Source organism: Bos grunniens, chromosome 13, assembly GCF_055505025.1.
Source record: "Bos grunniens cultivar Pamir isolate PY7600 chromosome 13, Bosgru_T2T1.0, whole genome shotgun sequence".
NCBI classification, from domain to species: Eukaryota; Metazoa; Chordata; class Mammalia; order Artiodactyla; family Bovidae; genus Bos; species Bos grunniens.
In genome coordinates this window covers 66,119,344-66,407,701 of record NC_141177.1, presented here as the reverse complement: position 1 = coordinate 66,407,701, position 288,358 = coordinate 66,119,344, and the positions used below count along the sequence as shown (strand labels likewise).

The following is a 288,358-nucleotide window of genomic DNA, read 5'->3' as shown; positions in this document are numbered from 1 at the left end:
TCTCATGAGTTTTGACCCTGCAGATGTGGGTGAGGAACAGAATGTGCATTTGTATCAAGGTCCCAGGGGATGTGACACTGCTCACCTGGGGGCCACACTCTGAGGACCACTCACTAGAGGACAAGCCCATCTCACTGGACCACTTGGCCTGTGCTGGTCCGGCCCAGCAGATGTCATTTCTAGCTGAGATCAGGACTCTGAGCCTCTTAACTGAGCTGACCTTCCCAAAACATCCTCCAATCTACAACTGGAATGCTCTTCCTGAAAAGGAAATCTAATGTCTTACAATTTCTCACTGACTTCTCATAATTTTTGAGCACACCACCCACACTCCTTCGTGTCCAGCGCCCTTGGTGACCTGGCCCTCCCTAGCCTGCTCCTACTGCACACATGCCCCAGCCAAACACATCTCATCTCTCCAAACATTTCCTACAGGTCATACCTTTAGTGACTGCAATTTCAGTTGCTGATATTCTGTGATATTTTAAAATTTCTCTGTACCAATACTTTAGGTTCATCAAATGCTATCACCTAGTTTTTAAAAAAAAATCTAAAATCTGAAATATGCCTTGAGAATAATTATATGAAAGGAAAAAGTAATGCATAATCTACAATGCACTATGATATTTTAACACTATTTCAAGAATAATTTTTATTTCCAATAACTTCTAAACAAACGGATTACATGACATAACAGAATTTGTTTTTATATCGCTAATTCTGCATCAGAACCTCTATATACATGATAAAATCAAAGAAGATGGAGACAAATCAGAAATCCTAACTTTGAAATAAAATACTAGAACTTGCTATTAAGACTGAACATTCTTAAACAGCTGAAAAAAGATCTCATTTAAGCTATCAATGAGAAGGGGTTACTTAAAAATGAATGAACCAAAGAAAAATATCTGGAACTAGCTTATAATTATTTTCCTTATTCTCCCAATTTATGTGGTGTAAAAACAAAACAAATCTCTACAGAAAATGTGCACAAAAACACATTCACAACTAAATGAAATCAGGGAAGCCCCATGTTTTAAAGACTAACCTTTATAAAGGAGCTAAAAGATTTTCATTTCCATGCAGTGCTTAGTTTATATTTTTGAATAACACTTTTATTTTTTTCATCTAATCACTCATTAAAATGATAATGGATATTTAACACTTATATACACGGGTATGGGATTAGAAGATGCAAACTATTATGTATAAAGTAAATAAGCAACAAAGATATATTGTACAGCACAGGGAAATATAACCATTTTTAATAACTTTAAATGGAGTGTAATCTATAAAAATATTAATTATGTTGTACACCTGAAACTAACATAATATTGTAAATCAACTACACTTCAATAAAAAAATCTGTAATAAAAATAAATAGAATATAATTAACTTTATAAGTATATTTAACAAAACTATAAATTCTATATAGGAATTTCTATCTTAATAAACTGATTACTGATTTCCTTAAGAAACTAAAATAAATAACATTTCTATTTTTACTGTGTATTTAAAAATTATTTTTCTATTTGAAACACACCAACTATTTGATTTTACTGACATTTTAGAAATTCTTATATGACACTTAAAAAATAAAGTACCAGTATCAATTCCTGGATCCTATTATTTTTTAAATAAGTACCAAAATCCTAACACTGGTGTTTACTGTGGCACCATGACCACAAACACGCTTGCCCTTCACGTTGCTCCTTCTTTCCAGAAGCTTCTCCCCTTCTTTAGTGGGCAGCTAGCCATTCACTCCAACATTAAACACAGCTCCAGCACCACCCATTCTGGTGGTCCCCCACCCTCTACTCTGATGGGCGCCTCTTTGGCCCCAGGGCAGCAGTGCGGCTCCAGCTCTGGACGCCCACCTTTAAACCCCCACACGGCATCACAGTCCTGACTGCCCTCTCTGTGTCAGGACTGCATGTGATTCCAGACACCCATGGTCGGGCCTGCCCAAGAGGTGCTCAGTGGAGGCCTAGGATATACTCCTCCAACAATCGCAAGCACCCTCCTCTCCAGTGAGCAAAACAGACTTCCAGAAAACGTGTTCGTGGGGCCCTCTCTAGCCATCCCCTCCCCAAACCCTTCTACTGAAAGACTCTGAACATTGTGCCCTGCAAATCCAAACCACTCCCTCCCACTCGCTGCTTTGTTCCGAGTGATCCAGGAGCACCAAGCGAGGCTGGGCCAGGAGCACGGCAGAGGGGTGAGGAAGCCCGCCCCAGCCGTGCTCAGGGCCCACCGCGTGAATGCTCCTCCCTGTGCAGATGTTAACGCAGCCCACACCCTCTTCACACAGCCGCCCTGTCCGCCAGCACCCTTGCTTTCCTCACCGGCCTGCTCGCTCGCCAAGCTCCACCAGAGGCCCGATGTGGGCGAGACGAGGGGAGCCGCATGAGGCGGGAAGCCTGCTCCCCACTTAGCGGCCTGGGCTCAGACACCAGAGCCGGGGAGCTCCGGCAGTGCCCCACCTGCCGTCTGCATCCCTGATGTGCTGCATGGCGAAAACGTGCAAACACCGGGTCCACGTGTGGCTAAGCCACACCTCTGTGAGAACAGCTGCGTTACTGACTCCCCCAGCACCCAACCAGGAACCAGCTGCCTGTGTCCCCGCGTGGTGGCTGGCCGGCCTCGCCCCGCTCTCGGGCTCTGGCCTTCTGCTCTGCCTGCAGGGACGCGAGACGTCTAGCTACAGTCGCTGTGCACTTGTGTGTCATGTGCCTCCCCGTTCAGGCTGTGAGCCCCACGATGAAAGGGCGCACCCTGGGTCTCACATGTGCACGCCTCCCCAGAGCATGAAAAATCTCCTTTCTGATGTGTCAGCTGCCCCTGGACATAAAGCCTCCTACTCTGTTCAGTGTGTGATATGAACAGTCACAGAGCTTTGACAACAGTAAGTGGAGAAACGGAGAAAGTCCAGAAACAGCGGGGGTGAAGGCAGGGGCCTCACACAGTGGAATGCCAGTGCTACAATGCCTGTTTAATTGAGACCTTGTAATAAAAGTTTAAATACATAAAATGTTTTGTTTTGTTTTTATCAAAAGACCATCCCCCGTGTTCCTGGCCCACTGACGTGGAGGAGGGGCGGCAGGGTCTGGCTACCTCCAGGGGTGAAGACAAAGCAGGTCCAACTTTGGCCGCCGTCATCATCCTTGGAAAATGCTCTGTGAGCGACTCTGGCTTCAGGGAGGGAGCCCCCCACGCCGCTGTCTGCAGGGGCAGGAGCCCCCCGGGCATCCCAGCGCTCAGAAGACAAGGAAGAGCAGGGCCTCATGCCGGGGCAGTACGACATTCTCCACCGTGCGGACCATGGCGCGCACCTGCTCGGGGGAGGCGGTCAGGAAGGCCAGCGGCCCGATGCGCTGCTCCACACATGAGTGGCACAGGTACCCACCCTTGTTCTCCTTCCTGTTGCTCTGCAGGGCGGGGTAAGGAAAGGAGGGGAGGGGGACAGTTGGAGGACAAACGTTTTCCACCACCAAGTGTGACCCCCCTCCATCAGACTCCGATGCTTTCAGACCTGCCGTGTGGCCCTGAGGTCACACCTCCCCCAGCAAAGCATCCAGGGTGGACTCTGCTTTATCAAGTTCCCAGGGCGTAATAAGGCACGAGATGAAAAAGCCAGGAAAAAGCTAGCTGGGCCCCCAGGAAACAGTCCTCACTTGAGCGTCTGCACCAGCCTGCCTCCCAGACTGCCACCTGGCCTGGGCCCACGGGGTCCAGCGTCTGTGACGCTGAGGTCCACAGGGCACCTCCAGACCTCCTCATGGAAGGATCAGACAAGCTTCCCCTTCACCTCCCTCACCCATGGCCCGGACAGGCTCATGGCTGCCTGGCAATAAAGCTTGGATGACTGAGCTAAACTCTGGGAAGGGCAGCGGCAGCGGCCGAGACACGTACGTAAGTGATGGGCAGCTTGCGCATGGTGAGCGCGGCGTCCACAGGGATGGCGTTGCTGCACTGGCCCACGCAGCAGCGCACCACGCCTGTCTTCAGCACGTTACTCGTCAGCTCCGCCTGCAAGAAGTATTCCTGGGAAGGAGAGAACAAGGGTGTTGCTGCAGCGCCTCTGCAATTTTCTACCTGGACGTCCAACACTCTAGGACATCATATGAGTCCCAAGATAAGAAAAGCACGGACCACAGCGGCTTCCGTTGTTTCTCTGCCTTTTCCCTGCACGTAACACCAATTCCAAAAGAACACGCACAGCGGGACCCTGTCCAGCTGCATTCTTACTAAAATGACTGGTTTAAAAAAAAACGTTTAATGGACAAACATGTGACACTATCGGCTGTAATATTTTAGGACTACTTCTGGATTTTATCTGAGGCTGACCTGCCTCTGTGACATTAAACATGATCTGCATGTTCTCTTCACAGCCCAGTGAGCTTCAAACACCTGTGCATGCCCATTTCCCCGAGCCCCTGGCTGTTCCCGTGAGCGAGCTCTGAGCTCTGCTGCTCTACCTGCAAAAGGCACAGACCCAGCACCCAGGTCAGCTGGCTGTTGGATAAGATGCACGAGAGTGTGTGCCAGGCGCGCATCGTCTGCACGCAGTGGACGCTGCGTCAAATGCCAGCGCCCTCCCAGATGGGAGACGCCTGAGAACAGGCACCAGGGTCTGGTCTGCCGCCGCGGCAGAGGGCAATCTGGGCTGGCACACCAGAAAGACCTCCAACGCTTGCCGACAAAACAAGGATGATTTCATGGGTTTTTCTGAATTACAACTAGCTATTTATCCAATTTGTTTTTTTTTTTCAAAATCCAGGTCTACGGTTCTGATTTATGTGGTTTTTCTGTCTTTCAGGGTCTGCCTACCTGCTACAGGAAAGAACAGAAAATATACAAATGCTCATGTTCCTGCCAGTGTGTACGAACAACTAACTGCTGACCAGGGTGGACCTCACCACGTCTGAAACAGGATGTTCCCAGATGGAGTCATAAGCCACAACAGAGAAAAAGCAGAAGTCCTCCCCTCATGCAAGGCCCTTCAGACTAAGAATCATCTGGTCACACAAATGGGCCGTGCTAGCCCCTGGACCAACAGGTGTCTCCTAACCAGCCTTAGTGAGAAGGAAGCACTTCTGCAGAGTCTGTGTTCTTTTCTCCTTGGAGAAAGCTCATTTCTCCCACAAAATGTGTGCATGAGCAACTGACATACTTCCAGTTAGCTTTAAAAAGTCTGTGAGACTCTAACACAAAACTTGTGGGACTCCAAGACATACAATTCCCGTGATGAATATGGCAAAACCTAGAAAAGTGATACATTCATTATCCTTTACCCAGAAAGTATGACTGTAGAATTGTATCCCCAAGATGCATTAACTAAAACAGAAAATGACTTGTGCCTAAGATCATGCATGGTGGCAAAAGTATTAAATGCAAAAGACTGGAAAAAAGCCAATATCCATGGGTGAGGAACTATATAAGTCATGTCAGATGGATGCAGTGAATACTACTCAGCTATAAAAAGGAGGAGAAAAAGCTTTAGAAACTGATAAAAAGTGAGGTATAGAATATTATAGAATGCTACCTTTCATGGAAAAGGAAAATAGAAAAATACATCTATACATATTTGTCAATATCTGCAAAAAAAATATCAAAAACTAATTTTTAAAAACTAGCTATCAATGATGGAAGGAGAGAAAGTCTACAGGAGATAGGGAGGGAACAAGACTTCTCAAAGGACACCTGTTACAAAGTTCTGATTTCAGAAATATAAGCTTTATACATTCAAAAAAGATAATGAAGAAGGACAGCAATCCTTGTAGGGGCTGCAGATAAACAAATATGTCTACCTGTGCTTAAACTGATGATCAAGTCACACAGAGGGGAAAAGACTCATTTCAAGCATGGTACTTCAAAACACTGTACTCTGACTACACATCTTCAGTGGAATATTAACAGACAGACCTGTTAGGAAATCTTTAATTCCACACAGTATTCTGTCAACAGTAATATTGGTACTACTTGAAAAATTTGACACCCAGAATAATATAAATAAGCAATTAATAAATACGGTTCTGAACCAAGAGTTTCAGTGTAAGAGAAAAGATTCAAATGTAAAAGAAAGTAAACTGTGTAATGTGTAAAGACGTAAAAATCCTTAAAGGACTGGGCTGGAGAACCACAAGTGACGAGGGTTGTAAGCGTAGCTGGCCACCCGCTCCCGACGGTGCAGACAGAGGGCAGCCCACCTCTGCCCGTTGTGCCTGCGTGTCTATTTTATATATCTGTGCTGCATTCAACAAGAAGCTTAAATTAAAGACTGGGGTTGAAATGATCAGTGTCAAAAATATGGATTTCCTAGCTCTGTCTGCTAAAGAGGTGAACAGCCTGAGTATCACTAAGAGGGAGAGAATCTGAAACCGCTGCCTCCTGACGGGACACAGCACAGAGTGAAGCCTGCTGCCCGCGCACCGTGGAGGGTTCCTGCCAGAACAGTTAGACCCCAGCCCAGTCACGCCCCTCAGGTGATTTCCTGTGATGGCAACCCAGGGCAGGCGACTGCAGGACAAACGGAAAAGAGGGGACGCTCTGGGGAACAACTGATGCAGTTTCCACAAACAGTCAGAAGTGTCAGGGATGGGGGAGGGGTCCTGGGCTGCTCTAAATAAAGAAATTTAAGAGACCTAATAACCAAACGTCTGTCTGGGTCCTGATCTGAACAAATCAACTATAAAAAGACATTTCCGAGATAATCATAAAAGTATGATTATGGATCGGGTGGTAGAGGCCATGTGGAATCACCATAAATTTTATGAGACAATAACGGGGGCTGTGGATATGAAAGAAAAGTCCCTGGTGTTTCAGAGACATGGACTCCAAACATACGCAGATGTAGGACTGCAATATATCATTGTCTCAACATTAAAATGTCTCAGATTTCCTCATATAACCCATGTTGTGAAATGGTATCACTACTCTACAAGCTATCTGTTATCAACTGCCAATGTGATAATTTGCTTCTGTTACAGATCTAACCACTACCGTAACGCAGGTTCTACAAGAAAATGCTGCTGCAGGTTCTAAGAATACATAAGATCAAAGTTCATGCAGAAACTCACACAACAGGTAGAGAATTTGTACATAAGATTTACTCTCCTACTTCACTCTCTGGGGTACTGGTTTAGAGACTAAGAAAAGCCAGGCTTATCTATAAACCAGGAGTCAGCAAACAACTGTCTGTGCTTACCCCAGCCAAAGTCAAAATGTTCTCCAGAGATCTGGTCATGATGAGCCGCTTTTTGGCACGAGTTACTGCTACATACAGTAAATTCCACTCATCCTCAGAAAACGACTCTAAAGAAAGAAAAGGGAAAAAAAAAAAAATATATCAACACACAAGCCTGCTTACAAAAATTTATGTCCTGATCTAAACATTTACTACTCCCCACCCACCCCACAAAAATCCCTAAAGATCTGCTGGCTTCATAAATGAAGCTTTCCTACCAACACCAACTCCAGGAACAAACAACCCTTACAAGACAAGGGACACAGGACCTTGAGCTCTTGTTTGTGCTGCCTCTGGCAAGTCCTGGGGGCTTGTTCACTGGTCACCCAGCACCTGGTGCATGGTCAGCAGTGACGTGCCTGGAGCATCATCCTGGCAACCAGGAGGCTGGCAGAAATCAGGCTGATGGAGGTGAAGTCCCTGGACAGACAGACCTCAGCCACAGCCACACAAGGGACCCAGGGCGCCTGAGGCTCCTGTCTCGGGGGCTATGCTCTTCCCTCCAAACGCCTTCCCTCTCCCTCAGCCAGTCTGGATGGGCTTGCACGGTTTCTGCCCTGTCAGTGCCTGCACACAGGAGCCCTCCACAAGGCGTCGGGGGTCTGGGAACACAAGAGGAGCTGTGCCATCCGCCCTAGAAGGGTGGGCACAGGATGAGGCCAAACACCACAACACTGAACTTTGGAGCAGAGAAGAGTTTAATGCAGGGTTTGCAAGGAATTGGATGGCTTGTGCCCTAAACAGCCCAAGCTCCCCGAGAGCTCTCAGCAAAGCCCTTTTCTAGGGAAGGGGAGGGAGGAATGAGCGAGTTGTTGCAAACATCTTGGTGGCAGAGCCTGTGTTCCTGAGATCAGGTCACGGTCAGGGAACCATGCTCCTATAAACCTCCACCAAGTGAACATTATGCTCTGTTCTGACAAGAAAGGACACAGTCCCCAGGCACAACCGTCACTCACTGAGTTCGGGTCCTGGCTGAGGGGAGGCAGATCTCATCTGGTGGCTCCCTCAGGGCCAGGCCTCCAGACCCCGTGCGGCTGTCATCACTGAGGGAGCCGGGCACCCAGGCCCTAACGGCCCTCAGGCTCTGCAGGCTGCCAGTATGGTGGGGGCAGGCCCCACAGACGGTGACACATGCAGACAGCCGCTGCCGTGAAGTCTCAGAGGCGGGGATCAGGGACCGGGTCACCACCTCAAGGCATGCGCCCAGCCATGGTGCAGTCCTGGTGAAGGCTCTGGAGCCCTGCAGGACAAGGCCCCCAGCCTGTTCCCTGGGTCCCTGGCTCACGTGCTGGCCCAGGGATGGGTGAGCTGAAGGGCCCCAGGGAGAAAGCCAGGCTCCGCCTCTTACCTCACTCTCCTGATGACCACCACTCCACTGACAGCTGGCTGAATGGACCGCTAAAAGTCGCTCCCTGACAGCCGGCTGCCTGTGGGAGGGGCCCCTTTGGCACCAACCAATGAGAGAGCAGGACTGCTAACAGTCTGGCCGTAATCCTAACGCACAGTGACAGTCTTGTGCTAAGGGCTGCATGTGGCCACACTCTATTACATTATTCAATAAACTTCACTTCCTCAAGACAGAGCAGCTGGTATCTCTCTGTGGCTACTGCGTCTCCCTGCTCCACAGCAACATATGTTCAACACTATGTCTTCCTCTTGTTTTAGGAATATATTTGTCAGAGATAAGGAATTTTTAGTATTTCTATTTGGGGCTTGCCCATGCAGGCTATGACCCAAATTTTGACTCCATGACTAAGAGAGACATTTTGTCTGTTTATAGGAAGACTTCAAATGGTTTCATTCTAAGACTTAAACCCCAAACAAACAGCACCAATGCTTAGAGTTTAACAGGTAGCCTCAAGTATAAACTGATACAAAAGAAGCCAATGATAGTGTACACTGATGCCTTTTAAGATTCTCAGGCCTCTTTAATAAAAAAAAAAAAAAAAATTACAGGAAGAACACCCTGGTAGGTAGGTAAACGATGATTTACAGCTTCTGTCTGATGGGGAAATACCAAGACGCGATAAGCCCACCTGCCCCTGGAGAAGCCTGACGGAAGTAGACCCTGGAAGCTCAGTTTTTCTAAAAACCACAGTCTAAGAATAATAAATTGAGGACCAGGAGGACCTTTCTGTTCTAGGAGGATCCTTCCAAGAGGCCACACCATCCAGGAAAAAGCAAGGCAGCCCCACAATGAGGACTCCGTGTGCTCACCGACTCTGAAGTGGGGCAGCTGTGCGAGGTTGTGCCTGGCACAGGGCACTTTCACAAAATCGTCCAGGACGTGCACGGTGTCAAACTCCAGGCCCTTGGCCTTGTGCACGGTGCCCAAGATGTACTCTGCAGCAGAAACACAGCCGACCGTCAGCCAGGGCAGGCAGGGGGAGACAGGGGAGGGGAGAAAAGTGTATGCTGCCCTAACTGCGTTTTCTTGCCTGGGTGCAGCTCTGCAGAAAAGGGAACCTCAGCTTGAAAAAAAAAAAGGGAGGGAGGGAGACAGTAAACAGGTGAGGGGGATGAGAAGCCCACTGCAGGGGCTGAGTACACGGCAGAGTCTGGCCCAGAGCTCACGGCTGCCACCTGCCACCCACTGCCTGCACACGAGGGGACACAGGCCCAGGGGAGGGCGGGAGCTTGCCCAGGCTCACGCGGTGGCTGGCAGAGCTGGGGCTCAGGAGCCCCTTCTTCCCGCTGGAAGTAGAGCAGAAAGAGAGGAGGGGCGGGAGGAAGGCAGCCCGGCTCCCCTCGCTGGTGTGGTTGCCCCAGAAAGTGAAGTCCACGCTGGCAAGAGCCCCAGAGGCCGCCCCTGCCCCATGTCCTCACCTGCAAAGTCCAAGTCCTCTATGTGGCACCGCTCTATCCTCGCCACCAGCTCTGGAATGCGGATGTTGTACTTCTCCACGACCGCAATCTTGGCTTCCAGCTCCTTGTCCTCAGCTGCGGTCACGTACCGCTTGAAGCCACTGAAACCTTCTTTGTGCGCCCACCTCCTGATGAACTTGTCCTTAATGATGAGGTTTCCTAGAGGGAACATGCGTGTGGGTCAGGGGGACACAGCTGCACCCATGCTCGGTGGTGGCAGTTCCACATTCCTAACAGACCATGAGACAAATGAATGGTCTCAGAGCTGGAGACCTGGTTCCAGGCCCGACGGCACCAACGACCTGCCCTGGGCCTCGGGGTGAGTTAGCACAGTGGCCTGTGCATCAAGTTTGGGGTCAAGAGCTCTGCCCTTGAGATCCCTGCTCGTCGGGGATTTGAAACAATGCGGTAATGAAAAAGCAAGTGTGCTATGGAAGTGTTAGAAACGATCGCACAGGGCCCAGGTAGAAGTCACCACGTGTGAGGTCCTCAGGCAGACGGAACAGAAAGAGGGTGAGGATGATGGCCGCGGGGCCAGTGTGTGAGAGAGAGATCTAGACTCCCGAGAACAGGGCCTGGAAAGAGCTGTCACCGCCTCTGAGAACAGGTGGCCTCAGGAACTGTGCCGCTGCCAGAAGCAGCATATCGGCTCCTCCAGGGCGGACAACAAGCGACTCAACACGCCCGTCCACCTCCCGCCCGACACCAGGCTGCCTGTGGCTGCCCCACACGGCCAGGCAGTACTCACGTTTCTTCCGTTCTTCCTCTGGCTGGAGAAGTGTCCAAATATCAATGATTCTGTCCAATCCAAACGATTTAATCCCCTGAAAAAGTTTGCTGGTGAAACTTTGGGCTTCTTTTCGTTTTTTGTTTTCATTACTGTTGTTAACAAGACAATGTAAAGAGGATGTACAGGTGGGATTTTGAAATGAGCTGGCTTTTTGGAACAGACTCCCAAACTGCACCCAGAGCACAAATGCGGTGAGCTTTTGTGTATGCACACAGGCGAGAAGAGCATGGAGTTTTTTCTAGAGAGCAGGGGAAAAGGTCCGCGGTCCTTGCTGGGCCTTACTTTACAGGACTCGCTGGAGCAGAGCAGCTGGAGGGAGTGTCTCCCAGCGCAGACGCAGGACAGTTACCCCAACTCCTGTGTGCAGGATGAGTCTGAGCGAGGGGCACTTTCATCGGCTCTGTGTGTGGGTGAGGTTTCCGAGTGAGAGCAGAGGACAGACATGCACTCCTACCCCAATCAAGTGAATCCGGGCAGGCACCTCTCCCTCTGTGACCCGGACAGCCTCGTCAAACACATTGGCGTTGGTGCGGGACAGAAGAGCCACCTGCCCCTTTGAGTCACCCCGGATGCCACCTTGAGGGAGAGAGCACAAACTCTGGGGCCGATCCAGGCAACGAGGGAAGCTAATCTGTGTAACAAATACGAGGAACTGCAGCCTTACTCTGATGGTTGCCTCCAACCAATGTCTTCCTTCTCACTCGCTTGCAGACATCCAAGATGGTAGCTCCTACGTAGGCTATCTCTACACCGAACCGGAAACTCTGGGAGAAGAACAGAACAGATGGTGTCAGCATCCACCAAAGAATGAGAACACACTGCCGTCACCACCGAGGCCTGGCCTCTGCAAACCGTGCTGCGCATCCCTGGCTTGTCCAACCTTGAGAGGGTCCTTGGAAATTCCCTACTGCACAGCCACTCACGTGGAACAGGAGCCTCAGTGGCAGACATCACTATTCTAAGTTTTCAAAACAGAATTTTCTTTCTTGAAACCTGAGACTGACCTATCTGTCTTTATCTCTTGCCCCTGAATCCAAACTGACAATCTTTCCACCACATTTTTTACACTCTCTTATTGCTGCTCCCAGCATAGCTCAGAAACCCCCACCTCATGTCTCACCTGCTTGGCCTCCAACCCTTCTCCCCTGCCCCTTCTCTCTGCCAGATGAATCCTCTGCCACACACTTTCATAAAGCCCTGTGCCTCGCCGCAAACAGGAAGAACAACCCACGAAGAAAAAGGTGGGGTATGGACTTTCAGGACCCTCTCAGCTCCTTTGTTTCCTGAGACCAGCAGCAGACTTTCCTTTTAAGCAAATCCCTCATTCTTTCCAAACACCATCTGAAGAAGAAGCATAAATTACATAAATTACACACAGAAGACCAAGGGGAGAGGGTGCAACTCCCTGCCCCCTGAGGCTCCTTCAACACCAATGTAAAGCCACTGCCCCACTGAGGAAGGCACTGCTTCTGCAATGCTTGGCCACAGATGAGATGAGAGTGGACATTACAACACACAGCATTACCCACAGCTATTCCTTACTGTACTGAGCACAATGTTTATCGGGAAAAAACAAATAAATAAAACCACTGCTCTACTTAACAAGCCGTGAGAAAGATCACAAAGTCCTGAGCATTTCCTGCCCCCTCCCCATCCCCGCCCACTGCATGTGGCAAAATAATTTCCTACCCTCAAAGCAGCGCCCAACGCACCAATTCCTTGACCTCTGCAGCTGGAAAGTCAGTGCTTTTGCCCAAACTCATGGTGTTTACTGCCTTTTCCCACCCATTTATAATTTGAGGTAAAGAAGTACTATATATTTGGGTGACCAGCAAGAACACAGTTGAAGGAGAGGGAGATTTTCAACAAGTAGTACTTTGCTGCTACAGAACTATTCTAAGTGGTGCTGTTCAGAGTTGATCAGTCGTGTCCGACTCTTTGCGACCCCATGGAATGCATACACCAGGCTTCCCTGTCCTTCACCGTCTCCCGGAGTTTGCTCAAACTCATGTCCATTAAGTTGGTGATGCCTTCTAACCATCTCATCCTCTGTTGTCTCCTTCCCCTCCCGTCTTCAATCTTTCCCAGCATCAGGGTCTTTTCCAGTGAGTCAGCTCTTCCCACCAGGTAGCCAAAGTATTGGAGTTTCAGCTTCAGCATCAGTCCTTCCAATGAATATTCAGGACTGATTTCCTCTAGGATGGACTGGTTTGATCTCCTTGCAGTTCAAGGGACTCTCAAGAGTCTTCTCCAACACCACGGTTCAAAAGCATCAATTCTTTGGAGTTCACCTTTCTTCATAGTCAAACTCTCACATCCATACATGACTACTGGAAAAACCATAGCTTTGACTAGATAGACCTTTGGCAGCAAAGTAATGTTTCTGCTTTTTAACATGCTGTCTAGGTTGGTCATAGCTTTTCTTCAAAGGAGCAAGTGTCTTTTAATTTCATGGTTGCAGTCACCATTTGCAGTGATCCTGGAGCCCAAGAAAATAAAGTCTGTCATTGTTTCCCCATCTAGCTGCCATGAAGTGATGGGATCAGATGCCACGATCTTTGTTTTTTGAATGTTGAGTTTTAAGCCAGGTTTTTCACTCTCCTCTTTCATTTTCATCAAAGGACTCTTTAGTTCTTCGCTTTCTGCCATAATGGTGGTGTCATCTGCATATCTGAGGTTATTGATATTTCTCCCAGCAATCTTAGCTTGTGTTTCATCCAGCTCAGCATTTTTCATAATGTACTCAGCACGTAAGTTAAATAAGCAGGGTGACAATATACAGCCTTGATGTACTCCTTTCCTGATTTGGAACCAGTCTGTTGTTCCATGTCTGGTTCTAACCGTTGCTTCTTGACTTGCATACAGGTTTCACAGGAGGGGAGTAAGGTGGTCTGATATTCCCACTGTTTAATGAATTTTCCACACAAATTTATTGTGATTCACACAGTCAAAGGCTTTAGCATAGTCAATGACGCAGAAGCAGATGTTTTTCTGTAATTCTCTTGCTTTTTCTATGATCCAACAATCATAGGATGTTGGCAATTTGATCTCTGGTTCCTCTGCCTTTTCTAAATCCAGCTTAAACATCTGGAAGTTCTCAGTTCACATACCGTTGAAGCCTAACTTGCAGGACTTTGAACATTCCTTTGCTAGCATATGAGATGAGTGCAATTGTGCAGCAGTTTAAACATTCTTTGGCATTGGCTTTCTTTGGGATTGGAATGAAAACTTGATTTTTTCCAGTCCTGTGGCCACTGCTGAATTTTCCAAATTTGCTGGCATACTGAGTGCAGCACTTTCACAGCATTATCTTTTAGGATTTGAAATAGCTCAGCTGGAATTCCATCACCTCCACTAGCTTTGTTTGTAGTGATGTTTCCTAAGGCCCACTTGACTTCGCACTCCAGGATGTCTGGCTCTAGGTGAGTGATCACATCACCATGGTTACCTGGGTCATTAAGATCTTTCTTGTATAGTTCTGTATATTCTTGCTCTTCTTAATCTCTTCTGCTTCTGTTAGGTCCATACCATTTCTGTCCTTTATCGAGCCCATCTTTGCATGAAATGTTCCCTTGGCATCTCTAATTTTCTTGAAAAGATCTCCAGTCTTTCCCATTCCACTGTTTTCCTCTATTTCTTTACACTGTTCACTGAGGCTTTCTTGTCCCTCCTTGCTATTCTTCAGAACTCTGCATTCAGATGGATATATCGTTCCTTTTTTCCTTTGCCTTTCGCTTCTCTTCTTTTCTCAGCTATGTGTAAGGCCTCCTTAGACAACCATTTTGCCTTTTTGCATTTCTCTTTCTTAGGGATGGTTTTGATCACCGCCTCCTGTACAATGCAATGAACCTCCATCCATAGTTTTATCAGATTCAATCCCTTGAATCTATTTGTCACTTCCACTGTATAATTGTAAAGGATTTTATTTAGGTCATACCTGAATGCTGCTGCTAAATCACTTCAGTTGTGTCTCTGTGCGACCCCATAGACAGCAGCCCACCAGGCTCTGCCATCCTTGGGACTCTCCAGGCAAGAACACTGGCATGGGTTGCCATTTCCTTCTCCAATGCATGAAAGTGAAAAGCGAAAGTGAAGTCGCTCAGTCATGTCTAACTCGTAGCGACCCCATGGACTGCAGCCCACCAGGCTCCTCCATCCATGGGACTGCCCAGGCAAGAGTACTCGAGTGGGTTGCCATTGCCTTCTCCACATACCTGAATGACCTAGTGGTTTTCCCTACTTTGTTTAAGTCTGAATTTTGCAATAGGAGTTGATGATCTGAGCCACAGTCAGCTCCCAGTCTTATTTTTGCTGAGAGCTTCTCCATCTATATAGAACTTCTCTTCTATATAGAGCATCTATAGAGCTTCTCCATCTTTGCCTGCAAAGAACACAACCTGATTTTGGTACTGACCATCTGGTCATGTCCATGTGTAGAGTTGTCTCTTGCGCTGTTGGAAGAGGGTGTTTGCTAGGGTGCATTCTCTTGGCAAAACTCTGTTTGCCTTCGACCTGCTTCATTTTGTACTCAAGGCAAACTTTCCATTTACTCCACGTATCTTTTGATTTCCTACCTTTGCATTACAGTCCCCAATGATGAGGCTTCCCTGAAAGCTCAGTTGGTAAAGAATCTGTCTGCAATGCAGGTGAACCGGTTTGATTCCTGAGTCAGGAAGATCCGCTGGAGAAGAGATAGCCCACGCTGGTATTTTTGGGCTTCCCTAGTGGCTCAACTGGTAAAGAATCTGCCTGCAATGTGGGAGACCTGGATTAGATCCCTGGGTTGGGAAGATCCCTTGGAGAAGGGAAAGGCTACCCACTCCAGTATTCTGGCCTGAAGAATTCCATGGACTGTATATTCCATGGGGTTGCAAAGTCGCACATGACTGAGTGAATTTTACTCACCCCTATGATAAAAAGGACATCTTTTTTTAGTGTGTTCTAGAAGGTTTTCATAGAACCGGTCAACTTTAGCTTCTTTGGCATTAGTGGTTGGAGCAGAGACTTGGATTACTATGATACTGAATGGTTTGCCTTGGTAATGAACAGAGATCATTCTGTCGTTTTTGAAATTGTACCCAAGTACTGCATTTCAGACTCTTTTATTGACCAAGAGGGCTACTCCCATTCTTCTAAGGGATTCTTGTCCACAGCAGTAGATATAGTGGTCATCTGAATTAAATTTGCCCATTCCAGTCCATTTTAGTTCACTGATTCCTAAAATGTCAATGTCTTCTCTTGCCATCTCCTGTTTAACCACTTCCAATTTACCTTGATTCATGGACCTAACATTCCAGGTTCCTATGCAGTATTGTTCTTTACAGCATAGGAATTTACTTTCACCAACAGATACATCCAAAATTGGGTGCTGTTTCCACTTCGGCTCAGTTTCTTCAATCCTTCTGGAGCTATTTCTCCACTCTTCTCCAGCAGCATATTGGGCACCTACTGATCTGGGGAGTTCATCTTTCGGTGTCATATCTTTTTACCTTTTCATACTGTTCATGGCGTTCTCTACTCCATCATCTTGATGTTTCCTATTCTAAGTGAGCCATCCCCACATTATCAAGATCCACAAGTCCATGCTGATACAAACAAATAAATGAATAAATAAATAAACTGAAGAGAAGACAAAGTATCTCCTTCACAGAAGAATTCCAAACAATCTATGTGGATATTCCAACTCTTGTTCTTAACTGAGGGCTGTGAGCCATGACTTCCTTTCAGGGCACACAGTGTGGAAAGGGGAGACAGAGGTGAGGGTGGGTGGGGGGGGTCACGTCACAGTAGAATCACTTGCCGCACCCCAGCTCAGCCAGGGCACCAAGACAACATCATCAATTGTAAATCATGTTGATGGTATGGACCCAAATATCAGTGTAACCACCAGACAAATGCCATCAGAGGGGCATGTGACAAGACACCTAAATGGTGCCCTTCAAGGTCACCAGGACCAAGGCAAGCTGGAGAAACCACAGAGCATAGTCAACAGGAGCCTAAAAGACTTGACAACTAAATGCAGTGGGGTCATCTGAATAAAAGTCTGGAACAGGAAAAGGACATTTGGTAAGAACCAGGGAATCTGAATAAACTGCGGACTTTAGTTGATAATAATGTGCCCACACTGACACATTAATTGTGGCAAACTCATCACCTGAATACTGGAGGACGCTGAGTGCAGCATGTTTAAGAACTGTCCGTACTGTCTTCTTGACTTTTTTCTAAATCTGAAACCAAAAACGTCCATTAAAAAAAATTCCTCTGCGCTGATGTCGTCCTAGATCGCTAAAATCTGAAACTAAAAACATCCATTAAAAAAAATTCCTCTGCGCTGACGTCGTCCTAGATCGCTAGAGCAAACGGTAAGAGAAAGCCTGGGGAACAGCGTCACAGACTGGGGCCCAGGGCTCCCTGGAGCAGAATGCACGGTGCGGATGACGTCCGTGTGTGCCGGCACCGCGCACGCTCCCTAACTGGGAGCTCCCTAAAACCAGTGGTTCCCACAGATTTCCGTCTCAGGACTTCCTCATGCTTCAGAAAACTAGTGAGGACCCAAGGAAGCTTGTATTTATGTGAGTTTTATCTATCTACAATTACCACGTTAGCAATTTTAGTTAATTTAACAATAATCTCATTACATGAAAACACAAAGAACACATTTCTCAAAAACTGTAGTCTCCTCCCCTCCAAAAAAATATTTTAGAGACAAGAGTGGCACTGCTTTTACATTTTTGCAAATGTCTTTAGTTCCCAGCTTAGGAGAGCCGATTCTTGGGGCTCTGTGGGTGTCCAGCTTGGTGTGACGGCTTCACACAGATGGTTGCAGAAAACAGTGGAGTATTTAAGAGCCTTTCCGGGCAATCAAGGCTCCAAGAGTTGCTGTGCTCGTGCTGGAAACCAATTTTTCAAAATCTGGATTTCACTTGAAAGCAAGACTTTTTTGGCAATGAACATTTGTTAGCTGTTCCCCTTGAAGACATGGCTTATCGCATTCATTCTTGAGAAAATGCCAAATCCCCAAGTCTGAACAACCAGAGTTGGTCTGTCGACTGTTCATTCAAGTACAAAAGGAAGCAGCAGCCGGTGGAGCTCACAGCACAGTCACAGAAGTGCCCCAGGTGAGAGAGCGGCCGGCACACTGCAGGGGCAGGAGGCTGTCCCTCTCCTTCCCATTCTGCACACGGACTGCTGGAGAGATGGGCTCAGGGTCTGCAGGACAGAGACTTTTTTCCCTCTGCTATCAGGGATGCTCTTAGTGAGCGCCTTGCATTGAAGAATAGAGACTACAAGGGCGGGCTGGCACTGAGGCCACGGCTCACTACAGGCTCTGCATCGTCAGTGCAAATGTCAACAAGGCGCAAAAGGCAAGTGACTATTTTGAAAACCGTTCTGACTCTGCAGACCCCCGAGAACCACGGAGAGCCCCTACTTAAGAGGCGTGGATTTGCTGCACGCTGTGAGCTCAGGCAAAACCTTGCACAGGGCCCGGCACACAGGCAGCACTGGAAAACCGGGGTGGGGAGCCCCACACAGGCTTGTGTATGTGTTGTGTGTGTGTGTGTGTACATGCGTCTGGGGGCTGGGAAGCAAAGAAGAGTCTTACCTGTGTGAGATAGAAGACGTGTGTGTGAGGGACCGTGAACAGAGCATTCACGGCGCCGCGGAAGGTGTAGATCTGCTGGTGGGGGTCTCCCACGAAGATCTTCCCACAGGGCTGAGACAGAACGATGTTCATGATGGCTGCAATCCAGAAGGGGCAAGTAAGCGCTCTGATGCAAGGCCCACCCACACAGCAAAAAGAAACCAAACGGAAGACAGCAGAGGGCGAGAACACTTGCACACTGGGTGGCAAGGCATCCTTCCCTGCAGGGCACATGCACTCAGTCCAAGGAAACAATTTTCATTCATGTATTTATTTCTGGACATGCTGCGAGGCATGTGAGATCTCAGTTCCTGACCAGGAATTGAACCCGCGTCCCCTGCAGTGTCCTAACCACGAACCATCCAGAAGTCCTGAAGAAACAAGCTTATAACAGACAGTTTCTAATCCTGTGAATGCAGATTATTTTTACTCCTGAACATGCGACTGTGTCTAAGAAATCACAGAGGCAAATATAAAATGATGCAAATTATCCTCTTTAATATAATAACTTGGGGCCTAAGGATAACCTACCAAGTCACATTATTTTCTATCAGCCACTAGAAAAAAAAAAACCTTGTTCATTCTGAATTGACTACCTTTTCCCTTCGGCGTGAGTCTTTGTCCTAATAATGTGATGACTTAGGCTCAGCCAATATTTTAAGAATAACCCAAGCAAAATATTTAGAGAAAAATAAGTCTCCTTTGGGTGGAGGTGAGGGCAGAGACTGTTGAAATCTGGAATCAAAGAGTAAAGGATTTCAGAGTGACTAAGCATCAGACACCCCTTCTCCTACTACAGATTAAGAACCACGGACTCACTGCATATATGTCCTCTGACACATGCGTGATGCAGTTTCTATGTGTTTGAAACTACTGGTGTCCCGAATGCTTTATCACCTGGGGTGCAGTCCTGGGCCTCGTCCACAAAGATGGCATCAAAAGAGGCCAGCAGGGGCTTGCTGAGCTGCCAGAGTTTCAAGTAGCCTAGGAGAAGGGGCAGAAGGGTCAGAACACGGGGTGAGGTGGGTCCATGTGGGGTCAGGGGTCAGGACAGGCCCATGCGTACCATCGTGCGTCATATGGTAAGCCTCCTCCCTGCACTCGCCCAACTTTCGCATGTTGTCCCAAAGCCGGCTCGCTTCGAGGACTCCGTTCTAGAAAGCAAGTGACACGGTGACGCCAAGGTCAGGGCCCAGAAATATGGGGTTCACGTGTGAGCAGGGGTCAGAGAGAAGGCTCCAGCACATTGTGAGTGGCGGCCTCTCCCTGACCTCCCCTGGCTGCACGAGGGCCTCGTGACACCATCAGGCACCCAGCCAGCAAGCAGCCAGGGCTGGACCACACCCAGCGGCAGAGCATCTCTCAGGGAGCACAGCATCCAACGAACCAGGAAGGGCTGGATGATTCCTCTAGATTTATGACCCATGGTGATTATAATTCATAAGGAGAGTGACCAGGGACTTCCCTAGCAGTCTGGAGATGAGGGCTCTGTGCTTCCACTCCACGGAGCACATGCTAGATCCTCAGTCAGGGAATTAGGATCCCACATGCTGTGCAGTGGGAGTGAGGGAAAAAAAACAGTGATCAATGACTGAGCCCTGTTGATGCAGTGCAGGCCAGGCTGAGGACCACGGGAGAGGACCACACTTCACAGAAGACCGTGGACACCCTGCTGCCACACCCGCCTGTGGCCTGCCTCTGCCTCTGCCTCCTGCCAGCAGTTCTGAAGACACCAAAGGCTGGGACAACTCGACCCCAGGTCACGCCCTCAACCTCCCAAGCCTTAACTCCAGGGAGACTGAGCCGCTCACCAGCTTTTCGCTCTGTTCCACCATGACTCGTTGCCCCTGGGTGTTTTTGCACCAGATGGGCACATGGTCGATTGTCAGCTCCTCGTCAGCCGAGGCGAAGAAGTTTTCCAGAGTCTTGCACACGAGCTTGGCCCTGATGAAGCCACCCTTCCCTTCAGTGAGGACGGAGTTGACCATGAAGGGTGTTAACTTGAAGAGATTCAGCTTCTTCTTCAACTGGTACCTGCAACGCACGTCCCGAGGGCACAGGGTCGGCCTTCCTGGCCACACAGGACTTGTGCGCCCCCAGGCCTCCCTACCTTCTCTCCAAATGACACCACCAGGTTGCTGGCAGTGGCTCCTCCAGGTAAGGAAACCAGCAAGGGGCTGAGTGAGGCCCCTGCAGGACCAGAAAGGGCTCCTCTAGGCTTTCCAGAATTCAGATCTAATAACTCAGGAGACAAAGGGGCTCACAGCAGACACCGCTGTTTCATGGTGTGGCCCCAACTCCAGGAGGCCCCGGGAGGACCTTGAACCTCCCTGCAGCCTTCTCATCCCATGGGGCGCGGCTCAGAGGCCCTGGAGCCTGGGTCTAGCGCCCCTCATCCTCTCCCCTCCCACTTCCAAGTAGAACCTGAACTGATCAACCAGGCTGGTGGCACCTGGGACTTCAGACATTGTCGTCTGACCTGTGCCTCAACTCCAGAGACACGAGCATGCCTCCCTCAGTTGACAATGTATCTCTCTGGGGTAAAAGTATAAATCACTAAATCTTTCCTTATATTCCCTGCCTGTAAACAGAGATAAGGCACTACGTTTTCCCATCACTGCGGTGCGCTGACTGTAATCTGAAAGCGGCACCGTGATGCTCACTTGCGCCCGATGTGACCATAGGCCATGGAGTGGAAGGTCTTGCAGATGACGTTGCTGGGGAAAACGCGCTCTGCCTGCTTGGCAATACTCTTGTTGAAGGTCACGTATAGAAACCTGCTCTGAGACCACTTCTCAGCATACTTGACCAGCGTGGAGGTCTTCCCGGTGCCTGGAGATGCCAAGAGGAAGGGAGGTCACTCTCTGACCAGGAAGAACTGCTCCAATGGGACTCTAATCAGGATCTCCCCATGCTTATCTTGCCACCGGCCTGGGACCCAAGAGTGGCAAGTTCTCCACTCCACAGATGAGAACTAAAAGCCAAGCGGTGAAGGGAGCAGCAGAGTTGAGACAGAGCCACCTAGGTTGGGGTTGCAGCCCCAGCTGCTCTAGCGAGGGGCCATTGATTTCCTTGAACTTTAGTCTGCTCCTCAACCGTGTGCATGTAACACACAGGGAGAAAAAGCACTGTGAGCAAAGGTCACACAAAGAGTGACCAAGTACTTTGGGAGCCAGCTAGGACAATTAGCTGGTCGAGGCAAAACACTGGACCACATCTCTGGGGATGCAGGTTAGAATTAGAAGGTAGAAGCCCTTCTAGGTTTCACCCTACAGAAAGCCAGGAGCTCCTGACGTTGTCTGAACAAGACAGTCATATGACCTGCTGCCCCACAGCCACCCGTGTGTGAACAGACACGATGACACGTGACAGGCTGGGTCAATCCCACAAACTATGGACCATCTGCCCCCAGGAACTCCAGGGTGGATGCTCGCTGGAGTGGTAAGAAAACGCAATTATTCCTTGACAACTGCTTTTTAGATGATTTAATTGCAGCAGGGGAATAGCAGGTGATGGTAAGATACTCCAGCAGGTAGAGGGAAGGGGGAGGCAACGACGAGAGGCCTTCAGGAGCGGCAGCCCCTTACCTGCAAATGCCATTATTTTCACCACCTGGAGAGGCTCCATCTTATGGCTTAGGATCAGCTGTTGTTCATGTGTCAGCTGGATGTTTGTTTTCTTTCTAATCATTACAGAAGAGAAATTAGGAAAAGAGCAAGGAATTGAAAAGATCAGGGGATAGACTACCAAAAACCCAATAGGAAACCAAATGGAATGAATAAAATTTAACGAGGAAAAAAAAGAAGAAGGGACTTTCCTGGTGGCGCAGTGGATAAGAATCCACCCGCCAATGCAGGAGAGACAAGTTCACTCTCCGGTCCTAGAAGATCCCACATGCCATGGAGCAACCAAGCCTATCAGCCACAACTGTCAAGCCTGCGCTCTAGAGCCTGCAAGTCACAACTACTAAGTGCCTAGAGCCCGTGGTTCCACAAGAGAAGGCACCACAGTGAGAAGCCTGCACATCGTAACTAAGGAGTAGATCCTGCTCACTGCAGCTAGAGAAAAGCCTGTGCAGCAGTGAAGACCCAACAGAGCCAAAAATTTAAAAAATAAAATTATTTTTAAAAAAGAACGCTCTCTTCTTTAAGGAAAAGAGAAAAAGGAGAGGGTGGTCCTTTAGAGTGGTAAAAACGTTCTAAAACTAGATTATGATGTTAGCTGAACATTCAGTAAATCTACTAAAAATTACTGAATTTAACAATTAAAATGGGTGATTTTTATGTAATGTAAACTATAACTCAATAAAGTGCTTAATACAAAACCCTTTTTCTCCTTAAGTGTGACAGTCACGAATCAAAGGGGCCAACACACTACAACACATCTACAGACGGACATACCCCGGCCAGACCGACGGTTCCTCTTTGTCTCCTGAGGCCTGAGCACAGGAATTCTCCTGAAGATACAGGCAATAGAAAATGTTGTAGTGAATCCTAACAGGAAGAAAGGAGATTAGAGATTTTCATATTCAGTCACAACCTGTATATTATTTTTCCTCAGACTCCTGTTGCTAAAAAAGAAAATATGTACCATTATTTTACAAAAAAAAAAAAAGAGAGAGAAGCAAAGGGCTTAAATATACCAAGAGCTGTGGTGTCTTTAGCTGCAATGTTGATGGTAAGCAGCAGTGCAGGTCAATATCTGGAGAGCATGTTCTGGGAGAGAGGCCTGGCTGCAGGGGCCAGAGAGACTGGCACATGCTCTCTGGGGAACAGGACGCAGCCGTGAGTGCGCACACGGCCCCAGGATGCTGCGTGACTGAACAGCGCCTCCTGTCCCTGGAGTGTGCTCGCTTGCTGGCACCATCGCACTCTGGTCTCTCCGAGAACCCAGGGCGCGGTGGGTGGGGAGCTCGCCCGGGGCCCGTACCGGTTGCTGATGCTGATCCCCTTCTCCCGCATGGCATAGAGCAACACGGCGATGCAGTACAGGGTCTCGGTGACGTCCGGCACGGTCACAGTGGAGCTGGGTCGCCGCAGGCAGAAGAGCAGCTGCTGGATGTCGCTGACGCTGCTTGACAGGAGGACGATGGCCGCCACCAAGGCCCAAACATTGACGCCCTGAGGAGGGAGGCAGGGGGGTGAGAGAGCAGACCCGAAACAGTTGGTGAGAAGCACACGGGACGACAACGAGGAAAGTCAGGCTCAGGGTTCACGTGTCTCCTACAGACCCTCTGAAAGGAGGCCAACTTCCCAAATGACACTTGGGAAACGACAGGAACGTCTCCTCTTACCCTGGATTCCTTTCTTCTCATCACTTTTGGATCTGACTTCCCAGTTTCCGTTGACTGAATGATATTTATAAAGTCCCTAATATATAAGACCCTGCACAGAGGTAATCCACACTCTCCCCACCCAGGTCAGTGTGAGCTCTCAGGTCCAGACACTCAAGTCCAACAAGCTTACTAATAAATGTGCCAAAAAGGCGTGTAAAAAGAAAACAGCAGTCTTTACAGAGAAATCAAGGCTGACAATTCAATGGCATGAAGATGTTAATTTACTATTGCCCTTCCCTGGTGGCTCAGTGGGAAGGAATCCACTTGCCAATGCAGGAGACATGGGTCTGATCCCTGATCCAGAAAGATCCCACATGCCACAGAGCAGCCAAACCTGTGTGCCACAACTGCTGAGCCTCTACCCTGCAGCCTGTGAGCAGCAACTATTTAAGCCCACTCGCCCACGAGCCTGTGCGCCACAAGAGAAGCCACTGCAATGAGAGGCCTGAGCATCACAACGGGAGAGCAGCTCCTGCTTGCTGCAAATAAAGAAAAGCCCGTGCAGCAGTGCAGACCCAGCACAGCCTAAAAAACAAATTTTTAAAAAGAAATGCTAATCTACTACTTACTTTACATTACGATTATTTAATAACTTATTAATGGAACTTCCCTGGTGGTCCAGTGGCTAAGACTCCGCACTCCCAATGGCAGGGGCCCGGGGTTGGTCCCTGATCAGGAACCAGATCCCCATGACACAGCTAAGAGTTCACATACCACAACTAACAGATCCCACATACTGCAACTAAGACCCCATGCAGGCAAATAAATTTTAAAAACTTAAAAAAAAAAAAGAAAAGATAGGTAGAATTTTTAAAAATATTTATTAAATATTAAGTTTAATAAATAGTAAATAAATTATTCAAAGTGTATGATTATGGACACAGTATGCTCCATTTATTAATGTCTGAGAAAACATTCACTAACATGGATATATCAAAAATAGATACTACTATTCCTAACTCCTTACAAGCCTCCCTGTTAAAAACATATCCACGAAAGGAAAGTTCTGCACATTTCTCACTACAACCATCCTGTGAAACAAACCTCCACCATTGACAGCCACTTCACTAAAGGCAGAGAAATGCACAGAGCTAGATTTCCAACCTTCCACTGGTTGCAGAATAAGGTTGGGGTTGCACGTGGTTTCCAAGAGAACATTTAAGAAGAACCCTTGATCTAGATGACAATTCCAGAAGATGGAGTCAGGACACTGAGGACTATTTCCAGCATCTCAGTAACTTACCATGTGTCAGTACAAAGCCTGTCATTTTTCTGGGCTTCCCTTGCGGCTCAGCTGGTAAAGGATCCAACTGCAATGCGTGAGACCTGGGTTCAATCCATGGGTTGGGAAGACGACCTGGGGAAGGGAAAGGCTACCCACTCCAATATTCTGGCCTAGAGAATTCCATGGACTGTATAATCCATGGGGTCGCAAAGAGTTGGACGTGACTGAGCGACTTTCACTTTCAGAAAACCCAAGTTGTCACCAATACAATGGGCTGCCTTGTAAAGAAACTCTTAAAATCAAAGTGTTTGGAGGCTAGGTGACCATCCTTTGTTGAAACTGCTCAATAGAATAGAAAACTGGATGAAATGCTTTTTAAAATTCCTTCCAAATTAAAGAATCTGTGGCCATTTCTTTCTCTATGGGACCAATGACAAAGCTTAAGGCTTCAAAGCAGAGATTTAAGGAAGATTTTTAAAATAAATCTAAAACAACCTTCAGCCACACCTGACCACCAAGACATTCTCTTCCAAAGAGAAAAGGCGCCGCCTCCCCAGCCCTCCCCACAGCCTCTTCACGTACGGCAGGGGCAGCACAGAGGTCAGGGAGGTGTTGGCGCACGCAGGCCTCTGCCTCGGGGAGGAGGAGGTGATCCCTCAGACTCCACAACGCCTGTCCAGGGTCCACACTCGGGGAGCACTTCGTGGTGGCTGTGTAGCTGTTAAGACATTCACAGCAGTGTCCGTGGGGAAATGATCCATTAAGTGCTGATCTCTCAGAAGGGACTTCAGAAACCCACTTCCTCCCACAGGACGGTGACTTACCGGATGAGGTTCAGCACACACAGGTCCGACTCCTTCTCTATGCCGTAGCTCGACAGGATGCCATCCACCTTGCTGACGGCTTGCTCTTCATTCATCAGGTATCGGTGGTACAGCTTTTTCCAAGGAATGAACTAGATAGTTTAAGAAATCCAAAACGACATGCAGGCAATCGCTATTAGAGACCAGGCTACATATATAGACAGCTGTTTAGAAAACAACTACAGCTCACAACTCAACAGCTGGACAAAAGGGCAGAAACATCACACAGATTCTAGTCGAAAACGAGAAGGTGGGTATCAGTTTCTTGGTTCCAACACCAATTTGTTACAGAATCTGGGGAGAGCTAGAGCTTCAGCTTTCCTGTCTGAAACAGTCTGGTGCGTGTTAAGACACTAATGACTCAGAGTTTCAACTCGGATTAAACAACATGAGAGCTGCAGCTATACTAATAGTAAACAAAACAGACTGTGAGTCAAAAATTTTAGGAGAGACAAAGAAGAAGAGTATATAAGGATAAAAGGGTCAGTTCACCAAGGAGCTGTAACAATTATAAATACACATGTACCAAATATCAACGTCCTAAATCTAAGAAGCACGTACGGGCAGAACTGAAGAGAGAAACAGACAACAAGAGACTCTGATGCTCCACTTTCAAGAACAGGTAGCACAAACAACACTAGACCAATTGAACCCAACTGACATATAAAGAACACTCAACCCAACCACAGCATACAATCTTCTCAAGTACACACAGAATGCTGTCCAGGATAGATCATGTATGTGGCCATGAAATAAGTTTTAATCCATTTTAAAAGACTGAAATTATAGAAAGTATGTTTTTCAATCACTACAGAATGAAACTGGAAATTAGCAGCAGAAAGAAAACTGGAAAACCCACAAATACAAGAAAATTAAACAACACATTTTCAAAGCAACCAATGGGTCCAAAGGGAAATCACAAAGAAATTAGCATGAGATGAAATGCAAGCAACGCTAAGAGTTAAGTTTATAGCTACAAAACTTACATTCAAAAAGATCACAAATCAACAACCTAAATTTACACCTAAAGGAACTAGAAAAAGAACAAACTAAACCCAAAACTAGCAGAAAGAAGGAAATAAGAGAGACTACAGAGGAGAAATAAATGGAATAAAGAATAGAAAAATAGGGGAAAAATCAATAAAACTAATGAGTTTTTTTTTAAAAGATCAACAAAATTGACAACGATTAACTACATTATGAAAAAAAGGGAAGATTTAAATAACCAAAATCTGAAATGAAAAAGCAATGGTACAACTGATGTCACAGAAATAAGAAGGGCTATAAGAATACTTCAAATAATTGCAGGTCAACCAACCAGACACTCTAGAGGAAGTGAATAAATCCCTAGGAACACATAACCTACCAAGACCAAATCATGGAGAAACAAAATCTGAACAGATCAATAATGAGCCCGCCAGGCTCCTCCATCCATGGGATTTTCCAGGCAAGACTACTGGAGTGGGTTGCCATTTCCTGGTCCAGGGGAATCTTCCCGACCCAGGGATCAAACCTGGGTCAACTTCATTGCAGATGGGCTCTTTACCATCTGAGCCACCAGGGAAGCCCAATGAGTAAGGAGACTGGATTAATAATCAAGTCTCCCAAAAAGGAAGCACCCAGGACTAGATTGCTTCACTGAAAAATTCTACTGAACATTTAAAGAAGTAGTATCAATCCCCCTCAAATTCTTCAAAATAACTGAAGAGGAGGGAGCACCCCAGACTTATTCTGAGGCCAGCATAACCTTATACCAAAGGCAGACAAAGATACCACAAGAAATAAAAAGAAAATGAGAGCTGTGAGAAGGTCACTGAAAGTAACACCATCATGTCATTGCTGGTGATGATAAAAAGGGCATTGTTCTAACATCTTAAGATGTAAGAATAAGCTGTGATATCGTCCCAAAATCTTCTCAAGCAGAACGGCAGGAACCCTCACTTATCCCCATTTCCCACCAGAGACCTTAATTAAATGCCCAGAAATACTGACCCAAAATAAAGTTCACAACTAAAAACAGAAAGATATTTGTCTGAAGGTAGGAGACAAGACCCCCAAGCAAAATATGGAGCAAGAGCGATGAGAAATTTCCTCCAAAATCCTTTGGGCTTGGAAGAGAAATGTATTAACTCTTAACATATCCACCTTGCCCTCCATCTCCAAGGTTTTCAACTTCTCACTCGGTAAAGAATCTGCCTGCAATGTGGGAGACTTGGGTTTGATCCCTAGGTTGGGAAGATCCCCTGGAGGAGGGCATGGCAACCCACTCCAGTATCCTTGCCTGGAGAATCCCATGGACAGAGAAGCCTGGTGGGTTACATCCGTGGGGTCACAAAGAGTTGGACGAAACTGAGTGACTAAACACACACATTTGAAGAATGGATTAAACTCTGCTGCTGCTGCTAAGTCACTTCAGTCATGTCTGACTCTGCATGACCCCATAGACGGCAGCCCACCAGGCTCTACCGTCCCTGGGATTTTCCAGGCAAGAACACTGGAGTGGGTTGCCACTGCCTTCTCCAGGTTAAACTCTACCTCTGGCTTATTCCCAATGGCTGGTCTAAGGGACACACTAGCTAAGCAGAACATTCTCCTAGCCCTCCTGGAGACCTGAACCTAAGAAGTATAATGACACAACAAACGGAAGCACGGGCTGTGGGCTAACAGTACCAGGAAATCCTTTCTGAGAGTGTGGGTTGCCCCTGTGTCATTCTCAGAAGGTAATCCTGTGACTACATGCAACACTCATTTAGCAATCACCTCCTATTAATACGTGTAAACTATTGTGAGACACAGTGGAACACACAGTGGAGAATGCACAAACAGGACAGCCAGCCCTCCAGCAGTGCTCTAATGTTAAATGAAGGAGGAAGGCTCTCTAGATCATAGCAGAACATCGTAGGCTTGAACAGAGGTATATATCACTATCATAGCATAAGGAAGAAAGAGAGTGCCTTCGGTGGGAAGAGGAGTTACTTGGAGTGCAGCCTGGAAGAGGTGAGATGTCAACAGAGATATGAGGGGCTCTTTGGACTGGTCAGCTGTGGGGTGCAGATTAGATCCACATAAGGGCAGTACCACACAGTCCCCAGCTGAGAGGCAGCACATCGCATGCTGTGGACAGAATACCAGAGTGGACTGGAGAGAAGTCAGCAGTGAACCTGGAATAAATAATAAGGTGGGACACACACGGAAGGTCTCAGGTGCCTCCAGGGGTTGGGATTTGATTCTAGAGGACAACGGACACTAACATTTCTGAAGAAATGCCATCATCAGGAGGACGCGTTAAGTGAGGCGAATCCGTGAAGATTTAGAGCAAACATCAGAGAACGAAGAGCGCGTTCCATACCAGCGGATCACTGATGACCTCCCTCCAGAGGCGGCACACCAAGCTCAGGTTCCAATAGAGGTCTTCCACGGGCAGGAAAGCAAAGATGTGCCTCAGGACCTCGCTGGGCAGGCTGCAGATGTGGCTTGGGGGCTCCTGGCAGGGCAAGGTCCCAAGGAGCCCGTAGTGAGAGTCAGGAACAGGGTCTGGACCAATGTCCTCCACCTCCTGGCTGGGTTCTCCAGGCTGCACGGTGAGCTGCCCCACCCCAACCTCTGCTTCTGGCCTGGCTTCCCTGGGCCGTGTGCATGATGGGGACGAGTGATGCCATGGGGTCTTCTTAGACACCCCATCCCACGGACTGGTCCCTGGGGCCGGATTCCTCTCATCGTCTGAGGACCGAGATCGCTTTCTTGCAGGCAAAGTGGACCCTGACGAGTGCAGCCTGGCTTCTCCGTCTCCCCCTGGAGGCAGGGCACAGGGGCTCCCTGCCGCAAAGATCATTTCATCCTCTGAGTCCTTAGAGCTGTCCTGGCCCACAGAATTGCTTTTGGCCATGTCATTGGTGCACTGCTGCTGGCCAGCAAGGAAGAAGTCAAGGCTGTATCTCAGGCATCCTCGACCTAGACAGAGAACCCACAAAGAACACATGAGAAACGAGGAATGACTGACGATCCTTCGCTGACCTGAATGAGACAAACTAATTTTCAATTATCTATTTTAATACGGGAAAGAGACAAGGATATATTTATTGGCCTAGTGATTACATATAAAGCTTAATACAAAAAATATTTATATCAGGCTCTATCATATGGTCAGACTATTGCAACAGGACTGTAAGATCACAGTAACAACATTTACAAATACTGAGATACTCCAAGGCCACACACACTATAGATTCTGAAACACAGGGTATTTGGGGGAAAGACATACCCCTGGCCCCTCTTTTGGTTCTGGGTCTAGGATAGAGACCGTGGTTCGGGTCTCTGCTTGTCCATCTTTGAAAGGACTGGGACGCAGCCAAGTGACTCCGAGCGAGATGTTGGCACTCAATGGCTGTAAGATGCTTCCGCTTAAACCGTCTCACTGTTTTGTACCAAAGGGCAGAAGAAATGGGACTCGTTAGTTATCACAAATTCTACAAGCTAGTCAGCAAATTAAACTTAATTTTTAGGAATCTGGTGACTGTGGACCACCCGAGCCAGCCCTTTCCATCTTCTCTACTTTCCCATCGATTTTCAGTATCTCAAAGTTTCTTAATATCTCCTCCTCAGGATTTTAGAATCCTAAAATAACCTTCTTTTCCGCCTATCATGCTTTCTAGAAGCCCTGATCATGACACGCTCATTTGAAAAGTTGCCACTATTGCCCAAACGGAGATCTGTCATCTTTTGCTGACTTAACCCAGGCCCTGTATATTCCCATATTAACCATAAATATTTTAAGAGCTGGCTGTAGCTTTTTAAAAATAAACTCATTGTCCCCTGAATACACCAGCTTCCCCAAATGGCAGAAGCAGAAGGCACTAAGGGGACAGTCCCTGCGGGCTCCCCAAGGGGCAGCTCACCCCTGTGCGCCTCCGCCCGCCCCCGGGTGCACCCCCGACCCCCCAAGGGCCCCAACGTTCAGCACTGGTGTGAGAGGATGGCAGCAAGGCCCCCGAGAGGAAAAGAATCGAGACCACTCTTCAGCGTCTTCATGGGACGAGGTTTCATATTCCCCCTCAGCAACACAACAGCATCTGTGCCCAGAATTCTGTCTTGAGAGTACTGACATATTTATGTTTATGTCAGGCATTTTCTGCCAGGTAAATATTTTCCATGTTTAGCTGATGCTCTTCCTGTTTCTGCATATCATCGCATTTACGATCTAACCCCTCCGATATCACTAAATACAATAGTTACACTACTGTAAAAAAGAATAGTTACGTTTTAAAAAAACAGTAAGAGAGGAGAACAATACATGCAAGAGAATTAAAGTGACCCTCTACAGATGGCCCACAGAAACCACTTCCTGCCAGCACCATACTGCCAGAGGTCCTAAAAACATTCTAGAGTAAACTGCAACATCCCATGTTAGAATCCACTCAACATTTCCTGTAACCCTGAAAACATCTAAAACCAAGACACTAATACGTGTATCTGGTATAATTTATATTAATCAATAACCCACCCCCCTCAGCCCATAGCTTCTTCAGAAATGATGCTTCAAAATTTCAATTCATTTTTTGAAGGTTTAACAGAAGTGTATGGATGTGAGAGTTGGACTGTGAAGAAGGCTGAGCACCGAAGAATTGATGCTTTTGAACTGTGGTGTTGGAGAAGACTCTTGAGAGTCCCTTGGACTGCAAGGAGATCCAACCAGTCCATTCTGAAGGAGATCAGCCCTGGGATTTCTTTGGAAGGAATGATGCTAAAGCTGCAACTCCAGTACTTTGGCCACCTCATGCGAAGAGTTGACTCATTGGAAAAGACTCTGATGCTGGGAGGGATTGGGGGCAGGAGGAGAAGGGGACGACAGAGGATGAGATGGCTGGATGGCATCACTGACTCGATGGACATGAGTCTGAGTGAACTCTGGGAGTTAGTGATGGACAGGGAGGCCTGGTGTGGGGTCACAAAGAGTTGGACTCGACTGAGCAACTGAACTGAACAGAAGTTTTAAAAAAACTTCGTGGATATTTCAAGACTTACAGAAAATTATTTCTCCACACAAAAATAGCTCTACAAGGCCCTCTGAAAGTATGCTAGAGAGACCTTTTAACTACCTGAATTCAGAGTTAAAATGCCGCAGGAGGACCCCAGTCACTTAGCTTCTTGAAGGTTCAGGGGTGCTATAATGATTAAATGAGAAAACACACCCCCAAAGACTTGTCAAACTATAAAACCCGACACAAATTCACCCATCTGCTTATTCTCTTGAACAAAGCTTAGATGTGATTGCATAAAACGTTGACTTGGTGTCAATTTCAGGTGACCCTGGAATGGTTAGGGTGGGCATGACCTCAGTAACAAGCAGATCCAAACACACAGTGACCTCAGGACTCCAGCTCGTTTCTCTGTCCTGTAGCAGTCTCAGGTGACTGTGTGGGAGCCGGGGCCCCTGCCACCGTCTCGGGGTTAGCAAGGCGGCTGAGGCCGTGTGATGCACTCAGATGTGGAGCGGGGAGGCTTCCTCTATGCGATCACTCACAGTCCAGTCACAACGAGGACCCTGAGAAGCTGACACATGGAGTTCACACGACAGTCACACGGTTCCAACCAGACAGACGGAAGCACCTAGCGACACCCACAGGAAGGCTGACACAGCCCATCAGCTCAGAATCACACGTGGACCATGCCATGATGAGCCTCTTAAAAGATGCTATGTTCTAACAGCATCAGTGTTCTTGTGAAATTATTTAAAATTACCATAGTAAAATTCCAACCAGCTTCTAGCCTTGTTAATATATTTTAAAATCAGCAGCTTAAACCTAACTTTACCAGAATAAGGATGCTCAAATGCTACCCCTTCCTTCCCTGAGTCCCCAGACCTCATGAGGTCCCCTCCTCCAAACAGCAGGTGTTCTCTGCATGGCACTTCAAGCGCACTTATTAGAAGATGTTCGTGATTCTTCAGGAAGCAGCTAAAGTGCACTGTGATGAAAGTGTACCATTAAGAGGGATGGAGAGACATGACACTTGCTGGTGGGCTTTCCAAACTACGCGAGGCCCCAGAAGGGTCTAGCAGAATCGTCTCCAGGCGGCAGTGGGCACCTGTGCCTCTAGAGCTGACCACAGTGTCATATCCCTTATGTCACGACAGGAAAACACTGGGAAGGCAGGAAAACCATTTGTCAAACCAGATTTTGCCCATCCCATGCTGCTATTCCTGTGATGGCTCTCTTATAGCGAGACGTCTCATAGGTCCTCCACTGCTAGGCCCCCGTTTCTAGAGTCGCCCCACCACCACCCCACTCTGCTTGGCAGACCACTGGCACTGCAAGTGTGGGTCCCAGTCCTTGTGTCTGACTCCCAAGTGGTGAGTACCTGGAGCCCTCTGCCAATCACTGTACTCTTCACCCTGATGACCATCATCACCCCACTGCACCCCCAGGTCAAGCGCACAGCCGAAGACTAGATTCTCCTCAGCCCCCTGGAACAATCATTACTATACTGATCATCAATAAACATGCACGAGACACCCCCAGCCCTGAGAAGGCAGGGAACACGTCCCCTCGACTTCTTCCTGAAAGCATTCAGCATGACACTCCGTAAATCACAGCTACTCCAGTGCTGACTGAATGAGAAGTACATGCTGCTGCTGCTGCTGCTGCTAAGTTGCTTCAGTCGTGTCTGACTCTGTGCGACCCCACAGACGGCAGCCCACTAGGCTCCCCCATCCCTGGGATTCTCCAGGCAAGAACACTGGAGTGGGTTGCCATTTCCTTCTCCAATGCATGAAAGTGAAAAGTGAAAGTGAAGTCGCTCAGTTGTGTCCAACTCTCAGTGACCCCATGGACTACAGCCTACCAGGCTCCTCCATCCATGGGATTTTCCAGGCAAGAGTACTGGAGTGGGGTGCCATTGCCTTCTCCGCAAGTACGTGCTAGGAAGCCTCAATTCTGCTGGAATCCGCCTGGCTTCATTTTCTCATCCTCCCGATTGCAAGACATTTTATAAGACAAGTAGCGGAACAGGGTGCTCCTGGTTTCGTGGTGAAGTCAGCTCGTCCCCTCCCTCCTCAGCACACGGCTGGTCCATGCCTCCCTGTGGTGCTGGGAGTTAGGGCCCCAGGGAACACGTGGAGGAGTGTGCACCTCTCCCAGGCCCGGCCCGTAAAGCCTCTCCTGCCCCTTCCTCTGCACTCTAGTCCCGTCCAGGGAACAGGAAGGTGACCCCAGGGAAACCTGGAGGCCACACGTTCAAAAAGGAAGACCCTCCAACAGCCTGGGTCCTTGGATTACTGCTTTAAAGAGCACCAGTGCTTCCTTCCGTGGTGGCTCAGCTGGTAAAGAATCTGCCTACAATGCAGAAGACCTGAGCTCAATCCCTGGGTTGGGAAGATTCCCTGGAGAAGGAAATGGCAACCCACTCCAGTACTCTTGCCTGGGAAATCCCACAGACAGAGGAGCCTCGTGGACTACAGACCATGGGGTCGCAAAGAGTCAGACATGACTTAGTGCCTAAACCACCAGAGTTCACCCCCACAACACACACACACCTGAAACTGCTAGCTGGAGTCCTGAGGTCACTGTGTGTTTGGATCTGCTTGTTACTGAGGTCATGCCCACCCTAACCATTCCAGGGTCACCTGAAATTGACACCAAGTCACTTTTTTGCATTCCTAACCTTCGTTAATCAGAATTTATACCAAACAGGCCTCCAAGATGTGCAGGTTACAGACCAAATGGACACACTGAAGATAATAAGTGCCTACAATTAGTGCCTGGAGAGAAAGATTATTAAATAAAAATGTGAAAAAGGAAAATCAAGGTAACTCTCCGGCACAGGGGCCTGACGAGAGCAACAGCTCCTAACAAGAGGTGCACTGGGAGGTTTCACCAATTAAGAGGAACCCAACCTCATCCCATTCGCTCCCACAAGCCTCTTGCCCTTCTCAGAGAGGCTCCGTGCAGGTCGAGCGACACCCTCTTGTTTCTGGCGAGACAGCGGAGGTGCGCTGCGGCAGGCCTGTTGTTACCAGGAGTTGGGTACTTCACAGGTCAAATGTGCCCTGGGAGATCTAAGAACCCAATCTCAGCAGCGTGCATGGTGGTGGTCCCCAACCTCAGTGAGACAGAAAGTATTCATTCAACCCAGGCAGGGCTGTGCAGCAATGAAACCACCCTGTATGTGTCTGAGACATATGCAACAATTACTTGTACAACTATGTACTTAACACGAGTTGTTCACATACAGACTGGTGTTATTACTATTATATGTTTTATTAACACATTCCCTGATAGCTCAGTTGGTAAAGAATCCACCAACAATGCAGGAGACCCCAGTTCATTCCTGGGTCAGGAAGAACTTCTTGGGCTTCCCTTGTGGCTTAGGGGTGAAGAATACACCTGCAATGTGGGAGACCTGGGTTCAGTCCCTGGGTTGGGAAGATCCCCTGGAGAAGGGAAAGGCTACCCACTTCAGTATTCTGGCCTGGAGAATCCCATGGACTGTATAGTCCATAGGGTCGCAAAGAGTCGGACACAACTGAGCGACTTTCACTTTCAAACCACTGTTTAGGTGTGTATCAACATGTCTTCTGCCCCCAGATGAAAGCTTTACAGTTGGGTGGGAGGGAGGAGAAAGGCACCCAACACCCACTGCTCCATAAATATTAATGAAACGAATGAATGAATGAAATGAACAAATGTACCAACTACGGCACTGCCCTCTGGAGAAGCTGAGGTTGTCTTCTTCGGTTTTGATATCCTACACTATCTCAGTGTGCCAACGAGCTTCATAGGTTTTGATGTTCTTTCACAAATTCATCTGACTTCTGCACAACCCTGTGATTGTGCCACGATGAAATTGGGGCTCAGGGAAAACTTGCCTGAAATCACAACAGTTGTAGGTAATACAACTTAGGCCTTCTGACTCCTCAAGTCCAGAGTTCTCTCTATGGAAGGTAATATTCTCAGGACTTCCCTGGTGGCCCAGTGGTTAAGACTCCATGCTTGCTTCCACTACAGGGGATGCAGGTTTGATCCCTGGTCAGGGAACTAAGATCCCACACGCTGTGTGGCCAAAAAAAAAAGAAAGATAATATTCTCCCTTCCAAATCCAACAGAAAGATTCAAAGCAGCTTCTAAAACCCTCAGGTTTAAACTCTCTGTCCCTTTTTTAGAAACCACTGTGGAACATCATAACCAAAGCTCCAACTTCCAGTACTTAGAAAGCGTAAGTGTAAGGAGAGCAGAAGTGTTAATCCTTCAGTCGTGTCTGACTCATTGCCACCCCAAGGACTGGAGCCCACCAGGCTCTTCTGTCCATGGAATTCTTCAAGCAAAAATACTGGAGTGTGTAGCCACGCCCTCTTCCAGGGGATCCTCCTGACCCAGGGATCGAACCTGCGTCTCCTGCAATACAGGCAGATTCTTGACTGTCTGAGCCACCAGGGATGCCCATCAGGAAAGTGTAAACATGACATCACTAAATACTATACACTCAAAATGGAAAAAGCTCTAAATATTTTTGAATTCATTGGAAGTTTGAGCTGTACGAGAAGCAAACGTGCTAGCTCCTCCAAGGACTTGCTCTCAATGTAGAGCCAAGTCCCTCTTTCCCTACAAACCCAAAGGCCTACTCTCATAGGTCCCCAATTAGGTTCTCTGATGCCTACAAATACCTGCTTCTCTCATGGAACAGCAACCACTTACTACAGCAAGCAAGGATGGAGAGAGCTTTTTTCCCTATGTGTGTTTCAGGAATGGAGAAAGAAAGGAAAAACAAGAAAATGTACGGACTAGACTGTATTTCTAAAGATTTGAAAGGCTTTTTCTATTGTCAATTCCATCCCACAACCATGTGTAAATACCTATGATGCCCCAGGTTCATGAAAAACATCTCGAGGGCTTCCTCTCTTGGCATCTCTGGGGTCACATGCTACTTGAGACACTGCAGATTTAAAAATGAATGATTTCACCTGTCCACAAGGTAGCTCTCAAAACACACACAAGTTACTATACATAAGGCATGACAGGTACTACACAAACGCACTCATGAAATGCTATGGGAGTAAAGACAAGTGACCAGTTAGGAATGATGAAAAAGGCTTTATGAAGAGATCAGCCTCACAAGGTGAGCAGGATCCAGGAACACAAAAGAAACGCATGGCAGTGGAGTGGTGGAAGTCGGGTTTCATCACACGGAGAGGCTCAGGAGGATGAAAAGGGAATCTGCAAACACAGAGTACAAAGGCCCTCAAGTATAATGCTAATGAACTGGGACTTTATCTTAGAGGGATTCAGAGAATTATCTCACTTTTCTAAGCAGGGTCAATGCCTGGTCAAATTTACACCTTAGAATGGGAACTCTGGAGGCAGGCAGAGGATGAGTAAACACGCAGACTGTCATGGAAACAAAGCAGAAAGTCACTCTACTAACAGAGGCAAGAGTTGGTCAAGGACTGAGGGCAGTGGTGGCAAACAAAGGGAGAAGGGAAAGTGAAGACCAACACTGGAGAGATCAGAAGAGAAAAAACAACAAAGGCAACTGACATTGCTAGCCAGATCTCAGTGATAACAGCATTAACCACACTGAGGAGTAAAGAAGTAATCGTGCTTGCATTTTAATCACTTCTTCCAGGAGTCAAGGGAGAATGAAAGTTTTCAGTTTTGAAAATGCTTGCTTGTTTTGTTTTCAAATTATCTGTCGAGTGACAAGTTAAGCTCCAGGAGGTATTTTGAAATAGGAACTGCTAACTGCTAAGTCACTTCAGTCGTGTCCGACTCTGTGCGACCCCACAGACGGCAGCCCAACAGGCTCCCCCATCCCTGGGATTCTCCAGGCAAGAATACTGGAGTGGGTTGCCATTTCCTTCTCCAATGCATCAAAGTGAAAAGTGAAAGTGAAGTTGCTCAGTCATGTCTGACTCTTAGCGACCCCATGGACTGCAGCCCACCAGGCTCCTCCATCCATGGGATTTTCCAGGCAAGAGTACTGGGTGCCATTGCTAGGAAACTAGCCCTCAAAACATCTGTAAGTGATAGCTGGAGACAGAAGACTGGAGGTGCTTTGCTGAGATGCTCTAAGAGCAGACGATTCCACAGACCGATGAAAACAGAACTCACAATCTTTAAGTACAATCAGCTTAGGAAGGACAGAGGGGGACAATAAGCAGAGAGAGAGGATGACAACAAATCTGAAATCAGAGCTCTAAGTCTATGAACAAGAGTCTAGTGCTCGCACACTCAGAGGCCACAAAACATGTCAACCCATCAGGACACCCTCTGATGACAACTGTGGAATGCAACAGAACCACGAAAAAAGAAGAGAGGAAAAGGAAAGAGGATAGCCAAGTAGCAGTGATGCCAAGGCAAGCCACAGGAGAAACGAATTACTACAGGGCACACCACAATCTCCACACACCTGCACAAAAGGGCCAAGCAGACAAATGGGGAAACCAGTAAGACCCCAGAACATCTACTTCCGCAAGCATATTGTCAAGACCTGTCCCCTGAACAGCAAGCTTTCGCTCTAGACAATCTCAGGTGCTGTGAATAGATCCACATACACTGTCCTCTGGTTGTTGAAAGGGGGATACAGGCCAAAATAAGTTCCTAAAGAAGACAGAAGCGGGGCTTCTCTGGTGGTCCTGTGGCTGAGACACCACACTCCCAATGCAGAGGTCGGGTTCGATCCCTGGTCAGGGCACTAGATCCTGCATGCCACAACGAAGACCTGGTGCAGCCAAATTAATAAATAAAATACTCTTTTTAAAAAAAAAAAAAGAAGAATACAGGAGGAGAACTGCCTGTAAGACACCAGTTAAATAACCAATCATCTGAATTTAAAATATTCTGTTCTATACTGCAAATACGTGTTTTGATTTTAAAAGCAAGGAAACTGGAGGCTTAACCCAAGAAAAGGTGGAAACTGCAAGTGAAGTGAAAGTTGCTCAGCCATGTCCGGCTCTTTGCTACCTCATGGACTATACAGTCCATGGAATTCTCCAGGCCAGAATACTGAATCATGGAATTCTCCAGGCCAGAATATTGGAGTGGGTAGCCTTTCCCTTCTCCAGGGAGTCAACTGGTAATAAGGATGGAGCGGGTGGTGGCAGGGGAAGGTTAGCAGTAAAAAGTGTGTGGAGCTACCAGATATCGCAACTTCAAGCACTTGCACCAATACCAACGGCTGCAGTAAGAACAACCCCTGGCATTTCCTAAAACTTAGTGAACTTAAAGAACTTTCATGCCTTCCTCTTTTTTTAATTGAAGTGGTGAGACAGAAGGGAACAATAACTTTGGTAAAGCTGATACCGGACCTGATTCTGTCTCCAAGGACTATTCTTACTACTCAGTTAATCAAATTCAATCCGCTCATGAGCAAAATGAGCTTGCTTTCATGTCAGAGATCTTTCTCCATTTTATCTTCCTTATTTGAGCAGATACCAGGCACGAGAGCAGGCCCCCACTGGCAGCTACCATCCTTCCTTCCAGAGATCTTTATCCTCCCATGGGAAAATCTCTAACTTCTTCAGGCCTCAATTTCCCCACCTGCCATGAGTGTGTTACCATGAGGCCTTACAGGCTTGTTTGCGGATGAGGTAACTAACGTAGAGTATTTTGTAAACCACAGTGCGATACAAGATGCAAAGTATAACGATTCCAGGCCTGAAAAGCAGAGCTGCTCCCACTTTCCCTCGGAAGGAACAGAAAACACCAGGAGGGTTAAATGACGAGCACCTCCGAAGATCAGGTAGAGAAGTCAACACCGACCCTCACGTCCGCCACCACCCCGCACAGGTTGCTCGGAACTCACAGACTCTCCACCAGCTCCAGCCCCCCTTACATTACCCCAGTTTTCCCAATATTGAGGTTAGGGGGAGGGCAACTGCAAATGCAAAAGGCAAAAGGATGCCACAAAATGACTCGCCCAAGGTCAAAACAGCTGAGCAGCAGGAAATGTTGGCTGCCCACGGCCGAGGCCACGTTCCGGCGACGCCCACATCACCGACAGCGCCCCGGCCTGCCACTCTCTCATCCGCCCTGGCCCCAGCCCGCGCTCCAACACCCCGGAGGACCATACCTCGCAGAGACGAGACCCGCTAAAGACCCCAGAGACTGAACGTCCACGCGACCGGGCCCGTCCGCGCCCCCACCACGCCGGCGGCCTCACTCACTATGGCGATCCGCATCGGGGCTCCCGCCGCCGCCGCCTCAGGTCCCGGGCCACCCGGGCTCCGGGTCGCGGCTTCCCAGGGGCAGTGGGAGCCCCTGCAGGCCGTGGACTTCCTCCACCAGCTCCGCCGCCGCCGCAGGGCCGCGAAGAGCCCGCCGCCGACGCTGACGGAATGCATCCCCGACCAATTGAAGCACGCAAGAGGAAGGGTGCACTTGACGGACTGCTGCGGCGGCCAATCGGAACGCTCAACCGCGCTACCGCTAGCAGGCCCCGCCCCCTCTGCGCTTCCGCCACGGCGGAAGGGGCGAGCAATAACTTTCCCAGAGTTCCTCCGAGCTTAGGGACTCACCGAGGGGGCCGCGGCCGGCGCGATGGGCGGGGCCAAGAGTATGGGCGGGACCGGCCGCGGAGGGCGAGGCCACAGGCGGGGCCGCACGGGCCCCACCCCGTCCTCGCGTGCTCGCGCCGCCTGAGGGGGTGGTACCTGGGGTTCACCTAATGTTTCTCCTCAAAGTGAAACCAGTGCGGGCGGTAGTCTCCGCGCGTACGTTCGCTGCGGCCCGCGGGTCGCGTGGTCAGCTCGGAACCTGAGGGTGTGGGGGAAGGTCGGGGCGTCTGGGGAAGGGTCCTGACAGGCAGGGTGGAGGAGGATCGCGGGGCGGGCCCAGGGGAGGGTCGCCAAGCGTTCCCGCAGGACCCGAGCCCGTGGCCATGACCGCACTCCGGGTTCCGTGGCGGCTGTGCTGGTTGGTGCTGGATGAGAGGAGCTGCACGCGGCTGGGCGCGCGGGCTGCGCGGGGTCTGCCGGAGATACCCTCCTGCACACTTTACGCGCCACAGCCGCTGGGACATCTTGGCCTATCTGGGACCTGGACATCGAAGCCGTCCACCAGGACTACAAGCGGGCTCTCTCTGCACGAGGCTGCCTCCATGGGACACCCGGACTGCGTGCGGTACCTGCTGGCCCGGGGGGCCGCCGTCGACTGCTTGGAAGGCCGACTGGTAAGTGGTGGGCCCTGCAGAGAGACCCCCACCCTTTCCTGCCGATTTTAGATTCCCACGCTTGGTGGGCCTCCACACCATAGCCTCTCAGGCTTCCCCTACAGAACATCATTGCTGTCCTTGTGGGGTTAACTGCTCCAGCCTTCTGTTTCAGACTGCCTCCCATGATAGAGCAGAGAGCTGTAAAGAACATGTTCAGATCCCCTGGAGAAGGAAATGGCAACCCACTTCAGTATTCTTGCCTGGAGAATTCCATGGACAGAGGAGCCTGGCAGGCTACAGTCCATGGGGTCTCAGATTTGGACACTACTGAGCGACTATCACTCATTCACTCACTGCCTGTAGCAAGGGTCCCAGGTGTCATGTTTTTCTGGAAACATCTCACTAAATGATTATTGCACAGATGACATTGTTCTAATTTTCTGTTTTGAAATTCCTAGTTATGGCTTATCAGAAATTTGCAAAGACAGCTGGGAAGTCCCATGCACCTTTTCCCTATCTTGCCCCAAAGTTAATGTCTTAAAACTAGAGTACAGTCACAAGAAGAAACTGACACTGCTATGACATTGCTACTAACAGGGCTCTTACTCCCATTTCACAGGTACATAGATGAGCACAGGTGTGTGGGGTCCTCTGTGAAGTTTTATCACATGACCTCCACAGTCACCATGCTCACCTGTAACCATTATATAAAGCAATTGCATTCTGTTATTAATAGATGCACACAATCTTCAATACTGACTGTCCACCTCCGTAGACATTTGAACACCTGAAGATTCATACCATGATAAAGTCCCTGAATGAATCCACAAGGGATTCCTGATCTTACATAAACAAGAAGAACATCAGAAAGATACAGCTAAGTAAAGTGCATCTTGCCCTCTGGCATGGGGGAATACACCTGCTTACGTTTTGAGGTTTGGGCTTTGGCTGTGACTGAGCCCAAGACATTTTCTTCTGCTGGTCCAAAGATAGTGGAGGCGTATTACCTTTTTTAAAACAGTTCTGTGGATAAAGAAACAGCCTCCCCAAACAACCATCAGAAGGCCAAGTCTCATTTGACTCTGTGCTTAGGAAGTGCAGTTACAGCAAGACATTTTGCCCGTTCTCACCTTACTGGCTTTCTCATGTCCCTTCTATCCTGGATTTGTTCCCTCTGTAAAGCACTTCTTCAAGATTCTAGCCTTCATGTATCTTGGTTTCTCCTTTTTGATTTTTCGTTCACTCTCATTACTACATTACCAAAACTAAAAAAAGCAAAACATTTTAAATACAGCAGTGTGTACATGACTGTCTCAAACTCACTAGCTATCCCAACAAGGACCTACTGTATAGCACAGGGAAGTCTGCTCAATGTTATGTGGCAGCCTGGATAGGAGAGGGGTTTGGGGGAGAATTGTTGTTCAGTTGCTCATTCGTGTCCAACTCTGTGTGACGCCATGGACTGCAGCATGCCAGGCTTCCCTATTCTTGACCATCTCCCAGAGCTTGCTTAAACTCATGTCCATTGAGTCAGTGATGCCATGCAACCATCTCATTTTCTGTCATCCCCTTCTCCTCCTGCTTTCATTCTTTCCCAGCATCAGGGTCTTTTCCAATGAGTCAGCTCTTCACATCAGGTGGCCAGAGTGTTGGAGCTTCATCGTCAGTCCTTCCAATGAATATTAAGGGGTGATTTCCTTTAGGATTGACTGGTTTGATCTCCTGACTGTCCAAGAGATTCTCAAGAGTCTTCTCCAAGGGGGAGAATGGATACATGTATTATATCTATAGCTGAGTCTCTTTACTGTTCACCTGAAACTATCACAACATTGTTAATCGGCTATACCCCAATAAAAAATAAAAAATTAAAGAAACAAAAAAATGAAACAGTGTTGGTAGTTAATACCAAAGCAGTCCTGTTTAGTCAAAGGCATGGTTTTTGCAGTAGTCATGTATGGATGTGAGAGTTGGACCATAAAGAAGAGCTGAGAGCTGAAGAATTGATGCTTTTGAACTGTGGTGTTCAAAAGAGAAGACTCTTGAGAGTCCCTTGGACTGCAAGGAGATCAAACCAGTCAGTCTTAAAGGAAATCAGTCCTGAATATTTAGGACTGAAAATCAGTCCTGAAAGGACTGATGCTGAAGCTGAAGCTCCAATACTTTGGCCACCTGAGGTGAAGAACTGACTCATTAGAAAAGACCCTGATGCTGGGAAGGATTGAAGGGAGGAGGAGAAGGGGACTTCAGAATGAGATGGTTGGATGACATCACTAACTCGATGGACATGAGTCTGAGCAAGCTCCAGGAGTTAGTGATGGACAGGGAAGCCTGGCTTGCTGCAGTCCATAGGGTCACAGAGTCAGACACGACTGAATGACTGAACTGAACTGATTTTCCAGTAGTCATGTATGGATGTGAGAGTTGGACCATAAAGAAGGCTGAGCACCAGAGAACTGATGCTTTTGAGCCGTGGTGCTGGTGAAGACTCTTGAGAGTTCCTTGGACTGCAAGGAGATCTAACCAGTCAGTCCTAAAGGAAATCAATCCTGAATATTCACTGGAAGGACTGATGCTGAAACTGAACCTCCAATATTTTGGCCACCTAATGCAAAGAGCCAACTTAATAGAAAAGACCCTGATGCTGGGAAAGACTGAAGGCAGGAGGAGAAGGGGATGACAGAGGACTAGATGGTTGGATGGCATCATCAACTCAATGGACATGGGTTTGAGCAAGCTCTGGGAGATGGTGAAGGACAGGGAAGCCTGGTGTGCTGCAGTCCATGGGGTCACAAAGACTTGGAGAAGACTGACCCCCTGAACGACAACAACAACACATAAAACAGATAACCAACGAGGACCTATTGTATATCACAGAGAGCTCTACTCAGTTTTATATAATAACCTATATGGGAAAAGAATCTGAAAAGAATGGAGATATGTATGTATATAGAATGGATTCACTTTGCTGGACACCTGAAACTAACACAACACTGTGAGTCAAATATACTTCAGTGAAATTTTTCAAAAAATTGTTTCCTGCTGGAACAAGGCTTTATATCTTTTAGAACAAATCTCTCCAACTCCTAATAAGTATCTCAGATTCTAAGGGGTCATTCGTATGACTTCCTTCCATTAAATTTGCAGTTTCCTAAAGTACCTTTATTCAGTCCAATGGGTCATGAGCATTGAGGGGCCCAATGACAACCAGTAACAACCCACGAGAGAGAAGAAGCCACATTTTGTTGGTTTTCGAATTTCTAGCATCCAGCACAGAGACTAGACTCTGGACTTGGTTGGTTTTAGGTGTGCAGCTTCTGAAGGACATGATACTCACTGAATAGCTGAGGTGGGGGAATATGATACACAGAGTATTTTAAGAAGATAGATTTTTCTAGACTTTTCAGACTAGGTGGGTAACGAATGAAAACCTCCTAACTAGGAACATTCCCCCCACCTCTTGAATCTATTTAAAATAAAGGAGGACACACTAAAAAGAAAAACTAATGGACATGGAGCAGAACACTGTGAAGACCTCCCCATGGCACCTGCCTCTTGTTGGTAGAAAAGCTTTAGCCTCTGAGGCTTTGCCCAAGTCCCAAAGAGCAAACGTAATCAGAGAAATGCGAAAATGCTGAAATAAATGAAAACAGTCTAAGACAAAATAACAATAGTTAAAACATCAAAGTCAGCTCCTCCTCAAGGGCTGTAGATAACATTCTGAGCCATATCCTGGAGTTCTGCAGATACTGAAACCCCCACCAGGTGGAAGAAGTTAACCGCATGCTGACTATACCTATGTAGACCCCAGACCAGTTGAAACCTGATGGTTGATGATACTGACTCCTAAAACCACCCGCTTAGCTCACCACCAACCAATCCAGAAGGATGTACACCAGCTATCAGGCATCTCACACCCTCACCCCCAACGGTGCCTTTAAGAACCCTTCCCTGAATTTGGGGGAGAATGAATGCATGTATATGTGTGGCTGAGTCACTCTGCTGTGCACCTGAAACTCACCACATTGTTCGTTGGCTATGCTCCAATAATATACGTTTTTTTAGAAAATTATTTTTGTCCTTAGGAAACCTAAGCCACATATTTTTATTTTTCTAGTTTACCAAGAAATGCATTCATTTTTTGCAAAGTCAGTTTAGATGTTTTTGTGAAGGTATATTTTAGATGTGATTAGTATTTAAAGCAGTAACTTTGAATAAAACTGATTTCCCCCCATAATGTCCATGGGCCTCATCCAATCAGCTGAAGACTGCAAGCCCAAATATTGAGGTTCCTTAAAGTGGAAGGATGTTTTCAAATTGTGCTAGAGAAGACTCTTGAGAGTCCTTTGGACTGCAAGGAGATCAAACCAGTCAATCCAAAAGGAAATCAACCCTGAATATTCATTGGAAGGACTGATACTGAAACTGAAGCTCCAATATTTGGGCCACCTGATGCAAAGAGCGATTGCTCGGAAAAGACCCTAATGCTGGGAAGGACTGAAGGCAGGAGGAGAAAGGGGCAGCACAGGACAAGATGCTTGGATGGCGTCACCGACTCAGTGGACATGAATTGGAGCTAACTCCAAAAGACAGTGGAGGACAGAGGAGCCCTGAAGACTGCAGTCCATGGGGTCGCAAAGAGTGGAACACAACTTGGTGACTGAACAGCAACCGAAAAGTGGAAGGAGTTCAAGTCTGAAGCATAGAAACCCTGGCTGAGTTTCCAGACTATTGTTCTGGGGATTCAGGTTCAAGACTGCAACATCAACTCTTCCCTGAATCTCCAGTCTGCTGGCTCACTCTACAGATTTCAGGTCTCCTGACAGATGGATAGATAAATAGCGAATCCCTTACTGTCTTTATTCCCCCTCTGGAGAACCTTAAAAATTCTACTGTATTCTAGCAGTGTGGTTCTAGTTATGTTTCACTGTATCCAGGCAGCAGGAATATAGTTATGTTTATTATTATAGTAAAATACATTGTGGTAGTCATCTTGTAAGTCAAATCATTATGCTCTACACCTTAAACTTATACACTGCTGCATGTTAATTACATCTCAATAAAACTGGAAGGGAAAAAAATTGCAATTTGGGAAACAGAGATTCAGGTTAAACTGAAAGAGTGTTCCAAAAAGGAGTCAGGGGTTTATGAAGACAAAAGGCCACAGGTTGTCAAAAATTGCCTGATGAGAACTGTGAACGACTCTGATACAAGCCAGGAAATATTTGTCCTTACGGAATCACAAGTTATTTAGGGGAGGGATGGTCCAAGAAGTAGCTTGAGTTTTTGGCAGATATTCTGGAGGACTTCATTAGGACAACAAATGATCAGAAGGTCAGATTCCATCTAGGCTGAGACATGCCTGTGTCACACTCGTTAATGGCCTCCTGGCTCTGTTTCAGAGAGCTCTTTAGGGAGCATTATTGTTGTTGAGTGGCTAAGTCATGTTCAACTCTGTGACCCAATGGACTGCAGCACGCCAGGCTTTCCTATCCTTCACTATCTCATGGAGTTTGTTCAAATTAGGGAACGTTACCAACTCCATGGTTTTTCTTTCACAAAAGGCAGTATGAAATCTGTCCCTGACTTCTGCTGAAGTGAACAACTGTAACAGGGAAGACCCTTTTGTATTCTATTACAAGTTCAGCACTAAAGGGATGTTGCCTTTATGCTTATATGATACATAGTTGCTCGTCGCTGGGAGCCTTGCCTCCCGCATAATAAGGATTAAGCTTAAACACCTGTGTTTACCTCCCAGGAAACAACCTGACCAAGCCCGCCTGTCAATGACTGCAGGAAGGGAATTAACACATTCCCTTCAGAGGCTGATGGGAACCAGGAAAGGTTTGACTTTACTCTTTCTCCTTTTAGTGTAAACCAAGCCTGAATTCTAACTCAGGCAAGATGGTTCTTATGGGACATGAGTCCACCATTATCTTGATCTACCAGCTTTCCAAACAAAGTTGCTATTCCTTGCCCCAGTAATTCATCTCTTGATTTATCGGCCCATCCTGTAGGAAGCAACAGGACTTGGTAACAGGATGGTGCTAGTTATGTCTAAGGCCTTCAAGTGAGCGTCAGCTCACTGGCTGGTGCTGCTGTATACGTAACAGTTTGCCAGAGATCTCTTCCTTGCAGACGAGGCAAAGTCTCTGCCAGTTGTAAATGAGCATAGCTCCCTGTACTCAGGTGTGTCCTGTGGGGGAGGATAAAAACTATCCTTCTAGGTTCATCTGGCTGGTTAAGAAGCGACTTAACATGAGACAGATTAACAGGAGAAAAGCAAACAAAAGGTTAACAACATGTATACTTCTGTATACATGGGTGAGAACCAGAAAACGTGAGTAACTCACGAGAATGGTTGAAACCCTCACCTTAAATGCCATCTTCAGCTAGAGACAGAGGAGGATGCTGTGGGTACTGGTTTGGGACTAGAATGTGGAAGAAGGTGATTCACATGGAGATGGAAAACCAAGTGTTTGGAACTCTCTGTAAATATTTGCAGTTCCCCTGACCACACCTGGCCCACATTTTTTCTCAGTATCTCTCATAGTAGCTGTCTTCCTGGGCCAGCCCCTTTATCTAAACTATTCAACATTTAAGGAGGCGGTCAAAAGAAAGGCTTTGAGTCTTTTGTTTCTTAAAAATATTCTGCCTAAAATCATTCTCTTGCCAAAGAGACACATTTTGGGGTGACAAATTTTGCTTCCCTACAATGCCCTGGATCAGGTAGAAAAGGTTAATACAGAAACACAAGGAGGAAGCCACCTTGCTTCCCAAAATAGTCCCTAAAATTTGGGGGGACTTGGCTTAGATTCCTGAATCTAAGACTTGGGGGACTTTGGCTGAGACCAATTTCTTTTGCTCAGTAAGGGTCTTGCTGATTAAATGTTGCCCAAGACAAGCCAAAAGGATTTGGTGCCCATCAACTTCAAGTTTCCTTGGACTGGTTACAGTGGCTGAATTGCGGCCTAAAACTCTTCTAGGAACAAGGAGGGAAATTGTGGGGAAATAAACTTCCCTGGGATTTCTCAGTGGTTTTGTAAAAAGCCCAGATCTTCTGAGACTCTTCAGCGCAGACATCTGCAACCGTTCATCTAATTAATAGCTCCGATCTGAAAGAATTCATAGTCTCATCTCCCCAAGGAGCAGGAGAGACCTACAGCCCAGAGTAGGTCCCCCCAAGGTGCTCCATCTCCTTAAGAATCTATATTTCAAGAAGGGATGAGGCCCAGAACCTTGGAGACTCCAGGTCAGGCTCCTGGAGAGATTTTGTTATCAGCAAAGCCCATAAACAGTTACCAGGTTAAACAAACAAACAAACAATATTAGGAATAAAAATACTAACCTCCTTTCCCTTGTGCGTAGTCTGGCTTCTCTTGCTTGCTGGGTGTTTCCTGCAGAGGCCTTGCTTCCGGCTCTTCAAACCCCAGTTCCTGGTGTGAACCAGCTTGGCCGATGTTCTTGCTTGGGCTGGGGGTGCCGTGTGCGGAGACGCTGCACCCACCTTAATGCAAGATGGCAATGAGCCTTGTGAGCCCCATTACCGGGAGCAGCTGTGCCTATCTCTGCTCCCCAGAACCCCGCCAACTCCACCCACTCCCCCGCTGATGAAAGCCCTACGGAGCAGCCCCGCCCATGGCCTGTTGGAGAGTGTGGACTGTACAGTGGGTGCTCCCACTTCTCAGTTCCTTTGCTTCTCAACACAACTCATTCCATTGGCGGAGAAACACTGGGCAGAAGGACCCTTTTTGGGGTGGGTGACACCTTTACTTACGTACCAAAGGCCAGAGTAAGGAGGACATCCTTCCCAGGAGAGGAGAAGGCCCTTCTCAGCAGGAGGGACAAGGTTTTCTTCCGTTCTGCACCTGCTGTTGTGGAACAACTGACCTGCTCTCAACACACGGCCCCAGGTGCAGTCCTGGGCGAGGGGGCAACGCCTGTATGTTTTCTGTGAGATACTTAATAAGAACTGTGTCTCTGATCACAATGACCTATCCGTGCCTTCAGGATAAAAGGAATGAATACTGAAAGCGTAGCCAAAAGGAGGGAGTGTCTCCAAAAGGTCAGTTAGAGTGAACGCCAAGAGGTAGGAATTCAGATAGACAAGGGCAGGAAAGGTGTGGCTTTGATTCAGCGATGTGGTAGTCATCAGTGACTTGGGAGTAGTTTTGAGGAAAGAAAGGGAAGACAGTCTAGAACTGCTAGGGATACAGGTGAACCTTTCAAGAAGTTTGTTGTGGGACCTCAGATTGTCTGGTACAAGTGAGAGGGGAGAAGCATGGTGAGAAGTTCGTAGAGAAGAGATCTGAAATCCTTATCAGAAGATACAAATTAATAAAAGTAGCAGGATCACTGGGCAGTGCAGCACTGAGACCCTTGGAGAGGGTGGTGGGGGAGAAGGATCATCAGTCTCATATGAAACTGGAGCTCTGCCAAATCAGATCACTGAGAGGACAGAAAGACAAGGGGATGAAGGATTAAGTGAGCATTAGTAACATGTCAGCTCTTGGAACTGTTGGTGAGGAAAACACTTCCTCCACCCTTTAGGTTCAGTTATTGGGAATCTGCCAATTAAATTGACAAAAGCAGATAACCATGAGAAAAAAAAAAACATTTAAATAGCTTTCCAGGAATGATGTACACATCTGAGAGTTGGACCGTAAAGGCTGAGTGTTGAAGAATTGATGTTTTCAAACTGTGGTGCTGGGAAGACTTGAGAGTCCCTTGGACAGCAAGGAGAACAAACCAGTCAATCCTAAAGGAGATCAACCCTGAATATTCATTGGAAGGACTGATGCTGAAGCTCCAATACTTTGGCCATTTGATGGGAAGAGCCGACTTACTAGAAAAGGCCCTGATGCTGTGAAAGATTGTGGCCGGAGGAGAAGGGGGTGACAGAGGATGAGCTAGTTAGATGGCATCTTCGACTAAATGGACATTGAGTTTGAGCAAACTCAATGGTGAAGGACAGGGAAGCCTGGCATGTTGCAGTCCATGGGGTCGCAAAGAGATGGACGTGACTGAGCGACAGAACAATAACAACCACGTGCAGAGGTTCACAAAGAAATGTGACTTGAGGGGGTGACTACAACTGGGAGTTGATATACTACTTAATAAATGACAGGGAGTAGGAGATAAAGTCATCTTCTGAAAAACAGGTGACTTGGGGAAGGAGGGGCACTTATAACAAAAAACATTTAAGAAATATAAATGGTACCTTAGGAGGAGATAGGGGAGATGGGGGAGTTTTGCAAAAATGTCTGTCTGGCGCTTGGAACTTTTCTCTCATTTTAACATGGTTTCCAAAAGTAAATCAATTAAACACGGTTTCCAAAAGTAAATCAATTAAAACCAACTCAAATGCATTTCTTTTTATAGCTGAATAATATACAGCTTCTTTATCCATTCATCTGTTGATGGACATCTAGGTTACTTCCATGTCCTAGCTATTGTAAATAGTGCTGCAGTGAACACTGGGGTACATGTGTCTTTTTGGAATTTGCTGTATGATGCAGGGAACCCAAAGTTGGTGCTTTGTGACAACCTAGAAGGGTGGAATGGGGAGGAAGGTGAGAGGGAGGTTCAAGAGGGAGGGGACATATGCATACCTATGGCCGATTCAAGTCAATGTATGGCAGAAACCATCACAATATTGTAAAGTAATTATCCTCTAATTAAAAATAAATTTTTTAAAAAAAGTTAATTCATTGCAAAGGCAAAAACTCAGGCAAAATTTATTTCTCCATGAGGAAAGACCTATGAATCCATGTTTACAGTTACATATAGTAAGTTTTATGCCACTATTAAGTTGTAATACATCAAAACATTGATGGTAGCCATAACAGCAGTATCTAAATCTTTAGATCTATATATAGTGATAAAAACTGGAAAATACAAAAAAAGCTATCAATCAACACCACTAAATATTAATGACAAGTCTGGTTGTTTGGGTGCTGTTTAAACAGCTGATACTGGGGTTTGAGTTCATAAAGGGCCACTCAAATGGTAAAGAATCCACCTGCAATTCAGGTGACCTGGGTTTGATCCCTGGGACTGGAAGATCCCCTGGAGAAGGGAATGGCTCCCTGCTCCAGTATTCTTGCCTGGAGAATTCCATGGACAGAGGAGCCTGGCGGGCTCGTCCATGGGATCACAAAGAGTCGACATGGCTGAGTGACTAACAGTATCACTTTGAATATGGAAAACTCAACAGTGCTGGCTTTTAAGTCTGCTAAATTAGATGCAGAGAAACATCGCTTAAAATACCATATACATTGTTATCATACACACATAATATGAAAATATTTTCCTTTAATAAAGAATTTCTCATCAGGTTTAATGGGAAACAATGAAAACTTCATGTAAACAGTCCTGTAGGGAAACTTTTACTATTCATCATTCAAATCATATCTTTTTTCTTCAAAGTCTGTACATATTCTTGTGATGTTTTCCATAGTAGGTCCTCATATACATTTGACCCATCTGTAGATCCTCAAGGAGACACTCTAAAGGAATTAGATGCAAATTCAGCATCGACTGGAAAGAAAAGGAAAGAATTATATTCTTTACCTAAAATACTTGAGTTAACTAAGTGTTAGTTAAGAAAAAAACAAAACAAAATTGAGACCTTTCCAAGTGTTCCGAAGAATGAAATATATCTATAGATGACACAACACAAAAAACAAGATTACAGTTATATAATCCGCTCATGGTCGCATGTGTGGCTGAGTATCAGGCTTCTGGTTTTCTCATTCTTCATTCATTTACTCGATAACTACGTGCAGAGGTGCTGTGACAAGCACTGGAATTACAAGATGAAGGTGCCCCAGTCCACCCTGAAAAATGATATGCCCTAAGCTGGAAAAATACATGAACAGCCGATTTCCACACAGAGTCATAAATACTAAGACAGATATAAAAGATGGCACAAGGAATACTCAAAAGGGACAGCCAGCCTTGTGTCAGTACTGCCAGCTTTTTGGTGGAGGTGATATGTAAGTAGCTATCTGAAGGACAGGAGAAAGTACAAGAGGTAGAGGGGAGAAACATGTACAAAGACCGGAGGTGAGGAAGCACACCTGTGGGATCCTACACAGTCTGGCTGGTTAGATGCAGAGTTGAGGGGCAGAGGAGGGTGGTAGAGAGATAAGGGCAACTACTTTGGCAGGACCCAAATTGAGGTGGGTGTTTGGAGCTTTTCCTGAGCGTGAAAGATAAACTGGTGACAAAGTCAGCGACAGAGGAGTTTTAACGTCACCACCAAGTGACAGCTACACAAACATGACTGCTTCAGCCTGGGTTCCTAACCGTAACCACTATCAGACACTTGAGACGTTGATGAACTCCACATATTCTGAGAATAGTGTCAGGGTGTAGGCGGATAGTTCCACAGGGATGGAGGCAGCAGAAGAAGGAAATAGCCAGAAATAAAAGAAATACATAGACCTTTTGGGCTTGTTTTTCAAGCAATGGAACATGGTGAATAAATGAGGAAGAAGGAATTTTTCACTATGACTGCTCATGCTCTCACATTTTTCATTAGCTATATGTAAGAAAAAATATTTAAGATAGCAACTGTTATCCAAACAATGGAAAGAGATGCTACTGACTGTTTACCATGTATTTCAGAAATCAATGTCTAAGTTTAACTCATACGTTTTGGCAACATACCTTCTTCTAGTTCTCTAGTTATATCCTGTCCAACTCCTGCTGCATCTGAAATAAGTCAAATATTATGTTTAAGTTAAACAAGAGATATTATCATAGGAATGACATATAATTTCCTACATATGACATTTAGATAATACTTTGAGACTAGACCTGACTTGAAGATTACTTAGGTAGAAAAATAATCACATAAATAAAAGAAAATGAATTCCTACTTATTCTGCTTTTAGATAACAGAGAACATATATATGGAATGCTATTTAGATTAATCTGATAAAAAGTATAATAAATATCAGTCTATTGAGTACACATAATTTCAGAGAATTAGGGAATGACCCATAATCCTGGTAATGATGCACAAGATCACCATCTTCTCCCTTAACAGCTCCTGCCCTAAATATGTACTTCCAAGACCTTTATTTTGATTTCTAGGTGAGGATCATGTTCAAATGAAGTAGTTTGAAATCGAATATTAATAAGAAGAACACATCTGCAGTTTTCTTTAAACTTTTCCATTTAGCGAGACATAGAAAGGTGAGAAAATTATACACAAGAAAACAAGAAAACAAGAAAGCAAGTTTTAATTCTAAAGGTGTTTAGCGAGAAGGATTCTCTCACAAGTGTTAGTTTCTGAACTATGTCCCAGAGAAGGGGAAGGTCCCATGGGGGTCACTGAAGGGTTGAGGAACAGAGAAGTCACAGCTGCACGGTCTCTGGCCACTCCTTTAGCTAAATGACTCTATACTTGTCTCTTTTATATAATATGGTTCTGTGCAGAAGGTTTTTTTAAAAAGAAAGGTTGTTTTTAAGGTACGAGAGTCATCGATGTAGTCAAAGTTACAATTCTACAAAAGAGTCTAGAGTCCTATGCCAGCTACTTCCTCAGATTAAGAAAACACATATAGATTTTTAACTATAACAGAGAGAAAATGAATATGTAAAACCTTGTTACATAGTTCAGTAATGCTTGTGGCATTTAATAAATGTTTTAAATTATATGTCTTAAATGTGTGAACAAAAATAAATCAATATCAAACTCCTATTTGTAGCAGTCGATATAGTTAATTTATAAAGCATAGATATTTTTTAAACACAGGACAGGAAACTTGAAAATCTTTAGTTGAATCAAGCAGGCCAAAACTGAAGAGATGAGTTTTAAAAGGATGTTCGTTTCCTCCTGATAAAACCTGGTTTATTAAAATGAGTCAGCACAATGAATTATCCACATTTTGAGTTATTTAGGACAAAATTTAAAACACAAATAAGATCTCTCTTTACTATTTAGCCTACTTCTATCCGAGCTCTCATTGTTAATTGCTATATACAAAAAGTATGAGTGTAATCTCAACTATAAATCTGGTCAGAAATTACAGATGAACTTCCATTTCCTCAGCCTGAAGTTTCAAGGGGAGGACTTATACTCCTACCCTCCTCATGAGAAGCAAGGAGATTTACAAAAAATATTTTTCTGAGCAATTGTAGAATGTTTCTAAATTTGTAGTTCAAGCAAACATGAAAAAATTTTAAATGAAGCTCACTTTTGTCTCTATCTCAACAATATACAGCCTTGACGTACTCCTTTTCCTGTTTGGAACCAGTCTGTTTTTCCATGTCCAGTTCTAACTGTTGCTTCCTGACCTGCATACAGGTTTCTCAAGAGGCAGGTCAGGTGGTCTGGTATTCCCATCCTATTCTAAATCCTTTCAGAATTTTCCGCAGTTTATTGTGATCCACACAGTCAAAGGCTTTGGCATAGTCAATAAAGCAGATATTTTTTGGAACTCTTCCTTTTTCCATGATCCAGCATATGTTGGCAATTTGACCTCTGGTTCCTCTGCCTTTTCTAAAACCAGCTTGAACATCTGGAAGTTCACGGTTCACATATTGCTGAAGCCTGGCTTGGAGAATTTTGAGCATTACTTTACTAGCGTGTGAGATGAGTGCAATTGTGCGGTAGTTTGAGCATTCTTTGCATTGCCTTTCTTTGGGATTGGAATGAAAACTGATCTTTTCAGTCCTGTGGCCACTGCTGAGTTTTCCAAATTTGCTGGCATATTGAATGCAGCACTTTCACAGCATCATCTTTCAGGATTTGAAATAGCTCAATTGGAATTCCATCACCTCCACTAGCTTTGTTCGTAGTGACACTGTCTAAGGCCCACTTGACTTCACATTCCAGGATGTCTGGCTCTAGGTGAGTGATCACACTATCATGATTATCTTGGTCATGAAGATCTTTTTTGTACAGTTCTTCTATGTATTCTTGCCACCTCTTCTTAATATCTTCTGCTTCTGTTAGGTCCATACGTGTCTGTCCTTTGTTGTGACCATCTTTGCATGAAATGTTCCCTTGGTATCTAATTTTCTTGAAGAGATCTCTAGTCTTTCCCATTCTGTTGTTTGCCTCTATTTCTTTGCATTGATCGCTGAGGAAGGCTTTCTTATCTCTTCTTGCTATTCTTTGGAACTCTGCATTCAGATGCTTATATCTTTCCTTTTCTCCTTTGCTTTTCGCTTTCTTTTCACAGCTATTTGTAAGGCCTCCCCAGACAGCCATTTTGCTTTTTTGCATTTCTTTTCCATGGGGATGGTCTTAATTCCTGTCTCCTGTACAGTGTCACGAACCTCCATCCATAGTTCATCAGGCACTCTGTCCATCAGATCTAGTCCCTTAAATCTATTTCTCACTTCCACTGTATAATGATAAAGGATTTGATTTAGGTCATACCTGAATGGTCTAGTGGTTTTCCCTACTTTCTTCAATTTAAGTCTGAATTTGGCAATAAGGAGTTCAGGGTCTGAGCTACAGTCAGCTCCCAGTCTTGTTTTTGCTGACTGTACAGAGCTTCTTCATCTTTGGCTGCAAAGAATATAATCAATCTGATTTTGGTGTTGACCATCTGGTGATGTCCATGTGTAGAGTCTTCTCTTGTGTTGTTGTAAGAGGGTGTTATGAGCAGTGCATTCTCTTGGCAAAACTTTTATTAGTCTTTGCCCTGCTTCATTCCGTATTCCAAGGCCAAATTTGCCTGTTACTCCAGGTGTTTCTTGACTTCCTTCTTTTGCATTCCAGTCCCCTATAATGAAAAGGACATCTTTTTTGGGTGTTAGTTCTAAAAGGTCTTGTAGGTCTTCATAGAACCGTTCAGCTTCTTCAGCATTACTGGTTGGGGCATAGATTTGGATTACTGTGATATTGAGTGGTTTGCCTTGGAAACGAACAGAGGTCATTCTGTTGTTTTTGAGATTGTGTCCAAGAACTGCATTTCAGACTCTTTAGTTGACCATGATGGCTACTCCATTTCTTCTAAGGGATTCCTGCCCACAGTAGTAGATATAGTGGTCATCTGAGTTAAATTCACCCATTCCAGTCCATTTCAGTTCGCTGATTCCTAGAATGTCGATGTTCACTCTTGCCATCTCCTGTTTGACCACTTCCAATTTGCCTTGATTCATGGACCTGACATTCCAGGTTCCTGTGCAATATTGCTCTTTACAGCATGATTCCCTAAATGATTTGCATTTTTTAAGTTGCCATATAGTAAATGGAATGTCCCACTAAACTGAACACTGAAAGCACAGAGCAGACCTCCTGTAAACAATGATAGTTGTAAACATGTTCTACAGAAGTACACATGTGTCTGGGGCTCCTCAACTAACAAGTCACAGTTGGGAGAGGAGAGAAAGGGCATCAGAGAGAAAGGGATGTGGCCTCACAATGATATCTGCTGCCCTCTGGGACACACCTGCCTCCAGGAAAGAGTTCAGGGATGAAGAAACACCCCATCCCTCAAAGCCACGTTCAAGTATTTGCTTTCACCACCCTAGTATAAATGTTTCACTCGTGACCTCAGAAAAATTCAGCATTTGGCTCTGAGGAATCACCTAGAGCCACAATCCGAGGGTAGGATGAGAAAGTCATTGGGTGAGACGGAAAAGGGCTAAAACAGCTCCAGGAACAATTTCAAGCATCCCCTGCTTTTCCAAAGTTCATTTTATGTTACTTCACTTCTGTGAAGGGCCTACATAGGCACCTGTTTTTCATAATAATAAAAAAAAATCTGAAGAGGATTTTTGGTTTCATTTAAAAAGGCAAAAAGCTGAAACGATGTTCAGTGCATGTTTTTACAGTGAGAGGCATCGTGTTCCACAAGCAGGGAGACCGGCCCCACCGAGCTCCTTCCCCGGGAGTGACACCCCACCTCTCAGCGTCAAGTCTGCACACCCCTGAACCTTGTGTGGGAGCACCTGTGCTTTACTCGTGCATATTCATTTTATGCATCTACGAGCAGAACGTGTCCTCGGGTCCCTGCTTCTTTGGTTTATGATGTTTTGGTTTATGAAAGGCTTCCTAGGAATGCTCTGCTTTCAGATAGTAGGGAAACCTGGACTAGGCACTGGAGGTGCTGCGATCTGCCCTTTGCATCTTCCACACCCGCCCTGAGTCAGGTCACCATGTTATTTTTAGGCACTTTGTGAATTATCCTGCCAGTCACCCCCATGTTCATTTCCCCCAATTTCACAACCATGATTTTACATAGTGTAGGAAAACTTACAAGGATATAGTATTACTAGTTTGACTTAGGGCGCCTTTAGCAGTGACTATCTAGTTAGCTTTCACTTCCTACTCATCTCAGGAACCTGGCTCTATAAAAATTAGGCTTTAGAGACAAATTAATGAACTAAATTTATTTTGTGATTCTGTGTTTTGACTTACATGCCTAGCCTATTTTCCAATGACTTTCTAACTTTTAGTTCTTCTACGTAGAGTTTCTTATATTTTTCCAACTCTGCTTGAGAAGTTTTCCTAAGATGTCAATGTTCACTCTTGCCATCTCCTGTTTGACCACTTCCAATGCACCCTGGTTCATAGACGTCACATTCCAGGTTCCCATGCAGTATTGTTCTTTACAGCTTTGGACTCTACTTCCATCACCAGTCACATCCAAAACTGGGCGTTGTTTTCGTTTTGGTTCCCTCTCTTCATTCTTTCTGGAGTTATTTCTCCACTGATCTCTAGTAGCATATTGAGCACCTATCAACCTGGGGAGTTCATCTTTCAGTATCCTATTTTTTTGCCTTTTCATACTGTTCATGGGGTTCTCAAGGCAATAATACTCAAGTGGTTTGCCATTCCCTTCTCCAGCAGACCACGTTGTGTCAGAGTGCTCCAGAACGACCCTTCCACCTTGGGTGGCCCAACATGGCATGGCTCGTCGTTTCATTGAGTTAGACAAGGTTGTGATCCATGTGGTCAGCTTGGTTAGTTTTCTGTGATTGTGGTTTTCATTCTGTCTGCCCTCTGAGGGATAAGGATAGAGGCCTATGGAAGCTTCCTGATGGGAGAGACTGACTGTGGGGTCTTATTCTGATGGGCAGGGCCATGCTCAGTAAATCTTTCATCCAAGTTTTTGTTGATGAGTGGGCCTGTGTTCTCTCCCTGTTGTTTGGCCTGAGGTCAAACTATGGTAGGGGTAATGACAGTAATGGCCACCTCTTTCAAAAGGACTTGTTCATGCACTGCTGTATTCAGTGCCCCTGACCCCCAGCAGGCCGCTGTCGACCCACCCCTCTGCAGGAGACACCTGGACACTCACAGGCAAGTCTGGCTCAGTCTCTTGTGGGGACACTGCTCCTTTCTCCTGGCTCCTGGTGCACACAAGGCTTTGTTTGTGCCCTCCAAGAGTCTGCACTGGTCATACCAAAACACCCTCTTCCAACAACACAAGAGACGACTCTACATATGGACATCACCAAGTGGTCAATACCAAAGTCTGACTGATTATATTCTTTGCAGCCAAAGATGGAGAAGCTCTGTACAATCAGCAAAAAAAAAAAAAAAAAAAAAGACCGGGAGCTGACTGGCTCAGATCATGAACTCCTTATTGCCAAATTCAGACTTAAATTGAACCAAGTACAGAAAATCACTAGACCACTCAGGTATGACCTTAATCAAATCCCTTATGATTATATAGTGGAAGTGACAAACAGATTCAAGGGATTAGATCTGATAGTGCCTGAAGAACTGTGGATGGAGGTTTGTGACACTGTACAGGAGGCAGTGATCAAGACCATCCCCAAGAAAAAGAAATGCAAAAAGGCAAAATGGTTGTCTGAGGAGGACTTACACATAGCTAAGAAAAGAAGAGAAGCTAAAGGCAAAGGAGAAAAGAAAAGATACAATCATCTGAATGCAGAGTTCCAAAGAATAGCAAGGAGAGATAAGAAAGCCTTCCTCAGTGATCAAGGCAAAGAAATAAAGAGAAACAATAGAATGGGAAAGACTAGAGATCTATTCAAGAAAATTAGAGATACCAAGGGAACATTTCACGCAAAGATGGGCACATTAAAGGACAGAAATTGTTGGACCTAACGGAAGCAGAAGATATTAAGAAGAGGTGGCAAGAATACACAGAAGGACTATACAAAAAAGATCTCCATGACTCAGATAACCGTAACAGTGTGATCACTTACCTAGAGCCAGACATCCTGGATTGCAAAGTCAAGTGGGCCTTAGGAAGTGTCACTACAAATAAAGCTAGTGGAGGTGAGGAATTCCATTTGACTTATTTCAAATCCTATAGATGATGCTTTGAAAGTGGTGCACTCAATATGCCAGCAAATCTGGAAAATTCAGCCATGGACACAGGACTGGAAAAGGTCAGTTTTCATTCCAATCTCAAAGAAAAGCAATGCCAAAGAATGTTCAACCAATTGCACAATTGCACTCATCTCACATGCTAGTAAAGTAATGCTCAAAATTCTTCCAGTGAGGCTTCGACAGTACGTGAAATGAGAACTTCCAGATGCACAAGTTGGATTTAGAAAAGGCAGAGGAACTAGAGATCAAATTGCCAACATCCATCTGTGGAATCATAGAAAAAGCAAGAGAATTACAGAAAAACATCTACTTCTGATTTATTGACTATGTCAAAGCCTTTGACTGTGTGGATCATAACAAACTGTGGAAATTCTTCAAGAGATGGGAATGCCAGACCACCTTACCTGCTTCCTCAGAAACCTGTATGTAGCTCAAGAAGCAACAGTTCGAATCAAACATGGAACAATGGACTGGTTCCAAATTGGGAAAAGATGCATCAAGGCTGTATATTGTCACCTGCTTATTTAACTTCTATGCAGAGTACATCATGCAAAATACCAGGCTGGAGGAAGTACAAGCTGGAATCAAGATATCTGGGAGTAATATAAATAACCTCAGATATGCAGATGACACCACCCTTATGGCAGAAAGCAAAGAGGAACTAAAAAGCTTCTTGAAGAAAGACAAAGAGGAAAGTGAAAAATCTGGCTTAAAACTCAGCATTCAAAAAACGAAGATCATGGCATCCAGTCCTATCACTTCATGGCATATAGATGGGGAAACAATGAAAACAGTGACAGATTTTATTTTCTTGGGCCCAAAATCACTGCAGATGGTGACTGCAGTCATGAAACTAAAAGACCCTCAATCCTTGGGAGAAAAGCTATGATCAACCTAGACAGCACGTTAAAAAGCAGAGACATTACTTTGCCAACAAAGGTCTGTCTAGTCAAAGCTATGGTTTTTCCAGTAGTCACGGATGCATGTGAAATTTGGACCATCAAGAAAGCTGAGCACCAAAGCATTCATTCTTTTGAATTGTGGTGTTGGAGAAGACTCTTGAGAGGCCCTTGGACTGCAAGGAGATCAAACCAGTCAATCGTAAAGGAAATCAGTCCTGAATATTCATTGGAAGGACTGATGCTGAAGCTGTAGCTCCAATGCGAAGAACTGAGATATTGCCAAAGACCCTGATGCTGGGCGTGATTGAAGGCAGGAAGAGAAGGGGACGACAGATTAAATGGTTGGATGGCATCACCAACTCGATGTACATGAGTTTGAGCAAGCTCTGGGAGTTGGTGATGGACAGAGAAGCCTGGTGTGCTGCAGTCCATGGGGTCACAGAGTCGGACACGACTGAGCAACTGAACTGACACATAAAATACTAAATGCTAGTGAAATTTTTTAAAAGTGTGGCTATATTTACATTTTACTTTCTAAAGATGCTCTAAAATAATTGTCATCAGTGGTTCAAGATATTCCAGGATAAATATCATCTTACTAAAGTAATGTTTGAAAAATCCCCATACATACCCCAGCTCTTTAAAAAAAAATCCAACAAAGGAAAAATGCATTCTTTCAGAAACACTGTCTATATAGACGTAGTATTCATTCCTGGTGAAGAGAATAAGCTACAATATTAAAAATGATTCATTCTCAAAAATCTCACAGAAGGGTTAGGATTACAAGAGATACTCAGAATTCTCAATCAAATCATTACTCAAATTTCTAGACTCTAACAGATGTTTGTGTACCAATGTTCAAGGCAGCATTATTAATAACAGCCAGAAAGTGGAAAAACCCTGATTTCATTTTGACAGAGGAATGAACACACAAAATATGTTCTATATAAAATATTGCTTTTGGACTGGATTGTCACAATCTTTAAAATTAAAATCTTACTACAAAAATCATTAATTTTATGAATTCAGTCCATTTCTTCTCTAAAGAGTAATTATGCTATTAGTAGCAAGCAGTATCAGTAAAAATACCATAAACTTTTTAATCAATGAGACTTTTCACATTGTCCAAAATATTCTTATATATTACTATTAAAAAGTTAAAACTCTTCCTCAGTATGACAGAAATTAAGAGGTTGACTTACCCATCTTATGCTTAACAGGTTTTCCTGAAGCTGTTTGATTCTGCCCGCTTGCTTTTTGACTGTAGTTTGTAACTCGGTATTTTCAATTTCAAGCCTAAAATGCAGACTTTAAAACAATGATTCTCACACATAGGGTTTTTTGTTTAAAGATTTTTTTGAATGTGGACCATTTTTAAAGTCTTTATGGATTTACTGCCATATTGCTTCTGTTTTATGTTTTGGTTTTTTGGCTGGGAGGCACATGGGATCTTAGCTCCCCAACCAGGGATCAAACCCTCTGCATTGGAAGGCATGGTTTTAACCAGTGGACTGTCACGGCAGTCCTTCACACTTAGATTTTTAAAATACCACACTGTTTCTGAACAAATATCTGCAGGTTCCATTACATAGGTTTTTAAAATTTTGAAAAGTAAATGATCTGGCAACCGCACTGTTTTTCCAGTTGTGTTTTGTGGACAATTGGCTTCCCTGGTGGCTCAGACGGTAAAGAATCTGCCGACAATGCAGGAGACCCAGGTTCGATCCCCGAGTCAGGAAGATCCCTTGGACAAGGAAATGGCAACCCACTCCAGGATTCTTGCCTGGAGAATTCCACGGACAGAGGAGCCTGGTGGGCTATATCCATGGACTTGTAAAGAGTCGGACACGACTCACTGACTAACACTTTCACTTTTCACTTGTGGATAATGTGCAAAATATGGAAATAATGGGGGAAAATTATGCATCTCAAAACAGCTCAAAGCTGAAATGTTACCCAGCTTCACAATGATGTTTTTTATTATCATTACTGATCTAATTCTCATATTATACTGTTTATCTGCTTTATATTTAAGTTGTTTTCTGTGCTGCTTTAAATCATACTTTTGGATGTGATCCTGTGTTTTTTCAGCACATCTCAAGGCCTCTGTACATTTATCCTTTGTTTCTTGCAACTAAAAAGAAAGAAAAAAAAAAAGGAAAAAAAACCGTTTTAATTACTAATGACCTAGTGAATCTGCCAATGTCAGTTTCTGTCTCTTTCATCTGCATATTGTTTACAGCTGCTTTCCTGCCACACAGTAGAGTTGAGTTGTTACAATAGATACCTTACAGTCTAAAAAGTGAAAATATTTACTGTCTGCCCTTTGTACATTACTGACCTCCCCTTTAGCACTCAAACACAAAATCATTCATGCTTTAAATTAGATTTTCTCAAATAAATACACAAATTTATAAACTGGCCAAATCGGGAAAGACAGAAATTTACCTGACCATAAACATACATACATACATATATGTATATATTTTATTCTAAGCGCCACATCAGCCACCACTTTAAACATCCACATTTGTAATGACCACAGCTCTTCCAGTGACTCTGAGAGCTAGCACTACTGTTGGTGAGAACCAGATGCTTCAGGGACTAGTGTGAGAGGCAGTAGGTACATGGGAGCCAGAATCCGTGGGCCTGTGTTCCAATTCCATCAGTTCTGAGCTGTGAGTCCTGGGGCAAATTACTTAACCTTACTGTATCTCAGTTTCTCCATCCATAAAATGGGGATAATGGTAGCATCAACCTCAGTGGGATGCTGGGAAGATTAAATTGGGGACTATACATAATGTCAGAGAAGGCAATGGCATCCCACTCCAGTACTCTTGCCTGGAAAATCCCATGGACGGAGGAACCTGGTAGGCTCCAGTCCATGGGGTTGCTAAGAGTCAGGCACGACTGAGCGACTTCACTTTCACTTTTCACTTTCATGCATTGGAGAAGGAAATGGCAACCCACTCCAGTACTCTTGCCTGGAGAATCCCAGGGACAGAGGAGCCTAGTGGGCTGCTGTCTATGGGGTCGCACAGAGTCGGACATGACTGAAGTGACTTAGCAGCAGCAACATACATAATGTATTTAGAAGAGGACGTGGCAGATACTAAGAGCTCTTTGTAATTGGCGTTATTACGGTCGCTGTATTTTATCTGCAAAACAATCTGATACTTCAGGCAGACGGCATGCCAACGGAAATGGTCTTCTACACAATCACAGTGAACTCACTCTCCATACCGTTGCAAGGGGCAGTAAGGGGGAGCATGAGGCCCAGAACACACGTGTTCAGACTTCAAAAATGTTCACTGACTCCACTAACAAACTAGTACTCTAGTACTTTTCTCCACTTACAGTAATTTGCAACTTCCTTCCTCTCTGTACTACTCAGTGGACAATGACCACTGGTTAATATGTAAATAGCACCTCCTGGATGGAGTGGTACAGAACATTACACGACCGTCAGAGGAAGGATGAAGTCACTGCCATGGAAATATAACTCTACTGCTAAATCAAAGTTCTGAGTCAATTCATTCTCACAACTGTTAATGTCTAGCCAGTACTCTGGTGAGAAAATTAAGGTTACGAGGTACAGATATCAGAGAAGCTATTCCCAGAACTTTACAGTTGGTGAAAGGCTAGAAATCTGTAAATCCCACTTCTGCCTACATAATGAAGGAAGGCAAATTTACACTTTTCTCCCAGAGTCAGGGAGAAAGATGAGCATTTAATTGAACAATTCTCCTCTATTAGACTAAGCGCTTTCAATTTTACATTGAGTTGCTTAAAATACATTTTAATAAAAGTTTTACTATACAAACATCTTCAAGAAAAAATAACTGGCGTGGGATGAAGTACTTAATTGTGTCCTAACAGTTGTTAAACTAAACTATTTTCCATTTATGCAAGACAAGTGCTGTGCATATCCATAAATAATCCCTGTTAGAACAAGGTATACCTAGATAAGATTCTCCCTCATGAAAAAAATGACAACAATGCAAAATTAAGGGCTAAATTGTTCTTCACAGACTACATAACAGGGCTGAAGAGAAAAGGCTCGATGAGAGCTGGACAGTCAGGAAAGCTCCATGGAGGAGGAGAGACTGGGCGCCAGGTCTGAATAAATGGAGGACTACCCAAGAGGAAAAGAAACTGTGAAGGCAGAAAGGACAGTCTGAGCAAAGGCCAAGAAAAGGTGAAATCAGCCAGTTAACTCAGGATAAAATCCAACCACAGGAAAATAAAAACATGTCCATCCAGAAATGTATAAACCAATGTTCACAGCAGCATTATTAAGAGTTGCAAAGTGGAAACAACCCAAATCTCCATCAACTTATGAATGGATAAATATAGCCACGTACTGTTTATTGTTTGACAGTCAACAGAAACGGAAGAACTGATCCGTGCTATACCATGGATGGACCGCAAAAACATGAGGTCAAATGAGAAAAGCTAATCCCAAAGGAGCATACTGCATGATTCCATTTATGTAAAACACCCAGAAGAGGCATGTCTCCAGAGACGGATATTAGACTGGGGGTTGCCTGGGGCTGCGGGAGATGGGGGGGCCTTGGGAGGTAGCTAAGGGATGCAGGGTTTCTTTGGGGGGCTGATGGAAATGCTCTAAAATTGACTGTGGTCACAGGTGACACCTCTCTAGACTGAGATACTGATCTACACACTTGGAATGGGTGAATTATATGATACATGAATTATATTTCAATAGCTTTTTAAAACTCCAAAGGCACTATCTAGATAATGTTCTTAATTCTCTATTTTCGATGTATGTGTTATACTCCATCTGAGTGCCTCCATGCTTTTACAATGTATCTTAAATGAAAAGAAAAGAAGGCAGTGCCTAACTTCAACTGGTTTGTATAATACACTTTCTGCACAAGTTATTCTGAAATGCATGAAATAAATATATACAGAACTCCACAGCCATTCACAAAAGTGAAGATGAGAAATGATAATTTTCTGGAACATTCCATTAAACACTATCCTCTGATTTTATCTGGCTTGCCTCATCGTGGTAATACAGGGATCAAGAAATAAAATATTGTTCAATAGAAAAAAAAGTCTCTCAACCTGTGTGAAGAATGATGCACAATTCTCCATTTTCCTAAGGGTATATAATATACTATATATATATATATATATATACACACATATATATATATATGTAGAATGCAAATGGCAGAATGAAAGTCAGAGTTTAAGAAACAAGTGCACTTAAAGATTAATAAAATTACAGTAAATTACTAGTAATGAAAATAAAAAAGAAAGCTGTCCATGAAAATGAGCGTCCTAAAACACTTTATCCTACGTATTAACTGTCGACACACTCAATTTCACACATACCTGACTTGTGAGTTGATGTAAGTTGCTCTTTAAATCCTGTGCCTCAACTTCTAACTTGGCACAGTGATATGACATGACGTCCAGGGATTCCGCCAACTCAGACCGCTTGTTGAAGGTGTCAGTCAGTTCTTGATGAAGGTTTCTCACAACTGCCTAATAAGATGCTTTGTTACTGAGTTTATCAAATCACTTTACTATTACGCTATGTTAGTAACAGATGACTCCAACACATGTACTTTGAAAACTGTCACCATGGACAGCAACTCACCTTCTTTTCTCCTCCCTGAATGTGGTTACAGACCCAGAAGGGCTCCCCACCGGCCTTCCTGATATTAAGTTCCTCAGACGAAGGAGGCAGCCCCACTGTCCACACCCTGCCCCTCCCGATAAATCTGCAGAGCTTCACCACCTCACGTCCAGAACGAAACAGGTGTGTAGGTGGGACAAGCGGTGGAAAATTCCACACTGTGGAAACATTTTTCCTCTTTCTTTATTAGAGGCTTCGATTAACATCAGAGATCTTCACATATTCAATCCAGTGCTCAGATCTTTCCAATAGATTGCTTCCTCAGAAGGAAAATGAGGCCATTCCCTTGCTGCTTATCTCTTTTATATCTAGTCGTGTGTCTGTGTTAATCCCCAACTCCTAATTTATCCCTCCTCCCCACCTTTACCCTTGGCTAACCATAATATTCTGCAGGCATCTACTTGGGAAAGGATCTGAAAAAGAATGGATATATGTATACCTATACCTGAATCAACTTGCTGTACATTTGAAACTAACGCAAAATTGTAAATCAACTATATTCCAATATAAAAGAATAATGAAATTTAAAAAATGAGGTTGCTCCCATGCCTTCAAGGAGCCTCGATAACCTGGCCTCCACCTGCCTCCAGACCGCAGCCCCTACAACCCTCTCCCTGACTCACTCCATTCCTGCTGCTCACGAATCCTGCCACCCTCCATTTTTATTGGGCAAACTGGTATTCAAATGACAGTAATTGATCCTTAAAATGAGAATTAGGAGCAAATTGTTTGTAAAAATGTTCTAAGTAAGTAGCATTAATAGCAGTGGGAAGTTTAAATCAAGAAGAACTTGGTTAAAGCTCACCACTTGAGTCCCAAATTATGATTTAATGACAAGTATATTTAAATGACTTGTCAATGAATTCTCAATTTAATGACAACTCTTTAAAGAGTTGAGAGGCATAAGAATAAATGATTCAAGCCTGAAATGTTTTCCAAGTTAATTCAAATTTACATGAATAAAACTAAAATTATACCAACAAATATGACAAAAAGGTATGACAAGCTACTGAAGCCAAAGTAGGATATATAAGTAATAGCATCTGGGAAACCTGGAATTGACTGTCAGGGTAATCCATGTAACTGAAGCTTAATTTCAAAATATTCAGTTTAGGTTTGAGCGTTTCTTTTATCTGCTTCATCATGATACTGACATGTGGTTACATAGAGATTAAAATTATTATCTGAATAGTAAATTACTAATACCCGTCTATATTAAAAATTTAGAACTTAATCTCTGAAACATTTCATAAGCGACATGATGTCTCTACTCAAAGTGAAGCATCTCTCGGGTCTAATTTTTATTTGCTGGATACAAGATGTGCCAGAATGAAGAATCACTTTGGATTTTCTTTCAGGAAGTCTGAGAATTATTTCTCCTTCTGGATACCTACTTCTCTCTCTGCTTTCTCATTTTCGTACTGACACATTCTCTCTTCTACGTGCTTCCATTTGTTGATTAACTCCGTGTTTCGTTCCTCCAGCATCAGACCTTGTTCCTCATGTTCAGCCTCAAGTTTTCTCAAAGTCTGCTGAAACTGGTCTTGGATGCTAATAACTATCTTCTCATTACTGTCGGCTCTGTTTTGTGCATCATCCAGTTGCTGTCGGAGCAACATGTTTTCACTCTGGAGTTGAGATAATCTTTCCTCTAAGGATTCCTGCTTTCCAAGGTATTCATTCACTTTGCCTTGTTCATTGAACATGTGTTCAATAACCTGCTTTTGACACTGTGCTTCATGTAAGTCTCTCTGGACACGTTCTAACATCAAAGTCTTTTCTCTGAGATCATCTGTCGTCTGATGCAGCTTGATTTTTAGCTGATTGAATTTATTTTTCACTTTAGAAAGTTGCTGGGAAAGCATCTCATTGTCACTTTTCAGGTTAGCCATATCGGACTTCATTTGGTCCTGCAAGCGTAACCTCTTATCTTTTGCTTTCTGGGAGGCAAGTTCCAGGTCTCTTTGTAATGTCTGACCTTGATCATGATCGTGTATGGCAGGAGCCAGTCTAGAACGGTAGGATTCCACTTCTGTTTCCAGTCTTTGTTTGCTTTGTTTTGCATTTTCCAGCTCAGGGTTTAGCATTGTATTTTCAGCTATCGGAATGTTAAGCTGGCCAGTATGCTGGAATATGGCCTTTGTCAACGTTTCCTTGTTCAATTTTATTGCCTCTTGAGGATAATCATTCTCTCCTTCTACAATTTCAATACCCTCAAAACATTTCTTTTCTTTTTCCTGGTTCTGATTGTTCACTGTGTCTATTTCTAGTCTTGGCAGGGCAATTTCATCCTGCATGTGGTTTTCACGCAACAGACCTTTTGCTTTTCTCCCACTATCAGAAACCTAAGTGAGACAAAGGAGACTTTTAGTTAGTACTCAATAAAATGACATTTCATCATTTCCTCTGAAATGCAAGACTAACCTGTATGTTTATACAGTGAAAAGACTGCACCAAGTGGATCTCCAAATGGAAAAAATGAGGTTCGATACAAACCTCAGACCTTATACAAGCAGAAATTCCCAAAGGTTCAAAAATTTAATTGAAGACAATGAATCCATGAAAGGAAAAAGAAAGCCCAAGGGACTTTTCAAGAAGCTCAGAACTGGAAAGGCTTTTCTCTGAATTACAACAAACAAAGAAAGCCTAAAAGATTTATAGATCTGACTACACTTAAAAATCGTATCTGATGTGGTATATTTATATAATGGAAAACTACGAAGCCATAAAAAGAATGAAATAATGCTACTTGCAGCAACAAAGATGGACCTAGACATGACCACACTCAGTGAAGTAAGTCAGACAAAGACCAGTCGTGTTGCTTATACGTGGGATCTAAAAGAACTTATGACATAACAGAAAGAGACCCACGGACATAGGAAACAAACTTACTCACCATATGGGGAAGTGGGCAGGGGAAGGGATAAATTAGGAGGTTGGGTTTAACATATACCATTTTATATATAGACAAGTGTATATAAAATAACCAGTAAGGATCTACTGTACAACATAAGGAACTCCATTTAATATTCTACAAGCAGAATCTGAAAAGGAATATGTGTGTGTGTGTGTGTGTGTGTGTGTGTATGTGTGTATGTGTGTTAGTCCGTCATGTCCAACTCTTTGCGACCCCATGGACTGTAGCCCACCAGGCTACTTTGTCCATGGGATTCTCCTGGCAAGAATACTGGAGTGGGTTGCCATTTCCTCCTCCAGGGGATCTTCCTGACCCAAGGATCAAACCCAGGTCTCTTGCATTGCACGTGGATTCTTTACTGTCTGAGCCAGCAGGGAAGCCCCATTTATATAATATACACACACATATACATATATGTCTGAATCACTGTGCTGTATACCTGAAACTAACACAATATTGTAAATCAATTATAATTCCATAACAACACCACTCGCTACCTTTAAAAACACTGCATCTGATACTGATACCTCCTATACAGCTACTTCAAGTAAGAGCCTTAGCTCTGTATATATTTAAATAGATGAAATTTCATACAAAAATTATTTTCTTAAGAATATGCTACCTTTCTAACATTTTAATAGGCAATTGTAAGGCTTATATCTATTGACAACTATACTAAGCACTTCTACAAACATCAATTAACTCATTAGCTATAATGATTCTGGAAAGGAAGACGTTAAAACTATATAAGTAAGCTGCAGGCTTTTCATCAGGTCTTCTGACTCTGTTAGTCCTCTTACATCAAACCACAGTTACTTCTCTAGTACAAACATATCAGTACAAAATAATCCTCCTATTTCATTCATGGTATATACACTAATGGTAAATAAGGTAAAATTTAGAGAGCTCTTCTTAGAGAATCATGAGATTATTTGCAATAACTTTCATTCTCTCTTCATACTGTTTAAAATACTAAGATGGGGGAAATACAATGACAAACAATGATCACTAAATGTACACTATGGCACATCTATCACTGTTTTCAGAAGTTCCTTGTACTGACACAGGACACTACACAGAGCAGAGGGTCATTTGCTCACAAGTACAAGAATGACTTCCAACGTATGGTCTCTGAACTGCCTGTAGTTTTCTCCTTACCTTTAGTGGAAGTGATAAACTAACATAATCATCTATCAAGGAAGGGAAATCACTACCAAATGCCAGAATAGCTACTGTTAGTAGCAAGAGGTTTTTTTTACTTTTTTTCCTTGGTGGGAGGGGGACTTTTATAAGTTTATTCTAAAGAAACAACTTTTTAAAGTGTACAAAAGTATTTTTACAACTGATGTCGCAGTTTTTATTAATTGAAAACCTGTAAATGATATGAAAAGGCCGTTGATAGGGTACTAGTGAAAAAAATGACAGTGGAGCCAAGAACAGACTCTGATTTAGACACTGAAGGTGATGACGTGCATGGAGTGACCGACACGCTCACTCCAGAGCACAGGGACTTTTGGTCGGGTAATGCAGTCGTCGGTGGAGCACACACGGTCCTGGCCTAAACCACAATCAGGGTCCCGGCTCTGCAAGACAGTCGCAACAATTTTGAGATCAATTCCTATGGAAAATATTAAAGGCCTCTCCTTGGATGAGGCCATGGTGTGTCCCTACCTGACTGCTGTAGACAAATGGATTTGAATTACAAATACTACTTTCCCGAGCTCTTCCTGAGAGCTTTTCGTTGTGGGAGATCTGCTGCTAGGACCTCGGGGATGGGACCCGGTCCGTGTTTGAGAGGGACGTTGGGTGGGGGAGTGAATTCCTCTGCTTTGAGATGCCTCTTGGGAGCTCTGCAGAATGAAGGACAATCAACTTCAAGAGTGTTTGGTTTCTACCAACTGCTAGAAAAAATCCACAGGGAGCATTCCTGCACCTCTTGAGGATGCCAGTTAAACACACCTTCCTTGAAGACTTTACTGTGAGGGAGAACCCAGCTGGGAAAGTGGAGCCAGCTCTGAGCTGTTCATGGGGCAGGTGGCCTGGAGGGCTGACGGGCACAGAGGGAGGGGGTCCACGACCCTCAGCCACCTGCCAGATGGCAACAGAGAATTTTTAGAGTAAAGCATGTCACCATCCTCAGAAGCAGTTTCAGATAATTGAGTTAGGTTATCAAGGTCATTCACGTAATTAATTTGTTCTTTGACCTACACATAAATAATACTGGTTCACAAAGTCCTCAAAATATGTATAAAATATACCAAGTGTACAAAGGTGATAAATACCTTCATCAAAGCAAAAGCAAAGGCTTCTTAAAAGAACAGGTTTTTATCAACAGGATAACTTTATCAACAGAGTTTCTAAATTATGTTTTCAAAGTAAATGTCTCTTCAGCAAAGGAAGATTTTCTATTTTGCCACTATTCCTTTTACAAAGTATTTTTTAGAGGATAATATATTTTAAAGTTATTTTTTTTTTTTTTTTACTATACCTTCTTCTTTTCATATGCTGTTTTCCTTGCAGGCCTAAAAAAAAATGATTCTTTTCAGGCTAAAATTTAATAACTTGAAAATATAAACAATACCTAAATGTTTGTTTTTTATATAACATCTTTGCATTCATAAGTAATTTCTATAAAAGGATGAAACAACAAAAAAGAGTAGCATTAAAGGACAAATAAAATACACCTGTAATGTTAATAAAACATTAAATTTAGATCAAAGGAAAAGGAAAAACCTGATACTACTTGCGTTATGTGATAGAAGCAGTATACCAGGGTTTTTTGCAGTTGTCATTTTTAAGAAGAACTAACTTTTATGGCAATAAAACCTATTTCGGAAGTATTCCCTAAGTCCTTATAAGAAAGAAACCCATTTTTTATCACCATGATATTAGCTTTTTGAGGGCTTATTATGCAACGGCTATGCGTTATTACAAGCATTTGACATGTCTTAAAGGCGTTTTAATCCTCGCGATCATTCTGGGAGATAGGTAATATATTAGATCCTTTAGTTAGGAAGTAATGGAGCAAAGAAAGGCTGAGGAACTTACCCAAGACCACACAGCAGTTCACCAACAGCCCAGAATTCAAAGCCAGGAAATCTGGCCTGAACACTGCTGTTCCAAAATATGCTGAGAAAGTGATATTGAAAAGTCTTTTTAAGTAATATGATACCAAATGAATCTATATTATTATTTCATGTCTAGCTATAACTACAAATGGTAATTCTGAATCTTAAAACTTATTTCTAACAAAACAAAAAGACTTTAGATGTAGGCAATATTGGAAATCTACTTCAATAAAGATTTGTTTTTTGTAAAGAAATTCATCAATACACATTCATTCAACCATTCTGCTGTTTCTTTATGCATCTGACATACACTTATTGAGCACATAATATGTGTTAATGAAACTTTTAGTACAGGAAGCATGGTTTTGTCATTTAGATCTTTATCATCCAAAGTAATAAACTGTAAAAGATTGTTAATTGTTTCTATTGAAAATAAACAAAATCCTCCCCTTTTCCCTGGAAGCTATAAACAACTATGAAGTTAATATGATGTGATGTTTCAGAGCACCTTACAAAATCATAGCTACCCACGATGATACTATCAACTAGAATCATCAAGGAATGATTAAATCCTATTCAGTATAACCTAAGTATTTGTAAATTCATGATTATATAATTTTTAAAAATCTATGTATGATAGAATTAACTTAAGTAATCATCTACATATTCATTTACATAAGAATATTACGCTTCAGAGCCAATGAACAAGGCCTTACCAAAATCTACATATGAACAGAAGTACATATGTACATAATAATCATGTATAATAATAATGTACAATTAATTTATTGTAATAGTTTAAAGATAATGTCATACAATCAATAAGCTTTCTAATTGGGAAATGCAAATAAGATAAAACTCAGGAAACACTTCCTCCTCTGGCTCATTTCCAACAGCATACACACTCTACAAGCTCCCCTCTTAACATAAAACAAGAAACTCTTTTGAACTCCACATTCCTCTTCAGTTACCATCCAGGTCTCCATTGCCTGTCCCAGTAAGTATTCCCTACAGAGCTGTTTATGTGTATTCACTACAGTCCAGCTTCCAAGAGGACTATTTACTGAAATGACTTCTGGCCAAAGCCATGAATCCTCTCCTTAACCTTTCTGCAGTGTTCATCCAGTAGAGTTGAGGATTCTCTTCTCTTGGCCTGTATACTATATTATGCTGCTCTATTTCCAGAAGAAGTATTCAGTGCTAATATTTCTTCCCCTAGAAATAAAGAATTTGTCCATGTTACCTGCCATCATCTTGATCCACTTCCCTTAAAATGCTGTCATCATTCACGTGCAGCAGGCCACCAGTTAGTGAATCAGTCTTTTCAAATATTGGTGCAATCACATGTTCTTCCGGTGTCCATTTGTCATCATTCTTTTTCTTTACTCCCTTTCTGTGCACACCAGGATCGCTACTTTAAAAAGTCCAAAAAAAGCCAATGTTTTCAAATAATTTGACTAATAAAGAATAAAAAACCAATTCTTGTAAAATTCCAACTCTTACCCATATTAAGTCATTGATTAATTCACAAAACAGTTATGAAGTACCAACCATATGCAAGAAAACAAATTCTTCCTTCAAATAGAGATATATAATTATGGTACAATATGATATGTAAGAGTTGGCATATGAAAGTGATAAGTGAAATAAGGAAGGATTTGCAGAAGAAGTGAAGACAGGAGGTCAAAAGGAAGAGAAAAGCGAAAAATCATTCTACTGGGAGATTAGAATGTGAGTACATAGATCAGGCACACGGCATCTAGGTTGTTTCCTAGGAACCTGGAAGGAAAAGTACAAAATACATGGAAGAAAGTAGAGAGATGCTCTGGAAAGACACTGGGAAGAACCTCAAGGGCTACACTGAAAACCTGGAGTCCACTGCCTAAACACCATGACTCTTAGACATGGGAGTCATAATTAGATTTACACTATATTTTTTTGTTTTGCTTTTAAATACAGTAATGTTTAATTTAGGAATTTCCCTGGTACTCCAGTGCTTAGGAATCTGCCTGCTGATGCAGGGGGCACAGGTTCGATCCCTGGTCAGGGAAGATAGCACATGCTGCAGAGCAATGAATCCTGTGCTCCACAACCACTGAAGCCAGCACCCTGGAGCCCACGCTCAGCATCAAGATAAGCCACCACAATGAGAAGCGCAAGCACTGCAGATGCAAAGAACCAGCGCAGCCAAATAAATTAAAAAAAAAAACAAAACCCTCAAAGAAAAAGGTAACACTTAATTTAGATGATTTTTAAAATGACATGTGGCACATCCACCATGAAAGAAGAAATCAAATTTAGGCGGGGCAGGGTCGGTTTACTTGTAAACCACCCACATGGGTGACATCAGCATCATGGATGAAAGGCAGGTGCCTCATCGGCTCTCCCGCCACCAACAGCAATCTGGCTCCATCCATGGACATACTCAAAGTGCTAGGAGAAAACTGCCAACCAAGAGTACTCTATCCAGAAAAGCTGTCTTTCAGAAATGAAGGAGAAATAAAAACTGTCCCAGACAAAGCAAACCTGAGGGAGTTCATCACCACTAGTCCCGCCTCATGAGAAACGCTGAAGGAAGCCCTCAGACTGAAATGAAAGGATGCTCATCAGTGACATAAATTTACCTTTACAACACACTGGTTAAGGCAAGTATGCAGTCAACTCCAGAATACTCTAATACTGTAACACAGTGGTATGTTAACAAAGGAACTCTAGTATTGAGGCTAAAGGACAAGAGTATTCAAAATAACTATATCCCTAGTGAAATATAAAATTCATAAATCACAAACATTAGCTCAAGTTAGAAATGATTTTACAGGAAAATAACAAATGACCTACTGTTAAATTTTGATATAGGCTTACCTATGAGAACCTTTATTCTCCATAGCAGGAAACGCCTGCTTGTTATTTCCTCGACTCCTTCTCTGCTGAATCAGTCGACTCTCATCAGCAGCATCTTTGTGCTTCTTTTCTTCTTCAACCTTTAATGAAAGTTTGACACTAAGAATAATTGCTATTACTTAATTCTAGAGACTCTGTTTTCAATTTATTATTTGACTCAGTATTTGCCCTGATTTTAAGTGATAAAAATATATTTGTGCTTACATAAATTTTATCACTTACAAGTCACTGAAATTTTTGTAAAATGTGCTTCTTTCTGAGGGAAAGAAACAAACTTCCCAAAATTTCAAGAAAGGCTTTTTTAATAAGATACAATTATTCACATCCAGTCTTCCCCATCTGACTGGCAGAGATAGAGAAATAAAAACACACAACATCTGTCCTCTTCGGTCTTTACCACCTGGATTTTCCATTAAACAGTCAGATGTAGAGGATGTGACACCTTAGTGCCTCAGAGACAGAAAGGAAACTTTCTTCTTTCTGCACTAAAGCTATTCTTTCCCCACTGCCTTTTCTAATTCTTTTTTCATTTGGATCCAGGAGATAGCAAAACCCTGATGGTGTTCACTGAAATATATAAACCAAAGTTTACCAAAACACAAGGAGCAGAATGAAACTGAGGAGGTGTTAGTGTGGAATTCTGGAATATAAGTAATGCTTCCCAATTCCACATTCAGTAACCATCAAATTTTATAGCTAGAGGGTATAGAAATAACTATCTACCTTTGCCCCACTATTTACCAATAACAGCTTTAAAATAAAAAAAAGGTTAAATGATTTGTTCAAAGCGCCTAAAGTGGCATTCCCTAACATTTTATGGCACCAAAAGAGATGATACAATTCTGTACTCTTGAATCTGATAAAATTACCAAATGAATTCCTCAAATGAATCAGGTAAGTTAAAAGCGTGACTTTGGCAAAGTAATTTAATTCATTAGTTGGAGTAGGGTTCATTCTCCTTTTTCTTTAAAGGAGAATAGCTACATTTTTTTCTTTTTTTGTCTTACACAAAAGAGCAAGCAAGTTTAAAAACCTACTACTGAAGAAAGAAAAATTTCACAGCATCTAAATATATGAAAATGCTCATTTCTGTCATATTACCATAATAAGCATTTTGTTTAATGAAAAGGTTTAATTGTTAAACACCAATTCAAGATGCTATAAGAGGACTCTGTTTTAAAATTGATCTTAAAAGACAAGTTTTAATTTGTAGAAGAGAAATGCTTATGTGAGGCTGGAATTATGAGGCATTTTAAAGTACTACTATGACATAAGAAAGAAATAGAAAACCCTATTTGAAAAGATCTTTTTCAAAATTGATGGCGAAATCAAAAGCTTTACAGACAAAGCAAAAGTTAAGAGAATTTAGCACCACCAAACCAGTCTTACAACAAATACTAAAGGGATTTGCAGCCAGTAAACACAAGAGAAAGGAAAGACCTACAAAAACAAACCCAAAACAATTAAGAAAATGTCAACAGGAACATATATATTGATTATTACTTTAATATAAATGGATTCAATTCATCAACCAAAAGATACAGAATAACTGAATGAATACAAAAACAAGAGCCAAATATACACTGGCCACAAGAGACCCGCTTCAGACCTAGAGACACATATAGACTGAAAGGAAATGGATGGAAAAAGATATTCCATTTGAATGGTAACCAAAAGATAGCCAGTGTGGCAACTCTTATTTCACACAAAATAGACTTTAAAATAAAGAATATTATAACAGACAAAGGACACTACATAATGATCAAAGGATCAATCCAAGAAGATGATATAAATTGGAAATATTTATGCCCCCAACATAGAAGCACCTCAATACACAAGGCAAACACTAACAGGCATAAGAGGGGAATTCAACAGCAACACAGCCATAGTGGGGGACTTTAACACCCCACTTACACCAGTGGACAGATCATCAAAACAGAGAATCAATAAGGAAACACAAAACTTCAATGAAACATTAGACCCAATGGATCTAATTGATATCTTCAGGACTTTCCATCCAAATGCAGAAGAATACACTTTGTTCTCAACTGCACATGGAACATTCTCTGAGATAGACCACATCTTGGGCCACAAATCAAGCCTCAGTAAATTTAAAAAATTGAAAATATATCACGTATCTTCTCTGACCACAACACTATGAGACTAGATATCAACTACAGGAGAAAAATGTAAAAAAACACAAACTCAGGGAGATTAAACAATTCATTACTAAATAACAAAAAGGTTATTGAAGAAATAAGAAGGGAAATCAAAAGATTCCTAGAAACAAATGACAACAAAAACACGACCACCCAAAACCTATGGGATTCAATAAAAGCACTTCTAAGAGAGAAGTTGATAGCAGCACAATCCTACCTCCAGGACAAGAAAAACTTTGAACAGGCAACACTCTACATTTAAAGCAGCTAGAAAAAGAACCAAAACCCCCCAAAGTCAGCAGAAGGAAAGAAATCATACAGATCAGAGCAGAAATAAATCAAAAAGAAAATGAAGGAAACAATAGCAAAGATTAATCAGACTGAACACTGGTTCTTTGAGAAGATAAGCAAAATGGACAAACCACTAGCCAGACTCATCAAGAACAGAAGGGAGAAAAATCAAATTGACAAGATTAGAAATGAAAAAGGAGAAGTTACAACAGACAACACAGAGATGAAAAGGATCATAAGAGAATGTTATGAGCAACAATATGCTAATAAAAGGGACAACCGAGAGGAGATGGACAGATTCTTAGAAAAGTTCAACCTCCCAAAACTGAATCAGGAAGAAATAAAAATTACAAACAAGCCAATTACAAACACTGAAATAGAAAGCGTTATCCAAAATCTCCCAAAAACAAAAGCCCAGGGCCAGATGGCTTCACAGGGGAATTTTATCAAACATTTAGAGAAGAGCTAATGCCTATTTTTCTGAAACTCTTCCAAAAAATTGCAGAGGAAGGAACACTTCCAAACTCATTCTATGAGGCCACAATCACCTTGATACCAAAACCAGGCAGAGACAACACAAAAAAGAAAATTACAGGCCAATATCACTGACAAACACAGATGTAAAAATCCTCAACAAAATTCTAGCAAACACAATTCAACAACATATTCAATAGCTCATATACCATGATCAATTCGGGTTTATGCCAGGGATGCAAGGATTCTTCAATATACACAAACCAATTTCAATGTGATGCACCATCTTAACAAATTGAAAAATAAGAACCATATGATCATCTCAATAGAGGCAGAAAAAGCCTTTGACACAATTCAGCACCTGTTTATGACAAAAATGCTTCAAAAAATAGACACAGGAGGAACCTTCATCAACATAGTAAAGGCCGTATAGAATAAACCCACAGCAAACATTATTCTCAATGAGGAAAAATGAAAAGCATTCCCTCTAAGATCAGGAACAAGACAAAGTTGTCCATTCTCATCACAGTTATTCAGCATGGTTTTGGAAGTCCTAGCTATGGCAATCAGTGAAGAAAAAGAAATAAAAAGAATCCAGATCTGAAAAGAAGAAGTAAAACTCTCTCTTTTGCAAATGAAATGATACTACACATAGAAAACCCAAAAGAAACTATCTATTTTCTAGTAAAAGAAAATTACTAGAGCTAAACAATGAATTTAACAGAGTTGTATGATACGAGGTCAATACACAGAAATCACTTGAATTCCTACATACTAACAATGAAAACTCAGAAAGTGAAATTAAGGAGCCAATCCCATTCGCCACTGCAACACAAAGAATAACATATCTGGTAATAAACCTACCTAAGGAGACAAAAGACCTGTATATGGAAAATTCTAAGACAATGAGGAAAGAAAAGAAAGACGACATAAACAGGTGGAGAGATATTCCATATTCCTGGGTAGGAAGAATTAATAGTGTGAAAATGACCATATTACCAAATGCAATCTATAGATTCAGTGTGATCACTTTCAAATTACCAATGGCATTTTTCATAGAACTAGAACAATATATACAATGGACTATTACTCAGCCATAAAGAGAAACACATTTGAGTCAGTTCTAATGAGGTTGACAAACCTAGAGCCTATTCTCCAGAGTGAAGCAAGTCAGAAAGAGAAATATAAATATCATATACTATTTGCATATATGTGGAATCTACAAAGATTCTGAATCTACAACGGTACTGATGAATTTGTTTGCAGGGCAGCAATGGAGAAACAGATATAGAGAACAGACTTATGGACATGGGGGGAGGGGAAGTGGGGAGAGGGTGAGATGGATGGAAAGAGTAACATGGAAACTTACAATTCCTTATGTAAAATAGATAGCCAATGGGAATTTGTTGTATGACTCAGGGAACTCAGAAAGGGACTCTGTGACAATCTAGAAAAGTGAGATGGGGAGGGAGATGGGAGGAGGGTTTGCGAGGGAGGGGACATGGATGTACCTATGGCTGATTCTTGTTGATGTTTGACAGAAAACAACAAAATTCTGTAAAGTGATTATCCTTCAATTAAAAAATAAATACATTTTCTAAAAACCTCATTTGAAAATTTCATCATTTTCTTCTTTTTTTCCTGTAAACAGCACATAACGGCTCTAATTTTCTTTCTATGCCCTCTTCAATGGCAGGTAAAGGTTGAAGGAACAATCTAGATATAAAAAAAGTAGTAAAACTATGATTATCCAAGTTGGAGATTTAAAAGTTTTCAAATACATCTATGATTATCCAGCAGAATTCAATATTCACATCAGGAAAGAACAAATGAGCTGAAAAAATCAAGTAACCACAATGACTGAGTTTTAGATATGGAAGAATTTGCATTTTAGTTTAACATGTATAACAAAGAACTGACATGCTAATTTAACACCTATAAATACTGAAGCTAATAAAGTTTCTTAAAAATAAAACTTAAAAATAACTTCTTAACTTAAAAAAATACTTCTTAAAAATAAACTTGTTAAAATTGTATTCTTTAATAAAATTCTTAAAATGGAATATACATATTACTAGAGATATTTTTTAAAGTAAAAAATTATCTTTCTGAGATAATTTTATAAACTCTGTTGGTAATTCTTTCCTTATAGTTTTGTAACAAGTAGTCTACATAAGAAAAAAATCATGAATTGTGATTTCATTCATTCAATGTGTGTGACTTGCAGATATTAGGAAAAGATAAATCAGAATCTCTCTGGGGGTGGGGCGGGGTGGAGTTCTACATTTTTTTCTTTAAGACTGTTGCAGCTTAAAATTTTCTCATGTCATGAAGAGAGTTTAAGAATCTCATTTATATAATTATAAATTATAATTTTAGTAAAGGACAAGATAAAATGCTTATTTCCTCTTTATTTTCAAACAGATTCAAAACCTCCACCAAGATTATACCAAACAGTAAGATAAATTAGTTAAGTACATTCAGTATGTATCAAACAGTAAGTTAGTAACCGCAAGAAACAGAAGGGCCACAAATTCTTGATTCACAATATATCTGCTAAGGCCTAAAATAGAGCTCATCTAGAATTGCCTATGAATGAAAGTTTTGCTAGATTAAATAGAAGACATCACTTGATTAATTTCAAAGTGAGAATTTTTTAAAAAAGAGAAATCACTTCAAATTGAAATGAACTTCCAGAGGGAACTATATTCAGTATAGATATATACATATACAAGTGTAACCAGGTCACATTGCTATACACCTGAAACTAACACAGTATTGTTAGTTTATGACTACACTTTAAAGAAAAAAACAAAAACAACCACCAACCTCAAAAACAACCACCAAAAAAGCTAAGTATCAAATTTTCTTTCAGGTCTTCATAAAAATCAGCTATATGTCATTCAGAAGCATATAAGTATTGAGTTTTCACAACCTCACTTTCTCCTAAGTTGAATTTGAAATAATTATCTCATATTTATAATATAGAGCACCTCCTCTGACTTACCCCCACTATTTCTGTTGTGTTTGTTAAATAATGTTTCATCTTGACCTTCATTCTGTCTCATATTCATCTTTTTTAAATTTATTTATTTTAATTGGAGGCTAATTACTTTACAATATTATATTGGTTTTGCCATACATCAACATGAATCCACCATGGGTGTACACGTGTTCCCATCCTGAACCCCCCTCCCACCTCCCTCCCCATGCCATCCCTCTGGGTCATCCCAGTGCACCAGCCCCGAGCATCCTGTATCATGCATTGAACCTGGACTGGTGATTTGTTTCACATATGATATTATACATGTTTCTATGCCATTCTCCCAAATCATCCCACCCTCGCCCTCTCCCACAGAGTCCAAAAGACTGTTCTATACATCTTTGTCTCTTTTGCTGTCTTGCATACAGGGTTATTGTTACCATCTTTCTAAATTCCATATATATGCATTAGTATACTGTATTGGTGTTTTTCTTTCTGGCTTACTTCACTCTGTATAATAGGCTCCAGTTTCATCCACCTCATTAGAACTGATTCAAATGTATTCTTTTTAATGGCTGAGTAATACTCCATTGTGTATATGTACCACTGCTTTCTTATCCATTCGTCTGCTGATGGACATCTAGGTTGCTTCCATGTCCTGGCTATTATAAACAGTGCTGCGATGAACATTGGGGTACACGTGTCTCTTTCAATTCTGGTTTTCTCGATGTGTATGCCCAGTAGTGGGATTGCTGGGTCCCAGTTCTATTTCCAATTTTTTAAGGAATCTCCACACTGTTCTCCATAGTGGCTGTACTGGTTTGCACTCCCACCAACAGTGTAAGAGGGCTCCCTTTTCTCCACACCCTTTCCAGCATTTATTGCTTGTAGACTTCTGGACCGCAGCCATTCTGACTGGCGTGAAATGGTACCTCATTGTGGTTTTGATTTGCATTTCTCTGATAATGAGTGATGTTGAGCATCTTTTCATGTTTGTTAGCCATCTGTATGTCTTCTTTGGAGAAATGTCTGTTTAGATCTTTGGCCCATTTTTTGACTGAGTCGTTTATTTTCCTGGAATTGAGCTGCAGGAGTTGCTTGTACATTTTTGAGATTAATTCTTTGTCAGTTGCTTCATTTGCTATTATTTTCTCCCATTCTGAAGGCTGTCTTTTCACCTTGCTTATAGTTTCCTTTGTTGTGCAGAAGCTTTTAATTTTAATTAGGTCCCATTTGTTTATTTTTACTTTTATTTCCAATATTCTGGGAGGTGGATCATAGAAGATCCTGCTGTGATTTATGTCAGAGAGTGTTTTGCCTATCTTCTCCTCTAGGAGTTTTATAGTTTCTGGTCTTACGTTTAGATCTTTAATCCATTTTGAGTTTATTTTTGTGTATGGTGTTAGAAACTGTTCTAGTTTCACTCTTTTAAAAGTGGTTGACCACTTTCAATTTGTTAATGTGGTGTATTACATTGATTGATTTGCAGTTATTGAAGAATCCTTGCATCCCTGGAATAAAGCCCATTTGGTCATGATGTATGATCTTTTTAATGTGCTGTTGGATTCTGATTGCTAGAATTTTGTTAGGGATTTTTGCATCTATGTTCATCAGTGATATTGGCCTGTAGTTTTCTTTTTTTGTGGCATCTTTGTCAGGTTTTGGTATTAGGGTGATGGTGGCCTCATAGAATGAGTTTGGAAGTTTACCTTCCTCTGCAATTTTCTGAAAGAGTTTGAGTAGGATAGGTGTTGGCTCGTCTCTAAATTTTTGGTAGAATTCAGCTCTGAAGCCGTCTGGTCCTGGGCTTTTGTTTGCTGGAAGATTTCTGATTACAGTTTTGATCTCCGTGCTTGTGATGGGTCTGTTAAGATTTTCTATTTCTTCCTGGTTCAGTTTTGGAAAGTTGTACTTTTCTAAGAATTTGTCAATTTCTTCCACGTTGTCCATTTTATTGGCATATAATTGCTGATAGTAGTCTCTTGTGATCCTTTGTATTTCTGTGTTGTCTGTTGTGATCTCTCCATTTTCATTTCTAATTTTATTGATTTGATTTTTCTCCCTTTGTTTCTTGATGAGTCTGGCTAATGGTTTGTCAATTTTATTTATCCTCTCAAATAACCAGCTTTTGGCTTTGTTGATTTTTGCTATGGTGTCTTTTGTTTCTTTTACATTTATTTCTGCCCTAATTTTTAAGATTTCTTTCCTTCTACTAATCCTGGGGTTCTTAATTTCTTCCTTTTCTAGTTGCTTGAGGTGTAGAGTTAGGTTATTTACTTGACTTTTTTCTTGTTTCTTGAGGTATGCCTGTATTGCTATGAACCTTCCCCTTAGCACTGCTTTTACAGTGTCCCACAGGTTTTGGGTTGTTGTGTTTTCATTTTCATTCGTTTCTATTCATATTTTGATTTCTTCTGTGATTTGTTGGTTATTCAGCAGCGTGTTGTTCAGCCTTCATATGTTGGAATTTTTAATAGTTTTTCTCCTGTAATTGACATCTAATCTTACTGCATTGTGGTCAGAAAAGATGCTTGGAATGATTTCAATTTTTCTGAATTTACCAAGGCTAGATTTATGGCCCAGGATGTGATCTATCCTGGAGAAGGTTCCGTGTGTGCTTGAGAAAAAGGTGAAATTCATTGTTTTGGGGTGAAATGTCCTATAGATATCAACTAGGTCTAACTGGTCTATTGTATCATTTAAAATTTGTGTTTCCTTGTTAATATTCTGTTTAGTTGATCTATCCATAGGTGAGTGGGGTATTAAAGTCTCCCACTATTATTGTGTTATTGTTAATTTCCCCTTTCATACTTGTTAGCATTTGTCTTACATATTGCAGTGGTCCTATGTTGGGTGCATATATATTTATAATTGTTATACCTTCTTCTTGGAGTGATCCTTTGATCATTATGTAGTGTCCTTCTTTGTCTCTTTTCTCAGCCTTTATTTTAAAGTCTATTTTATCTGATATGAGTATTGCTACTCCTGCTTTCTTTTGGTCTCTATTTGTGTGGAATAACTTTTTCCAGCCCTTCACTTTCAGTCTGTATGTGTCCCTCGTTTTGAGGTGGATCTCTTGTAGACAACATATATAGGGGTCTTGTTTTTGTATCCATTCAGCCAGTCTTTGTCTTTTGGTTGGGGCATTCAACCCATTTACGTTTAAGGTAACTATTGATAGTATGATCCCGTTGCCATTTACTTTATTGTTTTGGGTTAGAGTTTACACTCCCTTTTTGTGTTTCCCATCTAGAGAATGGCCTTTAGTATTTGTTGGAGAGCTGGTTTGGTGGTGCTGAATTCTCTCAGCTTTTGCTTGTCTGTAACACTTTTGGTTTCTCCTTCATATTTGAATGAGATCCTTGCTGGGTACAGTAGTCTGGGCTGTAGGTTATTGCCTTTCATCACTTTAAGTATGTCCTGCCATTCCCTCCTGGCCTGAAGAGTTTCTATTGAAAGATCAGCTGTTATCCTTATGGGAATCCCCTTGTGTGTTATTTGTTGTTTTTCCCTTGCTGCTTTTAATATCTGTTCTTTGTGTTTAATCTTTGTTAATTTGATTAGTATGTGTCTTGGGGTGTTTTGACTTGGGTTTATCCTGTTTGGGACTCTCTGGGTTTCTTGGACTTGGGTGATTATTTCCTTCCCCATTTTAGGGAAGTTTTCAACTATTATCTCTTCAAGTATTTTCTCATGGCCTTTCTTTTTGTCTTCTTCTTCTGGGACTCCTATGATTCGAATTTTGGAGCATTTAACATTGTTCCAGAGGTCTCTGAAATTGTTCTCATTTCTTTTAATTCGTTTTTCTTTTTTCCTCTTGGATTCATTTATTTCTACCATTCTGTCTTCTATCTCACCTATCTTCTGACTCCATTATTCTACTATTTGTTCCCTCCAGAGTGTTTTTGATATCATTTATTGCATTATTCATTATATATTGACTCTTTTTTATTTCTTATAGATCTTTGTTAAACCTTTCTTGCATCTTCTCAATCCTTGTCTCCAGGCTATTTATCTGTGATTCCATTTTGTTTTCAAGATTTTGGATCATTTTCACTATCATTATTTGGAATTCTTTATCAGGTAGATTCCCTATCTCTTCCTCTTTTGTTTGGTTTGGTGGGCATTTATCCTGTTCCTTTACCTGCTGGGTATTCCTCTGTCTCTTCATCTTGTTTATATTGCTGCGTTTGGGGTAGCCTTTCTCTATTCTGGCAGTTTGTGGAGTTCTCTTTATTGTGGAGTTTCCTCGCTGTGGGTGGGGTTGTACGGGTGGCTTGTCAAGGTTTCCTGGTTAGGGATGCTTATGTTGGTGTTCTGGTGGGTGAAGCTGGATTTCTTCTCTCTGGAGTGCAATGAAGTGTCCAGTAATGAGTTATGAGATGTCAGTGGGTTTAGAGTGACTTTGGGCAGCCTGTATTGTATATTGAAGCTCAGGGCTATGTTCTTGTGTTGCTGGAGAATTTGTGTGGTATGTCTTTCTCTGGAACTTGTTGGCCCTTGGGTGGTGCTTGGTTACAGTGTAGGTATGGAGGCGTTTGATGAGCTCCTGTCAATTAATGTTCCCTGGAGTCTGGAGTTCTCTGGTGTTCTCAGGATTTGGACTTAAGCCTCCTGCTTCTGGTTTTCAGTCTTATTTTTACAATAGCCTCAAGAGTTCTCCATCTATACAGCACCGTCGATAAAACATCTAAGTTAAAGATGAAAAGTTTCTCCACAGTGAGGGACATCCAGAGAGGTTCACAGAGTTACATGGAGAAGAGGGAGGAAGGAGACAGAGGTGGCCAGGAGGATAAAAGGGGGAATCAAAAGGAGGGAGACAGATCCAGCCAGTAATCAGTTCCCTAAGTGTTCTCCACCATCCGGCACACACAATGAGATCCACACTGTTGGGTAGAGAAGAGAAGGGGGATGGAGGAGATAGAGGTAACTTAGTGGAGAAAAAGGAGAGTCCAAAGTGGGAGAGAGCAGTCAAGCCAGTAATCTTGCTCCCAAGTAAATGTGGGTACTGAAGATTGGGTTCTTAAAGGTACAAAATTGATAACAAATACCAAAAAGCAAAGATTAAAAATCTAGAGTAGAGGTTGGATTTTCAAAAATTCAATATTAAAGAAAAAAAAAAGTACAAAAAGTATAAAATATATATATATGAAGTTTGCTTTAAAAAATAGGGTCTCTTTCTCTCTCTCTCTTTTTTGCAAAGTAATAGTAGGTTATAAAAATGAAAATTAAAGGAGTAATAGAGGACTTAAAAATTAAAAATAATTTAAAAAAATAAAGAATGATAATAAAAATAGTAAAAATATATCTAGGACTTTCTCTGGTGTTCTTGTGGGCAGTGTGGGGTCAGTTCATTTTCAGATAGTTCCTTGATCCGGCTTATATTTCTCAAGATCTATAGGCCCCTCCCTATGTAGTCAGTACTAACTACAGGGTTTTAATCTATTGCACCTGTCACTTCCAAGGAGGTTCCCTCTGTTTTAGCTTCTTCTGTTTGCTGGTCTCTTCAGTGTCTGATTTCGGCCCTGACACAAGGAGGGTGGTGGTGGACACTTTTTTTAGGCTCGCTTGTTCAGTCGCACTGTGGGGAGGGAGGGACACTGCAAACAAATAACACTGGCGTGTGCTTGCAGTGCCTCAGCCACACTGGGCCTGCCCCTGCTCACGGCGCGTGTGCCCTCCTTGCCCACACTGCTCAGGCTCCAGGTTGCTCTGCCGGGAACCATCCGAGGCCGGCCCTTGGCTTCCTGCACCTCCCAAGTTTAAGCTGCTCAGGTTCAGGCACTCAGGTAGTCCTCAGAGGTGCAGACTCCGTTGGGCCTGCGTTTTGTGCACTTCCCAGGTCTGAGCAGCTCAGGTGATGAGATGTTTGGTGAGTGCGGTTGCTGCGACTTATCGCCTCCCCCGTCCCTGCCGTTGGGTTTTCTGGGTGTACAACCGGTACACCTTCTCAGGCGGATGTTGACCGTCCAGAATCCCAAGAAGTCTTGGTTAGCAACGAAGCCTGCTTGCAGTTTGGTGGATAATGCCTCTCTGGGGCCGCAATTGCCCCCTTCCGGCTCTGGCTGCCTTTGCCTGCCTGTCACCGGAGGCGGGGGATGGGTTGGCCTGCAGCCGGCTAGCTCTGCTCAGTCCTTTGTTCTGTGAGTGGGCCTGGTGGTGTCTTAGGTTAGGGCTTTTCGCGTGGTAGCTCTCCCACAGTCTGGTTTGCTAGCCCAAGTTAGTTCCCTCAGATTGCCCTCGGGGCATTCAGGCCCAGTCCTTACTCTAAGCAGTGCAGCCCACGCCTCCCTGCCCAGCCCCCGCTTGCTAGTGGAGGATGCAGGCGTCTGCGCTGCTTCTCCGCTGGGGGAGTTACCGTTGGGCACGTAATCTGTGGGTTTTAATTATTAATTTATTTTTCCTCCTGGTTATGTTGCCCTCTGTGGTGCCAAGGCTCGCCACAGACTCGGCAGTGAGAGTGCTTCCTCGTGTTTGGAAACTTCTCGCTTTTTTAAGACTCCCTTCCCGGGATGGAGCTCCATCCCTACCTCTTTTGTCTCTCTTTTTATCTTTTATATTTTTTCCTACCTCCTTTTGAAGACAATGGGCTGCTTTCCTGGGTGCCTGATGTCCTCTGCCGGCATTCAGAAGTTGTTTTGTGGAATTTACTCAGCGTTCAAATGTTCTTTTGATGCATTTGTTGGGGAGAAAGTGGTCTCCCTGTCCTATTCCTCTGCCATCTTAGGACCGCCTCCTCTGTCTCGTCTCGTATTCATCTTATCCTTCTTAAATGAATTCTTCTCCTTCATCCCCCTCCCCATCTTCATATTCATCTAGCTGTTTTTCCTAATTGCTTTGTAATTTTTCTTTCATAATGGCATACTTAGTATGACAATATTTATAAATCTGAATCATGCAGATATATTGCTCTTATTATCACATCATTTTGTATCATGACTTTGAAATGTTCCATTTCTGCGGTGGGATCCTTTTTGTCATCATAAGGATCAAGGGAATGGTGTGTAAAAAAGTACAGGGGAAAAAAGAGTTAAAAACAAAACAACTTACCTTTGCAAGACCAAGGCCTGCTAGAGTCTTGAGTGGTTTTGGAAGAGGATCAGGCCTTGGGAAGGCAGGATGAGAGAAGCCCTGGACTCCAGGTGATGGTTTGGGAAGGGTTTCAACCACATCTTCAATTTCACTATCAGAATTATTGTTCTCAGAGAGGGTGGTACTCTCTCATCTCACAATGCCACATTCTGCTTCTAATACAGTGAAAACAGGGGAGAGTACATGAGAACCTCTGTCATTTCAAATCAGTGAATAATACCAGGAGGACAGTCTTCAAATAACTTACGGTTTCTCTTGGATTGCTGAAAAGCCTTCATTAGCTTTGCTAAGTTTGGTTTTGGTTCCTTCTGCAGAAGAAAATAAGAGCTTGATGAATAACAAGTATCAACTTGAATAAAAGAATTATAACCTCCCCCATTACTATATGATCTAACACAAAGAACACAGGCTCTGGAGTCATTCAGATGTGGATTCAAATCCCAGTTCTGCCACTGACTAACCTTCTCATAGGGTAAGCATTATGACAGATGACATCAGAAACCCCAGATGTTCCTCTCCTTACCCCTAATTGACTGCTGTACAAATACTATGACACCCACTAGATTATTTCTCTACCAAAATATTCTAGAAAAAAAATTTATCCCTGGCAGTTTAGAGTACTATTGAAAAACTAAGACATTTAAATTAATTACTATATTTTGACATATGCTTGCATGATATCTATATGCATGAAGTATCACTTGGGAAGGGAAATATGAAAGTTTAGATTTTAGTAGAACCTTATTTAGATAGGTTACAAGTGCAAACAGGATAAGCTACTTCTATTCTGTTTGTTAAACAACTAAAGACAAATGATTGTTCCAATTCGGCTCTTTCAAAGAAAAAGGGAAAAAAAAAACCAAGAGTAAACCTGTAGGGAAATGATCATGAATGAAAGCCACAAACACACTAAACAGAAAGCCATAATCAAACATGTTCACAATAGAGGCAGAGAGAGATGGACTGAAAGAACAGACACTGAAGAAAAGTACTCTGCAAGGAAAAATTAGGTTAACAGTAAAAAAAAAAAAAAAAAAAAAGGTGGGGGAGAAAAAGAAAGCAAAGAGAGAGACATTCCTAGTCAAGTACAAACTTAAGGGAAAAAAATAAGTATAATAAGGTTTGTGGAAAAACACATATATTTAAAATTCATATACAATAGATCAGTAATATATCAGTATTCTTAAGGATATACTATGAACAAAGCCTCTGTTTTATATGCTTTTATTAATATATAAATTATGCATCTATATTGTTCTTCAAATTTTATGAAAATATCAACATGCATTGTATATAAAGCATATATTTAAGACAGAGGCTTTTGTTCATAATATATCCCTAGTATAACAGTCAGTATTACTCTAAAACTTTTTGTTTATAAATACTACCATATTAGAGTTGAATTTTGCCACTATAAAAAATGTCATTTGATTAGCCACACATGGTCATCTATCACTACCTGAATGTTGTAAAGTATTACTTGAGAGAGAGAAAAATTGATTAAGAAATATTCCTAACTATTTACTGGGAAAAAGAACTGGTAATCAAAATTCTGAGGAGAATGTATGGCTTGAAAAGAAACATTTAATGGAACACAAGATGGGGCTAAAAAGGTCAAAAATTTTAACCTAAAATTCTCATCTCACAGTTGGTGGACACTGAAAAAAATACTATAACCTTTTACTTTTCATGTATTTCTTATTTATTTCCTTGTTATGCAGGACCTCCTTCCTCAACATAACTCAACTGAACTATATTACCTGCAACATTATATAGGATACCATTTCTCTCTTCATTTATTCACATTCAAAAACTATTAACAGGATTTTTACACTCGAGACCTATGCTACGTGCTCCAGGAGATGCACAGTTGTTTCCTGAACTCCACTAGCTTACACTGATACGGGGCTATAAGATGAATACTTCAATCACAGTAATACAAATGTCTGAAATCTGAAGTTTTAGAATGTGACACAAGAACTTGGAGTAGGTTTTTTTAAAACTACAATAGAAAAAAAAATCTCAAGTTGTAAGTTTTATCTTACGGTTATTAAAAGTCTCTGCTTCTATGAAGTGAAAGTTGCTCAGTCGTGTCTGACTTTTTGCAACCCCATGGACTATATGGTCCATAGAATTCTTCAGGCCAGAATACTGGAGTGGGTAGCTGTTTCCTTCTCCAGGGGATCTTCCCAACCCAGGGATTGAACCCAGATCTCCTGCATTGTAGGCAGATTCTTTACTGTCTGAGCCACAAGGGAAGCCGCTTCTATAGCTGGCTATTATTTTAGGCAAACATGCATTCTTCAATGAGATGAAGAGTTGTGAATATACTCTTAATGGAATGCTTGAGAAAACACAGTGGAATCCCTTTATAATATGGATTTTGGAGAAACAGAATTTTAATTTCTAAATCTCTGTAACTTCAACTTTTATTTTAGTCTTAATGCAGAGCCAAGACAGAAACAGAGAAAGAAAAAAAAAAAAAAAAAGGCCCTCCTAACAACTCTGCTGCTGCTGCTGCTATGTCGCTTCAGTCGTGTCCGACTCTGTGCGACCCCATAGACGGCAGCCCACCAGGCTCCCCCGTCCCTAGGATTCTCCAGGCAAGAACACTGGAGTGGGTCGCTATTTCCTTCTCCAATGCATGAAAGTGAAAAGTGAAAGTGAAGTCACTCAGTCGTGTCCGACTCTTTGCGACCCCATGGACTGCAGCCTACCAGGCTCCTGTGTCCATGGAATTTTCCAGGCAAGAGTACTGGAGAGGGTTGCCAATGCCAAGAAACCAAAATAGTGTCCAGGGGTGGTGGGTAGTGGGGGGGAGGGCAACTAGATGATATATGCTATATACTTTTGGAACTGAAAGGCTCCAGGAAGATTCCATGATTATTAAAATAAGTAATTATATCCACTAAAGACATCACTATGAGTGTTGCAAAAGTCATGTCCTTATGGTTTGAAATTCACAGTAAGACTCTATCCTTGACCAAAATTCATATTTCCTTCACTGTGGGAAAGCTTTTCCTGTCACTCTATATTTTCCAGCCCATTGTTCTCTTCACCCCACCTTCAGTATTTACCAAAGTTAAAAATAAAAAAAAAATCAACTAGTCATATTTTTATAAAATAGTTTGCTCTGAAAAACTTTCCATTACAAACATAAAACAGTGAGAGGGACACCATTGCTGAATTTAAGAGTGAACACTACATGAAACTGAATTCAGAGCATGAAAACTAATTTCACAAGAGTGCACTTTACCTTGGTTTCAGAACCTAAGACGTCATCATCTGATGTAGGCCATGAATCCACACCAGGTTTGTTGGAAAACCTTTAGAGCGTAAACACAATGAAAATGAGTGAGTTCATTTCTCTAAATGAAAAAAAAAAAAAAGAAGCAAGTGAAAGTTTGGCTATCTATGTAGTAAACGAAGTTTCTTGACATAATTAAAATTTGGCCTCTGTTTTAAAACATTTTTTGAAAGATATTTTGATGTGGACCATTTTAAAAGTCTTTATTGAATTTGTTGCCATGTTGCTTCTGTTTTATGTTTTGGCTTTTTGACCCCAAGGCATGTGGGATCTCAGCTCCTCCTACCAGAGATTGAACCCACACCACCTGCATTGGAAGGAGAAGTCTTACTAACCATCTTAACCACTGCACCCCCAGAGAAGTCTCCAAAAGAGATTTTAGTTACCTATTTCTGCTTCCATCTCTCCCAACCTAGGACATATCTAGGTAAGACTCATTCTTAGTTTCCATAATAAAGACTGACAGCCAATATATTGGCAGAGCCTGAAAATAATATGTTTTCACCAAGTCCTAATAGCTGAACTGAAAATCTAACTGATGGACTGACGTAACTTTTGTTTGCCCAAACTGCAATAAACCTGGTGACTTAAAGCAGAAGGACATACTGCTCCTTCTCCATTGTCTGTCCCTGGTTCAGAGCCTAAACTGTGTCCATCAAAAATGGCAGTCTTGGTCCTTCAGCAGGGAAATCACTTATGGAGAAGGCCCCATTCCTCCCCTTCACTGTAAAGGAATACAGGAGTTCCCCGCAATGTCTAAAACTTAAAATGGACACAAGTCAAAGAAATAATTTATATGTTTCACTTATATGCTACACGGGTACTTCTCAATCTCTGCTGAGGGACAGGAGAGTGGGTGTTGGAGCCAGGCAGGCCAGCTGTCAAATCACAGGTCAACTCATTTTAACCATGGAATCATGGTTCATTCATCAACCTCCCCAAACCAGTTGCCTAATTAAGTAAAATAGGACGCAGTTACTTTACAAAGCTGTTCTGATGACTCTATGAGGTCACAAATGTTAAGCACATAATGCAGTCTCTAACCCAGAGCAGAACACTCAACAAACATTAGCTTCTCTTCTCTGTGTGTTCTCTTAGTAACACGTACAATTTTAAAAAATTCGTTAAATCCTACCTGCTTAAAGAGTCTTCTTCAGAACTCTTAGCCGCTATTAAAGAAAAAAGTAAGACACATTTTAAATCAACAAAAGAAAAATACAGACGATTAAAACCTCAAGACTGATGTTTTGTTTAAAAGTATTCCTTTGGGACCACACCTGGAGACCACACTAGAGGGAGTAGTGATTGTATTATCCTCATGGGCCATTAATACCGAAGAACCATTGCTCTCCTTATAGTCATCAAATGTAGAACAGAAGGAACGAAGGAAGAACTGCTGTTTACAATGACCATAATCCTAACCAAACTCCAGGAGACTGACAGAAAATGATACTGCACCATTAATAGAATCAGTGCGATATGCTGTCAATAGCACGCTGAAACAGCACAGTGTTCCTGGACTTCCACTGCCTGCAGCAGTGAACAGAGGAACAGGTGTCTTGCTGGGACACAACACAAATTCTCTGGCTCTTCAGTTCAGGATGAAAACGCCCTCTCACAGGGAAGCTTGGTCCACAGGCACTGAACTTCAGAGTGTGGGAAAACATAGGAAACAAAGTCTTCCTGGCCTTCTTTCCAAATGTAAGAGAAGTATGAGAGATGTAGTGATTCCAGATTTAGAAAGGATGATCTCTTGAAAGGGAGGTGGGGGAGGGCAAATGGGTGAAGGGGGTCAGCTGGGTGGTGGGGATGAGGACTAGACTTGTGGTGAGCAGGCAGTAGGGTACACACAAGCTGAACTTCTTACTGTTTTAAATATACGTGTATACGTACTAATACATGTGAAAATTACACTCTCTTGAGACTATTTCCTTCCATTGTTCAAGGGGATCTGGACCACCTAGAGCAGGATGGTCTAAACAGTGCTCTGTTCTACTGAGGGATATATCATTATATCAATCCTGCCCATTATATGGCAAATGTTGATAGAAATGCTTTTTCAGCTTGGAAGGCATTCGTCATCAGATCCTAAGCTGACAAATAAGGGGAGGAAGGGAAGGATGGAAGGAGCTACAGACTCTGGTGCTGTTGGACAACATTTCACATGTGTCATCATGATCTGATGCTGGAGGGATGACTCACATGGAGGGAGAGGGGTCCTGCAAGCTCAAGCCTGGAGGGCAGGGGCAGTGATTTTTAAATGTTTGCACCCTGTAACATCAGAACAATGCTTGGTACGTAAAAGACACTTGCTAGTTATCTCTTCAGTGAACAAATGAACAAATAAATAAGAATGATTTCCTTGAAAAGTCTGTTTAGAAAACTATAGAAAGTAACCAGGGACAACTCTATTCTGTTCTGAGCATATCGAAGACCAAGACTCTATGTCATCTCTGTATCTTCTCTAACCTACAGAAGTCCTTTGATGGATGTTGTTGTTGTTCAGTCACTGAGTCGTGTCCAACTCTTTGCAACCCAATAGACTGTAGCTCACCAGGCTCTTCTGTCCATGGGATTTCCCAGGCAAGAATACTGGAGTGGGTTGCCATTTCCTTCTCCAGGGGATCTTCCCGATCCAGGGATCAAACCAGTATCTCAGGCATTGCCAGGCAGATTCTTTATTACTGAGCCATCTGGGAAGCCCCTTTTGATTAGATAGAGGTCTACTAAGTTTAAAGGTGTTCTCAGACAGCTTGTACAATGTGCTAGATGCCACATCAAGGGGACATAGTGGTGTTTTTGCTAATGTGAAGTGTTTTGGGTCTTTTATTAGAATCTGCAGAGTCCCAAGTTGATCTATTTGAAAATCTATTATGATAATCTTTTAAAGAATGGCAACAGAACATGTTGTCCTTACAAAACTATACTATCATGACAATTATCCAACACACAGAAGGAAACATCTGGTTCTAATGAAGCCAACCTATCTCACTCTTTTTGGATCTGTGAGGAATAAAGTTGGTAATAGAGACCTTGTTGGTACAATAGGCAAAATAACCGGTGGTTCTCAACTAGGCATTGCTTTTCTGATCTGTACTATTCCAAGGTATCTTTCGAAAGTAATCTCTTCCTGGTACGCTGCACACTGGCTCAGCATTGCAGTTCTTACTGTTTATCATTTCTTATCCTACCAGGAAGGGATTGTTGAGGTTTCCAGTTTAAACGATGGTAACTTTTTTAATGAGACTAATCACTACACAGTAACTAATAACTATTCATTCACTAAATGCAAACTATTTGTAAAAGTTAAAGTTCCACTTTTATAAGAAGTCCAATTTGTTATAATATGTTTATAGATGAAATATATATCATACTAACAAACATTTTTTCTAATTTACACAAAAATCTAATACAGGATTTTAGGGGCTGTGATTAAATACATGGAATTCTTTTCAGACAATACTGTCTCTGATGTTAAATTACCTACAATTAACTTCTTTAACAATTCTGAATACTAGACTATTAAGAAATTAATTTAAAAATAAAATACACGTGCATTTTACACTAATTTTATCATAGTTCTTTCATTATTGAAACTTCCTCACTCCTACTTTATCTATGGTAGAATCACCAAGAGCAATTCATTATTATCAGATGACGTACCTGGGTTGCTTTTTTTGGGAGTAGTTTTAGGCCTCTTTTCTTTATATTCAGAGATCAGTTCGCAAATGCTATGTGTTAAAAATGTGATAAATAATATTTTAACACTAATATGAAAAACAACTACAAAATATGTTAAATTCTTAGATTATTTCAGACAGACAATGTCAGCGATAATATCAAAACTACAATTGTCCCATACATTTCAAGTTTCTAAGTTCTACAAAGTTTTACTTAGTATGTATTTAAAGGAGAAAGAAAAAGAAGATGAAGTAGTCATGAAACGAGGGCAATATAGCTCAGTAGATTAACTAGATTTAGCTTGGCATACGAAAACTCTTTCAAACTTGCAAATCCTAGCTCTGTAACCAACTGCTCTTTGTTTCTAGAGAAGTTGCTTCTCTTGAGTTCAAAGTCTTCCTCTACACAACTGGGATCTTACTGCCTTATTTCACAAGGGGATTAAGAGGATTTAATGAGATAATATATCCCCCAAATGCTTGCAGAATGGAATAATTTGTTCTTGAACTTTATTGCTGGAACTACTTTGAAATCCCAAATAAAACCAATGTCTGTTTTCTTATATGTTTAGCATTCAAGGGCTGCAGGAAACTGTTATTAATTATGGTGATCAGTTGTTCATTGTGGTTCATAATTTAGGGAACCTCAGCTCTTATATAATTTGTACCTAAATTTATTTATAAAATATGAACTCACTACATTAGAGAACATAATTATCCCCCATTATTGCAGCTAATCACACCAAGTGCAGAAAACTAATCACAATCAAGACCTGGCCTGGACCGCTACTCTCCATTCTCTACCTGCTCAAACTCTCAACCAGCAGATCTTTCTGACAATGATGCTTAATCTCCATGTTCATCTCCGATTCACTTGGAAGATGTTACCCTACTCTTACAATGGATCCTGGCAAGTCCTAGGCAGGGCTTACCTCTCTAAATTCCTCTCTGAACTAACTTACTTGAGATTTAAGGATTTCTGGTAAATGGGGCAGACTCAGAGAACATTTACGGTTGAGGCAGATAAATCCTTTGGAAGATTTTCATTCTTACAGGAAACAGATCCCATGAGGGGGCCAACTGTAACTATGGAATCTCAGGCAAGTTGACACCCACTACTCTGGGAAGGATGACAGGGAACCTATGACCTAAGGAAAGGTGCCCCCACAGGATAGAAGCTGCCTGCACCAAACAGACAACTCTCACTGGTCATGTAACAAGTAACAGTTAAAATTCTTTTTGGCTGCAGTTTAGTGATAACTGGCATTTTAATGTAAACACTTACATATCAAAACCACTAATAGCAGCATATTCTTCCGCAGTCCGTCCAAAGACATCTTGAGAAAAGACGTCAGCACCTCGCTGAAGGAGAAGACTGACTACATCGGTACATTCATAATTGACAGCAAGTATGAGGGCGGTTCTAAAACAACAGAGAGATGACGTCACCCTCAGGAAGTTGAGTTAACTTACAGAAACAGCTCGTTTGATATGCTTTACCAAGTTAACATCTTGCCCTTCCATGAAGAACTGACCATTTACAAGTGTACATCCTTGTAAATTACTTCCATGGCTAAAATGAAGGGATGGACAAGAAGCCTTCTGCCCCACTGGGATGGCACGCAGCAGCAGTTACTATTTCAAAAGTCCCTGATGAGGACTCCCCTGGTGGACCAGGGGCTATGACTCCAGGCTCCCAATGCAGGGGGCCCAGGTTCCACCCCTGGACAGGGAACTTCATCCCACATGCTGCAACTGAGAGTTCCCACAACTAAGACCCCACACAGTCAAATAAATAAATGCTTTAAAAAAATAATAACAAAGTCCTTGATGGACAAGAAACTATGCTGAGGTCACTTATCTGAGGCAGGTGAGTATTTAAAGGACGAATCCCCCGTTTCCTCCTTAGTCTGATATATTATGCTTCAAAGTCAGCTAGAGGTTGGGTTAAGCAAAGGCTATTTGCAGGCTTAAAACAAAAATAAATAATGGAAATAAAAATAGGTCACCGAGGCACTTAATGATGTTGACAAGCATGTGCTCTTCACTAAATGAAATGCTATATATACACACAGCCGCCTTTGAAGGATGCATTACTATTTGCCTTTTTGTACCAGGAAACTTATTTGCTGATGATAAGTACTGTGCCCAGGGTCATAACCCTAATAGGTAGGAAAGCTAGGAGTTGAACCCAGTCTGAATCTAAAGCCCATCATTTTCGTCTGTATCATCCACCTCTGACTTATCTTTGTTAAAGGAACTGTTTGTCCAATTAAACCTATCATTCTTCCTTCTACCTTCATTTAAAATGAAAACATCAAAATGTACTAGAAATGAAAAAGGATAAAAACTGGTGAGCCCACAGTGTCTGGTGACAGTGATTACTCATCACTTTTTTGTTGCTGTTTAGTCACTAAACTGTGAAGGACTCTTCTGCAATCTAATAACATCAGTATATTTCAAAGAAAGTAACTGAAAGCAAAGAGTCATCCAAAAGACAAAATCAAGTCCTTTATGTTTAGTATGCATCTTTTAAGGAAAAATATATACGAAGTAGAGGTTAAACAATCGTTATAAAATAATTAAGAAATTCAATGCTGTCATAAGGTAAACTGAAAAGCAGAATCCATATTTTATAAAGCTAATGAAACTAGTATGAAATCCCTCAGCTACTACAAGATCAACCAGAAAAAAGAATAGGTTGCATATGACATCACTCGATATTATAAAGGAATATGAATCCTGCTATATATTCCTGCTATATAGTTTTTCCCGATTCCCAGTCAGAATAATTGATTTTCTACCTAACTGATGAAGTGTTGATCACAAATGAAACCTGTTATTAATTTAATCTTGATCTTAGCACCCGAGAACAGCACTAAGGTTTTTAAAAAGAAAAAGAACAACTGTACCTTTTCATCTTATCAACCGCATGTGTATCTGCTTCTTTTTTTACTAAAAATTCCACCATTTGCTGTTTCCTTTCACTTATGCCAAGTAAGAGTGGTGTAAGGTCATCCTGTAAAACAGGAAAAACCATTTCTAATGTACACAGTTAACCTATTTCTAAAGTGAACGGAAAATCATGCAATAGATTCTCTGAACTTAAACATATAATTCAGAAAGTAAATAAAAGGGAGCCCCTCCTCCTCATCCCCTGGCGCACCTTCTATCTCTTCAAGATGCTCCTCCTCCTGGCCTTCCCTGGGGGTCCAGGGGCTAAGACTTGAGTTCCCAAGGCAGGGGGTCCAGGTTCCATCCCTGGTCAGGGAACTAGATTCCACGTGCCGAAACTAAAGATCCCACGTGCCACAACTAGACACAGTGCAGCCAAATACGTCTTTCAAAAAGATAACTAATAAAATGCTCCTCCTCTACCTCTTCCAAAGATGAACCACAGAGTCATTCTCTAAAACTCACTTTCAACATTTACTGGTTCCAAGGATCTTTGCTTCTATCACAGTATTTATCAGGAATATTGTAGTATTTACTTGCTCTATTACTAGTCTCAACACTCCTCCAGAGAGAATCAATCAGCTACTAAATCAACTGCATATTTTAGGAACAGTGCTGAGGCAGGACTATATAATATTATCTGTAGCATGCATAACCTATCCAAGGATGACCAGGAGTAACCTCATGAGGTTTACAGACATTCCAATGGGAATATTATCCTCTACATGAACACGCAAAGAGAAAGATTGTTTTGTGTTTTTCTTTCTTCCAAAAAACCAACTGTGGGCACCAACATGTTTTTTGGCTTTCTCAGCAAAGTCTCCTGAAATTTAATCTTACTCATTCTCCTTTGCTTGTTCCTTCCCCCGCCCTTAAGTTAACCTGACAGGTCAGCTTTAGCTAGATGCTGTTTTGACACAGAACAACACCGCTTATCTTCAAAGACCTTTCTTGACGACTCTCATGTAATTACCTCCAGACCTCCAGGAGGAAGCTTCCTTAATCCCAGTGTTCTGGTCTCTGTCTTGCTTTACTGTTCTTAGTTAAAGATTACAAGGTCAGTTCAGTTCGGTTCAGTCGCTCAGTCGTGCCTGACTCTTTGCGACCCCATGAATTGCAGCATGCCAGGCCTCCCTGTCCATCACCAACTCCTGGAGTTCACCCAGACTCACGTCCATCGAGTCAGTGATGCCATCCAGCCATCTCATCCTCTGTTGTCCCCTTCTCCTCCTGCCCCCAATCCCTGCCAGCATCAGAGTCTTTTCCAATGAGTCAACTCTTCACATGAGGTGGCCAAAGTACTGGAGTTTCAGCTTTAGCATCATTTCTTCCAAAGAAATCCCAGGGCTGATCTCCTTCAGAATGTAAGTTACTAATAAATATGCACTCAGCGTTTTCTCGGGGAATTGCTCTTCCGTGAATTCTCCCTGCGCTCTCTCTCATAATCCTGTGTGTTTGGGAGACTCATTCAGTGTGAAACTGCCACAACCAACTTAAAATTCTAATTTGAAAAATTCAATCCCATCCTTAAGAAATTCTTTTAAAATATGAAACAATTATCGATTAATTAGACTGTATTTAAAATCTTGAAATAGTTATCAAAATAAACTATAAAACAAGAATTGGAAACTCAAATGCTTATGGAGGGAAAGCTGGTGGCCTGAGTAAGTGAAAAAGCCAGGTGAGGCTGGCAAACCTGCGAACACACGCCCCATACAGAAGGGGAGGCCTCCACATGCAGAGCAAACAGTAGAATGGGCTCAAGGGGGACCAGATTGAGTTCTCCAAGAAGCCAGACTTCCGCATGAGTTTGCTAAGTTTTAAATGTTGACTCAGTCTGTGGAGGTAGGTAAGTAAACATATCCAAAGACCACATTTGCTCTGTAGCCCACTTGTGGTTTCACGTTTTGCCGTTTCCAAACAGGTGGGCATAAAGCAAATATTTGTATGTGAAAGCTTTCCTTTCTTTAGTATCATGTGTTTCACAAGAAAAGTGGGTCTCAATATGTAATAAAAATTGCTGTTGACTCATAATTTTATTAAAATAAATTTAAAAAACAAGACTCAAAATTCCCACTTTAAGAATGTTTCCACTGCTTGTTAAAACTACAATCTGTTTCTAGAATTCTCCCAGATTATTAACCAAATGGATAATGAGTTCCTAAGACTGCTGAAACTAAATCATTAAAAGAATCCCCATCTGTACTAACTTCATGGGTTTTGATGTTTAAAGCTGTCGTCTTGCTTATGCCAGGGCTCAGCAAATCTAACACACACACTGCAAGAGTCTGTCCTGCTGACACCAAAAGAAGGCTCATGAGTTACTATTACTACAGTCAGGAATACACTGTTGGTAACAAACATCTGTCGACCTAATGACCTGGTTGATAACAGGAGGTGTAAAATTCTTAAAGGGTCAGACTCTACAGACGAAGTGACTTCGCCATGAGCAAATCTCTAAAGACTCTTGGAGTGTCACTGAATAATTAGTGGTTGGAAGAAAAAGGAGTTATATTATTCAAGCCAATAGATTTTGCCAAAAATATTCCTTTTAACTTCTCAGTCACAGAGGCAGAGGAAAAAGTCTGGCTAATATTGTTGCAAAGGAGGGAGCTAATGGAAGTAGCCAGCATTGATCAAACTCCAACTCTTCTATCGATTACTTATTTTTGAGATAGGTGCACTTAGAAATTATCCTTAATCACTCCATAGTTCTTCACCAAGGATCATATCAGAATCTCAAGGAAATATTTCTAAATACACATGTCCAGGCTTTCCTTGATTTATTTCATCAAAATCTTCAGGGAACAGCCTAGGCTTGTAAATTTTTTTATAAACTTTCCCAAGTGATTGTGGTTTTCACCAGCACACTCTAGCTGAGAATTAGCGCAGCAAACATTCCAGTCTCATCTCTCACCCACATGGCCAATTCCTTCTCTTACTTGAGGATTTGAAGAAAAAAGAAAAGTATAAGAGGCAAGAGTCATCAAAACAGAATTAAATTTTCCTGGGTAAATAATGGTAGAACAGGGACTAAAAAACACAAAAGGCAACCTGATCTCATTGTTTATAAACCCCTTACTTTCCATCAAGACCTTCTAGATTGAGAGAAGTGTCCAGACTCTTGTCTAACTGGCTGTTTCTGCCAGAATAGGATAATATTTCTGTTAAATATTTGTTCTTCTCTTTTTTTCCCAACTTAATCACCACCTGTTCACTGCTGATCTGATTTCTGCAAAGTCTTCCTAAAATTGGTATCTAGGCAAGTCTCTAATTCACTCAATCTCTTTCTCAAAATAACAACTATTGTCCTGAGACTGAAAAGCACCTTACCAAAATATATAAACTGAAGGGGAAAAAAAAAAACCCCAAAACCAAAACCTTGGGACTTCTGTGGTGGTTCAGTGGCTGGGTCTCAGTGCTCACCGTGCAGGGGGTCTGGGTTCAATCCCTGGTCAGGGAACTAGATCCTGCATACTGAAACTAAGACCCAGCACAGCCTAATAAATATTTTTAAAAAACACCTCTTCTTGGCATATCCCAACTGCCAAAATTCCAACTTGATCTGCATTTTTCACCTGCCCACTCCTTTGCCTTTCCTTTTAGCCTCTGAAGCCTTGGGCAATGAGAGAGAAATCATTTTTATATAAACCATTTTTTCGTAAAATTGGAATGTGTTAGCAGCAGCAAGATTTCTATTATGTTGTCAAATGCTTGTTTGAGTTTTAAGACAAAGTCTATTTCCAAGGCAAATTTTGCTTTACTGTGTTATTTTAGACTAATTAGAAAAAAAAATTTTTTTTCAGTAAGGGAAAAATACTTGGAAAAAGTTTTACCTTTAACAAGTGCAGTGTTATCACAAATATCTGCCATCAACACAAAAAAGAATGCTCTACTCCCTAATGCTTCTTGAGCAATATCGTGATTTAAAGTGATATCTTAGACAATCAAGTGCTTTCAAAATATTTTCACTCAGGGAAGGCTGGAGCTTCCAAACAAGGAAAACTGAGCCCACCTGTGAGAGTTGGGGAGCTCTCTCTGCAGCTCCTGGCCGAGCTGCAGCCACAGGAGAAAGAGCAGGAGGGGCAGCTTCACCATCATCAGCTGCCCACACTCAGCTGCAGCCCCGCTGAGCGCCCCCCAGGGGCTGAGCGTGGGAGACCCACTTGTACCTGGAGAACCAAGTGGTCACCAGCACAAGTGAACACCCTTGCTGGGTGTCAAACGTGACCTGACCCACGTGACCGGATCTCATAACGGGGTCCTGGAGGGCTCAGGGCTCCAGGCCTGCTGCCTCCCCAGCCCACTTGCACCCCCCAGCTCCCCCTGCTGGGGACTGGTTCTCCTTCCTCCTACCCGCATCCCTCCTCCAGCAGCTGAGCCCATTCCCTGAGCCGCTGGAAGCACTTCACTCCCTCCAAACCTTCATTTTTTGTAGGACTGAGCACCAAAGAATTGATGCTTTTGAACTGTGGTGTTGGAGAAGACTCTTGAGAGTCCCTTGGACTGCAAGGAGATCCAACCAGTCCATTCTGAAGGAGATCAGCCCTGGGATTTCTTTGGAAGGAATGATGCTAAAGCTGCAACTCCAGTACTTTGGCCACCTCATGCGAAGAGTTGACTCATTGGAAAAGACTCTGATGCTGGCAGGGATTGGGGGCAGGAGGAGAAGGGGACAACAGAGGATGAGATGGCTGGATGGCATCACTGACTCGATGGACGTGAGTCTGGGTGAACTCCAGGAGTTGGTGATGGACAGGGAGGCCTGGCGTGCTGTGATTCATGGGGTCTCAAAGAGTCGGACACAACTGAGCAACTGATCTGATCTGATGTGAGCCTATCACCCACTCCTGAGCACGTTCTAGTGGGAAAATCTTCCTTCTGGGGTAGAAGGGTGGCTGAGAGAGCTTTGCCCTTTCTGTGGGGTCTGATATTTCCCACCCACATGCTGGCTTGACTTTGGAGTTGTTTCCATGGTAACAGGGTCTGCTGGACACTACTCAGTCTACCTATTTACACACTGTTATCAATAAAACACTTCTGGTTTAGAAAAATGGTTTGCAAATATTTTGTGAATAAAGTTAGTTGAGCTATACCTCGTTCCTGGCTTCTATATTGGCGTTATAGGAAAGCAGCTTTGCTGAGAGTGATACATTCTCGCAAAAGACAGCATAGTGGAGAGCAGTGTTGCCATTGACATCCGTGACATTTGGGTCGGCACCATGCTCCAGCAGAAGAGCCGCACACTCCTCTTCTTGACATTCTATGGCCTGTCAGTGTTGTGCCAAGAAACAAGAGTGTGAATTCTAGGAATTCAAAGTAAATAGTCCACAAGCTTCACCAGTTCCCTATATTTCAATGAGATACATTCATTTTTAGTCTCAGTAGTTAAATCACATCCATCTCATGTGGACATGGCTCGCTGCCCCATACCTTCATCAGCGCGGTCTTGTTTTCACTGTCACCGAGGTTAAGCTGGCATTTTCTCTCCAGGAGGAGAGCTACCACCTCTGAATGGCCATTGGCACAGGCCAAGTGGAGCGCAGTCCTATGAAAGCAAGACAAGTTTTTAGGAAACTGTAGTGTAACTGTTTCAAAACAAATAACTGTTTGTGTGATTGAAAACACTCAATAGCATGGTACTCCTATCCCTCTGAAACAAATATTTCATTTTCTTCTGGAGAAAGAGCAGCATATATTAGTTTAGCTCCTCTTACACAGTAAAGAAAATACAGTCTACCTGAATAGAATGCGTGAGACCTTGAGATTCAGCTCAACTTGGGTTTAAACTTGACTTTGTCACTTATTAGCCGTCACTCACCCTCTCTGTACCTCAATTTCCTCACCAACAAAATGGAGAGAGAGTAGTAGTTATCTCACAGGACACTGATGCGATGCTTAAATGAGATCCACGCATAGGGTTTAGAACCATCCCTTGCACAGATAACAGCTAGTGATTGTTAGATTGTATTATCATATTTACTACTATTACTACTATCTTACAAGGACAACATCTGAATGAAGGATATTACACCTCCTTTGCAGATATGTTTTGAGGATTAGAGACAACACTGTACTTCAATGATTCTAATATGCTCATTTTCTCACATTTTAACGTCTCTGACATTGGAATATAATTTATACTTCATAGTCTTTACAACTATAAATTGTAGCATTTTTGTTTGTTCATGTCTCTTTTTTCCTGTTGGTTAATTCCCGTGAGGTGTTTCCATCTAAGCTTGCTTTAGAGATGACGTGTGTTATATATTATTATATCATACAGTGCACCACACAGTGACCCACAGCTGTTACAGGTTACACTGCATTTAAGGGACTATAACATCTTAGCTATATTCACCATGTTGTACAATATGTCGTTGTAGCTTGCAGGACTTTAGTTCCCTCACCAGAGATCGAACCCTGGGCCCAGAGCAGTGAGTCTTAACCACTGGACGGCCAGGAAATTCCCAAGATTCCCTCGACTTCTGAAAAGACTGAAAGTGTCACAGGATACCAATCCTCACAAAAAATTCTAAATTAAATTGAAAATGACAAATTATTTTTATCTGTGCCACATTCCTATTAGTGCCAGAAAGACAAGTCCTGTCTGCTCATCCAGCTTCCCTACACACAGCTTGATCTACAGAGATTTTTTAATTTGGGGGGTTGCTAAATCAACTTTCAGATTTCTTTTCTTCTTTTTATTTGGGGGTGGGGTGGGGAGGTGAAACCCAGGAAACTCCAGAATTCTTGCCTTTGAAATCATTCTTAGAAAGGTCTCTGGGGTGGGATATACGTATACTTACAACTGATTCATGATGTTGTACAGCAGAAACCAACACAACATTGTAAAGCAGTTACCATCTAATTAAAAAATATTAAGGTTAATAAACAGTAGAACTAGAAAAAAAAGGTCTTTGTCGGCACACAAAAAATGTATAGATAGGAATTTCAGTTTTCTTCTGGTACTTTTCTCACCCTGTGTATTTAAAATTTTTGATCCATACTCCATCTGAAACTTTTGGTGAGATAAAAATCTAGTTACTTTTCTCTAAATAGTTACCAGGTTATTTCTCCCACATCTACACATAATTTATCTTTCCTAATAGAAAATGTCACCCAGCAAATTTTGATATCTAAAAGGGCAAATCTTTGCCTACTACACAAAACTTTTAATTTCATCACAATTAAAGACAGCATGTGTAACCCCAAATCTTTAAAACCACAATGTGTTTATTGGTTTAAATATGGAAAGACCATAGATCCTAAGAAAATGTCCTCCTGTTCAAGGACACAGCCAGCTTCCTACTTCAAAGCTGTCTTCTAAGGTCCTTCAGCAAAGAACATATATACATAAGTGTACACTGATATAAAACAGTGTAGCTGAAGAATTTTTAACCCAGAAGTTGGCCTGTCATGGGGATTATTTTTCTCACTATATAGTTTTTTGTTGAATTGTAGTGAAGAATTTTTAACCCAGAAGTTGGCCTGTCACGAGGATTATTTTTCTCACTATGCAGTTTTTTGTAATATATAACATTATGGTATAAAAATGTGTACATTAAAGATAAGATGCCGACAACATCAAAAATCTGTCCACTGCCAATATCCACAATGGACGATCCAAGGGAAGAAGAGTTTTCATAAATCACATGAGGAAAACAATGTGAGAGCCAGGGAGTTCCAGAAGATTTCTTGAGAGCTATAGAACTTGAGAGCTCTTTCTGCTGCTTCTGCTGCTAAGTTGCTTCAGTCGTGTCCAACTCTATGTGACCCCATAGACACAGCCCACCAGGCTCTACCATCCCTGGGATTCTCCAGGCAAGAACACTGGAGTGGGTTGCCATTTCCTCCTCCAATGCATGAAAGTGAAAAGTGAAAGTGAAGTCACTCAGTTGTGTCCGACTCTTAGCGACCCCAAGGACTGTAGCCCACCAGGCTCCTCCGTCCATGGGATTTTCCAGGCAAGAGTACTGGAGTGGGGTGCCATTGCCTTCTCCTACTCATGAGTAGATCATGTTAATGCATGCATAACAACAAATGAAGAGGAGGAGAAGGACGAAGGGAAAAAAAGATGCTATTCATGTTTTATTTCAGTTCTGTGATTACTGTCATTCAGTTAAATCACTTTAAAACGACCAATAAAGTGCTCTATAAGGGGGATTATAAGCGGGTCCGAAAGCAGCTAAGGCTTTTGCAGCCGATCAAGTCTGTGGGGCGCTGGATCCCACAAAGGTGTCTGCGAGCCTTGGAGGGGAAACTCACAGAAGAGAGCCCTGCCAGGCCCTTCCTCCCACTTACCTGTTCTTCTTGTCCCTGTCGTTCAGGCCATTCTTTCTGAGCAACAGAACCTGCTGCACTTTGGCTACGTTGCCTACACTGGCAGCTTTGTGGATCTTTTTGAGGTCCCTGTCTCGGGTGTGGTATCCGGGCTGGAAGCTGGTTCTACGATGACCTCTGTCTCTCCCCAGGCTGATGGAGGAGTCTAAGGGCGACTCGCCCTTCTCACTCCTGTAGCCAAAAATCTTCTTCATCGCAGAGCCTATGGGCTCCAAACACACCTCACCTCCCCCTTGGCTCTTCACAGTCCCCTAAACCCAACACAAGCGCTACAGGGAAGCCAGAGCCGTCCCGCCACAACCTCCCAGCTGGGAAGCTCAACGGTTTGGAATCTTTCATCCCAGAATGATCGTTGCTAAGCGACACCTCTAAACACATTGCCCGTGTGCCAGAATGCCCAGTGTGCATGTGCAAGAACTGGAAGTGCATTTTTCAAAAGAAGCAAACAATATCAATAAACCCTTACCTAAGGGAAGAAGGAGAGGAAACTGAAATAACCACAGAAAGGAAGGTGACATTACAACAGATACCTCAGAAGTAAAGAAGCATAATCATAAGGGGCCGTTATTACTCATGAACAATTACAAATTGGAAAACCTAGAAGAAATAGATAAATTCTGAGAAACATACACCCTGTCAAGACTAAAACAAGAAAAAATAGAAAAACTCAACACTCCAGTAGCAAATAAGGAGATTCAAATATTAATTAAAATAAAAACACAAAAACCTCCCAAAAGCTAAAAGCTTAGGACCAAATGGATTCAGAGCTCAGTTCTACCAACATTCAAGTAAGAATTAAAAGTAAGAATATGCAGAAAAAACACTTGACAAAATTCAAAACCCACTCATGATAAAGGCAACTTGTGTCCTCTTCGTGACTGGTGCTTTTCTGTACCAACCCTGGTTTTGTTTTGTGTTGTTTTTCTCTTCTTTCGATTTTCAGAGCTTCCCTGAATTACCCAGTCCGTTGGTGGGTCAGTCATAGGCCTGCCTGAGGTGGCTCGGCCAGGGCTGGTGCACACAGGCGGCCTCTGTGGTGAGAGCCCAGCGAGCCCTGCCCCCGCCCTCCTGGGCTGTGTGCTTCCCAGGAGGCCACCCTCCCAGTCTCCCCCATGGGCTTCACCTGCTTCCCCGGCCAGCCCACAGCATCCCTCTCTCCAGCTTTCTAATCTGCCTGCTGGTCCTTCCCACCAACTCAGGCCACATGATTGAAACATGTGCTTTGATGCTCCAGGAATGTGCGTGGCACCCTGGGGCCAAATGCCTGGGGTTTTGAAGAACATTCTTCTTCTCAGTAGTTCTGCTCATTCAGTGAAGGCCATCACAGAACACATAACCAAAATATTTTTGTTGGTTTTTTTTTTTTTTTGCTTGTTTAATGTTTTGGCTATGCCTCTCAGCATGCTGAGATATTAGTTCCCTGACTGGGGATTGAAACTTTGCCCCCAGCATTGGCAATGCAGAGTCCTAACCACTGCACCACCAGGGAGATCCTAAATCGACGTATTCTTAACTTGCAGAGTCTGGTATTCTGCTCCTATGAATAAACACGCGCACACAGGAGGCACAGGGCGCGGCTGACCTTGTGGTCTGCCGGCTGTCTGGGCAGTGGGTGAGGACTGGCCGAGACCCCCAGAGCTTCCCACCGAGAGGCCACAGCTCTGTGCTCTGTGGGTGGTGAGACGCTGCCCCCTCCTGGCCTGATTTGCCACGTGGACACGTTCCTGAAGACGCATTTCCCCCTGGTGGAGGGAGGAGGTGACACTTTAACATATATGAACCGGTTCTAATGTGTGTGATTTCTGGGCGTCTCATTGCTCTGAGGAAAGTGCTGAGCAGCTGAAACAATGAAGAATGGGGGGACCACAGCAAGGGCAGGTGGGCCTCCGGACGCGGACCGAGGGATCTCAGGAGGGGAGAGGCAGAAGCCCAGTCAGGCCAAGGGCGCAGGTGTGGTGCTGGCTCACGACCTCAGGTGAGTGGCGAGTGCGGAGCCCCAGGCGGGGGTCCATGTGCCGTCCGGCCCCCCTGGTTTCCCGAGTGTGTCCCCGCTGCCCACGCCCACCTGGCACGGCCTTTCTCTTCCCGCTGCTCCCCACTCAGCAACTAGCCACAGCCTGTGTGTAGACAGAAACCAGCGCAGGCGCGGAGCCTGCGTGCAGGCCCCTGCTGTCTGCATGGGGTGCTCAAGCCTCCCATTTCCTCCCTGTCAGTGGGAATGCCGTCTCCTCTCCAGCAGCCCCGGGAATCCCACATGGGGAGAGTTTACAGGGCCAGACCCTGCCCATGATAACCTCACAGGGTCCAGGAACATGGTCAGCCCGCCGTAGATGTCCTCTGTCACATGGAACTCAGCATCTTCCGCCCCAGACTCCTCCCTTGTCCTCAGTTTCTGTGGGTCACCGGCATCACTGTTTCTCCTGGAGGCCTGGTTGGACCCAGCCTCCTCCTCTGATGCTCCCAAGGTCAGGGGCTGTGGGCCAGTTTTGGGTGAGGAGGACAGAAGGGAAGTGGTACGTGGTCCCTGGGAGCGTGACCACCTGTGTGAAACGGTCTGTTTTCCTGGCCTGGCCTTGCTTCCTGGGACCCTATGCCTTTCTCTCCCACTGGCCCCTTCTGGTTCCTTCCCTTCGAACCTGTGTTCTCTCCTGTCACAGCCCAGGCCGCACCCCCACTCCCCAGTCTCTCTGGCCACACAGGTTCCTGCAGAGGCAGTGTCATTTCTTCTCTGCCTGCGGAGTCCCCATTGCTCCACAGATGTGGGCAGGTAAGGAGGGAAGAAGGAAGTGCAGGGGTGTATTAGGGCTTAAGGGAGCCTCATGAATCCCTAGCTGAAGTCCACACCTGCCTCTGCCCTGGACTTTAGACTCATGCGGAGTCTGAGCCTCCCTGACTGTGCTGAGGTCCTTGCCTCTGTGTCCTGTCCAGGTGGGGTCCTGTAGTGGGGTGGGGTCAGGTGGGTGAGAAATGACCTTCTGGTCTCCAGAGCACTTGGATTATTGGAAGGTTATTTCTTTGTGTAATAAGCTAGATTTTTAAATTAGTTTTCTATCACATAACAAAAGCATATTTTGCTTGGAAACACCAAGAGTTTAGGATGGAAAGTCCTGTCTCCCAGCCTAGCTGTCTCAGCCCCAGCCCCATGTTGGCCACTCCCTGTGTTCTGGCATTTTCTCTGTCACTCCCCGAGAGCCACATTGCACCTCCGAATCTGCATCTTTGTAAGCACAAGTGGGCCCAGAGTCTGTTAAAGAGCCCCACACGCCTCCCATTTCTTTCCAGTTGCCTCCCGGGCTGTGCCCCCAAAGTGCGTGAGCAGCTCTAAGTGGTACGGCCGTCAGAGCCAGCCCAAGCCCTGTGGCGCTGCAGGTGGAGCCCCAGGTTTACTGGAGCAGCCGGCCATACCCAGTGCGAGGAGCCAGCTTCGCGGTTCTGCGTCCCTGGAAAGCGTGGAGGTGGGTGGACCCCGCCCTTGGCACATCCCCCCAGTCAGCTCACATGACATGACACAGGAGGATGGGAGAGGGCATCTCATCGCTGGAAGAGGGGCTATTTGGGGACCTACATTTTGTTTTAAGGTCTCTGGGTCTCTCTATCTGCAGGGCAGCTCTGGCCACAGAGCAGCCTCCTTCAGAAACGGGGTCTCGGAGCATGTCCTGTTTACCACCACCCTGCCCTGGCCCTGCAGGAGGAGGGGAAGGCTGATCGACTGAGGGTAGAAAGGGCAGGTGTGCAACAGCCACAGTCACCCGCGTCCAGCCCTTGGACCAAGGCTCACCCTGCACAACTTGGTGGGCTCACGATGGATGCCTCCGGGGCCCCCACTGAGACTCCTTGAGCTGTCCACTGCGGGAGCCTTCGGGCCTTCGTGTCAAAAAGTCTATCCACAGGGCAGATCCACTCCCTGCAGGTTAATCATGGCTGACGTCCTTCTCTTTCTGTTTTTCCAGAGTCTCAAGTCTGATGAAGAAGCCAACAGCGCAAAGGAGCCTCAGAATGAATTGTTTGAAGCCCAAAGTAAAGCCTGGCCTTGTGGTGAATGCCCACTTTGGTCAGTGCTGGGCTGTTAGGCAGCAGGCTGCCAGCGAAAGAGAATTTCCTGGGAGGTGCCCAGTGTGGGTGGTCTCTCTGGGGTGCCCTTCTCCTGGGGAGGTCCCAGCTCTGAGATTCCTGAGGTCAGACCCTTGGGCAGGGGCTGCTGGCTAAGAGAGCAGCTAGTTGGTTGGCTAGGGTCATAGTGATCCTCCCAACCAGCAGGCATGGGCCAGGGGACTCCTTCCTAATGTGCCAGGCCTGGGCCAGCAGCCTCCCCACTCACCAGAGGCCCTGCATGTGCCCCAAGTGGAGGGCGAGACGTGGCTCTGGTCCTGGGAATCTGGTGGAGCACCCAGAAGGCAGTCACAAGTGCTTAGCAAAGCTGGGTGCATCAGCATGTGGGTGTGCGGGTTCCTTAAGGACACCTCTCACCAGCGTGTGTCACAGGGCAGAATGTGCAGGACCATGGCTCCAGTGGGAGACCAGAACTGACCTGGAGCTTCTCCTGAGTGAGAGGTCTGCACTGGTGCTGAGCACCGTCCAGACTGTGGTCCTCAGGGGCCGAGGCTGTTGCTGGCTCAGCGCTGAGCGTGGGGACGTCAAGTGAATGAACCAAGTGTCTGTGCTACTGGATGAAGCAGATGGACCTCTTTGTGTCCAAAAATCACTTCCTACATTCCCTGGACTCAGACTAAATCTAGGGGATGAGAGGAAGGGCTCCGGGGAGATTATCCACTGAGTGATGTTGGGCTCTCTGCCCAGAGACAGGTTGGGTGCTTCTTTCCATCCAGGTTAGAACTGACCCTCCTGCACAAACACTAACGTCAGACCTCACAGGGCTTACTTACCTTCTCTGCCAGCCCTGAGAACACGCCCTGGTGTCAGAATTGCTTTCCCCCTTTTTTGGTTCCTGCCTTTATTTACTTATTTATTTTTTAAATTTAAAATGTATTTATTTGGCTGTGTCAGGTCTTAGTGGTAGCATGCAGGATCTTCACACGTCATTTGGGATCTTTCATTGCAGTGCACAGGTTTCTGTCTAGTTGCAGGGCATAGGCTTAGTTGCTCCGTGGCACGTGGGATCTGAGTTCCCTGATCAGATCAGTTGCTCAGTCGTGTCCGACTCTTTGTGACCCCATGAATTGCAGCACACCAGGCCTCCCTGTCCATCACCAACTCCTGGAGTTCACTCAGACTCACGTCCATCGAGTCAGTGATGCCATCCAGCCATCTCATCCTCTGTCGTCCCCTTCTCCTCCTACCCCCAATGACCAAGGATCAAACCCGAGTCCCCTGCATTGCAAGGTGGATTCTTAACCATGGGACCTTCAGAGAAGTCCCTGTTTTTCCATTTTTCCATAGAACTTTCAGATGTTTTAAGCTGGAATGGGTCTTGGAAGTGGCCCTTTCCTTGTGTTTTCCTCAACCCAATATACAGCATCATTCCTGAGCATGGAGGCTTAGCTTTCCTCAGGAAAGGACTTTCTGATTATTAGTCGGGTTATCACAGTAAACGCCAAGATGACTCCTCTCTGGAGACCTCCAGACCACTGACCGGGAGCCGGGGTCTGGTCAGGTGCAGGTGACCCTCGTCCTGTGTCGGCAGGGTGGTGCAGTCTGGGTGTGGAAGGAGCGCTGCTTTGAAGCCTTGCTTATCTAAAGAGAGCTCTTTGTGGGCACCCCAAGGTCTGTCCTCTCCCAAAGGGTGTTTCTCTGGCAAAGCTTCAGAAACCTCAGTAAGCCACCTGGCTAATGTAGAAAGGCTATGAAACCTGGCCAGCTGTCACCCGGACTAGCTGCTGAGTCTGCATCTCAAAGACCCCTGTGGCTCCTGATGTGAGGTGGTATGGAAAACAGCCCACCTCGGGGCATTTTTGCTGGGGGAAAAAAAGAAAAAAGATAACACTCACCCTGCATCCAAATTAGCCTTTGGTGCTAAGTTCCAGGTTACAGGAGATGTTAGGGATGGAGGGCAGGAGGCTGGGGACTGGGGGTGAGCGGGAGGTGACCCAGCGACTCTGGGGGAGTAGCCACACACACAGGGAGGGTTCTGCGTTGATGCTGAGTTGAAGAAATCAGCTGTTGGGAGACTTGGGAGAGAACTGGGACGTCGTTGTTGGGTTGTAGGGCCATCGTCGCACTGGGGTCAGGAGTGCATACGAAACACTCAGGAGTGAGAACACGGCAGCTGGGATTTGCCTTCAAATTCTTGGGCCAGGGACTTCTGTGGTGATTTACTGTCTAGGACTCCGCAGTCCCATTGCGGAACCCATCTCCGGGTTCCATCCCTTGTCTGAGAAGTAGAGCCCCCATGCTGTAACTAAGAGTTTGCATGCCACAACTAAAAAGATCTTACATGCAGCAACCAAGACCCAGAGCAGCCAAATAAATATTACAGAAACAAAAAATACATGGGCAAGAACAAACGGGTAGCCAGGGTGAGAGGCTGCGCAAGGGACAGGGCCATCGGCCTTTGTTGGACTGTGCTCTTTGCTTTAGGCAGGTCTGAAGACCATCTAGACGTTAATTTTTTAAACCTGGCCCTTTTATTCTAAGTACAAAGCTTGCAGGTGTGCTCCTGGTGCTACAGCTTCTGCAGGCTCCCTTCAGAAAATGCCTTCCCCACGTGCAGCAGAGTCCCCCTTTTATTGTGAAATTTTGCATAGAATTAAGTTGGAAGAATTGCACAATGAGCCCCGTGTTGCCACCATCGGAAGCTTGACTCTCACATGTGTCCCTCTGCCCATCTGTCAGTCCATCTGATTTCAGAGTAAAGTACCGCCTTGGTGTGTTTCCCCTGCTTCAGGCCAGCTGCCAACCTGGGGTTCTGAGGTCTTCGGGAGCCCCGGAAGCCCTGCAGCCACTCCTTCGACACCCCCGAGAGCCAGGTCTGGGGCCTCTGGGAAGAGCTGGGTGCGGGCATCAGTGGCCACCTCCCCGAGCAGGAGCTGGCCCTGGTCTGCCAGAGCATCGGGCTCCAGGGTCTGGTGAAGGAGGTGAGAGGGGATGGGATGGACCACCCCAAAGGGCTGAGTCTTTGTGGTTGGTGCTGGACCTAGAAAACCTCTTCACCCTCAGACACTGATTCAGTTGTCACTGTCCGGTCTAAAATCCTGTGCTGACTCCCAGGGCTTGTGCTGAGGGTCCGTCTCGAGCCACCTTCACGCAGGACCCTCCTCTGCCTGGAGCTGTCTCCCCTCTCTGGTCTCCCTAGGCCTAACACCCAGCCCAAAGGTTGTGCCCATAGCACCTGGCTGTGATCCTGGCAGCTGTGTTCAGCCCTTCCCTCCTTCGGGGCCCAGGGGAGGAGGGGGCAGTGCGATGGGATGGGCCCCACCTTGCCGACCCTGAACCGCTGGGATTCCGTACACACGTGTCCCGCACACACACGTCCCACCGTCCAGCAGACTCCCTCACAGCAGACTCAGGTGGGTGTTTGGGAGATGCGGGATGCTCAGCTGGGTGGAAACTGACCACCCAGGGGGGATTTCACAAGCCCCAGCCAGGAAGCCAGTGCTGGATAGCAAGCCTCTGGCTTGGTGGGGTGGGGGCTGGGCCTGGGCAGGGCAGTCAAGGCTGCTGGGGAGCAGCCTCTGAGCAGATGCCTGAGGCGCTTTTATTTAGGAACCTGAAGACCTGTTCAACAAGCTGGACCAAGATGGGGATGGCAGAGTGAGTTAGAGGAGCTCCAGCTTGGCCTGTTCAATCATGGGTCCCCTGGACCACTGGAACTGGCCCCGCTTGTCAAACCCAGCAGGTCCTGGTCTCGTTACCAGGTAAGGTGGGGCGATTAACTCTTGAAGCCCAGGGTGACTGCCATCACTCTCCTGAAGGCCTGAGCTCTCTGCCTGGTCCCCAGAGTAGGTGCCCAGGAGGTGGTTGGAGTGACCTGACCTGACACCGCTTCTGCCTGGCTATGTGCCACTGGTGAACTGCTCGCCTTCTCTGTGCCTCAGGTTCCTCATCTGTAAAGTGGACGCACCTCATAGGGGTCTCATATGGATTCCCTGGGGTACACTGCGTTCCACCAAGAGCACCCGGTCCCTCCTCCCTGGGGGGCAGAGTCATTATCTCTGCCCCCCAGGGCACTATCAGGGCCGTGCCTTCCCTGGGACTAGCCCTCCAGGCTCTCCTGGAGCTGTGTTCTTCCCATTTTTCATCCTGCACGAGTCCAGCTGGAGTCAAGCAGACTTTATTTACACTGTGATGTTGGCCGGTGCGTTTGGTTCATGTCTGTCTCAGCGTGGTCAGGGCTCCTTCTCCCACCGCAGGGCACGGTTGTCCTGGGGAGTCTTGCTGCCGCCTCTTTGGCAACGTGGTTGATCCCGTAGTTTGTGGGCGGTGGTGCAGGCACAGTGGCCTTGTTCTTTGCTGGGCTGGGCGCGTCCGAAAGTCAGGTTTCTGCCCCTGAAGCCACTGAGATGGGTAAGGACTTGGGGTAGTGAGGACAGTGCCTGGCCACCTGAGGGCAGGGACTGCATAGTGCCCACAGCTCGCGGAGGAGGGCTCCTCCCAGGGGCCTTAGCCCCTTGTTCCTGCCCAGGAAGCACTGACATGGTCCCGGGGTCACGTCCTGTGCGTGTGGACACCAGTGTGACCAGGCTGCAGGTGTGGGGCCTCGCGCAGCAGATCAAGGTTCTCCTGCTCCATCAGGCGAGCCCCTGGGTCTGGTGGTCTGGGGACACCCATCTCAGAGAGGAGGGGGCCGCTGCTCCTCCTCGTTAGTGTCCCAACAGCCAATGCGTGTCCCAGGGGCCCTCCCTGGGGCAGGAAGCAGCTTACTGGCCGCACCTCAGCCTCACCCGTCAGCTTTCCGGCCGAGGGATTTTTCTGCTCTTGTCTCCAGCCCTGAATCCTGAGGACACGTGCCCTCTGCTCAGGCTGCTCCGCCTCTTCTGAAGCCCATCTTGGGTTTCTATGCATAGACTGGGTTTCCCTCGGCTGGTGTGTGCCTTCCCAGGCTCTTCCTCTGGGAGGACAGGCGGGAAGCCATTGCTTGTTCAGAGAGAAGTTACTTCGGGGGGCCCTGCAGGTGCTGGGCCGTCCCCCCGCACGGTCTCAGGCAGATGGCCCTGAGCCCTGGGCTCAGGTCGCCTCCGCGGAGCCTGCAGTTCCCGCAGGTCCTCTGGGCACCCTATTCCCTGCAGCAGGAATGAGGGGGAGGCCACGCCCGCCGAGCACAGGTGGTGAGGTCACGGAAGGTGCGCGGGGAGGCCCGGGGTCCTCACAGCGCTGGTCCCCGTGTGCAGGTCCCGGAGGAGACTGTTGGCCAGACCACCACGTCGTCCCTCGTGTCCGTGTGCCCGGGCCTCCGCCTCTTCTGCAGTGTGGATGACGGCAGCGGCTTCGCCTTCCCGGAGCAGATCATCTCCTTTTGGGCCCAGGAGGGCGTTCACAATGGCAGGGAGGTCTTGCAGGTGTGGGCCGGTCACGCGGCTGCCCCAGCAGAGGCGTCTGGGCGGGGAGATTGGGGGGAGCCGCTGCCCATGAGGGAGGCTGGACAGAGAACCTCGCAGACACAGGCCCCATGGAGGGAAGGCCCGTCATCCTCACTTTTTGCTTTATTTTTTGATATCGATATGTAGGACCTCTTAACTTAGAAACATAATAAGTAAACAGCAGAGAAAGCCCACAGCCCGAAACAAATCCTTTAGAGGGTAGGTTTCAGTATCTCAGACACCCCGCAGTGCGTGTCGGCCTCCGAGCGGATCCTGGGTCCTGGAGGACAGGAGGGCCTCTTAGTGACTGCAGCACGTGGGCGTGGACACCAGGAGGCGCCGCCCACACGTGTCGCGCGGTTTTTCTAATCTGGAAGCTGCTGCCCAGACCTCTTCGTCCTCTGCTCCCCCCGTGATTTCATTTCTGAGAAGCGTGCTCTCAGCGTGTCGTGGCGCAGCTTCCGGGTTGCTCCGCACGTTTTAGCGTCCTGTCATTTTTCTCCCAGAAGCCCTCGGGGCCATGGAGAAGCGTGGAGATTCAAGTCCCCGTCTCCCGCTTTACAGGAAGGGCTTCCCCGTGGGCCCTGCCATGTGCCTGCCCCACCCGTGTGTCTGCAGCTTGTAGTCACAAGCACCAGTCACCGAGAGAGCAGCCACGCCACCCGCGTTGTCACTAGGCCGCCGGCAGGTGCGTGGACGTTCCCAGCCTACTTTTTCTTTCTGTGGTAAAATACAGAAAGCACCGTTTTTCTGTTCTTTTAACTTTACCTTCCCCAATCCTGAAGGGCTTCCCTGGTGGCTCAGAGGTTAAAGCATCTGCCTGCAATGCGGGAGACCTGGGTTCAATCCCTGGGTCGGGAAGATCCCCTGGAGAAGGAAATGGCAACCCACTCCAGTATCCTTGCCTGGAGAATCCCATGGACAGATGGAGGAGCCTGGTGGGCTACAGTCCACGGGGTCGCAAGGAGTCGGACACAACTGAGCGACTTTACTTTCCCCAATCCCGAGGGGGAATGGCTGCGACTCTCGGAAATGCCTGGCTGTGGCTCATCGCTCTATCAATCGTTTCCACCAACAGAACCCACATTGTTCCTATGTCTGTTCGTGCTTTTTAGAGATATATCAAGGATTCTTTGTGTCTGAAATGGCAAGAATTCAACTCCCACTTGGCAAGAGGAGGACATCAGGGATCTTTGTGATCAGCTGGGGAAGGAGGAGGATGTCTAGGCTTGGGAGTCCCAGCTCTGGGGGTTGTCAGGACTCTCCTGGCCTCTGGGTCTTGGCTTCAGGCCTAGCACCCTTTCATGGTTCCCCAGGACCCCGTGGTCTATACAACACTTGCCTTGACAGAGAAAAAGCCCTTCTCCAGCCTCTCTATCAATCCCCAAAGTCCTCTGCTTGCATATGCCCCCTTCTGTGTCTGTCCCTTTGTCCAAGAAGGGGGACTTTGTCCAGCCTGAGTCGTGCCCACCTCCAAGGCAGGGACAGTGAGGGGAGGAGCTGTATGTTGACAGTGGGAGGGGGACATCAGTGTTGACAGGGACCTAGGGAGATGTACCCTAGAGGGATGGGAGCAGGGGAGAGGCTCCATTCAAGAGGTGGAGACTTTGCAGACAGAAAAGGAAGGTACTGGGACAGTAAGGTCTGGGCCTGAGAGAGCCAGCAAATATCTGAAGACCCACTCATCCTGCCTGCCTGACAGGCCTTTCTGTTTTCAGAGCCTTGACTTCAGTGTGGATGAGAAGGTGAACCTTTTGGAGCTGACCTGGGCCTTGGAAAATGAGCTCATGATGGTGGGCGGGGCCACCCAGCAGGCAGCCTTAGCCTGCTACCGCCAGGACCTGAGCTTCTGCCAGTAAGAGCCCCGCTGGTGGAGGGGGCCGGGGCGTGGGGTGCTGCTGGCCCAGGCTGGCCTCCTCGCCCAGGACACGGGCAGCCTGCGGGAGGAGAAAGGGTGCTTCCAGCATGGTCACAAAGCACGGCATGGAGATTGGGCCAAGAATGCGTTCCTTTTTCATTGGGTTTGGCTCCAGTTGAGCTGGATATTCAGGCCATCCGTCTACTGAGCCTGTTGGCACAGAGACTGTTACTGTATTTTTATTGATGTACTGAAGCTACAGAAAAGGTTGGCAGTAATTCCAATCTCCATCCTCACAACTTTGCATCTCGTTAGGTACCGACAGATGAGACCTCTGACATCAGGCAACTCTGCAGAGGGGCCCAAAGGAAGACTGCTTTGGGAGGATGAGGAAGGGAGACAAGCTTGGTGCTTCTCCAGTGGGAAAAACAGGCACCAGGATAGCCAGTGCACTGAACCTCAGGCAGGGCCTGGGGTGACCGGACAGAGACAGGAGTCTCCTCTGCTCTGGGCAACTCCCTGGCTCTTAGGTGCTAGGCTACAGTTGGCAAGGCTGTGACCAGGCAGGATAAGGGGTGGCCCCCTTCTCCCCTTCATGCGTCCAGTCCCAGGTTAGGTGCTAGGGATCCCTGGGGCCTGAGGTCCAGCTGCAGGCAAGAGGGGGTATGGATAATTTCCCACCTCTTCTAAGGCCGTCTGGAGGGGTGAACACTGCACGCCCCAGGCTTGAACCTCTTGGTTCAGAAACCTGCTAGAAACCCCATTGCAAGCCAGTTGGCTTCTTGCTGTATGTACTTCTGTAAAACAGACTCAATAGCTGCAGAAACCATTCTGGTAGGAGGAGGGTCAGGCTTCCCGGGTGGCGTTAGTCGTAAAGAACCCACTTGCCAATTCTAGTGCAACCCGCTTGCCAACGCGAGAGGCCTGAGAGATGCGAGTTCCATCCTGTGTCAGGAAGATCCCCTGGAGGAGGGCATGACAGCCCACTCTAGTATTCTCGCCTGGAGAATCCCATGGACAGAGCAGCCTGGAGGGCTACAGTCCATAGGATTACAGAGTCAGACATGACTGCAGTGACTTGGCACGTGTGCACAGGAGGTGGGTCAGCCCAGCGCTGGCCACTGCTCAGCACTCTTAGGCCAGCCGAGTTTGTTCCTTCAGACTGGCTCGCTAGGCCCAGAGCAGTGTCCCCAGTGATCCCTCCCTCCTCTCTGCAGGGAGCAGGTGGAGCAGATGGTCAGGGAGCGAGATAAGGCCAGGCAAGACCTGGAGAAAGCTGAGCAGAGGAACCTGGAGTTTGTGAAGGAGACGGATGACCTGCACTCTGCCCTGGAGCAGCTCACGGAGGAGAAGGTCAGGTAGGTCCTGCCGGGGTCCTGGGCCAGGGCGGATGGTGGACCCAGGCTGCTGCCAGCTGAGGCCCTGCTGTCTCACCTGAGCCCGCAGCAGGGAGCCTGCAGACCAGGCATCACCCATGAAGTGGGCTGAGCGGATTCCGCAGAGTCAGCCCAGCTGGTGGCGGACAGACCAGAGGAAAGCATTTCTGACCTTTATGAAAGTCTTTCCCTCTCTCTCGATGTGTCACCTGCCTCCCTGTGGTTCTTTGCCGCGGCCGCGTTTGGTTCCATCCCAGACAGGGGAGGTGCCGAGTCCCCTCTGGACGCACATGGGGCTCATGGGGCTCCCTGCTGGGGGGCAGCCTGACTGCACACGCCCTTCCTCTGCGGCCAGCGCTGCCCTCCCCAAGCGCCCACAAGCCGACGGTGACTGATTTCAGGCCATCAGTCGGGGAGCTGAGAATGGATTTGCGTTGGTTTCAGCCTGGTTGACCTGATTCTCCCGACCACCCCGAAGGGACTTGGTGAAGTTCTCTCTGAGTCAGAGAACCGGAGACTTGTTATCTCCATCCAAGAATCTGGTTGGGGGACACAAGGCCTTGAGGGCCATGTGGGTGTTTGGATTTTGCTCCATGAGTAACACTGTATCATTGGCACATTTTTAGAAATAGCGTTTGCAGTTGTGTTAGGTTACTCTAACAGAAAAGTATTAAGGGATACATGTTCATTGTAGAAAACTTGGAAAATACACATACGAGGAAAAATAAAAGCAAACATTTCACGTCCACAGAGGTTGTCGCTCCTGACCTTTCCCATGCATCCCTCGCTTCTTCCTGTGCATGTGGTCGCTTTCAGAGAGGTGAATGTTGCATATCCTTCCTGAGCACCCGTCATGAGGTTCTGCCATATGTTACTGCACCTTTCCCCTTTAAAGAGGGGAGTGATATGATCAAGTGTGTAAAACTCACCCCAAGATCTGCAGGCTCTTAGGTTAATTGTGCTCATCAAACTGTTTCCCTGAGTGACAGCTGCCCTTGTGCCCCAGAGCTCTGCGCTGAGTCTGAGGGAGGCCGAGCCAATCATTTCTGGTTTCGACCACAGTCAATTGATTGCGGACCAGGGCAGCCTCTGCCGAAATAAGAGTTTCCACTCATCTTCACTCTAGATATACTGGGTTTGAGAGTCCTGTTAAGCAACTGTTTTAGTAATGTTGTTCAGTCACTCAGTCGTGTGCGACTCTTTGCGACCCCATGGACTGCAGGGCACAAGGCTTCCCTGTCCTCCACCATCTCCTGGAGCCTTCTCAAACTCATGTCCATCGACTCAGTGATGCCATCCAGCCATCTCATCCTCTGTCGTCCCCTTCTCCTCCTGCCCTAAATCTTTCCCAGCATCGGGGTCTTTTCCAGTCAGTCAGTTCTTTGCATCAGGTGGCCAAAGTACTGGAGTTTTCAGCTTCAGCATCAGTCCTTCCGGTGAATATTCAGAACTGATTTCCTTTATGATGGTCTGATCTCCTTGCAGTCCAAGGAACTCTCAAGAGTCGTCTCCAACACCACAATGCAAAAGCATCAATTCTTTGGTGCTCAGCTTTCTTTATGGTCCAAATCTCACATCCGTGCATTACTACTGGAAAAACCATAGCTTTGACTAGATGGACCTTTGTTGGCAAAGTGATATCTCTGCTTTTTAATATGCTGTCTAGGTTGGTCATAGGTTTTCTTACAAGGATCAAGCATCATTTAATTTCATGGCTGCAGTCACCATCTGCAGTGATTTTGGAGCCCAAGAAAATAAAGTCTGTCACTGTTTCCATTGTTGCCCTATCTGTTTGCCATGAAGTGATGGGACCAGATGCCATGATTTTAGTTTTCTGAATATTGAGTTTTAAGCCAGCTTTTTCACTGTCCTCTTTCACTGTCATCAAGAGGCTTTTTAGTTCTTCTTCACTTTTTGCCTTAAGGGTGGTTATCATCCGCATATCTGAGGTTATTGATATTTCTCCCGGCAATCTTGATTCCAGCTTGTGCTTCATCCAGCCTGGCATTTCACATGATGTACTTTCCATATAAGTTAAACGAGCAGGGTGACAATATGCTGCGTTGACGTACTCCTTTCCCAATTGTAAACCAGTCTGTTGTATTCTGTCTAGTTCTCACTTTTGCTTCTTGACCTGCATTCAGGTTTCACAGGAGGCAGGTAAGGTGGTCTGATATTCCCATCTCTTTAAGAATTTTGCACAGTTTGTTGTGGTCTATACAGTCAGAGGCTTTAGTGTAGTCAATGAAGCAGAAGTATGTGTTTTTTTGTGGAATTCTCTAGCTTTTTCTGTGACCCAGTGGATGTTGGCAATTTGATCTCTGGTTCCTCTGCCTTTTCTAAATCCAGCTTATACATCTGGAAGTTCTCGGTTCACATACTGTTGAAGCCTAGCTTGAATGATTTTGAGCATTACTTTGCTAGCATGTGAAATGAATGCAGTTGTGTGGTAGTTTGAACATTCTTTGGGATTGGAACACAGGAAAATGAAATCTGTCAGTGCTTCCACTTTTTCTCTTTCTATTTGCCATGAAGTGATGGGACTGGGTGCTGTGATCTTAGATTTTTGAATGTTGAGTTTCAAGCCAACTTTTTCACTCTCCTCTTTCACCCTCATCAAGAGGCTCTTTAGTTCCTCTTTGCTTTCTGCCATTAGAGTGGTATCATCTGTATATCTGAGATTGTTGATATTTCTCCTGGCATTTTGCATGATGTACTCTCTAAGTTAAATAAGCAAGGTGACAATATACAGCCTTGATGTCCTCCTTTCCCAATTTTGAACTAGTCCATTGTTCCATGTCCAGTTCTGTTGCTTCTTGACCCACATACAGGTTTCTCAGGAGGCAGGTAAGGTGGTCTGATATTCCCATCTCTTGAAGAATTTTCCACAGTTTATTGTGATCCACATAGTCAAAGACTTTAATGTAGACAATGAAGCAGAAGTAGATGTTTTTCTGGAATTCTCTTGCTTTTTCTATGATGCAGTGGATGTTGGCAATTTGATCTCTGGGTCCTCTGCCTTTTCTAAATCCAGTTTGTACATCTGGAAATTCTTGGTTTATGTACTGTTGAAGCCTAGTTTGAAGGACTTTGAGCATTACCTTGCTAACATGGAATAAGTGTAACTGTGCGGTAGTTTGAACATTCTTTGGCATTTCCGTCTTTTGGGATTGAAATGAAAACTGACCTTTTTCAGTCCTGTGGTCATTGCTGAGTTTTCCAGATTTGCTGGCATATTGAGTGCAGCACTTTAACAGCATCATCTTTTAGGATTTTAAATAGCTCAGCTTCACTAGCTTTAGTGATAAAGCTAAGGTTTGGCACTGTTTTCCCTGCTGATAGAAATGGTTGTTGCAAAAGATCACTGCAGAGTCCGAGGGGAAGGGCCCCGCCCCATCCTCTGTCTGCTTGGGATTCTCTGTGAGCTGGTTTTTCAAGGCTTGTGATGGAGGCTGACTTCTCTGCGCCTTCAGTCACCGAGGGCCCTGATGCTGCCTTTATTTACCGATGCATTTTTTTTGATGATGTGGAAAAGGTTGAGTGGCCAAGGGGTGCCAGTGACCCACCCAGAGGTCACCTGCCAGCTCGCCCCATGGGCCGAGGGACACGCTGGCTCCCTTGTTTGCGTGGGGTCACCTCTGCCAACCCCGAGCGGGGCGTTCATGAGGCCTGTGCTGCCCCACAACACTGCAGCTCACCCGTCTATCAGGCGGGAACAAACGAGTCCCTAGTGCCGAGGCCAAGTGTGCTGACGGGAGACCCCGGGGAGGGAGAGGCCCTGATGGTGCCCCCGATGCACCGTGTGCCGTGTGCCTTGCAGACACCTGGAGCAGAGCTACCGGGGGAGGCTGAGCCTCCTGCGGTCCGAGGTGGAGGTGGAACGTGAGCTGTTCTGGGAGGAGGCCCGGCGGCAGAAGGCCGGGCTGGAGGAGGACCTGAGGAGGCGCCTGCAGGCAAAGGAGACCGGCCTCCATGAGAAGCTGACCCTGGCCCTGAAGGTAGGGGGGTCAGGGTGCTGTGGGGTGCCTCCTCAGGGCTCCCCACCCGAAAAGAGGGAGGCCACATTGCCCGGGGTCCCTCCTCCACACCCACACCTTCCTGGGCCAGGTCTGAACCCTCCCCGCGGCCCTGGGGGCTTAACGCTAAAGAACGTTTTCTGCAGCCACCGAGAAAGCCCATTTCTCAGCCGAAGCGGAAGCATCCTGGCTTCTCCAGGAGAGACCTAGGCCTCCTCTTCAGCCGTGTGGGCCGCAGGATGGGGGCCCCGGGGCTCTCGCCCTCGACTCCGGGTCAGTGGCTGCCGCCTCGGCTGCCTCCCTGGAACCACAGCACTAGACCAAACACAAAAGCGTCACCCGCCCCCAACCCTGGCTGTGTGACCTGGATCGGGGGCACTCTTCCTGGCTGTGGAGAGGGTCCCTGACCTGCTCCCCGCCTGCCTTTGCTTCCAGTGAGGTGGCTCCAGCCCCACCTTCTTCTTCCCTGACTGTGGGTTCCTCCACACCTGCCCTGCCTCCCTCCCCCAGAGGAGAAGCCAGACATGCCTTCTGGTTGTATCCTGTGTCTCCGGACACCGCCTTCCTTCCAGTGGACTCCTGGGCTGTTGCGGGGCAGCTTCAAATCCGTCCTTTCAAAGACGGCTTGGGAAGGGTTGTCACCGTCTTCCACTCATGCTGCTTATGACCTCGAGAGCTCAGGTGGCTGGGAGAGCCTCCCCCAGGGCTCCTGCCCCGGAGCCCTGCCTCTCGCTCCCTCCTCCATCCTGGCCAACCACTGACCTGTGTCTCGTAGGAAAATAGTTGATTGCAGGAGATGACTGAAGTCGTGGAGAAGCTCTGAGACTCAGAGAAGCTAGTCCTCAAGCTGCAGAATGACCTGGAGTTTGTGTTGAAGGACAAGGCAAGTCCTCTTGCTGACTCTGAGTCCCCAGAGAAGCGCCTGTGGGTGTTGGTAAAGGGCGTCAGGGTCTTGATGGAGAATACACAGGAGACGGAATTGGGTTTTTCTGCTAAAATTCCACGTGCTGCTCAGTCACTCAGTCATGTCTGAATCTTTGTGACCCCCATGGACTGTAGCCCGCCAGGCTCCTCCGTCCGTGGAATTTTCGAGGCACAGGCAAGAATACTGGAGTGGGTGCCATTTCCTGCTCCAGGGGATCTCCCCATTCCGGGACTGAACCTGCGTCTCCTGCGTCTCCTACGTTGGCAGGCGGGCCCTTTGGCACTAGTGCCACCTGGGAACCCTAAATGCTGTGATGCAGAGGAAGTTATTAAGGCCACTTCGCCTGGAGTTGCCTCCCCTTCAGGCAGTGCAGGGGTGCAGGTGACTCCCCAGTGATGCCCTGCATTGACCTTCTGGTGACGAGGCCTGGACCATGCAGCAACTCTGCACAGACCCCAGTGCTGGGGTGAGGAGCGCTTAGAGACCTGGCCCTTTCTGTCACCTTGAGGGGAGGAGGGGAAGGGAGGGAGGTGCAGCGTCCGTGCAAGGGGCCTCCCAGGTGGCCGAGGCAAGAAGGCAGCCCAGGGTCCAGGTGGGAGCATGACCACCTTCCTGAAATTCCGAATATCCTTCTGCCCTGAGACCTTTGAAACGAGGGTGGGGAGGAAGAGGTGGGACAGGTGGCTGCACCTGCAGATGCTGAGCGTACTGCGGCAGTACAAGGGGGTGGCAGCCCACCCTCTACCTGGCCTGAGGTCCTGGCCCTCACTTTCCTGCTTGCATCTGGCTTTCAGCTGGAGCCTCAGAGCACAGAACTCCTGGCCCAAGAAGAGCAATTCTCAGAGATCCTGAAGGAATACGAGCTTAAGTACCGGGTATGTGTCCCCCTGCCCTGCCCGAGGGAACGTCAGGCGCTGTCTGCTCAGGACTGGCCCCTCCCACCTCCTGGCCACCCACGTGGAGGGTGGCCCAGCCCGGGTCCACAGGAGCATCCCTACATGAGCCGGGCAGGCATAGCCTCTGACGTGGGCTTCCTTCTTCAGTTGAGGTCTTCTGAGCCTTGTGTTTTTGTTTTTCAAAAATTTTTGGCTGTGTTGCATGGCTTGTGGGATCGCAGTTTCCTGACCAGGGATGGAACCCACACCCTCGGCAGTGAAAGCCATGGAGTCCTCAATGCTGGACTGCCAGGGAATTTCCCGAGCCTCATGTTCTACAAGGAGGCAGTTGGGACTTTGCCCACCCAGCACCTGTGCCCGGCCCCACACAGGCTGCTCACCCCAGTCCCAAGGCCCCCGTGTGCGTCCGGGCACCATGTAGGGCTTCATCTTGTTTCCTGTGGTTGAGTGTATGCATTTCCTGGGCCAAACCTACATGTGAGCCCACTCAGCTGGCGTCGCCACCATGCAGAGCAGGGTGCAGGTGGTGAACAGTCCCTGCTGGGAAACAGATCACACTGTTACTCCCTCAAGATTGTCCAGGACTCTGGCAGATAAAGCATGGTTGTTTGGAGTTAAGTGTGTAGTATTCACTTGCTTCTTAATGGTTTCCCTCCTGATTAACGTAAGAACTGTCTCTCTGCACGTGATGCTTTGGCCACACCAGAGGATAAAGGTGAGCCCGTGCTGGTCTGCAATGTGACGTGACCCCCGCCTCCTGCCTGCCACACCCCGAATCCCGGTGCCCCTGCAGTCCTGTGTATGGGTCACCTGTGTAGCCCTTCTCAGAGACCGAGTGGTGTGTGGGTTTTGTGGTTAACTTTCTGGGAGGAACTCTCCTTCCTGCCATGTTTTCTCCCCCACTTTGAGCACCTGTGACTAACCAGCACTTAATACGTTGCTTTAGTGCACCTGAATTTTTTCATACAGGTGTAACCCCCTTTTTTTTCACATGACTGTCACCTAACTGTTGCTACTCATTTCACTTTTGATTCTTGAAATTTTGGCAAAAAAAATTTTACATTTTGGTGCTACTTATTCAGAGATCTTCCCTCTTTTGGGGGGATATTTTTGGCTGTTTCAAACTAGCATTGAGAACATTAAAAAAATTTTTTTTTTAATAATTTGTAATACACGAAGTTGCAAATGTGTGGGCAGCCAGCCCCTCTGTGTGTGCTGACTCGGTGTGGCTGGCCCCACCTTCCTCTCCAGTGCTTTCTGAGCTGCTGTTGAAACCCCACCCTCTCCTGCTTTCTTGCTGAGCTCACCTCTCCTGCTAATGCTAATGTGAAGAGAAGCCTCGAAGGTTCCAGAGCCTCAGACCTAGGGCTTCGCTGTGTGCAGTGGACTTGCTGCCTTTCCCGGCTCTCGGGGCAGCATCCTGTGACTGCCTTCAGCATCCACAGGCACCCCAAATTCACGTGCAACCCACACGAAAGCAGGCACATGGCTCCCCAGCCCTGCTGGATGCACCCTGGATGGACAGGCTGGGACCCAGGACAGTGCATGTCATCCTTAGGCGCTTGGAACAGAGCAGTCTGCCTGGCATCATACCTTAAGGGCCTGTTTTCTGGCTCTGGGGAACTTGCGGAGCATGTATGCTCTTACAGTGGCCGTGTGAGGGGGGAAGGAACCCCTGAAGGGGCAGGGCATTGGGCAGAAATGATTCTGTCTATGTTTCCTGCCACATCAGCACTGCTCAGTAAAAACAGCAGTCACGTGTGTACTTCCAAGTTTTCCAGTGGTCACATTAAAAAAGGTAAAAGAAAAAAAAGAAGTAAAAAGAAATGGGTGACGTTAATTTTAATAACATTTTATTTACTCCATTACTTTCACAGTGTCATCATTTCAGCATATAATCAATATAATCACATTTTAAGTGAGCTATTTTGCATCCCTCTTTGGGAACCTGGTCTTTAAGATCATTGTAGAGTTTATGCTGCACACCTCAATCCAGACTGACCACGTCAGGGATGCTCTGTGGCCTGTGTGGTGTCATTGTGGGGTGGGGGCGCACACACCCGCCACCCCACGGGCCTCCCTGCAGCTCTCGCTTCCTGGCCTTGCCCTTTCCCCGGGACAGAGGTGCTCGTTCTGGGGAGATTGCGTATTTGCTCAGGAGTTTCTGAAGGAGGTACAGTGAGCCTAGTAAACATGTGCTTCCTCTAAGATCAGCAGGGCCTGTCCCTTCTCCCACATGGCCTAGAGCCGCCAGTTAGAGGCTCCTCCTCCCAGGGTGGGTGTGGACACAGGCCAGGGACTGGCCACCAGGGAGTTCAGAAAGAACTGACAAGAGCTGCCTGCAGAGGAAACGCAGATTAAAAAATCAGAGAGGAGGGACTGCCCTGGTGGCCCAGGGGTTAGGACTCCACTCCCGATCAGGGGGTGCGGGTGTGATTCCTGGTTGGGGAACTAAGGTCCTGCAGGCCGCATGCACAGCCCCCAGAAAAGGAGAATCAGAGCGGGCGGTGGGGCCTTGAGGGTGTGCGTGGCGTGGACCCAAGAGCCTGGGTCCCAGGGGAGGAGCCGGCTGGAAGTGGCATCGCATGTGGCGTCCTCCAGGTGGGGTGACCATGGCCCACCCGAGGCGGGGGGAGGAGCACGTGGACCCCCGTCACGGGAGAACGTGGCGCTCGGGCCGTGGGACCACCTGGGAGAGCGGACTGTGCGCGCTGCCCTTCCTGCCCTGTAAAAGCCGGGTGACCAAGTGGGCGCGTTGAGTTATATTTCATTCTTTGCGTGGATAAATGATGCTTGTTACAAACTAGACCCTTCCTCTTTTATTTTTCCTCTGTGCTGTGCAGCTTGCGGGATCTTAGTTCCCTAACCAGGGAGCAAACCCGCGTCCTCTGCAGGGAAAGCACTCAGTCCTAACCGCTGGACCACCAGGAAGGTCCCAGAGGCCCTTCCTCTTAAGCCTCATGTCCCCCGAATCTCCCCTACCCCTTACGAGCATGCTCCCCCAACCTCTTGTGGTTTCAGGTGTTAAAAGGTCTCTGTGTTTTCTCCATTTCTCACTTTCACTGCACTTTTTTCCCCGAGCCCCTTCTGGGTATCTAGTGATGGAAGGTGGTGCCAGGCATAAGACGGTGGGAAATGACTCCTGCTCCTTGTCGCTCCCAGAGCAGTTCGGTGCCCGGGTATAGTGTCAGTGCCCCGTCCTGGAAGTTGGGACCCGCTCTGCTGGGGCCTGAACTGTTCCCCAGGTGCTGGCTCTGTGCCCCGCTCCTGGGCCTGGTGGCCGCAGTGGCTGAAGGAAGTGTCTGGCTCTGCCCACAGGACCTGCAGGACCACAACGACGAGCTGCAGGCTGCCCTGGAAGGTCTGCAGGCACAGGCGGCCCCGAGTCAGCACGGCCGCCTGCCCCCGGGACACGGCCCGGCAGGTAGGAGCTGACTGCTTGGAGGTCGTGGGTCTGCTGGGAGGCGGTGGGTCGCGTGCTCATGCCCCGGGGGTGGGGCGGTGGGCCAGCCCGCTATGCAGGGGGTCACAAGTCCTTCGGACCACTTGTGTGGGAGAAGGAGCCTATCTGAGGCGAGGGGTTTAGGCAACCCAGAGCCCCAAGGGAGATGGAGGAGGATGAAGGTCCTACTGCTTGGACAGAGTAAGTGGTGAAGGTTAAGATGACCTTGCTGTGACCTCAGGGCAGGCGTGTCCCCTGTGAGCCCCCTAAGGCAGCGAGGATGGAAGGAGATGCCCCCAGGGAGGGTCATCTGGGAAGGGGAGCAGACAGCGGGCTGGGGGCGATGGGGGACGGCCTGCGATGGCTCTGACAGGGCAGTCCATGTCAGCTTTCCTCGGGGCCTCCGAGGGCAGCCGGGGGGTCTTCTGCGCACCTGGCCTCTGAGGGGGGCCCTCACCTGCACCTGCAGCAGTGGACTCTGCTCCCCGGGCCACAGCCCTGCTGCCCTCAGCCAGGGGTTGTTGGCGCGTGGCTGCTGTCATCGCATGCCTCGATGAGTGTCAGGGGCCCGTGTGGCCGCAGGGAAGGGGGCGATGGTCTTTATCCCTGGACAGGCCTGAGCTGCAAGGAGTGTGTGGCCCTTGTTGAGAGCCAGGACCTGCGCCCCGGGTGTGGTGGCCATATGGCTCTGGGTCATAACACTGGAGGGAGCCCCAAGCTTCGTGTTGGTGCCGATGCAGCCAAAGCGCTCTCCGGCTGGAGCCTTTTCTCTTCCCCTCGCCCCCATCTAAGGAGGAGGGGCGGTCAGAACAGCAGCGCTGTGGTGCAGGGGCCACATGGGTGGTGGAGGACGGGCTGGCTGTGCATCCAACCGGGGCCACTCCTGACCCAGGCGGCAGCTTCCTGTTGTCAGGGCGATGGGATGCTCTCTTTCCTAAGGTGCTTATCCCAAGTTCTCTCAGCCGGATGTTGCCAAGTCTGTCCCTCTTTTTCATGGAAAACAATTCGGGAACTGAAAAGAGCAGGTGAGAGGTCAGGATGTGTCTGCTCCCTTCACTTTCAGCCCATCCACCCGCATGAATGAAACCCCATCAGTGGCCACACTCCCATTCTGAATCAATGTGAGTGTGCCCACTACCACGCGTGGCGTGGGGGACACCTGGGCCCAGGAGGGCTGGCCGTGAATCACTGCAGATGGTGACTGCAGCTATGAAATTAAAAGATGCTCGATCCCATGGTGTTCTGGGCAGAACATCAATGTACATGTCCTCTTATTTTCAGGCACCATCACTTTCGTCGGTGATTCTGCCCCAGCGAGTATAAAAACAGAGATCATGTTGGAGCTGCTGAAGGAGCGTTACCAAGAACTCAAGATCCAGCTGGAGACCAAGGTCAGGGGACTGAGGGAGGCCACAGAGTTAGGGGAACTTCCTGCTGCTGAGACGCTTCTGCACACATGTCTGCCCAGAGTGAGCGTGCTCAGGGGGACGGAGGTTTGCAGGGAATGTGTGTGACCTTGACTTTGTGCCTCCACCCTCTTTGGAAGGAGGCAGGACAGAAGGAATAGCTAATAATAGGAGGGAGCAGGGTCCATCCCCGTGTCCGGAGGCTGGTGCAGAGGCCAGACCTTCCTGTTTGCCCTGCGCTGGGAAGTCACAGCCCCCGGCTCTGTTGCAGCTGAAGCAGATTCTGGGAGCAGAATCTTAGTTCCTGTGATTGCCCTGCACCAGGGGCTCCCCAGGTGGCTCTAGTGGAAAAGAGGAGATATGTCGCCAATACAGGAGACATAAGAGATGCAGGTTCAATCCCTGGGTCGGGAAGATCCCCTGGAAGAGAGTGTGGCAACCACTCCCATCTTCTTCCTGGAGAATCCCATGGACGAAGGAGCCTGGTGGGCCACAGTCCACAGGGTCACACAGAGTCGGACACGACTGAAGCAACTTGGCACTCAGGGGCTCCTAGGCCACCCTGGCCAAGCCTGTCTTCTTGGGTGAATGTGTCTCTTGCTCTGTTACTCGATTGTGGTGGGTTTTGTGGCGGGATGGTGCCCACAGCTTGTCAGGTGTCACCATGGCCACGGGGTGGTCCTGCCCCTGGGTGCCTGCTGTGGCCTTGCCTTCCAGGCCTCGTGGAGGTATTGTTCCCCTCTGCCCTCTTCCTGTAGCTGCCCGCCGGGCTGCCAGCCTCCCTTCTGCACCTGCGGGCCTCCCCCCAAGGCTGCAGTGGAGGTTACAGGAAGTGATGGAAGCAGGCGGCCACACAAGCCGTGGGGAGCCTTTCACGGGCCCCGGCACCCTGTTGAAGCTGGGCCACCCGCTGTTTGGGTTCTGCGCCCGGCAGCCTTGATTCGTCAAGTGAGTTGTGTTTGGGGTCCCCAGTCGACATCACTCATGCCTCTCTCCTCAGGTTAATGACCACGACAGGGAAATGGAGGTGACGAAAAGGGCCTTTGCAGAGGAGAGGAGGGAGCTGGAGCAGGCCTTCCAGCTCAAGGTTGGCGTGCTGCAGGGTCAGAAGGCCGAGCTGGCGACGCTGCACGTGGAGTCGCAGGAGGTGGTCCGAGGCCTGTGGGAGCAGCTGCAGAGGAGGGCGGAGCTGGAGCGGGGCCACGCGTGGCGGCTGAGCCAGGACAGAGCGCGGCTACAGGAGGCGCTCCAGTGGCTCAGGTCTGCCACCCCGACCTTGTGGGATCTCAGGTCCAGGGTTTGTTGCCCAGAACCCGGATTTGAAATTGAATTTGGGCAGATTGCTCAGTCACAAGTACTTGTTACCTGAGTGGTGAGCCCTGAAAGAACAGGTTATTTTACACAGGGTCTGACTTTTCTTTCAGCCACACTGTGTGCATGGCATGAGAGAGCTTAGTTCCCTCACTAGGGATCGAACCTGTGCCCCTGTGGTGGACTCATGGAGTCTTCACCACTGGACTGCCAGGGAGGTCCCAAGGAGTCTGACTTTAAAAACACAGTCTCCCTCATCTGTCATCTCGTGGCTCCTGGGGAGGTGGACGAAAGGCCTAAATGCCCCCAAATAATGGGAAAGGCCTTTAGTTTGGGTTAGTGGAGTTCTTGAAAGAAAGTGAAATTTTTGAGCAAAGGAGAGAAAAGGTTTATTTGGAAAATTGGAACATGATCTTCTGTGCTAGAGAAGAAGGGCCCACACGCCCATCCTCCGGGCCCCACCAGGAAGCTGAGGGGCTGGAGAGGCCTGAGGGGAGGCTAAAGGTGGGGAGGAGGTCCATGAGCCAGTGATGGAGCGTCAGGTGTGCAGCCTGGCCCTCCTCCCCAGCACCCCTGGGGCCCAGGCCGGCACCCACTCAATCTCAGGAGCCCAGGCCTCTAGAAGGGCTTTGCTAGGAGCCTCCCAGCACCACCCAGGAGATGACCTGGGTGACTGCAGGCAGGCTCAGCTGTGTGTTATGGTTGCGGCTCTCTACCCAGTGTCTTTTGGTCCCGTGAGCGCCCACACGGCACTCCCGCAAGCTCACCGCGTCCTGCAGAGACAGAGGCTCCGTGAGCTGTTGTGTCCCTTGTCTGGGCAGAGGACACTGGCTCACCGCACACGCAGGTATGTCCAGCTGAGGAGCCAGCTCCTGCCCGCAGGGTGACCATGGCACGTTGCTTCACCGGAAAACAGATCACGTGGGATTTATGATAAGCCAAGGAATAAATGTCAGTGCACCTCCCAGCTTGAGAAAGAAAATACTGGCATAGCCAGTAGCCCCAGGCTCTGTTCCCAGACCCCCGTCCCTTCCCCCCGAGGCTCCTGGACTGTTTATCACCCTCTAGACCTTGCTCTAGGCCTCTTCCTCAGACACGGGGGTCCCCCGACAATGTGGAGCCTTGGTCGTGGTGGGCTGACTTCTGAATTCCCTGCTCCATGAAGCAGAGGTGGTGCTGGGCCTCACAAGTGGCAGAGCCTCAGGTGAATCTGTGGACCCACTGTTGCAATTGCGGCTGCGATCGAAGGCTGGTCTCGGGCCCAGTGTACCTGCGAGTCCACATCAGGCCCCTGGCACACTCGGGGCCTTTCGTGCAGGAGCAGCCCAGTGGCCACACGCCCTCTCTGCTCTCTGTCTCGGGCACTTCCTCTGGACAGGCACAGGAGCCGGTGCTGTCCTCGTCCTCCACCCAGCCCCCGGGCCCAGGGGCTGTGCTGGGCCTGTCCCCGCTTCTCCTGACTCGCGGCACGCCTTGGCATGTTGGCCCCACAGCTAACGTCACAGCTCCAGTCTCAGTGGTGTCTGGATCATTGGACAGGGTTTCCTGGGCACCTGCCACCTGCTGTCACAGCTTGGGGTGCAGCCCGGAGTGAGACAGGTGTTTGCAGCTTTCGACGCCAGGGGGTGGGTGGAGAAGGCTCCATTCTTCCGCATCTGTAACCCTTGTTACAGGTCTGTTCAGGTCTTATGTTTCCTCCTGGGTCTGTCTTGGTAGATTGTTTCAAGGCATTTGGACATGGCCGTTTTTCAAATCTCCAGACCGGGCATTTTACTGAATGGTCCTCCGCTTGGATGTCTGGTTAGATACCTTCTTTATGGGGCCATCTTCTTCACTCTGATGTGTGGCCTTTCGTGAAACTGTCCTTGGAGTACATTCCCTCAGTTTTCCTTATCTGAAAATGTCTCAGCTTCTCTCCCATTTCTGAAGGCTGGTCTTCCTAAGAGCACAAACCTTGAAGCACAGTTGAAGGCTGCCCTCTGCCCTCTGACCTGGGCAGGCTGCTCTGTGTGAACATCCATTTTCCATTGCTGCGGTGATGAGTTACCAGGAAGTCAGAGGCTTAAAGCATCATAACTTAGGACTTCACGGTGCTCGAGCCTGTAAATCAGAAGTGCCTACGACTGGGCGGAAGTCTCGGTTTGGCAGCTGCCTTCCTTTCTGGAAGCTCGGGAGGAAATCTGCAGGCCTCCCGTTCCTGATCCATACCTTCCTCCTCTGACGCCAGCAGTGACTGGTTGGTCCTCCTCGCGCTCCATCCTGACTCCCAGTCTTCTGCCTGCTCTTCCACAGAGAAGGGCCCTAGTGGACAGTCTAGGACACTCTTTCCATCTAAGGGCAGTGAATTAGCAGCTTTAATTCTGTTTGTTGCATTGATTCCCCTTTGCTATGAAATAGTACATTTGCGGGTTCTGGATGCAGACGTCTTTTAGAGGCTGTTATTCTGTCCCCACAAGAGGTGATCTGAGTTGTGTCCTCTGGTTGCTGTTAGCTTCTCCATCTTTTGTGGTTTTTCTTTGGTGTGTTTAGGTGTGTATTTCTTTCATTTTAACTTTTTATTGAAGTGTTATATGCACACACAAAAAAATACACACGTGTATACAGTTGGAAGAATTGATGAATTGGACACATCTGTGTCACCAGCACCCAGAACACGTCCCTCAGGGTCACTATTGCAAGTTGGGATAGTGGTAACCCCTGGAGGGGCTCTGGGGAACCCCATTTTTTGTTCCTAAGAATGGAATTGTTGAGTCGTAGGGCATAGGTGCTGTTTTCTTTTTACTTACCATACTTAGAAATATTACGCCTGCTGAATATATAGATTTGTGTCCTATGAAAATCTTTCAGATATTCTTTGTAAAATATTGCCTCTCCCCTCAGTGGCCTTTTCAGTTGGATGTATGATATTAGATCTTTTCGCTTTTCCTCCTTTTCTTAACCTCTCTTTCATTTCTTCCATCTTCTTTTCTGTACATGGCATGTTCTGGGTACTTTTTCATATCTCTGTGTTCCGGGTCAGTGATTCGTTCTTCAGCTATATCTAATCTACCAGTGAGCTTTGAGTTTGACATTGATTTTTTTTTTTCATTTTCTAACATTCTATTTGATCCTGCCTGATCATTTCTGATAGCTTCTTGTTGCTTGCTTGTCCACTTTTTATTTCCATCTTTTATTTAAGTAAACATTTAATAATATTTATCCCAAGTTTGTGTCTGATAATTCCAATATCTGGGATCTAATTCTGTTGTTTTGGCTTCTTCTCTCATCAGTGATCATCAGTGATCACAACATATGTTGTGGTGACCTTTGATTGTGAGCTCATGTTCACACAATGTTTATCTCTGGGACTCTTGGGAGCTGTAGTAGAGGGTTCTCCCTGCAGAAAGGATGTGTTTTGCTTTTTCCAAGAAGACTTGGGAGCCTCTTAATCTGAGACCACTTAACCTATTCCAAGGAACCAGCCCAGCACACACACCCCTGGTGTGGTTTCTCCACACTGATGTAGGTGTTGGCCTCAGGGTAACGCTCAGGGCAACCCCATCTTTGTGTTGCTTAATGCTCACAGCTCCGATTTCAGCATTCGGGTTTTTTGTTTAAGGCCCCTGGAGGTTTCTATAACCTTCTGTGAGGACGCCGCACCTAAGATGAGCAGCTTTGCACAGGCTCTGGTTATCTGGTGAATGTGGAGGACTGGGATAAGGCAACCACCATCTTACTTGAGGTCCAGGAAACTGGAAACAGAACCCCACCCACCGCTGCCACCCACATACACACACACACACCTGCCTCAAATCAATTTTGTTTTCCATCCAGGAGCCTGAATAACAGTTCAAAACACAGACCTCATTTGAGATCACTCTCCTCATTGAAACCCTTCACTTCTTGTAAACTTCCATTGACTTCTGTGTATTAATTTTTCTCTTTAGTTCCTCATGAGAAAAATGAAATCATACTTATGCTTATGAAGGAGATACTTATGCTTGATATTATAAGAATAATATATTAAACATATGAGGTCATGTGCTTTGAGTACTTTTAGATTGAAAAAACCAGAAGCTAATGCCAGGTAGAGACCTAATGTTTAGGGGAATAAGTGTCAGTGACACCAGCACATATCAAGGATAGATTTTCTGGGCAGCAGGTGTGGGTTTCAAGCTGCCTCCCCGTGCTCTTTATTGGTCAGTTGCTCATCTATTGCACATCATTGGAGTTACCTTCCAGGGAGACTAAGAGCATCGGAAGCCAAGGGCTCCAGGCAGACTTGGCCTGGGCAGCCTCTGTCAGTACTTGCTTTCCCCTCCTGAAGGTTCCACGTTGCATTGGATCACCCTCCGTCCGCTGACGCGGGCATCTTTCCAGTTTCCTCCAGTGCTGACCTCAGGGTGTAGGACAGGGGGCACTCCCCATAGGATTCAGCTTCCTGAGTCCTTGTGTTCCTCAGCTTTGTGCTCGGGGTCCCTGGGGGGGATTTCCTTGCAACAACTCTGTGAGGACTCTCACCCAGCATCTTGCATTGGTGCCACCTGTGAGCACGGTGACATTTCAGTGAAGGTAAGGAGATGCAGGAACGGGCCAGCTGTAAACACAGTGAACCAAGGTGCTGAACACGCTAGTCACTGGCTCTTTTAGGAGCTAAGAAAGCTTTGTTTTTCTGTAGCTTATCTCTTGGGAGATGCAAACCAGAGCAGGTTAACACTGGATACAGGGAGGGACTGGTGCCCTGTGTCCCCATCCAGGGAAGGAAAGTGGGGCTTGGGGTCATTGCAACACCAGACTCTGTCGGGTGACCAGCTTCTGGAATTCCCACTCTTCTTTCTTTTTAAAATTTGTTATCCAGAATCGAGTTGGAAAAGCTTTCTGAAGAAAACACTCTCTTGAAAAATGAGCTGGGGAGGATCCAACAAGAGCTTGAAGCTTTAGAAAGGACGGAGGCTGCACAGAGGTAAGGGCTGGCCCAGTGGTCCCACCCCGGCCACCCATCCTGGACACAGTTTGCTCATTGTAGAAGAAGCTCAGAGGGTATTACTGTAGAAAGTGGGACGTGTTCACAGATAACCCACATTCAAGGAACAGTCAGCAGAGAACTGTGCTGCCCTCCGACCAGCCTTGATGGGCACGGGAGGGCTCAGGCGTCCTACAGAATACTCCATAGCGTGCTCAAGGGTCAGAGGAGGCATCCTGCATCCCTGTAGGGGCAGGAGGGCCTCTTACATCCTTCCTGGGCCAGGAGAATCTGTTTCTTCTTGTCCTGATGATGATTTCAGCCGTGCTTTTGTCCACGGTTCATTCCTGGTCTGTTGATTTCAGTGTGTCAGAGTCAGGGGTCTAGGGCAGGGGCCTGAGCACTGAGGCAGGAGCTGTGTGTATTGTAGAGGGATACTTGTCGGGAGATTCCAGCTTTCACTATCAGAGCCTCATCTGAGAAGGGTTTGCCCTTTTTTTTTTAATAAAATTCAAATGAGCTCAGCTCTAAACTGCTGAGAATGTGGTGTTGATTTGATAAAAGTGCCTGACAACTAAATTGTGGAATCCAGACTGGATGGTCACCCAGTGATCACTGTTCAGATCACATCAATCACTCAGTCGTGTCTGACTCTTTGCGACCCCATGAATCGAAGCACGCCAGGCCTCCCTGTCCATCACCAACTCCCAGAGTTCACTCAGACTCACGTCCATCGAGTCAGTGATGCCATCCAGCCATCTCATCCTCTGTCGTCCCCTTCTCCTCCTGCCCCCAATCCCTCCCAGCATCAGAGTCTTTTCCAATGAGTCAACTCTTCGCATGAGGTGGCCAAAGTACTGGAGTTTCAGCTTTAGCATCATTCCTTCCAAAGAAATCCCAGGGCTGATCTCCTTCAGAATGGACTGGTTGGATCTCCTTGCAGTCCAAGGGACTCTCAAGAGTCTTCTCCAACACCGCATTCAAAAGCATCAATTCTTCGGTGCTCAGTCTTCTTCACAGTCCAACTCTCACATGTATAGGAAAAACCATAGCCTTGACTAGACGAACCTTTGTTGGCAAAGTAATGTCTCTGCTTTTGAATATGCTATCTAGGTTGGTCGTAACTTTTCTTCCAAGGAGTAAGCATCTTTTAATTTCATGGCTGCAGTCACCACCTGCAGTGATTTTGGAGCTCAGAAAAATAAAGTCTGATACTGTTTCCACTGTTTCCCCATCTATTTCCCATGAAGTGATGGGACCGGATGCCATGATCTTCGTTTTCTGAATGTTGAGCTTTAAGCCAACTTTTTCACTCTCCACTTTCACTTTCATCAGGAGGCTTTTGAGTTCCTCTTCGCTTTCTGCCATAAGGGTGGTGTCATCTGCATATCTGAGGTTATTGATATTTCTCCCAGCAATCTTGATTCCAGCTTCTGTTTCTTCCAGTCCAGCGTTTCTCATGATGTACTCTGCATATAAGTTAAATAAACAGGGTGACAATATACAGCCTTGACATACTCCTTTTCCTATTTGGAACCAGTCTGTTCCAGGTCCAGTTCTAACTGTTGCTTCCTGACCTGCATACAGATTTCTCAAGAGGCAGATCAGGTGGTCTGGTATTCCCATCTCTTTCAGAATTTTCCACAGTTTATTGTGATCCACACAGTCAAAGGCTTTGGCGTAGTCAATAAAGCAGAAATAGATGTTTTTCTGGAACTCTCTTGCTTTTTCCATGATCCAGCGGATGTTGGCAATTTGATCTCTGGTTCCTCTGCCTTTTCTAAAACCAGCTTGAAATATCAGGAAGTTCACGATTCATATATTGCTGAAGCCTGGCTTGGAGAATTTTGAGCATTACTTTACTAGTGTGTGAGATGAGTGCAATTGTGCGGTAGTTTGAGCAATCTTTGGCATTGCCTTTCTCTGGGATTGGAATGAAAACGGACCTTTTCCAGTCCTGTGGCCACTGCTGAGTTTTCCAAATTTGCTGGCATATTGAGTGCAGCACTTTCACAGCATCATCTTTCGGGATTTAAAATAGCTCAACTGGAATTCCATCACCTCCACTAGCTTTGTTCGTAGTGATGCTTTCTAAGGCCCACTTGACTTCACATTCCAGGATATCTGGCTCTAGGTCAGTGATCACACCATCGTATTTATCTGGGTCGTGAAGATCTTTTTTGTACAGTTCTTCTGTGTATTGTTGCCATCTCTTCTTAATATCTTCTGCTTCTGTTAGGTCCATACCATTTCTGTCCTTTATTGAGCCCATCTTTGCATGAAATGTTCCTTTGGTATCTCTGATTTTCTTGAAGAGATCTCTAGTCTTTCCCATTCTGGTGTTTTCCTCTATTTCTTTGCATTGATCGCTGAAGAAGGCTTTCTTATCTCTTCTTGCTATTCTTTGGAACTCTGCATTCAGATGTTTATATCTTTCCTTTTCTCCTTTGCTTTTCACTTCTCTTCTTTTCACAGCTATTTGTAAGGCCTCCCCAGGCAGCCATTTTGCTTTTTTGCATTTTTTTCCATGGGATGGTCTTGATCCCTGTCTCCTGTACAATGTTACGAACCTCATTCTATAGTTCATCAGGCACTCTATCTATTAGATCTAGGCCCTTAAATCTATTTCTCACTTCCACTGTATAATGATAAAGGATTTTATTTAGGTCATACCTGAATGGTCTAGTGGTTTTCCCTACTTTCTTCAATTTAAGTCTGAATTTGGCAATAAGGAGTTCATGGTCTGAGCCACAGTCAGCTCCTGGTCTTGTTTTTGCTGACTATATAGAGCTTCTCCATCTTTGGCTGCAAAGAATATAATCAATCTGATTTGGGTGTTGGCCGTCTGGTGATGTCCATGTGTAGAGTCTTCTCTTGTGTTGTTGGAAGAGGGTGTTTGTTATGACCAGTGCATTTTCTTGGCAAAACTCTATTAGTCTTTGCCCAGCTTCATTCCATATTCCAGGGCCAAATTTGCCTATTACTCCAGGTGTTTCTTGACTTCCTACTTTTGCATTCCAGTCCCCTATAATGAAAAGGACATCTTTTTTGGGTGTTAGTTCTAAAAGGTCTTGTAGGTCTTCATAGAACCGTTCACTGTTATGTTACAGCAGTTCTGAAATCCGAAAGGTTTCTTCCCTCCAGGAACCATTTTCCCCAGGTTTGGTGCTGGGACCCTTTTGACAGCTGCTGCTGCTGCTGCTAAGTCGCTTCAGTCATGTCCAACTTTGTACGACCCCATAGACGGAAGCCCACCAGGCTCCCTCATCCCTGGGATTCTCCAGGCAAGAACACTGGAGTGGGTTGCCATTTCCTTCTCCAGTGCATGAAAGTGAAAAGTGAAAGGAAGTTGCTCAGTCGTGTCCGACTCTTAGCGACCTCATGGACTGCAGCCTACCAGGCTCTTCCATCCATGGGATTTTCCAGGCAAGAGTACTGGAGTGGGGTGCCATTGCCTTCTCCGCTTTTGACAGCAGACGTCAGCAAATGTAAGGCTGTGTTGATCTTTATGCTTCTGGGTGTGAAGAGCACTCCCACGTGCTGGAGAGAGATTAACATGTGCTGTGCAACTGAGGAATGTCGTGGAGGGTTTGTTCTTACAGTGCTGGCAGGGTCCCTCTGGCTCCCAGGCTGGGATCCAATTGGACCAGCAGCAGTAACAGTGCAGGACAGTAACAGACCAGTGGCTGTAGGGTATCGAGAACAGGTGTACAAACCAGCCACCACGGTGACCACGGTGAGCAATGACTCATCAGTGACACTGTTAACTTTGCTTCTCCAACAGGAAGGAATTTGAGGTTTTAAAGAGAGACAAGGAAAAGGCCTGCTCTGAGATGGAAGAACTCTGCACATAGGTAAAGTATTGACCCCTGGTGTGAAACGGATTCCCCCCCTCCCTTTTCCATTGTTTTGAAATAATCTCAAACTTACAGAAAGGAAACACAGAACATTTTTATGGAAGTTACAAGAGTTGCTGGCCCATCAGCCCCCTCCCACTCCAAGCTAGGGAATCAGTGTGGATATGACGGGTTGTGGCCTTGTCAGCCACAGCCTGGACCTCGTGTGGCTTGTCTGCCTTTCCTTGTTCTTAGGACCTGGTGCTTTTGAAGGTTATAAGCAGTTGTTTTGGTGTGTCTAGAACTTCCTTATAATTGGATTCAGATTATGTGGGAATATCCTCTTCTCATTCTATCCTGTCCGGGGACACAAGCTTTAGTGACGTCCTTAGATTCTTGGTCAGGTGCTGTTGGCCAGGCTTCTTCACAAAGTTACTTTCCCCTTGGTAATTATGGAACATTTTATAGGAAAATCCTTTGATATGATGTGAATGTCCTGTTCTTCATCAAACTCTCACTGAGTGGTTCTCCCTGTTTATTTAATGGGTTATAATATCTTACCATCAGTATTTATTTTCATGCTCAATTGTCCCAGATTTGGCTAATAAGAGCCCCCTCCGGGTGAGTTCTGGGCCCTTCAGACAGGTCCTGGTCATTATTTGAGTACTTCCTTACTTTCTAGTGTCCCCTGATATTCCAGGTTCATCTGGTACTTCCCTTGCCCCAACCCTGGAAGCAGCCACTTCTCCAAGGAATCCTTGGTGACTTTTAGCTCAGAATGGTACTTGGAGACAAGATTTGGGTACTGGGGGTGTTCACGGCTCTGGGATCATCACTATGTCCAAATACAGTTATTGCGTGGAACTCGGGAGGGTATATTTATTATGCTCTCATGCACGTGGTTTCAGGTATATTTATTTGTACAGCTCTCTACCAAAAAACATAAATTCAAACTCTGCAGTTCCAATATCACAGGGATGGTTCTAGCTTTCTCTCTCTGTATTTATAACTTATGCCTCTAGCAGTGAAAAGCCTGGTCTCTGTCATCCTCAGTGGATGGACTTACTGTTTGATCAGTCCCCTTTAGCCTGCACGTGAATGCCCTTCTCACGCTGTTTAGCACTGACCACCACACTGGTCTCCCTTTGCACCATGAATAAGTGCTTTCTGCACTTGGTCTCTCTTACTGGCTTTTGTACCCAAGCACACAGCTAGGAGGGCTTCCCTTGTGACTCAGCTGCTAAAGAATCCACCTGTAGTGTGGGAGACCTGGGTTTGGTCCCTGGGTTGGGAAGATCCCCTGGAGAAGGGAAAGGCTACCTACTCCGGTATGCTGGCCTAGAGAATTCCATGGACTGTATAGTCCATGGGGTCACAAAGAGTTGGATACGACTGAGCTTCTTTCACTTCACTTCACACAGCTTGGATGTGTCAATGTTTTATAATTTTTTAAAAAATTCAAGTTATTACTGATAATTGCAGGCTCACATGTGGTTGTAAGACATATATTACAGAGGAATACACTTTGTCCAGTTTCCCCAGGGGCCACGTTTTATGAAATTTTAGTATAGTGTCTGTGTTAGTGTGCTAGGGCTGCCATAGCAAAGCACCGCAGACTGAGGGGCTTACACAACAGTTTATTTCCTCACAGTGCTCGGAGTTAGAAGTTCAGGTCAGGGCGGGGCTGGTTTCTTCTGAGGCCTCTCTCTGGTTTGTACACAACTGTCCTGCCTGTGTCCTCCTGTGGTCCTCCTTCAGATGCGTCTGTGTCATCATCTCTTATTAGCGCACCATCATACTGCATTCATATGACCTCGTTTTACCTTAATCACCTCTTTCAAGACCCCGTCTCCAACTGCAGTCCCTCTGTACAGGATTGGAGGTTTGGGCTTCAACATTGAATTGGGGTGTGAGGGGGCGCAAGTCAGCCCTTAATGAGCATCACAGTCAAGCTGTTGACATTGATGCATCCGTAGGTCTTACTTCCCCAGTTTTTTTTGCGGGGGGGTGGGTGTTCTTGGGGGAGGGGTTCGTTGCCCCACGGCACGTGGCATCTTAGTTCCCCAACCAGGGATGGAACCCGAGTGTCCTGCCTCGGAAGGCAGGTTCTTAACCACGGGACCACCCAGAAAGTCCACGTGCTCCCGCAGTTTGCTTATGCTCTCGTGTGGTGTCAGGTCTACACGGTTTTATTCCGTGTGCAGGTTCATGTCTCCACAACCCAGCTGCAGCGCCACTAGGTCCTTCATATTGTTCATTCACAGCAACATCCGCCATCTGTCTTTCTGCCCACCTATCTCAGCCCCAACAGCACCCTTACGGCAGAAAACAAAGAGGAACTGAAGAGCCTCCTGATGAAAGTGACAGAGGACAGCCAACCTTGTACCATTTCACCAGTGACACACAAGGAACCATCCCGAGTGAGCTCTCTGGGACTGCCTCTCTGCACATAGCACGGCTCCCTGCTGCGTGTCCACAGTAGTTTCTTCCTGCCACTGGATGGCATTCCAAGGCGTTAACATCCCACAGCTCGTCTTCAGTTCAGTTCAGTCTCTCAGTCGTGTCCGACTCTGCGACCCTACAGACTGTGGCACACCAGGCTCCCCTGTCCATCACCAACTCCCGGAGCTTGCTCAGACTCATGTCCATCGCGTCAGTTATGCCTTCCAACCATCTCATCCTCTGTCGTCCCCTTCTGCTCCTGCCTTCAGTCTTTCCCAGCATCAGGGGTCTTTTCCAATGAGTCAGTTCTTCACATCAGGTGGCCAAAGTATTGGAGTTTCAGCTTCAGCATCAGCCCTTCCAATGAATATTCAGGACTGATTTCCTTTAGGATGGACTGGTTGGTGTCTGCACATTGCAGTCCAAGGGACTCTCAAGAGTCTTTTCCAACACCACAGTTCAAAAGCATCAGTTCTTGGGCACTTAACTTTCTTTATGCTCCAACTCTCACATCCATACATGACTACTAGAAAAACCATAGCTTTGACTAGATGGACCTTTGTCAGTTTTTTAACATGCTATCTTGGTTGGTCATAGCTTTTCTTCCAAGGAGCAGGCGCCTTTTAATTTCGTGGCTACAGTTACCATCTGCAGTGATTTTGGAGCCCAAGAAAATAAAGTCTGTGACTGTTTCCATTGTTTTCCCATCTATTTGCCATGAACTGATGGGACCGGATGCCATGATCTTAGTTTTTTGAATGTTGAGCTTTAAACCAACTGTTTCACTCTCCTCTTTCACTTTCATCAGGAGGCTCTTCAGTTCTTCTTTGCCTTCTGCCATAAGGGTGGTGTCATCAGCGTGTCTGAGGTTATTGATATTTCTCCCGGCAATCTTGGTTCCAGCTTGTGTTTCATCCAGCCTGGCATTTTGCATGATGTACTCTGCATGTAAGTTAAACAAGCAGGGTGACAATATACAGCCTTGACAGACTCCTTTCCCAATTTGGAACCAGCTTGTCTTAATGCTCACCTTTTAAAGGATGGCTGGGCTGATTCCAGTTTTGGGCCGTCACAGAAGCTGCAATGAACGTTCCTAGGCAGGTCTTTGTGTGGATGGTCTTCATTTCACGGGTTAGATGCCCAGGAGACAATCGCTCATCTGTACGGCAGCTACATGTCTGGTTTTATATGAAATTGCCCAGCTGTTTTCCAGAGCAGCTACTAAGAGTCAACGTTCCCGCCAGCGGCGTCTGCCAGGTCCAGTTGCCCCACATCCCTGTCCACACTTGGTGTTGTCACTCTTATTTTAGCCCGTCCAGGAGCGAGTGACACTGGGTCAGAACAGCTGGCGGGGGCTCCACTTGGCTATCCCCTCGCTGGTTCAGGCCTGGTAAAGAAGGTTTCTCTCGAGGGCAGAGAACAGAATGCTCTGTGTACTTCAAAACAGGCGCGGTCCTAGTCTACTCAGGCTCATACAGACGCCACAAGCAGGCGGCTTCAACTACAGGGTTTATTGTCCCAAGGTTCTCAAGGCCACGGTCAAGGCGGGGCCGGCCTGGTTCCCGTGAGGCTCTTCCAGGCTTGTGGGGAGCCCCCTCTCACTGTGTCTTCTTATAAAGTCACTGTCCCATTGGATTAGGACCCCACCTTGCGAGCACATTTAACCTGAATTACCTGCTAGCAGCCTTGTCTCCAGACTGGTGACTTTGTGCACCCGGTTCTACCCACAGCAGCCACCTTGTTCAGGCCTCCAGCCTTTGGCTCCTGGTGAGCTGTGACGCTCTTCGCCTGTCTTTCTTTCTGGTTTTCAGAGCATTGGTTTGCCCTGTGACTTCAGTTCTCTGATGGGCCTGAGAAGAGTTGTTGACTTTCAGTTACTCAGCTTTTTCTTTGTTCTTGCTGGGAGGGTGGGAGCGACAACTTCCAAGCTCTTTCCAGGCCAGAGCGGAAATGGCGTTTTGTTTTTCTCGTGGGTCTCTGCACGTTCACTGTCAGGACATAGAAGCGTAGTAGGTTTTCACCTGCCGACCTTGTGTCCTTGCTGAGCGCCCACTCACTCTGGGAGTGCGTTTGTCACCTCTGGTTTCCCAGACTCCTGCTGTACCCTGGAGACACCTGCAGTTCCCATCTGCCTCTTCCCACCGCTGCCTGCCTCCCCAAGCCTGGCTGATACGGTGGGAACAGCCACCCTGGGGTGACAGTGATGCATCGGCCTAGCTGTGCATGAACCCTGCTGCGAGGCACAGAGGGCTTCAGACCCTCAGCCTCCGGAGCAATTGCTAGGGAAAAGCAGAGGAGCAAAACGTGGTTTGTGTGAAGGCGTGTGACACACGGTTGGCGATAACGAGCTTCCTTGTGTTGCCTGCTGGCTTCCGTTTATCCCAGGCCGCACCGCCAGCGTCCAGCATCCACTGTCTGCAAAGTGGGTCATTTCATCAGTGTGCTGTGTTTAATGACAGTGATCAGATTTTTTAAGAGAATCATGTGCCTCAGGTTTAGCTAGGGTTCTGGGTTTTTTTTTTCCTTCAACTTGTATAAGATAATGTCAGAAATAACCGTGGGAGAAACGAGAAAAGCATGCCAGTTCTCCAGAGCAGTGATGGGATGTTGATGGGATGTGAGTGCTCCTGGTGCCCAGCGTTTGTTTCTTGGGGGAGTAATCATAGTTCATCCTCCACCCGGTGGCCTGAGAGCCCGTCACTCTGGGGACACTGAGCGAGTGCCTCACCCACTAGTTGCTAATAGCAACCCCACCCCCAGCGGTGATGACCAAAATGGTCTCCAAAGATTGCCAAGCATCCCCTGGGGAGAAGAGTGTCCCTGGTTGAGGACCCCTGGGATGCTGCTGGCTTAAAAAAATAACTTTCCTACCTGTGTTTTCTCCCTTTTTGTTCCAGAGTCAGAAGTGTAGGGATGAACTGTCCCAGCTCAACCACAGGGTCCTGCAGCTTGGAGAGGAGGCCTCTACCCACCAGACCCAAAGCGAGAAGAATCCTGTCACCGTCCAGCTGCTGACACACAGACTGGAGGAGGCCGAGCTCCGGGAGGAGCTGCAGGTGAATGGCAGGCGGGGCAGGGAGGGGCAGGCAGCCCGGCCTAAAACAGACCAGGGGCAGCCCTGATGTGCCTGCAGGTAAAGCAAGGGGCTTCACAAGCAAGCCCTGACAAATGTGTGAACTTTTAGCAGCTTTTGCAAAGCCTGGTACCTCTAGAGAAAGTAGCAGAAAGGAATTAAATCCTGATGATAGGAGCCTAAATTGGGGTGACCTCTCCAGAGGTCATTAGGCAAAACATACATCAAGAGTGGTCAAGAACGTCGGTGTGCTCTAACTTCATGACTCTGCTGTGGGAACTTTACTGAACATTGTGTATGGACTTAGCTGAACATATTTTCATTGCTCTGGTGTTTATAATAGCACAACAGATTTGGAATCAGCTTTGAATCATCAACCGTATTGACTAAGTCAGTAAATTATGGTGCCGCCATTAAAAACCACATTTTTGAATAGTGTCTAATGCTCTGGACATTATAAAAGAGAAAGCATGGCCCACGATGTCGTGGTGGCAGCATGTGTGTGTGTGTGGAGGAAGGGCCAGGAGATACAGCATGTCGGGTGTGCTGTGGTCACTGCTGACTTAAATTTTGTAATTCTTGCTTTTCTGAAGTTTCTGCATGAAGCATGCATCACGTTGCTAATGTTCTTCTTATACTTGTGAAACTGACATTTAAAAACAGGGTAACCAAATCCAAAAACTTGAACTTGACCGTGTGACTCAGGACCGTCAGAGCCTGAGACTGGCACAGTCACAGCTGAGAGAGGCCCTTGAAGAGAGTCGGGACCAGGTGAGTGTGCATGGTGGTCCCGGGCTGCGGGGAGTCAGCCTCGCCTCTGACAGCCTGCACGGGACTAGTCTGGCCAAGGGCATCGCGGGGCTGGCTGAGGCCGCACGGCTAGGGGAGCGCCCTCCAGGCCAAGGATTCAGTCAGGCCCCGTCCAGGGTCAGGTGGAACGTGAGCGAACCGTGTGAAGGGCTGTGCCTGTTCCCTCACGAGGGCAGGCGGGCATAGAAGCACCTCTGGGTGTGCCCTCTGCAGGTGGAGGAGCCAGGGAACATGGAAAGTGGCCTCCGAGGTCCAGGCCGCTGGCGGAGAAGCCCCCAAGGGGACCAGCTCCTCGCCCTGGCGGAGCCCAGGTGTCACATGCCTGTGGCATGTGTGTGGCAGTGCTGCCAATGCCCTGCACTTGTCCGGCGCCTGCCAGGCTCAGAGGTGCAGCAGTGGGGAAGCAGGGAGCTCACAGGCTGGGACACACAGATGTGAGCAGAGTGGGCCCAGGAGGGGTGATGGGTGCCTGCCAGCGTGAGGTGCTGGGACGCAGGGCTGGTTCTTCCGAGGAGCTCGAGCAGGAGGAGAGGAGGGAGGTGATGGGCTGGTTCTTCCAAGGAGCTCGAGCAGGAGGAGAGGAGGGAGGTGATGGTGTGAGGTGCCCTGAGGGCCTCAGGCCCTGGTGGACTCAGACATGGGGTGTGCTTGGAGAGCCAGGGTCTGCAGGGGGAAGGGGCTGTGAGAGAGGGTCTCTAAGCCTCATGTCTCTGCTCAGCCTGGCACCAGGTTCCCCACCTGGCCCCTGGTCTGACCCCTGGACTTAGCTGTGGACACCTGGTGTGAGAGGTCACTTCTCAGATGGCCCAGGTTGCAGAAGGGTCTGTCTGCATGTGGGACCCCTCCCTGTCCAGGGTCTTAGGAGGGGCTGGCAGACCCCTGTGGGCCCAGCCCCCCACTGTCAGCAGGCACTTTCTCCAAGGTGTCTCTGTGTACTGGAGGCCCCCTTCCCTGTTTGTAGTGCAAAAGGAACCTTGAGAAATTGCCGGACTGGTTTGAGCCTTTGAGGTGAAGAAGACAGATCCACCCGTGGGCAGCAGGACTGGGCTGCCGGAGGCTTCCCTGCCTGCTGGGGGCGGGGGGATGCCCAGCACTCAGCCGCTGTCACGGGCAGGAGCAGCTGCTGTGAGGCAGCTGGTGTCACCTTTGGTGAGTTAGATGAGGACCCCCCGAAACACGCCTGGATGAAAGTGTGCAGAGAGAAAACAGGGCATCTAGGGACCATCGGGGGTGCAGAGGTGAGGGTGCATCCAGAGCCGTGAGGAGGGAGTGGTCCTGAGGTCACAGGGCCAGAGGGGAGCCAGGCGTCAAAGAGGGCACTTACACGGCCGGCATCCCAGGGTGCTGTGGGCGGGGGCACCTGCACTGCCCTCTGTGGCATCGGGTCCTTGTTGCGTGGCAGCCAAGCACCCAGGAAGGGCAGATAAGCATCCAGGCTGCTGAGCACTGTGCTGGGGGTTTCCTTAGCATCGCTGCCCCACATTTGGCCGGGCCAGCCTGGATTCAGGGTGGAGAGGTCCACCATCGTCTGAGGGGCTCACTGCCCCACCCCAGCACCCAGAACATGGAGGCCCTGGCTTCCTGGCTGCAGGGGCCCCGCTTCTCTTCTGGGGACATCCTGCCTTCTCATGTGGTGGTCGAGCAGGGCTCTCCGGAGTGGACCCACCCTCCACCCACACCTTGCTTTACAAGGAGGGCCTAAGGGGAACTCAGCTGGGCCGTGCTGAATACTGCCTGGCCAAGGAGAGTGGACGGCGAGGCCTGTCGTCAGGCTTCAGGGCTCAGCACAGGATTGGCTGCAGGAGGCAGCAAGGCACCCAGGCAGGTGTGCGGGACTCAGACCTGGGCTGGAGTGACTGCATAGTGATCATCCGAAGCTCTAAAGCCACAGGGAGGTGGCTACGTCTGGTGGAGGGTGTGTGAGAACTTTCCTCCCCTCTCTTCATCCCAGGAGCGTGGCAGCTGCTCCGCTGGACCTGTGTGTGTGGTGTGCTTCTGGGGGTCTGTCTGGGGAAACTGCCCAGGGTGGCCCCTCAGACACGGTGACACAGGCCAGTGAGGGAGTAGGGCTGTGGCTCACAGTTTCACCCCTGCCTGGCCGGGGTGGCCAGTGCCCTCCTCCCCTGCCTGCCCTCAGCAGGGCCCCTGGTGGAGCCGCCGCCTCTCCCATCCACGGGGTCTCAGAGGGCAGGTCTGTGTGCTCCAGACGAGGCTGCCGGAGCCCGTGGTGTAAATGGTGTTTAGATGGCCTCCCAGGCGCTCCATTCAGGGAAAGTGGCCAGGCTCTGGGCAGCCTGGTGCCAGCGATTCCATGGGTTCTGTGCCCAGGAAGCAGGTGGCCGAGTCCGTCCACATCCACACCTCGCCAGATGCTGTGCAACCACCTCCGGGGCCCTGGCCACAGCCCGTCTCAGGAGCGTGAGCTCTACATTTAGAGGGAGGCTGCTCTATGCTGCTGATGGGAGTCCCATTATTGAAGGAATTAAACCCAGCAAAGAACCCAGGGGGTAAACAGGACAGAATAACTTGATCCTCCCAGGATCCGGTACGAGGTCACAGGGAGGGCTACAGGCAGGCCTTCCAGGCTCTCAGGGTGCAGAAGCGCCCCTGAATGGACTTTGTGTTAGTCCCTCAGTCCCATCTGATTTTTTGCAACCCCGTGGACTTTAGCTTGCCAAGCTCCTTTGTCCATGGGATTCTCTAGGCAAGAATATTCGAGTGGGTTGCCATGCCCTTCTCCAGGGGATCTTCCCAACACAGGGACCAAATCCATGTATCCTGTGTTTCCTGCATTGCAGGTGGATTCTTTACCGTCTGAACTACCAGGAAATGGAGTGTGGGCATCAGATAAACGGACTCTTTAGAAATCGTGGGCTCTGCTGGACACGCCCTTCCCTTGTGGGGTGGCCTACCAGGTAGAGATGCAGTTTTCTGTGTCTGGTAGTGACCCTGTAGCTCTGGGCAGTCACCCCATAACCGCTGTGCCTTTTCCCTGGCAGCTGTATGGAGCCACCCAGAGGCTGCGGCTGGCCCGGTTGCAGCACGCCCAGCAGGTGCGGCAGCTGCGGGAGGAGATGGCACAGCTCGTGCCTGCAGTCCGCGTGGCCGAGCTGCAGCGGCTGCTGGAAGGGGAGCGGCGGGGGGCATGGTGGCTCCAGGCGGAGGCCCAGGTGAGTAGGGACCGGGCTCGGGGGCCAGCTGGGGGTGACAGGGAGGGCGAGTAGGCTTTCTGGTGCCAGGGGGAGGATGGCCCGACAGCCCTCCCACCATGTGGGATGTTTATGGAAGCCATGGGACCCGGCTTCTGCTGGGAGCTGGTGGGCATTGAGTGGCCAACCCTGAGTCCCCAGCCTGTTTTCTGGGCTGCGTGTGTCTGTAGCCAGCTACACACGTGACCTGCTTCCAGGTCTGAAAGGTGGTGACAGAAGGGCCACAAGAGAGGGATGGGCAGGGATAGCTCTTCAGGAGTGCAGGCAGGTGCAAAGGTCCTGGGGTGGGCTATGCTTGGCATGTTTAAAAGCAGCAAGGGGTGTAGGGTGCTGGTTGGACAAGAGATCAGCACAGTGACAGCACGGACTTGGGGAGCCCTGCTGTGTGCCAGGCTCACATGCAGAAACAGAGTTGCTGCCTTAAAAGAGCAGCAGAACAGTGGCTCAGCGCGTGCACTGTGGGGGACTGGATCCTGGCTCCACCACCTGAGCCGAGTGGTTTAACTGAGTGAGTGATTCAACTCTCTGTGCTTCCATTTCTTTCAACCTCTGGTGGCAGTGGTTCCCACCTCAGAGCAGTCTCTCAGGCATCAGTGAGTGAGCACCTCAAAGTGCGAGCCTGGGGAAACACATTTGGGTCCTCAAAGTTCATGGGTCAGTGGGAGGGTGAGGAGCAGCAGAGGGCTAGGTGCCTTCCTGAGGAAGGAATTTGTGCAAGATTAGAAAGGTGGGTAAAATCTGACATTTGTAAAATACAAATTCTAACGAAGAACAGCCTTATAGCATTATGCAAACACGTTGTGCTGGAGAGACATTTAAGCTAGGACAGATTATTGACAAAGGAAATTTAGTCAGAGATCCCCTAAAAAGACTACCATGTTTAGGGAAACTCAACTTTGAGTCATTTAGGATTAAAATCCTAGGACAAAGAGTCTCTTATCTGCTCACACTACAGTGAGAAGTGCAGCTTTGTGGCTTGTGAGACATTTCTAACCATCCCTCCCTATAGATGAAAGGTTAGCCAGATACTCAGATTTTGTACACTTCAGCTGATTTCCATTCTAAAGTAAATAAGCCTGAGATAATTCTTTTTAAAATGTACTGTGTTGATCTCTGTTGCTGCTGCTGCTAAGTCGCTTCAGTCGTGTCCAACTCTGTGCGACCCCATAAATGACAGCCCACCAGGCTCCCCCGTCCCTAGGAGTCTCCAGGCAAGAGTACTGGAGTGGGGTGCCACTGCCTTCTCTGGTGTTGATCTCTAACCTCCTCTTATTCAGGAAGCACATGAAAAACAGCTGAAAGCAACAGAAGAGTGGGTGGAGGAGGTGGAAACGATTTTGAAGAACATGGAAGTGCTCCTCCAAGAGAAAGTGGGTGAGCTGAAGGAACAGGTGAGTGACGGACGCCTCCTTTGGGCGTCCGGGTAGCTGATGAGGGAGACAGGACCCCAGAGAACCCTGTGTCCTGCAGAAGTGCTGAGAAGGGGAGAGGAGGGCAGGGAGATGGGAGAGAGAGGCCTTGCTGTCCTATGAGGTCTGCTTGGTGCTCCAGGAAGTGAAATGTGAGCATCTGTGGAAATGCTTCTCTTCCACAGTGACCAAATGTGGTTTACCTGGAGCGCCCTGAGCCGCGGGTCCCCAGTTCGAGTCACTCCGCGCAGGCTGCCCGCTGCAGACCCCCACTCCAACCTGTGTAGCCCCTGCCCTGCCGGCACCACCGCCCTCCAACCTTTTTGGTCCCCGGGTCCTCACTTTCCTTCCCAGCCGTCAGACTCCTGGTGACCCCCTACCCACCAGTTACTCTTGGTAAAACCTCAACCCCAAGTAAATCTTGAGGCTCCTACATGCTGGGGGAGGGGGCGGGTAGGGGTTGACTGTCCCAACTGCCGCCTTTCCCCCCTCCCTGTCTGGGGGGCCCTTCCGCTCTGCCTCTGACCCCCAGCCCTTCTCCCCTCTTCTCAGCTGTGACTTGGGCTTGTGTCCCCGTAAGACCAGAAGGTCCCAGAGAAATGGCCGTGCGCTCAGCTCACCCAGCCCCGCTTCTGCCGCCCCCTCTCCGGTCTCCTCAGCACCGCCTTCTGGAGCCCGGTCCTCCCATCGAGTTCTCTGCTGCCTTGACAGGCGCCCCTTCAGAGCTGTCTGCTCCCAGCCGCCCGGCCACCCAGGGGCCCGTCTGGCTCTTCAACGTGGCCCTCAGTGCGGAGCAGAGCTCCCATCGCGCGCCCCACGCCCCGTCTTTTGGGTCCTGACAGCTGGGCACCTCATCTCCTCTGCCAGCCCGTCAGCAGCAGCAGTCTTCCTTAGATACGTTGGAGCTGCGGCCTGCCTCAGAGTAGACAGCGGCTTCTCCGGTGGCCTCGAGATCCTGCAGGCCCTGGCCCCCTCCCCTCGGCCCCTCGCCCAGCCGGCGTGGCGGCCCTGCCTTCCTCACGGGCCTCCTGGCCGTTCCTGCCACCGCGCATGCGCCGGCCTCTGCCCGGGAGGTTTGCGTCAGGCAGCCGCCCGCGCGTCCTCCATGCTTCTTTCAGGTCTCTGTGCACCTCAGGCTCAGCCGTGTGTCCCCCGCCTGGGTTCTCTGTTAACACGCCACCTGACACTGCGTGCTCTGCTGGCTCCTCCCGTTAGAACACGTGCCTGTGGGAGCAGGGCCGTGGCTGGGCAGCACTGGCCCACAGAGCTGCTCGGTAGCTACTTGAGTGAGTGGCCTCAGCGCGGACTTTCAAAGCCCAAAGCCGGGACCCCTGCGTCTTTGCATCTTGACTAGTGTGTCCTGTGTCCCCGTCGCTGAAGCCCCTGTCGGTGTCGTGTGGGTGGCACCCAAGGTGCCTCGGTGCGTCCCGGCTGGCATGGTGGGCCTGCAGAGCACACTGAGATAAGGCGATCATTTTGGGTACTCTTGACAGTTTCCTCATTGATTTTTGGAGGCCTCCAGATTTGGGTCTTCTTATCTTCATTTCGTGATAAGTCAATTTGTACAAAGTTGGCTTAAATTTTCTCTACCACATAGTTCGTCAGTTTCCTCTCTCATGCCAGGATAACAAAACCTGTCATTACATCTAACATGTCTCTGATTTGTAAGGTTCCCCAAGCTAGTCTGAACACGCATGGAGGAATAGGAAGGGAGAGCTGGTGGCGTGGCGTGGCTGTGTTAGACGTGCAGTACACTGTGGCTTTCTCCCCTCTCCAGTTTGAAAAGAACACCCGGTCTGATCTGCTGCTCAAGGAGCTCTATGTGGAAAATGCTCACCTGACAAATCGCTTCAAGTCACTGAAGAGAAGCAATGAGGTGCCGAGAAAAAGGCCCGATTCTTGGAAGAAAAAGTTAGAGCTCTCAGCAAACTGCTCAGCAAGATTGCTACAGCATCCCTCGCTGTGTAGACTGCTTTTCTTCCTGGAGTTCGTTTTAAAAGAACATCTTTAAAGTAAACCACTGTGACGCTGTAACTTATTGTGGCTCACTGGCTGTACACCCCTGGATAGACGAGGATTGTGATTCTGTTTATCTCACAAGCATTTAATGAAGGTCTGTGTGCCAGATGCTGGGGAAACAGGTTGGAAAAGACTACTTTTTTTTTTTTAGTGGTCCTTGGGTAACTTATAGAGTTACATTCCTAATTTTGCTACTGACAAGCAAAACAGATTATGGGGTTCCCAGCAAGGTAAATGGTAAAATAAAGCAATTTTAATGTTGCACTTCTGACCTTGGCTACAGAGATTCAAACGCAAAGTCAGGGCTCTATAGTTTTACCATTGCACTGTTAGTGCTATGGGTTTAGTCACTGGCATTCTCGTTGGTGGATCGATAGAGACACTCCAGAAATGTACTTTCTGTGACTTTCAACTGGCGATAAGGGATAGAGGAAGGAAGCCTTTTTGTCAGGGCCCGTTCCACCACGAGGGAGTCTAGACAGTGCTGGTATTTTAGGGCTGTGGACTCAGGGAGGATGGTATCCATTGTGAATGCAATCTTTTCCTCATTGAAATGTCATCACACTGGAAAGTGTATGATATGTTTAAAAAAAAAAAAAGGGAAAAAGTATAGTTTTATATCCAAGATATACATAAAGTATGGTCATTTGGTTTACCAGAATAAACTACTGTAATATGAAGTCACTGTATTTGCAATTAAATCCTTTTCTATTAAAACCGATTAACTTCTAGATATTTTTTCAACTAAAATATTTCAGAGATATAGAAAAATAGTTCTATAGGAAGCACTCATATGCACTACATGAACATGCAGGTGTGTTAAGGACATTGTTACAGCATCCTGGACAGAAGCCCAGTCCCGGTTCTACTGCAGCCAACCTCTCTCCCCGTCCTGGTGGCCTCCGCTCTCCTGAAGCTGCTGCACGCCCCCTCCCCTCCGTCTGTCTGCACATTTACTGTCCCTGCTTGAATGAGAAAAGCCTTAAAGCGCTGGAATAGACGGAAAGATCAGATCTGGGGTAGGAGGACTCAACAACATAAAGTGGGCTCTTCTCTCCTTGCAACTCTGGTCACTTAACCTATGACAAAGGAGGCAAGGATGGACAGTGGAGAAAACCCTCTTCAATAAGTGGTGCTGGGAAATCTGGACAGCTACAGTAAAAGAATGAAAGTAGGACATTCTCTGATACCATACACAAAAGTATACTCAAAATGGACCAAAGACCTAAATGGAAACTTTTAGAGGAAAACATAGGCCGAACACACTTTGAGGGAATTCTCTGGCAGTCCAAGGGTTAAGACTTGGCACTTTCACTGCTGTGGGCCTGAGTTCGATCCCCGGTCAGGGAACTAGGATCCCACAAGTCGCATGGCACAGCCAAAAAAAAAAAAAGCACTCTGACATAAATTGCAGAACTATCCTTTTTGATCCATGTCTTTGAGTACTGAAAATAAAAATAAAAATAAACAAATGGGACTTAATTATACTTAAAAGCTTCTGCACACCAAAGGAAACAAAAACAAAATAAAAAACTAACAGGGAAAAAATATTTGCAAAGGCAGCAACTGACAAGGGATTAATCTCCAAAATATACAAATGTAGCTCTATGTCAAAAAAGTAAAAATAAAAAACCAAAAACCCGATTTAGAAATGGGCAACACAAATAAATAAAAATAAAAAATAGAAATGGGCAGAAGACGTTAGTAGACAGTTCTCCAAAGAAGATAGACAGATTGCCATGAAATGATGGCACATGAAATGATGGTCAGCATCACTAATTATCAGAGAAATGCATGACAGAACTGCGATGAGGTATCACATCACACTGGTCAGAGTGGCCATCATCCAAATGTCTACTAATAATAAAGGCTGGGGAGGGTGTAGAGAAAAGGAAACCCTCCTACATTATTGGTAATACTGTAAATTGGTACAGCCACTATGGAGAACAGTATGGAAATTCCTTAAAAAGCTGAAAATATACTAGAACTACTGTATGATTCAGAAATCCCACTCTGGGGCATATATCTGGAGAAAACTATAATTCAAAAAGATACACATAGTCCAGTGTTCATTCCAAACTCCCTTCCCATCCAAGGTTGCCACATCCCATTGAGCAGAGTGCCCCATGCTACACAGTAGGAAAGACAATTGAGTTTTCAACCTTGGGTCCATCACTTACTGTCTGAGTGACTTTGGTGAGGTTACGTAACCTTTCCGAGGGGAGCAGCTACTCACCCTCTGCTGGAGGAACCAGGGAGATGGGTTCCCTCTGTCCCCTCCCCAGCAGCGCATTCCTTGGCCCTGGTCCACCGGTACTTTGTCTTGTCCAGGCAGACGTGTTTAGGCCTGAGTTGTGCTCCTCTTCAGTCGAGGACCTTCATCATTAGCCTTCCTCTACCCACCACCCTGGGGTCTGGGGCCTGGTGCCCACCTGTCCAGGCCCACTGCCTCCTGCCCTCTCTCCAGAGCAGCTGGACCCCTCCTTCCTCCCCAGCCTTGCCTTGATTATACCTAATGTCCACCCTTACTAGACTGGCGCTCCACCTAGTGACAGCGCTTCCCTGCTTCTGCAGAAACAGTGATCACGCACAAATGAACAAGAGTAGTGACCGCTGCCGCGTGTACGCTTAACAAAATGCCCCTTCACTCTACGTGATAGCCTCCAACACCCACAACTTCATAAAGTTGGACGAGACAATTGAGGCTGAGGGTTTAAACTTAATATTTGAGCTGGGATTTGCACATGCATGGCTTGCCTGCCACCAAAATCTGACTCCTTCTGCTGCACCCCTTGGTTTTTCTTTATCACTGTGGGGGTTAGTTTATATTAGTGCCAAATCAGTACTGGGTGAGAGCTATCCCTCTCCCTCCCCAGGCAGTCTAATTTGCAAGCTGAGGTCACAGTAGGAAGGAGATAGATACATGGATCCATAGAGAAATGGAGAAAATAAATTGGTTGAAATATCTGAGGCTCATTTAGGGGCAGAGCCAGAGTAATAATTCAAAAGGGTTCCAGCATCCCGAGCTTTGTCTTATCCACATACGACTATGATCTCTCTTCTCAAAGCTGAGGGCCCAGACATGGCCCTTGGGTTCTGCCCTGCTACAGATGTGGTTTATTTAAGCATCTGAACGCCAGCATCCCACTTTCCTTTAGACAGCTTTCTTGTGCTCTGACAGCTTCAGAAACTAACCAGGGAGCAGATGTGGACAGAGCAGCTTGGAGCTGCTGGCTGCACTTGCCTCGATCCTGGAGAAATAGTTCTTCCATCCCTCAGCCTCATTCACGGGCTGAAAACAGCCCCAGGGCCCATCCGTGTCCCTGATAAAGAATCCTCTCTCTCCACCCCACACACACCGAGGTTCAGACCTGGGCCAATTTCACCACCTTTCAGGTTGGCTGTTGCCTGTCCTGCAGTATCAGAAATGAGAGGCTGACGCTACACTGTGAGTTTAGATCAGAATGTGCTCTTGAGCAAATGTGTGTTTCCTGCTTCTTCCCAGCCTCAGCCACCACCTGGGAAGAGGAAAAAGCTCATTGCTCTTTCCTGGGAGCCAGACTGAGGCAGGTTGAACATCCGCTCCAGCTGTTCTCCACACCTGGGATACGCTTAATCAGAGCACAGTGCGTCAGCCGCACAGACACAGGGCAGGAGTCCCCTCCCCGCCAGGAAGTGACAACAGCCTGTGACTGTATGCACGCCAACCTGCCCCCCTCCCCATCTGTGGGGACAGATCAGGGACTGAGGGTCTTGAGCTCTTTTTCCCTCTAGTGAGGATCCAGCTCGTGGCCTCACCATGTGATGTTTATACCCTGGTAACATCACTGGCAGCTTTCTCTGAACCTTACCATCTAGCACCTGTGACCTGAAGTGCTGAGAGCTCTCCCCCTTCACCTGTAGGCAAGCCGTTTGATTTCGGCTCCGGTGGCAGAGAGAACAATTTCAGAGTGAGGGAGCAGAATCTAGGCTGTGGCAAGGAGTGAGGCTGGGCAGCTCCTTCAGGGTGTTTGGTTGTGGGTTGAGCACCTTTGAGGCTGCAGGTAAAGGGGGCAGCATAGTTGAGGCAGAGGTTTTTTGTTTTTTTTTTTTAAATTTATTTTTAACTGAAGGACAATTGCTTTACAGTATTGTGTTGGTTTCTGCCAAATATCAGCATGAATCAGCCACAGGACAGGGCTTTTTTCTTTTTAACAATGGGAGCCATCCTGGTCAAAGCCTCTTGGTCCCTGCTTTTCCTACTATCAGACGCTGTTTTCCCAAGTAGACGAGCTTCCCTGTTAGCTCAGTTGGTAAAGAATCCACCTGCAATGCAGGAGACCCTGGTTCAATTCCTGAGTCAGGAAGATCCACTGGAGAAGGGATTGGCTACCCACTCCAGTATTCTTGGGGTTCCTTGGTGCTCAGCTGGTAAAGAATCTGCCTGCGTTGCGAGAGACCTAGGTTCTATCTCTGGGTTGGGAAGATCCCCTGGAGAAGGGAAAGGCTACCCACTCCAATATTCTGGCCTAGAGAATTCCATGGACTATATAACAAAAGAGTCAGACACCACTGAGTGACTATCACTTTCATTTTTCATGCTTTTCATAAATGGCCTTGATACCATATACCATACCACCTATGGTATTGAGGAAATTTCTATTTTATTGAATTTGTTTTTATCATGAATGGGTTTTGAATTTTTTCAAGTGTTTTTTATGCATAGTCTTACTTTTAATTCTTGAATGTTGGTAGAATTGAGCTTTGAAGCCATTTGGTCCTAAGATTTTAACTTTTGGGATTTTTTTAAAAAATTAATATTTGAATCTCTTTATTTGTTCCTGGAGTGTTGAGTTTTTCTATTTTTTCTTGTTTTAGTCTTGACAGGGTGTATGTTTCTCAGAATTTATCTATTTCTTCTAGGTTTTCCAATTTGTAACTGTTCATCAATAATAACGTCCCCTTATGATTATGCTTCTTTACTTCTGAGGTATCTGTTGTAATGTCACCTTCCTTTCTGTGGTTATTTCAGTTTCCTCTCTTTCCTTCTTCCCTTAGGTAAGGGTTTATTGATATTGTTTGCTTCTTTTGAAAAATGCACTTCCAGTTCTTGCACATGCACACTGGGCATTCTGGCACACGGGCAATGTGTTTAGAGGTGTCGCTTAGCAACGATCATTCTGGGATGAAAGATTCCAAACCGTTGAGCTTACCTTAAGCAAACCGTTAAGCAAACCATTAAGCTTACAGGCTTACCTGTAGTGCTTGTGTTGGGTTTAGGGGACTGTGAAGAGCCGAGGGGGAGGTGAGGTGTGTTTGGAGCCCATAGGCTCTGCGATGAAGAAGATTTTTGGCTACAGGAGTGAGAAGGGCGAGTCGCCCTTAGACTCCTCCATCAGCCTGGGGAGAGACAGAGGTCATCGTAGAACCAGCTTCCAGCCCGGGTACCACATCCGAGACAGGGACCTCAAAAAGATCCACAAAGCTGCCAGCGTAGGCAACGTAGCCAAAGTGCAGCAGGTTCTGTTGCTTGGAAAGAATGGCCTGAACGACAGGGACAAGAAGAACAGGTAAGTGGGAGGAAGGGCCTGGCAGGGCTCCCTCCTGTGAGTTTCCCCTCCAAGGCTCGCAGACACCTTTGTGGGATCCAGCGCCCCACAGACTTGATCGGCTGCAAAAGCCTTAGCTGCTTTCGGACCCGCTTATAATTCCCCTTAAAGAGCACTTTACTGGTCGTTTTAAAGTGATTTAACTGAATGTCAGTAATCACAGAACTGAAATGAAACATGAAAAGCGTCTTTTTTTGTCCTTCCTCCTCCTCCTCTTCCTTTGTTGTTATGCACGTGTTAGCCTGATGTACTCGTGAGTAAGAGCTCTCAAGTTCTATAGCTCTCAAGAAATCTGGAACCCCCTGGCTCTCACCCTGTTTTTCTCATGTGATTTATGAAAACTCTTCTTCTCATGGATTGTCCATTGTGGATATTGGCAGTGGACACATTTTTGATGTTGTTGGCATTTAATGTACACATTTTTATACCATAATGTTATGTATTACAGAAAACTGCATAGTAAGAAAAATAATCCCCATGACAGGTCAACTTCTGGGTTAAAAATCCTTCAGATACAATGCAATATCCATTTTATATCAGTATACACTTAGGTGTATAGAGAAGGACCTTAGAAGACAGCTTGGAAGTAGGAAGCTGGCTGTGTCCTTGACTAAGAGGACATTTTCTTAGGATCTATGGTTTTTCCATATTTAAACCAAATAAACATCGTGGTTTTAAAGATTTTGGGTTACACATGCTGTCTTCAATTGTGATGAAATTGAAAGTTTTGTATAGTAGACAAAGACTTTCCCTTTTAGATATAAAAATTTGCTTGATGACATTTTCTATTAGAAAGATAAATTAGGTGTAGATGGTGGAGAAATAGCCTGGTAACTATTTAGAGAAAAGTAACTAGATTTTTATCTCACCAAAAAGTTCAGAGGGAGTATAGATCAAAAATTTTAAATACACAGGGTGAGAAAAGTACCAGAAGAAAACTGAAATTCCTATCTATACATTTTGTGTGCTGACGAAGACCATTTTTTCTAGTTCTACTGTTCATTCACCTGAATGTTTTTAATTGGATGGTGGTTGCTGTACCATGTTGTGTTGGTTTCCTCTGTACAACATCATAAATCAGTTGTAAGAATACACATATCCCATCCCAGAGACCTCTCTAAGAGTGGTTTCAAAGGCAACATTCTGGAGTTTTCTGGGTTTTGGCACCAAAACAAGAAAAGAAAAAAAATCTGAAAGTTGATTTCAGTCAATTCAGTTCAGTCGCTCAGTCGTATCCGACTCTTTGTGACCCCATGAATTGCAGCACGCCAGGCCTCCCTGTCCATCACCAACTCCCAGAGTTCACTCCAACTCTTTCCGTCCATCCAGCCATCTCATTCTCTGTCATCCCCTTTTCCTCCTGCCCCCAATCCCTCCCAGCATCAGTCTTTTCCAATGAGTCAACTCTTCACATGAGGTGGCCAAAGTATTGGAGTTTCTAGCATCATTCCTTCCAAAGAACACCCAGAACTGATCTCATTTAGAATGGACTGGTTGGATCTCCTTGCAGTCCAAGGGACTCTCAAGAGTCTTCTCCAACACCACAGTTCAAAAGCATGAATTCTTCAGCGCTCAGCTTTCTTCACAGTCCAGCTCTCACATCCATACATGACTACTGGAAAAACCATAGCCTTGACTAGACAGGCCTTTGTTGGCAAAGTAATGTCTCTGCTTTTCAATATGCTATCTAGATTGGTCATAACTTTTCTTCCAAGGAGTAAGCGTCTTTTAATTTCATGGCTGCAGTCACCATCTGCAGTGATTTTGGAGCCCCCCAAAATAAAGTCTGACACTGTTTCCACTGTTTCCCCATTTATTTGCCATGAAGTAATGGGACCAGATGCCATGATCTTAGTTTTCTGACTGTTGAGCTTTAAGTCAACTTTTTTACTCTCCTCTTTCAATTTCATCAAGAGGCTCTTCAGTTCCTCTTTACTCCCTGCCATAAGGGTGGTGTCATCTGCATATCTGAGGTTATTGATATTTCTCCCAGCAATCTTGATTCCAGCTTGTGCTTCTTCCAGCCCAGCCGTTCTCATGATGTACTCTGCATATAAGTTAAATAAACAGGGTGACAATATACAGCCTTGACATACTCCTTTTCCTATTTGGAACCAGTCGGTTGTTCCATGTCCAGTTCTAACTATTGCTTCCTGACCTGCATATAGGTTTCTCAAGAGGCAGGTCAGGTGGTCTGGTATTCCCATCTCTTTCAGAATTTTTCACAGTTTATTGTGATACACATAGTCAAAGGCTTTGGTATAGTCAACAAAGCAGAAGTAGATGTTTTTCTGGAACTCTCTTGATTTTTCGATGATCCAGTGGATGTTGGCAATTTGATCTCTGGTTCCTTTGCCTTTTCTAAAACCAGCTTGAACATCTGGAAGTTCATGGTTGACATATTGCTGAAGCCTAGTGTGGAGAATTTTGAGCATTGCTTTACTAGAGTGTGAGATGAGTGCAATTGTGTGGGAGTTTGAGCATTCTTTGGCATTGCCTTTCTTTGGGGTTGAAATGAAAACTGACCTTTTCCAATCCTGTGGCCACTGCTGAGTTTTCCAAATTTGCTGGCATATTGAGTGCAGCACTTTCACAGCATCATCTTTCAGGATTTGAAAGAGCTCCACTGGAATTCCATCACCTCCACTAGCTTTGTTCGTAGTGATGCTTTCTAAGGCCCACTTGACTTCACATTCCAGGATGTCTGGCTCTAGGTCAGTGATCACATCATTGTGATTATCTTGGTCATGAAGATCTTTTTTGTACAGTTCTTCTGTATATTCTTGCCACCTCTTCTTAATATCTTCTGCTTCTGTTAGGTCCATACCATTTCTGTCCTTTATCGAGCCCACCTTTGCATGAAATGTTCCCTTGGTATCTCTGTTTTTCTTGAAGAGATCTCTAGTCGTTCCCATTCTGTTGTTTTCCTCTATTTCTTTGCACTGATCACTGAGGAAGGCTTTCTTATTTCTCCTTGCTATTTTTTGGAACTCTGCATTCAGATGCTTATATCTTTCCTTTTCTCTTTTGCTTTTCACTTCTCTTCTTTTCACAGCTATTTCTAAGGCCTCCTCAGACAGCCATTTTGCTTTTTTGCGTTTCTTTTCCATGGGGATGGTCTTGATCCCTATCTCCTGTACAATGTCAGGAACCTCATTCCATAGTTCATCAGGCACTCTATCTATCAGATCTAGTCCGTTAAATCTATTTCTAACTTCCACTGTATAATCATAAGGGCTTTGATTTAGGTCAGACCTAAATGGTCTAGTGGTTTTCCCTACTTTCTTCGATTTAAGTCTGAATTTGGCAATAAGGAGTTCATGATCTGAGCCACAGTCAGCTCCCGGTCTTGTTTTTGGTGACTGTATAGAGCTTCTCCATCTTTGGCTGCAAAGAATATAATCAATCTGATTTTGGTGTTGACCATCTGGTGACATCCATGTGTAGAGTCTTCTCTTGTGTTGTTGGAAGAAGGTGTTTGCTATGACCAGTGTGTTCTCTTGGCAACACTCTATTAGCCTTTGCCCTGCTTCATTCCATATTCCATAGGAATGTGGCACAGATAAAAATAATTTGGTACTTTCAATTTGTTTTAGAATTTTTTGTGAGGATTGGTATCCTGTGACAACTTTCAGCCTTTTCAGAAGTCAAGGGAATCTTGGGAATTTCCTGGAAGTCCAGTGGTTAAGACTCACTGCTCTGGGCCCAGGGTTCGATCTTCTGGTGAGGGAACTAAAATCCTGCAAGCTACAAAGATTTATTGTACAACATGGGGATTATAGCTAATATTTTATAGTCACTTTAAATGCAATATAACCTTTAACAATTGTGGATCACTGTGTCATACACCTGTTTTATATAATAATATATATTATACATCATCTCTAAAGCAGACTTAGATGAAAACATCTCATGGGAATTAGACCAACAGGAAAAAAGAGAAATGGACAAAAATTCTACAATTTGTAAAGTCTGTGAATTATAAATTATATTCCAATGTCAGAGACATTAAAATGTGAGAAAATGAGCATATTAGCATCATCGAAGTACAATGTTGTCTCTAATACTCAAAATATATCTGCAAAGGAGGAGCCATATCCTTTGACTTCATTGAGATGTTGTCCTTGTAAACTAGTAGTACTAGCAATAAATATGATAATATGACCTAACAGTTACTGAGCTGTTATCTGCCAGGAGTGGTTCTGCACCCTTTGCATGGCTCTCATGTAAGCATCACAGTGCTGTCCTGTGAGATAACTACTACTCCCTCTCCATTCTGTTGATGAGGAAATTGAGGCACAGAGAGGCTGAGCAACAGCTAATGAGTGACAGAGTGAAAGTCAAATACAAACCCAAGTTGAGCTGAATCTCAAGGTCATGCTTGTTCTATTCAAGTAGATAGTTCTTTGATTACTGTGGTAAGAAGAGCTAAAGCGAATATAGACTGTTCTTTGTCCAGAAGAAAACGAAATATTTGTTTTAAAGTGATAGGAATAGCATGCTATTGAACGTTTTCAATCACAGGAACGATTGTTTGCTTTGAAACAGTAACACTAGAGTTTACTAAAAATTGCTCTTGCTTTCGTAGGACTGCGCTCCACTTGGCCTGTGCCAATGGCCATTCAGCGGTGGTCACTCTCCTCCTGGAGAGAAAATGCCTGCTTAACCTCTGTGACAATGAAAAGAGGACAGCATTGATGAAGGTATGGGACAGCGAACCGTGTCCACATGAGATGGGTGTGATTTCCTGAGACTAAAAGTGAATTTATCTCATTGAAATATAGCAAACTGGTGAAGCTTGTGGCCTGTTTACTTTGAATTCCTAGAATTTACACTCTGTTTCTTGGCACAACACTAACAGGCCATAGAATGCCAAGAGGAGGAGTGTGCGACTCTTCTGTTGGAGCATGGTGCCGACCCAAATGTCATGGACGTCTGTGGCAACACCGCTGTCCACTACGCTGTCTTTTGCCAGAATGTATCACTCGCAGCAAAGCTGCTTTCCTATGACGCCGATATAGAAGCCAGGAACAAGGTATCAGTCACCTAACTTTATTTACCAAATGTTTGTGAAGCATTTTTTTTAATCTACAAGTGTTTTATTTACAACAGTATGTAAATAGGTAAACCGAATTGTTGAGGTCCTTTAATGGACTGGGACCTGGCCGTCTGGAGGCGACGATAAGAAAGTGAGAGAAAGAAAGAGGCCGATACTCCCTGGTTTACGCAGAAAACCAATAAAGTCCTTGAGACAGGACTTGTGTCTCTCACGAAGGCACCGGGCGCCCTCTCGAGAGTCTTAGAAGCCCGGGCAGGAGAGTGAGCAAGACGGGTCTCCGCGCTCCAAGGAATCAGCCGGGGAGAGAGAGAGAAAGACAGACAGACAGACATGGGGACCCAAGCTCTGATGGAGCAAAGGTGCTTTAGTGATTTTTCTGTGAGTATATATAGGCTGTAGTACAAGAAGTTTCTTTCGTCAATGATAAAGATCAGAAAACCAAAGGTACAGTAGCCGTTACCAAGGGAACGAGGGATGATGATGGTCACAAGCTCAGGAGACAATCCGTATCTCAAGAAAGGGGACCGAGACTAACCAGTTTTGTCGTAAAGAGATGTTTACTAAAGGAGATTCAAGCCTGTCTCACACAATGACCCCAGTTCCTGGGAGCAGCGTGCTGTTCCGCTTAAAAAGAAACAAAGGACTTGTGAGAAACAGCACGTAGGAATCCTCCTGTTAAACATGCCCTGACTTGAACAGTGTCCATGAGGCCCTGTAACCATGGAAAAACAATTCCAAACCCGAGTCAGGGGGCGGGGGTGAAAAAAGTCGGTGCCCCCAGAAAGGGCAGAGCTCTGTCTGCCAGCCACCCTTCTACCCTAGAAGGAAGGCTTTCCCATTAGAACATGCGTGGGGGTGGGTGGTGGGCTCTGAGCCCACAGGAAGTGAAGGCCTGAGGGGAGTGAAGTGATATGGGCACTGGCTGTTTACAGGGGCTCAGGGAATGTGGGCTGCTGGGGTGGGCAGAGGAGGAAGGAGACCCAGTGCCCAGCAGGGGGAGCTGGGTGAGTGCAAGTGGGCCCGGGAGGCAGCAGACCTGGAGCGCTGAGCCCTCCAGGACCCCGGGTTCTGAGATCCAGCCAGGCGGGTCAGGTCATGTTTGACACCCAGCAAGGGCGTTCTCTTGTGCTGGTGACCACTTGGTTCACCAGGTACCCCTCGGGGTCTTCCACGCTCAGCCCCCGGGAGTTGCTCGGCGGGGTGGCAGCTGTGCCTGGGGAGCTGCCCCACCTGCTCTTTGTTCAGGAAGCATGTGAAGTCTGGCCTCTTCAGCACCGCCAGGAACTCCCTCCACTCTCACAGGTGGGCTCAGTTTTCCGTGTTTGGAAGCTCCAGCCTTCCCTGAGTGAAAGTATTTTGAAGAAACCAAACTGTCTAAGATTTCACTTTAATCCTGATATTTCTCAAGGATTAGAGAGTAAAGCATTCCTTTATGTGTTTATGGCTGGTATTGGTGATAACACTGCACTTGTTAAAGGTAAAACATTTTCTAAATATTTTCCCCCACTTAAGGTTTTTTTTTTTTTTAATCAGTCTAAAATAACACAGTGAAGCAAAATTTGCCTCAGTAGACTTTGTCTTAAAATTCAAACATAACGAAAGCATTTTACAACATAATAGAAATCTTGCTGCTGTTCACAAATTCCCATTTTATGAAAAATGGTTTATATAAACACAGTTTCTCATTGCCCAAGTCTTAAGAGGGTAAAAGGAAAGGAAAAGGAGCAAGCAAGTGAAAAGTTGCAAGTCAAGCTGGAATTTTGGCAGTTGGAAAATGTCAAGAAGAGGATTCATTTATTTTAATATTTATTTATTTGGCTGAGCTGGGCTTAGTTTCAGCATGTAGGATCTAGTTTCCTGACCAGGGGTCAAACCCAGGCCTTTACCGGGAGCACTGAGACCCAGCCCCGGGACCACCACGGAAGTCCCGAGATTTTGGTTTGTGCTTTTTATTCCCTTCAGCTTATAGATTTCTTATATGCTTTTCAGTTTTCAGGGATAATAGTTGTTATTTTGAAAAAGAGTGTGAGTGAATTGTAAACTTGCCTAGGTGCCAGTTTAAAGAAGGCTCTGAGCAAAACACTGACAGTGAACAGGTGGTGATGAAGTGGGAATTAAGAGAGAAGAACAAATAACTACCTGATATTATCCTATTCTGGCAGAACCATCCACTTAGATAGGAGTCTAGACTCTGCTCTCCCATCTAGAATGTCTTGATGGGAAGGAAGTAAGGGGTTTATAAATAATGAGATCAGGTTTCCTTTTGGGTTAACTAGTCCCTGTTCTACCACTGTTTACCCAGGAAAATTTTAAAAATTGCAGTTTTGATGACTCTTGCCTCTTACACTTTTCTTTTTTATTCAAACCTTCACATAAGAGAAGGAATTGGCCGTGTGAGTAAGAGATGAGACTGGAGTGGTTGCTGCACTAATTCTCAGCTATATTCTGCTGGTGAACCACAATTATTTGGGAAAACTTCTTTTAAAAATGTATAAGTCTAGGCTGTTCGCTGTAGATTTTGACTGAGTAAATTGAGGAACACTTGGACATGTGTATTTAGAATTATTCCCTTGAGATTCTGATCCAGTCCTTAATGAATAACTATGGAGTGAATACATGTAATTTCTAAATGCCCCCTTCACAAAAGAAAGTAGTCTCTAGAAGGGCTGGAGTTTGATCAATGCTAGCTGCTTCTATCAGCTCCCTCCTTTCCAACACTATTAGCCTGACTTTTTCTCTGCCCCATGTTTGAGACATTAAAAGGAGTATCTTTGGCGATATCTATGGGCTTGAACGACAACTCCTTTTCCTTCCAACCACTCATCATTCGGTGACCCTCCGAGAGTCTTTAGCGATTTGCTCATGGCGAAGTCACTTCGTCTGTAGAGTCTGACCCTTTAAGGAGTTTGCACCTTCACTTAGCATCCAGGTCATTAGGTCAACAGATGTTTGTTACCAACAGGGTTTTCCTGATTGCAGTAATAGTAACTCCTGAGCCTTTTTTGGTATCATCTGCAGGACAGACTCTTGCAGTGTGTCTGTTAGAATTGTTGATCCCTGGCATAAGCAGATGAGAGCTTTAAAACCCGTGAAGTTAGTAACAGTACAGAGGGGAATTGTTTTAAGCATTTATTTTCAGCAGGCTTGGAAACTCATTATCCATTTGATTAACGGTCTAGAAGAATTCTAGAGATAGATTGTAGTTTCAACAGGCAGTGGAAACATTCTTGACTGTGAATTATGAGTCTTTTTAAAAGAATTTATGTTTACTTGAATTATGAGTCTTAATAGCCATATTTATTACATATGGGGACCCACTTTTTTTGTGAAACATATGATACTAAAGAAAGGAAAGGTTTCACATACAAATATTTGCTTTATACCCACCTGTTTAGAAACAGCAAACATAAAACCAAAAGTGGGCCATAAACCAAACATGGCCCTTGGATATGTTTAGTTACCTCCACACATTGAGTCAACATTTCAAATTTAGGAGGCTCATGCAGAAGTTCAGGCTTCTCCAAGGACCAAATCTGGACTCCCTTGAGCCCATCCTACTGTTTGGTCTGTGTGCAGAGGCCACCCCTTCTGTATGGGACACGTGTTTTCGGGGTTACCAGTCTCATCTGGCTTTTTCACTTAGTCAGGTCATCAGCTTTCTGTCCATAAGCATTTGAGTTTCCAATTTTTGATTGATAGTTTATTTTGATAAATATTTGAAGGTTTTTAAAGACAGTCTAATTAATCTATAATTTCATATTTTTAAAAAATCTCTTAAGAACGGGATTGAATTTTTCAAATTAGAATTTTTAAGTTGGTTGTGGCGGTTTCGCACTGAATAACTCTCACAAACACACAAGATTATAAGAGACAGCACAGGGGAGCTGATGGAAGAGCAACTCCCCGAGAAAATGTTGAGCATGTATTTATTGGTAATTTTATGTCGCAGTAAAGCAAGACAGACACCAGAACTCTAGGATTTTGGAAGCTTCCTTCTGGTGGTCTGGAGGTAATCACATGAGAGTCATCAAGAAGGGTCTTTGAAGAGAAGGTGGGGAGGGCGCTCATTCTGCATGCAGTTAGCATCTAGCGAATGCTGACCTCTCTCAGCCAGAATGTCTAACTTAAGGAAGGGCGGTGGAAAGAGCAAGCAAGGAAGAGAGAATGAGTAAGATTAAATTCCGGGAGACATGTCTGAGAAAGCAGTAAAACAGGGTTCCCACAGTTGATTTTTTGAAAAAAAGAAAATGTTTCTCTCTTTGCATGTTCATGTAGAGAATAATATTCTCACTGGAATGTCTGTAAACCTTTTGAGTTTACTCATGGTCATCCTTGGATAGGTTATGCATGCTACAGATGGTATTATATATTTCTGCCTCAGCATTGTCCCTAAAATATGCAGTTGATACAGTAGCTAAATGATACCCGCACCCCCTGCATTGGGAGCTTAACACTTAGCCACTGGACCACCAGGGAAGGCCCAGAGGAGGAGCAGATTAAAGAGAAAGAAGGTGCACAGGGTGATGAGGAGGAGGGGGCTCTCTTTGATTTACTTTCTGACTTTTATTTTTAAATTCAGAGAATCTATTGCACGGTTTTAATTTCAGCTTAGAAATAGGTTAACTGTGTACATTAGAAATGGTTTTCCCTGTTTTACAGGATGACCTGACACCACTGCTACTTGCGATATGTGAAAAGAGAGGGCAAATGGTGGAGTTTTTAGTAAAGAAAAAAGCAAATATACATGCGGTTGATAAGATGAAAAGGTACCGTTGTTCTTTTTCTTTTTAAAACCCTTAGTGCTGTTCTAGGATGGTAATATCAAGATTAAATGTATAAGAGGATTCATTTGTGATCAACACATCATCACTTAGGTAGAAAGTCAGTTATTCTGACCGGGAATCATGAACAATATATAGCAGGAATGTATAGCAGGATTCATATTCCTTTATAATATTGACTGATGTCATATGCAACCTGTTTTTTGTTTGTTTGGTTGATCTTATAATAGCTGAGGGATTTCAAATTAGTTTTATTAGCTTCATGAAATATGGATTCTGCTTTTTAGTTCACCTCATGACAGTATCGAGTTTAATTCTTTTAAAAGAATTCTTTAACCTCTACTTTGTATGTATGTATTTTTATAAGATGCATAGTAAACCTAAAAGACTTGGTTTTGTCTTATGGATAACTCTTTGTTTTAAATTACTTTGTTTGAAGAATGCTGATGTTATTAGATTGCAAAAGAGTCAGATACAACATAGCGACTAAATAACAACAGCCACAAAAAGGTGGTTATGACTCACTGTCACCAGATCCTGTGGGCTCATCAGGTTTTCATTTTAGTAGATTTTGATATTTTCATTTTTAATGCAGGTAGAAGGAAGAAAGATAGCTTTGATTGGATAAACAGTTCCTTTAACAGAGACAAGTCAGAGGTGAATGATACAGACGAAAATGATGGGCTTTAGATTCAGGCTAGGTTCAGTTCCTAGGTTTCCTATCGATTAGGGCTATCATCAGCAAATAAGTTTCCTGATACACAAGGCAAATAGTAATGCATCTTTCAAAGGTGCCTGTGTGTAAGAAAGATTTTATATATAGTATTTCATTTTTAGTGCCTAGCACATGCTTGTCCACATCATTAACTGCCACCATGACTATTTTTATTCCCATTAATATCAATATTTTTAATTTAAACCTGCAAGTAGCCTTTCCTTAACCCAACCTCTAGCTGACGTTGAAGCCGAATATATCAGACTAAGGAGGAAATGGGGAATTGATCCCTTAAATAGTCACCTGCCTCAGATAAGTGACCTCAGGATCATTTCTTGTCCATCAAGGACTTTATTATTATTTTTAAAAAACATTTATTTATTTAGAGACACTGATGTATGGAACAGTCTTATGGACTCTGTGGGAGAGGGAGAGGGTGGGAAGATTTGGGAGAATGGCATTGAAACATGTAAAATATCATGTATGAAATGAGATACCAGTCCAGGTTCAATGCACGATACTGGATGCTTGGGGCTAGTGCACTGGGACGACCCAGAGGGATGGTATGGGGAGGGAGGAGGGAAGAGGGTTCAGGATGGGGAGCACATGTATACCTGTGATGGATTCATTTTGATATTTGGCAAAACTAATACAATTATATAAAGTTTAAAAATAAAATAAAATTAAAAAAAAAACAAAACAAAACAACAAAAAAGAATTTTATTTATTTGGTTGCATGGTGTCCTAGTTGTGGGAACTCTTAGTTGCAGCATATGAGATCAAGTTCCCTGACCTAGGCCCCCTGCATGGGGAACCTGGAGTCTTATCCACTGGCCCACCAGGGAAGTCCCCATCAGGGACTTTGGAAATAGTAAGTGCTGCTGCCTGGCATCCCAGTGGGACAGGAGGCTTCTTTTCCGTCCCTTCATTTTAGCCTTGGAGGTAGTTTGCAAAGATGAACACTTGAGCCTGTAAATGGTCAGTCCTTCATGGAAGGGCAAGGCGTTCACTTGGTGAAGCATATCAAATTAACTGTGTAAGTAAGTCAACTCAGCTTCCTGAGGCTGAAGTCATCTCCCTGTTGTTTTAGAACAGCCCTCATGCTTGCTGTCAAGTATGAATCACCAGATGTCATCAGACTTCTTCTTCAGCAAGGTGCTGACATCTTTTCTCAAGATGTTTTTGGATGGACTGCAGAAGCATATGCTGTTATTAGTGGTTTTGATACGTAAGTGTTCACATTAAAATGCCAGTTCTCACTAAACTGCAGCCAAAAATAATTTTAACTGTCACTTGCTACGTGACCAGTGAGAGTTCCAGTTTGGTGCAGGCAGTTTGGAGAAAGGTGGTGAGATGTTCCCCCTCAAGAGCTGAAAGCCAAGCAAAGGCCAGTGAGTTACTCTTGGCTGTGGGCTCAGGGTGCTTTATCTCAGGACATGTAGACCTTGATCCTTAGAAAGCTTGACATTAGCCATTTCATTCCAAGTGTGACCTCTCAGTATGGTGTATGAACAGTGTCACAGTTGTGATATTTCTAACTAGTTCTTTGGGTCTTGAAATATTTAGTTCAGCAGCAAATCCTATTTTCCCTTGAGGACTTGCCTCTCTATATGCTTCTGCTTGAATTTTCCAAGAACCCGGCGGATTCCCTAAAATCAACGAGACAGTCCTCTTCCACAAGTCATTTGGAGGGGAGGAAACAGTTCCTTCTCACCATTCTGTTGCTTGCACTGATTCTACTGCTGAGCACTGCTGCTACAGCTGGTCTTGACAGGGTCTGCTTGGCAGCTGGATCTGGAGTCTGGATTGGCTCTATAAAGACTTTAATAAAATCATTTTAAAAGGAAAAAAAAAAAAAGTCATCCTGCAGTGGGCTCACGATTGACCTTTGCTCCCAGGCCACCCCTCTGGGTCCAGGTTCCCCAGCCTTTAAGATGATGCACAGGTCGACTTCAGAGTGAGAGCTCCTTTGTTCTCATATGTATGTTTGTCACTCAGTCTCTGTTGCAAAGCACCAGCACCCAGTTCGGGCAGCTGGGCCACCTAGCTTACCCCCTCAGTCAGAGACCCTATGTGGAGCCCATGTGTAGGCCTAGATCTTCACGATGAGGTGTCCTTGAGGCTCTTATTTATTTTTTCTGCTAGCAGATGTCAGTGGGGACCATTTTAGGCTGTGAGAGAGGGTCAAGTGCTCCTGCAGGGATTGAGCACACTTCCCTTTCTCCTTTGTATCTAGACTTGAACCTCAAGGCGGCTTTCTGTCCTGTGGGGGCACCTTTTCTTAGGTCACAGGTTCCCTGTCATCCTTCCCAGAGTAGTGGGTGCCAGCTTGCCTAAGATTCCCTAATTATGCTTGGCCCCTCATGGGATCTGTTTCCTGTAATAATGAAAATCTTCCAATGGATTTCTGTCTGCCTCCACTTTAAATGTTTTCAGAATCTGCCCCATACGGAATCCATTCAGCAGAAATCCATAAATCTCAAGTAAGATAGTTGGAATTCAGAGAGGTAAGCCCTGTCTAGAACTTGCCAGTACCCACTGTAAGAGTAGGGATATGTCTTCCAAATGAATTGGAGAGGAACATGTAGATTAAAAACCACTGGCAGAAAGATCTGCTGGTTCAAAGTTTGAGTAGGTAGAGAAGGAAGAGTAGTGGTCCAGGCCGGGTCTTGATTGTGATTAGTCTGCTTTTGGTGTAATTAGCTGCAATAATGGGGGATCATTATGTTCTCTCATGTAGAGAATTCATATGTTATAAATAAAATTAGGTACACATTATATAAGAGCTGATATTCCCTAAATTACAAACCACAAAAAACAGCTAAGCACCAGAATTAATAACAATTTCATGCAACACTTGAATGTTAAATGTATGAAAAAGCACACATTGGGATTTACTTGGAATTTCAAAGTAGTTGCAGCAATAAAGTTGAAGATGAAATTATTCCACTCTTTGTTTCTGCAAGCATTTTGGGGGTATATTATCTCATTACATCCTATTAACCCTCTTGTGAAATAAGGTAGTAATATCCCAGTTGTGTAGAGGAAGACTTTGAACTGAAGAGAAACAACACCTCCAGGAACAAAGAGCAGTTGGTTATAGAGCTAGGATTTGCAAGCTCGAGAGATTTTTTATATGCCAAGCCAAATCTAGTTAATTATTGGAGCTGTACTGCCCTGAGTTCATGACTACTTCATCTTTCTTTTCTTTCTCCTTTCAGTTCAGTTCAGTTGCTCAGTTGTGTTCGACTCTTTGGGACCCCATGAACCACAGCATCCCAGGCCTCCCTGTCCATCACCAACTCCCAGAGTTTACCCAAAATCATGTCCATTGAGTCGGTGATGCCATCCAACCATCTCATCCTCTGTTGTCCCCTTCTCCTCCTGCCTTCAATCTTTCCCAACATCAGGGTCTTTTCAAATGAGTCCGCTCTTTGTATCAGATGGCCAAAATGTTGGAGTTTCAGCTTCAACATCAGTCCTTCCAATGAAGACCCAGGACTGATTTCCTTTAGGATGGACTGGCTGGATCTCCTTGCAGTCCAAGGGACTCTCAAAAGTCTTTTCCAACACCGCAGTCCAAAAGCATCACTTCTTCTGCGCTCAGCTTTCTTTATAGTACAACTCTCACATCCCTACATGACTACTGGAAAAAACATAACCTTGACTAGACAGACCTATGTTGAGAAAGTAATGTCTCTGCTTTTTAATATGCTAAGCTGGTCTAATTTTCTTTCCAAGGAGTAAGCGTCTTTTAATTTCTTGGCTGCAAACACCATCTGGAGTGATTTTGGAGCCCCCAAAACAAAGTCAGTTGCTGTTTCCCCATCTATTAGCCATGAAATGATGGGACCGGATGCCATGGTCTTAGTTTTCTGAATGTTGAGCTTTAAGCCAACTTTTTCACTCTCTTCTTTCATTTTCATCAAGAGGTTTTTTAGTTCTTTTTCACTTTCTGCCATAAGGATGGTGTCATCTGCATATCTGAGGTTATTGATATTTCTCCTGGCAATCTTGATTCCAGCTTGTGCTTCATCCAGCCCAGTGTTTCTCATAATGTACTGTGCAAAAAAGTTAAATAAGCAGGGTGAAAATAGACCTTTACTTTCTCCTTTACTACATGCTAAATAAAAGTTTATAGAACTTAGAAACTTGAAATGTATGTGACAATTGAAGTTTTGATATTATCTCTGACATTGTCTGAAATGATCTAAGAATTTGATAGTTGTTTTTCATATCAGTGTTAAAATATTATTTATTGCATTTTTAATACATAGCTTTCAGCAACTGATTTCTGAATATAAAGAAAAGAGATCTAAAACTTCTCCTGAAAATAGCAACCCAGGTAAGTCATCTGATACTGAATTACTCTCAGTGATTCTACCATAGATAAAGTAGGAATGAGGAAGTTTCAATAATGAAAGAACTATGAAAAAATTAGGGTAAATTGCATGTGTATTTTATTTTTTTAATTAATTTCTTTATACTCTAGTGTTCAGAATTCTTTAAGAAGTTAATTGTAGGTGATTTAACATCAAAGACAGTATTGTCTGAGAAGAAATCCATCTCTGTAATATGGCCCCTAAAGTCCTGTATTAGATCTTTGTGTAAATCAGAAAAAAATTTTAAGTGAGTATGATGTATATTTCATCTATAGTCACAGTACAGCAGATTGGACATCTTATTAAAGTGAACTTTCATTTTTAGAAATGATTTGCATTTAGTGAATGGATAGTTAGTAGTCACTGTGTAGTGATTAGTCTCACTAAAATAGTTCCCATCATTAAAACTGGGAACTTGAATTATCCCTTCCTGATAGGATAAGAAATGATAAACAATAACTGCAAAGCTGAGCCGGTGTGCAGCATAGTAGTGAGAGATTATTTCTGAAAGATACCTACCAATTGTACAGAAGGCAGGAAAGCATTGCCTGGTTGAGAACCAGTTATTTTGCCTATTGCACCAAGCAGGTCTAGATTACCAACTTCATTCCTTACAGATCCAGAGAGAGTGAGATAGGTTGACTTCATTCAGTTCAGTTCAGTTCAGTCACTCAGTTGTGTCCGACTCTGCGACCCCATGCACACCAGGCCTCCCTGTCCATCACCAACTCCTGGAGTTGACTTCATCACCAAGTCCCGGAATGACTTCATTAGGATCAGATATTTTCTTTTGTGTGTTGGACAATAGTCATGAGAGTATAGTTTTGTAAGAACAAGATGTTCTCTTGCCATCAGTTAAAAGATTATCATAATAAATATTCAAATAGAACAACTTGGGACTCTGCAGGTTCTAATAAAAGCACAAAAATACTTTGCATTTACAAAAAAAACATTAGGTCTAGCACATTGTACAGGGTATCCAAGGATAAGTTTAACTGAGTAGACCTCTATCTAATCAAAGGGGGCTTCTCAGGTGGCTCAGTAGTAAAGAACCTGCCAATGCAGGAGATACGGTTTGATCCCTGTGTCAGGAAGATCCCCTGGAGAAGAAAATGGCAACCCACTCCAGTACTCTTGCCTGGGAAATCCCATGGACAGAAGAGCCTGGTGAGCTGTAGTCCATGGGGTCACAAGAGTCAGACACGATTTGGTGACTGAACAGCAAAAACATCTATCAAAGAACTGTAGGTTGGTTTATTACGCTAGTCAGAGGAGACACAGAGATGACAGTGTCTTGGTCTTCAATACGCTCAGAATAGAGTTTTCTCCGGTTAATTTCTGTATTTTTCTAAACACAATTTTCAAAGAAAACATGCTTATTTTTTGTTTGTTCACTAAACTGATAACTTTCAAAAGACTGATAGTCTTTTGTGTACTAAGCATTTTTTTGATGTCACAGGGTGCAAACATTTAAAAAATCATTGCCCCTGCTCTCCTTGCTCAAGCTTGCAGTGCTCCTCTGGAGTTACTGCATGTGAGTCATCCCTTCAGCTTCAGATCATGACGACCCCTGGGAAATGTTATCCAGTAACACCAGAATCCGTGGCTCCCTCCATCCTTCCCTCCCTCCCCTTGTTCATCAGCTTAGGATGTGATGATGTATGCCTTCCAGGCTGAAAAAGCATGATTTCTATAAACATTTGCCTTATAATGGGAAGGATTGATATAATGATATCTCTCACTAGTACACAGCACTCTTTGGACCATCCTGCTCTGTGTGGTCCAGATACTCTTGAGCAATGGAAGGAGATAGTCTCAGATCAGATCAGATCAGTCGCTCAGTCGTGTCCGACTCTTTGTGACCCCATGAATCGCAGCATGCCAGGCCTCCCTGTCCATCACCAACTCCCGGAGTTCACTGAGACTCACGTCCATTGAGTCAGTGATGCCATCCAGCCATCTCATCCTCTGTCGTCCCCTTCTCCTCCTGCCCCCAATCCCTTCCAGCATCAGAGTCTTTTCCAATGAGTCAACTCTTCGCATGAGGTGGCCAAAGTACTGGAGTTTCAGCTTTAGCATCATTCCTTCCAAAGAAATCCCAGGGCTGATCTCCTTCAGAATGGACTGGTTGGATCTCCTTGCAGTCCAAGGGACTCTCAAGAGTCTTCTCCAACACCACAGTTCAAAAGCATCAATTCTTCAGTGCTCAGCTTTCTTCACAATCCAACTCTCACATCCATACATGACCACGGGTAAAACCATAACCTTGACTAGACAAACTTTTGTTGGCAAAGTAATGTCTCTGCTTTTGAATATGCTGTCTAGGTTGGTCATAACTTTCCTTCCAAGGAGTAAGCATCTTTTAATTTCATGGCTGCAGTCACCATCTGCAGTGATTTTGGAGCTCAGAAAAATAAAGTCTGACACTGTTTCCACTGTCTCCCCATCTATTTCCCATGAAGTGATGGGACCGGATGCCATGATCTTTGTTTTCTGAATGTTGAGCTTTAAGCCAACTTTTTCACTCTCCACTTTCACTTTCATCAAGAGGCTTTTGAGCTCCTCTTCACTTTCTGCCATAAGGGTGGTGTCATCTGCATATCTGAGGTTATTGATACTTCTCCCGGCAATCTTGATTCCAGCTTGTGTTTCTTCCAGTCCAGCATTTCTCATGATGTACTCTGCATATAAGTTAAATAAACAGGGTGACAATATACAGCCTTGATGTAGTCCTTTTCCTATTTGGAACCCGTCTGTTGTTCCATGTCCAGTTCTAACTGTTGCTTCCTGACCTGCATACAGATATCTCAAGAGGCAGGTCAGGTGGTCTGGTATTCCCATCTCTTTCAGAATTTTCCACAGTTTATTGTGATCCACACAGTCAAAGGCTTTGGCATAGTCAATAAAGCAGAAATAGATGTTTGCTTTTTCGATGATCCAGTGGATGTTGGCAATTTGATCTCTGGTTCCTCTGCCTTTTCTAAAACCAGCTTGAACATCAGGAAGTTCACGGTTCACATATTGCTGAAGCCTGGCTTGGAGAATTTTAAGCATTACTTTACTAGCGTGTGAGATGAGTGCAATTGTGCGGTAGTTTGAGCATTCTTTGGCATTGCCTTTCTTTGGGATTGGAATGAAAACTGACCTTTTCCAATCCTGTGGCCACTGCTGAGTTTTCAAAATTTGCTGGCATATTGAGTGCAGCACTTTCACAGCATCACAGCATCATCAAGAGATTCTTTTTAAACATGTTAGTATATATATACACACACACACACACACAGACAGAAGCTGAACTTTTTAAACAAGTTCCATATATATATACACTATATACATATATATATAGTTCCCTATATATATATATATATATAGAACTTTTTTAAAAGTTCAGCTTCTGTGTACCCTACTTCATGCTCACCAGTACAAGTCTAGTCCCCATTCTCATCACTGAATTGAGCCCCTTTACCCGTTGGCCTCCCCCAACTGCCTTTCAAGAGATTTTCCTTTCTAAACCTGGAATCACTACACCTTTCATACTTCTCTTGCCTTCGGAAAGAGGGCCAGGAAGAGACCCCATTCTCATCACTGAATTGAGCCCCTTTACCCGTTGGCCTCCCCCAACTGCCTTTCAAGAGATTTTCCTTTCTAAACCTGGAATCACTACACCTTTCATACTTCTCTTGCCTTCGGAAAGAGGGCCAGGAAGAGAAAACTTCTGTTTCCAATGTTTTACCACGCTCGAAGTTCAGTGCCTTTGACCAAGCTTCCTTGTGATAGGGCGTTTTCACTGTGAACTGAAGAGCCAGAGAAGTTGTCATGTCCCAGCAAGACACCTATAGTCTCTGTTCAGTGCTCCAGGCAATAGAAATCCAGAAACACTGTGCTGTTTAAGCATGCTATTGTCAGCTTATAGTACTGATTGTATTGATGGTGTAGTATCATTTTCTCTCAGTCTCCTGGAGTTTGGTTAGGATTATGGTCATTGTAAACAGCAGTTCTTTTCTTTGTTATTTTGTTCTGCATTTGATGACTATAAAGGGGAGGAGTGGTTCTTAGGCATTAGTGGCCTACGAGTATAGTACAACCACTGTCCCCTTCCTCTAGTGTGGCCTACAGGTGTAGTTTGAAAGGAATACTTTTAAACAAAGCCTCAGTCTTGAGGTTTTACTATTCTGTATTTTACTTCTGTTGATTTAAAATGTATCTTGCTTTCTTCTTTAATAGTTGGTGAGAGTTCTGAAGAGCACTCTTCAAGGAGGTATGATTTTATGGATGTTTTGAATTATATGTTTAACTAAGGGAACATGGAGAAGAGAAACTAATGGTTGTTGAGTGTTCTACTTTGGATTAGACAATGCATTACATGCTTAACATCTGTGACCTCATAGAGTCATCACAGCAGCTTTGTAAAGTAGCTGTATCCTACTTTTACTTAATTAGGCAACTGTGGTTTCAGGAGGTTAATGAATTGACCCTGGTTAAAATGAGTTGACCTGTGATTTGACAATTGGCCTTCCTGGCTCCCATGTCCACTCCCATGGCCCTCAGCAGAGACTGAGAAGTACCCATGGAGCATATAAGTTAAAGATATAAATTAGTTCTTTGACTTGTGTCCATTTTAAGTTTGACATTGTGGGGAAACTCCCTGCACTCCCTCTTAGAAGTGTACTCACTTCTTAGAGAAGTGGTGCCGTCTCAGTAAGTGGTATCCCTGCTGACGGACCAAGACTCCCCTTTTGGACGGACTCAGATTCATCTCTGAACCTTGAACAGACAACGGAGAAGGGAAAGCCTGTTCTTCTGCTTTGCTTTAAGTCATCAGGTTTATTCCAGTTTGGGCAAACAAGAATTATTTCAATCCATCAATGGGATTTTCAGTTCAGCTATTAGAACTTTTGGTGAAAACAAATTATTTTTAGGCTCTGCCGATGCATTGGCTGTCACTCTCTGTTATGGAAACTAAGAATGAGTGTTAACTAGATATTTCATAGGTTGGGACAGATGAACGCAGAAATAGGTAACAAAAAACTTTTTTGGAGACTTCCCTGGGGGTGCAGTGGTTAAGACGGTTAGTAAGACATCTTCCAATGTAGGCAGTGTGGGTTCGATGCTCGGTCAGAGAAGCTAAGATCTCACATAACCCGGGGTCAGACAGCCAAAACCTAAAATAGAAGCCCCATGGGAACTAATTTAGTAAAGACTTTAAAGTGGTCCACATCATGAAATCTTTTAAAAAATTAAAAAAAAAAAAAAGCTGTTTTAAACAGGCCAAATTTTATTCATGTCAAGAAAGTTCATTTCATGTATAGACAAACTTTCACTTGTTTTTTTCTTTTTTCTTTTGTTCAAGGACATGAGCTCACTCATTTTTATTGTATATTTTTTCTCTAAAGGTTTCCCAACAAACCTGGTGTTGATTTAGGGCCTACATCAAACGATGAAGTCTTAGATTTTAAAACTAAGGTAAAGTGTTCTGTTGTGAAATTAGTTTTCCTGCTCTGAAATTAGTTTCATGTAGTATTTACTCTTATGATTAGACAGTGGAAGTGACAAATAGATTCAAGGGATTAGATCTGAAAAACAGAGTGCCTGAAGAACTGTGGATGGAGATTCATGACATTGTACAAGAGGCAGTTATCAAAACTGTCCCCAAGAAAAAGAAAAGCAAAAAGGCAAAGTCGTTGTCTGAGGAGGCCTTCCAAATAGCTGAGAAAAGAAGAGAAGCAAAAGGCAAAAGAGAAATCGAAAGATATACCCATTTGAATGCAGAGTTCCAAAAAATAGCAAAGAGAGATAAGAAAGCCTTTCTCAATGATGAATGCAAAGAAATGGAGGAAACAATAGAATGGGAAAGGCTAGATATCTCTTCAAGAAAATTAGAGATACCATGGGAACATTTCATGCAAAAATGGACACCATAAAGGACGAAGAGAAGCAGAAGATATTAAGATGAGTTGGCAAGAATACACAGAACTCTACAAAAAAGATTTTTATGACCCAGATAATCAGGATGGTGTGATCACTCACCTAGAGCCAAACATCCTGGAATGTGAAGTGATAGTGGAGGTGATGGAATTGCAGTTGAGCTATTTCAAATCCTCAAAGATGATGCTGTGAAAGTGCTGCACTCAATATGCCAGCAAATCTGGAAAACTCACCAGTGGCCACAGGACTGGAAAAGGTCAGCTTTCCTTCCTATTCCAAAGAAAGGCAATGCCAAAGAATGTTCAAACTACTACATAATGGCACACATCTCACATGCTAGCAAAGTAATGCTCAAAAGCCAGGCTTCAAGAGTACATGAACCATGAACTTCAGATGTTCAAGCTGGATTTAGAAAAGGCAGAGAGGAACCAGAGATCAAATTGTCAACATCCTCTGGATCATAAAAAAAGCAAGTGAGTTCCAGAAATGCATGTACTTCTGTTTTATTGACTGTGCTAAACCATTTGACTCTGTGGATCACAAGAAAGTGTAGAAAATTCTTCAAGAGATGGGAATACCAGACCATCTGACCTGCCTCCAGAGAAATCTGTATATAGGACAAAAAGCAACAGTTAGTACTGGATATGGAACAATAGACTGGTTCCAAATCAGGAAAGGAGTACATCAAGGATGTAAAATATCCCCCTGCTTATTTAACTTATATGCAGAGTACATCATGTGAAATGTTGGGCCGGACGAAGCAGAAGCTGGAATCAAGATAGCTAGAAGAAATATCAATAACTTCAGATACTCAGATGACACCACCATGATGGCAGAAATTGAAGAAGAACTAAAGAGCCTCTTGATGAAAGTGGAAGAGGAGAGTGAAAAAGTTGACTTATAACTCAACATTCAGAAAACGAAGATCATGGCATCTGGTCCCATCACTTCATGGCAAATAGATAGGGAAAGAATGGAAACAGTGACAGACTTCTTTTTGGGGGCTTCAAAATCACTGCAGATGGTGACTACAACCATGAAATTAAAAGACGCTTGCTCCTTGGATGAAAAGCTATGAGCAACCTAGACAGCAGATTGAAAAGCAGAGACATTACTTTGCCAGCAAAGTTCTGTCTAGTCTAAGCTATGGTTTTTCTAGTAGTCATGTATGGATGTGAGGGTTGGACTATAAAGCAGGCTGAGTGCCAAAGAATTCATGCTTTTGAACTGTGGTGTTGGAGAAGACTGTCAAGAGTCCCTTGGACTGCAAAGAGATCCAATCAGTACATTCTAAAGGAAATCAGTCCTGAATATTCATTGAAAGGACTGATGGTGAAGCTTGGTCATCTGATGCGAAGAACTGACTCATTGGAAAATACCAATTCTGGGAAAGTTTGAAGGCGGGAGGAGATGGGGACGACAGAGGATGAGATGGTTGGATGGCATCACCGACTCAATGGACAAGAGTTTGTAAAACCTCTGGGAGTTGGTGATGAACAGGGAAGCCTGGTGTGCTGCAGTCCATGGGATCGCAAAGAGTCGCACACCACTGAGCAACTGAACTGAGCTGAACTGATGTTGATATTTTCATAAAATTTGAAGAACAGTGTAGATGCATAAAATATATTAATAAAATCATATGAAACAGAGGCTTTGCTCATAGTATATCCTTAAGAATACTGATATGGTACTGATCTATTGTATATACATTCTAAATATATGTGTTTCTCCACATACCTTATTATACTTGTTTTTTTTTTCCATAAAGTTTGTTCTTGACTAGAAATGTCTCACTTTTTCCTTTCTTCTTCCTCCTCTACCTTTTTAAAATTTTTAAAAAAATATTTACTGTTAACCTAATTTTTCCTTGCAGAACACATTTCTTCAATGTCTGTTCTTTCAGTCCATCTCTCTCTGCCTCTATTGTGAACGTGTTTGCTTATGGCTTTCTATTTAGAGTGTGGCTTTCATTCATGATCATTGCCCTATGGGTTTAACCTCGTTTATTCCCTGTTTCATAGAAGTAGCTGAATTTTTTTCGCTGTTTCATTGGTCTCTAGCTGTTTGACAAACAGAATAGAAGTAGCTTATCCTGTTTGCAGTTCTAGCCCATCTAAATAAGGTTCTGTTAAAACCTAAACTTTCATATTACCCTTCACAAGTGATAATCCATGTATATATTAATCATGGAAGCAAATTTCAAAACATAGCAATTAATTTAAATGTCTTAGTTTTTCAATAGTGCTCTAAACTACCAGGGATAAATTATTACTCTAGAACATTTTGGTAGAGAAAGTAATCTAGTGGGTGTCCTAGTATTTGTATAGCAGTCAATTAGGGGTAAGGAGAGGAACATCTGGTGCTTCTGATGTCATCTGTCATAATCCTTTCCCCATGAGCAGGTCAGTCAGTGACAGAACTGTGATTTGAATCCACATCTGAATGACTCCAGACCCTGTGCTCTTTGTGTTAGATCATAGAGGAAGGGAGGATGTTATAATTCTTTTATTCAGGTTGATACTTGTTATATTCTTCAAGCTCTTATTTTCTTCTCCAGCATGTCCTGAAATCAAAGTTAATGAAGTTAATGAAGGCTTCTCAGCTATCTAAGAGAAACAGTAAGTTATTTGAAGACTGTCCTCCTGGTGTTATTCCTCGATTTGAAATGACACATGTTCTCATGTACTCTCTCCTGTTTTCACTGTACTAGAAGCAAAATGTGGTATTTTGAGACCAGAGGGTACAACTTTCTCTCAGGACAATAATTCTGGTAGTAATGTTGAAGATGTGGTTGAAACATTTCCCAAACCATCACCCTGGTTTAAGGGCATCTGTCATCCTGCCTTCCCATCGCCTGAGCCTGTTTCAAAACTTCTCAAGTCTGTAGCAGGCCTTGGTCGTACAAAGGTAAGTTGTTCTGTTTGTAACTCTTCTTTCCCTGTATTTGTTCACATACCATTCCCCTGATCCTTATGATGACAAAAAGGATCCCACCACAGAAATAGAAGCCCTCAAAGTCACGATACGAAAAGGTGTGATAATAAGAGGCATACAAGTGCATGATTCAGATTTATAAATATTGGCATGCTAAGTATGCTGTTATGAAAGAAAAGAATTACAAAGCACTGAGGAATGAACTCCGGGAGTTGGTGATGGACAGGGAGGCCTGGTGTGCTGCAATTCATGGGGTCGCAAAGAGTCAGACACGACTGAGCGACTGAACTGAACTGAACTGAGGAAAAACAACTAGATGAATATGAAGATGGGGAGGAGGATGAAGAGGAAGAATTCCTTTAAGAAGGACAAGATGAATATAAGATGGAATGAGGGTGAAGATGAGACAGATATTATACAAACACAACAGAAATAGTGGGGGTCAGTCAGACCAGGAACTCTATATTATAAATATGTGAGAAATTATTTTAAATTCAACTTAAGAAGAGAAAGGGAGGTCGTAAAAAAACAATGCTCATACTCTTTTGAATAACATATAGATGATTTTTATGAAGAACTAAAAAAAATGTGTTCCTTATTTTTTTTTTTGGTGGTGGTTTTCGAGGTTGGTGGTTGTTCTTGTTTTTTCATTGAATTGAAATGTAGTCAGTTTAAAATACTGTGTAAGTTTCAGGTATACAGCAATGTGATTTGTTTACACTTGTGTATGTATATATATATTTTTTGAATATAGTTCCCTCTGGAAGTTCATTTAAATTTGAAGTGATTTCTCTTTTTAAAAAAATTCTCACTTTGAAATTAATGAAGCGATGTCTTCTATTTAACCTAGCAAAACTTTCGTTTAGAGACAATTCAAGATGAGCCCTGTTTTAGGCCTTTGGAGATGTATTGTGAATTAAGAATTTTTGGCCCTTCTGTTTATTGTGGTTTCTAACTTCAGTTCGGTTCAGTCGCTCAGTCGTGTCCGACGCTAGATACTTAATGTACTTAGCTAATTTATCTTACTGTTTGCTATAACCCTGGTGGGTGTTTTAGATCTTTCTGAAAATAAAGAGGAAATACATAAGCATTTTATCTATTCTTTTTACTAAAATTATAATTTATAATTTTATAAATGAGATTCTTAATCTCTCTTCATTAAATGAGAAAATTTTCAGCTGCAACAGTCTGAAAGAAGAAATGTAGAAGTGTATTTTTTCCTCTGGAGAGATTCTGATTTCTTTTTTCTGAATGTCAGCAAATAATGGGTAATTGCATACATTAAATGAATGAAATCATGATTTATGCTTTTTTCTTATATAGACTACTTGTTATTATAAAGTCATAAGGAAAGAAAAATTACCACCCGAGTTTATCAAATTATCTGTGGAAGATATTTTTTCTTTAAAAAATATCTCTAGCAACATGTACATTCCACATTATTTTTACTTCTTTATTTTTTATTTTAATTGGAGGCTAATTACAATATTGTAGTGGTTTTGCCATACAGTGACATGAATCAGCCATGGATGTACATGTGTTCCCCATCCTGAACTCCCCTCCCACCTCCCTCTCCATCCCATCCCTCTGGGTCATCCCAGTGCACCAGCCCTGAGCACCGTGTCTCATGCATCGAACCTGGACTGGCGATCTGTTTCACATATGATAATATACATGTTTCAATGCTATTCTCTCAAGTCATCCCACCCTTGCCTTCTCCCATAGAGTCCAAAAGACTGTTCTTTACATCTGTGTCTCTTTTGCTGTCTCGCATATAGGGTTATCGTTACCATCTTTCTAAATTCCATATATATGCATTAGTATACTGTATTGGTGTTTTTCTTTCTGGCTTAATTCACTCTGTATAATAGGCTCCAGTTTCATCCACCTCATTAGAACTGATTCAAATGTATTTTTTTAATGGCTGTGTAATATTCCATTGTGTATATGTACTACAGCTTTCTTATCCATTCGTCTGCTGATGGACATCTAGGTTGCTTCCATGTCCTGGCTATTATAAACAGTGCTGCGATGAACATTGGGGTACACGTGTCTCTTTCACTTCTGGTTTCCTCGGTGTGTATGCCCAGCAGTGGGATTGCTGGGTCGTATGGCAGTTCTATTTACAGTTTTTTAAGGAATCTCCACACTCTTCTCCATAGTGGCTGTACTAGTTTGCATTCCCACCAACAACGTAAGAGGGTTCCCTTTTCTCCACACCCTCTCCAGCATTTATTGTTTGTAGACTTTTGGATCGCAGCCATTCTGACCAGCAGGAGATGGTACCTCATGGTGGTTTTGATTTGTATTTTCCTGATAATGAGTGATGTTGAGCATCTTTTCATGTGTTTGTTAGCCATCTGTATGTCTTCTTTGGAGAAATGTCTGTTTAGTTCTTTGGCCCATTTTTGATTGGGTCATTTATTTTTCCGGAATGAGGTGCAGGAGTTGCTTGTATATTTTTGAGATTAATTCTTTGTCAGTTGCTTCATTTGCTATTATTTTCTCCCATTCTGAAGGCTCTCTCTTCACCTTGCTTATAGTTTCCTTCATTGTGCAAAAGCCTTTAAGTTTAATTAGGTCCCATGTGTTTATTTTTGCTTTTATTTCCATTACTCTGGGAGGTGGGTCATAGAGGACCCTGCTGTGATTTATGTTGGACAGTGTTTTGCCTATGTTTTCCTCTAGGAGTCTTATAATTTCTGGTCTTATGTTTAGATCTTTAATCCATTTTGAGTTTATTTTTGTGTATGGTGTTAGAAAGTGTTCCAGTTTCATTCTTTTACAAGTGGTTGACCAGTTTTCCCAGCACCACTTGTTAAAGAGACTGTCTCTTGTCCATCGTATATTCTTGCCTCCTTTGTCATTGATACGGTGTCCATAGGTGCGTGGATTTATATCTGGGCTTTCTATTTTGTTCCATTGATCTATATTTCTGTCTTTGTGCCAATACCATACTGTCTTGATGACTGTAGCTTTGTAGTATAGCCTGAGGTCAGGCAGGTTGATTCCTCCAGTTCCATTCTTTCACAAGATTGCTTTGGCTATTTGAGGTTTTTTTGTATTTCCATACAAATTGTGATCTTATTTGTTCTAGTTCTGTGAAAAATACCATTGGTAGCTTGATAGGGACTGCATTGAATCTATAGATTGCTTTGGGTAGTATACTCATTTTCACTATATTGATTCTTCCAATCCATGAACATGGTATATTTCTCCATCTATTAGTGTCCTCTTTGATTTCTTTCACCAGTGTTTTGTAGTTTTCTATATATAGATCTTTTGTTTCTTTAGGTAGGTATATTCTAAGTATTTTATTCTTTTCATTGCAATGGTGAATGGAATTGTTTCCTTAATTTCTCTTTCTGTTTTCTCATTGTTCGTGTATAGGAATGCAAGGGATTTCTGTGTGTTAATTTTATATCCTGCAACTTTACTATATTCATTGATTAGCTCTTGTAATTTTCTGGTGGAGTCTTTAGGGTTTTCTATGTAGAGGATCATGTCATCTGCAAACAATGAGAGTTTTACTTCTTCTTTCCCAATCTGGATTCCTTTTATTTCTTTTTCTGCTCTGATTGCTGTGGCCAAAACCTCCAAAACTATGTTGAATAGTAGTGGTGAAAGTGGGCACCCTTGTCTTGTTCCTGACTTTAGGGGAAATGCTTTCAATTTTTCACCACTGAGGATAATGTTTGCTGTGAGTTTGTCATATATAGCTTTTATTATGTTGAGGTATGTTCCTTCTGTTCCTACTTTCTGGGAAGTTTTTATCATAAATGGATGTTGAATTTTGTCAAAGGCTTTCTCTGCATCTATCGAGATAATCATATAATTTTTAGCTTTCAATTTGTTAATGTGGTGTATTACGTTGATTGATTTGCAGATATTGAAGAATCTTTGCATCCCTGGGATAAAGCCCATTTGGTCATGATGTATGATCTTTTTAATATTTTGTTGGATTCTGTTTGCTAGAATTTTGCTAAGGATCTTTGCATCTATGTTCATCAGTGATATTGGCCTGTAGTTTTCTTTTTTTGTGGCATCTTTGTCAGGTTTTGGTATTAGGGTGATGGTGGCCTCATAGAATGAATTTGGAAGTTTATCTTCCTCTGCAATTTTCTGGAAGAAATTTTTGGTAGAATTCAGCTGTGAAGCCATCTGGTCCTGGGCTTTTGTTTGCTGGAAGATTTCTGAGTACAGTTTCGATTTGCGTGCCTGTGATGGGTCTGTTAAGATTTTCTATTTCTTCCTGGTTCAGTTTTGGAAAGTTATACTTTTCTAAGAATTTGTCCATTTCTTCCAAGTTGTCCATTTTTTGGGCATATAGTTGCTGATAGTAGTCTCTTATGATCCTTTGTATTTCTGTGTTGTCTGTTGTGATTTCTCCATTTTCATTTCTAATTTTGTTGATTTGATTTTTCTCCCTTTGTTTCTTGATGAGTCTGGCTAATGGTTTGTCAATTTTATTTATCTTCTCAAAGAAACAGCTTTTAGCTTTGTTTATTTTTGCTATGGTCTCTTTTGTTTCTTTTGCATTTCTTTCTGCCCTAATTTTTAAGATTTCTTTCCTTCTACGAACCCTGGGGTTCTTCATTTCCTTTTCTACTTACTTTAGGTATAGAGTTAGGATATGTATTTGACTTTTTTCTTGTTTCTTGCGGTAAGCCTGTATTGCTATGAGCCTTCTCCTTAGCACTGCTTTTACAGTGTCCCATAGGTTTTGAGTTGTTTTTTTCATTTTCCTTCATTTCTATGCATATTTTGATTTCTTCTGTGATTTGTTGGTTATACAGAAGCGTGTTGTTCAGCCTCCATATGTTGGAATTTTTAATAGTTTTTCTCCTGTAATTGACATCTAATCTTAGTGCATTGTGGTCAGAAAAGATGCTTGGAGTGATTTCAATTTTTTTGAATTTACCAAGGCTAGATTTATGACCCAGGATGTGATCTATCCTGGAGAAGGTTCCATGTGCACTTGAGAAAAAGGTGAAATTCATTGTTTTGGGGTGAAATGTCCTATAGATATCATTTAGGTCTAACTAGTCCATTGTATCATTTAAAATTTGTGTTTCCTTGTTAATTTTCTGTTTTGTTGATCTATCCATAGATGTGAGTGGGATATTAAAGTCTCCCACTATTATTGTGCTATTGTTAATTTCCACTTTCATACTTGTTAGCATTTTCCTTACATATTGTGGTGCTCCTGTGTTGGTGCATATATAATTGTTATATCTTCTTCTTGGATTGATCCATTGGTCATTATGTAGTTTCCTTCTTTGTCTCTTTTCACAGCCTTTATTTAAAAGTCTATTTTATCTGATATGAGTATTGCTACTCCTGCTTTCTTTTGGTCTCTATTTGCATTGAATAACTTTTTCTAGTCCTTCACTTTCAGTCTGTATGTGTCCCCTGTTTTGAGGTGGGTCTTTTGTAGACAACATATATAGGGGTCTAGTTCTTGTATCCATTCAGCCAGTCTTTGTCTTTTGGTTGGGGCATTCAACCCATTTACATTTAAGTTAATTATTGATAAGTATGATCCCGTTGCCATTTACTTTGTTGTTTTGGGTTTGAGTTTGTACACCTTTTATGTGTTTCCTGTCTAGAGAAGATCCTTTAGCATTTGTTGAAGAGCTGATTTCATGGTGCTGAATTCTCTCAGCTTTTGCTTGTCTGTAAAGCTTTTGATTTCTCCTTCATATTTGAATGAGCTCCTTGCTGGGTACAGTAATCTGGGTTGTAGTTTTTTCTCTTTCATCACTTTATGTATGTCCTGCCATTCCCTTCTGGCCTGAAGAGTTTCTATCGAATGATCAGCTGTTATCCACACGGGAATCCTCTTCTGTGTTATTTGTTGTTTTTCTCTTGCTGCTTTTAATATGTGTTCTTTGTGTTTGATCTTTGTTAATTTGATGAATATGTGTCTTGGGGTGTTTTGCCTTGTTTTATCCTGTTTGGGACTCTCTGGATTTCTTGGACTTGGATGACTATTTCCTTTCCCATTTTAGGGAAGTTTTCAACTATTATCACCTCAAGTATTTTCTCATGGCCTTTCTGTCTTCTTCTTCGGGGGCTCCTCTGATTCGAATGTTGGGGCGTTTAGCATTGTCCCAGAGGTCTCTGAGGTTGTCTCGTTTCTTTTAATTCGTTTTTCTTTTTTCCTCTCTGCTTCATTTATTTCTACCATTCTATCTTCTACATCACTTATCCTACTTTCTGCCTCTGCTATTCTACTGTTGGTTCCCTCCAGAGTGTTTTTGATCTCATTTATTGCATTATTCATTATTGATTGACTCTTTTTTATTTCTTCTAGGTCCTTGTTAAACATTTCTTGCATTTTCTCAATCCTTGTCTCCAGGCTATTTATCTGTAATTCCATTTTGTTTTCAAGATTTTGGATCATTTTTACTGTCGTTATTCTGAATTCTTTTTCAAGTAGACTCCCTATCTCCTCCTCTTTTGTTTGGTTTGGTGGGCATTTATCATGTTCCTTTACCTGCTGAGTATTTCTCTGCTTTTTCATCTTGTTTCGATTGCTGTGTTTGGGGTGGCCTTTCAGTATTCTGGCAGTTTGTGGTTCCTCTTTATTGTGGAGGTTCCTCGCTGTGGGTGGGATTGGACGATTGGCTTGTCAAGGTTTCCTGGTTAGGGAAGCTTGTGTCGGTGTTCTGGTGGGTGGAGCTGGGTTTCTTCTGTCTGGAGTGCAATGAAGTGTCCAGTAGTGAGTTTTGAGATGTCTATGGGTTTGGTGTGATTTGGGCAGCCTGTATATTGAAGTTCAGGGCTATGTTCCTGTGTTGCTGGAGAATTTGCATGGCTTGTCTTGCTCTGGAACTTGTTGGCTCTTGGGTGGTGCTTGGTTTCAGTGCAGGTATGGAGGCTTTTGGATGAGCTCTTATCAATTAATGTTCCCAGGAGTCAGCAGTTCTCTGGTGTTCTCAGGTTTTGGACTTAAGCCTCTTGCCTCTGGTTTTCAGTCTTATTCTTACAGTAGCCTCAAGACTTCTCCATCTATACAGCATCAATGATAAAACATCTAGGTTAATGATGAAAATCTCCTCCACAGTGAGGAACACCCAGAGAGGTTCACAGAGTTACATGGAGAATAGAAGAGGGAGAAGGGAGATAGAGGTGACCAGGAGGAGAAGAGGGGGAATCAAAAGGGGAGAGAGCAAGCTGGCCAGTAATCAGTTCCCTATGTGCTCTCCACAGTCTGGACCCCTTGGAGAGGTTCACGGAGTTACAAAGAGAAGAGAAGAGGGATGAAGGAGACAGAGGTGACCAGGAGGATAAAAGGGTGAATGAAAATGAGACAGACAGATCCAGGCATTAATCAGGTCCCTAAGTGTTCTCCACAGGCTGGAACACACAAAGAGATTCACAGAGTTGGGTAGAGAAAAGAAGGGGGAGGGAGGACATAGAGTCGACCTGGTGGAGACAAAGCAGAGTCAAAAAGGCGAGAGAGCAATCAAGCCAAGAATCACACTCCCAAGTAAAAGTGGGTACTGAAGATTGGGTTCTTAAAGGTACAAACTTGATAACAAATACCAAAAAGCAAAGATTAAAAATCTAGAGTAGAAGTTAGACTCTGAAAAATACAACATTAAAAAACCAAAACAAAGTCACAAAAATTATAAAATATATATATATGAAGTTTGCTTTAAAAATAGGGTCTTTATTTTGCAAGGTTATAGTAGGTTATAAAAATGAAAATTAAAGGAGTAATGTCAGGGGACATTCAGCTTTAAGGGATCCAATATGTTATTCTTTTCTTTTGTGTGCCATTTCTCAAGGATTCTCTATTCCTCATCAGGTGCTGCAGGAACGAGCAGAGCTGCACGCAGTTCCTGGGACTGAGATCCTGAGAACGGGCACCTGCTTGGTCCTTTCAGTGACTGCCTCCAGTGACCTCACTCAAATGTGATATGCTCAGCTATGCCCCTGTCACTCAGGACATGCAATTCTTTCTGGCCCTTCGAATATTGTTATTTGCTTGGCTTTGTTTTTGCTCTTTATTTTATTTTTTTTTTTTTACTGCCTAAAGCTGCCTTGGATGAAGATATATAAACATGCTTTTTTGCAAACAAAGCACCTTTGTTTCACTTGAGACTTGGGTCCCCTGCATCCCTCTTCTTGTCGACTCCAGGCCCCAGGTCCCGGTCTACAAAGACCATGACAGAGTAATAGAGGACTTTAAAATAAAATTTAAATATTTATATAATGATAATAGTATAAATATATTTAGGAATTTCTCTGGAGCTGTTGTGGGCGGTGTGGGGTCAGTTCATTTCCAGATAGTTATGTGATCTGGCTTATACTTCTCAAGATCTATAGGCCCCTTCCAATGTAGTCGCTGCTAACTACAGGGTTTTAATCTGTTACACCTGTCACTTCCAAAGCGGTTCCCTCTGTTTATTTTAGCTTCTTCCGTTTGCTGTTCTCTTCAGTGTCTAATTTCTGTCCTGACACAAGGGAGCGAAGGTGGTTACTTATTTAGGCTCACTTGTGCAGTACTGCTGTGGGGACAGAGGAACACTGCAAACAGATATCACTGGCATGTGTGGGGAGTGCTTGCAGTGTCTCGGCCACACTGGCTTTGCCCTTGTTCATGGCACGTGCACTTTCCCACTCTACACTTCTCAGGCTCTAGGTTGCTCTGCCGGGGAACTATCTGAGGCGGGCCCTGGGTTGTGTGCACTTCCGAGGTCTAATCCGGTCAGGTTCAGGTTCTCAGGTACTCCACAAAGGGGCAGACTTGGTTGGGCCTGCGTTTTGTGCCCTTCCCAGGTCCGAGCAGCTCAGGCGACCAGGTGCTTGGCAAGCGCTGTCTCCCCAGGTGGGGAGTGCATCTTACCACCTCCCCGGTCCAGCCGCTCGGTTTCCTGGGTGGCAGCGGGTGCACCCGTCTCCAGCGTGTCGTATGTCTCTTCTGGGGAGCTGATCTCTGGCTGGGACCCTTCCGGCAGAAGTCAACCATCCAGAATCCCAAGGGGTTTTGGTTAGTGACTGGGTGCCTGCTTGCAGCTGGGTAGAGGATGCCTCTCTGGGGCCGAGTTTGCCTCTTTCCAGCTCTGGGTGCCCCTCTCCTGCCTCCCTGTCTCCAGTGGGAGATGGGCCGATCCGCAGCTGGCTAGCTCTCCTCTGGTATTTGCTCAGTCCTTTGTTTTCTGAGTGGGCCTGGCAGTGCCTTAGGTTAGGGCTTTTCAAAGGATAGTTCTCTCTCTCTCTTTTTTTTTCTCTCTCTCTCTGGCTATCCCACAGTTTGGGTTGCTATCTCATGTTAATTCCCTCAGATTGCCCCCTCAGAGCATTCAGGCCCAGTCCTTACCCTAAGCAATGCAGCCCGTGCCTCCCTGTTCAGCCCGCACTTGCTGCTGGCAGATGTAAGCTCTGGGAGTTCCGGTTAGGCAGGTGATCTGTGGGTTTTATTTATTTATGTATTTATTTTTCCTCCGGGTTATGTTGCCCTCTGAGATTCCAAAACTCCCCACAGACCCACCAGTGAGAGTGTTTCCTGGTCTTTGGAAACTTCTCCCCTTTTAAGACTCCCTCCCTGGGATAGATCTCTGGCCCTACCTCTTTTGTCTCTCTTTTTATCTTTTATATTTTGTCCTACCTCCTTTTGAAGACAGTGGGCTGCCTTTCTGGGTGCCTGATGTCCTCTGCCAGCATTCAGAGTTGTTTTGTGGAATTTCCTCAGCGTTCAAATGTTCTTCAAATGAACTTGTGAGGAAGAAAGTGGTCTGCCCATCCTATTCCTCTGCCATCTTAGGACTGCGCCGCCCCCCCAACACACACACACACACATTATTTTTAAGAAACTTTATTAATTTCAGTGTTTATAGATGTTAAATTACCATGTCAATTCTTTGTTATACATGTGGAACTAACATGTAAATTCTTCCATATAGAAAAGTTAGTCCTTGTGGTTACTTGATTTTTTTCATTGGTTTTTTCTTTCCCGATGTGAATATTGAGTCCTTCTTGATCATCATAAATGTATTTGAAAACTTTTAAACCTTCAACTTAGGTAATCATAGTTTTACTCCTTTTTTTTTTTTTTTTTTAATCTAGGTCATTCCTTTAATCTTTACCTACCATTCCAGAAGACATAGATAAGAAGTTAGAGTCGTTAGTGTGCTGTCTACAGGGAAAGAAGCAGTAAATCATGTGAATGTTCAAATAGGGTTGTAAAAAATTCATTTATTCTTACATGAAGGATAATTGCTTTCCAAAATTTTGTTGTTTTCTGAAAGACATCAACAAGAATCAGTCATAGGTTCACCCAGGTCCCCTCCCTCCCAAATCCCCCTCCAATCTCCCTCTCCATCCCACCCTTCTAGATTGTTGCAGAGCCCCTCTTTGAGTTCCCTGAGTGATAGAGCAAATTCCCATTGGCTATCTATTTTACATATGGAATTGTAAGTTTTCATGTTACTCTTTCCATTCAATTCACCCTCTCCCCTCTTCCCCTTCCCCTGTGTCTCTAAGTCGGTTCTGTCTCTTTCTCCATTGCTGCCCTGCAAATAAATTGTCAGTACCATCTTTCTAGATTCCATACATGTGCATTAGTATATGATATTTATATTTCTCTTTCTGACTTACTTCACTATGTATAATAGGCTCTAGGTTCATCCAGGTGGATGAACTGACTCAAATGCATTCCTTTTTACAACTGAGTAATGTTCCTTTGTATATATGTACCACCACTTCTTCATCCATTCATCTGTCAATGGCCATCTAGGTTGCTTCCATGTTCTAGCTATCATAAACAGCACTGCAGTGAACATCAGGGTGCATGTGTCTTTTTCCATTTTGGTTTCCACAGGGTGTACTCCTGGGAGTGGGATTTCTGGGGTATATGGTGCTTTTATTCCTAGTTTCTTAAGGAACCTGCATACAGTCTTCCATAGTGCTTGTATCAGTTTACCTTGCTACCAGCAGTGCAAGAGGGTTCCATTTCCCCCACACCCTCTCTGGCATTCATTGTTTGTAGACTTTCTGATGATGGCCATTCTGACTGGTGTGAGGTGGTATCTCATTGTGGCTGAGAGGTAAAGATCTGCCTTCAGTGGGAGACCTGGATTTCCTCCCCGAGTCGAGAAGGAGGCCATGACAACCCACTCCAGTATTCTTGCCTGGAGAATCCAATGGCCAGGGAAGCCTGGAAGGCTTCAGTCTTAGGGTGGCACAGAGTTGAACATGACTGAAGCTACTAAGCAGCAGCAGAGGTAGCAGACTTTTGGATGATGGCCATTCTGCCTGGTGTGAGGTGGTATCTCACTGTAGTTTTGATTTTCATTTCTATTTTGTTGTTTTTTTTTTTTTTTTACCAAATTGATGTTGACAAGATAGTGCTTGAAGCTTGAAAATATTACTACATTTGGATTGTCAAGTTGATCTGCAAGGAACATTTCAAGAGAAGCAAAAGCATGGGAAATAGTAATAAATATGTGGGGCTAAAATAACAGCAGTTAGCTTTAGTGATGTTTTAGTAAGTGCAAACCACTTTGCATAGCTTAAGTAGCACGTGCAGAGTACCTTTATGGCAGCCATACTTGAAGTAACATAAAGTAACGGTGCCCAGTTTGAAGGTGGCAGCTATGGAAGGAGATAAGAAGGGCCTGGTCTCTTAGATGTGGCAGCCACTGCTTGGTGATGCAGTACCATGTTTGAATTCAGCATCCTGGTTCTGTCACATAGCAACTGTGGGATCTTGGCAACCCTGTCTTAACCAGGTTAAAACTAGGGTCTTTCTTCAAAAGGGATTAGGAACTCTTCATGCAACTCAGTGTTATCACTCATTCTAGCAGAGTATCTCTGAGATCCTTCCACAGAAGTATGTGGATCATTTACCTGGAACTTCTGGTCAAAGAGGAAAAAAGACACTAAATGGACAAGTAGAAGGTAAGAACTGTGTTTTACAGAAAAATGATTTGACAGAACGTTGATTGAAAATGGGAATGCTGATACATTCTAAGAGGCAAAGAAAATCACCTGTCAGATGGGTAGTGAGAAAAAAGATGAGAAAAGGAGGGCAATTATGTATCTTATCAGGTGTCTACCACAGAGTACATTGAGAATCCAGTTTAAGGAGCTAAATTATTAGTTCTTGGACTTACTTCGTGGTCCAAAGTTTAAGACTTTGTCCGGTTAAGACTGTCCAATGCAGGTGGTGCAGTTTCGATCCCTGCTCAGGGAATTAAGATTCCATGTGACACATGACCAAAAACAAATGATTAGTTCTGTTTCAAGATACTCTACGACCTAAGGAAGGTCAAGAAATAAGAAGCAAGAGGGAATGAAGGATGAGAGAGACAGAGGGTACAGGGAGGAAATGAAGAAAAGGAAGCACAGGTCTGTGGGGGAAGGGGGCAATAAATAATGAAGGTCTTTAGATAAAGGGAGAATATTTGACATGGATGATGAATTCAAAGTGAGCTTCTGGCACCAAAACTTGTCAGAGAAGAACAGCAAAGTTCTCACCTCTTCCTGTTTACTTGTTATTAGGAAGACGTTCAGAACTGCGGTCCCTGGGTGTGCAGAGCACTGTGTCATCCTCCTCCCGGAAGCATGGGCATAGGTGCTCAGCTGTAATGTGTGCAAATTGGTGTCATACGAAATGTTGCTGCTTTCCAGCATGGTGTCACATGGGACTAAAGAGAACTGGAAAGGAGAGAGCAGGGGGCGTGATGGGGAGACCAAGGAACCACAGCCTCAGAGAGAGTCCACTGGAAGGTTTCCAACTTCTAATGCCATTTCAGTTTGGGGGGACGTGTTCATGTGAGGAAACAGAGGCTGAGATTTCAGGAGAATGAATGAAATTGAAGTCATGTAGAAGCAGACTCCGTGTAGACCAGTGTTTCTCAAATTTTAATTAGTCACTTGGGGACCATGTGTGAAGTGCACATGCTGAGCAGGAGGTCTGAGGTTCTGTGTTCCTAACAAGCTCTCTGAGTAGCAAGGGTGTAGCCGTGCATATAGAGAAATCTGGAAGAAGAGCATTGGATAGTGCAGGACAGAACAGGATCAAGGAAAAGCAGTATTTTGTGTTTCTTTCTGACCGTGTTTATAGCCAGAGGGAAGCAAAGAGTTGAAGTAGCAGTTATAGGTGTAAGATACCATTGCTAAGCAAAGAGGGAGAAAGAAATGGTAGGTGTCAGGGAACATTTAACTTTAGGACTCCTGTATGTTGTTTTCTGTTTCTCATGAACCCTCTCTTCCTTATCAGTTCCTGGTATATAGGAACGAGTGGAGTGGCACGCTGTTCCTAGGACTGAGGTCATGGGATGGAATGCATACGTGGATTTCCTTCAGTACCTTCTACCCTACAGTAACACTGTTTAGTCACGACCCTCTTACTCAAGATACGGATTGTCTTCTGGCCTTGTGACGATTGTTATTCTTTGTTATTCCCTTGGTAACGGTTGTTATATGTCTGTTTTTTGTTCTTTCCTTAACTTTATTTTTTTGCCTAAACCTTCCTTCTATAACAATATATAAACTCACACAAACATGAATAATTCACCCTTGTTCCACTAGAGACTTGGGTCCCCCGTGTCCTTCTTTCTCTCTCTGGCTAGGTCTTTGGAGTGTGGAGGCCTGCCGAGCTCACTTTCCTGCCCGGGCTTTCAAGACCTCCTTGAGAAGGATGCCCTGTGTCTTAGTGAGCGGTACTAGCCCTATTCTAGGGCTTTATTGGTTTTCCACATAACCCAGGGAATATTAGTCTCTCTCTTTTGCTTTCTTTTCGTTGACTCCGGTCCACCAGGCCCCAGTCTGTAAAGAAGACCACAGGTAGGGATGATCCATAGAAAGGATGTCAAGGGGAAAGATTTAAGTCCACAGATCCAGAGATTACCATTTAGAGAGGAGAGAATCTAGTGAAAGGACAAAGGGAGGAAAGGAAGGCCGTAGGGAGGTGAGTTTGGAGTTGATGAGGACACTTGAGAGAACTCCTTCTAGATGACTTCAATGTATTTACTCTGAAAAGAGATAAGATCATTATTGCTCCAGAGAATCCTGGAGCTGGGAGGGGGTGCTAGAAGTGGGGGAAACTGCAGCCCCTCTGAGTAACTCTTAGGCATCAAAGATATATGTTGTACTGGTATTTGTTTTTCAAATCAGATTAATTTGTAAAAGGAGGCATTGACTTTTTTTTTTATAAAGATAGCTGATTCTTTGAAAGTTGTTTCATAGAAATCCTTTGAAGCATTAACATGATATACCAAACTAAACTAAATTTTGAAGCCAAACAGATTAATAGGGTTCATTCCCTAAATGTAGAAATACTTTTAATAAATACTACACTGATTTTGAAACATGCAAGATTTTTAATTTCTAATAATTCTTTGGCAATTAAATATATTATTTCCTTTTTGATAATTATATTTAAATATTGAGAATTTATTATACATTATTTCGTAGATGTGTCTTATATACCTTCCTGCATGCGTGGATTGAGAAACTTTAAGATGGCTAGACTAGAGGAGCCAGGACAAGTAGGCATTCCAGTAGCCCACATGGATATGGAAAAAAAAATGAATATTTTTATGAGCCATTTTTCTACAAGTGTATATCCAGGCTAATCAGTTCATTACTCTGTCTTTGATGAGAAATGAATTATACATTCTGGTGAACTGTCATCCCAGCTGTGCACTTCTTAAATGACTGGACAGATTGAAGAACATGATAAATACTTATCGCATAATGGTGGAAATGATAACTGCTGTGTTGCATTCAAGATGTGCTGTTACATTTTACCATCAGCTTTCACGTTTATGTTCTAGGGTTCATGACTTGCTCCTCTGATTCAGATCCACTTTCTCCTCATCAGTCAGCACGTTCACATTGGTCTGTGTGCACTTTAATGTTTTATAAAGCCGTTGAAAACGTAATGTTACTTTTGAAATCTTAACTGCATGTTTTGGTGAACCTGTATTCCTGTTCTTTCTTCACTATCTTTAGTGGATTCCTATGTCTGTCTTACCAGTGTCCTAAGATCCCCCTAAAAACAAGACACTAAAACGGAATGTATTCAGTGCCAAGGCTGAGCGCGAGGATTCTGCTCAGTACTGTGTGAATATACAGCTGGCTTTCATGTTTATATGTAATTAACTCTGTGTCCCTTTTTCCTCTTAGAGTCTCCTGGGAAATATCCTAACGTGAAGGTAAAAACTTTTATAATTTTATCTGAACTGTGGATTGTCTCCTATGTACATTATTTAGTAATCAACTTGTTTCCAAACCCCATTCAGCCAGCAGTCAGAATGAAAGATTCGGTTCCTAATAACACAATCAGAATGAAGGATTTCCAAACATCCATTTCAGGTAAATTTTGCAGTACACAGTTAACTCTGGAAAGAGGGACACTGAGCTATTTGAAATGCTCAGTCTTCATGCTTTTAACATTTTCTTTGCAAATTTAATTGAAGAATTGGACATACATAAGGCAAATGTTATTGTTGATACCCGTGATTTGAAACAAAAGATACAAGCATAAGAACAAGAAATTTTTAAAATATAAGCTTCAACTCAAGATGTTTCTGTATACATTTCGACACTCTGAAGTTCTCAGTTTGGAATCTCTATAATTCTCAGGAAATCTTAGAGATTAAATTTTAGACTCTAAGTTTTTTCCTGTGCCCCAAATGCTTGTTTGAACTCTAACCTTTCCCTTGAGTAAAACTTCACTTGCTAATGTCAGTTGTATTTCAGCTTGTAATTATTTCATTATAATGTTGTTACACAGATGAATGTAGGCCTATCAGGTGTTTTCATTAGCAGACTATGTGTGTGTGTGCATTTGTGTGTGTGTGTGTTTGTGTGTGTGGGTGTTTGTGGTGTCTTTGATTATTAGAAGTAGGGGAAGTAATCATACTTTAATGACTATTTGATAGACATAATCTTTTGAAACAGTGATTCTGACAGTTGTTGGCTCTAGGATCCTATTATACTTCTAAAAATTATTGGGAATTCCAAGGAACTTTTGTTTCTGTCTGTTGATGTTTACTATATGGAAGTTCAGTTGAGTTCAGTCGCTCAGTCATGTCCGACTCTTTGCGACCCCATGGACTACAGCACACCAGGCTTCGCTGTCTATCAGAACTCCTGGAGTTTACTCAGACTCAAGTCCATAGACTGGGTGATGCCATCCAACCATCTCATCCTTTGTCTTCCCCTTTTCCTCCTGCCTTCAGTCTTTGCCAGCATCAGGGTCTTTTCCAGTGAGTCAGTTCTTCACATCAGGTGCCCAAAGTATTGGAGTTTCAGCTTCAGCATCAGGACTGAATTCCCTTTGGGTGGACTGGTTGGATCTCCTTGTAGCCCAAGGGACTCTCAAGAGTCTTCTCCAACACTACACTTCAAAAACATCAATTCTTTGCTGTGCAGTTTTCTGTACATTCCAACTCTCACATATATACATGACCACTGGAAAAACCATAGCTTTGATGAGACAGACCAATGTTGGCGAAGTAATGTGTCTGCTTTTTAATATGCTGTCAAGGTTGGTCATAGCTTTTCTTCCAAGGACCAAGCGTCTTTTAATTTCATGGGTGCAGTCACCATCTGCAATGATTTTGGAGACCCCCAAAATAAAGCCTGTCACTGTTTCCATCTTTCCCCATCTATTTGCCACGAAGGAATGGGACTGGATGCATTGCTTAGTTTTTTGAATGTTGAGTTTTAAACCAACTTTTTCACTCTCCTTTTTCACTTTCATCCAAAGGCTCTTTAGTTCTTCTTCAATTTCTACTATAAGGGTGGTGTTATCTGTATATCTGTGATATTTCTCCCGGCTATCTTGATTTCAGCTTGAGCTTCACCCAGCCTGGAATTTTGCATGATGTACTCTGTGTATAAGTTAAATAAGCAGGGTGACAATATACAGCCTTGACGTACTCCTTTCCCTATTTGGAATCAGTCTGTTGTTCCATGTCCAGTTCTAACTGTTGCTTCTTGCCCTGCATACAAATTTCTCAGGAGGTAGGTCAGGTGGTCCTTAAAGATATTCTCATCTCTTTAAGAATTTTCCAGTTTGTTGTGATCCACAGAGTTAAAAGCTTTGGGGTGGTCAATAAAGCAGAAGTAGATGTTTTTCTGGAACTCTTGCTTTTTTGATGATCCAGTGGATGTTGTCAGTTTGATCTCTGGTTCCTCTGCCTTTTCTAAATCCAGCTTGAATATCTGGAAGTTCATGTTTCATGTGCTATGGAGGGATGGCCTGGAGAATTTTGAGTATTACTTTGCTAGCGTGTGAGATGAGTGCAGTTGTGAGGTAGTTTGAGCATTCTTTGGCATTGCCTTTCGTTGGAATTGGAGTGAAAACTGACCATTTCCAGTCCTGTAGCCACTGCTGAGATTTCCAGATTTGCTGGCATATTGAGTGCAGCACTTTCATAGCATCATCTGTTAGGATTTGAAATAGCTCAACTGCAATTCTATCACCTCCACTAGCTTTATTCATAGTGATGCTTCCTAAGGCCCACTTGACTTCACATTCCAGGATGTCTAGCTCTAAGTAAAGGATCACACCATCGTGCTTATCTGGATCATGAAGATCTTTTCTATATAGTTTTTTTGTGTGTGTTCCTACCCCCTCTTCTTAATATCTTCTGCATCTGTAGTTGCTGCTGCTGCTAAGTCGCTTCAGTTGTGTCTGACTCTGTGTGACCCCACAGACGGCAGCCCACCAGGCTCCCCCGTCCCTGGGATTCTCCACGCAAGAACACTGGAGTGCTTTGCCATTTCCTTCTCCAGTGCATGAAAGTGAAAAGTGAAAGTGAAGTCGCTCAGTCCTGTCCGACTCTGTGCGACCCAATGGACTGTAGCCCACCAGGCTCCTCCATCCATGGGATTTTCCAGGCAAGAGTACTGGAGTGGGGTGCCATTGCCTTCTCCATCTGCATCTGTTAGGTCCATACTATTTCTTCCCTTTATTGTGCCCATTTTTGCATGAAATGGTCCCTTGGTATCTCTTACTTTCTTGAGGAGATCTCTAGTCTTTCCCGTTCTATTATTTTCCTCTATTTCTTTGCACTGATCACGGAGAAAGGTTTCCTTATCTCTCCTTGCTATTCTTTGGAACTCTGCATTCAAATGGGTATATCTTTCCTGTTCTCCCTTGCCTTTAGCTTCTCTTCTTTTCTCAGCTATTTGTAAGGCCTTGTCAGACAACCATTTTGCCTTTTTGCATTTCTTTTTCTCTGGGATGGTCTTGATCACTGCATTCTGTACAATGTCAGGAATCTCAGATCTTCAGGCATTCTGTCTATCAAAACTAATCCCTTGAATCTATTTGCCACACCCACTGTATAATCCTAAGGGATTTGATTTAGGTCATAGATGGATGGTCTAGTGGTTTTCCCTACTTCCTTCAATTTAAGTCTGAGTTTGGCAATAAGGAGTTCATGATCTAAGCCACAGTCAGCTCCTGGTCTTGTTTTTGCTGACTGTAGAGAGCGTCTCCAAAGAATAGAATAGAATAGGCTGCAAAGAATAGAATCAGTCTGACCATCTGGTGATGTCCGTGTGTAGAGTCTTCTCTTGTGTTGTTGGAAGAGGGTGTTTGCTATGACAAGTACGTTCTCTTGGCAAAGCTCTGTTCACCTTTGTCCTGCTTCATTCTGTACTCCAAGGCCAAATTTACCTGTTACTCCAGGTATCTCGTGAATTCCTACTTGTACATTCGAGTCCCCTATATTGAAAAGAACTTTTTTTTGGTGTTAGTTCTAGAAGGTCTTGTAGGTCATCATAGAACCATTCAACTTCAGCTTGTTCAGTGTTACTGGTCAGAGCATAGACTTGCATTACTGTGATATTGAATGGTTTGCCTTGGAAACGAACAGAGATCATTCTGTCATTTTTGAGATTGCATCCAAGTTCGGCATTTGGGACTCTTGTTGACTGTAATGGCTACACCATTTCCTCTAAGGGATTCTTGCCCACAGTAGTAGACATAATGGTCTTCTAAGTTAAATTCACCCATTCCAGTCCATTTGGGGGCTTCCCTGGTAGCTCAGTCGGTAAAGAATCTACCTGCCATGAAGGAGACCCAAGTTTGAATCCTGGGTCAGGAAGATCTCCTGGGGAAGGAAATGGCAACCCACTCCAGCATTCTTGCTTGGAAAATCCTATCGCCAGAGGAGTCTGGCAAGCTACAAATAGCCCATGGGCTCAGAAGCATCGGACAGGACTTATGGACTAAACCACAAACCAGTCCATTTTAGTTTACTGATTCCTAAAATGTTGATGTTCACTCTTGCCATCTCCTGCTTGACCGCTTCCAATTTGCCTTGATTCACAGACCTAACATTCCAGGTTCCTATGCAGTATTGCTCTTTACAGCCTTGGACTGGACTCCCATCATCAGTCACATCCATAGCTAGGTGTTGTTTTTGCTTTGGCTCGATCTCTTCATTCTTTCTGGATTTATTTCCCCACCGATCTCTAATAGCATATTGGACACCTACTGACCTGGGGAGTTCATTTTTCAGTGTCCTATCTTTTTGCCTTTTCATACTGTTCATGGGATTCTCAAGGCAAAAATACTGAAGTGGTTTGTCATTCCCTTCTCCAGTGGACCATGTTTTGTCAGAACGTTCCAGCATGACCCGTCTGTCTTGGATGGCCCTTCACGGCGTGGCTTGCTCATAATTCCATTGAGTTAGACAAGTCTATGGTCCATGTGATCAGTTTGGTTAGTTTTCTGTGATTGTGGTTTTCAGTCTGTCTGCCCTCTGATGGATAAGGAAAAGAGGCTTATGGAAACTTCCTGATGGGAGAGACTGACTGAGGGGGAAACTGGGTCTGATGGGCTGGGCCATGCTCAGTAAATCTTTAATCAGACTTTCTGTTGATGGGTGGGGCTGTGTTCCCTCCCTGTTTTTTGACCTGAGGCCAAACTATGGTGGAGGTAATGAAGATAATGGCACCTCCTTCAACAGGTCCCATGCATGCACTGCTGCACTCAGTGCCCCTGATCCTGCAGCAGGCCACCGCCAACCCTTGCCTCAGCCAGAGACTCCTGGAAAATAAAACTAAAAAACGTAAAAATACAGGCACACACAATCATAATGGCTAATTCCATTAGTCATTAGAGTTCTGATATCACATATCCTGTCTCTGGAGAACTCCTGTGTGCACTCAGAACATAATTGAGCATGGAAGTAACATTTAGAGTTGTGAAAAGAGTTTTGACCTCTTGGGTCCCCTGGCCCAGTGGGTCTCTGGACTTCAGGGATTCTCAGGGCACACTACAGAACCACCATTTTAAACCATTGGCATGGTTGGATGTGAAATGATAAAGGGACCCTTGTGTTGACATGGGTTTAAAGTTTTATTTTTACATTTCTTGCTTGTTTCTTTGATTTCTCTTAAGAAATTTAGACCTGAGAGTTCCTTTTTTTTTTTTAAGCAAATATTTCTGTGTTGCGTTCATTCTTCCTTCATGGTGCTCTGTGCTCTTTAGATCCAGTGTGGTCCTAGACTTATCCTATTTTCACGTGGAAACAATTAGTCACCCACAAGACTATCATGTCTCATATAAGTTTATGATGTCTATCCAGGGCTTAAAAAGTGAGTTCTGAAGATATTGATAATTTGAGGAAAGACACCTCATTGTAATTAAAGAAGTTGTCATTGGTGGTGGTGTTCAGTTGCTAAGTCGGGTCCAACTCTTTGTGAGCCCATGCACTGCAGCACGCTAGGCCTCCCTGTGCCTCATCGTCTCCCGGAGTTTGCCCGAGTTCATATCCATTCATCAGCAATGCTATCCCACCATCTCATCCTCTGCCATTCCCTTCTCCTCCTACCCTCAATCTTTCCCAGCATCAGGGTCTTTTCCAGTGATTCAGCTCTTCACATCAGGTGCCCAAAGTATTGGCACTTTAGTTTCAGCATCAGTTCTTCCAGTGAATATTCAGCATTGATTTCTCTTAGGATTGACTGGTTTGATCTCTTTGGTGTCCAAGGGACTCTCAGATGTCTTCTCTAGCACCGCTTTTTGAAAGCATCAATTCTTTGGTGCTCAGCCTTCTTTATGGTCCAACTCTCACATCTGTACATGACTAATGAAGAAACCATGGCTTTGGCTGTATGGACCTTTGTCAGCAAAGTGATGTCTTTGCTTTTTATGTTGTCTAGGTTTGTAACATTAATTAAAGTAGTAGCATTCATTAAAGGTGTTTTTAAAACCATGGTCTCTAGAGCACACAGTATTATAAGGCATAATTAAGTGTAAAATAAGGTAGATATACATTTTCTTAATAATATATTTGTATGTTGAAAAATAGTCCTGTATGGGTGTAAGAGTTGGAGTATAAAGAAAGCTGAACGCAGAAGAATTGATGCTTTTGAACTGTAGTGTTGGAGAAAACTCTTGAGAGTCCCTTGGACTGCAAGGAGATCCAACCAGTCCATCCTAAAGGAAATCAGTCCTGGGTGTTCATTGGAAGGACTGATGTTGAAGCTGAAACTCCAATATTTTGGCCACCTGATGTGAAGAGCTGACTCATTTGAAAAGACCCTGATGTTGGGAAAGATTGAGGGCAGGAGGAGAAGGGAACAACAGAGGATGAGATGGTTGGATGGAATCACTGACACAATAGACATGAGTTTGGGTAGACTCCAGGAGTTCAAAGATGAAGACTGCAGTGGTGTTCCCGGTAGGGAATTACTCTGGCAGCAAGTTGGAGCTGCCAGGAAACAGGAAGCAAAGAAGGTAATGCAGAAGCCCAGAACACTCAGCTTTGGGCCACCTGGGCACAGCCTTATCGTCCTTCTGATGGTTCCAAATTAGATTTTGTGGCAAAGTCTACCTTGTGCTGACTCCTTTTATGCAACCTGCAGCCAATCAGTACCTCTTAGCAAGGTGTTTGCATTCTCCCTCTGATCACGGTAATACAATAAATAACAAAGAGAGTTAGGAAAAAGTAAGTTCGTTCAGGCTGGTATTTAGCATATACCTGAGAGTGGGTAGCAGGATTATGTTTAGAACTCTGGGACTAGTTGGGAGACTAGGTAGCCATCTAGAGACTGCCTTCTCAAAATGGGACTTCATAGCAATGTTTTATATGGCTGTCAATTCATAAGCATTAGTTATGATTATATTCAGTATAACTGCAAAAGCAACTCTGATACCAAATACTAAAATATTTCTTGTGTTTTCTGTGACTTTGTATTTTTTAGAATTGGCTTTCCCAGTGGGAATGGGAGTCATGGGAAATTTGCTACCTAGTACCTCCTTCTCAGCTGTGTCCACATAGTATATCGACTTGTTTTAGTATTTGTAATGAATTAAGAGTTCACAAGGGAGGTTGGTATAAAGGAGTGCTGTATCATTGAAAAGCAGTATATAGCAAGTCAATTCTGATTCTACTAGGACGCCCAGTCTATTGAGTAACCACATCTAATAATGTGTTGTCCATAAATACTAATTAATTTAGCGCCCTTAATCAGTCATACGGTCAGGGCTATGGTAAGAAATCATCCACTGTTTCTTTTTTCATTCCTGTGCTTTTTTCTTTTCTATCCTCACCTTGCATTTACAGAATATTCTCAGTTATCTCCTAGAATAGTGACTACAGGCTCTAAACTCAACCTGTTTGTCTATTTTTCTTTTAATCTATACAACTGAGTCTTTGCTCTTGTTTTTCCATGAGCTTGGTAGGTCCGGGAAAAACAAATTCAAATAAAATGCCTACATGAGTCCCTTCAACACTGGACGATGTGAAATAGGAAAACTACAAAATAGATAGAAGCCACTTCAGTCAGTTCCTGTTGATCATTTTCTTCTCAGTCAATACATTTTATAAAACAACGAGCAGTACCTACTCCTTCAGGGTCCCTGGATTTGTACATTCATTGGTTTCTTAAAGATTTATTCTATACTGTACCCTGAAAGTTTTATATCCTAAATATTTCTGTAAACACTCCCTCAGTTCAGGCCTGTGTCACCTTTTTGTTCCCAGTATTAATGCCTTCAGATTTGTCTTCCTCCGGTTATTCGTATGCCCTTCAGATTCCTCCCTCCCATGGTGTTTAGAGTCACCAATCTCAAAAGCACACGTGACCATGAGGCACTCTGAGTCACGTTAATGTCTAGACCTCTTAAAGCACCACTGATACTCTCACAGTCTGACTTCTGCCTGACCCTCTGTCCCTAGCCCTTTCAGTCCTTTGCTCTAGAATTCTGAACTGCTGCTGGCGCCCTCATCACTTGTCCCTGTTGTTGTTCAGTCGCTCAGTCCTGTCTGATTCTATGCGGCCCCATGGGCCGCAGCACACCAGGCTTCCCTGTTCTTCACCATCTCCCGGTGCTTGCTCAACTCATGTTCATGGAGTCAGTGATGCCATCCAACCATCTCATCCTCTGTCATTCCCTTCTCCTCCCGACTTCAACCTTTCCCAGCATCAGGTTTCTAATGAGTCAGCTCTTCGAATCCAGTGGCCAAAGTACTGGAGCTTCAGTGCCAGTGTCAGTCTTTCCAATGAATGTTCAGAACTGATTTTGTTTAGGATTGACTGGTTGGATCTCCTTGCAGTCCAAGGGACTGTCATGAGTCTTTTCGAACACCACAGTTGAAAAGCATCAGTTCTTCGGTGCTCAGTCTTCTTTTTGGTCCAACTCTCACATCCATACATGACTACTGGAAAAGCCTTTGCTTTGACTAGACGGAACTTTGTCGGCAAAGTAACGTCTCTGCTTTTTGATACGCTAAGTCTGTCATACCTTTTTTTCCAATGAGCAAGTGTCCTTTAATTTCATGACTGCAGTCACCATCTGCATTTCTTTTGGAGCCCAAGAGAATAAAGTCTATTTCTGTTCTCATTGTTTCCTATCTCTTTGCCACGAAGTGATGGGACCAGATGCCATGACCTTCGTCAGTCCCATCCCTTCACTTTGGACAGATATCTACCCTGTAGTGTGTGTGCTTCTCTCCCCATCTTGCTACAGCCTGAAATGCTCTCCCTCTCGTGCCCTCTGTTCCCTTGAACTGTGTAAGTCTGCACTCAGGCATTATCTCTAGAAAAGCCATCCCTGACACCTTTTTCTACATTTTTCATTAAACTCCGGTGTCTAGTACTGAGCGGAAACCTGAGAAATAATGATCGAATAAGAGAAACTGGGGCTCTGTATCAACCTAGAGGGGTGGGATGGGGAGGGAGATGAGAAGGAGGTTCAAAAGGGGCGATATATGTGTACCTATGGCTCATTCATGTTGGGGTTTGGCAGAAAACAACAAAATTCTGTAAAGCAGTTATCCTTCAATAAAAAAATAAATTTAAAAAAATGCTGTATATACTGAGGTGACTTTTAAGAGCTTGTCCTCTGCAGTCTAGGAGCCAAGAGGAGAGACATGTAAAGAAATAATTTACAGTCCAGATCTATATCTATCAGTAGGAAAATCTAGAAAGATACACTAGAAAAATCTTTAAAGTACTAAGGTAGCTACAAGGAAAGGCATACCTCTTTATCAGGGGAAAGATGGCAGTAATTAAAGACAACTTCACAAAGCAGGTTGAGCGTTAAAAGATGAAAAGTAATTTGTCAGAAGAGTAGAGGGAAGCCTTTCAGATGAAGGAACTGATAAAAGCTAAAAAGTAAGAGGAATTTTGTAAACCATGAATAATGTTGCAGTTGATGCTTGGCACATTGTTAAAAAGGTCTGTTATGAAGTAGAGAAGAGAATATATGGTGACTTTATATGTCTGTCCTGTATTTTGTTTGGTTTCTGATTGTTTTGTTCACTGATGTTTGGATCAATCTGTGACTGAATCTTTGAGCTGTTTGTGTGCCTGTAACCTGGTGACATCTGGTATTTCCCAAATGGTTTGTGGAAGTTTTTAGGTCATTGGAAGTAGTTCTTAAAGAAGTAAATATTCAGCTGAAGATTAAGATTGATTTAATCTGTCATTCCATACAATATTTTAGATCTATGTTTTAAATGAGGATTATGTCTTTTATCTAAACATTCTAAGTAATTTTAACTAAACATGCAGATCTGTCAAGAGAACTAGACTTGGAAATGATAACAGAGGAAAAACAAGGAAAACTTGATGAAGATGAGAATAACCATGCACAGGTATGTAAAACTGTAAATTTCAATTTCTGGTGTAGTGCTGTATAAGAAAAAGTGTATCAAACAAGGCAAATTAGAATGGAAAGATAAGTTAAAACCCATCACAAATGAGTTAAAGTGGAAGTTCAGTGAAATTTTGTGAGGAATACCAAATTACTGCTTCTCATGAGGAAGATCCACTATGTGATAAGCCTTAAGAAGGAACAAACCAAAAGGAAATATCTCCTAATCTCACAAATAATATACCTGATTGTGAAGAAAAAGATGCATTTGGAGTATCTGTCTCACTAGTATTCCAAGCATTTCCTGAACAAAAAGAACCCAGTCTCAAAAATGTTTTTCTGTGGTCTGTAAATTCTGGGTCCCTTGGATAGACTTGTCGTTCATCTTCAAAGCTTCATTTCCCTGAAAATAAAGTAGACTTTGAAAATTATCAACTAGACATTGAACATGTGTTTATGAAAATTGAGCAGAGTTTTTATAAAGATACAGAAAATAAAAAAGTAGGGGAGCCAGTAGTTACATTCGAAGTGAAAGACCAAGAGATTGATATGCAAATGTCACAAAATATGAGGCAAGATCCCACTAATCAGAAATTAGACATGGGACAGGCATGTCAGTCTAGTCTGTGGCTTGTCTACTCTGGTAAGATGAAACATATAATTCAAATAAAAATTCACGTTCCCCTTGCTGTTGTTAAAATGCTGATCTGAAAAATAAAGCAATACAGGACTGGTTCCAGAAGCCACTGCATGCAGATAATTGCAGCCCTAGTGACAATAAAACCATGGAACCCGAATTAGAAAATGGGAATTCTTCTCCACCTAATAGTCATGGCGCATCTGCAGTGTATGTAAATGAAGGATTAGAGAAGGATATACAGAGGTTTAAGGAGGAAATAGACATGTTACAAGTAGAGTTGCTGGTTCTGGAAAAAGAGAAAATTCAACTTCCAAAAGAGATGCAGGCTCATTTATTCTTGTTTTGGTTTTTCTCTTTCTTGATGATGTGATCCCTTTTGATTTTCTACTAGCAAATAAAGTGGGGTCATCCAAAGAGGTAATTGTGTAGAAATTGATTATTATCTCAATAACAGGAATTCAGGAAACTATTTTCATGGCTTTTGTCCTTCAGTCAATTCTAATATCTAATTGTTCTCCATCAGTCTTCATATCGGAGAAGGCAATGGCACCCCACTCCAGTACTCTTGCCTGGAAAATCCCATGGGCTGAGGAGCCTGGTAGGCTGCAGTCCATGGGGTCGCTAAAAGTCGGACACGACCGAACGACTTCACTTTCACTTTTCACTTTCATGCATTGGAGAAGGAAATGGCAACCCACTCCAGTGTTCTTGCCTGGAGAATCCCAGGGACAGGGGAGCCTGGTGGCTGCCGTCTATGGGGTCACAGAGTCGTACATGACTGAAGCGACTTAGCAGTAGCAGCAGTCTTCATATGGACTGGGAAACTCATTTAGCTATGTACCACGTGGTCTTCTGAGCCAGAATAAGCACCAAGGAAATTGCTTAAGAAGAAAAATCAGCTAGGGTTTTGTGCCTTTTTTTCCCCTTTAACTCTGTTGGGTTAAATATGTTATATTTCCATAGAATGGGAAGAAAGCACTCACTGAGAGATGGGACATGAACATGTGTTCCCTCTAATCTCTTCATTGTGGTTGAATACGTGTGATCTTCTCTGCTTTCTGCAATCGCTGGGCACTTAGATTTCCAGCATGGCCGCTTCAGGATCTTTTTAATAACAAATACCTGTGCTCCCACATATGCTTTAATCAGCACTCTCAAATGTGTCTTTTGAGACAGACCTTTCCATTATGTTGTTTACTAAAATGTAGAAGTTTTGACATGTGTGATTTTGTTACATAGGTTGTGTGTGTGTGTGTGTGTGTGTGTGTGTGTGTGTGAAAGTTGCTCAGTCAGGTCCAACTCTTTGCAAACCCTTGGACTGTAGCCTGCCAGGCTCCTCTGTCCATGGAATTCCCCAGGCCAGAAAGAATACCAGAATGGCTAGCTGTTCCCTTCTCCAGGGGATCTTCCTAACCCAGGGATCAAACCCAGGTTTCCCACATTGAAGGTGGATTCTTTAATGTTTGAGCCACCAGGGCAGCCCATAGGTAGTATAAACCCTGAGCAAAAAAGGAAAAAAAAAAAAAAAATTAAGTGTTTACCTACAAAGGAGAAGACTGAGTTCTGAGATGCTGTGAGATTTTTCTTCTTCAGTAATAGGTTTTGAAAAATTGTTTTTGCTCTTTTGTGTAAGAGGTGCTTTGACTGAGTTTGAACAACAGACAAAAAGACAAAAAAAAAAAACAAAAAAAACCAAAAAAAACCAACTCCATGTGTTCTCCTGTTAAAAAAAAAAAAAAAGGAGATGATCCCTACCCACAACTTAGGCACTGAGTTACTGTGCCAAAGTCATGCTTTTAACTTACCTGATTAATCTGATGAATTCATTTGGTAATACATAACATTCAATGTTCCAGAATTGTATCATCTCTTTTGGTGCCATAAAATGCTAGGGAGTGCCAGTTTAGAGGCCTTAAACAAAACCTTGAACATTTTTTGATATTATTGCTGTTTTTGGTAAATAGTGGGGGCAATGCTGCTGCTGCTACTGCTAAGTCGCTTCAGTCGTGTCTGACTCTGTGCGACCCCATAGATGGCAGCCCAGCAGGCTCCCCCATCCCTAGGATTCTCCAAACAAGAACACTGGAGTGGGTTGCCATTTCCTTCTCTACTAGGTAATTATATCTATACCCTCTAGCTGTAAGGTTTGACGGTTATTGCATGTGGAATTTGGAAGCATTACTTATATTCCAGAATTCCACACTAACTAACAACTCCTCAGTTTCATTCTGCTCCTTGTGTTTTGGTAAACTCTGGTTCATTTAATGTAGTGAACACCATCACTTTTTTGCTATCTCCCGGATCCAAGTGAAAAAAGAATTATAAAAGGCAGAGGGGAAAGAATAGCTTTAGTGAAGAGAGAAGAATGTTTCCTTTCTGAGGCGCGAAGGTGTCACATCCTCTCCATCCGGCTGTTTAATGGAAAATCCAGGTGGTAAAGACCAAAGAGGACAGATTTTGTGTCTTTGTCTTTTTATTTCTCTGTCTCTGCCAGTCAGATGGGGAAAACTGAATATGAATAATTGCATCTTATTAAGAACGCCATTTTTGAAATTTTGGGAATTTTGATTCTTTTCCTCAAACAGAAAGGAGCAGATTTTACAAAGATTTCAGTGACTTGTAAGTGATAAAATTAAAATAAACACAAAAATATTTTTATCACTTAAGTTCAGGGCGAGCACTGAGTCAAATAATAAAATTGAAAACAAAGATCTTTATAATCAATACACAGCAATTATTCTTAGTGTCAAACTTCCATTAAAGGTTGAAGAAGAAAAGAAGCACAAAAGCAGTGAAGTGGAAGTATTAGAGGACGTATGCGATGCTGCTGATGAGAGTGGATCGTTTCAGCAGAGAAAGCGTGGAGGAAAGAGCAACCAGGAGTTTCCTGCTATGCAGAATGAGGGTTCTGATAGGTAATCCTGTATCAATATTTAACAGCACGTCCCTTCTTATGTTCCTATAAAATAATTTCTAACTTGAGCTAATGTTTGTGATGTACAGATTTTATATTTTACTAGAGATATGGTTATTTTTAATACTCTTGTCCTTTAGCCTTATTACTAGAGTTCCTTTGTTAACATGCCACCATGGTACATATTAGAGTATTCTGGATTTGACTGCTTATTTGCCTTAATCAGTGTGTTGTATATTTAAATGTGTTTTGTCACTAATGAGCATCCTTTCATTTCAGTCTGAGGGCTCCTCTCAGCGTTTCTCATGAGGCGGGACTAGTGGTGATGAGCTCCCTCAGGTTTGCTTTGTCTGGGACGGTTTTTATTTCTCTTTCATTTCTGAAAGACAGCTTTTCTGGAAAGAGTCCCTTGGCTGGCAGGCTTTTCTCTCCTAGCACTTTGAGTGTGTCCATGGAGGAGGCCAGATTGCTGATGGTGGCGGGAGAGCCCATGAGGCGTCGGTCTTTCAGCCATGAGGCTGCTGTCGCCGCATCATGCGGGTGGTTTAAAAGTGAGCTCTCCTCCCCTGGCCAAATATTTCCGTGGTTTCTTCTTTCATGGTATGTGTGCCTCATGTCACTTAACATACCACCTAAATTAAGTGTGGCTTTTTTCTGTGAATTCTCTTTTTCATTTATTTTTGGCTACCCTGGGTCTTTGCCGCCGCAGTGCTTGGGCTTCTCAGTGTGGTGGCTTCTCTTGATGCTGAGCCTGGGCTCTCGGGTGCTGGCCTCAGTAGCCGTGGAACACGGTTAGTTGCCCCATGGCATGCGGGATCTCCCGACCAGGACTGGAACGCCTGCCCCCTTTATTGCCAGGTGGACTCCTAAGCACTGGACCACCAGGGAAGTCCCTAAATTCACCATTATTATATTTAGTAGCAAAATAAAAAATATAGTGTAAATCTACTTATGGCTCCCACGTCTAAGAGTCAAGGCGCTTAGCCAGGGGACTCCAGGTTTGCAGTCTAGCCCTTGAGGTTCTTCTCAGTGTCTTTCCAGATGCATCTCTCTCCTTTCTTCCATGTATTTTGTGCTCTTCCTTGCAGGTTCCTCGGAAACAACCCAGATGCCCTGTGCCTGATGTTTGTGCTCACACTCGAATCTCCAAGTAGAATGATTTTCTCCCTTTTCTGTTTCTCATGACCCCCTCTCTTCACTTCTTCTGCAAATCCTTCCTTATTTCACTTATCACTTTCATATGTCAACTTTTATATATCATATTGTATCATAATCATATCTGTGTTTGAAGGAGGAATTTGTTTTCTTGCATATGGTTGGTACTCTATAACTGTTTTGTGAATTAATAAGATGGGTAAGAGTTGGAATTTTATAAGAATTGTTTTTTTATTCTTTATCAGTTGAATTATTAGAAAACATTGGCTTTTTTGTGGACTTTTTAAAGTAGCGATCCTGGTGTGCACAGGAAGGGAGTAAAGAAAAAGAACGATGACAAATGGACACCGGAAGAACGTGTGATTGCACCAATATTTGAAAAGACCGATTCACTGACTGGTGGTCTGCTGCACGTGAATGATGGCGGCACTTTAAGGGAAGTGGATCAGGGTGATGACAGGTACATTCTCCAGATTCCTTGTTTGTAGGGGAAGAAATGTTAGCACTGAATACTTCTTCTGGAAATACAGCAGCATTATACAGTGCTCAGGCCAAGACAAGAGATTGCTCAACTCTAGTGGACGAACACTGCTGAAAGGTTGAGGTGAGGACCAGTGCCTTTGGCCGGAAGTCATTTCAGTAAATAGTCCCCTTGGAAGCTGGACTGTAACGAATACACGAAAACATTCAGTAGGGAATATTATTGGGACAGGCAATGAAGAACTGGATGGTAACTGAAGAGGAATGTGGAGTTCACAGGTGTTTCTTGTTTTATGTTAAGAAGGGAGCTTCTCGAGTATGTATGCTCTTGGAAATGAGCCAGCAGAGGGCGTGTTATTTAGTTTAGTCTTGTTTGCTTTTCCAATACTAGAAAGCTTATTGATTGTATGACATTATCTTTAAACTATTACAGTAAACTAATTGTACGTAATACTTCTGTTCATGTATAGTTTTATGGTAAGGGCTTGTTCATTGGTTCCGAAGTGTAGTATTCCTATGTAATGGAATATGCAGATGATTGCTTAAGTTAATTCTATCATATATGGATTTTCAAAAATTACATAATTGTGAATTTACACACACTTAGGCTATACTGAATAGGATATGGTCATTCCTTGATGATTCTAGTTGATAGTAACATGGTGAGTAGCTATGATTTTGTAAGGTGCTCTGAAACATCACATCATATTAACTTCATAGTTGTTTATAGATTCCAGGGAAAAGGGGAAGATTTTGTTTATATTCAATAGAAAAACATTATTAGCAGTCTTTCACAAATTATTCCTTTTGCACGACAAAGATCTAAATGACAGAACCCGTGCTTCCTTTACTAAGCATGTCATTAACACGTATTGTGTGCTCAATACATGTATGTCAGATGCATGAAGAAACAGCAGAATGGGTGAATGAAGGCCTATTGATGAATTTCTTTACAGAAAACAAAACTGTATTGACAGTAGATTTGCAGGCTTGCCTACCTCTGAAGTCTTTAATTTTTGAGAAATATGTTTTAAGATTCAGAAATCATTATTTATAGCTATAACTAGATCTGAAATAATCCTATAGATTCATTTGCTATCATATTACTTAAAAAGGCTTTTCGATATTATTTTCTCAGCATATTTTGGAAGAGCCGTGTTGAAGCCAGACTTCCTGGGTTTGAATTCTGGGTCTGTTGGTGACATGCTGAGTGGGCCTGGGCATGTTCCTCAGCCTTTGTGTGCTCCATTTCTTCCTGTACCCATCTCCCAGAATGACTGTGGGGATGAAAATGCCTTTAGGACATGGCAAGTGCTTCTAATAATGCATGGCTGATGCATACGACGTCCTCAAAAGCTAATAGCTTGGTTATTCAAATGGGTTTCTTTCTTAGAAGGACTGAAGGAATACCTCCCAGATAGGTTGTATTGCCATAAAAGTTAGCTCTTATGGAAAAGGACAGGTGCAAAAACACTGGTATAGTTTCCTATCATACAACGCAAGTAACTTTATGTTTTTCCTTTTCCTTGGATCTAACTTTAATACTTTATTAATATTACTGATATATTTTCTGTGTCCTTTAATGCTGCTCTTATTTATTTCTGCATCCTTTATAGACAATTACTTGCCAATGCAAAGAGTTTATATGAAAAAGTTTAGGTATTGTTTGTATTTTTGAATATTTAATACTAGCCTGAAAAGAATCATTTGTTCTTTTAGGCCTGCAAGGAAAACACCGTATGGAAAGAAGAAGGTATAGTAAAAAAATGAACTTTCAAAAACATTATCCTTGTCGAAAATGCTCTGTCACAGGAGTAGTGGTAAAATAGGAAATCTTCCTTTGTTGTAGAGAAGTTTACCTTGAACACATCATTCAGAAACACTGTTGCTAAAGTTATGCTTTTGATAAAAATCTCTTCTTTTAAGAAATGTCTGTTTTTGTTTTGTACAGAGTTTTATTACTTCTGTACACTTGGTATATTTATGCATATTTTAAGGACATTGTGAAACAGTATTGTTTACGTGTAGGTCAAAGAACAAATTAATTACGTGAATGACCTGGATGACTTAACTCAGTCGTCTGAGACTGTTTCTGAGGATGGCGATGGGCTTTACTCTACGAATTCCTCGTTGGAAGTAGAACCTCTCGACGTGGGGCGTAAAGGTAGGCCCGCAGTGTAAATGTTAACGGAAAGCCTGTCTGTGCGTCGAGGAGTGATATATGCACACCTTGTCAGTCTGCTCTAGAGCCAGGGATATGCTACGGTGCTGTGCATCCCAGAAGTTTGTTTTGCTTTAAAAGGGCATGAACGTGAGTGTATACTCTGAGCCACACGCCTATGATCCTTCTCACTCACTGTACCTTCTGTTGACTCTTCTTTCCTGTGCCCCCACCCACGGTCAGGTCAGCATCATTTTCCTCCTAGAGTCACTGAAATACTCTCAGGACTTCTTTCCCTGCCACTCCACCTGGCAGAACCTCGGTCTGCACAGCAACTGTAATTATTGCCTATTTGTAAACATTCAGGTCTCATGATGCCACCCCCTTGCTTCAAGCCCAACTGTTGCCTCTCTTTGCTGCGTGGTTAAAGGTCACAATTGTGTGGTTCCATCTGGTTTGAGTTTTCACCCTTCTTTCTACATGAATTCTAGAATCAGCTTGTCAGTTCCCTAAAATGTCTGCTGGTCTTAACGTTTTCATTTTCTTTCAGTTCAAAATACTTTGTTATTTTCTCTTTTCATTACCTCTTTGATCCAAGGGTTATTTAGATCCGTGTGACTTAGTTTCCAAATATTGAGAGTTTTCCAGAGATCCTTCTGTGCTCTTGCTTCTCATGATGTGTTAGGTGCATCCAGAGGGGCCCTGGGGCTACGGCTGATTATTTCCTGCCTTGGAGGCCAGACCTTGCTGACTACCCTGTTCATTCTGCTGGTACCTAGGAGTTTTTCCAGCCTGGCTCATGAGAATAGAATTCCTGAGACTGAGTGAGCACCAGTCACGGGTTCCTGTAGTCTTTTCAGATGGTTTCTCCTGGTCTCAGGTGGTTTCTCTCAGATGGGCACTGTTCATTCCTCTGCTGAATACCTGAGGGGCTCCTCCTCAGATCTCCAGGGTCCTTTTTCTCTCTGTCCCACTATCTCCTCTCCCGGTTCTTATCTGTGATCTCTGCCCACTTTGGTTTCACCAGACTGTCAGCTTCATTACCTCCTGTCAGGGAGTCTGGTTGACTCAGCTTCTGTTCCTTCTCCCCATGTTGGGGCCTAGAAATTCTCTCCAGGCGGTGAGCTGGGGCGTTCCTTAGGCTAACCTGGTGTGTTTCCGGGATCATTGTCCTTCATTCCCTGAAGTCCTTTGTCATGAAATCATTGTTTAATGTATTTTGTCAGTGTTGTTTTTGCTCACTCCACTCAGGAAGGTAAATCAGTAGCTGTTCACTCTGTCTTGGTTAAAAACATATGGCAGCTGGAGACTGTCCACAGGGTTGTTCCTCCTACTCTGATCCCTACTTCCTGCTCGTCCTTCATTTCTCAGTCTGACAGCTCTTCCCCAGGGAAATCTTTCCTGGACCCAGTCTGTGTCAAGTTCTGTTATGTGATCATAGAACTCTCTTTTCTTAGAGTATCTATGTGAGGTCACAATCATTTGATTTGTCTTTCTCTTGTACTAGACTTCAAGCTAAACAAGAGCCAGGGGCGTCTGTTTTATCTTCAGATCCTAGAATAATGTCTTCCACATTATAAAGAATATTTGTTCATTGCCTGGATGAGTAACTGAAAGGCACAGTTCTTTATATTCAAAAATTACTCACATAATTTTTTTGTTTGTTTGTTTCTATCTTTGTTTTGTTCATCATGCAGATTCTGGTAGCTTGTTGAAAATTTGGGATGCAGTTTTTTCCTGTGAAAGATTAGTAGCTTTTCAAAGAAGCCACTGTGAACTACTTAGAGAGAAAAATCACAAAATGAAAAGTAAGGTTCGTGGGCTACAAAAAGAGCTGTCAGAAAGCAAAGAAGTAAAATCACAGTTAGAGCATCAGAAAGCAATGTGGGAACAAGAGCTCAGCAGCTTGAGGTACTGTACATCTCGCTTTTAAAGAAATACTTGAACTGTTGTTTTGTTTAATACTGCATAGATGTCAGTGTTCTATAAGGACTAACTTATCCTCTTGGATTTTACAGGAGAGAAAATGTATTGTGGAGTGTGAAATTCTTGGAAATGATATAGCAGGTTCTTAACAGTGAATGCGTCTAATAACTTAATGTATATTTTTCCAAATCATCATTTTCATGACCATACAGGAGTCCACCATAATGGAAATCCCATTAGTTATTTACCAAATTAACTTTCAGTTGTTTTTCACTTTTCTGTGTTGTATTTAATACTGCCAGGAACATCTTTTCTATCAATTCATTTCTGCCTTTTTAATATATTTTGAATACATTATTCTTTAATAGTATTGTCTTATTTGGTTAAAGTATGAGAAGTTTTCAAAATGTTTGTGATCTATATTTCTAAACTGTTCTTCAAAAAGTTTATATTACTTTACATTCCCACCCACAGATGTATGAAGTAGCCATTTTTCTCAAGACAAAATAAAAACAAAGTTTCATGCAATTTGATTCTTAACCCTGTGTATGAAAACAGTGATCATTATTTAGTGTTTTTCATTGTATTCCCCCCATTTTTATTATTTTAAACATTGTGAAGAGGGAACAAAATTTATTGCAGCAAGAGTGAATAATCCCATGATTTTCTAAGAAGAGCTCTCTAAATTTTTCAGATTCACCTTAAAGCAAGAAGAAGGGAATAGAAGAAATTCTAATATGTTATATGAAAAAATGAGGGAGGAGTTAAGAAGAAAAGAAGATGAATATAGGAAAGAAATTGAAATGAAACAGCAACTAGAATTCACTCTCCAAACACTCAAAAAGGAACTGAAGACTGTGAGAAATAATGGGAATCAGGTAGAGTAATCTGTGGTGAAAATTTCAAATTTCTAACACTATATCATCAATATTATTTATAATGTCCCCCTTTATGTTGGAAAAGTACCATTTTACTGAGTATTGTGCCATTTATTTAGTGTTAGAGGAAATTTTAGGTTACTTTTTAAAAATAAAAGCAAAGAAATTCAAAATTCCCCAAGTAACAAGGCCAGAAATAAGAATTCTATAATCCTGAAATGCTGGGTGCAGTTTTTCGAGCAGAGAGAGGAAGAGGTCACATCAGTAGCTCACACAATAGTTACTGAGAAACCACAGGGTTGAGATTGGTGTAGAAACTGGAGGCTAAGCTCTCCACTCGCCTCAGGTGACAGATCCTTCTGCTTTGAGGGACCATTGGCGAGTGAATAGGTCTAGAAGAGAAGGGGCATGGGGAGGGAAGATGGTGCCTAATTTTACATCAAGTTACCTCTGGCCTTCAATCCGGCAGGTGGCTGAGAGTCGTGGACCCCCTCCCTCTGTGCCTGTCAGCCCTCCAGGCCACCTGCCCTGTGAACAGCTCAGAGCTGGCTCCAGCTTTCCCAGCTGGGTTCTCCCTCACAGCGGAGTCCTCAAGGACAGGTGTTAACTGGCATCCTCTAGAAGTGCAGGAATGCTCCCCATGGAATTTTTTTCCAGCAATTGGTAGAAACCAAACACTCTCGAAGTTGATTGTCCTTCATTCTGAAGAGTTGTCGAGTGGCATCTCAAGCAGAGGAATTCACTCCCCAGCCGATATCCCTCTCAGACACGGACCGGGTCCCATCCCTGAGGTCCTAGCAGCAGATCTCCCACAACGAAAACCTCTCAGGGAGAGCTGGGGAAAGTACTATTTGTAATTCAAATCCATTTGTCTACCTCAGTCAGGTAGGGACATACAATGGCCTCGTCCAAGGAGAGGCCTTCAATATTTTCCATAGGAATTGATCTCAGATCCTTCACGACTGTCTCAAAGGAGTCGGGACCCTGATTGTGGTTTAGTCCAGGCAGACCACGGGTGCGCCCCCATCGACTGTGCTACCCGACCAAGTCCCTCTGCTTTGGGGTGAGCGTGTCTGTCCCTCCATGCATGTCATCATCTTCAGTGCCTGAATCAGAGTCCGTTCTTGGCTCCACTGTCATTTCTTTAACCAATATCCTGTCAGTGACACTTTCACATCATTTACAGTTTTTCAGTTTGTAAAAGCTGCAACATCAGTTGTAAAAACACTTTTGAACACTTTAACAAGTTTTAGAATACAGTTTTAAAAGTCCCCCTCCCAACAAGGGAATGAAAATCAAAAACTCTTGTTACTAATAGTAGGTATTCTGGTATTTGGTAGTGATTTCCCTTCCTTGATAGATGATTATGTTAGTTTATCACTTCCACTGAAGGTAAGGAGGAAATCTATAGGCAGTTCAGAGACCACACTTTGGAAGTCATTCTTGTACTTGTAGAAAATGAACCCTCTGCTCTGTGTAGTGTCCTGTGTCAGTACAAGGAACTTTTGAAAACAGTGATACATATGCCATAGTGTACATTTAGTGATAATTGTGTTTCTCATTGTATTTCCCCCATCTTAGTATTTTAAACAGCATGAAGAGAGAATGAAAGTTATTGCAGCAGCAAAGAATCTCATGATTCTCTAAGAAGAGCTCTCTAAATTTTACCTTATTTACCATTAGTGTATATATCATGAATGACATAGGAGGATTATTTTGTATTGATATGTTTGTACTAGAGAAGTAACTGTGATTTGATGTAAGAGGACTAACACAGTCAGAAGACCTGGTGAAAAGCCTACAGCTTACTTATATAGTTTTAACGTCTTCCTTTCCAGAATCATTATAGCTAATGAGTTAGTTGAGGTTTGTAGAAGTGCTTAGTACAGTTGTCAAAAGGCATAAGTCTGTAATTGCCTATTAAAATGTTAGAGAGGTAGCATATTCTCAAGAAAACAATTTCTGTACAAAATATAGTCTATTTAAATATATATAGAGCTAAGGCTTTTGCTGTGAAGTAGCTGTATAGGAGGTATTAGATGCAGTGTTTTTAAAGGTAGCGAGTGGTGGTGTTTATCGAATCACAGTTGATTTACAATATTGCATTAGTTTCAGGTATACAGCACAGTGATTCAGACATATATGTACATGTGTGTGTATTATATAAATGGGGCTTCGCTGCTGGCTCAGACAGTAAAGAATCCACGTGCAAAGCAGGAGACCTGGGTTCGATTCTTAGGTTGGGAAGATCCCCTGGAGAAGGAAATGGCTGCCCTGTCCAGTATTCTTGCTTGGGGAATTCCATGGACAGAGGTGCCTGGCGGGCTACAGTCTGTGAGGTTGCAAAGAGTTGGACATGACTCTTTGCATACACACACATCACACATGCATATTCCTTTTCAGATCCTTCTTGTAGAATATTAAGTGTAGTTCCTAATGTTGTACAGTAGATCCTTATTGGTTATTTTATGTACACTTGTCTATATATAATGGTATATGTTAAAGCCAACCTCCCTATTTATCCCTTCCCCTTCCCTCCATTCCCCCATGGTGACCATAAGTTTGTTTTCTATGTTTGTGAGTCTCTTTCTGTTTTGGAAATAAGTTCATTTTAGATTCCGCACATAAGCAGTATGATATAAGATTTGTCTTTGTCTGACTTACCTCCCATAGTGTGATAATGTCTAGGTCCATCTCTGTTGATACAAGTAGCATTATTTCATTCTTTTTCATGGCTTAGTAGTTTTGCATTGTATAAATATTCCACATCAGATGCAAGTTTTAAGTGTAGTCAAATCTATAAATCTTTTATTGTAAGCCTTCTGGGTTCATTGTGGTTCAGAGAAAAGCCTTTTCAGTTTTGAGCTTCTTGAAAAGTCGCTTGGGATTTCTTTTTCCTTTCATGGATTCATTGTCTTCAATTAAGTTTTTGAACCTTTGGAAGTTTCTGCTTGTATGAAGTTTGAGGTTTGTATCAAACCTTATTTTTCTGGTTGGAGAGCCACTTGTTGCAATCTTTTCACTGTATAAACATACAGGTTAGTGTTTCATTTTGGAAGAAATAATGAAACGTCATTTTATTGAGTACTAACTAAAAGTCTCCTTTGTTTCACTTAGGTTTCTGATAGTGGGAGAAAAGCAAAAGATCTGTTACACAAAAACCACATGCTGCAGGATGAAATTGCCAGCCTAAGACTGAAAATAGACGCAGTAAAAAATCAGAAGCAGGAAAAGGAGAAGAAATATTTTGAGGATATTGAAAATCTTCAAAAGGCAATGAAATCAAAAGAGGAAATATTAACAGAGACTATATTCCAGTATACTGGTCAGCTTAATGTCCTGATAGCTGAGAATACAATGCTCAAATCTGAGCTGGAGAACAATAAACAAAGCAAACAGGCACTGGAAACAGAAGTGGAATCCTACCGTTCTAGACTGGCTGCTGCCACACATGATCATGATCAAGGTCAGACATCACAAAGAGACCTGGAGCTTGCCTTCCAGAAAGCAAACGACGAGAGGTTATGCTTGCAGGACCAAATGAAGTTGGATGTGACTAAGCTGAGAAGTAACAGTGAGACGGCTTCCCAGCAACTTTCTGAAGTGGAAAGTCAATTCAATAAGCTAAAAATCAAGCTGCATCAGACGAGAGATGATCTCAGAGAAAAGACTTCGATGTTAGAATGTGTCCAGAGAGACCCAAGCCAAGCAGAGTGTCAAAAGCAGGAAATTGAACACAAGTATCAGAACAAACAAGGCAAAGTGAATGAATACCTTAAAAAGCAGGAATCCTTAGAGGAGAGATTATCTCAACTCCAGAGTGAAAACATGTTGCTCCGACAGCAGGTGGGTGATGCACAAAGTGGAGCCGACAGTAAAGAGAAGACAGTCATTAGCATCCATGACGAGATGCAGCAGATCGTGAAGCAAGTCCATGCTGAAATTGAGAAACAAGGTCTGATGGTGATGGAAAAAGACAAGGAGTTAGTCAACGAGTGGAATCCTTTAGAAGAGAGACCTTGTCAGTATGAAGATGAGAAAGCAGAAGGAGAAGTAAGTATCCAGAAGAAGGAATTCTCAGACTTCCTGAAAGAAAATTCAAAATGATTCTTGATCCTGGCTAAATGCTGTATCTAGGTGAATGAAAAAATACACAGGCTGTGAATATATGGTCTTTAAACAAGCCTAAAAGCACACCTTGTATCCAGCAAATAAAAATTAGACCCAAGAGATGCTTCACTTTGAGTGTAGACATCGTGTTGCTTGTGAAATGTTAAGAGATTCAGTTCTAAATTTTTAATATAGACAGGTATTAGTAATTTAATCTTTTACTATTAAGATAATAATTTTAATCTTTATGTTACCACATGTTGGTAAAATGATGAAGCAGACAAAAGAAATGCTCAAACCTAAAATGAATAATCTGAAATTAAGCTTCGGTTACATGGATTACCTTGACAGTCAATTGCACGTTTCCCAGATGGTATCACTTATATATAGTACTTTGGTTCCAGTAGCTTGTCATACCTTTTTGTCATAGTTGTTGGTATAATTTTAATTTTATTCATGTAAATTTGAATTAATTTGGAGAACATTTCAGTCTTGAATCGTTTATTCTTATGGCCTCTCAATTCTTTAAAGAATTGTCACTAATTGATAATTCATTGGCAAGTCATTTAAATATACTTGTCATTAATCATAATCTGGGACTCAAGTGATGAGCTTTAACCAAACTCTTCTTGTTCTAATCTTCCCACTGCTATTTATGCTATTAACTTAGAACATGTTTACAATTTGCTCACAATTCTTATTTTAAGGATCAATTACTATCATCTGAATACCAGATTGCCCAATAAAAATGAAGGGTGGCAGGATTTGAGAGCAGCAGGAATGGAGTGAGTCAGGGAGAGGGCTGTAGGGGCTGAGGTCCAGAGGCAGGTGGAGGCCAGGTTATCAAGGCTCCTCGAGGGCCATGGGAGCAATCTCATTTGTTAAATTTGATTTTTCTTTTATATTGGGGCATAGTTGATTTATAATTTTGTATTAGTTTCAGATGTACAGCAAACTAATTCAGTTATACATGTATCCATTCCTTTTCAGTTCCTTTTCCCAGGTAGGTGACTACAGAATACTGAGTAGAGTTCCCTGTGTTCTCCAGTAGGTCCTTATGGTTAGCCAAGGGCAAAGGTGGGGAGGAGGGATAAATTAGGAGTTTGGGATTAACATAGACACACTACTAGATATAAAATAGATAAGCCACAAGGGAATGGCCTCATTTTTTTTGCTGGGATAGGAACCTGTTGGAAAGATCTGAGGACTGGTTAGAATATGTGAAGATCTCTGAAGTTAATCAAAGCCTCTAATAAAGAAAGAGGGAACATGCTCCACAGGGTGGAATTTTCCAGCACTTGCTGCACGTTCACACCCGTTTCTTTCTGGTTGTGAGGTGGTGAAGCTCTGCAGGTTTATCGGGAGGGGCAGGGCGTGGACAGCAAGTCTGCATCTTTTGTCTGAGTAACTTCATATCAGGAAGGCCGGAGGGTGGCCCCTTCTGTGTCTGTAACCAGATTCAGTGAGGAGGGAAAAGAAGGTGAGCTGCTGTGTGTGGTGATGGTTTTCAAAGTCCATATGTTGGCGTTATCTATTATTTGGGAAATCTGTTTTAAAGTATGGATGATGATGTATTTGAGTGCTAGAGGAGAGGTCAGTAACGTACACAGGGCAAACGGTAAATATTTTCAGTTTGTGGACTGTAGGGTGTCTGTTGTAACAACTCAACTCTGCCGTATGGCAGGAAAAGAGCTGTAAACAATGTGCAGACGAAAGAGACAGAAAGTGATGATGGCGGATTCGCTAGGTTATCAGTAGTTAAAACAGTTGTTTTTCCTTTTTTTCTCTTTTTAGTTGCAAGAAGCACAGGATCAACATGTAGAGGCCATGAGATGTGCTGAAAAAACACAGGATCACATCCAAAAGTATGATGTAAAGCAACACAGAAAACAACTTAAGTATAGAGCAGATAAACAGTATAAGATGAGAATTAAATCAGATAATAGATACATCACTGTGAAGCTGGGTGACATTTCGGCTTTGAGCTGTTTTGAGATGCATATTTTCCCCCATTATTTCCATATTTTGCACATTATCCACAAGTGAAAAGTGAAGTGTTAGTCACTCAGTCGCTTCCAGCTCTTTCTGACCCCATGGATATAGCCCACCAGGGTCCTCTGTTCATGGAATTCTCCAGGCAAAAATCCTGGAGTGGGTTGCCATTTCATTGTCCAGGGGACCTTCCTGACCCAGGGATCAAACCTGGGTCTCCTGCATCGCCGGCAGTTTCTTTACCGTCTGAGCCACCAGGGAAGCCAATTGTCCACAAAACACAACTAGAAAAACAGTACAGTTGCCAAATCATTTACTTTTCAAAATTCTAAGATCCTATATAATTGAACTGCAGATGTTTGTTCAGAAACAGTGTGGTATTTTAAAAATCTGTGTGTGAAGGACTTCCTTGAGAGTTCAGGGGTTAAAACTCTGCCTTCCAAGGCAGAGCATGTGGGTTTCATTCCTGGTCGGGGAGCTAAGATCCCATGTGACTCACAGCCAAAAATCCAAAACATAAAACAGAAGCAGTGTTGTAGTAAATTCAATAAAGACTTTAAAAATGGTCCACAACCAAAAAAAAAAAAAAAAAAACACCATGTGTGAGAATAATTATTTTAAATCTGCATTTTAGACTTGAAATTGAAAATGCCGAGTTACAAACTACAGTCAAAAAGCAAGTGGGCAAAATTGAACACCTTCAGAAAAACCTGTTAAGTACAAGATTGGTAAGTCAGCTTCTTGATTTCTGTCATACTGAGGAAGAATTTTAATTTTTTTACTAGTAATATATGACAATATTTTGACAGTGTGACAAATCTCATTGATTAAAGAGTTTATTGTATTTTTACAGATATTGTTTGCTACTGGTAGCATAATTCCTCTTTATAGAAGAAGTGGACTGAATTCATAAAATTAATGATTTTTGTAGTAAGATTTTAAAACATTCTGAGAATCCAGTTGAAAAGCAATATTTTATATAGACCATATTTTGTTTCTTTATTCCTCTGTCAATGAAATCAGGGTTTTTCCACTTTCTGGCTATTGTCAATAATGCTGCCATGAACATTGGTACACAAATATCTGTTTGAGTCTGGAAATTTTAGCAATGACTTGATTGAGAATTCTGAATTTCTCTTGTAATCCAAACCCTTCTGTGAAATTTTAGAAAATGAATCATTTTTAATATTGCAGTTTGTTCTCTTCACCAGGAATGAATACTATGTCTCTATAGAACAGTTCTTTCTCAAAGAATACATTTTTTCCTTTGTTGATTTTTTTTTTTTAAAGAAGTGGGGTTTGCATGGGATTTTTTTCAAAGATTATTTTAGTAAGATGTGATTTAACAAAACCTGGAATATCTTCAACCACTGATGAAAATTAGAGCATCTTTAGAAAGTAAAATGTAAATATAGCCACACTTTAAAAAAGTTTCATTAGCATTTAGTATTTTATGTGTCAGTTCAGTTGCTCAGTTGTGTCCAACTCTGCAAACCGATGGCCTGCAGCAAGCTAGGCTTCCCTGTCCATCGCCAGCTCCTGGAGCCTGCTCAAACTCATGTCCATCAAGTCAGTGATGCCATCCAACCATCTCATCCTCTGACATCCCCTTCTCCTCATGCCTTCAATCTTTCCCAGCATCAGGGTCTTTTCCAATGAGTCAGTTCTTCGCATCAGGTGGTCAAAGTATTGGAGCTTCAGCTTCAGGATCAGTCACATGAATATCCAGGACCGATTTCCTCTAGGATTGACTGGTTGGATCTCCTTGCAGTCCCAGAGACTCTCAAGAGTCTTCGCCAACACCACAGTTCAAAAGCATCAATTCTTCGGTGCTCGGCTTTCTTGATGGTCCAACTCACATATCCATCCGTGATTACTGGAAAAACCATAGCTTTGACTAGACAGACCTTTGTCGGCAAAGTAATATCTCTGCTTTTAATATGCTGTGTAGGTGGGTTATAACTTTTCTTCCGAGGAGGAGGCGTCTTTTAATTTCATGGGTACAGTCACCATCTGCAGTGATTTTGGTGCTCCCCCAAATAGTCTGTCACTGTTTCCATTGTTCTCCCATCTATCTGCCATGAACTGATGGGACTGGATACCATGATCTTAGTTTCCTCAATGTTGATTTTTAAGCCAGGTTTTTCACTCTCCTCTTTCCCTTTCTTCAAGAGGATCTTTAGATCCTCTTCGCTTTCTGCCATAAGGGTGGTGTCATCTACATATGACATTGCCGGAGAAGGCAATGGTAACCCACTCCAGTACTCTTGCCTGGAAAATCCCATGGACGGAGGAGCCTGGTAGGCTGCAGTCCATGGGGTCACTACGAGTTGGACACGACTGAGTGACTTCACTTTTACTTTTCACTTTCATGCATTGGAGAAGGAAATGGCAACCCACTCCAGTGTTCTTGCCTGGAGAATCCCAGGGACGAGGGAGCCTGGTGGGCTGCCGTCTATGGGGTCGCACAGAGTCAGACACAACTGAAGTGACTTAGCAGCTGCACCTTGGGCTTCCTGTGAAACTTTGCAGGATGACACCTTTAACATTCTTTTGCTCTTAAGATCCTTAAAGGAATCTGAGGCACCACCTTAAGTCTTTCCAGGGTCTTACAGTCTACAGGTTTTACCTTTAGACCATGTTTTCCTGGCAGCACCCTAGATTTGATCTTAGCCCAGAAGCCATTTCTGTCCTTTAGCATCATGTGACAATTGGGCATGTGGAGATGCTGTAAAGGGGATACAGTATTGAACCCAGTGAGTCCTGGTTCCTTTATATTGAATAATACTTTTTAATTTTTCTTAGGCTTCCCAGGTGGCTCAGATGGTAAAGTGTCTGCCTGCAATGCAGGAGACCTGGGTTCAATCCTGGGGTCAGGAAGATCCCCTGGAGAAGGAAATGGCAATCCACTCTTGCCTGGAAAATGCCATGGGCGGAGGAGCCTGGTAGGCTACAGTCCATGGGGTAGCAAAGAGTCGGACACGACTGAGCGACTTCACTTTCACTTTCTTTTTAAATTTTTCTGATAGGTTATCCCTCTCATTGATTTACTTTCAGCTGCTTCATGGCAAGAGTCTCTGCCCCCCATGTTTCAGTGTCAGTTTCTTCTCTTGCCTAGAAGCTGACTCCTGCAGCATCTTCAAGGACCATCAGGCTTCTGTGTACAATGTCATGAAGCCCATTGGGTTTTCATTTCTTTCTCTGCATCCATTCAAGTGCCACTTACCTCCGGCTTCAAAGGCATTCTCACATGTTTCAGGTCTTTTTTAATTGCAGTACCTCATTTGGGGGCATCACTGACTTGATGGACACAAGTTTGAGCAAGCTCTGGGAGTTGATGGTGGACAGGGAAGGCTGGTGTGCTGCAGTCCATGGGGTCACAAAGAGTCAGACTTGACTGAGCGACTAAACTGAACCTCATTTTTAATATCAGTATCTGTGCCAGTTATTTATTGTTAACAAATTGCATTAGAAACCACCTCAAAACCTAGTGACTCAAAACAGCATTTCCTTTGTTCACAAGTCTGCCTTGGGGCAAGTCTCAGTGAGTGAGCCCAGCTCATTTCTTCTCCAGTCGCATCAGCCAGGATGTCGTGAAGGTGGGGACCAGTCATCTGAAGACTTGTTCATGCACACGTCTGGCAGTTAGAGCTAGCTTTTGGAGGGGACATTAGGTGGGGTGGTCAGTGGGGACACTGACATGTGCTCAGTATGTGGCCTTGCTTCTTCACAGCATGTTGCCTGATTCTAAGAGTTGGCTTCCCCACAGAGCAAAATTCAGAAGCTATTTAGCTTTAAAACTCACACAGCAGTTTCCCCAGACTTTGTCCAGGAGTGCCAGGAGCCGGCATATTGTATATTGAGTGCATATTGCATATTGAGTGCAGCACTTTCCACAGCATCATCTTTCAGGATCTGGAATAGCTCAACTGGAATTCTATCACTGCCAGGAGCCAGCGTGAGGAACTCCACCCATGACAAAGGTCATGAGGAAGGAGGCTCGGCATACGCAAAGGCGGGATCGAGCTTCAGGAGTCCCCCTGGAAATTCTCGAGCATCTACCCCCAAAACCAGAGTCTGCCTACTTTCTGCTTTGTGCTTTCACCTACACCTCTGACTTTACGGGGGGCTGTCCCCCACTACCTCTCTCTGAAAAAAGAGTTAGCTTACAGTTCCAGTTAATAATTCCTGGGTGTGACAGTGTTTAACCTACAAACTCCTTTGGAAATCCTCTAGCCTGCCTGAATAGGTTTTTCCGGCCACATGTGATTGTTCAGAGCCTCCCAACTGTGAGAGGCAGGAGATGTTCTAAACTGTCTAAACACAGATTCTTTTGAGTAGTTAAAAGATTGATTAGAAATTGTATTGGTGAAGGGATTTTCAGTTGTTGGGCCAAGGTTTGCTGCTAAGTTTCCATATCCCTTACTTGCTGTGTCCCTGGCAGTGTATTGATTAATATAATTGGTGTAAGTAGTAGCTTTAATGTTTGTAACCTAGGACCCTTGAGTTAATTCTTTTTCTTGTTATAGCCCACCACACCTTTGCTCTGTAGGAATGCAACTTTATCTAATGCTTTTGGAGGGTGGCTCCTGACCAATCACCTTTAGAGAAAAATAAGTTTTCTGAAGAAAGGGTCTTAAAATGTTAACAGGCCTCCGGGCCAGAAGATGATGCAAATCACCTAAGCTTTTGCATATGATAAGTTTGCAGGAAGAAAGCCTGGCTTGCTGCATGACTCTACCCCTTCCCCCATTATCCTCTATGCATAACTTAAGGTATAAAAACTACTTTGGAAAATAAAGTGCAGGCCTTGTTCACCAAAACTTGGTCTCACCATGTCGTTCTTTCTCTTACCTTCTGGCTGAATTATTCAGCCTCTTTTCTCCACTGAATTTCCTCACTGAGCTATCCTCATTCTATTACTCTTTATATCTTTGATAAATATTTAAATAAATAGGTCGCCTATGCCGTCTCTCCTTTGAATACCCTGGATCAGCCGGGGCTGGACCCCGGCACAGGAGGAATCAGTTACTAGGACTAGCACATACTTGAGGAGAGGGAATTTCATGAGCAAAGTGTCAAAGAATTTGTAGAAGAATGAGGCATTTTTTGTTGTTGTTCAGAAAAATGTATGGATCATCTCACTAAACTCTTAGGAGATGGGATTTCTTTAACCCTGTGAATCATTTTTCTTTGGAATGCAATTCAAATTAGCAAAAACTGTTTGTAGTTCAGAAAAAGGCTTATTGGATTAGAATCCATATTTAGTCCTTAGAGTCTTATTTTCACAATCTTCTTTTGGGAGGCATTTATTAACTCAGCCCTAGATAACTCAATACAGGATACCTCAAACTTCTTTAAAAACCGTGGGACAAGCTGCGGGAAGGAGTAAGAGACATTCTACTAAGAGGTGACTTGCAGTCATTCTATGGAGGAAAGATAGAAAAGTATTACTGTAGAACAGTAAAAGAGTGTCAAATCAAGTGCAAATGTTTTTAGACTAAGATGATAGTGAAGAATATATTTTGTGACTCTTGGTGGTTTGAACTTCTTTCTTGATTTTTTGAGTTATTCCAGGTCCTACATTCTACAATACAGATACCATCATATGTATTTGATCCTCGGTTTGAGTTAGGCGGTACTCAGTCCACTTCCCTCAGAACCAAATGGTATTGTTTTCTTCTTGCAGACTGATCATCTTCCAGCAGAGCTAGAAACTGCATGTTCACAATGTCTGCACCTGGATGCAAAAAATCGAGTTCTTCAACAGGAGTTATTATCAATGAAAGGATGGCAGAGGAAATGTGAGAAACTAGAGAAAGAGAACAAGAAGTTGCAGCAAGAGGTAGTGAAACTCAAAACTCATATAGAACTGAATATGGTAGAACACACTCAAGTTGAGCAGTATAAATGGGAGATTGAAGAAAGAGCAAGACAGGATCTCATAGAGAAATTAAAAGAAGTCAACCTATTTTTTCAGCTTAATTTGTTGATCTCTCATGTACTTGAGTTCACCTCACTGTAAATTACATTTTAGATGTATCAGCTTATATGTTTCCTCTACTTCCCTTAGAGCAGTGTGTTTTGTAGATTTCTGGAAGGAAGGGGGCACTTGTTTCTCCTTGTAAATATTTCAGTTTCCATCACAGTTATCAGTAAATTGATCTTTCAGAATGCTTCTCACTAGAGAATCCTTTTACTTATAAGACCAATTGGTATAAAACAAGACTATGAGGATGAAAAAAAATATGTGGTTTAGAACTGGTACCATCCTCTTGGCATTATTCTTAAGTTGTCTTGTTCAATTTCTAAATTTTCACTTCATCCTCTTAGTCTTTGAATTATCCGGTTCCTTAAGTACTACTGTAACATTGATTCCACATTAATTTTATAATTCAGATTTAATTCATGTCACATTGACGATGATTATTTTAAAGTTCCACTTTTCTTATTTTCACGTTTAAAATCGCTCTCTGAATTACTGATTCAAAACTAAATGGGACAAATAATTATATTTGTCCCATAATAATTATATTAATAATATAATTATAATAATAATTATATTCAGGTTATAATCATTAAAAATGTATCTTTTAAAATTTGACTTAGATACGAGCAGCATCTCAAGAAAACTTACAGCAGGTCCAAGAGGAGCATATTGCTTCCATAAGAAGTCAGATGGAACTCAGATTTAAAGACTTGGAATCTGAACTCTCCAAGATGAAAACTTTTCAAGATTCTAATAAAGCAGAGTTGGAAAAATATAAGCAACTCTACCTAGAGGAACTAAAAGTTAAAAAGGCATTGGAAAAAAGACTAGACAAGTAAGTCAAAACCCAGAATCACAGAAAATAAATTTAGTCCATTAACTTCTCTCTGAAGCCTAATTTTTATACAGCCAGGTTCCTGAGGTTAGTAGGAAGTGAAAGCTAACTGATAGTCACTGCCTGAGGGTGCCCTAAGAAAAATGAGTGATAGGGTATCCTTGTAAGTTTCCCTACACTAAGTAAAAGCAGGCTTGTGAAATAGGGGAATTCACACAGGGGTGAAAGGCCGGGTAATTCACAGAGTGGCTGAAGCTAGCATGGTGACCTGACTGAGGGGCGTGTGGAGGCTGGAGAGGGCAGATCCCACCTGCAGTGCTGACTCCAGGTTTCTGAAAGCAGAATGCCCCTAGGACGCCTTTCATAAGCCAAAGAGCAGACAGTAAAGGAGCGGGCACCCAAGGACGGGCTCTGCTTGTCGATGCCCACACTGAACATGCACAAGGGAAGCGCAGCTGCTCCCGGACAAGGACAAGGCTCGGGGCTGCGGCGACTTGATGCTGGGATGTGGGGGTGGCTTCTGGAGAAGGAGCTCGGTGGGGCCGGTCTCCCTGCTTGGGAGCGCGATGCCTTCACTGTGAAAACGTACACTGAACGCTGCTTAGAGCTTTTGCCTTTTTAAATGAAACCAAAAATTCTCTTCAGATTTTTTTTTTATTATGAAACATAGCTGCTGATGTAGCCCCTTGGTAGAAGTGAAGTAACAGAAAATGAACTTTGGAAAAGCAGGGGATACTTGTCATTATTCCTGGGGCTGTTTTAGCCCTTTTGTCACCCACTGACTTTCTCATCCTCCCTCGAGATTGTGGCTCTAGGTGATTCCTCAGAGCCAAATGCTTAATTTCTCCGAGGTCATGAGAGAAACGTATGTGCAAGGGTGGTGAAAGGAAGCACTTGAACGTGGCTTGGTGGGATGGGGTGTTTCTTCATCCCTGAACTGTTTCCTGGAGGCAGGTGTGTCCCAGAGGCAGCAGGTGTCACTGTGAGGCCACCTCCCTTTCTCTCCTCTCCCAACTGTGACTTGTTACTTGAGGAGCCCCAGACACATGTGTACTTCTTTAGAGCAAGGTTACAGCTATCATTGTTTACAAGAGGTCTGCTCTGTGTTTCCGGCGTTCAAATGGCTTAATGGGACATTCCATTTACTATATGGCAACTTAACAAATGCAAGTCATTTAGGGAAGCGTGAATGAAACTGGTGTTTTCCATCTTCCCCAGGACTAATGAGAGGCTGGCAGAGACGAGCACCAAACTTGAGGTGGAGAAACAGCAGAACAAGTCTTTACTGAGCACTCTCACCACGAGGCCACTCCTGGAGCGCCCTGGCATTGGAAATTTCAATAATACTCTAATTTTCAATTCAAATCTTTGTCCAAGAGCAAACCTAGAGTTTTCTACCTCAGTTCCACTCACTTCAAATAGCAGCATGATGACTTACTTGCTCAAGGTTAGTTCTAATATCTTTTTTTCCTTGGGTTTCAGATTTCTTATATGATTGATTCTTGGTTTTAATCTGAACTTCTGAGATGTTTATTTGACTTATGCACACTAAGTAAAAGCCATAATTAATGAACATTTTGATTGTTTTTCCCCTAGATTTCTCGATTTTAGAAATACTTATTAACTTCTTAAATTTCTTGAAAATCTGGATTTAAATTCTACTATAGAAATGAAATCTTATTGCCAAGTAACCGAAAGTGTACTTTCAGATGTTTGACTTACTTTCTAATTGATTTCACTTTGGCGGTGGTTCAGAATCATTTCCAAGCTCTGCTGCACCCACCGCAGTTTTTCTGCCTTTAAGCATAAGTGAATGACTGGCGTCTAAACACTAACCACTTATGGGTGATTTTTTATTTGAACAAATCCTAGATAAATCCTTTTTATGGGTTAAACAAACTTGTAATACTAAATCAAAAGATTAATTTCTAGTTTTAGATTATCATTTTTTGTCATTTTCTTACACAAGAGTACATCTTTAATTACTATTTTACTGACAGAATTTTGATTTAAATTTCTAAAACATATCTTGCTGAGCAGTTGTAGGATGTTTCTAAGTTAAATCAAATATTTAAAACCTGTAAATGAACTCACTTTTGCCTCTGTCTTGACATTACCTGGATGAATGATGACTGAGATAGTAATGACAGGGAGTCTTTAAATTGGAACTAGTTTTCATCGTGTAATCCTTGTGATTAAAATATCCAGTCAGTGCACATGAGTTTATGGTTTTGATGCTGTTTTCATGATGTTGGTGATGCAGAGAAAAGTTCAGTTCAGTTCAGTCACTCAGTCATATCTGACTCTTTGCTACCTCATGGACTGCAGCACGCCAAGCTTCCCTGTCCATCACCAACTCCTGGAGCTTACTCAGACTCATGTCCATCGAGTCGGTGAGGCCTTCCAATCGTCTCATCCTCTGTCATCCCCTTCTCTCTCCTCCCACCTTCAATCTTTCCCAGCACCAGGTTCTTTTCCAATGCATTGGTTCTTCATATCACGTGGCCAAAGTACTGGAGTTTCAGCTTCAGCATCAGTCCTTCCAGTGAATATTCAGGACTGATTTTCTTTTGGATGCACTGGTTAGATCTCCTTGCAGTCCAAGGGAGATAGACTTTTCCAACACCACAGCTCAAAAGCATCAATTCTTTGGTACTCAGCTTTCTTTATAGTGCAACTCTCACATCCAGAGAAAAGTAGCCCTTGTTAAGTGCCGTCTCAACCTGTTTTCTCATTTGGCTTCTTGCCATCATAGAAGAGGAATCCAAGGTTTCTTTGACAGCACTGCAGCTACGTTGGGTCTTAGTACTTGAGAGCCGTGAACCTGGAGGACGTGCTTTAGCTGTGCAGTCACAGCGGGCCTCCGAACACTTCATCCCAAGTCAGACACTTCCCCACGCAGGCCTAAGAGGTGGAAGCAAATGCTTGATCCCTGTCCCTGGGGCAGGCTGCCTACTGCAGACCCACGTTCACAGTGCTGTGGGCACATACATCTTTTCAAAGAGATTCGGAACCAAGCAAGCACTTCTTAGTTTCTTCTCCCAAACTCACCCGTTAGGTAAAACTCCCCACTTCCATGAGGAGACTAGGAGTATAACACCTCCCCTTGAAACTTTAGGCTGAGGAAATGAAGTTCAACTGCAATTTCTGACCGGATTTAGATTATAGTTGAGATTACACTCATACTTTTTTGTATATACTAACTAATGATGAGAGCTTGGATAGAAGTATGCTAGACAGTAAAGAGCGGAGGAGGCAATGGCACCCCACTCCAGTACTCTTGCCTGGAAAATCCCATGGACAGAGGAGCCTGGTAGGCTGCAGTCCATGGGGTCACTAGGAGTCGGACACGACTGAGCGACTTCCCTTTCACTTTTCACTTTCATGCATTGGAGAAGGAAATGGCAACCCACTCCTGTGTTCTTGCCTGGAGAATCCCAGGGACAGGGGAGCCTGGTGGGCTTCCATCTAAGGGGTCGCACAGAGTTGGCCATGACTGAAGCGACTTAGCAGCAGCAGCAGCAGCAGACAGTAAAGAGAGATCTGTTTTGTGTTTTACATTTTGTCCTAAATAATGCAAAAAGTGGGTAATTCATTTGTTGACGAATTTTAATAAGCCAGGTTTTTATTTACCTGGAGGAAACAAACATCCTTTTGGGAATCTCTTTAGTTTTGGCCTGCTTGATTCAACTAAAGATTTTCTCCTTCAAGTTCCCTGTCCTGTGTTTAAGAAACTGTTATGCTGTGTAAATTAACTATATTGACTGCTACAAATAGGAGTTGGATAAAAATTTATTCTTGTTCATGCCTTTAAGACATATAATTTAGTTTGAAAGCTACTATGTCATGTCATGCCAGAAGCATTATTGAACTATATAATAAGGTTTTACATATTCATTTTCTCTATGATTTAGTTAGAATTTATGTGTTTTTTTCTTAATATGAGGAAGTAGCTGGCATAAGACTCTGGACTCAGTAAGAAGGCCATTGGCTTTGTTACTACTTTTGTAGAATTAGGAACTTTGACTAAATCAATGACTCTCATACCTTAAAAAAAAATTTTTTTTTTTCAAAATAGACAACCTTTCTTTAAAACAAAACGAAACAAAAACTGTTGCATGGAACTGTGTTATATAAAATGGAGACAAGTATAGAGCCCTTTAGATAAGGAGCGTTCAGAGACCCTGGCAGCTGTGACTTCTGTTTCTCAACCCTGCAGTGACCCCTGTGGGACCTTCTCCCTCTATGAGACATAGTTCGGAAGCTAGCACTTATGAGAGAATTCTTCTCACTAAACATCTTCAGAATTAAATCTCGCTGGTACATTGTTTTCTTGTGTATAATCTTCTCACCTTTCTATGTTTTCCTTAAATGGAAAAGTTTAAAGAAAATTGCAGATGCGTTCTCCTTGTTAACATTCAACTTCAAACTACTTCCTCCATTTGAACATTACCCTCACCTAGAAATCAAAATAAAGGTCTCAGAAGTACATATTTAGGGCAAGAGCTGTTGGAGAAGAAGATAGTAATCTTGTGAATCGTTCCTAGGATTATGGGTCATTCTGTAACCTCTGAAATTTTGTGTACTCGATAGACTGACATTTATTGTACTTTTATCAAATTAATCTAAATAGCATGCCATATATATGTTCTCTGTTAGCTAAAAGCAGAGTAAGTAGGAATTCATTTTCTTTTATTTATGTGATTATTTTTTTGCTACGTAATCTTCAAGTTAGGTCTAGTCTCTAAAAGTGTTATTTAAATGTCACATGTAGTAAGTTGTGTATCATTTCTATGATAATATCTCTTGTTTAACTTAAGCATAAATAATATTTGACTTATTTCAGACACGGCGGAAGTTGGAAAAGAGTATTACTAGAGAACTAGAAGAAGGTATGTTGCCAAAACATATGAATTAAATTTAGACATTGATTTCTGAAATACTGTAAAGAGTAAGTGGCATCTCTTTTCACTGTTTGTATAACAAATGCTATGTTGTATACTTTTTCTTATACATAGCTAATGGAAAATGTGAACACATGAGCAATCATAGTGAAAAATATCCTTATTCCTTATTTATTTATTATGTTCCATAGCTTTAAAAAAATCTGAAAAGGTCTATGTATTTCTTTTCCTTTCTGCGTATATCCTTCCTTTTACTTCTGCCATCCCTGTGGAACTGTCAGCCTCCACGCTGACACTATTCTCAGAGAACACGGAGTTCATCAATGTCTCAAGTGTCTGGTAGTGGTTAAGGCTAGGAAACCCAGACTCGAGCAATCACGTTTGTGTAGCTGTCACTGGGGGTGACTTTAAAATTTCCCTGTCATTCCCTTTCTCACTGGTTTATCTTTTGCTCTCAGGAAAGACTCCAAACACCCACATCAATTTGGGTCCTGCCAAAGTAGTTGGCCTTATCTCCTTACCACCCTCCTCTGCCCCTCAACTCTGCATCTAACCAGACTGTGTAGGAGCCCACAGGTGCGCTTCCTCACCTCCGGTCTTGTACGTGCTTCTCCCCTCCATCTCCTGTACTTTTTCCTGTCCTTCAGGTAGCTACTTCCATAGCACCTCCACCAAAAAGCTGGCAGTACTGACACAAAGCTGGCTGTCCCTTCTGCATGTTCCTTGTGCCATCTTTTGTATCTGTCTCAGTATTTATGACTCTGTATGGAAATTGCCTGTTCATCTATTTTTCCACTTTATAGCGTTATCGTTTTCAGGGTGCACTGGGTCACCTTCATCTTTTACTTCCAGTGCTTGTCACAGCACCCTTGTGCATAGTTACTGAGTAAATGAATGAAGAATGAGAAAACCAGAAGCTCTGATACTCAGCCACACATTCAACCATGGGCAGATAATGCAGTTATCTTGTATTTTGTGTCATGTCATATATAGATATGTTTCATTCTTCAGAACACTAGGAAAGGTCTCAGGTGATTTTTTTGTTTTGTTTTAGCTAATACTTTGTGAATTCAAGTATGTTAGATAAAGAATATAATTCTCTTTCCAGGTGCTGCTGAATTTGAATCTGAATTCTCTAGATTGTCCTCTCTATTATCTACAGGTGGATCAAATCTATATCAGGACTAACCGGTGAAAACATCAAAATAATATATACAGATTTTGAAGAAAAAAATATATGATTTGAAACTCAATAGTAAAAATTTCCCTACTGGATTCTTTCCATGAGATTTTAGTTGTTTCCCATTAAACATGATGAGAAAATGTTTATTAAAGGAAAATATTTTTGTATTATGTGTGTATCATGAAAACTGATATGGCATTTTAAGCCATGTTTCTCTGCATCTAACTTACTTTTAAGCAGAAACATCAGCACTGTTGAGTTTTCCACGTTCAAAGTGAAAGTGTTAGTCACTCAGTCGTGTCTGACTCTTTGTGAGCCCATGGATAGCCCACCAGGCTCCTATGTCCCTGGAATTCTCCAGGCAAGAATAATGGATTGGGAGCCATTCCCTTCTCCAGGGGATCTTCCAGACCCTGGGATCAACCGGAGTCACCTGCATTGCAGTTGGATTGTTTACCATAAGAGCCACCAGAGACGCCCTTTACAGACTCAGACTGAGCCCTGATACCAGCTGTTTAAACAGCAACAAAAAACCGAACTTGTCATTACTATTTAGTGGTGTTGATCGATAGCTTTTTTGTACTTTCCCGTTTTTATCACTATACATAGACCTAAAGATGTAGCTTCTGCTGTTATGGCTACTGTCAATGTTTTGAGGTATTATAACTGTTAATAGTGGCATAAAACTTACTATATGTAACTTTGAACACTGATTCATAGATCTTTCCTCATGGGAAATAAGATTTGCCTAAGTTTTTGCCTTTTAAATGAGTTAACTTGTCCTAATTTTTATTTTTAATCAGAGGATAATTACAACATTGTGATGGTTTCTGCCATACATCAACCTGAATCAGCCATAGATATACATATGAACCCTCCTTCCTGAACCACCCTCTAGTTTGTCACAAATCATCAGCTTTGGGTTCTCTGCATCATACAGCAAATTCCAAAAAAAACACATGTACCCCAGTGTTCATTGCAGTTATGTCCGTAGCTTTAAAAAAACAGTCTATGGATTTCTTTCATTCTTTTCATTCTGTGTATTTTCTAGCATTAACAATCGGAGAAGGCAATGGCACCCCACTCCAGTACTCTTGCCTGGAAAATCCATGGACAGAGGAGCCTGGTAGGCTGCAGTCCATGGGGTCGCTAAGAGTTGGGAACGACTGAGCGACTTCACTTTCACTTTTCACTTTCATGCATTGGAGAAGGAAATGGCAACCCACTCCAGTGTTCTTGCCTGGAGAATCCCAGGGACGGGGGAGCCTGGTGGGCTGCCATCTCTGGGGTCGCACAGAGTCGGACACGACTGAAGCGACTTAGCCGCAGCAGCATTTACAATAGCTAGGGCATGGAAGCAACCTAAATGTCCATCAACAGATGAATGGATAAAGAAGTCGTGTATTATTCAGCTCTAAAAAGGAATGCATTTGAGTCCATTTTAATTGACTTTTGATTTACTTTTGGAAAGAGTCTTAAAATTAGAGAAAAGTTCCCCATAGATAAATAAGACTTGCCGAAGACTTTTCACCTTTTCTTTACCTATCAACCTACCTATTGTTGTTTGATTTTTGGAAAAAGTCTTAAAATTAGGGAAAAGTTCCAAGCACCAGACATTTTCACAAAACTCCCCCATCTCCCATATATCCTCCTAAAGTACCATTTATCTTTCTGAAATGTTATTTGTTCTCCCATAAGTGCCCCTCCCCGCCAAGTCATCTGTTTTTCAGAAGATGCCTTTATCTCCTACTCCCTGTCATTTATTAAGTAGTATATCAACTCCCAGTTGTAGCCTCCCCTTCAAGTCACATTTCTGTGTGAAGCTTTGTATGTTGTTGTTATAGTCCACTCGATCAGTTGTGTCCAACTCTTTGTGACCTCATGGACTGCAACACGCCAGGATTCCCTGTCTGTCACCATCTCCCAGAGTTTGCTCATATTCATGTCCATTGAGTCGAAGATGCCATCTAACCATCTCATTCTTTGTCGCCCACTTTTCCTCCCGCCCTCAATCTTTCCCAGCATCAGAGTCTTTTCCAATAAGTTGGCTCTTTACATCAGGTGGCCAAAGTATTGGAGCTTTAGCATCAGTCCTTCCAATGAACATATTCAGGGTTGGTTTCTTTTAAGATTGACTGGTTTGTTCTCCTTGCTGTCCAAGGGACTCTCAAGAGTCTTCTCCAGCACCACAGTTTGAAAGCATGAATTCTTCGGTGCTCAGCCTTATGGTCCAAATGTCACATGTGTACATGACTGCTAGAAAGCCATTAAGTATTTTTTCTCATGGTTATCTGCTTTTAACATTTAATTTGCAGATTCCCAAACACTGAACCTAAGCGGGTGGAGGAAGTGTTTTCCTCCACAATTCCAAGAGCTGACAAGTTACTAATGCTCACTTAATCCTGATCCCCTTTTCCTTCTGTCCTCTCAGTGTCTGACTGGGCAGAACTCCAGTTTCATGTGAGACTGCTGATCCTTCTCCCGCCTCACTCCACACGTCTCTTGCTGCACTGCCCAGTGACCCTGCCACTTTATTTCCTTAATTTGTATCTTCTGATGATGATTTCAGGTCTTCTTTCTATAAATTTCTCACCCTGCTGTTCCCCTCACTCGTCCCAGACAATCTTAGGTCCCACAACAAACTTCTTGAAAGGTTTGCCTGTATCTCTAGCAACTCTAGACTGTCATCCCTCTCTTTCCCTCAAAACTGCTCCCAAGCCACTGATGACTTCCACGTCGCTGAATCAAAGCCACACCTTTCCAGTCCTTGTCTGTCTGAATTTCTCCTTCCTCTTGGCGTTCACTGTCACTCACTTCTTTGAGACACTCTCTTTTGGCTGGGTTTTCAGTATTCATTCCTTTTATCCTGAAGGCACGGACAGGTTATTGCGGTCAGACACAGTTCTTACTAAAGATCTCACAGGAAACATCCAGGCGTTTCCCCCTCGCCCAGGACTGCACCTGGGGCCGTGTGCTGAGAGCAGGTCAGTTATTCCACACCAGCAGGTGCAGGACGGCAGGAAACCTTGTCCCTGCTGCTGAGAAGGGCCTTCTCCTCTCCTGGAAAGGAGCTCCTCCTTACTCTGGCCTTTGATATGTAAGTAAAGCTGTTACCCACCCGAAAAGGGTCATCTGCCAAGTGTTGCTCTGCCAATGGAATTATTGTGTTGAGGCGCAAAGGAACTGAAAGGTGGGCACCCCGCTGTGCAGCCCAGGCTCTCCAATAGGCCATGGGCGGGGCTGCTCCACAGGGCTCTGGTCAGCAGGGCGGGGGTGGAGTTGGAGGGCTCTGGGAGCAGAGACATGCGCAGCTGCTCCAGGTAATGGGGCTCACAGGGCTCGTTGCCATCTTGCATTAAGGTGTCCTGTGCAGCGTCTATGCACACGGCCCCTCTCCCCCAAGCAGAAGGGTCCACCAAGCAGGTTCACACCAGGAACTGCGGTTTGAAAGGCTGGGAGCAAGGCCTCTGCAGGTATCACCTTGTGAGCAAGAGAAACCAGACTAAGCATAAGGGAAAGGAGGTTAGTATTTTTATTCCTAAGTTGGTTTTTTTTCTTTCCTTTTTTTTTTTTTTAACCTGGTAACTGTTCATAGGCTTTGCTGGTAACAAAATCTCTCAAGGAGCCAGATCTTGGCCTCATCCCTCCTTGAAATATAAATTCTCAATGAGACAGAGCGCCTTCGGGGGACCTACCCTGAGCTATAATATTTAGTCTCCTTGGGGAGATTAGACTATGAATCCTTTCAGGTTGGAGCAATTAATTAGATGAATGGCTGGAGGTGTGAGAGACAAAGAGCCTCTGAGAAACCCCAGGGAAGCTTATTTCCCCACAGTTTCCCCACTTGTTCCTAAAGAGTTTTAGGCCGCAATTCAGCCACTGTAACCAGTCCAAGGAAACTTGAAGTTGATAGGCACCAAATCCTTTTGGCTTGTCTTAGGCAATGTTTAATCAGCAAGACCCTTACCTAGCAAAAGAAATTGGTCTCAGCCGAAGTCCCCCAAGACTTAGATTCAGGCATCTAAGCAAGTCCCCCCCAAACTTTCGGGACTATTTTGGGAAGCAGGTGGCTTCCTCCTTGGGTTTCCGTATTAACCTTTTCTACCTAATCCAGGGTATTGTAGGGAAGCAAAATTTGTCACCCCAAAATGTGTCTCTTTGTCAAGAGGATGACGTTAGGCAGAGTACTTTTAAGAAAGAAGAGACTCAAAGTCTTTCTTTTGACTACCTTCTTAACTGTTGAATAGTTTAGATAAAGGGGCTAGCCCAGGAAGAGAGCTACCAGAGATACCAAGAAAAAAATGTGGGCCAGGTGTGGTCAGGGGAACTCCAAATATTTACAGAGAGTTCCAAACACTTGCTTTTCCATCTCCGTGTGAATCACCTTCCTCCACTTTGTATTCCCAAACCACTACCCACAACATCCTCCTTTGTCTCTAGCTGAAGATGGCATTTAAGGTGAGGGTTTCAACCATTCTGATGAGTTACTCAGGTTTTCTGGTTCTCACCCATATGTACAGAAATATACATGTTGTTAACCTCTTGTTTGCTTTTCTTCCTGTTAATCTGTCTCATGTTATGTTGATTCTCAATCCACCAGATGAATCTAGAAGGGTAAAGTTTTTGCTCTCCTCAACAGCACACACCTGAGTACAGGGAGCTATGCTAATTTACAACTGGCATAGGCTTTGCCTCGTCTGCAAGGAAGAGATCTCTGGCAAACTGTGATCCATACAGCAGCACCAGCCAGTGAGCTGATGCTCACCTGAAGGCCTTAGACATAGGTAGGGTCACTGTGTTACCCAGCCCCATCGCTTCCTGCAGGATAGGCTGATAAATCAGGAGATGAGTTGTTGGGGCAAGCAACAGCAACTTTGTTTGGAAAGCTGGTAGATCAAGGTAAAATGGCGGACTCATGTCCCCAAGATCCATCTTGGCTGAGTTAGAATTCAGGCTTGTTTTACACTAAAAGGAGAAAGAGTAAAGCCAAACCCTTCCTGGTTCCCATCAGCCTCTGAAGGGGTTGTGTTAATTCCCTTCCTGCAGTCATTGACAGCTGGGCTTGGTCAGGATGTTTCCTTGGAGCTAAATACAGGTATTTTATCTTAATGCTCATTATGTGGGAAGCAGGGCTCCCAGTGCTGAGCCACTATGTATAATTTAAGCTTACGGACAACATCCTGTTAGTGCTGCACTTGTAACAGAATACAAAAGGTTCTTCCCTATTATGGTTGTTCACTTCAGCAGAAGTCAGAGACAGATTTCATAGTGCCATTCGTTGAATAAAAATCATGGAGTCAGTAATTCTCCCTAATTTGAGCAAATTCCATGAGATAGTGATGGACAGGAAAGCCTGGTGTGCTACAGTCCATGGGGTTACAAAGAGGTGGACATGACTTAGTGACTGAATGACAACAATGCTCCCTAAAGAGCTCTCTGAAACAGAGCTGGGAGGCCATTAAGGAGTGTGGCATATGCACGTTTCAGCCTAGAGGCAACCTGAGCTTCAGATCATTTCTTTTCCATTTTGAAGTCCTCCAGAATATCTGCCAGAAATTCAAGCTACTTCTTGGACCATGCCTGCCCTGTATACCTTGTGCTTCTGTGAGGCCAAATATTTCCTGACTCGCATGAGGGTCAGTCACAGTTCTCATCAGGCAGTTTTTGACAACCTGTGGCTTTTTGTCTTCATAAGCCCTCGCCTCTCTTTCTCAGAAGACTTTCAGTTTAACCTGAATCACTCTTTCTTGAATTGTACTTCTTTCCCTTTCAGTTACAGATTTAAATACTAATCATATCTGAAATATATCTTCACAAAAACATCTAAACTGATATTTGACCAAACAGCTGGGATCATAAGCGAACCAAATCGACACATAAATGAACCCTCACACTAGACAGTTGCTTTAACTATCAGTTTTAAGGAGAATATTGAAATCGCCTAGTATTTCTCCAGTTCCTGGCTAGGTTTTATGGAGAACCTAGAACACGACCTATACGTTGCCTCCTGTCCTCCTGCAGGAGTTGGGTAGATTTTGTTACCCAACCAAACCTGAGTCCATTTGCCCAATGCACAGTCAGACCAATCTGCTGACACCAGATGTGATGAAGGAAATTGTGGTGTTTATTCCAAGGTGCCCATTGCGAGGCCAGGCAAGAACAGAGGGCTCCTTCTCCAAAGACACAAACTCTCTGATGGCTTCCAGGGAAGGGTTTTATTGTTGCTGTTGATGTTGTTTTTAACGTCAGGAGTTTATTGTTAAAGCAAAGCAAGCTTCAAAATGTTGCACAGCGTATTTCCGGTAGGGAGAAATAGCTAGATATAGACACACATAAACTCACACACAGGAGTAGGTATACAGATAGCAGTGTAGAAATATATGTCCCCACGTTTTATATTAAACCGTTAATGTTTTCTTTCCAAGGAGGGTAGGCTGGTTTATGAGAGAATTAACAAAATCTTAAACCTTTCCCGATAGTTAGAATATTTTCAAAAAAATAAATGCACTTCTTGGTAAAGTAGAATGAAGAAAAATATGTGACTTAGGTTTGCTAAGGACAAAACCCATTTTTTCAAAAAACTTATTTTATATTGGAGCAGAGCCGATGAAGAAAAGGGTGATAGTTTCAGGGGCACAGACAGTGACTCCACCATATATATACATGTATCTATTCTCCCCCAAATTCAGGGAAGGGTTCTGAAATGCAACGTTTGGGGTCTGGATGTGAGGTGCTGATGGCTGGTGTACCTCTTTCTGGATTGGTTGGTGGTAGCTAACTGGGTGGTTTCAGGAATCAGTATCATCAGCCATGACCAAGTTTCAACTGGTCTGGGGTAAGCATAGGTGTAGACAGCATGCAGTTAACTTCTTCCACCTGGGGCCAGTGTCAGTATCTGCAGAAGAACTCATGGATATGGCTCCGAAAGTTCTCTGCAGCTCTTGAGGAAGAGTTAAAGGTCCTTGAGTTTGTTTGAAGGTTTAACTATTGTTATTTTGTCTTGCTCAACTGTTTTCATTTGTCTCAGCATCTTCTCACTTCTCTAATTACATTTGCTCCTTGGGACTCTGGCAAAGCCTTGGAGGCTAAAGCTTTTCTACAAACTAGTGGGAGGGTATATGGGGAGGTCCCCAAAGGGTCCACCTCCATTCTCATTAGTTCTTCTTTTTAGTGTGTCCCCCTTTATTTTTAATAGATTCAAGAGGCAGAGGGAAGATTCCTAGTTAGGAGCTTTTCTTTCGTAACTCGCCTAGGCTGAGAAGTCTACAAAAATCTCTCTTCTAAAGGGGGAGGGACAAATTAGGAGTACGGCATTAACAGATTCAAACTACTAGGTATAAAATGATAAGCAATGAGGCTATACTGTATAGTACAGGGAATTATAGCCATATCTTATAATAAACTGTATTGGAGTAAAATCTGCAAAAATACTGAATCACTATGCTGGAGAACTGACACTAACACAATATTTTAAACCAACTATAGTTCAATTTTAAAATTTAAAAAAAAACATAATTTACATATTGAAAAAAATTTATTTCTTGAAATAATCTGTGTGTCATATTCCCCCATCTCAGATATTCAATGCGTATCATGTCCTTCAAAAGTCGCACAACCAAAACCAACCAATTTCAGAGTCTAGTCTCTGTGCTGGATGTTAGAGATGCAAAAACAAACAAAATGTGGCTTCTCCTTTCTTGTTGGTTGTTACTGGTTGTCACTGGGCCATGATCTTAGTTTTTTGAATGTTGAACTTTAAGTCAACTTTTTCACTCTCCTCTTTCACTTTCATCAAGAGGCTCGTTAGTTCTTCACTTCTGCCATAAGGGTGGTGTCATCTGCGTATCTGAGGTTTTCTCACTGCAATCCTGATTCCAACTTGTGCTTCCTCCAGTCTGGCATTTTGCATGATGTACTCTGCATATAAGTTCAATAAGTAGGGTGACAATATACAGCCTTGATGGACTCCTTTCCCAATTTGGAACATTGAGGTGCTTGCATCTTTTTGAAGTCTGGTTTTCTCTGGATATATGCCCAGGAGTGGGATTGCTGAATCATATGATGGCAAGTCTATATTTAGTTTTTAAAGAAATTTCCATAGAGTTCTCCACAGTGGGTGTACCCTAGTTACATTCCATAAGCTGTGTAGGAGGGTTCCCTTTTCTCCACACTCTCTCCAGCATTTATTATTTGTAGGTTTTTTGATGGTGGCTATTCTGATTGGTGTGAAATGATACCTCATCATAGTATTTCTGCATTTCTCTAATTATTAGTGATGTGGAGCATCCTTTATGAGCATCCTTTCATGTGCTTTTTGATCATCTGTCAGTATTCTATAGAGAAAAGTCCACTTAGATCTTACATTCACTTATTGATTGGGTTGTTTGTATTTTGATATTTAGCTCCTTGAGCTGTTTGAATATTTTGGAGATTAATCCTTTGTCATTTGCATCATTTCAGAATATTGTCCCCCATTCTGTGGGTTTTCTTCTGTCTTGTTTATGATTACCTGTGATGTGCAGAAGCAAAGTTTAATTGGATCCCATTGGCTTATTTTTGTTTTTATTTTCATTATTCTAAGAGGTGAGTGAAAAAACATACTGCTGTGATTTATGTCAGAGAGTACTCTGCCTATGTTCTCCTCTAAGAGTTTTGTGGGGTCTGTTCTTATATTTCAGCTCAGTTCAGTTCTGTTCAGTCGCTCAGTCGTGTCTGACTCTTTGCGATCCCATGAATCCCAGCACGCCAGGCCTCCCTGTACATCACCAACTCCCAGAGTTCACTCAAACTCATGTCCATCGAGTCCATGATGCCATCCAGCCATCTCATCCTCAGTCGTCCCCTTCTCCTCCTGCCCCCAATCCATCTCAGCATCAGAGTCTTTTCCAATGAGTCAACTCTTCGCATGAGGTGGCCAAAGTACTGGAGTTTCAGCTTTAGCATCATTCCTTCCAAAGAAATCCCAGGGCTGATCTCCTTCAGAATGGACTGGTTGGATCTCCTTGCAGTCCAAGGGACTCTCAAGAGTCTTCTCCAACACCACAGTTCAAAAGCATCAATTCTTCGGCACTCAGCTTTCTTCACAGTCCAATTCTCACATCCATACATGACCACTGGAAAAACCATAGCCTTGACTATATGGACCTTTGTTGGCAAAGTAATGTCTCTGCTTTTGAATATGCTATCTAGGTTGGTCATAACTTTTCTTCCAGGAAGTAAGCATCTTTTAATTCCATGGCTGCAGTCACCATCTGCAGTGATTTTGGAGCTCAGAAAAATAAAGTCTGGCACTGCTTCCCCATCTATTTGCCATGAAGTGATGGGACCAGATGCCATGATCTTTGTTTTCTGAATGTTGAGCTTACTCTCCTCTTTCACTTTCATCAAGAGGCTTTTTAGTTCTTCTTCACTTTCTGCCATAAGGGTGGTATCATCTGCATATTGAAGTTATTGATATTTCTCTTGGCAATCTTGATTCCAGCTTGTGCTTCTTCCAGCCCAGCGTTTCTCATGATGTACTCTGCATATAAGTTAAATAAGCAGGGTGACAATATACAGCCTTGACGTACTCATTTCCTATTTGGAACCAGTCTGTTGTTCCATGTCCAGTTCTAACTGTTGTTTCCTGACCTGCATATAGGTTTCTCAAGAGGCAGGTCAGATGGTCTGGTATTCCCATCTCTTTCAGAATTTTCCACAGTTTATTGTGATCCACACAGTCAGAGGCTTTGGCATAGTCAATAAAGCAGAAATAGATGTTTTCCTGGAACTCTCTTGCTTTTTCGATGATCCAGTGGATGTTGGCAATTTGATCTCTGGTTCCTCCGCCTTTTCTAAGGTCTTTAATTTCTTTTGAGATTATTTTTGTGTATGTTAGGGAGTATGGTAATTTCATTCTTATGCTTGTAGCTGTCCATTTTTATCAGCACTACTTATTTAAGAGGCTGTCTTTTCTCCATTGTATAGTCTTGCCTCCTTTGTCCTAGATCACTTGACCGTAGGTGCATTGGTTTCTCTCTGGACTTTGTATCTTGTTCCATTGCTCTATTCAATACATTTCTGTTTCTGTGCCAGAACCAGTGTCTTGATTACTTTAGCTTGTAACTAACACAGCCTTGTCTAACTCAATGAAACTAAGCCATGCCGTGTGGGGTCGACAGAGGATGAGATGGCTGTATGGCATCACTGACTCGATGGACATGAGTTTGGGTAAACTCTGGGAGTTGGTGATGGCCAGGGAGGCCTGGCGTGCTGTGATTCATGGGGTTGCAAAGAGTCGGACATGACTGAGTGAACTGAACTGACTGGTAGTCTGAAGTCAGGGAACCTGATTCTGTCAGCTCTTGCTTTTCTTTCTCAAGATTGCTTGGCTATTTGGGGTCTTTTTTTCCCATTCACACTGTAAAATTTTTTGTTCTAGTTATGTGAAAAACATCATTGGAAAGGTGAGGCATTCAATCTGCAGATTGCTTTGGGCAGTATAGTTATTTTGACAGCAAATTTGTTCAAAGTGGTTCTAGGTGGTTCTAGGAAAGGCCAGCATCTTAAAGCATTCAGATGGTCTGCCTGCGACCCTTCCTTTTGCTACATTTTTGTGTGATGTGGGTCAAAATGAGAAGCAGACAGGAAAATAGTTGCCTCTCCTGGCATGGGGTAACATTGTGGAATATGAAAATGTGAGTCAAATACAGAGACAGCCCAGTCAAACAGCACCTAAACACAGAGCTGATGTGGGCACTTGTGGGTGTGTACTTGTGCTTCTGAGAAACATTATACAAGTAAGGAATGGAAGTAATGAAACATAGTTCAGAAAAAAAGTTAAAGTGAAAATATTGTAGACAAACCTATAAAAGAATAAAAATTTGGAGACAAAAGAGAAAGGAGAGCTCAAGGGAACAAGAGACCAGGGAACATGGATTAAAGTACTGACAGGGAAATCCAGGAGATAAGATCCTATTCGTCTATTTCTTGTAGTTCTAATAATACTAATTGAATTTCAGATAAATATCATACAAGTAAAGGACAAGAAAAAATACACCAAGTCATCTGGAATCAATTCAATGGAATTCTTTATTGCATGGGACTCTATTTACGTTATATATATTTTACATATCACTTACCTACTGTATTTTATATATGTTTATTTTTAATATGTATATATAAATGACAATGTCGAGTGCTAACTTTTGAATTTTCACTGATACCAAAGAGAGAGTTGCAGGAATTCAGGAGAAGTTGCATAAATGTGAGCTAGAGTGGTCGGGAGAGAAGGACAGGTCTGGAAGGGGCTGGGACCTGGCCTGGGCCCTGACTGATGGGGAGTGAACAGGATATTTGAGGTGAACAGAATTTGCTTCCTATGATAGTTGTTAAGCAAGGAAATTATGAACATCCATAAACCTACAGTAAAGATGCAGAGTGGCAAAGCATGGCCGGCGATTAAAAGAATAATCTTGTTAATAACCTTCAGAGGAGTTACAAAGGATGAGAAGCCTGAAGTTCCAGACTCAGCAATGTCATCTCCTTGTTTTTTCGGTGTTCTGGTGCCAGTTGTGCCATTTTTTTAAAAGAACAATTAACAAGTTGGTAAATGGTAGGGAAGCTTGACATGACATATTTATTATGTATATAACCTGTCCTCGACAGATCCGTATTTATTTCGTCCAGCTGCTTTTAAAAGTTAAAATTGTCTACACATGAAGGGCGTAGAGAGTTAACATCTTCAGAAGAGGATCAGGACAATTTGAAACCAAAGGAGGAAGATTAGTCTAATTAAAAGTTAGATTAATAAAGAGAGTTGTATTCTTCAAGTCTTATGCTTTCAGTTCAGTTCAGTCACTCAGTCGTGTCCGACTCTTTGCGACCCCATGAATCCCAGCACGCCAGGCCTCCCTGTACATCACCAATTCCCGGAGTTCACTCAGACTCACATCCATCGAGTCAGTGATGCCATCCAGCCATCTCATCCTCTGTCGTCCCCTTCTCCTCTTGCCCCCAGTCCCTCCCTGCATCAGAGATTTTTCCAATGAGTCAACTCTTCGCATGAGGTGGCCAAAGTACTGGAGTTTCAGCTTTAGCATCATTCCTTCCAAAGAAATCCCAGGGCTGATCTCCTTCAGAATGGACTGGTTGGATCTCCTTGCAGTCCAAGGGACTCTCAAGAGTCTTCTCCAACACCACAGTTCAAAAGCATCAATTCTTTGGCACTCAGCTTTCTTCACAGTCCAACTGTCACATCCATACATGAACACTGGAAAAACCATAGCCTTGACTATATGGACCTTTGTTGGCAAAGTAATGTCTCTGCTTTTGAATATGCTATCTAGGTTGGTCATAACTTTCCTTCCAAGGAGTAAAGCGTCTTTTAATTTCATGGCTGCAGTCACCATCTGCAGTGATTTTGGAGCTCAGAAAAATTAAGTCTGACACTGTTTCCACTGTTTCTGCATCTATTTCCCATGAAGTGATGGGACCAGATGCCATGATCTTCGTTTTCTGAATGTTGAACTTTAAGCCAACTTTTTCACTCTCCTCTTTCACTTTCATCAAGAAGCTTTTTAGTTCCTCTTCGCTTTCTGCCATAAGGGTGGTGTCATCTGCATATCTGAGGTTATTGATATTTCTCCTAGCAATCTTGATTCTAGCTTGTGCTTCTTCCAGCCCAGCGTTTCTCATGATGTACTCTGCACATGAGGTAAATAAGCAGAGTGACAATATACAGCCTTGACATACTCCTTTTCCTATTTGGAACCAGTCTGTTGTTCCAAGTCCAGTTCTAACTGTTGCTTCCTGACCTGCATATAGATTTCTCAAGATAGAGGTCAGATGGTCTGGTATTCCCATCTCTTTCAGAATTTTCCACAGTTGATTGTGATCCACACAGTTAAAGGCTTTGGCATAGTCAATAAAGCAGAAATAGATGTTTTTCTGGAACTCTCTTGCTTTTTCCATGATCCAACGGATGTTGGCAATTTGATCTCTGGTTCCTCTGCCTTTTCTAAAACCAGCTTGAACATCAGGAAGTTCACGGTTCACATATTGCTGAAGCCTGGCTTGGAGAATTTTGAGCATTACTTTACTAGCGTGTGAGATGAGTGCAATTGTGCGGTAGTTTGAGCATTTTTTGGCATTGCCTTTCTTTGGGATTGGAATGAAAACGGACCTTTTCCAGTCCTGTGGCCACTGCTGAGTTTTCCAAATTTGCTGGCATATTGAGTGCAGCACTTTCACAGCATCATCTTTTAGGATCTGAAAGAGCTCAACTGGAATTCTATCACCTCCACTAGCTTTGTTCATAGTGATGCTTTCTAAAGCCCACTTGACTTCATATTCCAGGATGTCTGACTCTAGGTCAATGATCACATCATCGTGATTATCTGGGTCGTGGGCAGCTGCAACCGGCGCACTTAAGCGCGGAGGGCTGCAACTGGCGCACTTAAGCATGGCCGAGAAGGAGCTACCCCACATCCGAGGTCAGGGACAGAAGCTGGGAGGACCCCATGCCCGAAGGGCGGCAGCCAAGAGGAGTTACCCCACATCCGAGGTCAGGGGCAGCGGCCAAGAGTGCCAGGCTGTGACGGCGCAGGAACCGCCGAGAAGAGCTACCCAAATCCGAGGTCAGGGGTGGCAGCCAAGAGGAGCTACCCCGCGTCCGAGGTCAGGGGTGGTGGCTGAGAGGAGCTACCCCATGCCTCCACGCCCGAGTCAGGGGCAGCAGCCCAGAGGAGCTACCCTACGCCCCACACCCGAGGCCAGAGGTGGCAGCCAGGAGGAGCTACCCCACACCTGAGGCCACGGGCAGCTGCCGGGAGAAGCAACCCCACGCCCGAGGCCAGGGGTGGCGGCCAGGAGGACCAACCCCACGTCCAAGGAGTGGTGGCTGCATGTGCAGGAGGGCCTAGAGGAGCTATCCCACGTTGAAGGTCAGGAAGGGCAGCGGTGAGGAGATACCCCTCTCTAAGGTAAGGAGCAGCGGCTGCACTTTGCTGGAACAGCTGTGAAGAGATACCCCATGCCAAGGTAAGAGAAACCCAAGTAAGACAGTAGGTGTTGCAAAAGGGCATCAGAGGGCAGACACACTGAAACCATACTCACAGGAAACTAGTCAATCTAATCACACTAGGACCACAGCCTTGTCTAATTCAATGAAACTAAGCCATGCCCATGGGGCAACCCAAGACAGGCGGGTCATGGTGGAGAGATGTGACAGAATGTGGTCCACTGGAGAAGGGAATGGCAAACCACTTCAGTATTCTTGCCTTGAGAACTCCATGAACAGTATGAAAAGGCAAAATGATAGGATACTGAAAGAGGAACTCCCCAGGTCAGTAGGTGCCCAATATGCTACTGGAGATCAGTGGAGAAATAACTCCATAAAGAATGAAGGGATGGAGCCAAAGCAAAAAAAATATCCAGCTGTGGATGTGACTGGTGATAGAAGCAAGGTCCAATGCTACAAAGAGCAATATTGCATAGGAACCTGTTCCATGCAATTCAGTTCCATGAATCAAGGCAAATTGGAAGTGGTTAAACAAGAGATGGCAAGCGTGAATTCTAGGAATTCAGCTGCATTCTAGGAATCAGCAAACTAAAATGGACTGGAATGGGTGAATTTAACTCAGATGACCATTATATCTACTATTGCGGACAGGAATCCCTCAGAAGAAATGGAGTAGCCATCATGGTCAACAAAAGAGTCCGTAATGCAGTACTTGGATGCAATCTCAAAAACGACAGAATGATCTCTGTTCATTTCCAAGGCAAATAATTCAATATCACAGTAATCCAAGTCTATGCCCCAACCAGTAATGCTGAAGAAGCTGAAGCTGAACGGTTCTATGAAGACCTACAAGACCTTTTAGAACTAACACCCAAAAAAGATGTCCTTTTCATTATAGGGGACTGGAATGCAAAAGTAGGAAGTCAAGAAACACCTGGAGTAACAGGCAAATTTGGCCTTCGAATACGGAATGAAGCAGGGCAAAGACTAATAGAGTTTTGCCAAGAAAATACACTGGTCATAGCAAACACCCTCTTCGAACAACACAAGAGAAGACTCTACACATGGACATCACCAGATGGTCAACACCGAAATCAGATTGATTATTTCTTTGCAGCCAAAGATGGAGAAGCTCCATATAGTCAACAAAAACAAGACCAGGAGCTGACTGTGGCTCAGATCATGAACTCCTTATTACCAAATTCAGACTTAAATTGAATAAAGTAGGGAAAACCACTAGACCATTCAGGTATGACCTATATCAAATCCCTTATGATTATACAGTGGAAGTGAGAAATAGATTTAAGGGCCTAGATCTGATAGATAGAGTGCCTGATGAACTATGGAATGAGGTTCGTGACACTGTACAGGAGACAGGGATCAAGACCATCCCCATGGAAAAGAAATGCAAAAAAGCAAAATGGCTGTCTGGGGAGGCCTTACAAATAGCTGTGAAAAGAAGAGAAGTGAAAAGCAAAGGAGAAAAGGAAAGATATAAGCATCTGAATGCAGAGTTCCAAAGAATAGCAAGAAGAGATAAGAAAGCCTTCCTCAGCGATCAATGCAAAGAAATAGAGGCAAACAACAGAATGGGAAAGACTAGAGATCGCTTCAAGAAAATTAGAGTTACCAAGGGAACATTTCATGCAAAGATGGGCTCGATAAAGGACAGAAATGGTATGGACCTAACAGAAGCAGAAGCTATTAAGAAGAGGTGGCAAGAATACACAGAAGAACTGTACAAAAAATATTTCAGGAACCAGATAATCACAATGATGTAATTACTGACCTAGAGCTTAGACATATTATTTTTAGCTATATTTTACCTATCTCATTACATGAAAAAAAATTCAAATCTCGTTACATTGTTTTCTTTACTCAGCTCTTCTTCCCAGCATTGAAAACAAAATATTTAGGCCGATTTTGCCCAGGAGTTTTCACTAAGCATGTAGGGAAGGGGTGTTACTGCATCATGCCACACTTCGTGGGAAAGAAGATCTACTCTGCAAGCAGCCTATTTTTTTTTTTCCCTTTGTAATCGATTTTCGTTTTTTAACCTGTTTTATATTGTAGAATAGCCTATTAGCAATGTTGTGATAGTTTCAGGTGCACAGCTAAGGGACTCAGCCACATGCATACCTGTACCTATTCTCTGGAGCACCATTTACAACAGCCAAGACATGGAAACAACCTAAATGTCTATCAACAGAGGAATGAATAAAGATGAGTACATGTATACAATGGAATATTATTCAGCCACTGCTGCTCCTGCTGCTAAGTCGCTTCAGTCGTATCCAACTCTGTGCGACCCCATAGACGGCAGCACACCAGGCTCTCCGTCCCTGGGATTCTCCAGGCAAGAACACTGGAGTGGGTTGCCATTTCCTTCTCCAATACTCAGCCACAATAAAGAGCAAATAATGCCATATGCAGCAACATGATGGACCTAGAGATTGTCATACTAAGTCAGAGAAAGACAAATACCATTATTGATATCATCCATATACAGAATCTCATCTAAAAAATGATACAAATGAACCTATCTACAAAATAGAAACAGACCCACAGATTTCAAAAACAAATTCAGGGTTACCAAAGGGGAAATGTGGTTGGGGAGGGATAATTAGGAGCTTGGGATTAACATCAGTTCAGTTCAGTTCAGTCGCTCAGTCGTGTCCGACTCTTTGCGACCCCATGAATCACAGCATGCCAGGCCTCCCTGTCCATCACCAACTCCCAGAGTTCAGACTCACATCCATCAAGTCGGTGATACCATCCAGCCATCTCATCCTCTGTTGTCCCCTTCTCCTCCTGCCCCCAATCCCTTCCAGCATCAGAGTCTTTTCCAATGAGTCAACTCTTTGCATGAGATGGCCAAAGTGGCTCAGATCATGAAATCCTTATTGCCAAATTCAGACTTAAATTGAAGAAAGCAGGGAAAACCACTAGACCATTCAGGTATGACCTATATCAAATCCCTTATGATTATACAGCGGAAGTGAGAAATAGATTTAAGGGCCTAGATCTGATAGATAGAGTGCCTGATGAACTATGGACGGAGGTACGTGACATTGTACAGGAGACAGGGATCAAGACCATCCCCATGGAAAAGAAATGCTAAAAAGCAAAATGGCCATCTGGGGAGGCCTTACAAATAGCTGTGCAAAGAAGAAAAGCAAAAAGCAAAGGAGAAACGGAAAGATATAAGCATCTGAATGCAGAGTTCCAAAGAATAGCAAGGAGAGATAAGAAAGCCTTCCTCAGCGATCAATGCAAAGAAATAGAGGAAAACAACAGAATGGGAAAGAGTAGAGATCTCTTCAAGAAAATTAGAGATATCAAGGGAACATTTCATGCAAAGATGGGCTCGATAAAGGACAGAAATGGTATGGACTGAACAGAAGCAGAAGATATTAAGAAGAGGTGGCAAGAATACACAGAAGAAGTCTACAAAAAAGATGTTCATGACCAAGATAATCACGATGGTGTGATCACTGACCTAGAGCCAGACATCCTGGAATGTGAAGTCAAGTGGGCCTTAGAAAGCATCACTACGAACAAAGCTAGTGGAGGTGATGGAATTCCAGTGGAGCTCTTTCAAATCCTCAAAGATGATGCTGTGAAAGTGCTGCACTCAATATGCCAGCAAATTTGGAAAACTCAGCAGTGGCCACAGGACTGGAAAAGGTCAGTTTTCATTCCGATCCCAAAGAAAGGCAATGCCAAAGAATGCTCAAAATACTGCACAATTGCACTCATCTCACACGCTAGTAAAGTAATGCCCAAAATTCTTCATCCTGGGGCCGGTAAATTAGGTCAGTGCAGAGAACAGTCATTAACACCATGGACAGCAGCAGGAAGATCCAGGAGTGTGAGCCCACCTTCCAGACCAACTGGCTGAAGGCCCAAGACAGCAGTGGCTCCAGGCAGTCGGTGTGGCAGCAGGGCCGCTGGGCCAGTTGGCTCTCAGACCACGATACCGGTGGAGGTAGTGGAGCCTCGGCCGCAACACGGGAGGGGGCTCTGCGCTCTGCCCTGCCACCCAGCCATGCTCGGTTCCTGGTCTTGACCTGAAGCTGAGGGCGGCTCAAGATCTAGGCCAGGCCCTGCGGGGAGAGAGATCTCTCTCTCCAAGTCAGGCCCCGACTCCAACCTGGTCCCCTGGGACTGGACACAGGCTCTTGCCCAGTCTCCTGCTCTGCCTCTGGTGCAGCCTTGAGGGATTAAGGCTCATTTCCAGGAATAAAGACCAGATTCTCAAACAGCACGGATCAGAAAAGAGCTGTTGGACATAGCACCCCTTTCCACCCACCCAACGGTTTCCTGGAGAAGTTCCAAGCGAGTCTGTTTGAACCTAGACTGCTCACACCTGAATGCTAGAGCGTCCTTGGCAATCACGTGGTAGCCTCAGTTCAGTTCAGGTCAGTCACTCAGTCACGTCCGACTCTTTGAGACCCCAGGGACTGTAACATGCCAGGCCTCCCTGTCCTTCACCAACTCCCTAAGTTTGCTCAAACTCATGTTCATCAAATCAGTGATGCCTTCCAACCATCTCATCCTCTGTTGTCCCCTTCTCCTCCCACCTTCAATCTTTCCCAGCATCAGGGTCTTTTCCAATGAGTCAGTTCTTCGCACCAGGTGGCCAAGGTATTGGGAGTTTCCACTTCAGCATCAGTCCTCCCAAGAATATTCAGGACTGATTTCCTTTAGGATGGACTGATTGGATCTCCTTGCAGTCCAAGGGACTCTTAAGAGTCTTCTCCAACACCACAGCTCAAAAGCATCAATTCCTTGGCTCTCCGTTTTCTTTATAGTCCAACTTTCACATCCATACATGACCACTGGAAAAACCATAGCTTTGACTAGAAGAACCTTTATCGGCAAAGTAATGTCTCTGCTTTTTAATATGCTCTCTAGGTTGGTCATAGATTTTCTTCCAAGGAGCAAGCATCTTTTAATTTCATGGCTGCAGTCACCATCTGCAGTGATTTTGGAGCCCAAGAAAATAAAGTCTCTTGTTTCCATTGTTTTCCCATATATTTGCCATAAAGTGATGGGACTACATGCCATGCTTTCACTAGCCCCAAATTTGTCCCTGGCACCCATCTTCTCAGGATTTAGTTACTACAAGAAGCACTTCTTAAAGGCGAATGAAATGAGTGCTTACGTGACTCAACAAAAGGCACAGATTTCCCCTGTGTTCTAAGTGGCAGATTTTACCTTTGAGGGGATCATCCAGAAGCATGGTTCTCAGGTAAGCGTCTGGTGAACTGGTACATATCATTTAGTTATTCTTTACAGACATAACATTCTCCTTGTAAAAATTTCGAAGTAAATGCATAAAATAAAAGTGGCAATAGAAGAACCCAAAGTGCAGTCCTAAAACTTCCTTCTATCACATTCCTCTTCTTAATGGAACTGTTAAAAAGTGGGAGTTTATCTTTACAAACCGTTTTCTTTGCATTTGCAAGCAGGTCCAGATATATGCAAGTGTATCTTTTTCATAAATATTATTGCACTATCTGTGTATGTATCGAACCCAGGTTCCAGCCCTGGGTTGGGAAAATCCTCTGGATTGACTGACCTGAACTGAACTGAGTCCAGTATTCTGGACTGCAGAATTCCCTGGACTGTATAGTCCATGGGATGGCAAAGAGTCAGACAGGACTGAGTGAAAAAGAAAAAAAAAGAAAAAAAATCTCTGTATGCAGATTATATTTTTCACCAAATACACCGAAGGATCATACCATGTGACTGTATAGATTTATCTTATGCTTTTGAATTGCTTTATTTAGCCATAATGCTATTTAGAGATCTGTAGATTGTTATTACCTAACTAATTTGCCTAGGATCACACTCCATTGTTTTGTTTAGCCACGTGGCACATTGCATTTTCCACACTGATTAATTTCCATTGTCTCCAAAAGACAAACTTTTGCCTCACTTTTTAGTATCCCTGTTTCATGCTGGAATAAGAGATCAAATATCACGGTGCATAAGATTATGGCCTCACATCATGTTCTCATCCTACGAGTCCTCTTTCTATGGTATCAATACTTTCAAATCCTCATTCCCATAAAGGGAGCAAAGGACTCTAAAGTCAAATGCTCCTCCACTCGTCCAAGAAATGGTTCTTGATCTTCAACCATGTGCATGTTTGTACTTTAGGGTCCTTGACACAGAGAGGGAGAACATTTTGGTTTTCCCCTATAAAATATATGTCTCCTTAGATATCAGACAAGCATCACCCTTTCCAATCCCATCTACAATTGTTTCCTGGGTGTGGTGTTTCAGTTTTGTACAATGAAGAGTTCTGGAGAAGGTGGTGGTGGTGATAGCTGTATGACACTATGAGTGTTTTGAATACACTCAGTGGTATGTGTGCTCTGTCACTAAGTCGTGTCCAACTCTTTCTGACCCCATGGCCTGTAGCCTGCCAGGCTCCTCTGTCCGTGGAATTTTCCAGGCAAGAGAACTTGGGTGGCTTGCCAGTTTCTCCTCCAGGGGATCTTCCCGACCCAGGGAATGCACCTCCTGCACTGGCAGTCAGATTCCTTACCACTGAGCTACCTGGTGTGTACCTTTACCACAATTGAAAAAAAAAGGGGAAACAAAACAAAAGCAGATGTACAGAATTACTGTCTACTGTGGAGTTTTAAAAGGAAAGAGATAAATACAAAACGTATGTGCCTGCTCTAGGCCCTGAAAATAGAGGCAAGATGTATGTCCCGTGTCTTCTAGATCTGTACCATGTAGAGATGTACATGGACCATGTACATAGATGTACTATGTCTTCTAAATCTGTTCTAGATACTTCTGCCACTCTACAAACGTTAGATTTATTCTCCACGCTGCTTACAATGTGTTCTTGATTATAATGAAATAGCACAAATAAAATACACCCAACTTAACATCAAAGTTCTTGATGAGTAATACAAGAACTTCCTTAAAAAAAGTCACATTTCCACATGAACAATTAAATAAGAATAGATTTCTTCTGGCAAAGAATTTTAACCAGAAACTGGTAATAGTTACTGTCCTGCCCAGAACCAAACTAGGAGGGTAGGGCATAGAATTTGGATCCTGTATTTCCCTACGGTATGAATACAGGAAAATCAGTCCCTTACTGGACCAAAGCATATTCAGTCACCTCCTAAACAGGTGTGTAACCTGCTCTCCTTTCCTCTAGTCTGGCTCACCCCTCCTGTCACCTCCATGACCACCATGCTTCCTCTCAGTACCACCATCCACTATCCACACGGGGCAGGGGGTCCTCAGAACACAAACATGCCACCACCAGCCCCACATGCTCAGAAATCTCCCCTGGTGTTGCCCTCGGCCTGCTCACTAAGTTCCAGCCACACTGGCCTTTGGGAATGACCAGGTCCCTGGGCATCCCATCCTCTTTCAAGACTCAAGGCCTTTGCACATGCTGTTCCCTCCAAAGAATGCTCTCTGCCCACAGTTACTTCATCGCTAAAACCCACTTCTTCAAGCTCCAGCTGAAGAGTCTCTTTCTCGGAGAGAATTTCCAGGATTTCTCTATCTACCAATATTTTCAGTGCATGACTGTCTCTCCCAGTGTGGTATTTTCCTTCATGGCAGGTACTCGGACCCGCTTTACCTGCATTTAACCTCTGCCTTCTGCATGACACTGTTTTGAGGGCCACGGGGGCAAACCTCTTGATTCTGCTGTTTACAACTGAAACACCAGAGCCCTTTATCAGCTCATAACTGCTGAGTGCATATCTGTTGCATGAACAAATGAAGGACTTGGGAACCCGAGTGCAGGACTTTCCATTTCCCTTACATTTACTGCAGACCTCTTGCAGATAAGTTTCTCGTTCACCAGTATCTATCCTTAAACACAGTCACTGCAAAGTGTTCCTACTGTTCTGTGTACTCCACACACCCTAACAACACACTACTGATTTCTATGCCCAACTAACTGATGAAAACACTACCTAACAAGGCCAGGGACGAAATCTCAAGTTGCAGACAGACTTCTCTGCAGGAGAGCTCTCAATAACTCAATTTTCCTCCAGCAGTCAGTAGTCTTCTTCACCCAATCGCAGGTCCTCTGAAGTCTGTCATTCAGCTCAAATTCTCCTCTGTGCCAACTACCATGCTTGGCTCTAAACGGTCTGCAACTCCAGAACCCTCCAGCCTACCAAGCTGTAGTGTTCCACAGCACGAGTTCCCAGCCAACTTCACTCGAGCTTTTGGAAGTCACTGCTACTCCTGCTAAATTTGCAAACTGCCTGTTCTCCCTTTAAACCCACTAAGGCCTCACCTGATGAAAACAAGTAGCGGAAGCAACACACTTCACTCATCAGGTCTGTTACTTGCTCCTGGGTCATCTCTTTTGCATCCACCCTAACTCCTTTCAAGTCACACCAGTCAGACAAGAAGCATTACCGAACAGCTACCATGTGCCAGCACTATTAGGTCCCCAGAGACATAACAACCATTAACACAAATCCTTCTGCTTCTGTATAGCTAGGGTATGATCAGGCTCACAGAGAATTAAAAAAAAAACAAAAAACCATATCTAAAAACTAATGTTAAGATGATCTGACATCAGTATCATATTTCTTAAACTGTTTTACAAGATCAACTTACCAACTTACACATCAGGTAGGTTTTGCTCGTATAAAGCTTTCATCTCCTCCAGAACTTGCCTCAGTCCATCCTCCTGGAACATATAAAATTACACTCATTAATTCCCCCACCAAGTATGTAGCAATACTCTATGCTTATGTACCTTATGAAAAACCACTAGTCCTTCCACACCTACTAAGATGGCTATAATGACAAGTGTTGGAGAGGATGGGGAGAAACTGGAACCCTTGTCCAATGCAGGGAGGAATGTCAAATGGTACAACCCTACAGAAAACAGCCTTGTGGGTCCACAAAAAGTCAAATTTCGAATTCCCATATTATCCAGCAATTCCTCTTCTAGGTATACACTCAAGAGAACTGAAAACCTATGTTCATACAAAGTATGTCTATTCAATGGAATATTACCCAGTCAAAAAAAAAAGTGCTGATACATACACAACACGAACTTTGAAAACACTGCTTAGTGAAATAAGCCAGACACAAAAGGACAAATATTGTATGATGCCACTTATCTGAAATGTCTAGAATAGGAAAAGTCACAGAAACAAAGTAGATTAGAGGCTACCAGGCTGACAGGGGAGATGAGTGGGTAGTTACTGCTTAGAAGCTATAGAGCGTATCTGGGGGTATGAAAAAGCTTTGGAAACAGGGGTGACAGTTGCACAACAATGGGAATATAATTAATGCCACTGAAGTGGACACAGAAGAATGGTTAGAAATGGCAACATTTAAGTTTTGTATTGTTTACCACTATTAAAAAAAATAAAAAGGAATGAATTACTAACAAAATACACAATCAACATAGTCATGAGGGATACTCTTAAAGACAATGTACTGAGAAATCAGACAGAAAGGAGTACACACTGTATGCTTCTCACTGGCCCTGTACAGAAAAGTTTGCAATTGCTGGCATGCTGACTGCAGAAATACAATAAAAAAGACAAATATAATCTGTAGGGCAAAGAAAATCCTTGGCTGCCTAAGGCTGCAGATGGGAGGTGCCACAGAAGAGAACAGGGAATCCTTGGGATAGCAGAAATCTTGGTTGCGTTGCTGCTTACAAGGATTGTATACATTTGTCAAAACCCTATTAAAATGTGTATTGTGTTGTACATAAATTATACCTCAATAAAGCTAATGACAAAAAACCAATAGTCTACAGAAGTAATAACACATGACAAAACCATGTAAATAACTTATTATTTATTGGAAAAGGATCTTAAAAGGTTACTACCAAAAAAAAACAAAAAAACAAAAAAAACAAAAACCTACACACTGCTAGGATAGAAAACAGAAAGGCCAAAGCAGTTTTTCTGCTACCTACTTTGGCAAATTTCTAAAAAAATTTCCCTTGGAAGGATAAAAATATTAGAATTATAAAATTCATAAATGCTACATTATGTCTGTCAACAAGCAACCCCTACACCTGAAACACTGTAAGTAAACTATATTTCAATTAAAATTTTTACCAAAGAAACCCCAATAATGCTATAACAATGAAACAAACAAAAAAAAATCTCAAAACAACAAGAAGCAACCCATCTACTGTTAGAGCCAAAATAAATGCTTTAGCACTACGGGTATAACAACAAACTTACACTATTTAATGCTGCTTGGATGTAAGAAATGATTTCTAATGAAAAATGAAAGAATGACTTCTACCTACTCTTTCATCAACTGGTTAAAAAGATATCATGGAAAAGTCTGATGTACTAGAATTCACTAAATATTCCTTTTATCACATATATTATTTTAAGGGACAGCTGAAGCTCTTGCACGATTAGGAGATCAGCAGGTATACAAAAGATAAGTATGAAATAAACTTGTAAAGATACAACTGAGTTTTCAGATTTAAATTTCTATTTATTTTTTTAAGACTTAAATTTTTAAAATTTACACTGGGAACTGCATCATTTTGTGCTCCCACCTCCAGCTGTAAGCCCCTGGGAATTCAAGATAATTTTCCTAAAGACTCAAATGATTATCAGTTCTGCAGATACAAAGTGCATCCTTCCAATTGGCCAAACACAGCACCTAACCATGAGGGATTCTGGAATGAAAAAGGCAGAGTCCCTGCCCTAAACCAGCTACCATCTGCCAGGGAGGAATGATTCTCGAAAGCATGTGTGCGTCCAGGGTGTGAGGGGTCAATCAGATTAAGACCAATTCTTAGTCTAACCCAGCTCAGCTGTCCCAGTGGCCAGCCCCCAAAGGCAGCCAGGACTGCAAGAAAAGGTGCACCAACACCCTCTAAGACCTAGAAAAGCCAGTGATTTTACACTTCTAAGTTCACCCCTGATTCCCCCCCTCCACCCTCCCGCTTCCCAAAGTGGGAAACCAACATTCAAGTCTGAGCGAAATAGACCGCTGGCCTCACACTCTGAAAAGCCAGCACCTGTGGGCACTGTCTGCGCCTTTGGGCTCCTTTCTTCCCACGTGGCCTAGTCTTTCCACCCTAGTGGGAACTTATTGGAAAGCCTCCACCCCTCTCAAACTCAGCTTAAAACTCAGCATTCAAAAACGAAGATCATGGTATCCAGTCCCATTGCTTCATGGCAAATAGATGGGGAAAAAATGAAAACAGTGGCAGAATTTATTTTCTTGGGCTCCTAAGTCATTGCAGATGGTGACTACAGCCATGAAGTTTAAAGACGCTGGCTCCTTGGAAGAAAAGCTATGACAAGCCTAGAGAGCGTTTTAAAAAGCAGAGATACCACTTTGCAGACAAAAGTCCCTAGAGTCAAAGCTATGGTTTTTCCAGTAGTCGTGTACGGATATGAGAGTTTGACCATAAAGAAGGCTGGGCACCAAAGAATTGATGCTTTTGAACTGTAGTGTTAGAGAAGACTCTTGAGAGTCCCTTGGACAGCAAGGAAATCAATCCAGTCAATCCTAAAGGAAATCAACCCTGAATATTCCTTGGAAGGACCGATGTTGAAGCTGAAGCTCCAATACTTTGGCCACCTGATGTAAAGTCCTAACTCACTGGAAAAGAACGTGATGCTGGGAAAGATTGAGGATATGACAAAGGAGAAGGGGGCTACACAGGGGGAGATGGTTGGATGACATCACTGACCCAATGCACATGAATTTGAATAAACTCAGGGAGACAGGGAAGGACAGGGAAGCCTGGCGTCGTGCCTCAGTACATGCGGTCATAAAGACTGGGGCATGACTTAGGGACTGAACAACAAAGGCCCCTCTGAGTACTACTTCTCCAGTGAACCTCCCACTGTGGTCTCCTAACTTTTTAGATAAGGTAACTGCCTGAAGTTGCAAGAATAACAGACTGGAACTGAAGAAAACTGTTCAAGTTGTGGCTCCGCTTCCAACAGCTACAAGTTCAGACATGTCCTTTAACTTGATCCCTAATTCCAGTGGCTCAGCTTCCCCATCTGTTAAATGGCCCAAGTGTCAGACTAAGTGCTTTTGAATGTTCAAAACAAAACTCACCTTACCCAAAGGCTCTTCCTGCTGACCGCCAGATGTTTACTCTACTGCCTGAAGAGAAGCCTCCAGAGAAGCGGTCCCTCCCCTCCCCCGCTACTCCTCTCACCTCCACCCCTGTCCTTGTACCTACAAGTCCTGTCGTCTCAGGACACGGTGTTCAGTGACCCCCGACCAGGCTGTTGACCACATCCATCTCTCCTGCTGTCTATTATACCCCACTCAGAACCAGTCTTTCTTCTATCCGATCCATTCCCCAAAGTGCTGCGTGGTGCTTTAGTCCCTAAATCGTGTCCGACTCTTGCAATCCCATGGACTGTAGACTGCCAGGCTCCTCTGTCCACGGGATTCTCCAGGCAGGAATACTGGAGTGGGTTGCCATTTCCTTCTCCAGAGGATCTTCCCAATCCAAGAATCAAACCAAGGTCTCCTGCATTGCAGGCAGATTCTTTACCGACTGAGCTATGAGGGAAGCCCCTTAATTACTGGGGAAGCCCCTTAATTAGTGAAGTTAAAGACGCTCAGTCTGACTTTTTGCGAAGTCTGACTCTTTGCGAGAGTCCATGCCAGAATACGGGAGTGGGTAGCCTTTCCCTTCTCTAGGGGATCTTCCCAACCCAGCGATTGAACCGAGGTCTCCCCCACTGCAGGCAGATTCTTTACCAGATGAGCGCCTAGCGCTCTAACAGCTATCTAAACACAGAGTAATCCCATCGCTCCTCTGAAATGCCTTGGGAGTGAAGAGCGAGCCTCCCGCCCCAGAACCCCCTTGCTGCCCGCCCTTCCCCGGCAGGGAGGGGAGGGTGTTTGCATGGCCGGCTCCCCGGTGGGGCTACACTCACCGCAGCCCTCAGGGCGCGGCTCTAACGCCCGGGCTACCCGGTCCCCATCTCCCCGGTGTAACTCGCACCTGAGCTCCAGCAGCCCGTCTCCCGGTCTCTCCGCGCGCCACCGGGGCGAGAGGCCCACCGCGCAGTCCGCGCGCACAGAGGCTTCGAGGACGCTGGGCGGCCGGGGTCGCTGAGGAAGTGGCGGCGTCCCCGGCGCGCGGGAAGCCGCCGAAACCGACCTGCCCACAGCCACGGAGTGGAACCCCAGGCACACCCGCCATCTCGCACGCGGTTGTGCAGCCCCAGAGCAGCGGCCGCGGGAGACGCCCGCCCGCCCCCGCCCTCACGGCGCCCCGCCTCAGGCAGCCTTCCCTCGGCCGCGCGGGGCAGCTCCCGGGCCGGCTCCACGGGCTTCTCGCAGAACACGGCGCGGGCGCCGGGCGGAGAGCTTAGGCCGGGCCTCTGCGAGGGTCGGCGGCGCGCAGGGGGCGTGTGAGCGGCCAGCACCTGCCCGTGCCTGGGGGCGGGGTTGTGTGGGCGGTGAGCCCGGCGGGCGCCTGCGCGGGGGGCGTGCGGCCGGGGAGCGGGGCTGCCGTCGGGGGTTGTGAGAGCGGGAGCGCCGCACGCCGCACTGGGGTGAGGGCGGCGCGTGAGCGGCGAGCCGGGCCGTTGGGGAGCGGGGAGCCTGGCTATTGGGGAGCGGGGAGAGGGGTGCGTGTGAGCGGCGAGCCGGGCCGTTGGGGAGCGGGGAGAGGGGTGCGTGTGAGCGGGGAGCCAGTTCGCTGGGGAGTGGGGAGAGGGGTGCGTGAGAGCGGGGAGCGTGAGCCGAGAGCGTGTGAGCGGCGAGCCGGGCCGTTGGGGAGCGGGGGGAGGGGTGCGTGTGAGCGGGGAGCCAGGCCGGCACCGCAGGGGTCGTGTGAGCCCTGTTGGTGGGAAAGGCGCGCCGGCGCCCGGGGGCCCTGTGAACCGGGCACGGGGCCCTGTCAGTGGAAAACGCGCGCCGGCGCCCCGGGGCCCTGTGAGCCGGGAGGGCGGGCAGTCACCCTCTGGCCTGAGGGGCGAGCAGCTGGCAGTTGAACCCGGGCCCCCTCCGCGTGGGGCCGGCGAGGCGCCCGGAGAAAGCTGTGAGGCGCCAGCAGTGGGCTTGGCCAGTGCCTGCGTCCCGCCGCCACCGGGCTCCTAATTGTTTTTAATTTGAGGATAATGACAATATCCTGATTTTTCTACCCTACACTTTGGGTTCTGAAGTGACGTTTATCTAAAAATTGCTGTATTCCAGGTCAGTCTATAGCCAAATGTTTGTGTCCCTTCCTTCCGTTCTCCCCTCGATTTTTATTGGAGTACAGTTGATTTACAATATTGTGTTAGTGTCAGGTGTGCAGCAGACTGAATCAGTTAACGTGTATATATCAGCTCTTTAAAAAGCATTTTTTTCCGTATGGGCTCTTACAGAGTGTTGAGTTCCCTGTGCTATACAGTTGGTCCTCATTAGTTACCTATTTCCTACACAATAGTGTGTAGTGTGTATGTGTCAGTCCCAGTCTCCCAACCAAATGTATGTTTCTTTGGTACATGTGCACGTGTAAAACTGCTAGAGAGCGTCAGAGAGCAACAGGCTGAATTGTGTTTTTTTTTTTTTTTTTTTACCACTTTGGCCTTGAAAAGAGAGTTCTTGAAACTTGAAAGTATTACTGCGTTTGAATTGTCAAGTTGATCTGCAAGGAACATTTCAAGAGACTCAAAAGTATGGGGGATAGTGATAAATCTGTGGGCTTATGACAACAGCCGTTTGCTTTAGTGATGTTTTAACAAGGGCTTCCCTGGTCGCTCAGTTGGTAAAGCATCCGCCTGCAGTGCAGGAGACCCCGGTTCGATTCCTGGGTCGGGAAGATCTGGAGAAGGGAAAGGCTACCCACTCCAGTATTCTGGCCTGGAGAGTTCCATGGACTGTACAGGGCATGGGGTGGCAAAGAGTCAGAGACAACTGAGCGACTTTTACTTTTACGCTAATAATACAAAGCATTTTGGATGTGCGGAGTACCTTTATGGCAGCCATACTTGAAGTAACAGAAAGTAAGGGTGCCCTGTTTGAAGGTGGCACCAATGGAAGGAGATAGGAAGGGCCTGCTCTCTTCGTTGCAGGCGGCTGCTGCCTGGTGATCCAGCACCGTGCCTGAAGTCAGCATCCTGGTTCTGACACTTAGCAGATGTGGGATCTTGGCAAAACCTGTCTTACCTGGATTAAACGTGGGCAGTTTGTAAAAGTAGGATATTTTCTTAGAAAGGGTTTAGGAAATCTTCATGCAACTCAGTGTTCATTTTAACAGAGTATCTCTGAGAGCCTTCCACAGAAGTATGTGGATCATTTATCTGGAGCTGCTGGTCAAAGAGGAAAAGAAGACATTAAATGGACAAGTAGAAGGTAAGAACTAGATTTGATAGGTCATTTGACAGAACGTTGAATTAAAATGGGACTGCTGAAGTATTCTAATAGCCAAAGCAAATCACCTGTCGGATGCGTAGTGAGGAAAAAGTCGAGGAGGGATATAGTGTATCTTATCAGGTGTCAGCCACAGATTAAATTGAGAATGCCATTTAAGGAGCTAAATTATGAGTTCCTGGACTTCCTTGGAGGTCTGGTCCAATGGTTAAGACTGTGCAGTTAAGACTCTGATGCAGGGGGTGCAGTTTTGATCCCTAGTCAGTGTGATCATGGCTGAAAGAAAAAAATTACTAGTTGTGTTTCAAGATAGTCTACAACCTCAGGAAGGTTGAGAAATAAGAGGAAAGAGGGAATGAAGGATGAGAGAGGCATAGGGTTCAGGGAGGAAATGAAGGAAAAGAAAGCAAGGGTCTATGGGGGAAGGTGGCAAGAAATGTTAGGTCTTTAGAAAAAGGGAGAGTATTTGACATGGGTGATGAATTTGAAGTGAGCTTGTCCGAGAGGAACAGCAGAGTTTTCCTCGTCTTATTGTTTTTCTGCCTGTGAGAAGGCATTCAGGATTGAGGTCCCTGGGCACGCAGAGCTGTGTGTGAGCCTGTGTGCAGGAACATGGGCATAGGCGCTCAGCTGTAAATGTGTGCAAATTGATGTCATATGAGATGATGCTGCTTCATAGGATGGTGTCACCTAGGCCAAAACAAAAGAACTGGAAGGAAAGAGAGAGCAGGGGCCATGATGGGGAGATCAAGGAACCTACAGCCTGATACAGTGTCCACTGGAAGTTTCCAGCTTCTAATGCAGTTTGAATTTGGAGGGAAGTGTCTCCAAAGTGAGGGTAGAGTGAAGGTATGTTGCTGCTGCTGCTAAGTCGCATCAGTCATGTCCGACTCTGGGCGACCCCATAAACAGCAGCCCACCAGGCTTCTCCATCCATGGGGTTTCCCAGGCAAGAGTACTGGAGTGGGTTGCCATTGCCTTCTCCTGAGGGTAAGTTGAGGCTAAGATTTTAGAAGAATAAATTAAGTTGAGGTCATGTAGAAGCAGGCTCAGTGTAGACCAGAGTTTCTCACATTTGAATTAGTTGACTGGGGACCTTGTGGGAAGTGTACTTGCTGAGCAGGAGATCTGAGATTCTGTGTTTCTAACAGGCTTTCTGAGTAGCAAGGGTGTAGCCTTGCCTTTAGAGAAATCTGGAAAAAGAGAATCAGATAGTGCAGGACAGAATAGGATCAAGAAAAAACATTATTTTGTTTTTCTTTCTGAGCGTGTTTATAGCCAGAGGGAAGCAAAGAGTTGCAGTAGCAATTACAGGTGTAAGATACCATTGCTAAGCAGAGAGGGGAAAAGAAGTGGTGGAGATGATCCATAGAAGGCATGTAAAGGGGGAAGAATTCAGGCCGCAGATCCAGAGATTACCCTTTGGAAAGGAGAGATTCTAGTGACAGGAGGAAGAGAGGAAAGTAAATCCTTAGGGAGGTGAGTTTGGAGTTGATGAGGACACTTGAGAGAATTCCTTCTACATGGCTCCAGTGTATTTCCACTGAAAAGAGAAAAAGTCATTGTTGCTCCAGAGAATACTGGGGGTGGGGGAGAAGGGTGGTGGTGCTAGAAGTAGGGGAAACCCCACCCCTCTAAGTAACTCTCAGGCATCAGACGTATATGTTGTACTGGTGTTTGTTATTTGAAGTAGACTAATTTGAATATGGAAGGCATTGACTTTTTTTTTTTAAGATAGCTGATTTTTTGGCAGTTGTTTCACAGAAATCCTCTGAAGCATTAGCATGATGTCGCAAACCAAACTAAGTTTTGAAACAAGACAGATTAATAGGGTTCATCCCCTAAATGCTAGAAGTGTTATTTTCAGTAAATACTACACTGATTTTGAAAAATGCAAGATTTTTAATATCTAATAATTCTGTGGCAATTAAATTATTCATAAAGTTCTTATGGAATACAGAATAGGCAACAAACAGATTGAGTGAATCAATGTAAGTAATACTAGAAAAGTAAAAAGTAGAAAAAATGAGACAAACTAGTTAGTCTTCATGAAGAGACACTTACAGTGAGTAACGTGTAAGATACAATAAGCTGTGAAGCAGTAGTGAGTTTGAGGGGAGAGGACAACGTGGAAGTGATTCTCTGAAATAAGAGTTTGTAGAAGGTCATCAGAGTTGTATTCTTCCTCACATTCTAATAAATGGAGACTTTGTTTTCATATTTTTCAGGTTGGGATTCTACTGGTTTGAGCCTCAGTAGTGAGACTTGTCAAAGAGCCAGGCATTTGCAAGTTGATGATCAGTGTCTGTTGATTTCACAATCAATGACCAAAAATCAGTCAGCATCCACAGAATTGGGACAGATGACCTTGTTAGGTAGTTAGAATAGGAAAAAGGAGTCCAGAATGGCAGTGGCTAAAAGACAAGGAAGGGTAGAGCCCACAAAGATAGAACAAAGGAAGGTCCAAGGACCAGAGTGAGGACCTCAGGTAGAAAAAAACAGCACTCCTGGCTAGCCCAGTTTACATGCGGCAAGCCCAGGGGGAGGAAAAAAACATATAAAAAGAGAAGCCAAAGGTCCAGGGGTCTCTGTCCCATGCGTGCGTGCTCTGTCTCTCTCCCTCTCTCTCTCTTCCTTTCTTCTCTTCGTGTCTTTTGGGTTGGCGTGCCCTCATGCCTTGAGGATGTATTTTCCTTTATTTTCTAAGTAAAACTGAGCTGTAACATGGAGCTATAACACTGTCTGAGAGCTGTGACACGCTGAGGGGTTTAACGTCCTTCACTTCAAATGTTTATTGTGACAAGACAGAACCGAGGAAATTACACACTCCCCTGACAACCTTAATAGATAAAGAAAAGGTGAATATTGGAGTGGTGTTTCTGGCAGGGACTTACACGCTCTATCAGCTGTGCAGGTCTCAGCTGCCAGAAAACAGAGAAAGCAAACAAGGTAGTGAAGAAGCCCAGAGCTTTCAGCCCTGGGCCACCTGGGCACTGACGTTTCCAAAATTAGATACTGTGGCAAAATCTACCGTGTGCTGACTCCTTTTATGCCACCTACAGCCAAACGGTATTTCTTAGAAAGGTGTTTGCATTCTTCCTCTTACCATAGTAAGACCATCATACATGACAAAGAGAGTTAGGGGAAAGTAAATTCATTTCGGCTAGTATGTAGCATACCTGAGAGTGTGTAGCAGGATTACATTTAGAATTTTGCATCTAGTTGGGAGACCTACGTAGACATCTTGAGATTGCCTTCTCAAAATGTAGCTTCTTAGATATATTTTTACATAGCTCTGAACTCATAAGTGTTCATTATAAATTATACTCAGTATGACTGCAAGAGCACCTCTGAAGCCAAATGCTAAAATATTTCTTGTGTTTTCTATATGACTTTATATATTTTAGAATTGGCTTTCTGAGTGACAATGGGAGTCAGGGGAAATTTGCTACATAATTCCTCCTCAGTTGTATCCATCTAATATATCAACTTGTTTTATTATTTGTAATGAATTAATAGTTCAAAAGGAATATTGGTTTTAAGGAGTGCTGGAGGCCTGGCGTGCTGCGATTCATGGGGTCACAAAGAGTCGGACACGACTGAGCGACTGATCTGATCTGATCTGTATCATTTAAAAGCAGTATATAGAAAAGCAATTCTTATTCTACTGCGATGCCCAGCCTATTGAATAACCACATCTAATACGTGTTGTCCATAAATACCAATTAATTTAGTGCCTTCAATCAGTCATACAATCAGGACTATGGTAAGAAATCATACACCGTTTCTTTTTTCACTCCTATCGTTTTTTTCTTTTCCTTCCTCACCTGTAGAAGTTACCTTTGCATTTACAAGATTCTCTCCTAGAATAGTGACTACAAGCTATAAACTCAAAGTGTTTTTTTTGTATTTTTTTTACATCTCTACAAGTGACTTGTTTGCTGTTGTTTCTCAGTGAGCTTGGTAGGTCCAAGAAGCACAAATTCAAATAAAACACCTACACATATCCTTGCAACACTGGAAGATGTGACATAGGAAAACCACCAAATAAATAGAAGCAACTTCAGATGGTTCATGCATATCATTTCTTTTCTCAGTCGATACCTTTTATCGAGTAACCGGCAGAGTCTACTCCTTCAGGGTCCCAGGATTTGTACATGTATTGATTTCATAAAGATTTATTCTGTACTCAACCCAGAAAGTTTTATATCCTAAATATTTCTGGAAACACTCCCCCAGTTCAGGCCTGCATCACCTTTTTTTTTTTTTCATTATTAATGCCTTCAGATTCTTCTCCCCCCACTTATTTGTATGCCCTTCAAATTCCATCTCCTGTAGTGTTTCGAGTCACCTGTCTAAACAGCACATGTGACCATGAACCACTCGTCAAATCACATTAATATCTAGACATCTGAAAGTGACACGTGATGCTTTCATAATCTGACTTCTGCCTGACTCTCCACCTCTCGTCCTTTCTGTCCTTTGCTCTGGAATCCTGAACTTCTGTGGATGCCCTCCTCACCTGTCCTTGTACTTTGAACAAATATTTACCCTCTCATGTGTGTGCTTCTCTCCCCATCTTGCTGCAGCCTTCCGTGCTCTCCCTCACCTGCCCTCTGTTCCCTTGAACTGTAAGTCTGCGCTCAGGCAGTATCTCTTGAAAAGCCATCCCTGATACCTTTTATCTACATTTTTCTTTAAACTCCAGTGTCTCATACTGAGTAGGAACCCAAAAAATAATTATTGAATAAAAGAACTAAAGACTTATGTATACCAGCATGATTTTTAAGTGCCTGTCCTCTGCAGTCTAAGGGCCAAGAGGGTAGACATGTGAAGAAATAATTTACATTCAGGTGATGAAGATACACTTGAAAAATCTATAAAGTCCTAAGGTAGCTACAAGGAAAGAGATACCTGTTTATCTGGGGAAAGACAGCTGTAATCAAGGATAACTTTACAAAGCAGGCTGAGTCTTAAAAGGTGAAAAGTAATTTGTTAGGAAAGAAGCATTTCAATTTAAGAAATTGAGAAAAGGAAAATCAAGGAATTTTGTAAACTGTGAATAATGTTGCAGTTGAAGCTTGGCGTGTTGTTATAAAAGGTCCTGTTATGAAGTAGAGAAGAGAAGATATTGTGGCTTTATATATATGTCCTGTATTTTGAAATTTTGTTTGGTTTCTGATTGTTTTGTTCACTGATGTTTGGGTGAATTTGTGAATGAATCCTTGAGATGTTTGTGTGCCTGTAACCTGATGAATTCTGGTATTTCCCACAAGGTTTCTTGAAGTCTGAGATCATTGGAAGTATTTCTTAAAGAAGTAAATATTCAGCTGAAGATTAAGATTGATATAAGCTGTCATTTGATAGAATGTTTTAAATATTCTGTCCTTTATCTAAATATTCTAAGTAATTAAAAAAAATTACAGATCTGTCAGCAGAACTAGACTTAGAAATGACATGAGAGGAAGAAGAAAAATGTGATGGAGATGAAAATAATCATTCACAGGTGTGTAAAAATGTAAATTTGAATTTCTGGTTTAATACTGTTTTCTTTAACAACATAATACAGTTTGCTGCAGAGTTCATAACAAATAAAATTTCCTTTCAAAAGTAGCCTTTTAGAATCGACAGATGATCACTTAAGTTTTTATAGCACTTCAATGAGAAAACTTAAAATATTGTTAGAATCTATTATAAATTACAGCTTGTGTTTGGAATTGAGGCAAAAAACTCTCTTGGCTATTGTTTACTTCTTCCGTTTTTATAATTTCTTTACATGATAAAGAAGGTGAGATCAAATACTGAATACTAGGACTAAAGAATTGAATTTATGAACAATAGGACAATGATAGTCCCTGACCTAGATACGTGTAAAGAGAAAGTATTGCCAGTGGTCAAGGTTTTCCATTGAAACTGCCAGTCACTGACGCCAAGACTAAAGATTCATATCTGTCTGATATGTCGGCATAGTTGACTTCAGTTCAATTCAGTTCAGTTCAGTCGCTCAGTCATGTCCAGTTCTTTGTGACCCTGTGGACTGCAGCACGCCAGGCCTCCCTGTCCGTCACCAGTTCTCGGAGTTTACCCAAACTTAGGTCCATTGAGTCGGTGATGCCATCCAACCATCTCATCCTCTGTCGTCCCCTTCTCCTCCTGCCCCCAATCCTTCCCAGCATCAGGGTCTTTTCAAATGAGTCAGCTCTTCGCATCAGGTGGCCAAAGTATTGGAGTTTCAGCTTCAACATCAGTTCTTCCAATGAACACTCAGGACTGACCTCCTTTAGGATGGACTTAGGGATGAATATTCAGCGACAGAGTAGGTCATAGAAGCAGCCCAACTGCCTATTAAAAGAATTGAACCTTCCAGGTTGGACCTTTGGTGTTAGGGTACAAATAATAACTTTATAACTTATTTCATTTCCAGGTGGGAAATCAGTAAATATTATTAAAAATGCTTTATCCACTTTCATCAGTGGCTGTTAAGATTTAATATAACTGAATGTAGGGTTTTCCCAGGTAGCTCAGCTGGTAAAGAATCCACGAGCAATGCAGGAGACCCCGGTTCAATTCCCGGGTCAGGATGTTCCCCTGGTGAAAAGGATAGGATACCCACTCCAGTATTGTTGAGAGACCTGGGTTCAATCCCTGGGTTGGGAAGATCCCCTGAAGGAGGTTGTGGCAACCCACTCCATATTCTTGCCTGGAGAGTCCCTGTGGACAGAGGATCTGGGCAGGCTACAGTCCTAGGGGATGCAAAGAGTCACAGACAGGACTGAGCACACATGTAACTGAAGGTAAGCAGGTAATATGTATCGACGTATAACATTACCATTATATATAATTTGCATTTATTTAGGAATTGGTTCCTCTTTCTGATTGGTGTTAATAGATTTTGGCTCCTAGTAATATAAAGTTTGTCTGTTCTCCAGATATTAGTCCTTAAAAAGAAAAAAGCTTTCAAATGTGCTGTAGGGACTCCCTGTTTAAGATATACTGATGGGAAATATTTTTAAGGGAAGCCAGCCTTTATAACATTAAAAATCATCTCCTAATTCATTTTTGGTAGATTTAATACACATGAATTAATTCAAACAGGGACAAAATTGGGTTTTGAGTTCACGTTTTTCTCCTATTTTCAGGTAAGGCACGTTATTTTTCACTTAACCGTGAAAGGGTAAGGTGAGGACGAGTGCCTTTGGCCAGAAGTCATTTCAGTGACTAGTCCCCTTGGAAGCTGAACTGTATCGCATACACGTAAACAGCTCCATAGGCACTATTTCCTGGGACAGGCAATGGAGAACTGGATGGTAACTGAAGAGGAATGGGGAGTTCAAAGGAGTTTCTTGTTTTATATTCAGAGGGGAGCTTTTAGTGTATATATGCTTTTGGAAATGAGCCAGCAGAGGACGTGTTCATTGAGTTCAATCTTGTTTCCATTTCTGATATTAGAAAGCTTATTGATTGTATGACATTATCTTTAAACTATTACGGTAAACTAATTGTACATAATACTTCTGTTCATATATAGTTTTATGGTAAGGGCTTGTTCATTGGTTCTGAAGTGTAATATTCTTATGTAATTTAATATGGAGATGATTACTTCAATTAATTCTATCATACACAGATTTTTAAAAATTATAGAATCATGAATATACAAACACTTAGGCTATACTGAATAGGATTGAATCATTCCTTGATTCTGGATGATCATACCATCATGAGTAGCTACGGTTTTGTAAGGTACTCTGAAACACCACATCATATTAACTTCATGTTGTTTATAGATTCCTGGGAAAAGGGGAAATTTTTGTTTATATTCAGTAGAAAAAGCTATTGACAATCTTTCATTAATTATTATTTTTGGGTCATAAAGTTCTAAATTACTAAAACCATCCTTCCCATCCTAAGAGTGTCGTTAACACATGTCTGCTCAATAAGTGTGTGTCAGATGCATGAAGAAACAGCAGAATGGTTACATGAATGCCTACTGATGAATTTCTTTATGAAAAGCAAGTCTTTATTGCAAGTAGATTTCCAATATTGCCTACATGGAAAGATGTTTGATTTTTTTATAGTATACTAACGCATATATATGGAATTTAGAAAGATGGTAACAATAACCCTGTATACGAGACAGCAAAAGAGATACTGATGTATAGAACAGTCTTTTGGACTCTGTGGGAGAGGGAGAGGGTGGGATGATTTGGGAGAATGGCATTGAAATACGTGTAATATCATATATAGAACGAGTCGCCAGTCCAGGTTCGATGCACGATACTGGATGCTTGGGGCTGGTGCACTGGGACGACCCAGAGGGATGGTATGGGGAGGGAGGAGGGTGGAGGGTTCAGGATGGGGAACACATGTATACCTGTGGCGGATTCATTTCGATGTTTGGCAAAACCAATACAATATTGTAAAGTTTAAAAATAAAATAAAATTTAAAAAAATATGTTAAGATTAAGAAATTATCTATAGTTATTGGTAGACATTGAATAATAATATAGGTTCGTTTGCTATCATATTACTTAGAAAGACTTATTTAAATCTTGCTTTCTCAGCATGTTTTGGAACCACAGTGTTGAGGCCAGATTTCCTGGGTTTGAATTCTGGGTCTGTTGGTGACCTGCTGTGTGGGCTTGGACAAGATCCTCAGCCTCTCTGTGCTCCATTTCTCCCTGTGTAGAGGACCTAATGTATTACCTGTCTCCGAGAATTACTGTGAGGATTAAAAATGCCTTAAGACATGTCAAGTGCTTATAACAATGCATAGCAGTTGCATTGGAAGTCCTCAGAAGGCTAATAGCATGGTTATGGATTTCTTAAAAATGGGTTTCTTTCTTATAAGGAATGAAGGAATACCTCCCAGATAGGTTTTATTGCCATAAAAGGTAGTTCTTATTGAAAATGACAACTACCAAAACTCCTGGTATACTGCTTCCTATCAAATAACACAAGTAACGTTATGTTTTTCCTTTTCCTTTGATCTAAATTCAGTGCTTTATTAGTATTATTCATATATTTTCTTTGTCCATTAATGCTGCTGCTGCTGCTGCTAAGTCACTTCAGTCGTGTCCGACTCTGTGCGACCCCATAGACGGCAGCCCCCCATGCTCCCCCGTCCCTGGGATTCTCCAGGCAAGAACACTGGAGTGGGTTGCCATTTCCTTCTCCAATGCATGAAAGTGAAAAGTGAAAGTGAAGTCGCTCAGTCGTGTCCGACTCTTAGTGACCCCATTAATGCTACTCTTATTTATTGTTTAATTCTTTAGTAAAAAATTATTTCCCAGTACAATGGTTTTATGTAAAAAGCCAAAGTTTAGGTATTGTTTGTATTTTTAAGTATTTAATATTAGCCTGAAAAGAACCATTTGTCATTTTAGGGCTGTAAAGAAAGCATCTAATGAAAAGAACAAGGTATAATAAAAAAGTTAATTAAAAAAATATTATCCTAGTAAAAAATATTTTGTAAAAGGAATAGTGGCAAAAGAGAAAATCTTCATTTGTTGTAGAGACATATACTTTGAGAACTTGATTTAGAAACACTATTGATCAAATCATCATTTTGATAAAAATCTGTCCTTTTAAGAAGTGTTTGTTTTTCATTTAATGATGCACTATTTATCACCTTTGTACAGTTAGTATATTTTATAAATATTTTAAGGATACTGTGAAACAGTATTATTTATGTGTAGGTCAAAGCACAGATTAATGACGTGAGCTACCTGAATGACTTAGTCATCTGAAAGTGCTTCCGAGGATGGTGATGTCTGTACTCTAAGAATTCCACGTTGCAAGTAGAACCACTTGGCTTGAGGTATAAAGGTAGGACCGTGGTGTAAATGTCAATATGAAGCCTGTTTGTATATGGTGTAGTAATATAGGCTTACCTTGTCTAGTACTGCTCTAGAGCTACGGATATATTACAGTGCTGTGCATCTTAGAAATATGTTTTGTGTTAAAAGACAAGTATGTTTTGTGTTAAAAGTGAGTGTATACGCTGAGCCTATGATCATTCTTATTGTACCTGAATTTATAATTACTATATATGTATATATGTAATTATTTTATTTCTCTTTCTCTTCTACTAGACTGCAAGCTAAACAAGAGCTAAGGTTATCTGTTTTATCTGGAGAGCTTAGAATAATGTCTTCCACTTGATAGACACTCAATATCTATTCAGTGTATGGAGGAGTGAATATGAAAGGCACAGTCCTTTATACTCAAAAATTACTCATATCATGGTGTTTCTTGTTTCTTTGTGTTTTCTTCTTGTTGCAGATTGTGTTAGCTTGTTGAAAATTTGGGATGCAATTCTTTTGTGTGAAAGATAAATGGAACTTTAAAAAAGCCACTGTGAACTACTTAGAGGAGAAATTAAAAAACTGGAAAATAAGGTTGGTGAGCTACAGAAAGAACTGTCTGAAAGAAAAGAAGTGAATCACAGTTAGGGCATCAGAAAGTGGAGTGGCAATGAGAGCTCGGTAGACTGAGGTACTGCGCATCCTAGTTTTAAAGAAATATTTGAACTGTTATTTACTTTAATACTGCAGAGACGTACTTGTGTTATAATTTTTAACTTACCCTCTGGGATTCTACAGGGGAGAATACGCCGTTAGTATTGTGGAGTGTGAAATTCATGGAAATAATGTAAGTTCTTAACAGTGAATGCTTCTAATGACTTAATGTATATTTTTCCAAATGATCATTTTCATGATCATACAGAAGTCCACCATAAGGGAAACCTCATTCATGATTCAACAGATTGACTTTCGGTTGTTTTTCACTTTCCTGTCTTATGTTTAATACTACAAGGAACATCTTTTCTACAGATTCATTTCTAATTATTTTGAATTCATTTTCTTCAATAATAGCGTATTATTTGGTTAAAGTATGAGAACATTTGGAAACAGTCTTTGATCCATATTTCTAAACTATTCTTAAGAAAGTTTAGATTACTTTTCATTCCCACCCACAGAAGAATGAAGTAGCCATTTTTCTCAAGACAGAAAAGAAAAAAATATTTATGCTGTTTTATTCCTAAGCCTCTGCATGAAAACAGTGATCATTATTAAGTGTTCTTCATTGTATTTCCCCCCAATGTACTATTTTAAACATTATGAGGAGGGAATGAAAGTTACTGCAGCAGTGAATAGTCTCATGCTTTTTTAAGAAGAGCTCTATAAATTTTGCAGTTTGACCTTAAAGCAAGAAGAAGAGAATAGAAGAAATGCTGATATGTTATATGAAAAAATTAGGGAGCAATTAAGAAGAAAGGAAGACCAATATAGTAAAGAAGTTGAAATGAACAGCAACTAGAACTCACTCTCAGAGCTCTAGATGGAACTGAAGACTGAGAAATGATCTGAATCAGGTAGAGTAATTGTTGGTGAAAATTTCTAGCACCATTTTGTCAATATTATTTATAATATCCCTTTTATTTCATATGTATTATTTAGATTTCAAACAAAATGTTATCTCAACCTAGGTATGAACTGTGACATTCAGAGTTTATGTGATGAGTTTCTTGCCATTCTTGGCTTCTAGTAGATGCTGTGTATGTGTTTTCTGCATGGAGGATTGGATGTAACTTGAGCTTAATTATTAACATAATGATTGGCACTTTTGATACATTAGACAAAGTAATCTTCTTAATTCCAATCCACGTCTTAATTTTGGCTTTTTAAATGTTAAAATACAGGCTAACTTGCCTTGAGACTGTGAAGGAACTAGTTAAATGCTTTGTAAAGAGATTTCCTTTCACAATACTATATCTGCATGTTTTTGCTCTGTGATAAATTTAGCAGACATTTAAATTAAAATTCGAGTTACTCACATGGGATAAAGATCCTTGTGCTTTAAAAGGCTACTTCCTTTAAACAGTTTTATTTCATTTTATATTCTGCTTCTAAGCTTTTAACTGTTTTTTTTTTTCTTTTAATGATATGAGCCCAAAAACTACATATAGTGTCTCTCCAGGTTATGGAAGGGCGACATATGACACTCAGAAGCAGCTTTCTGGAGAACGGAATGCCAGAATCTTACAGGAGGGGATCCTGGCCAATCACTTGCCAAACAAAAGCAGAAAGAAATGGCCAATAAGGAAATGAACTCTGGGGTATTTTCTGTAGTCATTTATGTGTGTGTATGTATCTGTGTATGTATATATTTTATAAATGAAGAGTATGTACCTTAGAAAGTATAGAGGCTTGTGAAAGCCTATACATCTATATTTTGAGGAGGGATGACATTTTTCATGTGTCAGATAAAGTAATGCTTGTAATTCACATCCATTTGTCTACAACAGTCAGGTAGGGACATTCGATGACCTTATCCAAGGAGAGGCCTTTAATATTTCCCATAGGAATTGATCTGAAAATTATTGCAACTATATTGGAGGAGCTGGCACCCTCCTCTGATTGCAGTTTAGGCCAGGAAGACGGTGTGTGCTCCCCCATCGACTGCGCTACACACCCAAGTCCCTCTGCTTTGGAATGAGTGTGTGCATCACTCCATGCACATCATCACTGTCAGTGTCTAAATCAGAGTCCATTCTTGGCTCCACTGTCATTTCTTTAACCAATGCCCTGTCAATGACCTTTGCACATCATTTACAGTTTTCCAACTTGTAAAAACTGCAAGATCAGTTGTAAAAACATTTTTGAACACTTTAAAAAAAGTAACTTCTTCAGAATAAACTTATAAAAGTCCCTCCTCCTCTGCTCCCCCACGAAGAAAAACCATACCTCTTTTGCTAGCAATGCTGCTAAGTCCCTTCAGTCGTGTCCGAATTTGTGCGACCCCATAGACGGCAGCCCACCAGGCTCCCCTGTCCCTGGGATTCTCCAGGCAAGAACACTGGAGTGGGTTGCCATTTCCTTCTCCCATGCATGAAAGTGAAAAGTGAAACTAAAGTCACTCAGTCGTGTCCAACCCTCAGCGACCCCATGGACTGCAGCCCACCAGCCTTCTCCATCCATGGGATAGATACTCTTAATTTTTGGCAGTGATTTCCCTTCCTTGATAGATCATTGGGGTAGTTTATAACTTCCTCTGATGGTAAGGAGGAAAAGTATAGGCAATTTGGAGACTGTATTGTAGATGTCATTCTTGTAAGAAAATTAACACTTTGCTCTATGTAGTGTCCTATTTTAGTACAAGGAACTTCTGAAAACAGTGATAGATATGACATAATAAATATTTAGTGGTAATAAGTGTTTTTCATTGTCTATTGCATTATCTTCCTATTTTAAACATTACAAAAAAGTATTGAAAGTTATGGAAACAGCAAATAATCTCAGGATTGTCTAAGAAGAGCTCTCTAAATTTTACCTATTTACCATTAGTGTATGCACCATGAGTGAAATAAGAGGCTTATTTTGTATTGATATGTTTGTACTAGAGAAGTAACCGTGGTTTGATGTAAGAGGACTAGTAGAGTCAGAAGACCTGGTGAAAAACCTGCACCTTACTTATATTTCTAACTTCTTCCTTTCCAGAATCATTATAGCTAATGAGTTAACTGATGTTTGTAGAAGTGCTTAGTGCAGCTATCAATAAGTATAATTCTTGTAGTGGACTATTACAATGTTAGAATGGAAGCATATTCTCAAGAACAATTTTTTTTACAAAATTTGATCTGTTTAGATATGTACAGAGCTAAGGCTCTTACTTTGGGGTAGCTGTATAGGTTAGGTATCAGATGTATTTTTTTTTTTTAAAGCTATCAAGTGGTTGTGTTTATTGGAGGTATTTGTTATATTTCTTGTGATAATTTTATTTTTCTTCATGTCGATTTATTTTGGGAAATATTTCAGCCTTGAATCATTTATTCTTATGGCCTGTCAACTGTTTAAAGGCATCTACTTGTCATTCAATCATAATTTGGGACTCAAGTGCTGAGCTTTACCCAAACATTTCTTGATTTGCTCTTCCATCTGCTATTTATGATTTACTTAGAACATTTTTGCAAACAATTTGCTCATAATTCTCATTTTCAGTTCAATCAGTTCAGTTCAGTCACTCAGTCATGTCCAACTCTTTACGACCCCATGGACTGCAGCACGCCAGGCCTCCCTGTCCATCACCAACATTTGGAATTTACTCAAACTCATATCCATTGAGTTGGTGATGCCATCCAACCATCTCATCCTCTGTAGTCCCCTTCTCCTCCTGCCCTCAATCTTTCCCAGCATCATTTCAGTTCAGTTCAGTTGCTCAGTCGTATCTGACTCTTTCAACCCCATGAACCGCAGCATGCCAGGCCTTCCTGTCCATCACCAACTCCTGGAGTCCACCCAAACCCATGTCCATCGAGTCGATGATGCCATCCAACCATCTCATCCTCTGTCGTCCCCTTCTCCTCCTGACCCCAATCCCTCCCAGCATCTGGGTGTTTTCCAATGAGTCAACTGTTCGCATGAGGTGGCCAAAGTATTGGAGTTTCAGCTTCAGCATCAGTCCTTCCAATGAATATTCAGGACTGATTTCCTTTAGGATTGACTGGTTGGATCTCCTTGCAATATAAGGGACTCTCAGGAGTCTTCTCCAACACTACAGTTCAAAAGCATCAATGCATCTGCACTTAGCTTTCTTTATAGTCCAACTCTCATATCCATACGTGACCACTAGAAAAACCATAGCCTTGACTAGAAGGACCTTTGTTGGCAGTGTAATGTCTGTGCTTTTTAATATGCTGTCTAGGTTGCTCATAACTTTTCTTCCAAGGAGTGAGCATCTTTTCATTTCATGGCTGCAGTCACCATCTGCAGTGACTTTGGAGCCCAAAAAAAAAAAAAAAGTCTACCACTGTTTCCACTATTTCCCCATCTATTTGCCATGAAGTGATGGGACCGGATGCCATGATCTTCATTTTCTGAATGTTGAGCTTTAAGCCAACTTTTCACTCTCCTCTTTCACTTTCATCAAGAGGCTCTTTAGTTCTTCACTTTCTGCCATAAGGTTGGTGTCACCTGCATATCTGAGGTTATTCATATTTTTTCCAGCAATCTTGATTCCAACTTGTGCTTCATCCAGCCCAGCATTTCTAATGATGTACTCAGAATATAAGTTAAATAAGCAGGGTGACAATATACAGCCTTGATGTACTCCTTTCCCCATTTGGAACCAGTCTGTTGTTCCATGTCCAGTTCTAACTATTGCTTCCTGACCGGCATACAGATTTCTCAAGAGGCAGGTCAGGTGGTCTGGTTTCCCATCTCTTAAGAATTTTCCACAGTTTGTGGTGATCCACACACTCAAAGGATTTATCATAGTCAATAAAGCAGAAGTAGATGTTTTTAGGGAACTCTCTTGCTTTTTCAATGATCCAGCGGATGTTGACAATTTGATCTCTGGTTCCTCTGCCTTTTCTACAGCCAGCTTGAACAATGGAAGTTCACGTTTCATGTACTATTGAAGCCTGGCTTGGAGAATTCTCATTTTAAGGATGAATTACTTAGTGTCCACTAAGACTGAAGGGTGGCAGGATTTGAGAGCAGCAGGAATGGAGTGAGTCAGGGAGAGGGCTGTAGGGGCTGCGGTCCAGAGGCAGGTGGAAGCCAGGTTATCGAGGCTCCCTGAAGGCCATGGGAGAAACCTCACTTTCTAAATTTCATTTTTCTTTTATGTTGGAATGCACTTGATTTCCAATGTTGTGTTAGTTTCAGATGTACAGCAAGTTGATTCAGTTTTATGTATACGTATATCCCATCTTTTAGATCCTTTTTCTCATGTAGGTGACTACAGAATATTGAGTAGAGTTCCCTGTGCTATGCTGGTCCTTGTGGTTAGCCAAGAGCAAAGGTGGGGAGGAGGGATAAATTAGGAGTTTGGGATTAACATAGACACACTACTAGATATAAAATAGATAAGCCACAAGGGAATGGCCTCATTTTTTCTCTGAGATAGGAAACTATTGGAAAGATCTGAGCACTGGATAGACTATATGAAGATCTCTGAAGTTAATTACACCTCTAATAAAGAAGGGAAAAATGTTCCACAGCGTGCAATTTTCTACCAATTGCCCACATTCACATCTATTTCTTTCTGGACATGAGGTGGTGAAGCTCTGCAGATTTATTGGGAGGGGCTGGGCATGGACAGCAAGTCTGCATCTTTTTTCTGAGTAACTTAATATCAGGAAGGCTGGAGGGTGGCCACTTCTGTGTCTGTAACCAGATTCAGTGAGGAAGGAAAAGAAGGTGAGTAGATGTCTGTGGTGATAGTTTTCAAAGTCCATCAGTTCAGTTTAGTTGTTGCTCCGTCATGTCTTGACTCTTTGTGACCCCACGGACTGCATGCAGCACATCAGGTTTCCCTGTCCATCACCAACTCCCGGAGCTTGCTCAAACTCATGTCCATCAAGTCGGTGATGCCATCCAGCCCTCTTATCCTCTGTTGTCCCCTTTTTCTCCTGCCTTCAGTCTTTCCCAGCATCAGGATCTTTTCCATGAGTCTGTTCTTTGCATCAGGTGGCCAAAGTATTGGACCTTCAGCATCAGTCCTTCCATTGAATATTCAGGACTGATTTCCTTTAGGGCTGACTGGTTGGATCTCCTTGCAGTCCAAGGGACTCTCAAGAGCCTTCTCCAGTACCACTGTTCAAAAGCATCAATTCTTTGGTGCTCAGCTTTCTTGATGACACAACTCTCACAACCATACATGACTACTGGAAAAACCATAGCTTTGACTAGATGGACCTTTGTCAATAAAGTAATGTCTCTGCTTTTTAATGTGGGTTGCCATTTCCTTCTCCAGGAGATCTTCCCGACCCAGGGATTGAACCTGGGTCTTCTGCATTGTAGGCAGACACTTTACTGTCTGAGCCAGCAGGGAAGTTCCAGTAATGCTGTCTAGGTTTGTAATAGTTTTCTTGGAAGAAGCAAACATTTTAATTTCATGGCTGCAGTCACCATCTGCATTGACTTGGAACCCAAGAAAATAAAGTCTGTCACTGTTTTCACTGTTTCCCCATCTATTTGCCATGAAGTGATGGGACCACATGCCATGATCTTAGATTTTTCAATTTTGAGTTGCAAGCCAGCTTTTTTACTCTCTTCTTTCACTTTCCTCAAGAGGCTCTTTAGTTCTTCTTTGCTTTCTGCCCTAAGGGTGTTGTCATCTGCATATCTAAGGCTACTGATATTTCTCCCGAAAATCTTGATTTCTGCTTGTGCTTCCTCCAGCCCAGCTTTGGCATGATGTCCTCTGATCTAAGTTAAGCAGGGTGACAACATACAGCCTTGATGTACTCTTTTCCCAATTTGGGAACCAGTCTGTTATTCCATGTCTGGTTCTAACTGTTGCTCCTTGACCTGCATACAGATTTTTCTGGAGGCAGGTAAGGTGGTCTGGTATTCCCATCTCTTGAAGAATTTTCCGCACTTTGTTGTGATCTACAGAGTCAAAGGGTTTGGCACAGTCAATAAAGCAGAAGTAGATGTTTTCCTGGAACTCTCTTGCTTCTTCTATGATCCAGCGGATGTTCCAATTTGATCTCTGGCTCCTCTGTCTTTTCTAAATCCAGCTTGAACATCTGGAAGGTCTCAGTTCACATACTGTTGAAGCCTGGCTTGGAGAATTTTGAGCATCACTTTGCTAGTGTGTGAGATGAGATCAAAGTACATATGTTGGCGTTGTGTATTATTAACATAATCGTAAAGTGATTTTATAAACTCAGTGACAGAGCATCTTATTAGGCAGTTGTGAGACAACTTCGACAAGAACTGACTGATGTCCTAAGAAAGCAGTCTATTTCGGAGGCTTCACTGGAGGTCACGTCACGTTATTGTCCTAACTTAGAAGTTGAGGCACAGGATTTAAGGATCAACTTACTTCAACTCACAAGTCAGGTAGGTGTGAAATTTGATGTGTCAACAGTCAATACGTAGGATAAAGGTTTTAAGACACTCATTTTCATGGACAGCTTTCTTTTGTATTTTCATTACAAGTAATTTACTAGTTTTATTATCTTTAAATGCACTTGTTTCTTAAACTCTGACTTTCATTCTGCCATTTGCACTATATCTTCTCTTACATTAGATATCCTTAGAAAAGTTGGGACTTGTGCCTCATTCTTCACAGAATTTGATAGACTTTTTTTAGTGAAAGCTGTATTACTGTGATGAGGCAAGGCAGATGAAATCAGAGGATAATGTTTAATGGAATGTTCCAGAAAATTGTCATTTCACATATTCACTTCCGTGAAAGGCTGTAGAATTCTGTATATATTTATTGTGTGCATTTAAGAATAACTTGTGCAGAAAGGGTTTTAAATCAGTTGAAGTCAGGCATTGCCTTCTTTTCTTTTCATTTTAGATATACTGTAAAGGCATGGAGGTACTCAGATGGTATATAGTACGTTCATCCAAACTGGAGAATTAAGAAGATTATCTAGATCCTGCCATTGAATTTTTTTAAAAAGCTATTGAGGTATAATTCATGTATCATGGAATTCACACTCTCAACATGTGTAGTTCAGTATCTCTTAGTCTAGAGAGGTGTCACCTGTGACCACAGTCAATTTTAGAGCATTTCCATCAGCCCCCCAAAGAAACCCTGCATCCCTTAGCCACCACCTATGCCCCGCTCCCATCTCCCTCAGCCCCAGGCAACCCTCAGTCTAATATCCGTCTCTGGAGACATGCCTGTTTTGGGTATTTTATATAAAGGGAATCATACAGTATGTGCTCCTTTGGGATTAGCTTTTCTCACTTGACGTCATGTTTTCGAGGTTCATCCATGTGATAGCACGTATCAGTTCTTCCGTTTCTGTTGATGGTCAAACAATAACCAGTATGTGACTAAGCCATGTATCCATCATCAGTTGATGGAGCTTTGAGTTGTTTCCGCTTTGAGGCTATTAATAATGCTGCTGTGAACATTGATTTACATGTTTCTGTGTGGACATGTTTTTATTTCCCTGTAGTGGGATTTTATCCTCAGAGTTCACTGGCTGATTTCTCCTTTTCTTGGCCTTTGCTCAGACTGTCCTTTCTGTCTTTACAGTTTCTTTTCTCTTGGGTAGTCCTCTGTTTATTCAGACCTGGTGCCCAGTCTCTCCTCTTCCAGAGCTTTCCTGACTGTCCAGCTCTCATGGAGCCTTTTCTCCTCAGCCCTCGTCATCGAGCCTGTGGAGAGCAGTTTAGCCCTTTAATTTATGCTGTCGTCATTTTCTCCATGAGGGAGAATCTTGTTTAAGTACACACTAACAGGGAATATTTATTGATACACACAGCCCTTGTCTTGCACAAATGGAAAGTAACAAAAGATTACCAGAATGTGACATTTTTCTTTTCAGAAAAATGTATGGATCATCTCAGTAAACTCTTAGGAAATGGAATTTCTTTAGCTGCTTTGGAATGCAGTTCAAATGAGCAAAAAGTCTTTGTAGTTCAGAAAAAGTCTTATGGGATTAGCATCCATATTTATAGATTTAGTCATTAGAGTCTTGTTTTCAGTCTTCTTTTGGAGGGATTTATTGACTCAGTCCTAGATAACCCAATACAGTATCCCTTGCACTTCTTTGAAAACCGTGGGGCATTAAGATGGGGGGTGGGGAGGAACAAGAGATGTTCGACTAAAAGGGGCCTTGTAGTCATTTTATAGAGGAAAGGTAGAAAAATATCAATTGTAGAACAATAAAAGTGTAAAATCAAATACAAATGTTGTGTGAGAAAGATGATGACAGTGAAGAGTGTATTTTCTGACTCTTGGTGGTTTGAACTTCTTTCTTGATTCTCTGAATAATTCCTGGTCCTACCTTCTACAATACAGATACCATCCTATTTATTTGATCCTGTGTTTGAGTTAGGCTGTGCTCAGTCCACTTACCTCATTACCAAATGGTATTGTTTTCTACGATAGATGACCTTCCAGCAGAGCTGGGAAGTGCATCTTCAAAATGGCTGCACCTGGATGCAGAAAAATCAGGTCCTTTGAGAGGAGTTATTATCTATGAAGAGAATGCAAAAGAAATGTGAAAAACTAGGGGAGAAGAAAAAGAAGTTGGAGCAAGAAGTAGTGACCCTCAAAAGTCATATAGAACTGAACATGATAGAACACAGTCAAGTAGAGCAGTATATACTGGAGACTGAAGAGAGAGCGAGACGGGATCTCGTAGAGAAATGAAAGGAAGTCAGCCTGTTTTTTCAGGTTCACTTGTGGATCTGTCACATGCTTGAATTCACCTCACTGTACGTTACATTTCGATGTAGACAGTTTATGTGTTCCCTCTACTTCCCTTAGAGCAGTTTGTTTTGTAGATTTCTGGAAGGAAAGGGACACTTGTTTCTCCCTTTAAATATTTCAGTTCCATCACAGTTATCAGTAAACTGACCTTTCAGAATGATTCTCCATAAAGTATCCTTTTACTTATAAGACCAGTTGGTATACAGCAAGACCATTAGGAGGAAAAGACAATATTGTGGTTTACAACCGGCACCATCCTCTTGAATTATTCTTAAGTTGTCTTGTTCATTGTTTACAATTTTAAGTTGATCTTTGTAGTCTTTGAATTATCAGATTATATAAGTACTCCTATACCATTGATTCCACTTTAATTTTGTAATTCAGATTTAATTCACTTCACATTGATGATAATTGTTTTAAACATCCACTCTGTATTTTTCACATTTAAAATTGCCCTCTGAATCACTGACTCAAAACTGAAGGGAACAAGTATAATTATCCAAGTTATAATTATTTTAAAAATGTTACTTTTTACATTTGCCTTACATATAGGCAGCATCTCAAGAGAACTTAGAGTATTTACAAGAGAAGAATAATGTTTCCATAAGAAGTCAGATGGAACTCAGAATTGAAGACTTGTCATCTGAACTCTTGAAGATGAAAACTTTGCCAGAAGATTATAATAAAGCAGAGTGGGGAAAATATAAGCAACTCTACCTGGAAGAGGACTTGCTTCCCTGGTGGCTCAGAGGTTAAAGTGTCTGCCTGCAATGCGGGAGACCTGGGTTCAATCCCTGAGTTGGGAAGATCCCCTGGAGAAGGAAATGGCAATCCACTCCAGTATTCTTGCCTGGAGAATCCCATGGACGGAGAAGCCTGGTAGGCTACAGTCCACTGGGTCACAAAGAGTCAGACACGACTGAGCGACTTAACTTTCTGCCTAGAAGAACTAGGAGTCAGAAAGTCATTGGCAAATAAAGTAAACAAGTAGTCAAGACACAGAATCACAGAAGCTAAATTTAGTCCATTAATTTCTCTCTGAAGCCTAATTTTTATAGAGCCAGGTTCCTGAGATTAGTAGGAAGTGAAAGCTAACTAGATTAGTCACTGCCTGAGGGCGCTATATGACAATCTATGTTAATACTGTACCAAGTTTTTCTACACTACTTAAAAGCATGCTTGTGAAATAGGGGGAGTTCACACGGGTGAAAGGCAGGGTAACTCACAGAGTGGCTGAAGCTAGCATGGTGACCTGACTGAGGAGGTGTGTGGAGGCTGGAAAAGTTTCCCGGCCGTCTGAAAGCAGAGCGCTCCTAGGACTCCTTTCATAAGCCCAAAGAGCAGACAGCAAAGGAGCAGGTACCCGAGGACACATTCTGCTAGTTGATGCCTAAAATAAGTATACACAAGGGAAGCACAGGTGCCCACAGAGAGGGTTCAGGGCTGTGGAGACTTGCTGCTGGGATGTGGGGTGGGGCTTCCGGGGAAGGAGCTCGGTGGGGCCAGTCTCCCTGCTTGGGGAACACAATGCCTCTCACTGTTAAGACATACACTGAATGCTGTTTTGACATTTTGCCTTTTGAAATGAAAAATTCTCTTCACATTTTTTTTTTTAATCAAAAACAGTTCTGACATAGGCCTTCATAGAAGTAAGTGACTTTGAATGAACTTTGGAAAAGCAGGGGATACTTGTAATTGTTTCTGGGGCTGTTTTAGATCTCTTCAGTCTCACCCATTGACTTTCTCATCCTCCCTTCGAGATTGTGGCTCTAGGTGATTCCTCAGAGCCAAATGCTTAATTTCTCTGAGGTCATGAGAGAAACGTATGTACAAGGGTGGTGAGAGGAAGCACTTGAACGTGGGTTTGTGGGATGGTGTGTTTCTTCATCCCTGACCTGTTTCCCGGAGGCAGGTTTGTCCCAGAGGCAGCAGGTGTCACTGTGAGGCCACCTCCCTTTCTCTCTGATGCCCTTTCTCTCCCTCCCAACTGTGACTTGTTACTTGAGGAGTCCCAGACATATGTGTACTTCTTTCGAACAAAGTTACAACTATCATTGATTACAGTAGGTCTGCTGCTCTGTGTTTTCAGTGTTCAAACAGTTTAATGGGAATTCCATTTACTATATGGCAACTTAAAAAATTCCAATCATTTGGGGAAACATGAATGAAATTGGTGTTTTCCATCTTCCCCAGGACTAATGAGAGGCTGGCAGATGAGCATCAAACTTGAGGTGGAGAAACAGCAGAACAGATCTTTACTCAGCACTCTTAGCAGGAGGCCAGTCCTGGAGTCCCCTTGTGTTAGAAATTTCTATAATACTTTAGTGCTCAAATGAAATCTTACTCCAAGAGCAAGTGTAGTGGTTTCTACCTCAATTCCATGCCCTTTACATAACAGCTTTGAGACTTATTTGACTAAGGGAAGTTCTATTATCTTGTTGCTTTGAGTTTCAGATTTCTGATAAGTGATTCTTGTTTTTAATTTGGTGAACTTCTGAGCTGTTTATTTGACTTAGGCATACTAAGTAAAAGCCATCAGTGACTGTGGTAATCAAGGACACAGAAATGTTGTGATCTTTTTTGGTCCTAGATTTCTCATTTTTAAGAGATATTGATTAAACTGTTAAATTTTCT

The 288,358-nt window shown here is 43.8% G+C and overlaps 3 protein-coding genes, 4 long non-coding RNA genes and 1 pseudogene across 33 annotated transcripts; 4 read left to right on the top strand and 4 right to left on the bottom strand.

The window, feature by feature from the left end:
• Window positions 1-2,971: 2,971 nt before the first annotated feature.
• FBH1 (F-box DNA helicase 1) lies at window positions 2,972-40,283 on the bottom strand. 8 transcript variants are annotated; one of them, XR_015139832.1, is made up of 21 exons: window positions 40,028-40,283; window positions 30,228-30,380; window positions 29,316-29,917; window positions 25,928-26,058; window positions 25,686-25,821; window positions 23,473-23,663; window positions 22,944-23,036; window positions 22,131-22,225; window positions 21,207-21,375; window positions 20,355-20,577; window positions 19,610-19,697; window positions 19,441-19,527; window positions 18,505-18,641; window positions 11,566-12,242; window positions 11,356-11,477; window positions 10,860-10,935; window positions 10,073-10,270; window positions 9,464-9,589; window positions 7,208-7,314; window positions 3,913-4,044; window positions 2,972-3,428 (listed from the first exon to the last, which is right to left on the bottom strand). XR_015139832.1 is itself a non-coding variant. In XM_086334778.1 (21 exons), exons 4-21 carry the CDS (start codon window positions 26,020-26,022, stop codon window positions 3,258-3,260), a joined length of 2,346 nt encoding a protein of 781 aa, XP_086190904.1. In that variant the 5' UTR covers window positions 26,023-26,058; window positions 29,218-29,917; window positions 30,228-30,380; window positions 40,028-40,283; the 3' UTR covers window positions 2,972-3,257. The 8 variants fall into 8 exon arrangements, 7 of the variants coding, with proteins under 7 accessions (XP_086190904.1, XP_086190901.1, XP_086190902.1 ...); XM_086334778.1 differs by having other exon boundaries at window positions 11,566-11,665; window positions 29,218-29,917; XM_086334775.1 differs by having other exon boundaries at window positions 11,566-11,665.
• Window positions 40,284-40,491: 208 nt separating this feature from the next.
• On the top strand, window positions 40,492-102,870 carry LOC147361152 (uncharacterized). Of its 5 annotated transcripts, XR_015139833.1 has the most exons (4): window positions 40,511-41,125; window positions 91,401-91,567; window positions 96,143-96,690; window positions 102,214-102,870. XR_015139833.1 is itself a non-coding variant. In XM_086334792.1 (2 exons), exons 1-2 carry the CDS (start codon window positions 40,835-40,837, stop codon window positions 102,217-102,219), a joined length of 297 nt encoding a protein of 98 aa, XP_086190918.1. In that variant the 5' UTR covers window positions 40,550-40,834; the 3' UTR covers window positions 102,220-102,870. The 5 variants fall into 5 exon arrangements, 1 of the variants encoding a protein (XP_086190918.1); XR_015139836.1 differs by lacking the exon at window positions 91,401-91,567 and having other exon boundaries at window positions 40,492-41,125; XR_015139835.1 differs by lacking the exons at window positions 91,401-91,567; window positions 102,214-102,870 and having other exon boundaries at window positions 40,492-41,125; window positions 96,143-97,744.
• Window positions 67,056-70,523, bottom strand: LOC147361154 (ankyrin repeat domain-containing protein 26 pseudogene; annotated as a pseudogene). Its single transcript, XR_015138805.1, has 2 exons — window positions 70,353-70,523; window positions 67,056-68,293 (listed from the first exon to the last, which is right to left on the bottom strand). The product of XR_015138805.1 is annotated as an ankyrin repeat domain-containing protein 26 pseudogene (transcript).
• Window positions 70,622-87,988, bottom strand: LOC147361153 (uncharacterized). The gene is made up of 3 exons (XR_015139837.1): window positions 87,792-87,988; window positions 74,796-74,914; window positions 70,622-73,347 (listed from the first exon to the last, which is right to left on the bottom strand). It is a non-coding gene; the product is annotated as an uncharacterized LOC147361153 (long non-coding RNA).
• A 48,221-nt stretch (window positions 102,871-151,091) lies between the features above and the next one.
• On the top strand, window positions 151,092-152,573 carry LOC147361151 (uncharacterized). Its single transcript, XR_015139831.1, has 2 exons — window positions 151,092-151,959; window positions 152,317-152,573. It is a non-coding gene; the product is annotated as an uncharacterized LOC147361151 (long non-coding RNA).
• Window positions 152,574-157,662: 5,089 nt separating this feature from the next.
• LOC147361150 (ankyrin repeat domain-containing protein 26-like) lies at window positions 157,663-236,366 on the top strand. The gene is made up of 29 exons (XM_086334751.1): window positions 157,663-158,107; window positions 162,735-162,849; window positions 163,008-163,181; window positions 167,865-167,971; window positions 169,792-169,929; window positions 172,979-173,046; window positions 177,308-177,341; window positions 178,477-178,546; window positions 181,566-181,626; window positions 181,719-181,915; window positions 193,756-193,852; window positions 197,087-197,115; window positions 197,203-197,275; window positions 206,948-207,030; window positions 210,433-210,584; window positions 210,863-210,922; window positions 212,028-212,198; window positions 213,938-213,971; window positions 214,247-214,382; window positions 216,077-216,290; window positions 217,000-217,183; window positions 220,301-221,236; window positions 223,088-223,158; window positions 223,920-224,013; window positions 228,975-229,130; window positions 229,895-230,109; window positions 231,328-231,556; window positions 234,956-235,001; window positions 236,122-236,366. Exons 1-29 carry the CDS (start codon window positions 157,875-157,877, stop codon window positions 236,199-236,201), a joined length of 4,257 nt encoding a protein of 1,418 aa, XP_086190877.1. The 5' UTR covers window positions 157,663-157,874; the 3' UTR covers window positions 236,202-236,366.
• A 7,345-nt stretch (window positions 236,367-243,711) lies between these two features.
• LOC147361149 (uncharacterized) lies at window positions 243,712-263,349 on the bottom strand. Its single transcript, XR_015139826.1, has 3 exons — window positions 263,175-263,349; window positions 258,818-258,890; window positions 243,712-244,705 (listed from the first exon to the last, which is right to left on the bottom strand). It is a non-coding gene; the product is annotated as an uncharacterized LOC147361149 (long non-coding RNA).
• Window positions 263,350-263,489: 140 nt separating this feature from the next.
• On the top strand, window positions 263,490-278,745 carry LOC147361148 (uncharacterized). Of its 15 annotated transcripts, none has more exons than XR_015139821.1 (9): window positions 263,490-263,730; window positions 265,422-265,516; window positions 270,961-271,040; window positions 274,096-274,255; window positions 275,230-275,359; window positions 275,816-275,931; window positions 276,136-276,184; window positions 276,730-276,908; window positions 277,514-278,745. It is a non-coding gene; the product is annotated as an uncharacterized LOC147361148 (long non-coding RNA). The 15 variants fall into 15 exon arrangements; XR_015139811.1 differs by having other exon boundaries at window positions 275,816-276,028; XR_015139820.1 differs by having other exon boundaries at window positions 263,512-263,730; window positions 275,230-275,351; window positions 275,816-276,028.
• The last annotated feature ends 9,613 nt before the right edge of the window (window positions 278,746-288,358 follow it).

Excerpts from the sequence above, each read along its gene's own strand:
- FBH1 (XM_086334772.1), bottom strand. Across the intron at positions 23,037-23,472 it reads GGGATCAGCATCAGCAACCG|GATTCACTACAACATTTTCT; the intron begins GTACGGGCCCCG and ends TCTTCCTGTTAG. Across the intron at positions 10,271-10,859 it reads AGAGGAAGAACGGAAGAAAC|GAAACCTCATCATTAAGGAC; the intron begins GTGAGTACTGCC and ends TGTTCCCTCTAG.
- LOC147361152 (XM_086334792.1), top strand. The coding sequence starts at position 40,835 with ATGACCGCACTCCGGGTTCCGTGGCGGCTGTGCTGGTTGGTGCTGGAT.
- LOC147361150 (XM_086334751.1), top strand. The coding sequence starts at position 157,875 with ATGAAGAAGATTTTTGGCTACAGGAGTGAGAAGGGCGAGTCGCCCTTA. Across the intron at positions 213,972-214,246 it reads CACCGTATGGAAAGAAGAAG|GTCAAAGAACAAATTAATTA; the intron begins GTATAGTAAAAA and ends GTTTACGTGTAG. Across the intron at positions 223,159-223,919 it reads ACACAGGATCACATCCAAAA|ACTTGAAATTGAAAATGCCG; the intron begins GTATGATGTAAA and ends TCTGCATTTTAG.